The sequence below is a fragment of the Pholcus phalangioides genome, unplaced genomic scaffold (assembly GCF_987345545.1).
Source record: "Pholcus phalangioides strain wild (caught in Gottingen) unplaced genomic scaffold, Ppha-v1.0 ptg000008l_1, whole genome shotgun sequence".
NCBI lineage: Eukaryota > Metazoa > Arthropoda > Arachnida > Araneae > Pholcidae > Pholcus > Pholcus phalangioides.
Genome location: NW_028301601.1, coordinates 57,221,451 through 57,497,409, shown reverse-complemented (window position 1 = coordinate 57,497,409; position 275,959 = coordinate 57,221,451). Strand labels below are relative to the sequence as shown.

General features: G+C 39.5%; 1 protein-coding gene and 1 non-coding gene across 3 annotated transcripts; one reads left to right on the top strand and one right to left on the bottom strand.

Moving 5' to 3' along the window:
* Positions 1-22,362: 22,362 nt before the first annotated feature.
* Positions 22,363-22,434, bottom strand: TRNAA-GGC (transfer RNA alanine (anticodon GGC)). The gene has a single exon. It is a non-coding gene; the product is annotated as a tRNA-Ala (tRNA).
* A 122,841-nt stretch (positions 22,435-145,275) lies between these two features.
* Positions 145,276-257,534, top strand: LOC149084587 (uncharacterized). Of its 2 annotated transcripts, XR_016192993.1 has the most exons (5): positions 145,276-145,591; positions 168,747-168,821; positions 250,879-251,893; positions 255,094-256,382; positions 256,430-257,534. XR_016192993.1 is itself a non-coding variant. In XM_089235009.1 (4 exons), the coding sequence occupies exons 2-4, from the start codon at positions 168,797-168,799 to the stop codon at positions 255,491-255,493; spliced, it is 1,440 nt and encodes a 479-aa protein (XP_089091135.1). In that variant the 5' UTR covers positions 145,276-145,591; positions 168,747-168,796; the 3' UTR covers positions 255,494-257,534. The 2 variants fall into 2 exon arrangements, 1 of the variants encoding a protein (XP_089091135.1); XM_089235009.1 differs by having other exon boundaries at positions 255,094-257,534.
* Positions 257,535-275,959: the final 18,425 nt, after the last annotated feature.

The window sequence follows — 275,959 nt, the reverse complement described above, 5'->3', positions numbered from 1 at the left end:
ACGTGCTGTTGCAGAACAATCTGGAAGAATTTTAAGAAAAGTGTAGAAAAACGCTATTATGTATATGCGAATTTTTACCGCAGAACATTTTCAGTCAGCTGAGGGCTCGTTGCAGACCATCGCAAAACATTCTGCTCTGGGGCTTTTACATCTCATCGAGATTTCCCGTTTTAAGAATCTTTCCGCTTATATAAGGTTTTTAATGACGGCTTTGTTTGAAAAAACGTTATAAGTGGAGGCCCACTGTATTACTGATTGTAATACAGAAAAATATGTCATCTTCACTGTATTAGAAAGTTTTACTGCGGACACACGTATTTTTTTAATGTATGGTACTAAGCCAGTAGTTCTCAAACTTTTGTCACCCGCGGCTCTCTTTCCCAATTCATGGGTTCATCTGCGGCTCTCCAGAAATAGGCACACTAATCAACACCTCCAGCTCACCGCGACACCCCCTTACAAAGGTTGGTTGGTGACACTCCCCTAGGAACCAACTGAACTAGTTTCTGTTTAATTCCTGGTAGAAGAATTTCATGCTAGCAAAATGCCTCTGGTTGATTTTTCCACTGAGCTCATTTGATGCTCCTTGATGGGGGGATCTAAATAGACCAGAACCTTCCCGAATGGCCAGGGGAAAAAGACAACTATGCCTCAACTGGGATTCGAACCCATACTCGTACCTATACATTCTTGGCCGTGTTTCTCTCTTCGCGGCCTCCTTTGATCTGTCTTCGTTCATTCGCGGCTTTCCAGAATCAGGTGCTGCTCCGTGTGGGGAGGGGGAGATATCAATCCTCACAAGAGTCATAGATCAGTCTAGTTAAATACGGGACTACCCAACGAACCTGCACAATAAAACAACCGTCCCGAAACATCGCTCTAGACCGCGCTTGCCCTAGAACAGGCCTACTGTAGATCAGAACCCCCTTCAAAGAACTGAATGAGCACATAATATCGATGTCGTGAGACCGATATTTTTAAATTGAATTTCCAAGCAATATTCGGGTACTATATTAAAACACAAACTCGTCGCGACGTCCCTGAAAAAGGTTGACGGCTGACACTTTGAGAACCATTGGACTGGGCTATAGAAAATGAACCCATTTGTCCACAATAGTAATATGCTAATATAGCATCACACCACGATTATACGGTGGCTAAAAAAGTATGAAAGACTGGATATACTAAGCGCAGATGAAGTTCGGAAAGAGAAACCTTAAAATGCCTCTGCGGGAAATCGAACCAACCTCTTGCAATCCGGGTGAATACTTTTATCATTAGGCTACTGAGGACTGTCATTTTTTCCATGGGAGAAAGAATCAATCTCTCTATGTGCAGGGTGTCTCTGCACCAGGTTTACAAACTTCTAGGAAGACTAGGGTGCACCCAGATGACTCGGAATCACGTGTAACGTAGGTTCGGAAATGCTTTCCTGGCGCGTTAGATGGCGTTGTACGGGAACGGTGGTTCCGGGCCATGGCCCCTACAAGGGGTGGGCTGACAAGGCTCCAGCCCTGAGGCCCGGGATGAATTTAATAATTTTTTTTGTTTTTTCACGCTATAAATTCATCATAAAGAGCCCCCCATGAAAGTCTGGGGGCCCGTAAAAGATCCCAGCCTAGGGGCCCTGCTTCAGGATGTGGGGGCCATGTTCCGGGCGTTTGGTGCATTGGCCTGCTCGATCGCCGGATCTATCGGGCCTCGATTACTTCTTCGCAGCCTCCAGACTGGAGATATATCAAAACATTGGTGTAGGACACCCCCGTTTTCAGCATTGAGGAACTTGTTGCCTGCATTGCAGGGAAGTCCTAGACATTCCGGGGTCTTCCAGAATGTTCGAAATAGAATGCACCTGAGATGTGAGACCTGCATTACAGCTCGTTGGATGACACTTTAAACACCCTTGAGCTCTGTTATTTTTTCTATGCACATTTATTATTAAAATGGGTGTTCACTTACGTGGTGTCTTTTCACTTCTGGTGTTTTCCGTGCAACTTACAGCATCGAGGAAGCATTTCCAACCATACATTGCTATGCGATTCCGAGTAGTCTAGGGCCTAGACTTTAGGCATTCCTTACCCCCTCCCCCTCCTAGAAGTTTGTAAACCTGTTGCTGAGATACCCTGCATACGTAGTTACCTAGGTCCATGGACCCCTACAAGGGTGGGGCTGATAGGACTCTAGCCCGTGACGAATATTATTATTTTCTGATTCTTTTCACAAAAATTTACTATACAGGGACCCTTTAAAGCTAACATACTAGGGACCCTATTGCAGGATAGGGCCATATCTACGCGTCAGTGGGTTTCGTGAAAAAAAGCTTACGAGTAGGCCTATACAGCCCATCTCAGTCTGAATAGCAAGTGCTTAGAAGCTGACATCGAATATGAAAATTCGGTACTAAAAATATATATAAATCATAATGACTATCATCAATAATAATATTGACTATTTAAAAACAATTTCCTGTTACTCCATGTTTAAGAGAGAAAAGTGTAAAAAGCATCAGTAGTTATGATATTACAGAGACATACAGACAGACAGACATGACCGCTGACCGCCCAGAGACACCATCTTGGACAGAGACATACAATCAAGCTCAGTTATAACGACGTTGAAAATTCCACGAAATCTTGTCCTTATAACCCAGGTGTCGCTACAACCGACGTTGACGTTTTTGAAGACCTTTTCGACGGAAAATATTACCAGGCGCAATCGAATACTACGCATGAAGTCCTTATTTCCTTAGGGATATTAGGACAGTGTTTCCCAAAGTGAGCGTCGCGGCTTCTTGGAGCGGTCGCTAACATTTCTTGATGGCGTCACGAGGCGTCCAGGCGCTGATCCTGGACGATGTGTCGTTAGAGGAGAATTGTGGAAGTTCTTATATTTTACGGGACAGACAAATTTTCCCGTATTATCCGGCTCTTTGGAGAAAAGCGATCGTTTTTATAAATTTCTATCATAAATTCATTCCTCGTGGTTTTTTGCTTTTGTTACAAACCATACAAATAATGATTTTGCAACTATGTAATGGCGTAAACGTTTTAGGCTGTTATTATTGTTGTCAATTTTATCTTAGTTGAATGGAGAGGATGCTTTTAGTGAGAGGAGTTCTGAACTTTCTTGCCCTTCCTGATAGGAACTTGCCGATAAAAGTTTTGTTTTCCTGAGTTTTTTTGGGAAACGTGTCCCGGGAAACATCTGCTGATGTCCCACCCATAAGTGCTATTAGATTTCATCCCGTGAGCAATAACAAAAGAAAATAACACCCGTATAAAAGCAAGAGGTGTGTTCGGACTTTACCCGTCTGTAGATACGAGCACTTGAAGATGGTGTTTGCGTGTTAGGCCGGAATTACACAATGAAAGTTTTACAAAAGCTCTTTTATAAAACTTGAAAGATCCAACCAATAGGCATGTCGGTTACATCCGAGAAAATGCAACTGATGATCTTATTGGTTGCATTTTTCAAGTTTTATAAAAGAACTTTTATAGTGATAATCCCGGCCTTATCCCAATTTTGTTTTGCATCCAACTCTCCGCCAGCCAAACCATCTGTACACTTACTTATGAAACACCCTATAGGTGTCACTTGTTGTACCGTAACAAACAACTAGACCACACAAGCTCAACCCATGGCCCACGGGCCGAATGTGGCACCTCAGAGTCATTTTATTTGGCCCGTGACCTCAAACCTAATTTTGCAAAAATTAACTATAAGCGGGGCACATTACCGGATCACTTGAGTGACACGCGGTGAAGTTGCACATCACACAAGTGTCCAACGGCACATTTCCAGATCACTTGAGGAACCAGCGGCTTATTCACCGATCACTTGAGTGACCCGTGGGATATTTACAAGATCACTTAAGTGATGACGTGCGGCACAGTTTCAGAGCACTTACGTGTCCCACGGCACGTTTTCAGATCATACACCAAATATTTATTATAAAGTGACAAACATCGCATCACATACATCAATTATTCGTCCACTTATTCCGAATACACATCATTTATTTTATGATAAATTGATCCGCGACACATTTCCAGATCACTCAAGCGGTGCGTGACACGTTTCCAGATCAGTGAAGTGACTCGTGGCTCGATTCGCATCGCTTAAGTGACTCGCGGATAATTTCCAGATCAATTAAGTGATCCACGGCACAGTTCCACACCATTTAAGTGGACTGAGGTTCAGTTGGAAATCACTCAAGGTTCCCGCGAACGTTTTCAGATCACTTGAGGGATTAACGGCGCAGTTCCAAAAATCCCGCGGTACAATTGCAGTTCACTTTTTTGATTCTAATGGTACAGTTCCACAGCTGAAAGTGACCCGCGGACGATTTCTAGATCCCTTTTGTGACCAACGCCACAGTTCCACAACGCCTAAGTGGCCTGCTGTACAGTTTTTCCCCCACTAATTCTGAAATTATTCTATTTAATAATTATGACATAAAAAATTTCGTTCAATGATTATGGAATCATTTTATTGGATAATTATGGGATAATTTTTCTCATCGATTCTAAAATTATTTCTTTCAATAATTGCGAAGATGTTTGTAATTAATTCTGAAGTTATTTCTCTCACCAACATTGAAATTTCTCAATCAAATATTAATTTTCATTATTTCTGAAATTTTTCGTCAATTATGAATTTTCATCAATGCTGAAATCATTATTTTTTCATTAAGTATGAATCTTCATTAATTCTGAAAATTTGAAAATATTCAATATGTCGATATTTCTCTCATAAATCCTAAAATTGTTTCTTTCAAATATTCTGAAATTGTTTCACACGAATTCTGATTTTTTTAAAATTTTTCATTAATTCTAATTTTTTTTAATTTTCATTAATTCTAATTTTTTTCAATTTCTCATTAATTCTAATTTTTTTTCAATTTCTCATTAATTCTATTTTTTTTTAAATTTCTCATTAATTCTAATTTTTTTAATTTCTCATTAATTCTAATTTTTTTTTAATTTCTAATTAATTCTAATTTTTTTTTAATTTCTCATTAATTCTAATTTTTTTAAATTTCTCATTAATTCTAATTTTTTTAAATTTCTCATTAATTCTAATTTTTTTTAAATTTCTCATTAATTCTAATTTTTTTTGTAATTTCTCATTAATTCTAATTTTTTTTAATTTTCTCATTAATTCTAATTTTTTTGTAATTTCTCATTAATTCCAATTTTTTTTGTAATTTCTCATTAATTCCATTTTTTTTTAATTTCTCATTAATTCTAATTTTTTTTCAATTTCTCATTAATTCTATTTTTTTTAATTTCTCATTAATTCTAATTTTTTTTAATTTCTTATTAATTCTAATTTTTTTTCAATTTCTCATTAATTCTAATTTTTTTTTTATTTCTCATTAATTCTAATCTTTTTTTATTAATTCAATTTTTCCTCATTAATTCTAAAATTATTTATTATTAGTTCTGAATTATTTTTATACCTCATAAATTCTGAAATTTTTCTTTTTTTATTATATCTCAAATTCTGAAATTTATTTCTCATAAATTCTGAATTTTTTTTATTCCTCATAAATTCTTAAATTTTTTCTTTTATTTCTGAATTATTTTTATATCTCATAAATTTTGCATTTTTTTTCTTTCATTTCTCATTAATTCTAAAATTATTACGTATCAGTTCTGAAATTATTTCTAAAAGTCAATTTGAAATTACTTTTCCCATCAGTTCTGAAATGCAGTTTTCATTGATTCTTCTCTTTCCCAGCGTATTTTTCTACCTATTCTACAATTTCTGCACCTACGTAAGGCGGCCACTGCAAAGAAGCTTCAAGGACCACATGCGGCCCGGGGGCCAGCATTGAAGACCCCCTGATATAAATATTAAATAATTAACGATGACCGATCACATTAATGGGGGAACCTTTCGTATACGGACATTCACCGACCCAGGAAACGGCCAAAGTCCGACGACAATCGTTAAATCTGAACTGAATTCTACCGCGAGATTTTCGAGATACTGTTCATAATATATAGGTCGAGAGATCAAATATAATCTCGTTGGAACTTGAAATAATATAATAGGAGGGAGTGAAATAGACGTCATTCACAATACAAAAGACTTATTTGAATGCTTGGTATGTGGTTCAAACCGTTCAAACCGCACATGATACCTCGAGATAAAAGGAAGAAAATAAAATTAGGACCACGTATACCCGATACATTGATCAATATCAAGGACTGCCATGTTGCTTTCCTTACCGAACATCTAATGATAAATGGATTCTGGAATTGTTTCTTTTTTTTTACAGTGAAATTAATAGGCGCCACGAGCTTTAAGCGGGACCGAAAATCAGTTACAACTCCACCCTCGGCCCGATGGCCCCCGGGGAATCGAACCGCGTTACTGTATAGCGAGGTAACACGCACGAGTGGGGGCCCCCGCGCTCTCCGTATTAATTTAGGTAATGACTTCAACAGCTCCGAACACAAATATCCATCAATTATTTCTGGGATACCTTTACGTCTTACGTAATCTCAGTCTTCTTACTCCTTCCATCTGTGTGCCGAATGAATACTCGGTTATAACGACATCGATGATTCCTCGAAATTATGGCGCTATAACTAACGTTGACGTTGTCAATACCTATTGAGTGCGATAGATGCAATTATACAGTGCTCGCGAAGTGGTTTTATGCAATTTGGGTGACCATATTTGGTCAGGAAAAATATGGGAAATCGAGACCATTATAAATACCGGACATCGTCAATTCTCGCTAAAAATATTGCTAATATTATCGGCCAAAAATCGCCAATTATTCTTTATAAATGTTACTGCCAAAGCACGAAATCGACGGATTCACGAACTGGCCGTCCCAGTTGACCCGGTCAATGTCCGAATTTCGGGTTTTTGCTGGCCCCTACATATCGATCCTCTAAGATATCGACATTCTTTTCTGCATTTGGGGCTCACGGGCCGTGGCTGGGTTGGCTGGCCCATGCGTTAAGATGAAACTGAAATAGTGAATATGTGAGATTAATATTGATATTAATATCATTCTCCCCACAAAGGTGGGATTAGACAAGGCTCCGGTCTGGGGACCTGGGACGATTTTCATAATTGTTTTGCTCTTTCACGCTATAAATTTACTAGGGGAGTTTGGACTAGGGGGCCCAACAAAGATGCCAGTCTAAGGTTGCGTTGAAAATGGGAGAGGGAATTTTTCCAAATAAAAAGTCAAGAAGGGCAAAATTACGAAATTATCCGTGTTGTATTAACATCTAAATTGAACGGAATGACGACAAAATGTGTTGTTATATCCGAATTCGTTGGTTTTCATTGACGTTATAAGCAATGCGATCGTTAACATTATTCTCTATGAGAACTCGTTGGAACCACCAATTATCGACGTTATAACTGAGGTGTCGTTACAACCGAGGTTGCTGTAACCGAGTTAAACTGTACTTTTACGTACCCAGTGCCGTTTTTTTTTCAATATCTTGATCCTTCAGTGATATTTCATTAAAAAGAGTAAAATTCTGAAATCAATGAGTGATTTCAACGACATCCATGACAAGAAGAAACCCGAACCGTATTCATTACAGGGTCATTCATCCAAGAGATTTCCAGCAGGTAAAATGAGTATTTTTTACTGCCAAAGCCCGGAGTGGGCCATTTCGCGAACTGGCAGGCTTAGTTCATCCGGCCAATGTCTGAAATTCGGGCTTTCCCTGAGCTTTGGCCGATTCCTATATATATGGATCACTAAGATATCGGTATTCACATTCCTTTGATCGTTAAGGTTGTCATGGATAATCATAATAATTATGGCTATGGCTAATTAAAAATGACCATGATTGTCATAAAAAATACGCCATGGTGATCCCAAAACATGGGGATCGATTCAGAGATCGGTATATAAGGAACCAGCGGATGTCCGAATTTCGGGCATTGGCCGCGTCGACTGAGCTGGCCAGTTCACGAAAGTGGCCACTTCAGGCTTTAGCGGTAACACCTTCACCCACACTTGCAACTCTGGCGGTGATTTGGAATCACGGGGAACGATATAGAGATCAATATATAAGGAACAAGCCAAAGTCCGAATTTTGGACTGAGCTGGCCAGTCCGCGAAGTGGCCTACTTCGGGTTTTAGCTAACACCTTCACCCACACCTACAGTTCTAGCGGTGATCCCGAAACACGGGGACCGATATAGGGATCAATATACTATAACGGGCTAGCCAAAGTCCGAATTTTGGACATTGGCCGCGTCGACTGAGCTGGCCAGTTCGCGAAGTGGCCAAATTCGGGCTTTAGCTAACACCTTCACCCACACCTACAGTTCTAGCGGTGATCCCAAATCACGGGGACCGATATAGCTATCAATATATAAGAAACCAGCCAAAGTCCGAATTTCGGACATCAGCCTCGTCGACTGAGCTAGCCAGTTCGCGAAAGCGGGCGTTACAGCGGTAACACGCACCTCCACCCGCACCTACACCTCCTTGCAGGTAACCATCGCAATAATAATCACTTGATGAAAGTTCGTCAAGCGCGCGTGTGCGCTATACGATGTTGTTTTTTCAAAAAAAAAAGAAGCAGCAAAAGAGCAATTTCAGGTAAAAAAGAGGGAAAGAAGCTCGGGGTTGGTAGATGAAAAGAAGAGATTGCGCAAGTGCGCGCGCGCGCGCGTTGTCTGTCTTGTGTCTGCGTGCGGTTTTTTTTCTTTCCTTTTATGAGAGGGTGGAAAAGAATCGTGGAATTTCTATGCGCTGAAATGCAGGTGTACAACATCCGCATGCGAAGCCCCACCTACGGCCATGAACGGCTATTAACCACGGAGAAGAGAGAAGCTTCTTTCCTACCTCTCTCTCTCTCTAATGTCACTCACCTACATACATAAAAAGCGAATAACAGCACAACAACAACAACAAAAAAAATAGTATATAATAAAAAATTGGCCATTTAAGTCTTTATCTTCTTGAATTCTCACTAAATTCGAGAACGTTCGAGATTTTCTTTTCGATCATTTTGTTTTTTGTTTTTTTGACATTCTATTGGTTTTGCTACTGGAAAAAGAACTGGGATTTAATTCGTGTGTGGGGGGGAGCAGGGCCGCTCTCGTCAGACGCGGGGCCCCCGGTGCGAGAATAAATAGTGGGACCAGGTGCGTAATTTCGGGGCATCAGAATTGTTTAGGACCCCCTTTGTCCCGATTTTATATATTTTTTTTCGGGGGGGAGGAGGGAAATCGGTGTTTGTTATTTCAGAGTGGTGAGAAATATTTGTGCAAAAAAGTTGTCAAACGCGCAGAGTTTAATGTAAATTATAACGCAAATATTGATGGAAATTGAAAGGTAATTTTATCGGACTGATGGGAGGAGAAATTTTTTTCCCCGAAATTTATGAAAATTTTGGAATTGAAGAATTATAAAAAGAATTGAAAGAAATAATTTTCCAGCGCAATGAAATTTTCAGAATCGATGGAAAAAATAATCCCAGAATTAATGAAAAAAATAATCCCAGAATTAATGAAAAAAAATAATCCCAGAATTAATGAAATTCCAGAATTAATGAAAAAATAATCCCAGAATTAATGAAAAAATAATCCCAGAATTAATGAAATTCCAGAATTAATGAAAAAAATAATTCCAGAATTAATGAAATTCCAGAATTAATGTAAAAAATAATTCCAGAATTAATGAAATTCCAGAATTAATGAAATTCCAGAATTAATGAAATTCCAGAATTAATGAAAAAATAATCCCAGAATTAATGAAAAAATAATCCCAGAATTAATGAAATTCCAGAATTAATGAAAAAAATAATTCCAGAATTAATGTAATTCCAGAATTAATGTAAAAAATAATTCCAGAATTAATGAAAAAATAATCCCAGAATTAATGAAAAAATAATTCCAGAATTAATGAAAAAATAATCCCAGAATTAATGAAAAAATAATTCCAGAATTAATGAAAAAATAATCCCAGAATTAATGAAAAAATAATCCCAGAATTAATGAAATTCCAGAATTAATGAAAAAAAATAATCCCAGAATTAATGAAAAAATAATTCCAGAATTAATGTAATTCCAGAATTAATGTAAAAAATAATTCCAGAATTAATGAAAAAATAATCCCAGAATTAATGAAAAAATAATCCCAGAATTAATGAAAAAAAATAATCCCAGAATTAATGAGAAAAATAATCCCAGAATTAATGAAAAAAATAATTCCAGAATTAATGAAAAAAAATAATTCCAGAATTAATGAAATTCCAGAATTAATGAAAAATAATAATTCCAGAATTAATGAAAAAAATAATTCCAGATTTAATGAAATTCCAGAATTGATGAAAAAAAATAATCCCAGAATTAATGAAAAAAATAATTCCAGAATTAATGAAAAAAATAATTCCAGAATTAATGAAAAAAATAATTCCAGAATTAATGAAATTCCAGAATTAATGAAAAATAATAATTCCAGAATTAATGAAAAAAATAATTCCAGATTTAATGAAATTCCAGAATTGATGAAAAAAAATAATCCCAGAATTAATGAAAAAAATAATTCCAGAATTAATGAAAAAAATAATTCCAGAATTAATGAAATTCCAGAATTAATGACAAAAATAATTCCAGAATTAATGACAAAAATAATTCCAGAATTAATGACAAAAATAATTCCAGAATTAATGAATAAAATAATTCCAGAATTAATGAAATTCCAGAATTAATGACAAAAATAATTCCAGAATTAATGAAAAAAGTAATTCCAGGGGTGATGAAGGAAATAATTCTAGAAGTAATGAAAGAAATTTTTCCAGAAGTGATAAAAATTAAGTGCTAAAGAAAGAGAAATAATTCCAGAATTGATGAAAAAGATTCAAAATTGATGAAACAAAATTCACAGAAATAATTTCATTATTGACAATAATTAGATTTAGATTATTGACAATCATTCGATTTAGATTATTGACAATCATTCGATTTAGATTATTGACAATCATTCGATTTAGATTATTGACAATCATTCGATTTAGATTATTGACAATCATTCGATTTAGATTATTGACATTCATTCATTCGATTTAGATTATTGACAATCATTCGATTTAGATTATTGACAATCATTCGATTTAGATTATTGACAATCATTCGATTTAGATTATTGGCAATCATTCGATTAACTGACGATGGCTAGATTCTTATGGGAGGGACTATATGCCAGTGGTTCTCAACCTTTGTTAACCCGCGGCCCAGTTTCATTTACTTTTGTAAGTGGAAGGCCCGGTAAAACACATGATTAACAGAACGCGAATGGGGGAAAAGGAAACGGCAGATACCGGGCCGCGGCCCGGCGGTTGAGAAACACTGCTATATGCCATCATCGCATAATCTTGTATAAAATTTTGATTGCCTATTTGCTTTTGTGGTTTCGATTTCAATCATCTGTCATAAGATTTCAGATTTGACGATCGTTTATATATATATTTTATTTTTTGTTGCCTTCGCGCGTCTGAGGCGACAATGTTTTGTTGTTTGTAATAAAACTTTCCGGATACACCCATCCTCCGGGAATGCTTCGATATCTATCTGAGATGCGGGGCGTGACCCGTCTTCAAAGAGGTCACAGGTCTACTGGTCGTCAAACACTCACAGTTTTGTGTGAAATTTTCCTTTCTGTTTCCACGTTAGACAGGTTGCGCTAAAGACAGGTTTTACTGTATAATTATTGCATAGTTTTAATTATTTCATTAAATAATCTCAAAATTGATGAAAGAAATAATTAAAGGATAGATGAAAATTCAAAATTAATGCAAGAAATAATTTAAGAAGGGAGAGTCTCAAATAATTTACTGTGAGAGCGAGTCCCCTCAAAGCGTGGGACCCGGTGCTAACGTGGCTGTCTCATACCCCCCAAGGGCGGCTCTGCGGGGGAAGATATTGGCCGAGCTCTGGTTCAGAATGAATTTTTTTTAAACCTCGATGGAACCTCGCGATAGCGATACTCCATATAACGACAGAATTCTCAACAACGAAAATTTTCAATTCTAGTTTAGGCTACTCTTGCCTATAGGCTACTGTAATGTCCAACTGCTGCCTCTGGATACAACTAACTAATATGTTTTCTTGGTCCACGGAGTATCGTTATATCGAAGTTTCACTGTCTATATTTATTAAAGAGGAACCTCCTTGAAAAATATTTTCTTGGAAGTCATTTTGGATCTTTCATTGTTAAAGATCCTGGACTAGGGCACTGATTTCAGGTGGTGAGTGCCATAATTATTATTTTCATTGTGTTGTTTCATAACTTAGGCCCGCATTACACTATAAAAGTTTTGTAAAAGCTCTTTGATAAAACTTGAAAAATACAAATACAACGCCACAACAGGCAAATTGCCCAACAAGGTGGCGGCTGACTTAAGAACATCATGGATCCCCGAGCCAAAAAAAATGGCTCGGGGATCCCTACCTACTACTGCTACACCACACATGCACCCCGCCCACACACCACCTAGTTCCCACCTAGTGGTGCATGGCCCTTAGGCTAGGAGCTTTGGTTTCCCCAGTTGAGGAATTTTTTTTTTTTTTTTTTTTTGGCATTATAAGTAAACATGACTCCCTCCCCCCATTTTATAGTGTTTTAAATTCGTAGGGCAATAACAATTAAAAAATAATAAGTTTGATTCCTATGGTTCACGCAAGGCTAGAGTTTCTTTGAGTAAAGAGGGCAAGAAAGTAAGGCCCATAAGCGTATAGTTACAGCCATCTTCAACCTATTGCTCGCCGATCACACCACGGTGGTGCTCCCCGGAGCACCAGGAGTGCACAAATGCTCATGCCAGATTTCGTGCTTGCGAGAACTCGATCAAACCTCCCATTGAATACCCTTCCACTCAAGGAAAACGCGATTATGCAGATCTCAAACATACGTATGAAAACGTTGTCATAGAATAACATGCTCAACTCATGACCCGAAAACCCAATGTGGTCCTCTGAATAATATGATGCGGCCAGCAACGTCGGACTCTAATTTTGTGGCTTGCGGCACATTTCCAGATCACGTAAGTGATCCACGGCATACTTACAGGTGACTTAAGTGGGCCCCCGCGGTATATCTCCGGATCACTTAGGGGCCGTTCAAGTATTACGCCATCATCGATGGAGGGGGGAGGGGGTTTCCGATTTGCTGACTTTTGATGACAAGGGGGGGAGGGGGGTTTGGATAATGCTTACGTCAGCAACCACCCTTTATGAAAATATGAGTTAGGATTCAGAGGGGCAGAGCTGATGACGAAATTTTGCTGACAAGGGGGGGGGGTCAAAAATGGCTAAAAATTTGCTTACGTAATACTTGAACGACCCCTTAGGCAAGGGACTCGCGGTATATTTGCATATCACTCAAGTGGCCCGCGGCACATTTTCAGATCACTTAAGCGACCCGCGGCACATTTTCAGATCACTTAAGCGACCCGCAGCACACTCATAGATCACTTAAAAGATCCGCGGCACATTCATAGATCACTTGAGCAACCCGAGACACGTTTTCAAACTAATGAAATGGCCCGCACTCCCCTAAAGGTTGAGCACCCTTGCCGTAAGGAGTGTCTATGTTTGATGATAACCATAAGGAGTGCTCGTGACTCGAGAAAGGTCGGAGATCTCAGCTAAAGTATGTCTTTAATCTTTCCGAGCACCGTTTATGCTCGGTTTCACGCAAAATCAATCTTTGCGACAGCTCACACTTGCATAATGTTGATTACTGAACGCAATATTGACCAAGATCCCAGGAGCTCGAAATCACGAACATGGGCTTAAGCATCGGGTAGCTATTTGTGTTCTTCGATGAGCACTAAGTAGACCTACTCTTCAATGCGAGGTTGAAGACACCTTGCAGTATATCACATGCAGTGATTGCATAAGGCCGGGATTACGCTATAAACGTTTGGTAAAAGTTTTATAAAACCTAAAAAATGCAGCCAATAAGACAATCGGTAGCATTTGCGCGAATGCAATCGGTACGATTATTGGTTGCATTTTTTTCAAGGTCTATAAAAGAACTTTTATCAAACTTTTATAGTGTAAGCCAGGTCTAAAAAAAAGGACTAGCTACGGTATTTATTTTTGTGATGAAGTTCGATTGTGGAACCCAAATCATTCTACAAATTCACCAGGAAACAAATTATTTTTGTCGCACCACTGTCATTTTCTGCACACGAGGGCTAATTTTAGACCGGGACCTACGATTTATTGCCGATTCCGAACGGCAGGCTTGTTTTTTATACTCATCGAGAGGTTGGTGCGCTAACTCTGTGGTCATGTGGCTGTTTCTGTTGTACCCCCCCGTGTCAGGAAAGTTTTCTGACAAGGACGAACCGGGCATCGAACTCGCGACACCTCTAAACACCCTTTGGTACTTCAGGCGAGTATCTTATCGACCTGGGCTACCGCTCCCCGATAAACAAATCACTTTCTGGATATGGTTATGGTCCACATATTGACTGAACTGACAAGACTGGCCCTAATTTCCCCCGAGATAAATCTTATCACTTTTTATTTCACTATAAATTTACTAGAAACGGGATCGTAAAAAATTATTGTCTTCCAACCAAGCCAAAGGTTCTGACCAAGAGATCCTGCTTAACGTATGAGAGCCCACCTGCACATGGCCGGGGGCCACAAGATAATCAGATTTGGTAAATTTTCAAGCGTAAGGGGCCATTCAAGTATTACGTAAGCCGATTTTTTCAGCCATTTTTGACCCCCTTCCCCCCCCCGTCAGCAAAAGTCAGCAAAACACTGACCCCCCACCCCTTCCCCTCTGCCAGCAAAATTTCGTTAGCAGCTTAGAATATTCCATACCTTCAAAAAGGGATGTTGATGACGTAAGCAACCTTCAAGCCCCTCTCTCCCCTTGTCATCAAAAGTCAGCAAATCCGAAAGCCCCCCCCCCTCCGATGCTGACGTAATACTTGAATGACCCCTAAGTGATTAGTAGCCAGATATTTCTAGGTAGCTATTGTGCCTCAGGGAAATCACTCTGCTGGGGGTTCTATGATGCTCTTAAGATGGCCTTGTAAGGATGTGGAAAACTTGGATAATTCAATTTTGCTGTGGGTGGTACAACCACATGAAATTAGTGCAGTCGGCTGTCGGCTCAAGTTGGTTTCCTGCGGTTTTCCAACCTCTTTCCATGCCTCTCCGCAGAGACCAGGCAGACCTTCAACACCATCATTTCATAACATGAAAAGTCGGACAATTTCCATTCTCACATTTAAAAAGTACAAGACAGATGGCAGCATTGGCATTGGCATAATACTAAAGCAAACATAACTCTGGCAACATAAGTACATTGGGGCCACGCTTACACGCGCACACAGCACTTTCTAAAATGTATCGATTCGCTCGAAATTCCTCAGAGGAATTTTCACGCGATACATACGTTCAAATAGGTAGTGTAGACAGCAACAGTGGAAGTTCCTAGATCTAGCCCAGGGTTAGCCTAAATGCTCTAACGCCATGCTGAAATTTTAAAACTTTACAAAAAATGAGGCTTTTCACACAGAGACGTCATAATCATCATCATCAGCATCACTTTAGGGGGGGACAAGGACAGGGCGATCGCCGTAGAAATGAATGTTCAAAGTCCCTCAATCCTTTCCCCCCGAAGGACGGAAAATACCACGTGATCCACAAAAGCGTCATAAGTCCCAGATCAAATCAATGGACGAAAAAAACCCTGCGTCACGTGATCACCGTATCATACAGTATAACACACACATTAGATTGGGTAGAGCCCTAAAACTAAAGCGAAGAAAGACGAGGAAAAGAACGATTACAGAAGAAAAGAAGTTATATACGCGGAGGAGAAAAGAAAAAGACAGAGAAGAAGAGTGAAAAATCCTGTGCCGCACCCGTCCGCATCATCCGGTTCAGAGCCGGAACCACCGGGAACCAAAAAGATACCCCATCTTGCCTCCACTTTTCTTCTGGGGCTCCTACAAGCTTAAAAAAAAAAAAAAAGACTGAAGCCTCCTCCTGCATCCCATTAAAGGAAGAAGATGACTACCGTTGGAGGAGGAAAGAAGAAAAGCCCCAGAGCGCGCAGGAAAGAAGATAGGAGCGTGATATTAATGTACGCCTATTTGTACAGAGCTTACAGCTTTTGCGAAGGTGTGTCCACATAAAAGACATACAGAGTCATGCTACCATCTTTCTTATCACAACCTTGTTCTTACCTTCTTTTCTCTGCTTTAATTTTCTGTTCTGGTTTATATTCTTCTTCTATTGCCCTCCCCCCCCCCAACCCCCCGGCATCCCTTTTCGCCTGCCCACGCCATGGTCTTTCCTTGATGATCACGAATGCACGGGGTGATGTGATATTATATGGAAGAGGGGGGGGCCATCGATGACTCCTCTTTTTTTTTTACTACGAAGCAGCTACTGACTGCTTGAGATAATGATGAGAGGGAGATCTTGGGCATCCCGATCGTCTTTCTTCCGTACTTCTGGAATCAAATCAAGTGATTTTCGAATAATTACGGTTGGGATGATGATGGTGATGATGTCAGCGGGAGAAGAAGAGCTCTGTGGAAAGGAGGGTCCCGGATGTCGCTGGGGGGGCCTGTATGCAGTCAGTAGAAGTTCGGCATGATTTCCTCGGTGTTTATGGGTATTTTTTATAGGTGCGAGATCGATTTTTTTTTTTTTTTTTTTTGCGTAATATGATTCTTATGCAAAGTTAATCCTTTGGCACACGTTCGTTGTTGGAGAACATTAGTGTACGTTTACGCATCCGGGTTTTGATAGTTACTTAAGAAATTGGGGAAATGGTGTTCCTCAACCGCGGCCCAGTGCCGGGCCCTAACGCTAGTCACACCGGGCCGTGAGTGATTCGTGGTTTCATTTTTCTCATTAATTTCTCGTTAGTTGTGTATATGACCTGGTCTTTTACTTACGCGATTAAGAGATTTACCGGGCCGCGGACTCCCAAAGGTTGAGAACCACTTCTCTAAGGCAGTAGTTCTCAAACTTTTACTACTGACGGCTCTCTTGCCCTATCATGCATTTACGGCTGCCCAGAATAGTTTTATAGACAGTGCGCATTTATATAATAGCCACTTCAAAGCATAAATAGACATCAATATTTCCAGCTCATCGCGATGCCCCTGATAAAAGTTAGCGGCTCTCCTATGAGCCGCGACACATACTTTGAGAAATACGAGGAGAAGAAACAAGGGCTTAAACTTTGTGGGATTCGATAAACAACAAAAGACGATAAAGAGTAAGGCGCCGAAAATTCTCGTTGAGAGTTCGAGAGGTAACGAGAAGAGAGAACATAGGAAAATCGAGTGGTGAGCAAAAATTTAAGAAATAAAAAGAGATGTAAGTTCAAAAGGACATGTGGTAAAGACAGTTTCGTGAATAAAAATGAAACTTAAAACGAAAAGTTTAATATATAACCTATAGAAGCACGCGCACGCAAATTCATACGTGTGGAAAGTGTGCCTAAGAAGGAGGAAAGAAAAACGGCTATGAAGCTGAAAAGAGGAGGGAAAATTTATACAGATAAATGGAAAAATTAATGCAGGACTTGATAGAAGTATGAAGAGAAAAGGAAGAGAAAATAACGAGATGCAAGACGAGTATGCCACACAAACTTTAAAGTACAAGAGAAAGACGAGATGAATGTAGAGAGAGAGAGAGAGAGAGACGAGAAAAATATAGATAGAGGTACAAGAGACAGGAAGGTAGAAGAATACAAGGAAAAATGTAAAAAAGACAAGAAAAAGTAGAGTAAGGCACAGCAAAACAGTAGAAGAGGCACAAAAGAAGAAATAGAAAAAAACACGGCAAAGAAATGGTAAAACATATGAAAAAGTTGAGAAATGTACAAAAAAAGTATAGAAATGCAAGAAATAAAAAAGTAGAGAAAGACATACGAGAGAGAAGTGGAGAAAAGCACAAGAAAGAAGTAGCGAAAAGACGAGAGAGAAGTAGAAAAGGCATGACAGAGAAGTTAAAAAAGATAACAGAGAGAGAAGTAGAAATGAAATCAGAGAGAGAGAGGTAAAGGCATGAGAGAGAGAGAGAGAGAAAGAAACAAGTGACACAAGAGAATGATGAAAGTGACGAAAGAGAAATATAGATAGTGATGCAAGAGATTATGAAAGTAGACAGAAGAAAGAAATAGAAGTAGCCGGAAGAAATATAGACGAGAGAAATAGAAGTAGACAGAAGAAACAAAAGAGAGTTCTAGAAAGGGAACGTGAAAGAGATGCAGAGAAAGAAATGAGGGTGAATTCGAAAAAATGACACAGAATAAATATAAGTAGAGACAGGGACGAAACTTTCATATTTGTGTTATTTTGCCACCCCCGCCGATTTAAAATTCAATAATTTTATAATGGTGTTCTTTGTTTTTACCTTAAATTTGCCGCAAAAAGCAGTTGCATTCTTAAGAGAGAAGTAGAAATAGATTTGAGAGAGAGAAATGAATAGAAATGCAGAGAGAGAGAGAGAGAGAGAGAGAGACAGAGAGACAGACAGAGAGAGAGAGACACACACACAGAGAGACAGAGAGAGAGAGAGAGAGAGAGAAGTGACACAAGACGAAAATAGAATACACGAGAAAGAATTTCAGACCAGACAAGTGAAACATATAGCAGAAAATCAGTTAAATTAGAAAAGGGATTACAGAGAGACTCAAGAGAAAAACAAAGAAAGAGAAGATTGCGACCAACACCAACATAGAAAAAGAGAAGTCGACAATATTTGTACAGATTCGACTTAAAAATTATATTAGGATCAAAGAAACGTTAGGACTGTTTTAATCTCGTTGTCTTTCTGCGCACGAGTCAGGGTTGATTAGACCAGGACCCATCATGTTCACACCTGCCTATCGAACAGAAAGTTGGTTCACCAATCACACAACAACAAATTCAAAGAATTTTACTATTATAATGCACAATTTCACTAAATACGTGAAAAAAAAAAAACTGAAAAAAAAATTCACGATCATTGAAATACGCGTAAGATACATGTAAAATGAAAATGCAGACAAATCGAGGAACAGATAAGTGATAAGAAACAAGGCAATGAAAAAGACGGCATAGACACGCTATCTCTGTCGTTTTCCCCAAACATAAGCATTAAATGAAATGGAGATAGAGATGCGTCGCAGAATCCAAGACAAATATATATAACAGAAATAAGAGATAATTCTCTGAGGAGATAATAAACAAATAAGTGACAACCACATTCAGCACAGGCTCGTTTTTTTATTATATTTTTCAAGACAATTTTCCTGTTGTGTATTTATTCGTATTAGAAATAATAACAAAGACATCGCTGAACTGAGATAGATGATAAGAAAGAGATAGAAGATAACACGAAACAGAATAATTTTTCTTCAAGAGATGCGAAACAAAAGACGATAAGAAAGAGCACGGAGATAATTAGAGGCAATACACGATGGAAGAGAACCGCAATGCGGTTTCTACTTTGTTGAACTGGAATAAGTGCATCACAAAACATCTATTTATTATACTCAAATGAAGGAAATAAGAAATTGAAATTCGGTCACTCAGAGACAATTGAGAATAACGATTATGAAAAATGAAAGAGAGAGGAGAAACAACAGACACAAAAGACAAGTTAGATGGGGGCTCAGAAACTTGCTCGAAGGATCTGGGCGGTGACCAATCAAATATGGTAAGAAGAAGAACGAATATAAGGGAGGATCAATTAATAACAATTTATCCTCCATTATAGGCTTTATCATATCATCTATACGTATCTTTGACTGTGGACTGCCCGTCAGGTTGACAAGGTAGAGCTCTTTTTTTGCTTACTTCTTTCTTTCCCCCTTTTGGTACATATGTTTCTTGGGTGTCTCTTAAGATGGAAGAGGAGAGCGAGAAGAAAATCGAAGACAAGTTTTGTCTGAACTGAAAGAAAAATAGAGAGAGAAAGGCCATGCATGCATGGGCTTGGCTACGAACAACAACAACTGCTCAGAAGGCGAACTAGTTTACCACATTTTGATTGTAATTTACGGTGCTGTTGTATAACATTCTTCTTTCGTTCCCTTTACCACGATGTACAGTTTCGCTGGCGAGATAACATCGTACTGAATATTCAATAAGGAAATCGGTCATTGGGATCGGCAACCAGTAACTCCAGTAGGAGCGCTTCCAGAAGAATACTAAAGAAAATCGCGCAACCGGATCACACAGCAGTGGTAAAGCAAATCATACCTAGTGGTACCAAGGAATGATAATAATGCGGCTATATACAGCAATACATTTTCATCAATCCTACTTATACATGATTCCCATTTTTTTTTTTTTTTCTTTTCCTCTCCAACTCTTGTGTTTTATGTGTGGGGAGTTGATGAGGTTCACCACACTCCTTGTCATTGTTCTGCTGTTGGGTTAAAAACTTCAAAGGAATCCAGCGGTGTCCCTTGTTTTTTATCGGGAAGACTGAGTGGTCAGGGACATTCGTAATGGTACTCTATGTATAATGACAGGTTACTGCTGGTAAAAGGTGTGAAAATCATCTCCGAGTGGGTTTGAAGGGTTTTTTTTATCTTCTTTTTCTCCCTTCACTGAAGAATTTCTGAAGGTGGGTGCGGTATCACTAGATTTCGGTTGGTTATGGTGATTTGGATTTGATGAAAATATGGACTATGGAAAAAATCTTTTAGGGATCATTACGACGATTTTTTATTGAGCTAACAAGACGGGTTCGGATCATGTCAAGTCGGTGAACAGAAACCACGAGGAAAATGGTGGGATCTAATTGGGTAATTGTATCATAATTTTGGAGGAAATACAAGGATGGGATCTTATTGTATCTCTCTGATGTATGTATACGCTGACTTTTATTGAGAGGGTAATGATGTGGAGACACGTGGAAGTCTTAAAAATTCGTCTTGGAGGAGCTAGACTATGAAGTATTTTGAACCTGGAATGTAACCCACCCTTCAGTTGGGCATTTATATTCCATTCTTAATGGACTGTATAAATGCCCGTAATGGACTGTATCAATATGCAGGTGTACTCGGGTTATCAGGAAAAAGAAAACCTCCCATTGTTAGTGAAAAATAAAAAAATAAAAAATTGTTTGAAATTACTCTTTTCACTACAGTGAACACAGGATTATACAAAACATTGGTCACACAACATGCGTGACAATGTTGTGCTCTTGGCTTTGAGTTTTGTATTCTTTTGTGTTTTTAAATACAAATGTTAAAGTTTTTTTCAACAAACGTTTTTGAATCGAAATAATATTGCTTTAAGCAATAATTATATATTTACTTATATATACTTCATTTATACACTATTATACTTTAATGGTAAAGATCACAGGTTAAAAAACAGTATTTCACGAGAAAGTATTATTAGAGCCTATGAGGCTCGTCACAAGTTTTTCAATTTAACAGTGCCTAGACAATGTCTCGAGCAAAAAAATGTTACGCAATATTTGAAGCAAGAGAATAACTTCCATCAATCACTCTAGCAATAACGTTTTAATCATTCAATTGATAAATTTTCGAACAATTTTGAATGCGATAAATTTTTTGCCACATTATCACACAGCAATTTCTTAAACAGTATAGGAACCGCAGAACATTTTTTGAAATCAATGTATCGCACAATAATTTTTTAAACAATGCATCAAGCAACAAATTTTCAAATAACGCTTGTCCTAATAAATTTTAATCCATGCATCAAGCAAAAAAAATTTGAATTATACTTAAAGTAATAAATTTTCAAATGATGCATCAATTCCAATTTATAGGGGAGAAAACCACTTCCAGCAACAATGCTTCTAGAAATAATGAACAATGCTTCAAGAAATAATGTTGGTTACAATGCTTCAAGAAATAATGTTGGTTACAATGCTTCAAGAAATAATGTTGGTTACAATGCTTCAAGAAATAATGTTGGTTACAATGCTTCAAGAAATAATGTTGGTTACAATGCTTCAAGAAATAATGTTGGTTACAATGCTTCAAGAAATAATGTTGGTTACAATGCTTCTAGCAATAAATTATCAAATTATATATCAAGTCGCAATTTTAAACAAAATAAGCCAATTACATACGGTGCTTTTAGCAATGATGTTGATAACAATGCTTGTAACGATTCTTAAATCAGATGTTTTTGAGCAACGACACTTCATAATAAATTGTTTAAATTCAGTTATGAGTAACTAACAAGGAGTTTTATGCGATACTTCAAGTAACGAGAAATTTTAAGCAATTCTTCAAGTAAAAGCAGATTCATATAGAAACGTCCTCTCCACTTGTCAATACAAGATTCATCGAAAGACTGGTTATTTGTGGAGATGAAGATTACAAGGAAGAAAATTCATCACGGCCCCCACGGGGACTCGAACCCCGGTCTCTCGCTTGCCGGACGAGCGCTCTACCATCTAAGCTATGGAAGCAGATAGAATGTTTCAACCTTGGAGCGTATATATATGTTGAAAGGCACCGTACATGGACGGCTAATCAACTAATAGCTCGTGAAATAATAATAACTAATAGCTCGTGAACGAGCTATTAGTTGATTGTTGACGCCGTCCATGTACGGTGCCTTTCAACATATATATACGCTCCAAGGTTGAAGTATTCTATCTGCTTCCATAGCTTAGACGGTAGAGCACTCGTCCGGCAAGCGAGAGACCGGGGTTCGAGTCTCCGTGGGGGGCCGTGATGAATTTTCTTCCTTGTAATCTTCATCTCCACAAATAACCAGTCTTCCGATGAATCTTGTAAAAGGAGATTCTTACTCAATGATTTCAAAATCACTCAGAATGTATATTACTTCACATCATATCTTCCGCAAGAAATTACGGAACTTTCCAAGACATTCTAGAAGACAAATAAATCACAGCAAAATTTTAAGTAATATTCATTTAAAAAAAAAACATACTAATATTCTGCAAAGAATCCTGAAAAAAAAAAAAGAAGAAAAGAAAAACCAAATATACACCATAACACACAAAAATATTTCTTCGACCATATACAGCCGAAAAAAAGTATAGAAAAACGAAAAAGAAATGTAGAATTCAGTATATAAAATAGACCATACGCGCGCTGTTTTTTCGACTTTTCATCTCCTCCGCTTTTCTTTCTCTTCTTTCTGTTCACTTCCAAGAAAGAAAAAAATTCTTTTCTTCTCCTTCTTTCTTTCTTTCTTCTCCAGTCATCATTCCACGCAACCGAATCAGACACACACAAAAAAAAAAAAAAAAAATAGAAGATAGAAAGAAAAGAAAGAAGAGAAGTAAGAAGTAACGACAAGCCACAAACGAAAACAGAAGTCCATTCAACAGCGAAAGCACGGCCCTGTCAGTCGAACGATCATCGAGAATAAAAGATGAAAAGATACTCAAAAAAACGAAAGAAAATTGTTCAGGATTTTCTTCCATAATGTTATAAAATATATGAGTCTAAAAAAAAATTTTTTATATATATATATATATATATGTATAATATATATAAAAAGACCAGAGGGTTTCCCCCTACCGTTTTTGCCGGGCGTGGTCCAACTGGCATCCTGGAATTACTCTGCAGTATCCCGCCGAGTCGCGAGCTAGTCCGACAGGTTAGGCCTAACATGGGGGCGACATGTTCTCGTAAACGTTTATTAAAAGAAAAGGTAGAAGAAAAATAATAATAATAAGGGAAGAAAAACGTCTGGCACGCGCTGGATCAATTCTTTCGCGTTTCTTTTTCGCCGAGGCGGTTTTTTTTTTTTTTTTTTATGAATAGTACATATAGGGCAGTTTCTTTTTTCGTTAGGCTCTTTCCAGGCCTCTATTTTTCTTTCTTTAGAGGCTGACCCTAACGAGTTCCTTTCGATGTGGCCCTGAAGCGTACATACGTTTTTCTATGGAGTGATTTATTTATTTGCATTTTTGATTGGTTTCTTTTTTTGAGGATTAATTCGTTTTTTTTGGAAGTGTTGGTTGTTATTTATTTTATTTTTTTGACGTATTTATTTTGTTCCGTTGGTTTTTATGAAATTTTGGAAATAACTTTTCTCGTTGGAAAAATAATGGAGGGTTGTCATGATGGTTTCTGATAAATTGTATCAAAAATGATTTTTATAAATTGATAAATATCGGAGAATGACGGAATTTATCTTTTAAATAGAATGTACAATCTTGTATGGATTTTGTTGAGTTATTACACTGTAAAAGTTTGATAAAATCCCTTTTATAAAATCTAACCAATGAGGTTATTGGTTAAATTCTAGAAAATGCCACCGGTGACCTTATTGGCTGCATTTTTAAAGTTTTATAAAAGGACTTTTACCAAACTTTTATAGTGTAATGCCGGCCTTATAAAAGGATTTTTTTATATACAAAGAATGAATTTAATTATTTCTTAAAAATAATACTTATTAAGATACATAAAATATGGATGATTCTGAATTTTTGTATAGTTTTTAATTGAGCATTTGATTTAAATTTATTGAACACATATTAATCAATAACATAAACGTTCGTTTAAAAAAGAAACGATAGAAGAAAATGATAAGATATGAAAAACGTCTGTCACGAACTGGATCGATTCTTTTATGTTGGGGCCGTTCAAGTATTACGTAAGCAAATTTTTAGCCATTTTTGACCCACTTCCCACCCCTTGTCAGCAAAATGCTAACCCCCCCCCCTTGTCAGCAAAATTTCGTCATCAGCTCTGCCCCTCTGAATCCTAACTCATATTTTCATAAAGGGTGGTTGCTGACGTAAGCATTATCCAAACCCCCCTCACATGGCCCCCACATCCTAGAGCAGGGCGCCCAGGCTGGGATCTTTTGCGGGCCCCTCCCCCCGACCACAGTTTCACGGGCCCCTTTATGATGAATTTATAGTGTGATAAAACAAAAAAATGGTGAAAATCGTCCCGGGCCCCAGGGCTGGAGCCTTGTCAGCCCACCCCCTTGTGGGGGCCATACCCCTCCCCCCTTGTCATCAAAAGTCAGCAAATCGGAAACCCCCCCCCCCCCCGTCGATGACGACGTAATACTTGAACGGCCCCGTTTTATTTATTTATTTATTATTTTTTTGTTCTTTTCTAAGACTTTTTTTTATTTTTATACCTTTTTTAAGGCCGGGATTACACTATATAAAAGAACACTTCTATAAAAGAACTTTTATAAAACTTGAAAAATGTAACCAATAAGAGCATTGGTAACACTCTAGCAAATGCAATCAGTCACCTCATAGCCTGTATTTTTTGAGTTTCATAAATGAAATTTTATGAAACTTTTATAGTGTAATTCCGGCCTTACTGAGGTATTTATTGACATAGGCCGGGATTACACAATAAAAATTTGGTGAAAGTCCTTTTATAAAACTCGAAAAGTGCTACTAATAAGATCATTGGTTGTATTTTCTAGAATGTAACCGGTACGACTACTTGTTGCATTTTCTTCAAGTTATATAAAAGAACTTTTATCAAACTTTTATTAGTGTAATCCCAACCTTACTGAGGTATTTATTGACATAGGCCGGGATTACACAATAAAAATTTGGTGAAAGTCCTTTTATAAAACTCGAAAAGTGCTACCAATAAGATCATTGGTTGTATTTTCTAGAATGTAACCAATAATATTACTGGTGGCATTTTTCAAGTTTTATAGAAGTACTTTTATAAAACTTTTATAGTGTAATCCCGGCCATGCTGAGTTATTTATAATTGTAAGAAGTCCTTTTTTAAAACTTGAAAAATGCAACCAATAAGGTCACCGGTCGCATTTTCTAGAATGTAACCAATAACGTTATAGGTTGGATTTTTAAAGTTTTATAAAAGTACTTCTACCAAACTTTTATAGTGTAATCTCGGCCTAAGACTTTTTTTTTATGAATAGTATAAGGTAGGCAGCCTTTTTTTTAAGACTTTCAAGCCGCATCAGATAACCCCCGGGGCCATATTTGGTCCACGGGCCAAGGGCTTTTATGCGATTTATCATTATATGGCTTAGAGGGTGGGTCGCAATGAATTTATTAGACATAAATTTTGAGTTCATAGCCTTAAAATAACATTGAAATTAACAGAAATTGATTATTGTTGAGGGAATTGATTGGGGGGGGGGAAGGCACGAGTGCCCCTATGCCCAGGGCCGTCTTAAGAGCAACATGGGCCCCCGGGCCAAGTGATTTTTCTGAGGCCCTATCAGGCAAATTCTCCAAAATTTGAACTAATTCTCATTTTTGTGAGGCCCCTCTTCTCCTGAGGCCCCCGGGCCGTGCCCGGGTGGGCCCATGCGTTAAGACGGCACTGCCTATGCCCCCCCCCCCCGTGTGTACGTGTCTGATCCCACCAATATGCGTTACGATTCAGAGGGGCAGAGCTGATGACGAAATTTTGCTGACAAGGGGACGGAGGGTCAAAATGGCTAAAAATTTGCTTACGTAATACTTGAACGGCCCCCTTATCACTCTAGAAACTGAGTGATAATCAAAATGATTTTTATTAAAGAAAGACAGCAAATCAACCATTTTTAATTGATCAATAAATTGTAGAGTTTATGTTTCTTAAAGACAATTCAATCAATAAATATCAACGTTTATTGAGAAAAAGGATAAATTATTTTTATGGCTACAATTCTAAGCCCGAGCCTGACTCGGGATGCCGTTTTTGTTCAAGGGAACTATGCCCGAGTCAGACTCGGGTTTAACTTTTAACTGTAGTAGCTATAAAATAACTGAAATATATGCACTGAAGAGCCAAAAAAACTGCATAATATCGTGTAGGGCCCCCGCGAGCCCGCAGAAGTGCCGCAACACGACGTGGCATGGACTCGACTAATGTCTGAAGTAGTGCTGGAGGTAATTGACAACATGAATCCTGCAGGGCTGTCCATAAATCCGTAGGAGTAACAGGGGGTGGAGATCTCTTCTGAACAGCACGTTGCAAGGCATCCCAGATATGTTCAATAATGTTCATGTCTGGGGATTTAGGTGGCCAGCGGTTTAAGTGTCTAAAGTCAGAAGAGTGTTCCTGTAGCCACTTTGTAGCAATTCTGGACGTGTCCTGCTGAAATTTTCCAAGTCCATCGGAACGCACAATGGACATGAATGGGTGCAGGTGATCAGAAAGGATGCTTACGTACCTGTCACCTGTCAGAGTCGTATCTAGACGTATCAGGGGTCCCATATCACGCCAACTCCACACGCCCCATACCATCACAGAGCCTCCAACAGCTTGAACAGGCCCCTGTTGACATGTAGGGTCCATGGACTCATGAGGTTGTCTCCATACCCGTACACGTCCATCAGCTCGAAGCAATTGGAACCGAAACTCGTCTGACCAGGCAACGTGTTTCCAGTCCTCAACATTCCAATGTCGGTGTTGTCGGGCCCAGGCGAGGCGTAAAGCTTTGTGTCGTGCAGTCATCAAGAGTGGGCCTTCGGCTCCGAAAGCCCATATCGATGATGTTTCGTTGAATGGTTCGCACGCTGACACTTGTTGATGGCCCAGTATTGAAATCTGCAGCAATTTGCGGAAGGGTTGCACGTCTGTCACGTTTAATGACTCTCGTCAGTCGTCGTTCTTGCGTGATCTTTTTCCGGCCGCAGCGATGTCGTAGATTTAATTTTTAACCGGATTCCCGATATTCACGGTACACTCGTGAAATGATCGTACGTGAAAATCCAAATTTCATCGCAGCGTCGTACTCTGACTGGTTCAATATCTCTTTATTTGCATACGCATGCCTGTACCAGTTTTTTTGGCTCTTCAGTTTACAAAATAATTTTTAAATATTGATACAGTATCGGAGGAGGATTGAATTGATCCAACAAATCGAACGTAAAATTTGTTTCTGGATTTTGTTCAATTTCAAGTATAAATAATCTAGAGTAATAATCTAGGAGTGATTAATTTATATAAATTTAATTAAATAAATAAATGATTGATTGATCAATAAATTGATGAGTTTAAATTTCTTAAAAATATATTAATCAATAACATAAACGCATCTTGTAAAAAAAGGATATAAAATAATGGGGAAAAAAAGACCCTCGATCGATTCTTTCCTTTCTCTATGCTTTTCTAAGACGTTTTTCTATGAATATACATTCATGCTGGGTAAGCCCCCCGCGCTTCACCACTTATCGTGGCTCCCCGTTCATCTGTTTTCCGCCCGTGGCCCTCCTAGAATATCCCAGAACCACAAGGGGGGGGGGGAGCGATATGGCCCTAGGTTGAGAACCACTGTGACAGACTACCACAGTAGGCCAAATTGTCAAATCACTAAAGGGAGATTTCCCAGAATGGATACCAACTTGGTTAGGCCTAGCAACTGCTGGATTCTTATCGGGGGAAAAAAGAAAGTAGTAAATTTTTTGTGGAGGAATCTCAAGTGGGAGATGAGACACGGGCATGGGGGATGCAGAAGAATTTCTGAAGTTCAAACTTTTCACCTAAACAAAACTTCTTTGAAGTGCTCAACTCAAGTAGCCGACGAATGACACTGTACACGAGGATCCACTTATGGTGGCACTTTCTTGTGAAGGGTCCTTTCCTCTCTCAATCTCCTCAGAAGAACAATATCATCGTCATAAAGTTGGGAAATCTTTATGGGGCCGAATCCCCTGGATTTTCGCGAGATTAGGAAAGATATATAAAAACGTAAACGGCATCAGTTACAAGTGCTCGTTGCCTGAATCAACTACCAGAGTGGTTAGTATGCGATGCAATCTCGTTGCGATGATCATAAATCTCTAATGATGCTATGTGTTGTTCTAATGAAAAACAAAAAAAATACAAATTCGGTTATAACGATACCCAGTGGCGTTTTATTTATACCAGAGCTTTTTTTTTTAACCGACACGATCATATTAGGCGAAGGCCTCCGCGCGAAGCTCGTGACGTCACTGAAGAAGGTCATCTCACCTACAGACATTGGATTCACCACAAAAAAGGGTATGAGTTACTTATGAGTTACTTACCCCGACCCGGCGAATGTGATTCGCCATACGGGGGTTCCGTATGGCGAAAAGGGTATAGCTGGTGCATGCGTCGGCTATAGACGGTGTTGACTTTGACGAGCTATAGCTCAGAGCGGCAAAATTTGAAGGATATTAGTGGTCAAAAAAGTTTGTAGAGTTGAGGGAAAGCCGGCAAAATTTGTAAAAGTCTCAATAAATCCGTCTCTGCCTAGACTGCAAGTGACTAGGTTAGTGAGTGACCAAAAGAGTGGCCTAGAGAGTTTGCAAGCACTTGAGTGAGCAAAAGAGTGACGTAGAGAGTGAGCAAACTTGTGAATGACTAAAAGAGTGATACACAGAACAAGAGACCACAGGACCTAGTTAGTGACTTAGGTGAAAGCATGTGAATGACCAAAATACTGACCTAGAGCATGATGTGTAAACATGCAAATTGATTAAAAGAGTGACCCATAAAGCAAGGAACCATTTCTGTGAGTGACCAAAAGAGTGACCTATAAAGTGACATATCAGTGACCAAAAGAATGATCTAGAGCTTGTGCAAATGAACAAAACAGTGTGCAAGCATGTGAGTGACAAAAACAGTGTGAAAGCACGCGAGTGACTAAAAGAGTGATTTAGGGAGTGTGTGAGCATGGGAGTGATCGAAAGAGTGACTCAGATAGTTGTACTTGTGGAAGGGGTGGGGAGGAAGCCAAGCGGGATATAGCACAGGGTGGCGAATTCGAGTGAAGAGTAGTTAAGAATATTAGACTAGAATGGAAGAAGGGAGTCAAAATTCGTGTTGCCCACAGGCGACAAAACCATAAATGTGCCTCTGACAATACGTTGGATATAACGTCAGTAATTTGCAGTCTAGGCTGATTCTCATAGAGAATAATGTTAAGGAGCTTCGCTTATAACGTCGAACCAGGAACTCAAATACAACGACCCATCTGCCCCCGCTTTCGCTTCCTTTTTTTTACGGCGTTTTCCCAAGAAATTCCCTGAATCATCACATTAAAGCAGGCGTCTTCACCCCGTTGCTCACGAGCACCACGGTGCTCCCTGAAGCACCCAGAGTACTCGATGTTTGTGTCCCATTCGGTGCTCGCGAGCATTTGATCAACGTTTTAATTAAATACCTCGTACAAATCGCATTCAATGATTGGAATCATCCGGATTTCACGCATTCGTATGTCAAACTTGTCGCGAGGGTGCTCTTCTTTCGATGATGGGTACAGGCAGTGCTCGTGACTAGAAATAGGTTGAAGACTTCTGCATTAAAGAATACAAGTTCAACTCGTGGCTCTAAGAGTCATGATGTAGCCTGCGACAAATGACCAAATCACTCAAATGACCCACAAAGGTTATTAAATCACTTAGTGGTCCGTGGCACCATTCCAGATGCCTTTAGTTGATCGCGGCACATTTCCTGATCATTTAAGCTGCTAACGGTACTTATACAGATGACTTAAGAGACCCAAGTGTATGTTCAAATCGCTTGAATGATCACCAAGCACATTTCCAAATCACTCTAGTGACCCGCGATACACCTCCACTACACTCAAGTGGCACATAGTACATTTGCAAATTACGTAAATGGCTGACCAGTACATTTCCAGATCACTCGGGCGGCATACTTCAAGATCATTTGAGTGAGCTAAATACATTTATTGACCACCTAAGCCAGTAATACATTTAGAATTTATTTAAGCGGCTCGCGTTATTTTTATGGATCACTCAAGTGAATATTTTGGCACATTTCCAGATCTCTCAAGGGACCCGCTGAACAATTTCAGATCACCTGAGGGACTTGTGGCACAATTTTAGATCACTCGAGTGGCTGGAGGCACATTTCCAGATAACTCAAGTGGCCTGCCCTAAAATGTGGCTCTCAGAGTCATATGTGGCCACGACATATTACCGAACTACTTAAATGGCTCCACAAAAGACTTTCAACTCACTTAAGCGGTCCGCGGTACATTTCCAGATGATTTAAGCTGCCAACGGTACACATCCGAGCACTTGAGCGACCTACGGCAAACCCATAGTTCACTTAAGTGACTGCATTTGAAGATCACTTAAGTGGCTGGCAGCGTATTTCCAGATCAAATCACTCGAGTGGGCCCACGGAACGCTTCCAGATCACTTGAGTGGCTCGCATCTCACCAACAGATCTCTTAACAGCGGCCCGCGACTTTTTTAAAGATCACTTCAGTGGCTCTTTGCACATTTCAAGATCATTCAAGTGACACGAAGTGCATTTCTAGACCACTCAAGCGGCCCGTGGCACACTTTCAGATCGCCTGAGCGGATCGAGGTACCTTTACAAACCAATGAAATAAACCATGACACGTTTCCAAACCAATAGAGGGGCCCGCACTCTCCAACACCCTTGCTCTAAGGGTTATTTATGAGTAAAGTCCGGATTATATGTAAATGCATACGAACGTAGGCATCTGCATATTTTGGCCTTTTTTTAGCATTAATGCATAGGGGCCGTTCAAGTATTACGTCATCATCGATAGGGGGGGGGGGGTTTCCGGATTTGCTGACTTTTGATGACATGGGGGGGGGGGGTTTGGATAATGGTTACGTCATCAACCACCCTTTATGGAAATATGAGTTGGATTCAGAGGGGCAGAGCTGATGACGAAATTTTGCTGACAAGTGGGGGGGGGGGCCTCAAAAATGGCTAAAAATTTGCTTACGTAATACTTGAACGGCCCCATATACCACTCATTTAAATGCATATAATCCGGGCTCTATTTATGTGCGATATTTGGCAATTTCTTTGTCAGTTGGCGATATTTGGCAATTTCTTTGTCAGTTGGCGATACTTTTTCGACGGGAATAAGAGACATCTCGAAATACGACCCATATTTTCGTTGATCAAATACATGGTCACCAGGGGCGTAGCCAGAAATTTCGTTCGGGGGGGGGGGAACCACTTTCATTTTGGGGGGGGGACCAAAGTGACAGAACAATGGATTTGGCCATCTTTTTCCCTTTTTTCGGTCATTTTCTCACATTTCGGGGGGGGGGGGGAACGAGACCCCCAAGTCCCCCCCCCCGCTACGCCCTTGATGGTCACCCTCCCTAACCGCAATGAAATAAAAACTTCATGACACAACTTCGGTTAGAACTACAAAGATCCGTAGAATGTTCGAGTGTTGTTATAACCGAGTTCGACTGTGTTAACGGAGAAGCCTGATCATATATGAAGCGCCATCCCTCTTAACTTTTAAGGATAAGCTTTGAATATATCCGCCGATTTCATTCCGTACTCAAGGTAAACAAAGTGATGCGTATTTCAAGGAAATCACCATAGACAGCTGTCGCATTCGAATCTGATGCTAAGAGGATACATTTTACTCAACAGTTATCTTTCATCTGAATTGTGAAGGAAACAAAAATAATAGATTTTAGCTAAAGAATTCTTATTCTTCTTTATCATCGGTGGTTTGAAATTAATTAATTCAGTTATGATCCGAGAATCGTAGAGGAAATGTCATAAAGGCACTGGTAGCGGTCTCCGGGGAGTTATTTACCATAAGGTGATGAGTAGAGCCCGGATTATATGCACTGAAAATACAAAATGTGCGCTTAAAATACGAAAATCTGCACTTAAAAGGCCAAACTATGCACTGAAAATACAAAATGTGCGCTTAAAATACAAAATGTGCGCTTAAAATACAAAATCTGAACTTAAAAGGCCAAAATATGCACTGAAAATCCCAAAATCTGCACTTAAAAGGCCAAAATATGCACTGAAAATCCCAAAATATGCACTGAAAATACAAAATGTGCGCTTAAAATACGAAAATCTGCACTTAAAAGGCCAAAATATGCACTGAAATACAAAACGTGCGCTTAAAATACGAAAATCTGCACTTAAAAGGCCAAACTATGCACTGAAAATACAAAATGTGCGCTTAAAATACGAAAATCTGCACTTAAAAGGCCAAAATATGCACTGAAAATCCCAAAATATGCATTAAACACCCCAGAGTATGCATGCCGGTTTTACACTATAAAAAAGTTTGATAAAATCCCTTTTATAAAACTTAAAAAATCCAGCCAATAAGATCATAATTACATTCGAGCATATGTAACCGATCAGCTTATTCGTTGTATTTTTCCAAGTTTTATACAAAAACTTTTACAAAACTTTTATAGCGTAATCCCGGCCTTACAATTAATACTAAATATGTATTAATTCACTAAATTTCACCTGCGGGGAAAAAAAACCGTTGTTACGAAAATATTAAGAACAATATTCGTTTGAAAACTTATAAAAAAAATTGAGTGAGTTTAAATAAACCTTCAAAAATATGCACCTATACTAAAAATTGTTTGATTTTATGCATTTATATGCATTAATGCTGAAAAAGGCCAAAATATGCAAATGCATATGCCCATATGCATTTGCATATAATCCGGGCTGTAGTGATGAGTTACGGCGGAACCTGGGTCCTTACATGTCACTCGGTTATACGACTTTCACGTTTATATGACGTTTGACTTCGGTAGCAATTGGTTCCTATACATTTTAATGTTGAACTAATTCATTTATTCGACTCAGAAACCTCAATTATCCGATTCCAATACCCCAGGGTGACTATGGATACTCTGGTGCCCACCAGGTTCACACTGGTGTCCGAGAACGACTGTAAAACTACTTCATGGTCGTAAAAAAATGCCATTTGGCAATAAATACGGACAAAAGTGTCCGCTACCCAGTGAAAAATTGCGAGTTCGCCCCCAGGCACTTTAAGGTTTAGGGCTCTCAGGGCTAGAAAACCGATTACAGTGGATCCCGCTCATAACGTTTTTCAAAAAAGCGTCATGAATAAACGTTGTAAGCGAGGAAACGCTTCAAACAGGAAATCTTAATGAGAATTTGGTAGAGTTAGGACCAACGAAATAAGTCCTACTAAGCGGGAAAACGTTGTGAGCGGGAACGTTATAAGCGGGACCGACTGTATCTATCCCGGCCCTCACACTTAGAGGTTCTCTACCTTGGACTGAATTTTAAGCTATTGCTTTGTTAAGAAGTTGAAGTCAAAAATGTAATCAAAAAAATTTTCATCTCCTTTTGCGGCCCCAAAAATTTAGCGGCCCGGTGCGGTCGCCCCCTTCGCACCTGCCTAAGTCCATCCCTGGCCGTAACAGTTCTTCTCGCTTACTGTCACCGCAAAAGCCATAAATTTCAAGGCGATTGTTGACGTATACGAAAATAGCCAGTGAGAGGGCTAATGGCCATTTAGAGCGGACGCTTGAGTGATTTGTTTATCGATCGATTCTGAGATTACGCAGATGCGGCGAGCCCCCACCCCCCACACCCCCAGAAAAAACAGGTTTCAATTATTTTGACGGCCATATGTCCTTTCAGAATTTCTTTTCTCCTCCCAAAGTTTTCAGCGTTATCCTCAGTGGGTACGAAAGTCCACACGCGCTGTAAGCGTTTGGAGGGTACAGGTCTGCCGTTATAAAACAGATGTGCGGCACACTTACCCAGTAAGTTCTTGCGTGCTTTGCTTGATGGCTGCGTCAAATCCCCCGTTCATAATGCCCACAAAACGAATAGCGCTTTCTCAAAAAAAAAAAAAAAAAAATGGAAATTTTGAACAATTTTTACAAGAGTTTTAAATTAATGGCGAAAAGTTGATGATGTTGCAAAACATTTGAATACCCCAGTGTCAACTTCGGAAACGATTGTAAATCAGAGGAACAAAATCAAAGACCAACACCTGCTTGTTGCAAATCATGTACTGCCGAAAAATGATGGGAAATTTTTCCTAAAGTAGAGAAGATTTTGTTGCAATTTTTTTACCAAATGCCGTACCGCAAAAAGGTGACGTTCCACTAAATTTTACTTCTTTAAGTGATTTGAAATTCGATTAAATTTTTTTTCAACTTGCGTAAGATTGAAATGATGTACTGTATATATATTTATAACAGAATTGTAGATGCAATTAAACACATTTAGTTTTATAATAATTTTTGTATGTCTATGGGTAGTCATTTTTTTTTAAAGTTTCAATTATTCGACTTACATATTTAGACGACATTTTGACTCGATCTCTTGAACGTCGTATAAACGAGATTCCACTTTCTGTCATTTTCTTTCAACCCGAGCGCATCTCCGGTCTATCGCCATGGGCAATTTACTACCTGGTGAGTTTGTGCCGGAAGTGTGTGTGTGTGTGTGTGTGTACCTAACAGTCTGAGTGCGTATTTAGAGTTTGGTCTGGTTTTTTCAGTGCTGCCATCTATATTTCAGAAGTGAAGTGTAATGAATGAATATTTGTAATGTTTGTAGGTGGGGTTATACCAGATCCGAAAACTGAGGAGGACGTCTGCGCATGCACCCTCGGTGACGTTACTTATCCCAATTTCCCAATAGATGGCATCGCTATTCTGACCAATATATAAAACCGGTCACAACAATATGAGCCGATATTGCCATATGGCGATGTGGCCTGGGTATCATTCGGTTTGACGGTCACAACAATAAGTTTTCCCAACTCTAACACAGAACCGCTAAAAACGGCAGAAAGAGAAAAATGTTGGGGTTTTTGAACGGCTATTGGTGATCGCGCGTGCGGGAAAAAACCACAAAAACACTCATATCGATGAAGAAATATGTGTTTTAAAGTGGAGAGAAAAACTTTCCTCGTGAAAAATAATTCCGGAAAAAGGACGAATAAATGATGAATTTCCCGAAAACGTAGGAGGACGCTTGAAATGACATAAAAAAGGAGGACATATCCTCCTAAAGCAGGACGGTTGGTAACCGTATTGTAGTTCTTTTGCTCTCTCGCTGTCTTGCCCTGTCTGTCCAACAAAAAATTGTAACAGTTGGGAAATAATCGTTGTTTGTTAGTTTTTGCTGTTTTTTTTCTTCCAACTTGCCCTCGATTTTGGAATTCAAATATCTCCGCGAATATTGCACTTAGAAAAGTGGAAATTTTCTACTGTCCTCAGGAGGGAGACAAAGCAACAGCTTTCTAATTGCACTCTAGAAACTGTTACAAAGTGATTTCTGGAAGCATTTTTGGAATTTTTCAACAACCATACCTATAGGACGAACGGCTGAACAGATAAAAGCCGAATTTTGCGTTACAGGACCCTGTATATACAGAGATCTTCAACCTTTTCCCAGTCACGAGTACTTCCTGTACCCGTCATCAAAATGGGAGCACCCTTACGGCAAGTTCAACATACGAATGCACGAAATTACGATGATTTCAATCCTTGAGTGAAATTTTTGCAGAGTGTATTAATTGGAACGTTTGTCAAATACTCGTTAGCACGAAATCGGACGCGATAATTAAGCACTCTAGGTACTTCAGGGAGCAGCACCGCGGTACTCGCGAGCATTGCCTACCGTATAATCAGCGGAAAACCATAAATAAGCTGAATTGTATAGTATTGCCATAACAGAATTTTACCACAACAACTTAAACCGAGTATCAAACTGAACCTGATACCGAAGCTTGAACTAAACCTGAAGAGAAAAAAAGTGCTAGTAGTGACCTGTATTTATTTAAGTGTGCGGAAGCCCAGGGTCTGAATTGAGTATGTCAGCGTCAGCCAGAAGGGGGGATGTCGAGAGAAAGGTATCTTGTCCTCTTCGGGAAAACTCCTAATTGGACTGTCACGGACTTGACGACGAACAACTTCCATCATCGTCCCTTTTCTAGAGTCTTATCACCCTTAGTTCTTCACTGCCTGACTTCCGGAAGGATTTATATTGGGGTGTCCGTCAGCACTTTTACTGCGTGGATGGGAAATGTTCCGACGACCCTTGACAAAAAAATGCCTTGTACTCGATACGCTCGAGAACCTAGAACACGGTGAGAGTAAAGTTGAAGAAAAACATTGTAGAAATCTGTTTATAGTATTGAACTCTCTCAACAAGAGAAGGCTGCTATTGAATCCTTAAAAAAAGAAAGGATTACCACAATAAGTTAGCTAACGCCGCAGCGTTTCTCAACCTGTTGTCCGTGGCGATGGCATAGGCCGAGGGTTCTTAACCTATCGGTCGCGATCCAAGCATGGGAAGGGGGGCTTTCAAGATGGGTCGTACAAACCCACTTGCAGCCAGGGATTCTCGAGCTATGACTCACGGCACAAACTTTATTCGCGGAGGCTTCCGAGAGAATTTGTTCAAATCTATATGCAGCCAGGGATTCTTGAGCTATGGGTCACACGATCCGAATTGGATTCACAGGGCTTCCGAAATGGGTCGTACAAATCCACTTACAGGCAGATTCTTAACCTAATTCATTTGATCATTTTTATCGCACTACGGTCATTTTCTGCACACGAGGGCTAATTAGACCGGGACCTACAATTTATTGCCGATTCCGAACGGCACGCTTGTTTTTTTATTCTTGTCGAAGGGTTGGTGCGCTAACACCTCGATGGGGGAATTCTTGCGGTAGCAATTTTTTCCTGCGGTTTTGTCGCCGCTTTTGTTGTACCCCCGTTTCAGGAATTTTTTCTGATAAGGACGAACCAGGTATCGAACTCGCGACACCTCTAAACATCCTTTGGTACTTTAGGCGAGCATCTCATCGACCTGGGCTACCGCGCCCAAAATCTAAATGCGGAGAGAAATTTTATCCACGAGAATCGAAGAATCTATAACCCAGTGTGGCACAAAATCTTCTCCACAGGAATCAAAATTCTAACGAGGCACAAAATTTTCTCCCCAAAATTGAAAGTAAAGTGAAACCTCAATATAATGACTTTCAACGTATAAAAAAAAAAATATCGTTGTAAAGAAGTTATTGCTATATCGAGATGTAACATTATGTTACGCATCGCTTTCTTGTACTTACACAGAAAATATATATCGTGCCGCCCCCCCCCCCACACTCCTCCTGGCCCATTTCATTGCCCACTTTGGGAAACACTGGTTTAAATAGTGTAACTCCCAATGTTATTAAATATCTTCGAAAGGTGATTTGGAGTAAAATAAAATATGTATTTTATATATATATAATATTTTATAAGCAGTTCCAAAATCTCTTCAAAAAATATCGTTATAGAGGGATTTGTTGTACAAAAGGATATCGTTGTATGGAGAAAAGTTTTACATTACATTATAAGAAATTTTAAACAAGATTTGAAAAATATATCGCTGTAGAGAGAGTTGTCATATTGAGTATTTCTACAACTAGGTTTCACTGTATTTCATGTGGCACCCATTCATGGTGGCACCATGCATGGGCACTAGGATTTTTACCGCCCGGGGTGAACAACAAGATTCAGCCGCCCGGTACAAACATTTGCCGCCCCCACAACACTTTAAAATTCAATAATTTCGTAATGGTGTTCTTTGTCCCCACCTAAAACTGCCGCCCGGGGCAGTTGCCCCCCCCCCGTCCCCTTCTAGTTACGACCCTACCCTGCCCTGCTATAGTACGCTTATTTACAACATTCGATTTTTATAGTATTAGATAATAATTCGGTGTTGAAACCTCTTTATAAGAAGCAAGTATTTAGAATTTTTCAATATCTTCCCCCCATGAAATTTAACCATTTCGCGTTGGTTCAAACGTACCGAGAATTTAAGCGAAACCTCAAAATTCTAGCTCGAAGCTACTTTCAGCGCCAATGCCTAGATGTTTCGCCAATTGTATGAAACCCGGAACCTAATCTCTTAATGTTCTTGTTGGGGGTGGAAGCAAGAGAGTCCCAGTCACGAGCTTTAGCACGGGGTGGGGCCTTACTGGATATGTATGTGCGCGTATATATATATATAATATGAAATTCCACAACATCCATCTTTGTCGATATTATGTAATGGTAGCGGGGGCAGAAACCGAGCCTAAATATGAAGCTACCCGAAATCCGGGTTCGGACCTCTCGGCGGTTACTTTTCTTCATTTTTTTTTTTTATTGTAGGACTGAAAGTAAGAACACGGAAGCGAAGATAATAGCACAGTGTAGTCATCATCATCATCATCATCATCATAAAAAAACTACAATTTTTTTCTCTTTTTTTTGTGGAATTTCCCAAGAATTTCCCCCGAGGATATTCAAAAGACGAAAAAATTTGGTACAATAAAGCACCATTCTTCTCTGTATTGTCTTGTGATATCGCGAAAATAATCGGTGCAGTAATATATAGTGTGGTGAAATCTCAAGACAAATGGAAATACAGTGAAAATTCTTTTCTTAAACAGAAATTTCTTTTACGTAAAAATTACACTGTGATTTGAAGAAAAATTCAAAAAAATTGACGTTTTTATTTAATATGTAATTTTTGTATTTTATTTTTGACTTTTAAAAACTCCGTAATTGATGAGAAATCAATTTCAGTGAATTGATGAATCGAGTGTGAAATATCAGAAATGAGACAATTCTACATAGAAAACAATTATCACTGATTTTCATATTGTTCTATAAATTAATTAATTTTTAATCATTTTAGTTTATTCGGTATTTTTTTAACTAATTTAAATTTGTAAATTATGTAATTTTGAATCTTATGTAATTTAATGTGAGTTCGAGATTATTGTATGAAGTGTAGATTTGATAAGTACCTATTCATGTGGTTTGAATGATTTAACCATTGCATATTTATTTAAAAATCCTAAATTTTTTGTAATTGACTTGTACATTTTCATATTCATTTTCACATTCATTTTCATATTCATTTTCACATTCATTTTCACATTCATTTTCACATTCATATCATATTCATTTTCACATTCATTTTTATATTCATTTTCACATTCATTTTCATATTCATTTTCATATTCATTTTCACATTCATATCATATTCATTTTCACATTCATTTTCATATTCATTTTCACATTCATTTTCATATTCATTTTCACATTCATTTTCACATTCATTTCCATATTCATTTTCATATTCGTTTTCACATTCATTTTCATATTCATTTTCACATTCATTTTCATATTCATTTTCACATTCATTTTCATATTCATTTTCATATTCATTTTCACATTCATTTTCATATTCATTTTCACATTCATTTTCACATTCATTTTCATATTCATTTTCACATTCATTTTCATTCGCACTGGCCCTTATGTGCCACTGGGCGCACGTGTAGTTTTTATCCCTAGTCATTGGGTTCAGCAATACATTTTAGTCAAATGGCTTGTACGTTGCATCGAGTTGATGGCTGTCTTCATGGGGAGAACGACGCGAGTGATCCGATACTTGCGAGCATGAGGCAAGGGGAGACACCACTATAAATCTTTGCTAACTTTTCCGATACAACTCTGCCTCTTTTGAGGTAACGGAAGTAAGGTGCTTTGCATCAGCCCTTTTGATTTTTTTTCCAGTACATTTTCATTAATTTAATTACTTTCCAAGTGAATTTTGATTCATTTATATGAGCACTAGCTGTTACCCGCGACTTCACTAGCGTATATTTGGTAATCTGAAAATTGTTCGGCGATGATTTCTCCAGTATAGCATTTGCACCCCTCGTGATATCGTTCTTGGGGATTGAATTTTCAGAATGAGCCTCTATATTACAAAATACATATAATACTCTCCAAATTTCCTATTTATAGCTCCAGCGGTTTGAGCTCAGCTATGATTGTCACACACAACCTTTGAACACCCCTCCTATAGCCCCCTTAGAGGTAGAATTTTGAAAAATCCCTCCTTCGTGAGTCTCTAATTTTCCAAATTCAAATAGTGACATAATTTCATATTTGTTGCTTCAGTGGTTTTGGCTGGGCATGATTTCTCTATATTCCTTGGGTGGCGAATCATATTTGCCACAGGCCGGGGTGGTTTAAGTACCTTACATAACCGTGCAATCCCCTCCCTAATAGGGGTCGAATTTCGAAAATGTCTTCTTACTGATTCTATGCATGTAAATTTAAACTATTGACCAAAGTTCATATTGATTCAATTTCCAAATTTCATGGTGCGAATTTAGCAGACATTTCTCCCATCTTGTGAATTAGGGAATATTTCTCATAATTTCTCTGAACTGTGAGCTCCATTTTCCTGTATGTGTATTTCGTAATTGTTATTTTTACTTATTTAAATTAAATTCATTGAATGAATCAATTTCATTAAAATCATTGTAAACTTGGTGAAGTTAGTGGGGTACTCTCTCTCTCTCTCTCTCTCTCTCTCTCTCTCTCTCTCAATTTACTTTTTAATACGTGAACTCATCAACTGTTTTCAGTGATGGCGAATGTATTGAATTTTCCACCATACAAAAATTTGATTAATTCCTAAAACATAAATCCCCCTTTTACTGGCATAATTGAAATTTGGATCAATTTTTATATTTTTTTTTTCTATCTATCTCTCCTTCTGATCATTTAGTTCAGATGTTTCAACCGAAAAATTCATGGTGAAGATGCCCCCCCATAGTAACAACATTAAAATTAAAAACAAAACTAAATTTTATTCTTCCATATATTTATAGGTAATTAAAAAAATAAAATTTATGACGTCAGCGCTGAAATGAATGAAATTTTGTTTACTGTAAATTAAGTTTGGAATTTTACCCATTCCGAGAGAAAATAAAATCAAGTGCTTTCATGAGCGAAAAATATTTGTTTCTAACGATAAAACCGATGTTCTCGATTGGAAACATTGGCCGTTTTAGAGGTTTATGCAATTTCTTTATTGTTTTTAAATGTAAAATAATATTTATCTTACAAAATAAAGTAAAAAAAGTTCCAAGAATATGAACTATTGAAATGATATTCAGGAAAGTTTCATGATTGTGTCCTATATTTACTCGAACGAATGTTAGTGCAATCGAAAAGTAATTTCAGGAAGAAATACAGGGTGGACGTAAAGTCCTGGACACATTTCAGCAATTAATAAAAAATCGACTAGTTGATATAAAAAGACACGGTTTGCACTAAAATGCAGTCGAACTTGGTTAATTCGAAGTCCAAAGTCACTGGGGAAAAAAGTTCGAATTATATCCAATTAATTTATCTTGGATCCATAAAATCACTACAAATTGAAAATTATAACCATCAACATTCACATATTCACAACATTCGATAATTATAGAATATGAAAATTTCATTATGATTTACGAAGCTGTTTGTCAAATTTTAATAATTAATAATTATAATAATTGATCTAAGTTGCTACATTATTCCACTGTTCTGGAATCAGCATTACTGCAGAATTTTTTGGCCATGTTCAAATCCTGATTTAAGGGAACAGTTCATGATCACGAAACTGTTTCCCCAAATTTTGCTTATCATTCTTATGCTATCAGGAAAACACTTTCATTAACCGTATTACACTCTGAACTTTCTGAACTTGCTGATACTTTCCATACTCTTAAAGATGACAAGAGATTCAGATTTCGAATATTACACAAGTTACATATAAGCTGAAAAAGTATAATCGGTATTAAGTGGTAAGCAGTCTCAATGTGGACCATGTTAAAATGGACATTAAATTATCAAAGAAATAGTGGAGGGAAACAAAATTTTCAAATTTTTATTAGTCTATAAATATTTGTTATTCAACAACTTGACGAGAAAATCAAAGTCTGACTTCTTGTAGGAATTTTTCTAAACTAAATTTGCTCATGCAAAAGTATTACGAACCCCCCTCCAACTTTGAACTATCCGAAAAATTCGAATTAAACAAGAAATTTTAATGACAATTTTTTAATATTAAATCAAATAAAAAATTTAAGGGGAGTTCGTAAATGTTCGAATTATTCGAAATTCAAATTAACAACGAAGTTATAGGCCTACTTTATTATCATGGCGTAGAGGTATTTTTGGATAAATAAATAAATAAAAAAAGTTCAAATTTCACGCACACGCGGCACTGTAACACATAAAATTTCAACACACACAGTGCTTAATTAATGTTTGTGACAATTTGCTTTTTATACGCGAACCTATCACATCTGAATATGAGCGTCCATTTCAGCTCGGGCTCCATCTAAACGGGTGAAAGGGTGCTCATGTTGAAATATGGTAGTTTTGTAAAAATTGTGATAAACATTATAGTGAACTTTCTGTGTTGCAAGTTATTTTGTTTTACAGCGCAACCTGTGAATGAAATTTTAATTTTTTTTTTAAATTAACCACCTCTAGGCCATTATAGGTATTTTAGTGCAAACCGTACCTTACGTCAATTGGTCGATTTATTATTAATTTTTAAATCTATCCAAGAGACTCCCCTCCCAACCTGTATATTTGACAAATCCGTCCATAAATATAAATAATCATGATGATCAAAATGTATAGAAACACATGAAAATATCTCTAAAAATTGAAAGATTTCTATCAATTTACCCGGTTTAAAAACGAGCTGAATTCAAGATGGATTGTGACCAGAGGCAGATATAACGGAGCGCCCGGGGTCCCGAAAAACACAAACTTTACGATTTTTTCCTAATTTAGGGGCGGGGGGCGCAATATTTTCTTTTGAGCCCGGGGCCCCTACCGATTTTAATCCACCACCGATCGTGTGTGACTGAATATGAAGAAAAATCTCAGTCATAGGATACAGAAGGAAAGCAAATTTCGACACACACACTCTCTTTATTTTACACGTTACCCCTTTCTTTTCCTTCTAAACGATAAAAATTGCAATTTATACAATGGAATTTGCGGTTACCGTAATGGTGGCAAAATGTTGGCCCTGTATAAAAAGCCATTTAACCATACCAGCAGATCGTTTAATGGATAAAAAATGATCGTAAAAGGGAAGAAAAAAAAAAACGGACATAAGTTTCGGCAGTCTCTACAGAAAGTACCTGCTATACAGTACAATTCATTTTTTGTTCCAACCTAATAGTATTGTATCACTTATACTCCCCCATAAGGTATATGCTCCTATAATAGAGGATTTTTCTGGAAGCTGGGGAAAAAAAACGTGGAATGCGAAGCCATTCTGTGAATTGCGGTCCCGGCAATCAAGTTTTCGTGTCCACTAATGTCCTAATGAGAGGTTTCGAGGTTGTGCAATGGAACCCGCTTCTTCTGCGGGGGTGTAGCAGAGACCAGACTGTAATATATAATAATAGTAATAACAAACGTAAAAGAAAAGCCATCTAGTAGGACCCGGAATTTAAAAAAAAGGTTACCGTAAACCATTTTCGTTTTTACTTTCTTATGTGGGAGATATATCGCCAAAGCATCTATCTATCTGTTGAGGGGGGAAGAAAAATGGCGAATTTTCGATTTTTTTTCTATGTAAATTCTAGGAATTCAATACAGGGTGTCCCATAAATTCGTAAATTGTTTAGAAATTCGTAAGGATTGAAAGAATTGGTATGTTTGAATGGGGTTTGTGAAAAAGGATATTGTCATAAAGTGGGATTTATTTATTTGGTGCAGAAAAAATATTAAATTAAAATTTTTGTCCGTGGAGGACGATGCCTGCAAGGATGGAGGACGAAAGCAAATCACTGGAAATATGCTGATCGGAGTCTTATACTAAATGCAGGATGCACGATTTACAGCTCGTTTCTGAATTTCCTGGAATTTGGATAACGTTTTCATTCTGATGTTGACATTGGTGGATCAAACAAATCGATGGTTGAAGATTACGTTTCGGACACGGAAGAAATCGAAGAAAGGTTCGGGTCCAATCACTGCTGCTGGACTTTTGTGCAGTGCCATGTATCGACAAAAATTTGAATTAATTTTTTTTCCCATACCGAAAAAAATAGAAAATTCTATTTTCGTGAGAATGACTTTTTCGCAAACCGCGTTAAATTGTAACAAATCTTTTAATTTTTCATGAATTTTTAAACTATTCACGAGTTTATAAGACACCCTGTATATAAATACCAGATTCTGATGTACGCAGTGCTGTAAGCAAGATCTTTATATAGTTTATTTCAGCGTTTCTCAACCTTTCTGAACCCAAGGACCAGTAAAATATCTGAGATGATTCGACGGACCCCCTAACTCTCAGTTGTGTGACCGTGTGTCCCGTATTTTACGGGGCATTCCTGTATTTTTGTCCGATCCGACTTTATATACAATTGTTCCGTTGTTTTTAACAACGCTTATTCAAATTTGTAATCTTTACTTAAAATGGTGAATGAAGACAACCTTCATAATTTATAAATTATACTTCAATAATTTATAAATTATACTTTAATAATTATGACCATATAGATGAGAATACCCATCTCACATACAGTACTGGTAATGATAAACGTTTTTTATTTTTCCCCATGAACAAAATTTCACGTTACTGTGAGCTCCAGTGGTCCTTCATAGTATAGAATTACATGTGCCCCAGTAAAGTGACGCCCTGGAGCCCTCCCTACAAAGCTGGGAGTGAAAGCCTACAAATTTATTCCGCAAATCACTGTGATTGGGCTGAACTTTGTTATTTAGGGGCACGGGTAGGCCCAGGTTCGGATCCCGCGCGATGTCTGGAAAGAGATGACTATTTATTGTCGTCCATCCCGCTTATAACATTCCCTTACAACGTTTACCCGCTTAGTACAACTTATTTTCGTTGTCTCAACTCTAACTCATACTCATTAAAATTTCCCGTTTAATGTGTTTTCCCGCTTACAACGTTTTTCCATGAAGATTTTTGAAAAGCTTTATAAGCGGGATCCACTGTATATAACTGTAGACCATTTTGCATTATGTTATCCAGCTTTTGGAAGGGGCGATCGTCCCTCTGAATCCGCGCCTAGAGTATGCAATACAGTGGTGCTATTCCAAGAAGCCCCATGGTACATCCGACTTCAACCAAGGCCTGTCAAAGGATGACTTGCTACCTGCTACCCCCGAGGGGGTGGGTTGAAGCGGAAGAAGGATCACATTCCGGAGCCTCAGACAACTGAATGGGCAACGCCCCTCCAGTCATCTGATTCTCCAGACCATTCCATCAGGGCAGTGCTGTCTTTACGCATGGGCCCACCCGGGCACGGCCCGAGGGCCTCAAGAAAAGAGTGGGCCTCACAAAAATGAGATCTCGTTGAAATTCTCAAGAATTTGCCTGGTAGGACCTCGCAAAAATGACATGGCCTGGGGGCATGATGCTCTTAAGATGGCCCTGCATCAGGGTAACCCAGTGGGTATAGCTAGCCTCTGCTAGCCTCTCTTCCGGACCACGGTCTCTCAGTACCGTTTAGTGCATAGTTTCCCCATCCTATCTGTCCCATCACCCCCTTCTTCAGAATTTTTTTTTTCTCCCATCGCCCCAACGCAATCTAACCCATAGAATCCCATGTTACATCCGTAGCTTTTACCGCCCCCCTGGAACGTGCCATCGCCCACGTTGGGAATCACTGGTTCAGTGAATTCAAAATCAGTACATACAAAAATGGGCACCAGCTGCGGGAGCTGTCGAAACAGCACATCGCAGGCCCCTACGCAGATTCCAGATTATAAATGAAGATAATTCAAGGGGCCCCAGTGGCCCATGTTCAACACAGTCCGGCGCATGTTCATGGAGGTGGAGATCGTTCTTTTTTTAGGCCTATTTTTTTTTCTTTAGGGAACCCCTTGCAGGATCCATTCCGATTACCAGAGTTCTAGTGCTAATTAATGCTGGTTATTTTGCTATTGAAGTACGTAGTAGATTTGGCAATAAAGCACAAAAAAAAAATAATTTCCATTTTCAGTCATTAGCCGCATGGAATGGAACGGCTGGTCGTGAAGGGGGGAGAGGGGGGCGGTTGAAGCGAAGCTGGTGGAACAGCCACTTGGGAAAGCGAGGGGGGCGAGAGTGGTCTCTGGATGTAAAGGTGGGTGGCAGGTTTCAGACATGCACACGCATTCCGCCAGGTACTAAATTATCTGTGGCGTGTGCGAAGCGTGATGCACACATACGACCAATGGGGGCCGTCTTCTTAATGTAAAGCATTACATCGAGATCCTCTCAAGTGTTACAGACACGGGGGGGGGGGGGGAAATTGTTGAAAAAAATTTTCTTTTAAAAATTAAAGGATTTTAACAGATTTTTTTTTTAAACAATTCAAGAAATTTTCAATTATTAAAAAAATCTTCAATTATTAAAAAAATTATCAAGATAAAAAAACAAAAATTCAAAACCAATGGAAACTTTGAAAAAAAAATTTAAGGATTAACAAAATTATTAAATTTTTAATAATTACGGTTTTAACAAAATTATTAAATTTTTTTGAATGTGATGAAATTATTTAGATTTTTTTAAAAATCTCATGTAATCAAATTGAAAGATTTTAGATCAAATTTTTAACCAGCTGACTAAATTAAACTTGTTTGCGACTGTTTAATAATCTGTAGCAGTGATTTCCCAAACTGTGTTCCGCAGCAACACGGGCGGCAGTGAAATCAATCAGCGATTAGTTGAGTCGTAATGAAAAATTTAAACAAAAAAAAAAAAAAATTGAAACCAATACGAACTTTAAATTTTTTTTTCAAGATTTATTTCCAGTTTTCAAACTTGATATATTTTTTTTAAATGTAAAAGAAATTTTTTTAAATCTCATTCAATTAAGTTTAATATTTTAGATGAAATTTAACCTGCTGAGCATTTAAATTAAATTTGTAGAACTGAGAGTACGTAATTAAAATTGCAATGCGCAAGTGTGATTCCTAACTAGTGTCATTGCACGCGCTCACGCACACACCAACTCCGGTCATCAATTTACTGCCGCTAAGGAGTTGTGTTGGAAATGAAGGTGCCATCTCTCGGTGATCGCCTCAAGCTTGTTAGGAAAAAAAAATGGCCCGTTATTTTATTTCATGGGAACAGCTCATCAAGATGCATTTATAATTGTAATGTAGAATTTCTATGTATTTCTGAATATTCGAAGAAAATGAAATTTTTGTTATTTAGTAAAAAATATTTAAACTAAGAAATATTTTATTTAAAAATGTACAATTATTACAATAATAAATATAGGCCACCCCTTTAGTGGTCCGCAGCTAAGGCCAGTAGAATGCCCATAAAAAATAGTGGCATGGAACTGGCGAAACAAGTTTAATTCAGCTCAGCTCATTACAATAATATGTACGTTTTAATATCTACGGTTCAATTTATTTTCAATTTTTGGGTCTAAAATACTTAGACCTAGGAACAACAATCCGCTTGCGTAAGCGTCCTTAGACCAAATTCACACCATGAATGTTAGATTTTTTAGCGCCTTTCTCACCAGGCAATACGAAAAACAAAAGCATCGATGGAGCTCATAATTAGCTATGCATAGGATGTGACGTCATGGCCCTAGCAAGTGTAGGCTGACGTGCTTCCAGCCTTTGGATCAATGGTATTATTCCATTGAGTACATTAAATTGTTTCAGAAATAATAATAAAACCAATCAAGAGGTATTTAATGATTTATAGACTTGATATTGCTTAAAAAAACCTAAGTCTTAAACAAATTTTTTTAACTGATGAAAAATTTCTGAAAACAAATCATGTCGCGACCACCAGCCTCCTGGTCTCAATTAATCCGGGTTTTCCTAGGAGTAGGATTTCTGCGCCGCGTGCGGCGTGAAGAAGGGCGTTTTCACGCAGCGCAGATAACCTGCTCCTAGGAAAACCCGGCTTTAATGTGAGTAACATCAGTATTAATGAGAGATCTATCTATCTATCTATATATATTTTTTGAGTATTTCAAGTCCTGATAATGAAGCAATTCAAGGTTAACAAGTAAATACTATTCAACAGCCCATCGCAACGATGGGATAACCTATATTGTGTCCAATACCGGACCGTCCATGGGCTTCCGGGACTATATGTTCTGGGTCAATACCTAGCTGGAAATGCCTGCCTATCCCAATCCACATCTTCTCAAAAATCAAATGAAGCAGAAATATTTGGCGGGTTCTTTATCCACGCGCCTATTTAGAATTACTTTATTGTGTAGAAACACATTAACAAAAAGAAAGGATTTATACTCGAGGGCTGTAGCTTTTATAGTGTAATCCCGGCCGGCCTAAGGCTAGGATGCCTTAGGCCCAGCCTGCCAGGGCCTTTTGTAAGCCGCTGTTATCGCCCTGAGGGCAGGACTCGGCACAAAATTCCTTGCATTCCGCAGGCTAGGATTACACTCTAAAAGTTTGATAACAGTCCTTTTATAAAACTTGAAAAATGCTACCAATGAGATCATCGGTTGCATTTTCTAGAATGTAACCAATAATCTTATCGGTGTTTTTATAAAACTTTTATAACACCCGCCTATTACACTATAAAAGTTTGATAAAAGTACTTTTATAAAATTTGAAAAATCCAACCAATACAATCTAGAATAGTGGTTCTCTAGTGGTACTGGGATACATCAAGGGGGGCCACGGAAGAAAATGGAGAAAGGGGCCATGACAGGTAGTTTGGAGGACTGCAGAGAGTTGAGAAGAAAAATTAAGGTGCGAAGAAATAAAGCTTTTATATTAGTGACTATACAATTACAGAATCCAACAAAACCACCCATAAAACCGGAGCCGTCTTAGGGCATGGAACCACCCGGGCCTCACCACCTACATTTTGCAGCAGGTTCCCTAGGATGGGTTTTTCGCAGGCCCCCGGCTACATTTTTCACAGACCCCTCCTCTATATTAAATTTATAGTGTGAAAAACAAAAAATGATGAAAACCATATCAGGCCCCTGGCTGCAGCTCTGTCAGTCCCACTCTTGTGAGGGGTCATGCCCGGGCGTCTCATGTCCATAAGTGACCCCCACCTTATGATATTTTGCATAGTACAATAAATTTTGAAAATAAGTAGGAAATATGTAGTCTGTTTATTTCCATCTAAGTATGGGACTACCACATAGCATCACTTTGCCTAAGGCGCCCATGATGTTGAGACGGCCCTGAATAGAACTCGAACTAGCGGGGAGCTTAGTAATTTCTAGGCCAGTGATCTGGAGGCCAATCTTATGCGCAAAATTTTCGTTCAGTATAATTCACTGAAAAAATCAATTCAATACATATAAAGGATCTTGCTTCTAAATGAGGGTCGAAAACTCTGTGTAGGGCAGGGGAGCCACGAGAAACAAATCTGATTCAAAGGGGGCCACGGCCAAAAAAAACGTTAAGAAACACTGATCCAGAAAATGCAACCGATGACCTCATTGGCTGCATTTCTCAAGTTTTATCGTAGGACTTTTACCAAACTTTTATAGCGTAATCCAGACTTACACTATAAAAGTTAATAAAACGTCTTTTATAAAACTTGAAATCTACAACCGATAAACTTACGGATCAGATTCGAGCGAGTGTAACCAATATACTTATTCGTTCTTTTTTCCTCAATTTTTGTAAAAGATCTTTTATCAAACTTTTATAGCGCTATCCTGGCTATACGTAGAAACGAAATTTTACTCTCACTACCTCACTCACAGAACTTCATTTGGAGAATATCCCCAAGCAATTATTATTTTTTTGTTTTTTAACGAGCAAAACTTGTTATAAGCGAGCAGACATCAGCGCTTCTAACTTTCTACAACATCTACAACAACAAAAAAAAATATATATATATAAAAAAAAACAGGTTATAAACTATTAATATTTTCAACCCTTTCACCCACTCAACCATTTCTGTATGTATATATATATATATATTTTGAAGCCTTATCTTTTACGATAGATGTTAAAAGATCGAATGACGTCACAATGAAATGAGCACGTGGCATCCGAACACAAATGGGTGTGGCCACGTTTTTATACAAGGGTTGAGAGAACAAACCTTCCAATTTTCTTTACCCTCTTATTGGCTGCACAAAAAATGAGTGATGAACCATTCAGGGGACGTAGATTTATTACTCTACGGGGGGAAAAAAAGACCGAATGTGTGCAATAGATACATGCATGTAAAAATATAATAAAGGAAATATATTACATTTCCCCGGATGGAGATTAAAAACTGAATCCAGTTCATTAAAGTATATTAATCTCTAAAACTATCCTTTCCCCGTTCTTATTATGAATGTAATGTTGAGATAAGAGTAATTGTTCCGTCTTGGAGAAATGCGAATGGGAAAAATGAATTTTTCATTTGTCAAAAAAAATGTTGAAAAATAAAAATAAATCACGAACATTTGCGCACACCTTTGAGGTCATATTCGTGCATATTGAATTAACGCGTGGAAAACTCCGTTCGTTTTACTCAGGGGTAATGATAGTGAAGAATTAAAGAGCGTCTGGTGCTTCTCGAGCGACGATAATTGCGATATAAATCCGAAAATTTGCGAGTCACGTCATCTTATAAATTTGGGGAAAGGGCATTTTTTTTGATCGAGGACTCTAGACCAGAGCCGCTCTTACTTACGAGTGTGAGGTCGCACCGGGCCCCGCAAGATGCTTTGTAAAAATGATGAATTTTCATAAATTCTGGAAATCTGTATTTTCATCTAGAATTCATTTTTCCTAAAATCTGAATTTCCATCGATTCTGGAGTTTTCAAAATTTTCATCGATTCTTGATTTCTGACAATTTTTATCGATTCTGGAATTCTGACAATTCCGACAATTTTCATCGATTCTGGAATTCTGACAATTCTGACAATTTCCATCGATTCTGCAATTCTGACAATTTCCATCGATTCTGGAATTCTGACAATTCTGACAATTTCCATCGATTCTGGAATTCTGACAATTCTGACAATTTCCATCGATTCTGGAATTCTGACAATTCTGACAATTTCCATCGATTCTGCAATTCTGACAATTCTGACAATTTCCATCGATTCTGCAATTCTGACAATTTCCATCGATTCTGGAATTCTGACAATTTCCATCGGTTCTGGAATTCTGAAAATTTTCATCGATTCTGGAATTCTGACAATTTTTATCGATTGCGGAAGTTTGACAATTTTCATCAATTCTGAAACTATTTCTTTCCTTTATTCTGAATTTTCATCAATTCTGGAATTATTTTTTTTTTTTGCATTTATTCTCAAATTTCGTAGTTTTCATTTTCTGAATTTTCCATTTCCCCTCTTCCACAGAAGAAAAAGAAAAATCGGGGTTAATCGTATCCCCGTTATTATTTTCGTACACGGTCCCGCGTCTGGTAAGGGTGGCCCTGCTCTAGACCAGTGTTTCTTAATCTTTTTCAGCCCATGACCCCCCCATGGACCATATTTTATTCTCGGCTCATCCACGGAAGAAATCCTCCTTACATATTGAATTGAATTTAGTGAAAACTCTCTCTCTTTCTCTCTCTTAAAATTTATAATGAACGAAATTTTTAAAATTATTGAGGTTGATCTGACCAGAAGGGGATAAAAGGGGGGGGGGCGATCATCCCTTATAAGGATGTAAATGGGAAAATTGGTCTGTTTCGTAATATACGGGGCGATCCAATGGCCCTACACAAAAAATCACCCCCCCCCTTTTCAGACACATCACCTAGGGCCTGTGACTTCCCTGGGCCAGAGTTCAATGAGCTTCTTTCTTGAGAAGAACTTGTATATGCAGAAAGAGAGCATCAGAGAAGCCCCAGGACAAAGTGGTGTTCTGGGATCCCCATACTTTGCGAGAAGTAACAGAAAATATATTTGTCTACTTGCGAAGATGATACTACCATACCATATCTCATCCTGTAGGTCTTCTATGGACCCCTATCATACCCAGATCGGCCTCCATGCACTGAGATGGTCAGGTTACATGAGACTATCTGTTGAATTCTGAAAGTAGTCACATAACGCTTTATTTCTTCACAATCGTTTTTTCTCCAGGTTGAGAACAACTACTCTAGGCTAGACCGTGCTAAATTAAAGAACGTCTGCGGCGATCCACGAGCGACGATAATAAAGCGAACGTGCGAAATAATTCCGAAAATTTGACGACATTTTTCAATCGAGGACTCGAGAACAATGCTTTTTTACTGCGGCTTGTCGGCCATTTTTAGGAAATTGCTAAAAACATTGCAATCGGTGCAATGGAAATAATTAATTTGGTAAAGCCTTGCAGGCTACCTAGAGTTATTGTGAGATGCCTTTTTAGAGTGATTTTGGTACATCAGTTACTAGGACGTCTTAACATGTTGTGGAGCCCTATGCTCGAACTCATTGTGGAACTAACAATTTTATACATTTTATGAGGGGAAAAGTCTTCAACCAGAAAAGACATATTGTATTTAGATATCGAATTTACAGAAATTCTAAATAACACCTTCGTGAAAGAAATAATTTGAGAATTATAGAAAGAAATATTTCAAAAGTGTGAAATTTTTTGCCCCCTCCCCCCAATTTAAATTTTGATCCCACAGGCGCGGACTCATTCTAAAAACCACAGTGCAGTATGAGTTAGAAACCAGCGGGCTTCGTGGAAAGTTTCGATTTAGCCCACAATGTGCGAAAGTTTGAAGGACCCTATTTCAAAGGAAACTATTTCTATCCAGTTATATAAAATTTGTTGTTTCATTTATAAAATTTGTTGTTTCATCTATAAAATTATCAAAAATAACTATTGAATGCGAATTTCTAGAAACAATAATAGCCATGTTTTAAAGTCCCAGTCAACGAACGTTGCCTTTAATTTTCATCTTACGCGCGCGGACCCATTTATTCTGTGTGCGCGGCAAGGGAACCCGTCATAAGCCCCGTTCACATGAGAAATAGCAAAATCGTGTTTAAAACCTGCTTCAATAATTTTCACCAATGATTGCTCTCAATTTCTTTCCTTACGAAACAAAAAAAGTCGTCAAAAGCGGGTGCTAGAACTCCCAATGCTACCACAATACTTACTGTACATGTAAACGGGGCTATATTCAGCAATGGTAAATATTGGGGTTTCGCGTGCGCGCCGCTCACGCAGCATAGAGGGAACATTGGTCCCAGTCAAACACACCTACACACCTCTCTACTACGAGGTAAATAGATTATCGCATTACTGTGAGATATTTCAGGCTTTTTTCTATCGGATTTTCCCAACAAACTTTTCCAACGCTACTTCCGTAGTATCCTGACGTCCGGCAAAATCTGTACGGATTCCACGAGATACAGTAGGCCTATTAGAAATTATAGTATTATTCAAAAGAATGCCGTGAATTCCCCAAAAAATGTATATATTTCTGAATAAAATGAGTTGTTTATCACCTCATTATTTCTTGCATGCCTCAGCCATGTCTAAAAAAGCGCCTCTAGAGCAGTGTTTCCCAAAGTGGGCAATATCGCCCCCCCGGTGGGCGATGGAATGGTCCAGGGGGGCGATAAAAGCCACAGGTTTAGCATAGGATCCTATGGGTTCGCTTGAGTAGGGGGGCGATGAGAGAGAAAAAAATTCTAAAGACGGGGGCGATGGAACTAAAAGTTTGGAAAACTATGCTCTAGAGCATTGTTTTTTTTAACCTTTTTTGTGTGTGTGCTCGTGGGCCCCTCCGGAACATATTTTCTTCTCGTGGCACACCCCCCTCCCCATCTTCACCTAGAAGCGAGATTTTTTTCTGAATTGAAATTGAAATGCGAGATTTCTCGTTTTGATCTCATCTCTTTTAAGTGAATTATAATGGACAAAAATATGTTATAGACGGATAAGACATAGCAAATACAGTCAAATCTCGATAAATTGAATGTTCAGCAGCCGACAAAATGCTTCTAGTCATCGTAAGTTTGACTTATCGGAAATTCCGATGTCATAGTGGGAAAAAGAAAGATTCATTAAAATAACAGCGCTTTATACGGATATCTGTCGATTTTAAATTCTATTGCTAAATGCTATTTTTTAAATTTCTCTCATTTCCGATGACTTCGACTTAAAGAAAGAAAATGTCGAGTTAAAGGAAAATTTTAACTTAAAATGCGGAAAATGTTCTGGGGCTAAGTAAAAACTTCGACTTAAACAGACAGATATTCGGGTTATCGGAATTCGACTTATCACGAATTGGCTGTAAATATAGCATAAGATCGATGTTCAGACCTTTCTGAGTTATATTTCGGAGATCTTCTCTCTTGTACCCCCCGCCCCTACAAGGTGCAGGGGTCGGGCTAGCCGAGCTTCAGCCCGGATACCCGGTATGATTCTTATAGCACTATTTGTTTTTCCACGCTATAAATTTACTATAGAAGGGCCCCGACAAAGATCCCAGACCTACGGGCTTGCTGGAGGAGAGAGGGCCATGTGTGGGGGAATTCTATGAAGGGCCGTCTCAACATCGTGGGCCGCCGGGAAAAGTGATGGTCTTGAGTTCCGTACTTAGCTTGAAGGAAAATTTAACACTTAATAGCACATTACACATTCTCGGAAATTATAATACCAAGTCTCATAATTTGGCGTCCGCTACGGACATGACACTTCCCCCCCCCCCACCAGATAGGCTGGATAGGCTAAATGCGTTGAAATGGTCCTGGTTCAACATATAAGCTGGATTCCTGTAAGTAGTAGTTATATTTTTTCGCAACATATTAAAAGCTTTATTTATTTGCACCAGATTTTTTTTTTAAACTGATCTATGTGTGTGCACCTCCCTTTCAATTGATTTTAACCCGTGGCCCCAAGGGCGTAGCGAGGGGGGGGGACTTGGGGGTCTGGTCCCCCCCGAAATGTGAGAAAATGACCGAAAAAAGGGAAAAAAGATGGCCAAATCCATTGTTCTGTCACTTTGGTCCCCCGAACGAAATTTCTGGCTACGCCCCTGCGTGACCCTCTTAGAACATCTCAGTACTGCAAGGGAGCCATATGATTCCAGGTCGAAAGCCACCGCTCTACTTCTCATAATCCAAATAAATATGGTCAACAAATGTTTAATACGTCAGTGAATGTATTTCGTTTAAACTTAATGCCCTCACCGACTTTGGGGGGGGGGGGCGAAGGGCTATGTATGCAACTTGCTTATGCAGAAATTAAACGCGGCATACATAAAAAAAAAAAATGGAAAGTATGGGACAGATATACCAGAGGAAATAGCCGCTGAATAGACAAAGGTGTGTGTTTGGTAGCTTGGTTGTTAAAATGGGCGTTAGTCTTACAGGAGCGGAAACAGGGCGTTGTGGTCCATCACATTACATAAGGAAGAGGTAAGATCAAATAACTTAATGCCTATTCCCTCTCTTTAACCGCAATCTTGTCTGTACGCATTCCACGTGTGAAAGAGACCTTGAAACCGACCAGGCCATTAAAAATTATGAATGACCAGAACTGTCTTTACCTAACGCCTGTGTATACAGTGCTTGCTTTTTTTTTTTTGGTGACTTGTGCATTGATAAGGTCGAGAGTAAAACATTCAAGCCTTTTTCGACCAGAACTCTAACAAGAGGCATTGTTTAGTTTTTTTTTTACTTTGAATTTACGGTGTAAAGTGAAATTTTTATTCAGTTACCGACGAGGAGGACCTAACCGTAATTGACAGGTACCCTGAAAGTACAGTTTCCCCGCAAACCCACTAGTCTAGCTACGGAACCTCCCACGAAGCTCTAAAAAAAGGGGCTTAAATAGATTTAAATATTTTTTTTCAAGTTCAGCTAAATTAGTACAGTCGTGGGACATTCTTCAAGAGCCCCTCTACAGGGTCGGGGACCCGGAGACGGAATTTATGTTTCTTTGTTTAATTTCTACCCTTTTAAATTACTAAAAATTCAATATCAAGGGTACTTTCATTCAAAGCGTAATTTCAACCACAATGAATTAAATCCTGACTCTGTGGCAAAGCGAGTAAAATCATGATGCTTTATTGATGTAACAGTTTCCAACATGCGGTTATGAGCTTTAAAGACTACTCTACGGTTCGAGAATAGACGCTCTGACATAATATTCCGCAATAGTTGGAGGTTCACTCGAGGAATATTAACAATGGCACACGACTGGTCACGTAATAATATATTTCGTAATTGAAACCATAGCCATTTGGTTATGAAATTTTTTCTGCATCCCCTTTTTCTGTTAAAGGGTCACCTCTTCGAAGGATCAGTTCTTTGAGAAACGGAGGATGTCCGTTCTAGAGAGGTTCACTCCGTTAGCACCTTCCAAGAAGGCAAAACTAATAAACAGTCCACAATTCGATCAATATAATATTCATATAATAAACAACCGTTGTTACTGCACAGGATAAAAAATTACCCATTGGTAATAAAGCTACGCTAAAGGATCTCAATCCTTCTTCTTGTCGTGAGCGTTGTCTTCGCTTTCTCCCATAGACACTCATACGACAACTTTCACATATGCTTTAAGAGAGTTAAGTTTCTCTGTTCGCAAGGAAGAACCTTTGATGGTTACTAGACTATCCCACGGAACCCCTGATTGTTACTTTATGCTGTCCAACGAAACCAAAATGAAAACATGAATATCTTCCTAATATGAATGTTTGTATTGCAATAGCAACACCGACGAAAATCTTTTAAAGTTTTTCAATACTGAGAAATTCCAGAAAAGCTCTCGGGGAACCCCCCCCCCCCCCCCAGGTTTCCATGGAGTACCAGTTGGAAATCTTGTGGGGGCGTAAACCAAAAAGGTAGTCACAATGCTTTAGAAAAGAAAAATAAAGAGTAAAGCTATATTCAAGACGATCAACCCCTCATATAATCCTTATAATTACTGTATAACTCAAACTCACTATAAAATCAATATACGATCTTGCTAAAAATTCCTTACATGGGTGCTCACAGAAAATATGAGAGAAAAAAAAAACTACCTTATGGTCTGAGGAACATGCCTATATGCTCTAATTCAAATCAGCATAAAGATAATACTCGAATGGCGTATGAAGTCAATCAATGTAAGGGACTCCCTAAAAATCCCAGTGATTTCGTGAGTACGAAATCAGACACGAATCGACTACACTTAGCTGCTGACTACTGCTTGAGCATTAAATAGGTTTAAGATGCTTGAACTAGGCTTGGTCAAGATCGTATCATGCATCGTCAGCAGGAGCAGTATTTTCAGTCAGCACAAAGGTTTATAATGCAATGAATCCCGCTTATAATGTTCTCGGAATGTTTACTCCCGCTTAGTACGACTCATTTTCGTGGTCCTACTCTTACTAATACTTATCGAAATTTCCCGTTTAAAAGCATTTTCCTACTTAAAACGTTTTTCGATGACTGTTTTCGAAAAATGATATAAGCGGGATCCATTGTACTATTCAATGGGCTCAGTGTACTAGTAGGGGCATGCCTCCCCACGATGGGTTCAAGCTGACTGGCCTGGACTGGACTGAACCTTATTTATGTATTTATTTATTTTGCACTATAAACTTAATGTAGGGAGGGGGGGCTGATGAAAAAATTTTGGCTTGTGGGGGGCGGGGCATATAAAATTTCACCATTAGTGCCTGATTTCACAATATGAGAGGACACGGATATAGTTTTTGTTAATCAACTTCCTAAGATTCTCAAAATTTTGTCACTCGCGGCTTCTTTGCCCAATTCATGTTTCATACGCGGCTCACCAGAATAGTTTGGTAGATATTTACCATACAAAAGAACCACTTCAAAGCATAAATTGGCACGCAAATCAATATCTCCAACTCGCCGCGACTTCCCTTTCAAATGTTGGCGACGGACCACGGAGCCACGACGCACACTTTGAGAAACACTTATTTAGACATTCTCTATCATGGAAACATGGACAAACATTTAAAACAACCACACCGCAACCGCCTAAAAAATAAAAGTAAAAAAAACATAAGGTAGGTTCGGCTGCCGTAATCCACGGTAGAAAACGAAAAAGTGTAGGATACCATCCATACCACTATACCACTCGCCAATGTGCAGCATGCGCGGTATACTCATACTGTACAAGAGGGAGGATGGACTGTTGGAGAAATAGTAGTGGTAGTAAATAGCTAAGTGGTGTGGTATGGGTTTGGTATTTATTTATTTTTTTTTTTATGGAGGTGCTGCAAAGGAGGATGTAGAGGAAAAAGAGGGATTCTCTTACCAATATGGTTCTCTTTTTCCATTCTATGGCAAAGTAGAATCTCTCTCTCTCTCTCTCTAGTATAACATCTGCTCGGTTGCACGAGGGGCGGCGCTGAACACGATTTGGCCCCGGCCGCGCGGGTCCTGTCATCCGGACCCAAACTCCAAAAAAAAAATAAAATAAAAGAGCCGCTCCTTCATAGACTCATTATCATACAGGTGATAGAAGTCGCATATACAGGGATAGGAGGTAGAGATATAAGAACAATATGGCTGCTGCTGCTGCTTCTAGAGAAGAAGGCTAGGGAGTGTGTGTGTGTGTGGATGGATGGAGAGGCTTTCTTAAGAAACTTTTTTCTTACCTCTTAACCTCAAGTCAGAGATGGTACAATAATAATAAAAAATATATAAATAAATATATAAAACACAAGAGAAAGCGGTGAAAAAAATACCCTCCTCAGGGAGTATTTACAAATTAAAATTCCGTTTGTTATTAGTTATTGAATGATCAATTTCTGAAGTTTCGATTCCAAGGGATTTTCGAGAATGGAGTTCAACATAATTTTCTTGTTTTTTTGAAGTTTATTGGAATTTGAAAATAAAGTATGAGAAATACTATCTATTCTCCCCCCTCCCTCCAAAGGAATAACGATCTTAATATTGTTAGGTAGGATATAGTAGAAGCTGATTACTGACGGGTGTGTGTAGGAATCCTGACAGCCTAAAATCTAGACAAATTTCGGTAAGTCAAAAATCCAGACAATAACGAAATCAGGGCCGCAACTAGATGTTTGGTCACCCGGAGCAAGTGTGTATCTTGGCGCCCCCTTGTAATGCTGAAGGAGAGGTTTGAGAATAAAATTTGCGCCCCCTTTGGTCCAGCCCCCGGGGTACGAGACCCACGTGCTCCCCCCTAGTTGCGGCCCTGAACAGCAAACAAAGCTAGCAAAACAAAATCTAGTCGATACTGAAATCCATCGAAGCCAAAATCGAGACTACAGAAATCTCAGCAAGACAAGACAAAACTTAGACTACAGATGGCAAGACAATATCGAAATTCCAGCAAGATAAAAATTTTAAAAATGGCAAAATATCAGCAGACAAAATCCAGACAACTACATACTTGACAAAAACCGAACTGTATGAGAATTCCAGTAAGATAAAATCTGGACTAGACGAAATCCAACCAACACCGGAAACCTAATCACCCAAAATACAAACTTCGACAAAATCCCGACAATACCGAAACTCCAGGAAGGTAGAAGACAGACAATACTGGAATCTCTGAAAGCCAAAATTTTGACAATACCGAATTTTTAGAAAGACAAAAGCCCGACAATACCGAAATTTTAGAAAGACAAAATCCCGACAATACCGAAATTTTAGAAAGACAAAATCCCGACAATACCGAAATTCCAGAAAGGCAGAATACAGACAATACCGGAATCTCTGAAAGCCAAAATTCAGACAATACCGAAATTTTAGAAAGACAAAATCCCAACAATACCGAAATTCCAGAAAGGCAGAATACAGACAATACCGGAATCTCTGAAAGCCAAAATTCAGACAATACCGAAATTTTAGAAAGGTAGAATCCAGACAATACCGAAATTCCAGTAAGGTGGAATCCAGACAATTCTGGAATCTCTGAAAGCCAAAATTCAGACAATACCGAAATTTTAGAAAGACAAAATCCCAACAATACCGAAATTTTAGAAAGACAAAATCCCAACAATACCGAAATTCCAGAAAGGCAGAATACAGACAATACCGGAATCTCTGAAAGCCAAAATTCAGACAATACCGAAATTTTAGAAAGACAAAATCCCGACAATACCGAAATTTTAGAAAGACAAAATCCCGACAATACCGAAATTCCAGAAAGGCAGAATACAGACAATACCGGAATTTCTGAAAGCCAAAATTCAGACAATACCGAAATTTTAGAAAGACAAAATCCCGACAATACCGAAATTCCAGAAAGGTAGAATCCAGACAATACTGGAATCTCTGAAAGCCAAAATTCAGACAATACCGAAATTTTAGAAAGACAAAATCCCGACAATACCGAAATTCCAGAAAGGTAGAATCCAGACAATACTGGAATCTCTGAAAGCCAAAATTCAGACAATACCGAAATTTTAGAAAGACAAAATCCCGACAATACCGAAATTCCAGAAAGGCAGAATACAGACAATACCGGAATCTCTGAAAGCCAAAATTCAGACAATACCGAAATTTTAGAAAGACAAAATCCCAACAATACCGAAATTCTAGAAAGGCAGAATACAGACAATACCGGAATCTCTGAAAGCCAAAATTCAGACAATACCGAAATTTTAGAAAGACAAAATCCCGACAATACCGAAATTTTAGAAAGACAAAATCCCGACAATACCGAAATTCCAGAAAGGTAGAATCCAGACAATACTGGAATCTCTGAAAGCCAAAATTCAGACAATACCGAAATTTTAGAAAGACAAAATCCCAACAATACCGAAATTCCAGAAAGGCAGAATACAGACAATACCGGAATCTCTGAAAGCCAAAATTCAGACAATACCGAAATTTTAGAAAGGTAGAATCCAGACAATACCGAAATTCCAGTAAGGTGGAATCCAGACAATTCTGGAATCTCTGAAAGCCAAAATTCTGACAATACCGAAATACCGGCAATATCGATATATCATCCATTCAAAATCGGTTTCAAAACTTAATTATACAAAAATATCAGGATTTTCTTCTTCTTCTTAATTTGACTGCATAAACTGTAAACGTATACGTGGATTGTAAACTAAAAGAATAAATTCCTTTCAAAAAAGATAATAAATTAAACAAATTTTTCATCAAAAGATAAGCTGGAAATGCAAATTTCCGATTTTAAAAAAAGTGGGAAAATCCGGCTTATCGGTTGAATATTATTTCAATTTGTTATTTCTTGATAGAAACTCATTCGTTTATAATGCACTGCACCATCACGAATTAAATAAATTTAATTAAATTAACCTCATGTTTTTGTATAACAATTTATTCTTAATTATTAATTCCCTACTGTATTGTCGGGATTCTGGTATTGTCGGGATTTTTCGCTGCAAGGATTTCGTACGGTTGGAATTCAGACTGTGAGAATTCAGACGAAAGGTTAAATTGAGACCACTGTAATGTGAATTCTGAAATGCAAATCTTTTTTGAACAGTTTGATTAAACCAGCGTTTTTCTATGGTCCGCGGACCAGAGGTGGTGCGCGACACGATGGCATTGGTGGTGCGCAGGCAGACTTGATGAAGCCATTCACCCGTTGTTATTGCTATTAATAATATCAATAAAACGGCTCATATGGGTTGATATAAAAAATTACGCCCTCTTACTCAATTTACCATACCTTATGGAGGAGAATGCACGGAATTGTGATCCTAAATATTGTTAAATTTTGCCAAAAATTGCGATTTATTGGAATTTTTTTTTTTGTAATTACTGCTAAAATTGCTAAAGGATGTGGAAACAAAGTACTGCTACAAATCGCAGTGAACAAAAATGTATTTCACGGAAATGTGTATTCATATTATCTGATGACCATATTTCATTGAGAAAATTAAAATTCTGTGAACTAGAATCTTAGATAATAATCCGTAAAATATACGGGACACGGCCAATCGTTACCAAAAATCTTGTCAGAAGTAGGCACAATCACCAATCGTAATTTAAATTCCAAAAAAAAAAAAAAAAAACAAGTTCAAAAATTGAGGACAAAACGTTAAACCTGACAAATATGTGAAGTGAATATTTATAATTTTTGCCATAATTATCATATAATTTATAATATGAAAACTCTGTGGATAATTCCGAATTTATTTATTTATTAAATTCAAATTAGTATCGTTGAAAAAAAACGGGATGTGTATGAAAATGTATAGAAAAAAATTCGAACAACTAAAATTACAGGAACGTCCCGTAATACGGGACACAAGTGATCAGTCAAATTCTATTTCATATTGGATCATAATAGATTATATATCTATTTCATATTGGATCATAATAGATTATATATCTATTTCTTATTGGATCATAATAGCTTATATATCTATTTCGTATTGGATCATAATAGGTTATATATCTATTTCATATTGGATCATAATAGATTATATATCTATTTCATATTGGATCATAATAGATTATATATCTATTTCATATTGGATCATAATAGATTATATATCTATTTCTTATTGGATCATAATAGGTTATATATCTATTTCATATTGGATCATAATGGATTATATATCTATTTCATATTGGATCATAATAGATTATATATCTATTTCTTATTGGATCATAATAGGTTATATATCTATTTCATATTGGATCATAATAGATTATATATCTATTTCATATTGGATCATAATAGATTATATATCTATTTCATATTGGATCATAATAGATTATATATCTATTTCTTATTGGATCATAATAGGTTATATATCTATTTCATATTGGATCATAATGGATTATATATCTATTTCATATTGGATCATAATAGATTATATATCTATTTCTTATTGGATCATAATAGGTTATATATCTATTTCATATTGGATCATAATGGATTATATATCTATTTCATATTGGATCATAATTGATTATATATCTATTTCTTATTGGATCATAATAGGTTATATATCTGTTTCATATTGGATCATAATAGATTATATATCTATTTCATATTGGATCATAATAGGTTATATATCTATTTCGTATTGGATCATAATAGGTTATATATCTATTTCATATTGGATCATAATAGATTATATATCTATTTCATATTGGATCATAATAGATTATATATCTATTTCATATTGGATCATAATAGATTATATATCTATTTCATATTGGATCATAATAGGTTATATATCTATTTCATATTGGATCATAATGGATTATATATCTATTTCATATTGGATCATAATAGATTATATATCTATTTCTTATTGGATCATAATAGGTTATATATCTATTTCATATTGGATCATAATGGATTATATATCTATTTCATATTGGATCATAATAGATTATATATCTATTTCATATTGGATCATAATTGATTATATATCTATTTCTTATTGGATCATAATAGGTTATATATCTGTTTCATATTGGATCATAATAGATTATATATCTATTTCATATTGGATCATAATAGGTTATATATCTATTTCGTATTGGATCATAATAGGTTATATATCTATTTCATATTGGATCATAATAGATTATATATCTATTTCATATTGGATCATAATAGATTATATATCTATTTCATATTGGATCATAATAGATTATATATCTATTTCTTATTGGATCATAATAGGTTATATATCTATTTCATATTGGATCATAATGGATTATATATCTATTTCATATTGGATCATAATAGATTATATATCTATTTCTTATTGGATCATAATAGGTTATATATCTATTTCATATTGGATCATAATGGATTATATATCTATTTCATATTGGATCATAATAGATTATATATTTATTTCATATTGGATCATAATTGATTATATATCTATTTCTTATTGGATCATAATAGGTTATATATCTGTTTCATATTGGATCATAATAGATTATATATCTATTTCATATTGGATCATAATTGATTATATATCTATTTCTTATTGGATCATAATAGGTTATATATCTGTTTCATATTGGTCAACCTCAAAAGTTCTCCACCCAGTTATTCCTTAGGCCGAGGGCAGATTTTATGTGACTCATCACGATTTGTGCTCTTCTAAAGAGTCATTTGTCCTATCATAAGTGAAGTTTGAGAGCCACATGACGAAGTATTTTGTAGATACAGATTAGATCCATTATGGGCTACCGATCCTGTCGCGAGCTGCTGTCCTATGCTGGGCACTACGGGGTCCTTAGGTAGTCAAATCGTTTCAATGATTTTACTGGTCCTTGTTTTCAGAAAGGTTAAGAAACACCGGATTATACCATTAGCAAAAAAATTATTTATAAGCATCGAACACTCTCGGCTGCTTCAGTGAGCACAGCAATGCTCGCGAGCAACAGGTTGGAGAATATCTATTTTTTTTATTTTTTTTTCTACTTTCTTCTCACTGATCGGTGTACAAGGTGCTCGCGAGACACGGAATGAATACTCCCTCCATTAGAAGAATGCATTTAATCACGGCCGAAAAAAAAAATGATTTAGTGCACAATACGGAGTATAAAATTTAATAAAATTAATCCCTCAGAGAGAAATAAAAAATAAAATAAAAATTATATACATATATTTTATATTACAGGAAAAAAACAAAACCTTGACGAAGCTCTTTACGGCCCGAGTAAATCCGTTCTTAAAGGGGGAACAAATCCTATAGAGCCTCAAAAAATATATAAGTTCTTTTTTGTTGTTGTGTTGTCTTGATATCTTCCGTCTTTACGAAGGTGCGCCACACGCTTATTTTTCATCTTATTTCATAAAACCTCGGCTGCATGGAGCCACCCCGAAGGAGTGAGATGAAAAGAAAATAGACAAGAAAGAAAGAAAATAAGAAACCAGGGGCTCCTAGGTTCGACCCCAAAGGGTCAGGGTTCACCGGGCTCTTCCGCAAGAGGTCAATCTATCCAGAGGCGAATCGTGACGCCCCCACCTACGAAAATCGCTCTACGAAAAATTCCTTTGGGTATTTTTTTTTTTTCATTTTTCTTTTTAAGATATAAGAAGATATATACCGAGGATGTTAAAAAGAGGGACCTAAGGAATTCTATAGGAAAATATGAAAAATAAAAATGTATATAATCGTGTACGGCGCGCGACTGGTACGCAGGCCTATATAACGACGCATGTGCGCGGATGCCGCGAACCTTAAAAGAAAAAGCCCATAGAAAATAAAAGTCTGAGGAATTCTACAGGAATGTCGGGGGGTAATAAATGAGGTAATTTAGCATATGCAGGATAGTTTTTTTTGTGCGCGTGTGGGTATTGTTTTCAATGTAATACACAATTTATATGTATTGAGGAATTTCATTTTTGGGTGTGTGTTTGGATTTTGAAACATGCTCTCTTAATAATGAGAGAACTTCGTTGATATTCTTTGCATTTAGTCAGTGACTGTGATTTTGGTTTTATACCAGGAATTATCAGTGATGTTATACAGAAGCAGAGACCGCAATAGGCAGATTGCCCAACGAGGTGGCCGAAAAAAAGATGCCCACAAAAAATATGGAGGTCGCATATATATCGAAACTACAGGGTGATTCAGAATGGGATTTATTTATTTTTCTTACTACTCACGTGTAAAGCTAGGAGATACTTTCAAGCAGGCTTAGACAAATCGCGGAAACATTTAGGTGCCAGAAATAGTTTTTACTCCAAGAAAAACGTCCAAAATAGCGGTGACTTTTTTCAAGGCAAAGTGAGCCTCTTTCAGGTTATAATTTCTGCTATAAAATCTAAACGTTTGTGCTGCTCTCATTCTGCAATTTAGTAACTACACGAAGCATATTTTAGGTGCCAATACAAATTATTTGTGACCTGGCACCTGCGATTTGTCCAGCCCTGCTTTAAATGCAAAAAAAGTAATTTTGTCATTTTTGGTCATTATTCTTTTCTTAAAACTGACGATTAAATTAATAGGTATAAAAATAATTTACAAACAGCTGAACATTACTTTCGATGAATGCCAATAAATTTGTGCGTCATCCATAGAATGTGGAATCAGTAAAGCTGGACACTACCAACGATTTGGGTAAGTAAACGTGAACATCACCGCGAAATGCATGCAAATTAACGGTTAAAGTTCGGGTACGTGCCAATGTTCAGCTACAAATATACGTGCCAACAAAGCTGAATATCACCAAAGAAACTGATCATGATTCAAAGATGCAAACATCAAAAGGATGCAAAACGTTCATTTAAAAGCTTGGCGAGCATTAAAAAAATATACCTATAAAATCGAACATCACCCAGAAATACGATGCCAATCGGGCTCAAAATGCACCTGAAGATACGTGCTAACATATAATTCAACCTAACTCAAAGATACGTACTTGACGTAAAAGCTCTATAATCCACAACTTGAGTGCCAATATACCTCAACATCTCGTAGAGATGCGTGTCGATATAACTCAACATCACCTAAAGATGCATGCGAATATAACCAGAGGAGCCGACATGAATAAAACTGCTGGTCGTACGGTATGTCGTCCTGTATAAACGGGACCCAAGCGCGTACGCAGGAGAGGGAAGGTGCATTAATTTCAGAAATTATTGGGGGACTCGGCTCCCTTTCAAAATTTATTGAGGGGGAAGGCTCAAATGGCCTCAGCCCCTAGGTTCCGGCGACTATGAATATAGCTCAACATCCCGTGAAGATGCGTTTGAATATAGTTGAACATCACCTTAAGATGCGTGCCAATACAGTTCAACATCACCTTAAGATGCGTGCCAATACAGTTCAACATCACATAAAGATGCGTGCCAATACAGTTCAACATCACATAAAGATGCGTGCCAATACAGTTCAACATCACATAAAGATGCATGCCAATGTGCCTTAACATCACCTAAAGATGCGTGCGAATACAGCTCAACATCACCTAAAGATGCGTGCGAATACAGCTCAACATCCCGTAAAGATGCCTGCCAATGTGCCTCGACATCCTGAAATGATGCTCGCCAATCACATCTTAAGATTCATTCTAATAAAGTTACACATCACTCAAAGATGCCAGTTTCGAAAGGTACAAAACATTTATAAATTAAGCTAGATGTCACACCTAAACTATTGTCTACAAGAAACGCAAACATCGCCCATAGACATTGTGCCCATTGAGCGGCGTCAAATCCAAGTTGAAAGGTCGAAAAAAAGGTTTGTCGATCAAAGAAAAACATGGTCAGAGGCACCAAAAATAGGTCCTGCATTGGTAGATATTTTTTCTAGAACCAGAATCGTAGGCCTATCACTACCCGAAAGAGTGAGGGCTTTTCCTCAAAGGTCCCAAGAGACCGTTCTTCCTTAAGACATTTTCAAATCGGCTGTTTTCAATACCATTTAATAGCTTTAGCAGTAAAGGCCTTCATCACCTAAAAGCCTACTAAATGCTTCAATGGTTCTCCTTTTAAAAACTTCACTGAAAAGAAAAACTGGCCGTTCCCTTCTTTATTTCAGCCTGGGAATTAGTGGTTATAACTAGTAACACGGACATCTAGACCGGATGTTACCGAATACCACCTCGTAATAGTAATAATAGCATGGGTGGTCCGCGGTACATTACCAAAAAACACAGCGAGGAAACAGAACACTATAGGTCCTCCTTCATTTACTGCCCGAAAAAAAAGTCAGTAATAATGACAATAATAAAAATCCGAAAGAAGCAGTCGGCAGGTTCCCATATAGGCGCCATAGGTACCATATGTAGGTGGGCTGTAACCAAAGGTTATTGCTTTGTCTTTGGGGCAGGGAATACCACTAAAAAAAAACACACTCGTGTACAAAAAGTTAAGGAGACAAAACAGGTGGAAGTGATCTAAATTCTAAACATTAGATTCATGACCCACCTTCGAGAAGAAAAAACATAGACCTAAATGAATACAAAGGAACCACGTTTGTAAATGGGCATTGAATGACTATTAAATGGTTCTCTCTATTGAACAGTGTTCAAAACACAAATATTGATTCAGTATAAAATGCGTGAGTGTTTAAATGGGTTCTTATGGTGGAAGGGAAATCTTAAATAGAAGATTTCGATTTACTTTAGAAGGCAAACAAGAAAGGCCCGTTATATAAAAAGTCTTGGCCCGTGGTCCCGACTAAGATATCGGCCTAGTGCTCCGTAAGTGTTAATGGTATTTTGTATAAATAGTATAGGAGTTGTTAATTTTTATTACCTTCACAATGATATATCTGCCCTCCTCTACCAGACCATGGTCCGCCGCTCTGTCTCAATGTATACATACAAGTCCTTTTGCAAAAATTAGAGCACCCAAGAAATTTACGAGAGCAGTTCATGTAATGCTCAAGCTGGAAAGCTCGAATTAAGGGTACGGTTGTAATTTGTATTTTCGTCTTCTAAAGGTTCTTCTTGAGCATAATGGTGGCAAAAAAAAAATTGCGTAAATTAGATTGAATTTTATTTTTGATGTGTCAAATTACTTTTCCTACTTTTTTTCTCAAAAAATTAGAATACCCTGGAAGTTGTCTCAAAAAATTACAACATCTGACTTATTACACGGATATTTTCATGCAACTTTACATCAACTTGATCGAACTCATGTTTTACGTATTTCCTCGTTATGCATGTAAACCTAGATTCGTACAATCTTCGCAATACGGGTAGGGAAAAACGGGACATTTCTGCAAACGTAAAATTACGCGTGCATTTGGTAGGACAGTATAAGGAAACACGTGCTGATATCGTACGAATGCATTGTACTGTGGCCATCTTTGTCTTCGACCATGGATTCTATGCACCGAGATATTGAATTCATGTCTCCAGCACAGATCTGGATCGCATCTCAATCATGAATCCCATTGTCTCCATTTTAGAGCCGATAGCAGCTACTGGTTTGCAATTGATCAGATTTTTTTAGCACGACTCCACAATATCTTGGTAGGATCAGCATCAGGCAAATTATGTGAATTCAATCATTCAGTCTATTGTGAATTACTGCAGCATCGATATTGCTTCTTAGACATAGTCAAAATTTTGATGGAAAGTTAAATTTCCTTCTCTATACAAATATGTCTCTAACTTCTGGAACAAATCGGTAGAGAGCCTAATGTACAACCTCCATCCAGATAAGTCCTCTGGTTCATTAGTTTCTATTTTGTAGTAGTAGAAGCCAGGGCCGCAACTAGATTCTTGGTCACCCGGGGCAAGTGCGCATTTTGGCGCCCCCTTGTAATGTTGCAGGTAAGGTTTGGGAATGAAATTTGTGCCCCCTCCGGTCCAGCGGCCGGGGCACGAGACCCGAATACTCCCCCCTAGTTGCGGCCCTGGTAGAAGCTGACAAATTGTTATTAAACAATTGTCATTAAACTATTGTTTTCGAAAAATGTACTTTCACGTTCTTATGCAAACTAAGAAATCTCCTCTATTTTCCCGTGAATACCATCAGGATAGGCCTATTCTTTAGGCCAGTGGTTCTTAACTTTTGGAAGCCCGCAGCCCGGTAAGTCGCTTTTGCGTAAGTAATGATGGAAATAATGATGGAATAATAAGTAATGAATGTGGAAATTGAAATTGCCAATCACTCACGGCCCGGTGCGACTAGTTTTATGACCCAGTATTGGGCCGTGGCCCAGCGGTTGAGAAACACTGCTTTAGGCCATCGCTGAAATTGGGCGGTTTTCGGTTTTCCAGGACATCTCAGTTGCAGTAGGCCCTATAATGATTCCATTTTGAGCTCAATTCTAGTATAAGGGAGCCACACCGGGCTGGTAAATATTAGGGCCGGGAAAATAGATCAAAATACATTGACCAAATTTACCATGGCTGCCAAAGAAAGCATTTCTGTGAAATTTCGCGCATGCGTGTAGGAACACTTGCATCATTGTCGATGAAAAAATGAAGAGAAAATTGAAAAGCAAAAAAGTTACTTTTTTTTATGTGCTCGCGTCGGACATGCGGTCGAAGAAAATTCATGCCCGGTCAAATTTTTTACAGGGCCCCCGGGCATGTCGTTTAATAGATTTGTCTGGCCCTGATGTACAGTAGCTACTGTGAGAGGATAGATACAAAGAGGGGCTTTGTTAAACATTTGAACTTAGGGCCCCACTTAATAAGAATGTGAGGATCCAGCATCAGCAATAAAAAAAATCGCGAGATTTGGAAATTTTTAGACAAATTTAGCATGCTACTACATTACATCCGTGCAGCAAGATTTCGCAATCATCATCATCATCACGAACATGATACTCAACCGCTCAACATCCCAGATATATGTAATACTCGACGAACAGTAAAACACCACACACGCATTTATTTTTTTCCACTCAATTCTCTCCATCTATTAGGTACAAAACCAAATTACAAGGTACAATCGGTAGACCTTTCTCTCTCCAGTATTGCCACTTCTTTGTTCAGAGAATCCGCACACATACACAACAATCAAAAAGTCATGGACAGAGGGGCCGCAATAATGACGATTCCACCCTCAACTTTGCTAACCACCAGCGCGCGTACAGCTATCATCATTACACTAACAATAAAATATAATAAAATAAAATCCGTGCACACAACACACACACACACACACACACAAAATGTACCACGAGTGGGAGGAAAATTAGACAGCACAAGGCAGGTAGGTAAGGTTAAAAAAAAAAAATGGCGGAATCACGATCTGAATATCCATGTAAACAGGATGCTCAAACACAAAGGGATACAAAGAATTTCTTGCAGTTAAGGTAAGAAAAAATACAGTGAAAAGTACCTATAATACACTAAACCAGGTATTACTGAAATTATAGAGTCAAGTCCCCTAGGCAATAATAGATAATAGCAAAAAATAAAAGTAGTACTGATATTAGATGATGAGAACGGGTAATCGACGACAGTGACCGGTAGGAATGTAATAATGTGCAACAACAGGGCACCGCAAGCAAATTCTTGTCGTCGTCGGTAATTTTTAGGCTCTTCTACTATTACTACTACTACAAAAAAGAAGATTTTACGCCCCCGAAAAGAAATACCCAGAAAAAAAGGCCCGAAAAGGCCGCCGATAATAGTACGTACTAGAGATGGGCAAGAGACTAGGCGGGCGTATTACAACTTTACAGACCAGTCGTCGCCGCGGCCTAGTCTGTTGTAGTCTCGCTTGTATGTAGGTGGAATCGAAACATCAGTTTTTTTTTCTCCTTTAAACTGCAGGTAACAATTGAAAGGGAAAAAACCTTGAGGGAAGGGGGGCAAATGAAATATAAATTTCTGAAACAATGGGAATATGTAATTACATCATCATTTAAATTTCAGCTTAAGTTTAGATTTGGAAATGAATAAAATGTCGACGCCCTGCATACAAAGATTTTTCACGGCCGTGTTTACGATTTTTGCCGTGAAATTAAGATATTTTCCGTTACTCATGTTCTATTATCGTAGACAAAATTGAAGATTTCATTTTCGTTTCTGACAATAAGAAATTGTTGTTTCCGACTGTTATTTGGAAAGTGATTGTCCGTGGGAATCCGTTTAGACGGTTTCGAGTTCAGTTATAGTGTCTGAAAATTGAGTTCTATAAAAATGTTATTTTTTCGGCAGTGATTGTTATGGGTGTTATCGTATATAGAAGAAAAACATTTTCTTCTAATATCGTATATTGGAAGAAAATTATCGATAAATGTAGCAAATAAAATGTTGAGGAAATATTGTTGTAAACAAAATGTTGTATAAATGCAGTGGGGGAACGCAATTTCTCAACTACCTGTATCGTGATAAAGGTCTTTACTTAAATTTTCCAATTTACGTTTTTTACAAAACTTATTAACAATGCTGTAAGTAAACATTCACCAAAACAATGCTGCAAATAAACACTAACCAACAATGCTGCAAATAAACACTTACCAACAATGCTACAAATAAACACTTACCAACAATGCTTTAAATAAATGCATATAGCAACAATGCTTTAAATAAAAACTTACCAACAATGCTTTAAATAAAACTTACCAACAATGCTTTAAATAAAAACTTACCAACAATGCTACAAATAAATGCATCCCACACAACAATGCTTTAAATAAAAACTTACCATCAATGCTACAAATAAATGCATGCCACACAACAATGCTTTAAATAAAAACTTACCAACAATGCTCTAAATAAACATTTACTAACAGTACTGCAAATAAACAATTACCAACAATGCTTTAAATAAACACTTACCAACAATGGTTCAAATAAACACTTACCAACAATGGTTCAAATAAACACTTACCAACAATGGTTCAAATAAACACTTACCAACAATGCTGTAAATAAACACTTACCAACAATGCTTTAAATAAACATTTACTAACAATACGCCAAATAAACAATTACCAAAAATGCTTTAAATAAGCATTTACTAACAATACGGCAAATAAACAATTACCAACAATGCTTTAAATAAACACTTACCAACAATGCTTTAAATAAACACTTACCAACAATGCTTTAAATAAACACTTACCAACAATGCTTTAAATAAACACTTACCAACAATGCTTTAAATAAACACTTACCAACAATGCTTTAAATAAACACTTACCAACAATGCTTTAAATAAACACTTACCAACAATGCTTTAAATAAACACTTACAAGTACAACAAATACAAATACAAATACAACGCCACAACAGGGAAATTGCCCAACGAGGTGGCTGACTTAAGAACATCATGGATCCCCGAGCCATTTTTTGGAGGCCCTACCTACTACTGCTACACCACACATGCACCCCGCCCACACCGCCCCCCGCGGAACCCCCAACGAATCGGTACATGCAGGAATGTGCGTGTACGTGTAGTGAAACCTGACGTGAAGTTTTTTTTTGTTCACAACAATGCTGTGAATAAAAACTTACTAACAATGCTTTAAATAATCACTTACCAACAATGCTGCAAATAAAAACTTACCAACGGAGAAAATAACTAATATACACTCAGCAATATAGTAGGAAAAAAAATTTCTGATAAAGGGAGAGTTTCAAAAATATGTTCTTAGCAAGATTTTTCAACAGTTGGGCTGCATAGAAAGAATCGGACTTATAAAAAAATGTCTGAAACAATCAGATATTTTCCAACAATATCGAAAACCGATTTTCCATTATATCAGAACAATAAATTTTTTTTAATGTTCTAAACGAGACTCCCAAAAATAGCCTATATTAAAAAAAAACAGTCTACTTTCTAATATTTCAATCTCTCATATTTTTAAACGATATCCGAAACAATCATAATTTTAGAAATATCTAAAACAATCGCCATTCCAGAAAATATGATATTTACCATCGATTTCTGAACAATTGCATTGCCCATTTATTCTTAAAAATTTCTCAAGCAACATTGTCACGAAAATTCAAAAAACAATATTACTGCCCAATATCATTATTAAAGAATTTCTTTTTAATAATGCTTTAAACAACAATGATTTTAAAAAGCTCGTTGAATACAATTGAATATTTTTCTTTCCCAAGAAACAATTGTTGCTCAAAATTTTTATTATTTTTCTATGATTTCTGAATGATTCACAATGTGAAATTACTAGAATTGGAGGCAATTATGGAAATTATTAAAAGTATAACGTTTGTTCTAATTTTCTCTGAAATTAAATTTAATATCAGGATAAACATCCGTACGAATTGTTGCACTTAATAATGGTTATCTAAATTGCTTCTTCAAGAATCTCGGCTATAACAACCGGTAATTTATGCTAGTTGCTAATAAAAAGAGCGCAACTCGCGACGCGTACAAACACGGATATACGTTGCGATGTACAGTACTCGGCCTGTTACCACGGTATCCGTCCGTCCTGACCCGCATCAAAGCATGACCGCGACTGACCGGCTACCAGTAGCAATTTTTACCGAAATTACCCGCAGCCGAGAAGTCTGTGCTGGTACGCACTTACTAGTGGTTAACCCAATAGAGGCAGAACAGTACAACCTACACAAAAGAGGTACGTACTCACTTTGCCTAGGAAAAAAAAAAAAAACAAATTCTCACGGAAATTTCTGTCGGGGTCCGTGGAAATTTCGCTCTTTTGTGCGCATCATTTATCTTATTTCCTTATTTCGTGTACATATACACCAAGTACACAAAGTGAGTCTTGGGAAAACATTAACTCCGAAGAAAATTCGGTCTGGACTTTAGACTCATTGGTGCCGGCCGCACTTTGAACGCTTCAGTTTAATTCACGCTTTAACTGCAAACTACGCGCTCATGATACTGTACATTTGCAGGCCTAAGTAATATGTTCTCATACAGGTAGTCGCTGACTTAACGACCGCAATTACTGTACTTCCGACAAACCGTACGCAATTTGGTTACTACTGTTTATTACCATGTTTAGATGTACTACGATGCTTTATGATATTTATGCCGTACGAGAATGCAAGATAAAGATACGAAATATACAAAATGATTTCAAAGTTGGGCCGTAACGTTGACCCCGACGAAGATTCATATTCAGGGGCCCCCCCTGCTGCGTTAATCTATCTTAACTACATCCGATTATGCGATTATGGAACCCTACGTAGGCTTCTCTTTTTTCTGAACAAATATAAAATCCACTTTCCTTCTGGATCAATTGAAAAAAAGAGGCTTCGTAAGTGATATGTTACCGAATTCCTGATAACATGACGTTCTAAATAAATACATATACAGGCAAAACGTCCAACGAGGTGGATAATAATATGACATTATAATAAAATTCCTGGTAATATGACGTCGCAAACAAATTTCGGTTAATATGAAGTCACAAATTCCGGTTAATATGAAGTCACAAATTCCGGTTAATATGAAGTCACAAATTCCGGTTAATATGAAGTCACAAATTCCGGTTAATATGAAGTCACAAATTCCGGTTAATATGAAGTCACAAATTCCGGTTAATATGAAGTCACAAATTCCGGTTAATATGAAGTCACAAATTCCGGTTAATATGAAGTCACAAAGTCCAAACAAATTCACGACCAAGGCCCGTTCCCTCATAAGTTCGAGCCCTCGACAAGAACGACTTTTTAGGACCCTTCATATATAGCATTCTTTGAGGCAGAGGCGTACGCAGGGGAGAGGGACATGAAGTGCCTGTGCCCCCCCCCCTCCCAAGACGATCAAAAATTAAAAATATTTGCTAATTTTAGCATTTGAATGGGCCCCCAAAAATTTGTGGTTCCTCGGTACGTGCCACGTTTACCGATGCGAGAAACTGGCCCCGAATATGCCGTCACAAAAAAAATTCCAGATAACATGACATAATAATCAAATTCCAGATAATGTCACGTTTAAACTAGATCAAGATAATATCACGTGATAATGAAATTCCAGGTAATAGAACGTCACAAACAAATTTCAGATACATCATGAGGCGTATATTCAGATATATAATAAAATTCCAAATAACATCGCGTTAAAACCAGATCTTGACAGTACCAAGTTGTAGCGAAATTAATTCTATTTAATATGCCGTCACAAACAAATTACAGATGACACGAAGTCATAATTTCAATAGCAATTTCAGACAATATCGTAACACAATCGAATTCCAGATAAGGTGAGTCCAATTAGGGTGAAATTCCAGATAAATAAAATATGACGAAATACTGTCTGCAGTTGAATATCAAAAGACAATACGGAGACATTAATTTTCATGCTTGAGAAGATATAAATAAAAAGTTTAAATCAATGTTATTGTATGGATGTCCAACTCAACCGTAGGTCCGACTAATTAATTACTTCATATTTAATCTCCTGGGCTTCGTATATCTCAAAGCGAACTCAATATTTCAAAAATCGAGTATTTAATACAATTTTTAAAATTATTGATGTAGTGGAAAACCCCACTAAATTTCCGCATTTCTACATTAAAATCGGCAATTTTAACACTGATTTCTATGAGGATCACCCTTTTCCTGACCCTCAAAGCGATGCTGGTGATGATTATGACGTCTATTCAAAAAGCCTCATTACTGAGAGTATTGAAAATGTAGCAAACCATTATAAAGGCATGAACTATCATACATAACTGGCAGCATTAAAGAAGTGACAAACCATTGTAAAGGCATATACACGTCCGAAACGCATTGCTAGGGAACCACGGTAACCAAAGTAAACGTTCGGAAGTTGAGGCCCAAAAACCATTGTTGCCCGACAGTTTTTTGCCCATTTGGGGCATTAGCCCTGCTCTGACGAAATTTTAAAGCAGCCTATCGTTCAAGTCGGGTCCCATTTGGTATATATGCAAAATTTGGCGACGATCCATCGAAAATTGTAGATTTGTATAGAGAACACACACACACACAGACACACAGAAAATCAATTTTATATATATAGATAATACAGTTCTACATAATATGACGTCATAGTGCAATTCCACATTATATGACCGATAATTTTATTCCTGATAATATGATGTCTTGAGGCGGAAACACACTACACTGACATGACGTGTAACTACGCCACGTCAGATGGCACGGGATCATATCATACATTATATGGTGTGCACACTGGTCTGACGTTTTAGGAGATGCATTAAAGCATGATGAAGAATTTGGTGAATTGTGAAATCTTATTTGTGGATATTCTGTGACGCGGAAATTCCACGTCACAGAATTTCCACGAATCAGAATTTACAACGTCTCTGGCATGACGGGAATTCACGTCATGTCAGTGTAGTGTGTTTCAGCCTTTAACCAAGTATCTTATAAGATAACATGGCGTCATAATCAAATTCCAGAAAAGCTGTGACTTCAAGTAATAAAATTTTAGATAATATGACATTATATTAGGATGACAAAATCTGAATTCCGGACAATGTCTGATTCCAGAAAATATGGCAAAAGGGTGAAACTTCATACAACATAATACCATATCGAAAGATTAGATAATATGACACAATAAAAATAACTTGCCAGGGATAATATCGCATATATAAGATAATTAAATTAATTGAATCTAGATAGCTTGTTATAATTAATGATCCAATATCCATGTTATAATTGAATTTTCAGATAAAGCACGTCTTTGATTTGATAAGCATTTCATTATTGATTTCCAGACATTATGACGTTACAATGCGATGACCGAATTCTAGATGATATAGCACGATCACCAAATTTCTAGATGATATCTAGCTACCAAATTTCAGTTATCGTGACGTTGCAATCAAATTTAGGATATTATGCTGTTACATTCATATTTTACATAATAATACGATTATTAGATCGAATTCTAGATGATATGACACCATTTAGAACCATAATCGAATTTCCAGATAACATGACGTCATGAAAATTTTTCCAAATAATATGATGACATGGTTCAGTTTTCTAATTCTTTACGTCATTATCTATACCTTTACTAATACAGTAATAATTACGTAATAATCAAATTCCATCCATTGATCATGATCAAATTTTTAATAACATGCATCACATCGAAATTCCCAAAGGAAAAAAAATCAACATGTAAATATAAATGTTATATTTGCATCTAATTTCAAGTTAGAAAACTTTTGTACGTATTTGTATTTCATTCAATTCAGTGTATATTTTAGAAACCACACAATAATATAGTTACTATCAAATCATAATTAAAAAAACTATATTGGACTATGAAAAATTATTTACACACACACACATTACGATATTAAAAAGAAATCTAAATAGTACACTATAGGGCCATATTCAAAGAAATGAGTAGCAATCATCGATAATATTTTCGTTTGGAAAAAAAGTACAAAGTACCGTGTTCAGCGAATCACTTAAATGTAGAAGATTACTCGCATTCCATAAATGCCTGGAAGCACATGATCATGAACATGGACGGTTGCGGATAATGGCGGCGACGACGATGATGAGCTTGGACTTTGCCCTTTGTAAATAGCTCTTAAAAGGATCCATTTTATCCAATTAACCCGATCCACGTAAACAAAAAAAATATTTTTTACCTTTTATTTATTTATATTTTTATCCCGGATATGCTTTACAAGGTAAATACACACACATAATACCTTTATACGGTACACGACCAGGCAGTACAGAGAAGCAAAAAAAAAGAGAAGGCTTTTAAAGAAATGAAAAGTGCTGGTATCATAAGACTAACAAAGCATTTTTCCCCCCCTTCCACTGTTTCCAACCTATTCTTCGTATACCTCATCCACCCCACAATTCTCAATCTCTTCTTAAAAAGGTACTGTATTATATAGTACAGAGGGAGCGGCACCCACTCTAGGTACAGGTATTGAGAAGGGGGGGGGGAATAGAGAGGAAAGCCCTTTGTGGTCTGTTTGCCGCCCACCAGGCAGGCAAAGTAAGTAACCAGCATTATTTCTATACCACAGGTTTCTTCTTTGCTACTGGTGTTGAAGTGTAAAAGTATTGTTTTGTACCCTGGAGGGATATTCCAGTATTTCTCCTTCCCCCCCCACCTATAATACTGTACTTTGGTTCGGGTAAAAAAAAGGTACCGAAAACAAAGGTTAGTTTCTTTCGGTTCTTTTTTATGGACACCCCCCCCCCCCCCCAATGTTTTTGCTGTTCCTAAGTACTGTTCTTTGTGTGTATTTTCCTGCTGCAGGAGAAAATGGAAGCAGGTGAAAATACAGATAACAACACACAAAAACTCCTGAACAATAAACAATTGAGTTAATACCTTTATTTTTCTCCTTCTCACCCAAATTTTTCAGTTCAGTCGGTGTAATCTGAGTATTTTTTAGAGAGATATTGACATTAACTAAGCCTAATTATTACATGCAGAATGAATTTCCACTGTTGAATTTTGATTATTAAAAAACATACATGAAAAAAACCCGGAGCTCAAGTTATAATTTTTTTTTTGGAAGTAGCATTGTCAACTTGAGAATTTATTTACACACAGTTTTTAGCGATATGCATATTTGAAAAACTTCGTAGCTTATAAGAAGTGTCAAAAAACGTAATTTTTGAGCTAGGTTAATTTTTGACAAGCACAATAACCGAAGAGATTGTTGAAACATCATATTTTGCATTGTTGAGAAAACATCGTTACCCAAGAAGTTGTTGAAAGACCGTCTTTTTGCACAAAATGTATTGTTGAGAAAACATCGTAACCCAAGAAGTTGTTGAGAGATCGTGTTCTTACGCGAGATGCATTGTTGAGGAAACATCTTAAACCAAGCAGTTGTTGAATCATCGTCTTTTTGCACAAGATTCATTGTTGAGAAAGCATCGTTACTCAAGAAGTTGTTGAAAGATCGTCTTTGTGCGTAAGTTGCGCTATTGACAAAACATCCTAACCCCAAGCAGTTGCCGAACCATCATCTTTTTGCACAAGACGATGATTCAACAATTCATTGTTATTAGGACTGATTTTATCCAACTACGAGCCCTCGTTAATAACTTATTCAATTCCCAGTTAACATCTAGGTCTACGAATTGCCATTGCAATCTCGATAACATCATTGACATTCGGGTAAAGTGATATGCTAGAGCTCTTTGCCTGGCTAGGAGTAGCAGCCTACAAATTACTCGAGGAAAATAAAATGAATCGGTAAATTTGATAGACAAGTAAATAAGAGAGGCCTACAAGGTTCTGCCATAAAAACCGTGTACAAAAAAGGGCTCTTCGAGTCAAACAGGACTCCGCCATAGAAATTTTGTACTGGAAGGGCTCCGCGAGTCAAAAAAGGTTGAGACTGACTGATTTAAATGACCTGGAACCGTGCCGTGGTTTACATAAGTGATGTAGAACTGCTCCGAGAGCAGCTTGGATGCTCTGAAACTTGGCCGCTGGTAACTTAAGTGATCTGTAAATATGTCGCGGGATCTCGTAAGTCAAACCGAGTCACTTAAGTGATCTATAAATGTGTGATCAGCTGATTGGGTGATCTTGAACCGTGCTGCGGGTAACTTGTGTGATGTGGAAATGCACCCCTGCTGCTTAAGTGCTCTGTTACTGTGTCACGCGTTACTCAAATGGTCTGAGAATGTGCCACGGGCCTCTTAAGACTTCTGGAATCAGGCCACGGTCCGCTTAAATGCTCTAGAATTATGCTACGGGCTCTTTAAGTGATCTGGAATTGTGCAGTGTGCCACTCAAGTGATCTGAAACTGCACCACGGGTCACTCAAGTTATCTGCAATCTCTCGAATTGTGCCGCTGGCCACTGAAATTATCTGTGGATATGCCGCTGGTTCCTAAATTGATCTTTAAATATGCCGCTCAGTTTATTTTTTACAAAATTAGGTTTGAGGTCGCGGGCAACATCAGATGATTTTGAGGGACACGTTTGGCCGTCCCTTACGGGCATGAGGCCCCTCGGGCTCCAGATTTGAGGAGGTCCTTTCCCTTGTTCCCCTTCACGAGCGTCTGGCAAGTCTCCACCCTGGGACGCAGGTTGGACACGTTTTTTTATGATGTCAACTTAATAGAAATAGGGCCGGGACAAATGTTAGCTCTGGGTCCCAAACTATGTAAGGGGGGCACTGATAATGAACCCAAGGACTTTCCGGAGCCAGTGGTCGAAGACAACCTGGCACCAAAGTTATTAGCAAGAAAGATTACGGAGATCGATAATACACAAAGCGAGGTTATCCAAAAAAAGAAATGGATGGGAGGCACCTAGAAAAAGAGATACAAGAGCGTGCGGGGCCCCGCTCAACAAGACCAACAATTAGTGAAACAATGGATCAACAATTAGTCTTACCTCCTGCCAAGGGGAAGGTCCGACCCCTACTTTTCTTTAAGGAGAGAACTTGAAAACCGAACCCCTTTCGTTCTTTATCCAAGAAAAAGGTTTCAAGGGGTTCTCTTTCTTTCCCGAAATAAATGATGGTCCGGGGGAGTTTCCACCTCCTATTCGGTGGGTTCTTCCGCGGTTTCTTATCGAAACCAACCCAATTATTTGGGGGTGGGGGGACCTATAATTACTGGAGGAGAAGTTAAATTTGTTTTCTGTGTTGTTCATTAACACTTGGCGAACAACATTCTTGCCTTGTTCGGAAGTGGTTTCTATTTAGTTAATAATAGGTGGTTTCTCGAATGGGCGGAGGACAATGTTCCAGAAAGGCTGGGAAAAGTAACCATTATTTACTCATCCGTACTTTTCAGTGGACGCACCACAAGATTGAGGTTATTAGCAATTTTTCCGCTTAATCGATTTTCTTGTCTCGCGTTATTTGCATTTTCTTTCTTTGGTTGCTCTTAGAATCCTGGAAGAAATGCCGTCTCGGTCCTCAAAGGCCCATAACCGACCGAGAATGGAAAGATATGCTGCTACTTGACCACCTTGTACACCAGGCATCCTCAACCCGTTGCTCACGAGCACAGCGGTGCTCCTTGGAGTACCCAGAGTTGCTCGATACGCGTATCTTGTTTCGTGCTCGCGATCAACGAAATTGATCAACAGTTCCAATTAAACACCTTGTGCTAATTGGAACGATCTGGAAACGTTCTGCGGGATCACATAAATAATTTATAAATGTGCCGCGGGCTGCTTAAGTGCTCTGCAATTGCGCTGCGGGTTATTTAAGTGATGTATAAATATGCACGGAACATTTGAAATCCGCTTTGTTTATTTTTACAAAATTATAGGTATGAGGATACAGGGCACATCAGATGACACCGCGGACCATGAGTTGAGTATACAGTGAATCCGCTTATAACATTTTTTTTTCAAAAAAACCGTTGTAAGCGGGAAAACGCTTTGAACGGGAAATGTTAATGAGAATTGTGTGTGTGTGGTGTATAGTTGGGATCACAAAAATGAGTCGTACTAAGCGGTAAAAAGTTCTAAGTGGGAACGTTATAAGCGGGATCGACTGTATATGATTTAGAGCAGTGATTCCCAACGTGGGCGTTAACGCCCCCTTGGGGGCGATGGAAAGTTCCAGGAGGGCGGTAGAAGCTACGGGTATAACATAGGATCCTACGGGTTAGATTGCGATGGGGGAAAAAAAATTTCTGAAGAAGGGGGCGATGGGACAAAAAAGGTTGGGAAACTATGATTTAGAGTACATTCTGAAACATTATATCGCCCACGTTGGAAATCACTGATTTAGTGTAATCAGCACCTCGTGTGAGCTTCACGGTCTTACACATGTAGTACATTGTAGTCGTACCATGTATTACATTAATTTATGCAGTAATAGCATCCCTCCGTTACCAGTATATTTAGAACGTTTTAAAAAGTCCAACAATGTCTCTGTGGTCAAGTCGGGACATTACAGCATTATCTGTGTTCCTGCCCGCACACTAAACAGTTCCATTTCGGCCACATTCCGGATAATGGAAAGCTTTGCTGGAAGCGACGCGTACTTCAGAGCCCAATCAATTTCGGCCGACTTCGCCAGCTGATCCAATTCCTGGACAAAAATCTTCATCATATCCATAACCAAATGGTTTGGCACGGAACGTAAACGTGGTGCTGATGACGACTATGTACCAATTAGGTACTTTCGCCCGGACCCTACTAGAATATACGATCTGCGGCCTCGTCGCTGAAACACATCTACTGAGAGCCAAGCGACGTTGCGCCTATCGACATTTCGTACTGACGAATGTCTAATCAACTTGTAAATTAAGATTTTATTCCAGAGACAATCAATCTTAATTAGTCTTGGCGATACTACGATTATTCAAATCAACTCTTCACTATAAGATGTGCGTGATCTAACAATTATACCTCTCAGATCCGAACCAAAGATCAGTACTTAAAGACGTATAAACCACCGACAAATTGAGATCTTATATTAGCGATAATTCATCACTTCAAAGTCGCGATTCTACGATTTTATTTACCATCCGTAGATGAACTATGTAATATACGCGCCTACACTTCAGTTATATGGCCCGTCGGTTACTGGTTCCCATGGATGTCTGTGCTACTTGTCTAAGGCCGGTATTACACTGTAAAAGATTGGTGAAAGTCCTTTTATAAAACTTGAAAAATGCAGTCAATAAGGCCACCGGTTGCATTTTCTAGAATGTAACCAACAACCTTATTGGTTAGATTTTTTAAGTTTTATAAAAGGGATTTTATCAAACTTTTATAGTGGTGTATTATATAATACACCTTATTTGGAGAAACATCAGGAGTCAGGACTATTAAGCAACGCATAACAACAAAGACGGACCGGAGAGACGATTTATACCCGTCTTGTATACCACAGGTATTACAGGACTACTGTCCTGTGCACTCCAGGATCATCCACTATCTCGGTGAGATTTTACAAACCAACGGTCTCTTCAAGAATGTACCTCAAGAATACTATGACCACAGTCACAAGGGACGCTGTTTAGAACGCATGTACGCTAGAATGTTCATCTCCGGATGGAATCAAGAACTTTCAGAAGATGCAGATTTTACAGTTGATTTTTTAATTTCTCCCTCCGTATATTATGATACGTCCATTGACGAACATTGATTATATATCTGCAATCTATATGTAATATTTTTATTTATTATTCTGAAGATATTTAATAGAATTTCCAGACACACCCATCCTCCGGGAACGCTTCGATATCTCAATGAGATGGGAAGCGGGAAAAAAAATTCAGTAAAACTTTTTCTTTATTTTTTTCTAAAAATTTGCGTTATTTTATTCATAATATTTTACTCACACAGTCGACGCTTCTCATTAGAATCACGGATAATGCTATCATGCTATCATTCGGTTATTGTTATCACTAGAGCCCGGAAGTTTAGGCACCAAAAGTGGTCAAAATAAGCAGGTGAAAAAGGCACTAAAAATTCCTAAAATACAGTCGAATCCCGTTTTAACGAATAGCGTTACAGATAAAATATCGTTTTAACGAACACTTTTCTAATCCCCCAAATAAGTTTATATAGGAACAATGCTAGGTAATCTGTAATTCCTTTGCAACAAAATTTCGTTTTAACGAAGTGATTCCTCCGGTCTCTTGACGTTCTTTATAAAGGGATTCGACTGTAGGCACTAAAAAAGGTATTTATAATTAATGAAAACAAGCAAAAGTATCTAAAAGCTACCATATAAAGGGCCCAAAAATTGGCTAAAATCTTGGCTGCATTCACTGAAAATCTTCTGCGTTAATAATGTTACACAATAATTTCATGATGAGCAAATTAATTTGATATTATGCCAAAATAAAAAGTGTTTGAAGTCCTTCAAAATTGGGTCGGAGTTCGATTCAATCGAATACTTGAAATGTAATTAGCTAACATGCAAAATTAATCATCACTTCTATGCCCAACACCGATTTTCCTATCTCTCACACATTTGTGCCTATTCGGGTTTAAATTTATGGCATTTTGCCTGAACTTCCGGTCTCTAGTTATCACATTTGCACGGAACGGAACTGACTAATATCATAACATGGGGAAAAATTTTTCGTTTTCGGAACTTCATATAATGTTATCAATTTTTATTTCCCGTCGAAAATATTTTCCGAGCATTCTGTGAAGCTAAGGTTTTAAACAAATTTATTTTGTTCGCTGCTGTAACTTAATGTTATCAGGCTACAAGATTGTGTAGGAGGCGAGATGATCTCCCCCCCCCCCCCCCCCCGCCACACTTCTGAGAAATATAATCAATAAATAGAAATCCCTTGTTTTTCAGCCGTGACCTAAAATCAACAACAAGATCAGCTTTGCGACCCATACTTTGGTTTGCTCTTCGAAATGAGTGAAACCGTGAATATAATAACTATCAATGTAAGTGCATTTATAACAGGACTCCATTTAGGAAGCTCCTGCGAATCAAGTCATATTTACCCGTAGCTAAGAAACCAGCCCTACCGACACCATATAGTGGTCACCCAACTCACTTAATCAAGAGATTACCCAGATATCACTTAATTAAGCAACCCGCGACATGTTTTCAAACCTGTGAAGTGACCAGCACTCCCCTGATGCCGGGATTATACTGTGAAAGTTTTATTAAAGTTCTTTTATAAAACTTTAAACGTGTAACCAATATGCAGCTGATCGGTTGCATTTGCTCGAATGTAACCGATCACCCGTTATTTGTTGTATTTTTCAAGTTTTATAAAAGCACTTTTACAAAACGTTTATTGTGTAATCCCGATTTAAAGGTTGAACACTCTTGCTTTTCATTCAATAAAATCAGCCGCAACTCGATTCAGAGCCATAAACTGAGATTACACTGTATAAAAGTTTTAGAAAGTTCTTTCATAAAACTTGGAAAATGCGACCAATAAGCGTAGGTTTTCAAGTTTTGTAAAAGATATTTTACCAAACTTTTTAATAGTGTATATTCGGCCATACATGCGGCATAATGATCTCCATGCTGTGGGATTCCGCTTGAAACATTCCCACATAGAACGTTTTTTCCGCTTAGTACAACTCATTTTCGTGGTTCCCAACTCTTACTAACACTACTTATCAAGATTACCCGTTTAAAACGTTTTTTTCTCGCTTACAATGTTTTTTCACGGCTGTTTCTTTGACGTGAACACGACTTTTAAATCACTTGATGATACTGAACCCTTTCCATTCTCTGACCTCATGACACTTCCTAACCCGCCGCAACATCACTACCCTGATGATACTGGGAGCATTCGCAAAAAATTGCAAAAGCAATAGTATCGTCAGATGCACATAGCAAAGGTGCACCCATTGATATCACTTCGGTTTCAATATCTCTTCCCGTCTGGGCACCAGGTCCTGGTTCGTAATAAATTGTTTTCGGCTATATCGCGAGCAGTTCACAACGAAAATATACGACATTGGTGTCGTTTATTAGCTATTCCAAAGACAAAGCCGATGATAATGGACATAATTTCATTATGGCAGTACCAAACGCGTGATTCAAGGCTCAAAAAACTTTTTCACGTCAGAACTTGCGGCCGCGTCTATGATACAGCCCACCCCAATTTTTTTTAAAAAAACGTTATAAGCGGGAACCCGCTGTATTTCCATCCAAAGGAAATGCCACTCGAAAACATCTTTCGATTTTATATGCCTTCGAATATTTACTTGAAACAAAAAAAAAGTGAGAAATTCACGATCGTAATGAATAAGAGCACATTTACATACTCATAAATTCCGTATCTCTTCCTGGAAAAGAGTGCTTGGGTGGGCCACACCGAGAAAGCGCCAACGTACCCAAAGATAACACGAGTGCGTGTGGTACACAGTAGAAGAAATATCGTTTCTGGTCAGTGCCTTGACTCAGGAAAATTTGTCCTCTTCATTTAAACAACATTAGCATTTCCTTTGTTCGCGTGCCTCCTAGGAAGAGAAAAGAAGCAGTCTTTGGAGAATGATCATATCTCCAAGAAAAAGAAACCAGTTGCCCAACCGTGTACCAGAGCCACGTAGCAAGGACCTGCAGTCAGTAAATTTATTTTTATTGCCCAAGTTGTAATCGGAGATATCGTAAAGAGAGAAGAAAGGACCTTCCATTCCGTGGTATAATACCAAGGGAGGACCTCACAGAAGGCATTTTGTCTTCACCAAATAGAAGCCAACTTGTCTTTTTGTGGAGTTGCTTCCTTTGGAAATATCTTCTCCGTATCTGCCTCCAGGGAGGGTGGCAAGGAACCCTCTAGAGGAGTTTCTTCCGTGTGTATGTGTGTGTGTGTGTGAGTGGACCTTCAAGAACAACCAGCCAAAATCGTAAAGTTGTCAAGAAGCTGGACTCGATACTTGGCTTCCTACCTCTGATACTCCGACGGGCCCCTGCCGGCGATGCACTGTTTTCATCGTGAGTTATTGCTGTCGAGGGATGGCGTATGCGTACGCACACACACCACATACTGGTCTTGAGGAGATTGATGGGGGAATGGATGGACCCGATGTCGCCTTCTTGTAGATGGTTTACGGAAATTTCGCCCGCCCTCGCGTATGAGTGACCAAGTGAGTGGGTGAGTGGCCATATGAGTGACCAAATGAGTGCGAAAGTGACTGTATGAGTGACTAAGCGTGCGAGTGACCGCATTAGTGGCATAAGAGTTCTTATAACCGCCTAATTAACATATTTCCACCGAAGTCGCTCGTACTAGTGCCACCTATCGGCTGTTTTTTTAGTTATTTTTTTTTTCCTGTCTTAAAAAAAATTCCCGCGACCTAACGATGCTAACCCTGCAAACAGTTTTTTCATTCGGTTATTTTTCCGGTTTTTATTCATTTTTAAAATTTTCTACGGACTTTCTGCCCACCCTATAGTTCAGTTTGCTTTAGTTAAAAGTTCTGGAGAACTGGAGAAACCGCAAGACACCCAGGTTAAAAGTTCTGGAATCGAGGTGCTCAGCAAAAAAAAATTACTATCTATTTTCGCGTCAAAAAGTGCGTCGTCGTCAAGATTTCACGAAAAATAGGGTGACCATATGACCTGCATCGAAACGGGACATTCATATTTTCTAACCTCTAAGTACCTACAGGACAGTAGGCTACTTTATAAATGTATGTTATGTATATTGTAGCCTAGTGCACAATAGCGTAAGCAGGACGTTTTTGGTAGGAGGGTTCCGTTTTTTTTTATTGTTTCCCACAGTGTTTAGTATTTTACTGCAAAAATACACTATAATCTCGTCGGCGTCCCCCCCCCCCATCCCCCGCTTGTGTACACCTATGGTATTGTACGCTTTCAAAATTTATTACCTATGATTGCGTAAGCTTTTAAAATAAACAAAATGCAGTTGAATACCGTTATAGCGAAAATCTCGTTTTACCGAACACTTTTCTGATCCCCCTAGGTAAGTTGAAATAGTAAAACCTTGGAATTCCTTTATAACGGAAAGATTTTGTCGGTCTCTTAGAGTTCGTTATAACGGGATTCGACTGTATTAATGTAGACCTAATTCTTACAAAAAATTATTCAAATTTTACTATTCATTGTTGAATGATCACACAATTTGATAGCACTTGGAGCGGTTGGGAAAAGTTAATTATATTCCTAATTTTATCACGAAGAATTTTTACTATTTATAACCAGGCTGCGGATAGTCGAGAGTTTACTGTACATTAATCTCACATATTTGTCAAAAATATACGTATATTTGGCGAAATATGTACATTTTGACTTCCCCTACCCATTTTTTTCCGCGATCGGCAATTTTTCAGCAATTTTAGCGATAGTGGGCGACTTTACATGCCTTTCACAATTATTTTGGCTGTACTTGACAACTTTATTTGCCTTCAAATTATTTCCGCTGTAAACGGCAACTTTACTAGTAACTTCAACAATTTTTTTTTTTTGGCTGTAATTAACTTTTACTGTCTTTGACAATTGGTTGCAGCTGGAAAAAAAAATGAATTTCAAAAAAAAATTTTTTTTTTGGCTATAATTGGCAATTTTATTTGCTTTTGGCAATGTTTTTTTTTGTGATAATAATTAGCGATGTCCCGTATGGATCGCGATTTCCAACGATTTTTATGAAAGACATATGGTCAGCGTTGGTATTTATTGCATTGCACGTGCGTGCGTGTGTATATTAATATTTATCTATTGGAACATCTTTCGGGGGGGGGGGGCGAATGGAACCCTCTTGACGGGCCAGAGGTTGCGCTCCCTTAGCGTATAACCTAAAAAATTGACCCATTTGACGCGTTAATTTCCATCAACTCGTGAAAATTATCCTCATAGGGCCTGGTTGTACTAAATTTGAACAAAAACCATCACCTTTCCTCTTATAAATAACATAACCACCATATTAAGTTGTCAAAAAGAATGACTCCTTCGACTTGTTCAAACTGTCACTATTCGGAAAAACAAGTGTGAGGCGGTTCAAAAACAAAAAAAATGTAAAAAATTGCAAAAAAATAAATAAATACATGAAATAAATGTCACGCGTGTCAGCCATATTATGTAGCAAAATGAAATGAATGGGATTTTGGGTGGTTTTTCTTTTCCCCTTCTCTCTCTCATCCAGTGGGTGTGTGAGCCAAACTAAGGATGACTACCTGTCACTAGGTCGCAAAAATTATAGTGTCACGTAGTTATTAATGACTATTTCGATTCCTACACCGCTACCGGAATTAGCAGCTGGTGACTACAGGGGAGTGGCAAAGATTAGAGCCAACATGGTGCTCATATAGAATATCAATGATGACTACTAACCTTTCAGTATTCCGGTCGGTAGCCGTGTTTTTAAAGGGCCTATGAAATTTGATGGAGAGAGAGGTCGGACGCAATCTCTTCTTTGTGGTCGCGTCGAGGACACGTCGAACTATAACTTAGAATTAACTAAAGATGGCAACATCTCTTTTGATTTCGAAGCGAAATTTATTGCATGTCTGTGGACACATGTACAGGTTCTTTTTAACCTGTTGCGCGTCGAGTGATAACATGTCTCTCGCTATAATCACGTCTAGTATATATTTGTTGTTATTCGGTTTTTAGTTCTAGGACGATGTCGCCGCGACTCATGCAATGTGTTCAAGTAGCTTTAGAGACGATGATATGGGGGCTGGAGAAATCTTCAAATGCCCGAATCAGTGTCTTATAGTGTGTACAGGGTCTTTATAATTAAAGTTCCACTTTGAAATGGCCATAAAAGGAAAACTACTGGACAACTACTTGTATCAAACTTGTTAATAGTTTACAGGAGATCATGGGATTAAATTTTTCGCTGAAAAAAACCACAAAAACTCACCACCAGCGGGGAATGGCGCTGTGTGCAATATTGTTAAACGAAATAAGACATGAAGACGTCAGTTTAAAATGTTCTTAATCGTTTTTAAAACGTGTTACAAAGCATGTTCAATGTGGCGTCCACCCTTTTCTGAAAGCAAGTTAAATCGCGTTACTGCGTTCTCAACAATATCTCAGCACACCGGTTCTAAACCTTTTCTGACTCGCCTTTTCAGTGTATAATTTCTATGGCGGAGCCCTGTTTCACTCGAGGAGCCCTTTTTAGTATATTATTGGTAAGGCGGTACCCTCTTTTAGGCCACTTTTTTTGTTTGTATATCAAATTTATTGGTTTATTTTATTATCCTCGAGTTGCCGCGGAGTAACCGGGAAGTGCACAAGGAGCACCGGTTGAAAACCGATGTCTTATCATATCAGGAGGAATGCTACGGACATGTCGGTGCATCGCGTTTTTCGATTCCGCCAAATTGATCATGTTATCACCAAAAACAATGACTTTGAGGTTGTTACCACAGCCAGAAGTCACAGGGGGTTGAGGTCTGGTGACCGGAGTAGCCAAGAAATGGTTAAGTGTCGGCTTGTAATCCGGTCATCCGTGAAATGGTGCTGAAGTAACTGTTTAATACACGTACCAATGTGAGGGAGGGCCCCCGTCCTGCATAAAAATCTTGGTGTCTAAAACGCCACGTTGCTGAAGTTCATAACTCTTTTTGCAATCCTCCTGCCATGTAGCCATTACGATTTTGCATAACCCCACAAACAGTTGTGTTTTAGAAACGATTAAAAAAATTTTAAACCGATGTCTTTATGTCTCATTTTGTTTAACAATATTGCATACAGCGCCATTCTCCTCTGGTGGTGAGTTTTCGAACTTTTTTTTTTTTGCGGAAAATTGAATTACATGATCTCTTGTAAACTATTACCAAGTTTGATAACATTTTGACCATTCTTGTATGATCATTTGAAAGTAGAACTTTAATTATAAAGACCCTGTATAAAAGTGCCGGGAAATTTCTTTACAATGCAGTAAACACTTTTACATGCATCGGACATATCGGGAAATAGATTATTTTGTCCATCGATTTTTTATCCAGATGAATTTGTTGGATGATCAGATGGACTTGGTAGGATGGTAAAATCGACTTTGTTGGATGATCAGATGGACTTGGTAGGATGGTAAAATCGACTTTGTTGGATGATCAGATGGACTTGGTAGGATGGTAAAATCGACTTTGTTGGATGGCCAGATGGACTTTGTAGGATGTTTGCTGATTTGTTGAATGTGATAATGATGGGATTATATAGATCAGCTGTTTTCAACCTTTTTTGACTCGCGGAGTCCTTTTTAGTAAAAAAATTCTATGGCGGAGCCCCGTAGGACCATTTCTTAATTATTCATGGAAGTTACTGATTTGTTTTTTGCTATTTAAAAATATTTATAATTATTTTTTTTAATTTTACTGTTTTTTTTTATTTTCCTTAAGCGGCCGCGGAGCCCCAAGGGCCCCGGTTGAGAACCGCTGATATAGAGTGACAAAATAGACTTTACAGAATGGCCTGATGGACTAAGTTGAATGGCCAGATAGACTTTATAAGATGACCAGATGGACTTTGTTGAATGTTTGTTTGATGACCCGATCTACTTTATTTTTGAATGATTAGATGGACTTCGATGGATGGCCAAAAAGAGTACTGGAATTTTTCTGATACTTTATTGGATAAATTTGTGACTTCTAATTCCCTCCTAACCAGGACATGGTCCGCCGCTCTGTCTCAACGAAAAGATATAAGCAGGAAAAAATGAGTTGTCTAATCGACGAGGATGGGATTCGAAGCCACGCGGGAAGAGCCCAATGGATTAGCAGTCCACCGCCTTAACCAACTCGTCGCAATTGCGTATCCATTTCTGATTTATTCAAATTTGTGACTTACCGATATCAAAAGTAGAAAGCTTGTAGTAAATGTGGAATCAACGACATATAGAACGATTCTTCTGGAAAAAAAAATCCCGATCAAAACCCCAGAAAATTCCACTCTCGCTGTATTTCTGCTCCAGTTTCTACTTCACTCTGCAACACGGATTTCATTGAGACCTCTAGAAAATCCCTCGAGAATCTGCTGATGATTCTTGGGATGAGTTGTCAAATGTAGAACATAATTGAAGATACGAATTTCAACATTTTGTCGGCATCTTCAATTATAAGTTTGAAATGAACAGAATTATTATTAGGGCACATACATGAAATCAGACGTTGATACAGGTTGATATTACGTATAAATCGTCTCGACTGTTACGGGATAGACCCATTTCGTCTATCCCGAAATACACTCAAGTCAGTGTTTGTCAAAGTGCCCGCCGTGGCTCCTAGGGGCGTCGCGGTGAGCTGAAGATATTGATTCGTGTGCCTATTTATGCTTTGGGTGATTCTTTTGTCCGCGAAAACATCTGCAAAACTTCTGGAGAGCCGCGAGTGACAAGTTTGAGAACCACTGACTCAAGTCATTTCTAGTTGTTGAAGTCACATTTCAGACCCATAAGTGCATATTCCATAGCATATATTTTAGTACTTCATAAAATCACCGAAATTTTATAATGAGTGCATATTTTTTGCATTTTCAAATGAATATTTTTGCACTCTTAAATGCATGCTTTTTTTTCTGCATACTTTTTTTGTTCTACTGTACAAATACAAATACAAATACAACGCCACAACAGGCAAATTGCCCAACGAGGTGGCTGACTTAAGAACATCATGGATCCCCGAGCCCTTTTTTACCCTACCTACGAGCCCTACCTACTACTGCTACACCACACATGCACCCCGCCCACAACCCCCCGCGGAACCCCCCAACGAATCGGTACATGCGGGAATGTGCGTGTACGTGTAGTGAAACTTGACGTGAAGTTTTTTTGTTTCTCTGTTTGTACATTTCTCTTTTCTTTTAGGCCATACTTCTGTGCTTTTAATAAGCATTTTTTTTTTCACTTATGCGCAATTTTTGTTCATTTTTGCGCATATTTTTCTTTCTAGGTCATATTTCTGCATTTTTAAATGAATGTTTTTATTTATTTTTTCAATTTTTTTGCGCATATTTTTCTTCTTTAGGGAAACAAGCATTTTATATGCATATATATTTTTTTAATTTTACCTATGCTTTTCAAAAAAGTCCTATGGGATGATAATAAAATATACTTATTCAGGTATTGAAGAATTTTTAAAGCATTTTTATTTCATTTTACGCATATTTTGGTATCATTTTATGCATATTTTGGTATCATTTTATGCATATTTTGGTACCATTAAATGCATATTTTGGTACCATTAAATGCATATTTCGACATTTGGGAATGCATATTTCAGCATTTTTAAATGACACACATTCGCAAGTCATTTAAGTGATCCGGCGACTCAGTTCCAGATCGTGGCGTGCGGCAGGTTTCCAAATCAATGAAGTGGCCCCCGCACTCTCCTAAAAGTTGAAAATTTTTGGCTTATAGAGTACACGAGTGGTTCTCAAATTTCCTTCGCCAGCGGCTCTCTTGCCCTAGTCAACATTCGCATACGGCTCTTCAGAACAGAACCTAATAAAGAACCACTTCAAAGCACCGAACAGACACATGTGGATATCATCAGCTCACCGTGGCGCGCCTGACAAAGGGCTGCAACGTCGCTAGAAGCCGGAACGCACACTTATAACTGGAGCCCGGATTATATGCAAATGCATATCAACATACGCATTTGCATATTTTGGCATTTTTTTAGATAATTGGATATAAATGCATAAAATCAAAGAATTTGCAGGATAAGTGCATATTTTTTACGGCTCACTCAATTTTTTTTTATAATTTTTGAAATTAATATTGTTCACAATATTTTCATATCATTGGTTGGTTCATAATTTCACGCAAGGCGAAATTTAGTGAATTACTACATATTTATAAATGTATTTTACGAATATTATCCGTTTTATTGTAAGGCTATTTCTAGAGATACGTCAAAGTGTTACATTTTTTTTAGAAATAGTGCCGAAATTCTTTTGTTACTGGTATTTTCGTTATTGAGCAGCTACAATAAACTGAAAATTGAATCTTTTCTTTTTTGGATGGTGATTTTATAATGCATATTTTCTCATTTTTTTAGCATATTTCGGAATTTTTGATTTTTAAAGATTTCTAGTGCATATTTTGGGGTGTTTAATGCATGGTTTTTTGATTCCCAGTGCATATTTTGGCATTCTAAGTGCATATTTTGGCATTCTAAGTGCACATTTTGGCATTCTAAGTGCACATTTTGGCATTCTAAGTGCACATTTTGCATTTTAAGTGCTTATTTTTCCATTTTTAAGTGCTTATTTTTCCATTTTTAAGTGCTTATTTTTCCATTTTTAAGTGCTTATTTTTCCATTTTTAAGTGCTTAGTTTTCCATTTTTAAGTGCTTATTTTTCCATTTTTAAGTGCATATTTTTTGCATTTTAAAGTGCATATTTTTCCTTTTTTAAGTGCATATTTTTTGCATTTTTAAGTGCATATTTTTGCATTTTTAAGTGCATATTTTTTGCATTTTTAAGTGCATATTTTTTGCATTTTTAAGTGCATATTTGCATATTTTTAGAGCATTTTTCAAAAATTTTTTTAGTGCGTATAATCCGGGCTCTACTTATAACTATTGGAGTAGTAGGTGGATTGAAAACGAAAGACGTTACACCGAGGTCTGGCTGCATACCGAATCCTATGGATTCACAATACAAAGTATATCTGCTGCCCGGTGCACCGAGATCAGGTGCACTAAGTCTTGAAATCCCGGCGATGGTCAAGGCTACTGACAAAGCTGAGATCAGGAAATGTCGCGGAATGGTCAGGGTTTTGGTTTTCTGCGGTTTCCCAACCTTCGGCGCATATTTCTGCTGTTTTTAGTGCATATTTCTCCTCTTTTTAATCGCATGTTATCCGGGTTCTAACCGTAAGCATACCGAGAACGGAAAGACCAGTAAGCTAACTTACAGGGGCGGGGTGAACAAACTGTCCCTAATAGTGTTCAAGGGTTAAAAAAAAAAAAACTCTCCAGGCCCATAATTTTGAGGCCATCTTATACCCCGACGGCTACTTTACTAGTACGGTCTGGTGATTTTGAGACCACTTGTCGCCCCTGTCGGTTTGCTGTTAAGAAATTGAGTGGGGACCCACTGTCGCCTCTGCTGGTCTAGTCTGGAGGGGGAACTGGTGTCTCTCACTCGCTCTCATTCTTTATATCCTTGTTTTGTTAAGTTCGCCACAATTTTAGGTTTGGACAATTTGCTCCTGTGGCTTCTAGTGATTTTTTTCTTTTTGAGAAAGGCTTCTTGTAGGTAGCCGGCTACTGGTATTCACTCCGGAAGACAGATTGAAGAGTCCTCGGTACCTCCTTCCCTAGTCACTGAAGCACTAGCGCTAGACAGTGAAGGATGACGTTGAGAAAGAAAAGGGGTCCGGTGCCCTGCGATTTCTTTTTTTCAAGGGGGGTCACTAATAGATAGGCGACATGATTTCAACTTCTCACACGCGTGCAAAAAAAAGAAGTCACAGAGTCAAACCGAATCAATGCCCACAATAGGCCTTTCATGTGCCTTTTCTTGGAGAATAGGTTTGAATAGGCTTTCTCTGAAACCGGGTATTATTGACTGAAAAAAACAGGAATCGATTATTATTGGTCAGAAATCGGTTATAACGTCACGCCTGGGCAAAAAATGTTGTTGGGTAGCTAACTGGGACCACTGTCGCCACTAAAGAGTAAGATTAATTTCACAATTACGCTAGCAGGGATCTTCAAAATTGACGATATAACGCCTAAAGCGGGCATCTTCACCCCGTTGCTCGCAAGCACCCAGAAGGCTGGATGTTCGTTTCCGATTTGTTGCTCGCGATCACCTGATCAACATTCCAATTAAACCACTTTGTAAAAATTGCATTCGAGGATTGAAATCGTCCTGATTTCATGCATTCGTATGTCAAATTTTCCTTAAGGGTGCTCTTTTTGTGATGGGTAAAGGCAGTGCTCGCGTCTAGAAAAAGGTTGAAGACCTCTGGCCTAGTGCATACATTCTCAACTCACGGTTCGCGGACTAAATGTGGCCCTTACAGTTTTCTATTATTTTGATGTGGGCCCTCACAGTCATCTGATGTGGCCCTTGAGGTCACCTGATGTGGCCCTCGTAGTCATCCGATGTGGCCAGCAACAGTGAACCTGATTTTGTAAAAGTAAATCCGGCGACACATCTCTGGACCGCTCAAGTGACCCACGGCGCAATCCCAAACCACTTAAATGTCCCGCGGCACACTTTCACATCACTCACACAAGTTAATCTCAGCATATTTATGGAACACCGCGGCACAGTTCCGGAGCTTTTAAGCTACCCGCGACCCCGCGACATATTTGCAGAAAACTTGATCACCTGCTTCACAATTACAGATCACTCAAGTGGTCCGCGGCACATTTACAAGTCACTTAAGTGACCCCGCGACTCTGTTCCAGATCGCTTAATTCAGTGGCGTGCGACAGGTTTCCAAATCAATGAAGTGGCCTCCGCACTCTCCTAAAAGTTGAACATTTCCGGAATTATAAAGTAGACGAGTGGTTCTCAAATTTCCTTCGCCCCAGTGGCTCTCTTGCCCTAGACAACGTTCGTGCACGGCTTTCCAGAACAGTATAATAAAGAACCACTTCAAAGCACCCAACATATGGATATCATCATCTCACCGTGACGCGCCTGACAAAGGGCTGCGACGTCGCTAGAAGCCGGAACGCACACTTATAACCGTTGGAGTAAGTGGATTGACGTTGAAAGCGATCGACGTTATACCGAGGTCTGGCTGCATACCGAATCCTTTAGAGTCGCATACAAAGCATATCTGCTGCCTGGTGCACTGAGATCAGGCTGCACTAAGTCTTGAAATCCCGGCGATGGTTAAGGCTACGAACAAGGCTGAGATCAGGAATTTCGCGGTATGGTCAGGGTCACCAACCTTTTAATGCCGCACCTCGGGCACCACGGTCTGGGGGAGGGGGGATCTTGAGCATAGGACCTAGAAAATAATAGCACTAACTACCAGCCTGCCAATTTACATTAAGGTTAGACCTTTCTCCAAGCCAACAGCACTACACTACCTCTGACATTCCACATATCAGGCACAGATCCAGGGTGATGTGACGGGAGGGCTGAGTTCGTGTATACGGGTAAGTTAGTTTGATGGGGACAGACAAAATTTCCCGTAATATTCGGCTGTCGGGAGGACGTTTATTCCCATCGCTCCCCTATGAATCCGCATCTGACCGAAGACAGACGTCTTCAGCTGCGAATGAGGCTGAGGCAGATATCTTCAGCTGTGAATGGAGCGAAGGCAGATATCTCCAGTTATAAATGGAGTGGTGAAAGACATCTTCAGCTGTGAATGGAAAGGAGGAAGACATCTTCAGCTGTGAATGAAGTGGAGAAAGGCATCCTCAGCTGTGAATGAAGTGGAGAAAGGCATCTTCAGCTGCAAATGGAGCTCAATGATGCAAACTCATAGACACATAAGTACTACATGTTATATCTATGTGTCAACTGTTTGTGCGCCATCTAATGGTGAAATATTAGTTAAATTTGCCAAGATGATTATACTATATATCAGAAATTAATGTTTAATCTTTACTTTCTGTGAATCATATAATATATATTTGAAATATATTTTATTCAGGTTAAAATAATTTCTATGTAAGATATCTGAATAATATATCAGTTTTATATACTTTAATATTATTATTAGATACATAAATTTTGCTTAAAAATATTATGCTAATTGTTTATGATATCGCAATAGCGTTACTCATATCTGAAGCCAGACAAGGCCTTAGACATAAGGGAGCAGGAGGTTCACCGTATTAGCCACACCTGTCTGTTGTATGTGAAACTTAAAGATGATCAATTTCCAATATATTGGAGCTCCAATAATCAGTGTAATGCAATCGATTAAATTTTCATTCAACTGTTGAAATGGATATCCTCAAACTGCCCGTCGGGGCATCACGGCGCTCACGAAAGCATCAAGAGTGCTCGATGGTTTCGCCCAAATTTTGTGCCCTTGTTGACAGCTTAAAAATAAGCTGAAATATTCAAATTAGATTCAAGAATTTGTCAAAACATTCATGTTTGTGAAGAACATGAAACATCAGGATTTGATGATTTCAAGACACATGATGCGTGGATACTCTTATCCTTTTACGACAGATGGAAATGAGCACCGCAATGTTTTGCATTCAACTTTAATTGGAAAAAGCCCAAACCCCTCCAGTACTTTCAAGCCCTCCAAAGTTTTCAAAAACGTTGCCTATTCCTGTCAAAAGTTTTCAGGGGTCCGTCTCCAGTGTGTGGTGTCATAGCGAGGCCGTAATTATGTTTTTTGGAAGCCCGGGGCAAACATTATTTTGCCGCCTCAACAACGTTAAAATTCGAAAATTTTGTAACGTTCGTTTCTTTGTTCTCACCTAAAACTGCCGCCTGCTAAATTTTGCCACCTGGGCAGTTACCCCCTCTGGTTCCGATCATGGGTCATAACTAGTGGCGTATTCGCAGGGGGGGGGTGGCTTAGTGGCCTATAGCCCAGGGTGGAAAGTTCAGGAAATTTGAGGAGTGAGTGGCCAAGAAAATTTGTAGAATGGGAGAAGGGTGACGAAATTCGTATAAATCTCAATAAATCCGCCTCTGCCCAGACAGCAAGGCACTAAGTTAGTGACCGACCAAAAGAGTGGCCTATAGAATTTGCAAGCACTTGAATGAGCAAAAGAATGACTTGGAGCATGAGCAAGCATGTGAATCACCAAAAGAGTGACATACGTCGCAAGGATATCAGGTCAGTGAGTGACCTAGAACGTGTGCAAGCATGTGAATGGCCAAATAAGTGACTCAGAGAGTGTGAATGGCCAAATAAGTGACTCAGAGAGTGTGAATGGCCAAATAAGTGACTCAGAGAGTGTGAATGGCCAAATAAGTGACCCAGAGAGGGTGAAAGCATATGAATGACCAAAAGAATGACATAGAGCGTGAGGAAATGATTAACAGCCTGACCTAGAGCACGTGTAAACGTGCAAATGGTCAAAAGAGTGACCTACAAAGCAAGGAACCATGTAAGTGAGCGACCAAAAGAATGGCTCAGAGCACCTGCAAGTATGCGAGTGACTAAAACAGTGTGAAAGTAAGTAATCATGTTTCGAAAGTAAAAAATCGTGCAAATTAGAGTAGGTAGGTATTTCTAGCCAGGTAAGAGGAATCAGAAAAATAACTTTATCTTGGGGCCCTAGTTGCTCTTAAAACAGTCCTGTGCAAAACATGCTTTCACAGGACCGTGTGACAAAAAACAGTGACAAAAACCTGAGTGACAAAAAAAAAAACAGTGTGCAAGCACGTGAGTGACCAGAACAGCGTGGAAGCATGGGAGTGACCAAAAGAATGACTTAGAGACACAGGTGTACTTGCAGGAATTGGGGGGAGGCCAGGCGCGAAATTCTTGTACCCCACAGGCGGCAAAATCACAAATGCGCCTTTGATAATAGTCAGAGTTTGCCATATGGGTGCTATCTCTTCAGATGCTGAGTATGTGTATAAATGGTCATCGCCTTATGCTGTGCACAGGCAGACAGACATGACCGCTGACCGCCCAGAGCGACCATCTTGGGACGGTTTGCGCTCTTTCCCAAAGGGATGGACGGTCTCGGAGAGCCGGACACACAGAGTAAGAATAATTATATCTTCAGTCTATGGCCTGATATCAGACTGGATTGTGGAGGGGGGGGGGAACCACCTATTTTACTCCAGGAAGCACCTTCAACATTTCGCGAGCAGACATTTAGTGCCCTGAGGTTTCCATTCCTGCATATGGAAAAAAAAAAAAAATAATAATGACAACAAAAATACAGTATTGTGTACAACTTTTCAGTATTCCATTCACTGGCTGAAAAATACTGGCGCAAATCAGTCCAGCCCGTCATACCTCGACACACAAACTCTCAAATATGGACACGTTCATATGAATATATTACTATTCTTATATTCCAATTTATGTACATTGTATGCGTATATTACATGTATCTTTTATACACTTTCGATTGCCACAGGGTATTTCGAGTGTACAGGGTATTTAAGAATAATGGCCGAACCCCATAGATAATCAACATTTTCAAATAATAACACCCCCCCCTCCTCCCCGTTTGACTCAGAGTCATGAGGAGGGGCATAAGGGCGACTGCGAACCCGTTCTTTTGTATTATAAGCATAGGCACGAGGGCGGAGAAACAAAATTATCCACACGCCCTCCCTTCACTCTATTGACACGCCCTTCCCGTTGGAAGAGCGTGTATTCGCTTATATATATGTTCAGATCACTATTACTTCACCAAACACCAACTCTGGCCATATCACTATAGTGCAATTTACTGCCATTAATGAGATGGGTTGGAAATGAAGGTGTTTTCTATCGGTGCTAGCCTCAAGCTCGTTAGGGAAAATATCTCATCCATAGTATCCCTGAGGTTTGAAGCTGGGACCGCGACAGCAATCTCCTCGGTGGTAGACGAACATCTTACCACCACGCCACTGGGCTGCATGTTCAGATCACTGGGACCCCGTTGGACCAACATGTTACAGACGCCAATGTGTCGTCTATATACCGCAGTATGACGTTGAACTGAGCATTTTTGGATTTTTTTTTGACCCGAAACGTTCGAAAAATTGAAGACCCCCCTTTCCCCCCCCCCTATGTCTAACACCTCCTCTAGCACATCTTAGCACTAGATACGACACATGGCCCCCACAAGGGGTGGGCTGGGAAGCTGGGCCGTCTAAACAGTATCATGGGCCCCCGGGCCAAGTGGTTTTTCGGAGGCCCTACCTGGTAAATCGTAGAAAATTTCAACCTGATCTCATTTTAGGCATTTGAGGCCCCCGGGCCGTGCCCGGGTGGGCCCATGCGTTAAGACGGTCCTGCTGGGAAGGCTCCAGCTGTTTGGCCCGGGACGATTTTCATTATTTTTTTGTTTTTTCACGATATAAATCCATCATAAAGGGGCCCGTGAAAGTCTGGTCGGGGAGGGAGGTCCGCAAAAGATTCCAGTCTAGGGGCCCCTACTCCAGGATGTGGGGGCCATGGATACTTGCATGCATTGCTACAGTTGTGCGATCACCGACAAACTGTTATATAAGCAGGGTCTTCTTACGTATGGGTCTACCCGGACACGGCAGAGGCACCTCCGTGAAAATCAATCCCGGTAAAACGATTTTCGGGAATAAGTAATATTGGTAAAAGCTGACACTTCCAGCCAGGTGGGGGCCTGTAGAGAATTTATTTGCCGGGGGGGGGGGCGATGATGCTGCATGGACGACCTTGTTTATAAAGTACGTACGGTAGGAATACATGTCCAAAAGATGTACTCACGAGATTATACTCGCTATTGATCTCGTGTCAGAATCTAATAACCTTTTTTTTTCCACGGAAACTGTTCAATCCTGGAAGAGAAGTTGACATATCTTGAACCTTGACCCTCCCCCCCCCCCGACCCGGGACCTACAAGAGTCGGGAGGCATTTGCTGCAGGGTAAGGGGAGGAGATCAGTGTTCTACCTGATATCCGGCAGCCCCTGGTAGCTAATTGTAGGTCTTTTCTTGAAAAAGGGGACGTCCCGGCATCTCCATATAACGTCAGAAAAAGCCCTCCCCGTAGTATCTTTACTTACAACTCTAAACTCTCTATACAACTGATATTTCTGAAGAAAAAAAAAATGCCGCTGGCAAAAATGCCACGTTTCCACGCAAAATGCCACTCTCTCATATATTTTCACTATATTGGAAAACAAAGAAGGAAAAACTGCACCTGCTTCCGAGAATACCTGAAGAAAGAAAATTTATGCAAGTAATGCACACACACACACGATGGGATTTATGAATATTCAATGTGTAGTGTAACATCCCCATGTTGGGACATGACTCCACGTAGCTTCCTGGTAAACAACCCTCGGGGCAATGGCCATGCAGATCACCGCAGAAATCCTGGTCCTCTGGAAGAGAAAAACACAAGAAAACCGCTAAGAAATTACTAATAAATATCTTAAGGGCATGAAATTGCTTTTGCGAGAACAAAAATTACTACCAACTCAGCATATGCACAATTTGCAAACGAAAGTGGTGGGTTCGAATCCGGAATTGTTAGGTAATTTCACGAGAGGAATCCGTCATAATTTCTCTTCTTCTCAGTACTGGGCTATGAAACGTATTTTCTGAATAAATTTGGGCTCATGACCGGATTATGACCCCCCCCCCTCCATATATATACCTATTACATAAAGGTAATTAGCAAACACACATGAAAATTTTTACATATGTTTTACATAGTTTTATATTGTAACTATTTCTTATAGTTACATTGCTTTAGTATAGTGTTTCCCAAAGTGGACAATATCGCCCCCCTCCCCGCTGGGTGATGGATGGGATCAAAAACGTGCGAGCGAGGGGGGGGGCTAAGGGGCTCGTGCGCCCCCCAGACGAAAAAAAAATTTATTGCAAAAAATATTTGTAAAAATAAATAAAATTTCGAAAGAAAATATCTTTATATGTTGTTATAATCGATTTCTATTAATTTCAATGCTATTTGAAGGACAAGAACTCAAAATTTCTCTTTTAGAAATTAGCCATATATGGTAAAACTTTGACCCGCGGACCAAATGTGGCCCTGAAGGTTATCTCATGCGGCTTGCCCCCCCCCCCAACCTAATTTTGTAAAAATGAGCTAAGCGGCACATTTACAAATCGCTTAAATGACCCGTGGAACAATTCCAAAGCATTTAAGTGCCCCTTGACAGATCACTGAAGTAGGCCTCAGAGATCACTTTCACATTCCAAGAACACCTAAGTAACCCAGGACACAGTTCCAGAACACTTAAACGATCCATGGCACATTTAGATATCCCTTGAGTAACATGTGGCACAGTTTTAGAGCACTTAAGCGGCCCCCAGTGCTGTTCTACATCGCTCAAGTTACCCGCGGAACATTCCCAGATTACTTAAGTGATCCGTGGCATAATTACGGGTCACTTGAGTGATGCGTGGCACAGTTCCAGAGCACTCAAGCGGCCCGGAAACATTTCCAGAGCACTTGAAGGATCCGTGAAACATTTAGAGATCATTAAAGTGGGTCTGTAGGGGACTTAAGTAGGGGGGAATAAGTTGCTAAAATTCAATCGAAGATCACTTAAAAGTTCTTGAAATGTAGATGACTTTTTGTGCAAGAAACCATGGGCAAAGCAAGTTCCAAGCAAGAACTCAATTGGAAAATAATTGAATATACAAGGTGATTATAATTAAAGTTCCCGTACTATGAATGGATTTTCCTCAAAAAACTGCTTATCCGAATACAGACAAATTTTTAGGATGCCTTAATGCAGCGGTTCTCAAACTTTGTTGACTCGCGGAGTCCTTTTAAGTAATAAAATTCTATGGCGGAGCCCCGTAAGCCAATTTTTTTAACTATTCATCGAAGTTACTGATTTATTTTCATTATTTAAAAATATTTATAATTATTTTTTCAATTTTACTTTTGTTTAAATTTTCCTCGAACGGCCGCGGAGCCCCTGGAGAGTGCACAAGGAGCCCCAAGGGCTACGCGGAGCACCGGTTGAGAACCGCTGCAAGGAGACCATGGGAGTGATAATTTATGAAATATATATTTAAAAGAAGTTAAATTTTTGACCACCAGATGATAAAGTGCAACGATAAATTATTCAATCGTTACACTTCACTCATAGTTAGAAAAACTGGTGGCAGATGGCAGCACTGCACACATAACAAGCATCACACAGAAACAAACTTCACGTCAGATTTCACTACACGTACACGCACATTCCCGCGTGTACCAATTCGTTAGAGGTTCCGCAAAGGAATATGGACGAGTAGCATGTGTGGCTTAGTACTAGTAGATGAAAAAGTGCCGCTGTTGTATTGCATTTCACATTTTTCCCCCAGTGATCCATATAGCTTATATACCAAGTTTCAATGTAATACGTCTACCAAAACGGGCGCAGGGCGCAAGATAGGTCTGACATGAGTAGTTTCAGTAGTCTTACACTCTAGTCCGACCTATGGAGCGCCCGTTCTGGAGGACGTATTTCATGGAATCTTGCATATACGCTATACGATCCATTGGCGTACGCGGAAAAGGGGGGGGGATTCTAACCCCCCTGCCCCTCAAGCCGAGATTATAGTGTGTTTTTTTGCAGGAAAAAAGTAACCCCCTCCCCTTCAGAATAAAAAAAAAATTGAAGCACCCCCCCCCCCCGAAAAAATTCTTTCTGCTTACGCCTATGATACGGTTCAGCGAAAAAATGAAAATTCAATAAAAAAAACGTTACTTTTTCACCTGGTGGTCGAAAACTGAACTTTTTTTTTAAATTTCCCAAACCTCTTTCCCATGGGCGTACTCGGACAAGCAGTTTTTTGAGAAAAAACTAGCTAGAGTGCTCGCGCGAACTGTAATCAAAATCACCCTGTACTTCTAGTGTTCAGGGAAAAACTGAAATTCAAACGTATGCCGAAGATGATGTGGAAAAAAGAGATGAGCGACTCGCGAACGTATTAAACATTTTAATCCATAATTAAATACCACATTACAAGTGTTAAGGAAAAAGACATACACGGCGAAAATTGAGAACTAACTATACATGTTGGAAAACCAGAGCGAACTGACTGGGAAAGCTTCAGCCTCGTGGCTGTAACAAGAAGAAACTACTCGCTCGATTATACAGGCTAAATTGGCTCATTGGCCCAAAACATGCTTTTTACAAAAATTATAATAATAATCCCCACAGTTCTACTGAAAATGTAATGACTAAAGCCTGAAAGTTCAGGCAAAGTGCCCATAAATTCCTATACTTGCCAATTTTTAAGTGCTTAAAAAATAAATTCGACTTTTTTAGAACTTTCTCTGCCATATTTTTCAATAATATTTTGTTTTTATCCGTGAATTTTTTATTCTATAAGTCCACCAAAAAATCAATATGAATCTGGCATAAGATTGAACCAGCAACCTGATGACTAGAACCTGCAAGTTTAGGCGAAATGTCGTAAATGCTTCTTTCTTTCTGCCTTTTTCCAGAGACTTCAGAGAAAATGCGCTTTCTCTTTGATTTTTCCGGTCTTAAATGCCTGTTTCGATATTGTTTTATGTTTATAAAATTATAATTATGTGTTTGGCATAGAAATTACAAAAACTATGCTATCTGGAAACCATATACTGTATGACAGGGATGAAATAAATATACCGTCGTTTGACTTCCAGATTGTATAAGCTCTATTTAAGACAAATGGTAGTTTATCATTACTCTGATAACTATACTGGTCAGGGCCGCAACTAGTTGCTTAGTCACCCGGGGCAATTGCGCATTTTGGCGCCCCCTGGTAATGTTGAAGAAGAGGTTTGAGAATAAAATTTGCGCCCCTTCTGGACCCGCCTGCTCGCCCCTAGTTGCGGCCCTGCTACTGGTGATCGAGTGACCTGGTGAGAAAGTGAATGACCTAGGAAGTTAGTGAGAGAGTGGTGTAATGAGCGGCCTGGTGAGTGGGTGATGTAATGAGCAACATAGTGAGCGAGTGACAGAGAGAATGGCCCCAGTGATAGAATGAGCTACCTACCTAGAGTGACCTTGTCCTAAAGCGAAAGCGAACTAGCTTTAGTGAGACAGGCTGGTTTCGCTCATTCATTCACTGATGTCGAAAACTAAGGTCAGTGAATTTTCCTATCGGTGAATTTCTCCGACACTCTTTTGACCATTTTCAGCGCCGCTCAACATCCGGGCTCTAGTAACGAAGCTATAATGAAAATGCATAAAACTAACGCATTCTAATTAAATATAAAAAAAATACGATTTTTTAATACAGGGTCTCCCGGAAAGCACTCGTCAGTCGTTCTTAAGAATAAATCCACGCCACCGCTGCTGTTGTATAGAACTTCACCAAACCATATTTCATTCGAACTTCTTATATTTGCCAAAACTAATAAGTAAACACGTATTTCCTGGTAAATCATCGGTCACCTTTCTGGTAGCAATTCCCATACACGGAGAGGTCAAAACAGTTAAAAAATAAGTATGATTCTAAACCATAGGAGAGAGAGTGAAACTATATACAGTCCAACAAGAAAAACCGTTTTTCTCAGGTGTTTAATAACAGGAACGAACAGTTAAATGTCGATCCACTCAATTTGAGGAATTTTCACCAGAAAAAAGGTGGAAAAACAATATTTTCCGTGTGTGTTTCTCTCGATCATTCTCATCGCGTATAAGTAGCAGCAAACTCGAAATGAAATGGATAATTATAAGGGTGTTACCCACCTAAAATAAAGGGTTCCCTTTCTTAAAAGTTATTTTCTCATTTCTCGAATTAACAACCACTTGTCAATGATCCAGAAGTTTCCACAAAAACCCATCCGGAGGCTTCTGAAAAAGAAGAAGGAGGAGGGGCTGGCAAAATATACCGAAATTGTACTCGATTCCAAGAGTAAGGTACCTCCCTGTCCTCTAAACTAGAGGAGGTAACCGAGGCCAAGGAGAGAGGTCAAACAGTTTGATATTGTCACTTTGATTATAGCCTTTAACAAGAAGAACGGCGTAAAAATAGAACTACAGGGGGAAAGAAATAACAAACCACTGGTGTATAGTTTTTTTTGCCCTTGCTTATCCCCGTGTACGTACATGCGTACCCGAGTTGCATTTCGGGTACATAAACACATTTCTCAATGTCAGAGATGGCAAAACAGCATTTATTTCTCGAAAACGAGTGTAAACCCACAATCACAGGTACGTACTTTCGCTCTCCGTACGCACTATCGTTTTAAGCTGGTGGAAATGTGGCCCCCGGGCGAATGTTCTCGAGGATCGATTCGCAATGATGATGTACCATCTTTTTGGGAAACACTGTTAGAAAATTCGGTGGGGGGGGGGGGAGATATGCGTTTTCAGCTTGTATCCCCCTTAACCTTTGTATTTATTGCTTTTGGCAACATTCCAGCCTAATTCCTCAGCGAAATGCTCAATATTACAATAATATTAGGTTCGTAGTGTATAGGGCATGGGGGAATTGATCTGGTATATAGTTCGAGGTGAGAAATTTATCTGCTCTGTTATTTTTCCTCAACCCTCTGATTCAGGGGGTCTTCAACCTTCCCCGAGTCGCGAGCACCGTTTATTGCTGAACGTCAGAAGAGCACTCTTGCAGATTCTTATGACCAGTTCCTGATTTGAATGGTTTAATTAGGCTATGGGGTTGTTCAACATTTCAGGCATTGCTAGCCAAAAAAAAAAAATAATAATAATTCCCCATGAAGCCTGAGGGTCTAACAAGCAAAGGCGTCATGAGCATGGAGGTTGCTCCCCAAAACTCCATCCTGGTTAGACCCCGACCAAAAAGTAATACTGAGGTATCTGAATCATGCATACACAAAGGATAAGAAATGGCAGGGGTTCTCAAACTGTGCAAAGCGGCTCCCTGGGGCGCCGCCAACTTGGAAAAGGTCTTTCGGAGAAACTTTTTGTTATACTGCCCTGGGGAGCCACGGATTAAGTGCTGCTTAGAGACAGTGGTGCCACTGGTGGAAAAAGTTTGAGATTTCCCCTGGTTTATTGGATCATGGTCCTCACATCTTGCAGCAGGGCTCCAAGGCTGGGGCCGATATGTAGGGAATTTATATTGTGAAAAAACAAATAACCATGATAAGAAAATCTCCCCGGGCTGGTTCCCTGTCAGCCCCCCACCTTTGTCGGGAGGGCTGCAAGATCTAGATTCACGATTTTTCGTCCGTACCGTTGAGCCCAAGGGGGCCCCAGGGTGCCGAGTCAAAGGGAACCTTTATATTATTGAAGAATTATACTTCTAAAATCATTTTTTCATTAAATATGAATTGGCACAAGTTTTAAAATCATTTTTTTCATCAAATATGAATTTCCACAAATTCTAAAATCATTTTTTCATTAATATGAAAATTTCCACAAATTTAAAATCATTTTTTTTCATTAAATATGAAAATTTCCACATATTTAAAAGTCATTTTTTTCATTAAATATGAATTTCCACAAATTCTAAAATCATTTTTTCATTAAATATGAATGTTCAGTTATTCTGGAAATATTTTTCACTAATTATGAATTTCTCATGAATAGCGAAAAATGTTTCTTCCACAATTCTGAAATTTTTCTTCCAATAATTATGGTTGCCAAAGCCATTATTGAAGCCATCAGTTTCACTCCCGAAAATCCCCCTGAAGCGAAAATCCCTCCGAAGCCTCTCTGGGAAAGGGAACGTTCTCTAATTCATAGTTGTCATTATAAAATGATTATGTCCGAAATAGTTTTGTTTTAACGTTTCCACAGCAATAAGAAATGATTCATATTTCATAACCTCGCATTCCCTATCTTAACGTGTTTCACAATAAAGTTCACCGAATCGTGAATTTTTTTGGACGTGCAGCCAAAATATATCCTCATCTAGAATTGAATAATTTATTATTACAGTTGAATCCCGTTATAACGAACTCCAAGAGACCGAAGAAATCACTTCGTTATAAAGGAATTTCAGATTGTTTGCATTGTTCCTATATAAACTTATTTGAGGGATTATAGAAAAGTGTTCGTTAAAACGAGATTTTCGCTGTATCAGTATTCGTTAAAACGGGATTCGACTGTGTTTTTATTATTAAACTAACACGTAGCATTTTTTAAACGTTCTTCAAATATTCTCATTCATATTTAAAATATTTAAAGCAGGGGTTCTTAGCATATGGCTGATAACCCAAACTTGGGTCTTTTGAGATGGGTCGTTCGAATCTGCTTAGAGCCAAAGGTTTTGAGCAATGGGTCACGACCCAAACTTGATTCGCAGGGGGCTTCCGTGATGAGCCGTACGAATCCCATTTACAGTTCTGTTATAAATGCACTTATTGCGTCACTGGTTTCACCAATTTCGAAGAACAAACAGGGTCCCACGGGTCTCAGAGCTGATCTTGTTGGGTTTCGGGTCGAGGCTGAAAAAGTAAAGCTCTGTGCTAAGATGGCGAAATGTTATGTGTACGTCACTTTTCCCAAAATATTGAGTTGCTCGCATTCCGGAGTCTCGTTCTTTAAAACTTTGGGATTCGGCAAAATTTAATCTTTCTCTTTTAGTTTATGAGCAAACCACGGAGGCAAATTGTAACAAGCGGAAAAAGCCACAGTACCGCATGTTGGCAAAATATTATTTACAAATTTGCCATCGTGAAATTTAAAAAAAAAAAAGTGACTTACAGTCGAATCCCGTTATAACGAACTCCAGGAGACCGGAGAAATCACTTCGTTATAACGAATTTTCGTTGTAAAGAAACTCCAGGTTTTTGCATTGTTCCTACGTAAACTTATCTGGGGGATTAGAAATGTCTTCGTTAAAACGAGATTTTCGCTATAACGGTATTCAACTGTGTAACATTTTGCCATCTGAACACAGAGTTATTCATTTCTAGACTTTATTCTCCAGTATTAGGGGCCGTTCAAGTATTACGTAAGAAAATTTTTTAGCCATTTTGACCCCCCCCCCCCATTGTCAGCAAAATTTCGTCATCAGCTCTGCCCCTCTGAATCCATCTCATATTTTCATAAAGGGTGGTTGATGACGTAAGCATTCTCCAACCCCCCCCCCGCCCATCGATGATGACGTAATACTTGAACGGTCCCTTATATCTACGATGGGAATATTCTTTTTACACAAGATATTTCAACGTTACATCATCTTTGTCCCTCTTCACACGGTATATCAATAAATTGAACATTATTATTTTACTAATTAATCAATCGATTACTTAATTATCATACAAATTACAATGTTTTTTTTCCATTACAGCTTTTATATCATCAAGGAAAACTATTATTACAAAAAGTATATATTTTTTAAAACTAATAACTGAATTAAATTTTAGGTGAATTTAATATTTTTCCTGAGACAGGGGGAGTTCGGCTCTGTGATGGATATTCATGGAAGGTCATTAATGTTTTGGATATGGGCTATATATATATAACAAATATATTCGAGGCCCGACCTGACTTGACGAAGCCCCGGGCAAAATAGGAGTTGGAGGGGGTACCAGTCCTTGGGTAAAAGACGGGGGGTCTGGGAATACTTCTCATTTAAATATGGGGGTCCACCAAAGCCTCAAAACCAGACGTAATGCAACCGTATTTTCTAATAATTTGCTCACAAAAAATTATAGTCCACGCAGAAAACAGTGTGTTTTTCAGTTAATAGTTTTGGCGAAGGTTTCCTTGGCGATGGAATTGAAAGGAAGATAGGTATGTCATTTTCTTTTCCACCTGTAACCAATTGGTTTGTACGTGTTTAGAGTCGGGGAGTGTTTAGGTTGCTGGGTTCTCGAGAGGCACGTGGCTCTGGTGGAAGAGAAAAGGTGGAGGGGGGGGGGGATAACATGAAACGCCACTCAACCTGACCATTTAGACTTGTCTAATGACATTGTGGGATTTGACAAAACGATTTGAGAGGGAGAGTCTTCTGGTTGAAAAGCATGGCGATTAATTTGAGGGGCAGCAGCTATCACCATCATCATTAACTTCTCGTTCTCTCTCTCTCTCTCTTTCTGGGGTACCTGCTGGTGACTAAATGCGAACAAGGATTAGAAGATGGTCTCTTATTGACATCGTTATGGTCGATGTCAGACAAATTCTGGTTGCTTTAATAGAGTTGTTTTTGCTCGTTCTTTTTGCCTCTAGTGATTCTGTCATGGCCCACCATCTTGGAATATTATCAAATATAGATTATAGAGCAGTGTTTCCTAACTTTTAAAACCTCGTGAAGCTCCCGGAAATTCGTATAAGCCAAGTGTACTTACTCCTACATATGCGTGAAAAAAGTGAAATGTGTTCTCTTAAGAATACGTGACGAGAGTGGCATACGTACTGCTAGAAATGCGTAAAAAAAGTAGCATGCGTTCTGCTAGAAAGGCGTGACAAGAATGATATGCGTACTCCTATTTATGCGTGACAAGAATGATATGCGTACTCCTATTTATGCGTGACAAGAATGATATGCGTACTCCTATTTATGCGTGACAAGAATGATATGCGTACTCCAATTTATGCGTGACAAGAATGATATGCGTACTCCTATTTATGCGTGACAAGAATGATATGCGTACTCCTATTTATGCGCGAGAAGAGTGAGATGCTTACTCCTATATATGCGTGACAAGAATAAGACGCGTACTCCTATATATGCGTAACAAGAATGTGACGCGTACTCTTGTATATGCGTGACAAGAATGAGACGCGTACTCCTAGATATGCGTGACAAGAGTGACACGTGTACTCATAGGAATGCGTGATAAGAGTGACACGTTCACTCCTATATATACGTGACAAGAGTGAGACGCGTACTCCTAGAAATGCGTGACACGATTGAGATGCGTACTCGTAGAAATACTTTCATCGCGTGCGCACTGTTTGAAATGCCCAGGGTGCTTGCTTACTCCTAGAAATTCGTAGGTGCACGAGTAGTTCCGAGACTTAACGTAATCACTAGCAGTGGCATTTTAAAGGGTAGACAATGCAAACTGTAGGCAGGACCCGAACCGAACAGGGGCCTCAAATTATAACTTGATGGTTACTGATTCTGAATTAATTTTTTTTTCACTAATTCAGTTGTATTGATTTTGGAATTTATCCAGAATATTTGGTAATTCCGAATATATTCACGATTTTGGAATTAATACTTTCCTTAATTCTTAAATAATTTCGTCTTTTAATTTTGAAATACCCGTCCCCCGAAAGAAAAAAAATTCTGAAATTTCTTCTTCCAAGATTCCAAAGTTCTTTCTTCTCTTAGCGCTAAAATTATTTCTCCTGTAATTCCGAAATGATTTCTTCTCTTAATTCCGAAATAATCCCCTTTTTTAGTTCTGAAATAATTCATTTTTTAAATTCTGAAATAATCCCTTTTTTAATTCTGAAATAATCCCTTTTTTTAATTCTGAAACAATCCATTTTTTTAATTCTGAAATAATCCCCTTTTTAATTCTGAAATAATCCCTTTCTTTAATTCTGAAATAATCTCTCCTTTTAGTTCTGAAATAATCCATTTTTTAATTCTGAAATAATCAATTTTTTAATTTTGAAATAATCCCTTTTTTAATTCTGAAATAATCCCTTTTTTTAATTCTGAAATAATCCCTTTTTTAATTCTGAAATAATCCATTTTTTTAATTCTGAAATAATCCCCTTTTTAATTCTGAAATAACCCCTTTTTTTAATTCTGAAACAATCCATTTTTTTAATTCTGAAATAATCCCCTTTTTAATTCTGAAATAATCCCCTTTTTAATTCTGAAATAATCCCTTTTTTTAATTCTGAAATAATCTCTCCTTTTAGTTCTGAAATAATCCATTTTTTAATTCTGAAATAATCAATTTTTTAATTTTGAAATAATCCCTTTTTTAATTCTGAAATAATCCCTTTTTTTAATTCTGAAATAATCCCTTTTTTAATTCTGAAATAATCCATTTTTTTTATTCTGAAATAATCCCTTTTTTAATTCTGAAATAATCCCTTTTTTTAATTCTGAAACAATCCATTTTTTTAATTCTGAAATAATCCCCTTTTTAATTCTGAAATAATCCCTTTTTTTAATTCTGAAATAATCTCTCCTTTTAGTTCTGAAATAATCCATTTTTTAATTCTGAAATAATCAATTTTTTAATTTTGAAATAATCCCTTTTTTAATTCTGAAATAATCCCTTTTTTTAATTCTGAAATAATCCCTTTTTTAATTCTGAAATAATCCATTTTTTTAATTCTGAAATAATCCCCTTTTTAATTCTGAAATAACCCCTTTTTTTAATTCTGAAATAATCTCTCCTTTTAGTTCTGAAATAATCCATTTTTTAATTCTGAAATAATCAATTTTTTAATTTTGAAATAATCCCTTTTTTTAATTCTGAAATAATAATTTTTTTAATTCTGAAGCAATTCCCTTTTCTAATTCTGAAATAATCCCTTTTTTTAGTTCTGAAATAATCCATTTTTTAATTTTGAAATAATCCTTTTTTTAATTCTGAAATAATTCCTCTTTTAATTCTGAAATAATCCATTTTTTAATTCTGAAACAATTCCCTTTTCTAATTCTGAAATAATCCCTTTTTTTAGTTCTGAAATAATAATTTTTTTTAATTCTGAAATAATCATTTTTTTTAATTCTGAAATAATCCCTTTTTTTAATTCTGAAATAATCATTTTTTTTAATTCTGAAATAATCATTTTTTTTAATTCTGAAATAATCATTTTTTTTAATTCTGAAATAATCATTTTTTTTAATTCTGAAATAATCCCTTTTTTTAATTCTGAAATAATCATTTTTTTTAATTCTGAAATAATCATTTTTTTTAATTCTGAAATAATCATTTTTTTTAATTCTGAAATAATCATTTTTTTTAATTCTGAAATAATCATTTTTTTTAATTCTGAAATAATCATTTTTTTTAATTCTGAAATAATCATTTTTTTTAATTCTGAAATAATCATTTTTTTTAATTCTGAAATAATCCCTTCTTTTAGTTCCGAAATTCTGTTCTTAATTTGGAATTTCTTTTCCCAGTTTTTGAAATTTTCTCTCTTTTTTTCTCAATTCTGAAATTTTTTCTCCTTTTGATTCTGAAACCATTTATTCTCATTTATAAATCTGAAATTATTTCTTTTTCTAAATTCTGAGATTATTTCTGCTTATTAATTCAAAACTTATTAAAATCAGTTCGGTGCTTTCTTATCCGTTAACTTGGATGAGAATGCAATTGTTGCTTTTACATTGTTATTTGTGAATACCATTCTGTAAAGCCTTACACATATTAGCATAGAACAGTGGTTCTCAATCTTTTCAAGCCCGCGGCCCGGTTTCATTCATTTTTGCGAGTCGAAGGCCCCGATCAAACACACGACCAACGGAAAATGAATGAGGAACAATGAAACGGATAATAACTCGCGGCCCGGTATGAATGATATCAGGGCCCGGTACTGGGCCGCGGCCCGGCGGTTGAGAAACACTGGCATAGAGGGTTCCTGGTTTTCTTCTTATCGACAGAAATTGTCCGTGGAACACAAATGGTCGAGAACCTCTGTCCTATGCAGTTATTTACGTGAATTACATGCTGCGCAATGCTCTTTTCATTATAGTACTAACTTCACACACAGGCTGACAAGGCCTACCAGGAAACCAAACAACTTGAGATTCCCTCAAATTTTAATTACCGTTCTGCTTAAACCATCACGATTGGCCTACCTTCCTACCTACCTACCAACTGCAAGGAAAAATAAATAAAAAAAACCTCGAGGAAACCTGCGAGAATCCTAATAAACGTCATCTTAATCCAGAATTATAACCAGTACCACCCAGTGCAAAGTACTTTACTAAAACAACGGAACACTAGCAATAAAACAGCGCATTACGAACAAGATTTAATGATTCAGTGGCTCGAACTTGTACGTCATTCCGAGGCCTATGTAAGGCCTTCCTCCTCCTCCCTCTGGGCTCCTACGAATAACATTCGGGGGCCCCTTGTACGTATGTATATACATTTTTTTACTTTTTCTGTCTGGTTCAAAAAGGGAACCGTTTTTTCGGATTTCGGTTCTGAACCTGAAGTTCCTCATTGTCTGGGTATTAGGTCGTATTTCATGAACAGTAGCTGGGGAATGTGTGAAAATGTGTCTTCGGATGTATTTTATTGACTAGGCTTTCAATTTTTTTTTTTTTCTGTTATTCCAAGGCCTAAAAAGACCTGGATAGAAGTGGAGAAGAAGAAGAAAAAAAGGCTGATGAATCTCTCTCACAGCAGCGAAAGAATTACGACCTTTGCGGCCTAAGAGATGCTTAACGTGTTAAGCTTTAACTTAAGCTACCTGTCAATTCTTTGGGTCGGTATTTCTTGTTCTTTCCGATATAGGGCGGTGCCGAATCCATGAAATATTTCTCTTCCTTTTGTTACGCAATTTCAGGAATCAGGTCATGGATGTATAATTTTTACCTCATAAATATGTAAGGCCTACTGTATATTTCATTTTTTTTTTCCTTTCCCGGCCATTATTACTATTTTCAGAATGTGATTTTCAAGGCTGATTTTTCTGCGTTAGTCTGATTGTGTCTGCTCGTACGCGCCCATACCTTCATCAGGTTTTCCGATCCTTAATCTTTAGATTTTTATTAAAATAGCTGCAAATTCCCATCGGAAATTAGGTTCAGGAGCAGGAGTCTTCAACGCATGGCCCGTGGGCCGAATGGGGACTGACCCTCGGTGCATTTCGTCGTGGTCCGCTGACCATTTTTAGGAAATAGCTAAAAAAAACATTGGAAGACGATTAAGTACTCGTGTTAGGTAAATGTGAGAAATTGGTAATTATGCATAATCGCCAACCGTCTCTCGGTAAGTTCGATATTACTCTTACCGGTGATTATGAACAATACCAAATCGTCGTTGGTAAATTTGATAAATGCGACTGTAGATTCCGTTAAATAGGAGTTTGTCGTATTGAAGTCTGATTGCATACGCATAATAACGTAAAAATTCGTTAAATTAAAGAATTTGTTAAATGAAAGTTCGTTGTATCGGAGTACCATCGGGGTAAAGTTGGTTAAATGGGAATACGTTATATCGGAGGGCGATTGTTAAACTATTTGTTAAAGAGGAGTCTTTATATCGAGGTCCGATTTCAGAATTCGTCGAATTGAATTGAATTCTTGGAGTTGTGTCGGGGGGATCGGAAAAATTCTTTGAATCAAAGTTCACTCTCTAGCTAACAAGTGCGGTGATCTAAATTGTAAATCTCATCAGCCCAAAGGGACCGATTGATCATATTTACGAATATGGAATGGCTATTATGCATAATAACCGGCAAATGTGATGAATTTAGTCCGCCCACTATGCATAATCGCCGTTAAAACTGATAAATTTAGGGAAATTTATCAAATCGAAATGGTCGGTGATTGAGCATAATAACCGCTTATTATGCATATAATAACTCGATTTATCACATTTACTGTGTTACACATACATCTGACACATTACCAGTGGAGGGAAGAGGGAGCTCAAACACTTTTTTGGGGGTCTTTAATTTCATTATCTCTGCATAGAAAAAATCGGCACCCAAAAAGCATACACATTGTTACATAAATTACAGAAATGTTTGAAAACCCTTTTGATGAAAACAAATAATTTCAGAATTAGTGAAAGAAATTATTTCATAATAAATAAGAATTTTCAATTATTTATAGCGTTTGGTTTCCACTCGGGACCGTGATGGCCAGTCCATAAAGACGCCACTGTACATCGTATTTCGCCAAGGGTGGGTGCTCACCTTTCGAAGTGTGCAGGCCACTTCGTTGGTTTCAGAGCGTGTCGCGGGGGGCCACATTAATTATCTATAAATTTTCCGCGGGCCACTCAAGTGATCTGGGAATGTGTTGCGGGTCGCTTAAGTGGTCTGGGTTTTCACCGTGGGCCAATTAATTGATCTGGAAATGTGCCGCAGGTCACTAAATGATTTGGAGTAGTGCCGTGGGCCACTTGAATTGGTTAAATTGGGTAAGAATGTGCCGCGAGCTACTGAAGTGGCGTGAGAACGTGCCGAGAACTACTTGAGCGATCTAGAACAGTGTTCCAGGTAACTTAAGTGATATTTAAATGTGGCGCGGGTCACTCAAGCGGTCTGGGAATTTGTTGCAGGTCACTTAAGTAATCTGTAAAAGTGCCACGGGTCAATTTAGTAGCTTAGGAATGTGCCGTGGATCACTTGAGTACTCTGGTTATGTGCTGGTAGAAGCTGACAAGGTTCATTTTTCCAAAATAGAGTTTTAGGTCGCGGGCCACATCAGATGACTTCGAGGGCCACATTAGGCTCGCGTTCCATGGGTTGAGCATATATGTGGTAAGTCATCGAGGCAAGGATGAAACCTATGGTATAAGTGTCAATCAATGGCACTCCATGATTCCGAGTGCATTACATTGAAAGGGTGAAATAAGAGTTTTAGGTTAACCTGTGCTTTAGAGATTTCAAACCCCATTAGTGAATGTGTACGAAGGAAGGATCAAAAAACACGAGTGAATGGACATTTGAAAATTGTGATGTAACATTTCTGTGAAATCAGCAAAGCAATCGGAAATAAAATCAGCCCTAAGCACACATTTTGACACTGCCCTAAGCAAATTCAGAAATAATGAAAAATAATAATTTTTTTAAATTAATTCCAGAAACAATTAAAATTAAAAGATAATGAGATAAATAATTTGAGAAATAATGAAACAAATAATTTCATAATTTCAAAAATAATGGAACCAATAATTTTATAACTTCCGAAACAATGAAATAAATGATTTCATAATTTCAGAAATAATGAAACAAATAATTTCAGAAATAATGAAACAAATAATTTCAGAAATAATGAAACAAATAATTTCAGAAATAATGAAACAAATAATTTCAGAAATGATGAAACAAATAATTTCAGAAATGATGAAACAAATAATTTCCGAAACAATGAAATAAATAATTTCCGAAACAATGAAATAAATAATTTCCGAAACAATGAAATAAATAATTTCATAATTTCAGAAATGATGAAACAAATAATTTCATAATTTCAGAAATAATGAAACAAATAATTTCAGAAATGATGAAACAAATAATTTCAGAAATGATGAAACAAATAATTTCAGAAATGATGAAACAAATAATTTCAGAAATGATGAAACAAATAATTTCAGAAATGATGAAACAAATAATTTCAGAAATGATGAAGCAAATAATTTCCGAAACAATGAAATAAATAATTTCCGAAACAATGAAATAAATAATTTCATAATTTCAGAAATGATGAAACAAATAATTTTATAATTTCAGAAAAATAATGGAACAAATAATTTCAAAAATGATGAAATAAATCATTTCAGAAATAGTGAGATACGTATATAATTTCAGGAAAAATGAAAGAAATGATTTCAAAGGTGTTGAAAATTCATAATTAATCAAAGCTTTCGATAATTTTTATGGCCCTTCGAATGGAAAGTTTAATTCTGCGCTCAGATGGCAAAATGTTATATAAGTCACTTTTTTGCAAAATTTCACGATGGCAAATTTGTAAATGATATTTTGCCGACATGCGGTACTGCGGCTTTTCGACTTATTGCAATTTGCCTCCGTTGGTTCCTCCTCATAAACCGAAAGAGATGGATGAAATTTTGTCAAATTACAAAATCGAGACGAACGAGACTCTAGAATGCGAACAACTCAATTTTCCTTGGGAAAAGTGACTTGTGTGTGTGTGACATTTTGCCATCTGACCAAAAATTTGTGAATCGCTCAATGAATCTCGAAAACTATGAAATCAGACACAATCTTTGCGAAAAGTCGCAAGACACTTCCGTGAGCAACACGTCGCTCGCGAGCATTAGCTCGAAGATGCCTGCAACAAATGGAATAATCAGTAAACACCGTTAGTAAATTGTGTTTTAACTCAAATTTTATACTTACAAAAAATAAATAAATAACTACCGTGATATTTCCATTACAACCATCAATATGGAAATGGATTGTGTGGCCCCCTTCGGTATCGAATACTCGGGCCGGGCGTCGGTGTTTGTGTTCATACTGTTAACCCAAGTACGTACTCGAAGAAAAAAGAAGAAAGGAAGCGCTGTTTGGTGAAAGAAATAAGATAAAGAAAAATCCAAGAGAGAGAGAGAAAATAAAGAAGAAAGAGGAAACACAAGAAGAACTTGAAGATCAAAAGAACTGAACCGACGTCTCTGTTTGCAAAGTATCACCTGAGATATGGAGAGTGGCTCCGCCCCTGCGCACACTGAGCTCGACCCCGAGCATATAAATGAGTACGACAAACAGTAGGGATCTCATCCCAAGGTGAGGTAAATACTGTTAAAAAAAAAATAGGGTCGTACCCCCAGAGAGAGAGAGGTGGAAAAAATCATATTTAGTATGTTATATCGATTTTTCATGCACTGGAAAAGGAAGGGGGCTTCGAATCCAGGTACCGAATTTGAGAACCACAAGAATCATGTTCGATGTTAGGGAGTGAGATTTGATCCCCACGAGCACCATTGTGATCATCGTTTTTTTTTATTTTCCTCAGGCGGCCAAGGAGCCCCTGGACAGTGCACACGGAGCCCCAAGGGTTCATCGAAGCACCGGTTGAGAACCGCTGTTCTAGAGCATAGTTTCCTTACCTCTTTTGTCCCATTGCCCCCTTCATAAATTTTTTTCTCCCATCGCCCCCAACGCAATCTAACCCATAGGATCCTATGTTAAACCCGCAGCTTCTACCGCCCCTTGGAATCACTGTTCTAGAGCCTCTACCTAGCTGGAAGTACCAGCCTTCGATATGCATAGTAGTTAACTTAGTTTCGAAAATAATAGTAGCAGATCTTATCAGAGGATGATGACACTCTGCTATCGATACGAAGGTTTTTAACAGCTCGCTGATACAATTACAAATACAACGCCACAACAGGCAAATTGCCCAACGAGGTGGCTGACTTAAGAACATCATGGATCCCCGAGCCATTTTTTGGAGGCCTACCTACTACTGCTATTTTTTCAGAGAATTAGAACGGAAATTTTTACGAAAGCAGTTCTCGTAGAATGCTCAAATTGGAAAGCTCAAATTAAGGGTACGGTTATAATTTACATTTTATAATGTTCTAAACTTTCTTCTTGAGGCTATCGGTGGCAAAAAGTTTGCATGAAGTAGATTGATTGCGTCGTAAAAAATGCGAAATTACTTTTTCCTCTTTGTTTCTAAACACCCTACGCACTCGAAAGTTGTTTCAAAAGATTAGAACACATTATTTAATACAGATTAATAATTACATCGATATTTTCATGCAAATTACATCAACATGATCGAAAAAGATGTTGTATGTATTTCCTGGTTATGTATGGGAATCTAGAACCGTTAAATCTTCGCATTACAGGTAGAAAAACGGGACATTTACGCAAAAACTAAAAATTACGTGTTTATTTGCTTGCTTGGGCAGTATGGGAAAACGCGTGCTGATATCATACAAGTACATTATGTTGCGGCCATCTTTGGTCTTGACCATGGATTTTATGCATTAAGGCGCTGAATTTATGCGTCTTCGGCGCAGATCTCGATCTCAAAACTCAGCCACGAATCCCATTTTTGCTATTGTGGAGCCGATAGCAGCTGGTTTGCAATTCATAAGCCTTTTTTTTTTTGCTCGATTCTGCAACCTCTTGATAAGTTCAGCATCAGGCACAGTCATCAGATATCACGAAATGATGTATCGATGACGTTTGATAGACATTGCCAAATTCTTGACACGATCTGCGTTTTCCGTCTTCAAACAAAGTCTTCAGCTAGTGGAACCAAAATAAAAGACCAATCAATTAGAAAACTCCATTAGATGGAGATTAGACTCTCTACCTTTTGATTCCAGAAGTTGAAAACTTGTATGGAGATGGAAATTTCGTTTGTCATCAAGATTTTGACCATGTCCAAGAAGAAGCTGTATCGATGCTGCAGCAATTCACACAGGAAAAATAGATTACTAAAAATAGATTATTCACGTTATCTCTAGGGTGTTAATTTTTTTCCCGGTCGTACAAAGTGCCCGAGTGGAACTTTTTCTGCATAAATTGTGCTTGTGACTTGAAAAATTATCACCCTACCATGTGACTGCTGACATCCTCGCCAGCCATGTCTCATCTTTTAACTAGATCAGAGGTTTTCAACCTTTTTTTCTAGTCATGAGCACTGCCTGCACCCATCATCAAAAGAAGAGCACCCTCGCGGAAAGTTTGACGTACGTATATGCATGGGGAAATAAGGATGATTTCAATCCTTGAATGCAATTTGTATAAGGAATTTTGTTGGGATGTTGAACAAGTGCTCGCGAGCACGAAATCGGACACGAGCATCGAGCAGGTCGAAGCAACAGGTCGAAGATTCCTTGGACTATAGATATACACTTCCGACCGCAAAAATTCAATTTGCGAACACTCCCTGGGAGACACATTGTACCTCTAGTGCTCTTCCGCATAGACGGTCATCCTCTGAAACACAGGTAGAAAGAAGTGTGTGTTACGTGTAGGTAAAACACGCTTGCACTTTTAGTAAGTGCAAACACTGCTTTTTATTATTATTATTACACGTATGTAATTCTCTCTCTCTCTCTCTCTTGACTTAGAGCAAACATATCCCAAGAACCAATTTCTCTTCGGTTCTAAACATAGCAAGGAAATGAATATCGCGAGCCACCCACAGCCCAGTCCTCTCCTCTTTTTGTTCCTTCTATTTTCGCTTTTAAAAGAACAACAAACATAGAAGAAAAAAATGGAAGGTAAGGCAAAAAAGCATTAAAAATAAAAGAGCAAACTGTGAATTCTGAGAAAGTTCGAGAGTATATACAGTGTATAATATAGACGCTGAGAGAGTGTGTGTGTGCGTGTGTTTGTGTGACTTGAAACGTGCCGCCGCCGGGGACTCGAGTCACCTCCAGCGCAACAATCTGTTTTTTTTTTAGCCATTGTTTGCATTTTTGGTTCTTTCATTCTTCCCTGTCCTTTTTATTCAACGATATCATTTCATTCCAAACAAACCGTAAGATAACACTGCGGTCAATATTAGCGTGCACCGCCTTTGTAGACGGAGGCGGCCTAGATTTTGGGAAACCGTGAGTATTACCGGATCGCGCTGTTTGTAAGTGGAAGGGATTCCGAAACTTATTTTTTTTTTTTTTTTTTAAGGTTGCGGAAAAATAGCAAATATGTCTGGGTTATTTTATAAAGAGCTATAGCTTGGGTTTGGGCTTGCAGTAGGCCCGAATATTGAAGTGCTCTATATTGTGGCCCAACACCGCTGGTCACTTGAAGGATGTGAAACTGTAGGTCACCGCCTAAAAATGTGTTATAGTTAGTTCATTTTACAAAATTAGGTTTGAGATCACGGGCCACATAAGATGACTTTGAAAGACAAATCTGACCAGTGGCCCGCGTCACAAAACTTATTTTGCAAAAATGAACTAAACGGTATATTTCTACTTAAGTGATCCGTGGTGCAGTTCCACATCACGTAAGTGGTCTGCGACACATTTTTAGATTACTTAAGTGACCCACACTACATTGCTCAAACCCCTTAAGCGACCCACGGTACATTACCAAATAACTCAACCGGCCCGCAACACATTTCTAAATCCCTTAACTGACCCGCGGTGCAGTTCCACATCACTTAAGTGGTCTGCGGTACATTATCAGATCACTCACGTGCCCGCGACATGTTTTTAAGCCAATGAAGTGCTTCGCACTCTCGAAAAGATTGAGCAACCTTTTTTTAGGGGATACGAGGTCAGCCAAGGGTACTAACAGATATTTTTTAAGATTTCTCTGAAAATAGGGGAAATTGGAAGATATACGTAGTAAAACAGATGTGTGGTTAGGATCCAGGGCTAACCAGGACCGTCTTAAGAGTATCTTGAGATCCCGGGTCAATTGATTTTTCTGAGGCCCTACCAAACAACTTCTCGAAAATTTCACCCAGATCTCATTTTTGTGAGCCCCCCCCCCGGGCCGTGCTTGCAAATTGTTTCACACATGAACCCATGTAGCAGGGATCACGGATACCACCTTGTAGCAGGGCTCTTAGGCTGGGATATTTCGCGGGCCCTCGGCCAGACATTTTGCGTGTCTCTCTTTAGTGAATTTACAGTATGAAAAAACGAAAACCGATGACTGCGGCCCTATCAGCCCCATCCTTGAATTTTTTTTTTGGGGGGGTGGGATAATGGATACACAACACATGGGCACCACCTGCCGAATTCCGTTCGAACTACACAAAAACAATACAAAAAAAATTGCAACACTATCAACCTATCATATTATCATTATACACATTATAATCATAGGCGAAGATAGACTTGGAAGTCTGGGGGAGGACACGTTTATTATTGCTGGGGGCGCACGATGGTGATGATGATGATGCCAATTCATATATACATTAGATCAGTCGACTCCACCTTTGACGCTGGGACGGTGAAATACCACCCCGTATCTTCACCCATGCTTAGGGGGGCCCTTCAAGTATTACGTAAGCAAATTTTTAGCCATTTTTGACACCCTCACCCCCTTGTCAGCAAAAGTCGGCAAAGCCATATATGGCAAACCCTTCATTCGCGAACCAAATGTGACCCTGAATTTTATCTGATGTGGCTTGCCCCCTTCAAACCTAATTTTATAAAAATGAATTAAGCGGCACATTTACAAATCGCTTAAATGACCCGTGGCACAATTCCAGAGCATTTAAGTGGCCCGTGGCACATTTTCAAAGCACTGAATAAGGCCTCAAAGATCACTTTCACATTCAGAGGTCACCCAAGTAACCCGCGACACAGTTACAGAACACTTAAACGATCCGTGGCACATTTAGAGATTCCCTTGAGTGACATGTGGCACAGTTGTAGAGCACTTAAGCGGGCCTCCATTGCGGTACTACATCACTCAAGTTACCCGCGGAACATTCCCAGATTAATGAAGTGATCCGTGGCATAATTACGGATCACTTGAGTGATGCGTGGCACAGTTCCAGAGCACTTAAGCGGCCCGGAAACATTTCCAGAGCACTTGAAGGATCCGTGAAACATTTAGAGATCATTAAAGTGGCTCTGTAGGGGACTTATCAATAGGTAGAATGTTAGTTAAGGTGCCCAATAACTATCGAAAGGTTTTTTTCCCCCGTTTTTGGCGCACCGAATCTGATGCCATTAAGAATACAGTATTTCATATCTTCATAAAGGGTGGTTGATGACGTATGCATCATCCAAACACACCCTCCTCCCCCTGTCATCAAAAGTCAGCAAATCGGAACCCCCCCCCCCCATCGATGCTGACGTAATACTTGAATATAACTACTTATAATCATATCTGTATAGTAAAATTTTTTGTGTAGCCAATACGTGAAAAAGGCCGAATATACCCTGATTGGAGGCTACTGAGGTTCCAACGAGTAGTTATAACTCGTTTGAAATCTTGAATGGCGGAACGAGAGGCCTCGCTGAGTGTAGACTAGCTGGTACCCATCAATACCTTGCCGATTGTACGGGCAGGCTAAGATTACAACCGATTAGAGGAAGTGGCAATAAAACTTTTATGAATTTATTTATTTATTTATATTGTATTATAACTTCATCAAAAGTTACACAATTGAATTGAATTCGAAAAATTGTTTTGCAAAATTGAAATTAAAGCAAAATGTTAAAAAAAAATTTTATCAATAAAAATTGATATAAATTCAAAATAGTAACATACTCTGCACATAGATGGCAACCCAAAAAAGAAAATTATTTCATGATATGGAAACTGAAAAACATACGTTTAAATTGAAAATAAATTTTGAAGATGCTTTGAGAGTGTAGGTTCACACACACACACACATGGGAAAGTCATCAATTATACAGTAGGCCTACATGCGTAGTTTCTTAAGAAGGCATTTCCGGGGGCCCTCGTAAGGAAAGGGAGGGAGGAATCTGATGAAGAAGAGAGATATTATGGTAATTCGTAGATTCTAATTAATATTTATTTATTCCTTGTTCACAGATTCTCGAGAGATACGTGTATGTAAGGAAAAGTCTATCTATCATCATAGCACATCATGACGCGCAAAGAAGCCAAGGACACTGTATTTCAGGGGGGAGCACAACCTCCGGGCCCGTGGGCCAGATGTGGCCCGTGTCAAGTGGTACCATCCGGTGCGCGAAAGTTGTTCCGATAGAAGAATATTAACATAAACAACATGGTAAGTACCTAAGCTGACAATATTTCCTGCATTAAAAATACGGTATATTGCCAAAATAATTGTGAGTAAGCAATTTATAAGTAATTGAAATTTTAACAACTAAATGTAGCCATTTATAGCCGAATAAAATTGCCAAAGGCAAAAAAAGTTGCTATTTACAACAACCGAAACATTTTGAAGAGATCAGTGGCGGATAAAGGTCGGTTGAGTCCCCGGCCGCCGAAGAAAATATTGGGCCCCCCTTCGGTTAGGAAACAGTGTAAAGTTATGGTTTTGTTGGGAATGGGGGGGGGGGCCCTAAAGTCGGAATTTCAGGGCGCCCGCCGTTAAGTCTGCCTTTGGGGGAGAAAAAAGGGTTTTCTGGTGCTCCAGGCGCTGGAGAAGTGAGAACGCAAATTCTTTTCTTGTCTTTATTTTACCGCTCTTGTCCATTCTTGGTCCATACTAAGTCTATTCTTATCTCAGGAATTTCGGCCCCAGCCTCTGTCTATTCCAGGGCCGTAACTAGGCCGGGGCATTGCCCGAGCCGAATGGGGGGGGGGCCTCACAATTAACGTACACTTATTATGCATAATTTTTCACTTTTGAGGGGGCCCCCCCCAGGAAATATCTGCCCCGGGGCCCCCGAGAAGGCATGCTACGGCCCTGGTCTGTTCTCTCACAACATGTTTATTGTCAAGGTATGGCTTCAAAAAGAAATTGAAGCATATTTTTTGATTGGTGCTCACTGCATGCGCTCACTGTGGTGCATTATTGATATAATTTTTTCAATCTTTTACGTTGTCAAAAAAGTTAAAAAGTGAAAAATGCCTAAAAATGCCCCAAAACTCAAAAAATTCCCTAGTGGCAAAAAAAAAAAAAAGCAGAGAAATGGGGGGGGGGGGGAGGATTCAAAGGTCATCAACATCCGGGCCCTGGCCAAGACATTTTACGGCTTCAACCCATTTCTCCCTGAAGCATCCGGAGTGCTCGATGCTCGTGCGTGATTTCGTGCTCGCGAGCACTCGGTCAATGTCCCAATTAAACACCACGTACAAATTGCATTCAAGGATTGAAATCATCGGGTGTATGTCAAACTAGCCGTAAGGGGTGTTCTTCTATTGATGATGGGTATAGGCAGTGCTCGCGACAAGAAAAAGGTTGAAGATCTCTGCTTTAGAGAAAGCGTGCTCGACCTTTAAAAGAGTGCGGGGCCACTTCATTGGTTTGGAAACGTAGAGCGAGTGACTTAAGTAATCTGGAAATGTGTCGCAGGTAGCTGTGGATATACCACGGGCCGCTTCTATGCGATGCAGCCCGTGGAAGGAACTGCGACAACACCTTCTATAGGGGCTATTCAAGTATTACGCCAGCAGATTTTTAGCCATTTTTGACCCCTTATCAGCAAAACACTGACTCCCCCCCCATCCCCAAGAAAAATTTCGTCAGCAGCGCTTAGAATATTTCGTATCTTCGGAAAGGGTGGTTGATGACATAAGCAACATTCAACCCTTCCCCCCCCCGCCCACTTGTCATGAAAAGTCAGCAAATCCGAAACCCTCCCCCACCCTTCCATACTGACGTAATACTTGAATGAAATCCATAGCGTAAAGCCTCCGCGCGACGCTCTGACGTCACTGAAGCCGTCCATTTCACATGTAGCCATTGGATATAGCAGTCCGACGTATACGAAATCTTTACCTTTTTTTTGGAGTACATCCAATGACTACAGGAGAAGTGGACGACACGAGCTTCGCAGGTAGGCTTTCTGCTATAAAAAGGTGGTACCGACCGTGCCACGGGTCACTCAAGTGATCCGTAAGTATGACGCGACTCCTTTAAGTGATCTGTGAATATGTCGGCATAGTTCAATTTCCAAAACTGGGTTTGGTATCACTGGCTACATTTGGACGTGGGTGTCGCAGGGTCTCCTGGAAGGAACGGGGTGGGGACCTGCTGCAAACATTTTGGTATAAGAGGAGCGAGTTAGCTATCCAGTCGTTATAGGCACCACTGCGTCGAGATGCGGTAATCAGGGTGACCACTACACTACATCTACAAGTATACTATATACTGTACATTAACCAACACCTCCTAGAGATAGAAGGCCTCCGCAGTCTGCTTGTGACGTCAGTAAGTAGTCCATTTCCCCTCAGAATATGCGGGGGGGGGGAAATTCCCCGCTCGTGCCATTGTAATCGTTGTGAGGAAAAGAAATGATCGGGCTCAGAATTGGCGATTTCTATGCCCCCACATCCAATCGCTATGCGGTATTTGTGAGACAAACAGGAAGATTCTACGCCAAAATAAGAAGAAACGAAATAGGATGCTGTGTTTTCCAAATGTGACAAACTTGCTAGGTAGTGTCTGAATTACGTTTATGGCAAACAGTGCGGAGACCTTCTATCTCTAGGAGGTGCTGCATTAACCAGTGGTTCGCTTATCCCGACGGTGCGTAGAACGTAACGGGCTATTCAGATTATTGCGAAAAATAATCCGCAATAATTAAGTTATCATGAGAGTTAACAGAAGTGTATCATGAAAAAAAAATTGTAAATTCCAAAACTGGGTTTGGGATCACTGGCTACATTTGGACGTGGGTGTCGCAGGGTCTCCTGGAAGGAACGGGGTGGGGACCTGCTGCAAACATAATGGACCGGGACACACCCAAGATCTTGGCCTAAGGGGCACCGGATTCAGCTGCTATTAAATACCTAACGCGTCATCTCTTAAAAAACACGGCAGGACCGTCTTAACCGAAGGAGGCACAGTCTGGCACGTATGTCATTGGTCCATGATGCACAAACATTGAAATTAACACATATTGTGTCGAGCTTGTGGGACAAGGGTGATCAACCTTATCGACAGTGCGGGCCACTTATTTGGTTTAAAACGTGTCACACACATTTAAGTGAGTGCCCCAATTCAACTAAATGATCTGCAAATGTTGGTCACTTATATATGTTCCCAAGGGCCCCGAGACCCCCACTTGTTCACTGAGCATCCCTGTTGAGTGGAAGGTGTCAATGCTGGATCATTTCGATACCGTGGGCCCACAAGCAAAATTATGTACTTACATGAAAAGTCAACACTTTTCTCAATTATACATACTTTTCCCTAAATTCTTAGTACAATACCGTATATTAACATGTAGGGTCCCTATGGGTATGAAGCCCTTAGGCCAAGGGAGTTCATTCTTCAGGAGAGTGCGGGCCTCTTACTCAGGTGATCTGGAACGGCATCGCAGCCCGTACGCTACTTACGTAAATGTGCCGCTGGCCGCTTGAGTGATTTGAAACCATACCGCGGATCATTAGAATGATCTGAGAATGTGCCGCGGGGCATTTAAGAACGTGGAACTGCATTATTAGTCACTTAAGTGATCTGTAAAATGTGCCACGGGTCACTATGAGATCTGTAAATTTTTCGAGGTACACTTAAGTGATTTTCAACGGCAGCGCTGATCATTTAAGTGATCAGTAAGTGTGCCGCTGGACACTTGAATTATCTGAAAATGATCCGGAACTGTATTGCGGGTCACTTAAGATCTGGAAATGTACCACATAGTCCATTTCTACAAAATTAGGTTTGAAGTCACCTGTCACATAAGATGACTACGAGGGTCACATTTGACCCGTGGGCCGTAAGTCAAAAACTTGTATACCTGAGGCCGTCGAGGACTGGGGCCCATTTGTTGAGATGTCCTGTATTCTATGAGCAGGACTTCTAAACGAATTATTTTACTTGCTGGAAGGACTTTCAAGTCCCTTTAGGCTACAAAGTGTTTGTAGTACTGTATTACGTGTCTGCGTAATATATGGTTCATGGAAATTTCGCCTCCGACACTTCGCCCCCGACATTTCGTCCCCGGAACTTTCACCCCTGACATTTCGTCTGTTCTTACCGAATGAGAGTCCATATGAATGCATTACTGGGAATTACAAGGGAATGCATTACAAAGGGATGCATGAGAAATACATTCCCTCGGTCACTCATACGGTCACTAACTTGATCACGGAAAAGAATACTCGCTTGGTTAATCATACGACCACTCACTCATATAGTCACTCATTTCATCATTGATATGATCTTTCACTCAACCATACAGTCACTAGTTTGTGGGCACATCTGAACTAACATTCTCCCTTAATAATAAATCCTTTACAGAACCATTTCAGCGATCTCTAAATGTTTCACGGATCCTTCATGTGCTCTAGAATTGTTTCAGGGCCGCTTAAGTGCTCTAGAACTGTGCAACGCATCATTCAAGTGATCCATAATTATGCCGGGGATCACTTAAGTAATCTGGGGATGTTCCGCGGGTAACTTGAGTGATGCAGAACCGCGCCGGGGGGGGGGGCCGCTTAAATGCTCTAAAATTGTGCCACTTTTCACTCAAGGGATTGTGCCACTATGTGTTGATCACTAAATATGCCACGGATCGTTTGTGTTTTGAAATTGTGTCGCGGATTACTTAAGTGATCTTTGAATGTGAAAGTGATATTTGAGGCCTGCTTCAGTGTTCTGAAAATATGCCACGGACCATTTAAATGCTCTGCAAATGTTCCACGGGTCATTTAAGCGATTTGTAAATGTGCCGCTTAGTTCATTTTTACAAAATTGAGTTTGAGGGGGCAAGCCACATCATATAACCTTCAGGGCCACATTTGGTCCGCGGGTCAAGGGCTTACCATATTTGGCTTAAAGGGTGGTTCGCAATGAATTTCTTAAAGAGAAATTTTGAGTTCTTACCCTTCAAATAGCATTGAAATTAACAGAAATCGACTATAATTACATATAAAGGTATTTTCTTTCGAAATTTTAATTTAAAAAAAAAAAAATTTACGTTAAAAATATTTTTTTCGTCTGGGGAAGGGGGCGCAAGAACCCCCCCCCCCTTCCGCGTACGTTCCTGATCTTACCAATATGTGTTAGGATTCGGAGGGACAGAGAAGATGACGAAATTTTGCTGACAAGGGGGGCAGAGTTTTGCTTACTTTTGCTGACAAGGAGGGGCGGATTCAAAAATGGCTAAAAATTCGCTTATGTAATACTTGAACGGCCCCTAAAGGACAGGGGCGTAGCCAGAAATTTCGTTCGGGGGGAACCAAAGTGACAGAACAATGGATTTGGCCATCTTTTTCCCTTTTTTCGGTCATTTTCTCACATTTCGGGGGGGGGGGACCAGACCCCCAAGTCCCCCCCCCCCTGGCTACGCCCTTGCTAAAGGATCACCAAAAGCTGGTTATCCGTGATTGCTACTTTCTGTATACGACACGAAAGTGCAATGCGGTAAACTTCTTTACAGGGGCAATGTGTCTTGGTGAGTTTTTATAATAAATTAATCTATGGCGTGATGCCGCTCTCCACTTGCTAATGCAAGATTTACGGAAAAATGGACATCTTCACAACATCCAGTTTTTTGTAAAAATCTTGCAGTAAATTAATCAATCAATCAATCACAATTTTGTGCGGTGAATAAATACGAGAAAGCGCATTTTCTGATGGTATTAACAATATCGAGATGACAACAACAGCATGAATTTCATCACACGTAAGGACAATTTTTACAACGATATTTTGTTCTTGGTCCGCAGAATATGATTTGATATCGTGGTTTCACTGTATTAAAAAATTTTCATTTCAAAGTAAGTGTTCATTCTATTTTTATTCAGGAGAACGTTTTATATTGAAGTTTAATTATTAGCGCATTAATTAATATGAAATTCAAATGTGTACTAATTTGAATCAGCAAACATGAACAAATTCAGAATAATAATATGCGTGTCTCTATTTGACACTCGTTGGTTTATAGAAGTATGGTTTCTCTGTTGATGGTTCTTAAAACTTAAGTTCCCTGAAAGATAGAAATAAATCACTGCATATGTTTTATGCGCGCCCTCTATAAAACGGTAACCTTTCTGGAACGGTCTCTTGACCTTCCGTTTTATACAGGTTTCACTCTATATGTTTGTATTTGTGAAAATATCTACTGAATTTTCTGCTAATTCTTTTAGTATTTTTTACTCAAAAGCCTTATTTCTTCACTTCAGATTTCCTTTTTTTTACAGCTGTCTGTGGCCCTCTTGGCCACCTACCATGCCTCCGCCTACTTAATTTTTATCCGTACACCCCAGAATATCCCAGGACCACGGGGGGGGGGGGGGGGGCTGGCACGTAGTCCTGGGCTGAGAATCATTTTGGTTTATATAGACCGCCCTGGTCCCCATCCTGCCATTAAGAGTTGAGATTTGAGGAAGAGATTCATCGACCAAAAAATAAAATGTGTTACATTTTCCCACGCCTCAAGTAAAGCACACACGGGAAAAAAAGCCACAATAAGAGCAAATTTACTGATGCTGCCGCCGCCATCATCATCATAACGCGGTTTCAAGGGTGAGATCAAGGGCCGCAAATCCATCGGCAAAGGTAACGGTGGTGCAATATAATGCCCACCACCACCAACCAACCACCCTGTAACCATCAACAGAGAGTTAGTTCCAGAGGATCTTATTCTCAAAGGGATACGATTCTCTATACATGTATATTATGTGTTTCTTCTTTTATCTACCAAATGTATCCGAGCAACAGCAACAAGAAGTAGGTCTTATTCCATGATATTTCTTAAAGGGTCAGGGTCAAACCTAGGTGCGGCGGAGAAAGAAAGGATACAAACCACTGACAAAACGATTCCAATGGGTTTGGTCCATACAACGAGAAATATCTGGCCCTCGTGAGCCGTTCTTCACCCAAAAAAAATGGCTTCAACGTTTTCTAGGGCTCAAAGTTGGCAAAAGCAATCAATGTTGCAATTCAGCACCTGTTTTTTCTTTTTTCTTCGGTTTTCCACCGAGCACCGCGAACCTAATTATTTCTTCTCTTCAGGACATTAACGATTATTATTTGGTCTATTTCCGAAGTCATTATGGCCTGTCCTAGAAAATACGAATGTTAATGATCAGAAGTTGCACACGATTTTCTCAGGAGTGTCCCAAGGTGCGAACATGTTATGTTATGTTACGATATAGTAGTAGTAGTGGTCGGACGGGTCAACGAATTCTCATCATGTCCGGATTAGTGCTCACCAAAAAAACAACAAAAATAATAGAGGATGAAAAAAACAGCGCCCTCGTTTCCTTGTTGATTTTACTTGACACGGTGGCCGGGCTTTTCTTCTTGTTGGGCCAGCCCAGACAGAAAAGCTCGTTGAGGGTGGATTGCAGGTCGAAGGTCCGGTCTCTTTTTGTTACTGTTAGAAATGGTATGATTCGGCACTGTATCTATTTTTGTATGGAGGAAATGTTTATTCTGTAACTGTGGCTCCATTCGTGGCCACATTCATCTTTCTGCCCAATAGCACGGAAGATGTTAATGCTATCGAGAATGAAGGGGGAAAGGGGGGGTTCTTTCTAAAAATTATTCAACTCGCTGTATGCGAATAGGTTGTGTGGAATGAAAGGGTTCGTCGTTTGGGAGGTGACTGCTTGAATTCAAACGACGAATTTCGCCAAAAGTTTTGAAATCGTTTTTATGTGTTCATTTGAAAGTGCAGTGTTATTTTAGAATCAAAAACTGTTTAATTTTTACCTAGAAGCAAAGTTATTACCAGTTTAATGCTCTTAGTCCAGTGGTTCCCTACCTTTTTTTTCCTGCCATGTCCCAACCGAGCGTCTAGTAAAATCGGGGCCGTAGCGTGCCTTCTTGGAAGCCCAGGGCTGGCTTTTTTCTTGGGGCCCTTGAAAGAATTATGCTCAGAAAAAAAGTAAGGTCTGGGGCCCCGTTCGGCTTAGTTACGGGTCTCCCTTAAAAAGTCTCGCCACAGAGAGCAACAGGCCTACAAATGGTACAAATATTCAATCGTTACACTTCACTCACTTCACTTCTGAAAAGTAGACGGCAGCATTGAAAAATCACACACAACGCTAGATACGCACTCAGACTGTTAGGTACACACACACACACTTCCAGAACTAGGTAGTAAATTATCTATGGCGATAGACCTGAGTTGTGCTCGGTTTTAAAGAAAGAAAGCCTAGTTACGGGCCGATTCAAAATCCTGATGCCCCTCCCGAAGAGATACACACATGGGGTGATCAAAAATTAAAACAAAAATTATAAAAAAGTCAAAATAGGCTTCTGAAAAAATCGTAAAATGCTATTTTAATCAATTTCTGTGAATTTGGAACGCTTTTTTGATGGTTACGATTTTGCAAACCCAAAATTTATTGGGAGAGATTCTCTGTGCTCATCCTCAACCCTTAAATTAGTCTGCGTGCTCTTCCTTCCTCTCAAAAGTAGGTCCTACTTACGCCCCTCTCCGCAACGTATAGGACTGCAATAGAACCTCTAGATAACGGACACCCATGGTGCCGAAAATAATGTCTGCTAACTTGGAATGTCCATTAATGGATAGCAAAATACACCGAGGCCCGTAAAAGTAATTGAAAAAAAAGCGTCCGATATTGGGAGGGTGTCCACTATAAGGACTGAATCACCACTGAATATGAATTTTGCCACTGAATATGAAGTTACATGAAGTTCAAACCAATGCGTGAATAGGTAGATACTAATGACAATAATCGAAAAGATCATTTTAAAAATAATTCACAAGTGGAATGGGCACTACCTACAGCGATTGCAAACTACCGTAATTAGCATAGCGCCGGGAGCACTCGGCTGGTACCGACTCCGGCACGTCACGAAACAGCCTCTAATTATGTAGCCATGTTTTAACCCTTACACCGTAAATCCCGAGATATCTCGTCAAACTTGATCTGCTTTATTACGGTCCCCCCCGAAATATCTCGGGTTCTTAACGAGTTTTTATTTCCAATGTTGCAGCGAATCAGGGAAATTTTAGCAACCGCTTAAAGGATTAAATTCGCGAATTTTCATTGGAATTGAAAATGGCAACAAGCACTATAACACTGGATTCAAATTTCCCACTGGAGAAACTGGAGATACCGCGAGGCACCCAGGCTCTGTCGCAAGAAGCAACGTAAGCACTTCGCCCCCCCCCGGGGGGGGGGGAACAGGGCATCTCCCGATTTCCCACTGGATACCGATACTCGACACGAATGACATCCACATGTACGATGCAAAAACATTGCACATGACCAAAAAAGATAAGAAAATAAAGAGACGGGGGAACATTATCAGAGATTTCCACCAAAACTAATCTCACCTTTCCATGAAACAATGATTACAGGACGCACTCTCCCCCCATTTTACCCAAGGGGAAACCTTGATTGCGGCCAGGCATCTCGGAATGCGTAACAGTAAATGCTCCTAACATACTACCCCTCATCTTCCATCATTTTACCTCATCTACTTCGACGGGCTCCATCATTCCCCCAGAGATATTTAATATTTAAGGAACTTCCTGGGCGTATCCCGGATTTTGGCGAGTTTTCAGTGCACATCGGGAATCATTAGGAAAATGGCAACCCTTTTATACACTCAATTCACACGGAAAAAAAAGAGGGGAAAAATCGATTCCAGACATGACCCTTGATTTTTTTTTTCTGTTCCCAAAGGGGTGGTCACGGCCGGAACGAAACTACAGTATCCTCAGCGGCAGCAAGAGAGCCATCCATGATGCGCATTTAATATTGGATGCCGTTCACATGTGTTTGTTCGTGACTTCAAGATGTTCGATTATATATTGAAGAAGATAACTCATTTTTTTTTTTTGCCCGTTTTATTCTCAGAAGTTTCCTGATATTGGAGGAAAGAGAGAGAGAAGCCATTTTTTTTTTAGGATGTGATATAGACCTATAGCCTACCTTGCGTGATAGCCGCCATGATGTTCAAAGGGATTGTGTGAAGTGAGAGACGGAAGGATCGCTCTCTCTACATTCCCCCGTTTTTAATGAGCGGTTCGCGTGCCGGTTCTGCTAATCTTTTGCGATCGTTCGTGGACTCGAACCTACTACTACTACTTACTGACTGACTGATGAAAGTTGATTTTTCGCCCCTCTATCCACTCGAAAAAAGAAAGTCGTGAGGCGGAAATGTGAAAGATTACCAAGAGAGAGAGTCAATTGAGCACGATTCGGGGTGTGATTATTTAGATGAAGGGGTTTTTGTTGTTCTGTTTTTTCCATTTCTGTGCAATGTGGATGGAAGAAAATAGATGTAGGGGCTGTTGAAAGAGATCTAAATAGCTACAGAAGTAGTATCGGCGGAAGAGTCTGACATATCGACAGAAATCTCCGAATGTCTACGGCATATCGACGGAAGTGGCTGAAATGGCAACAGAAGTAGTCCTACCTAAAATATCAACAGAAGTGTCTGAGAGTATCTGAAACATTTACAGTAGTCTCTGGAACATCTACTATAAATCTCCGAATATCCACGGACATCTCCGATTATCAACAGGAATTTTCGAATTTGTGCAGAAATGATGTCGGAGGAAGTATCTGAAATAGCAACGGAACCTGATATATTTTACGGTAGTAATTTAGATGGTATAGTGCCTTAGATATCTACTGAAATATCAGAATATCTACGCTTATCGACAGAAATGGTTGAAATGTACGAAGTGCCTACAAAATATCACCAGAAGTGTCCGAGAGTATCTGAACCATTTACTTTGGAATATCTACAGAAATCTCCAGATATCCAAAGAAACAGGATCGTAACTAAGATTTTATTATGATTAATAAACATGATTTTGCCACCCCCATGACTTTGATATTCGATAATTTTATAATGGTGTTTTTTGTTCCCATCTAAAACTGCCGCCCCCCAAATCTTGCCGTCCGGGGCAATTGCCCCCCCCCCCGGCCCACCCTGCCTGAAATATCTGCAAAAAATCTCCGAAACTAATGCAGCAATAATACCAAAAGAGGTCACCGAAATATCTATATACAGTCGGATCCCGTTATAACGAACTCCAAGAGACCGGAGAAATCACTTCGTTATAACGAAATTTCGTTATAAAGGAATTCGAGGTATTTGCATTTCTCCTACATAAACTTATTTGGGGATTAGAAAAGTGTTCGTTACAACGAGATTTTCGCTATAACGGTATTCGTTAAAACGGGATTCGACTGTAATAGTTTCTGCAAAACAACACAAAATCAAACCCGACAATAAGACAATTTCAAAAACAAACGCTATTCAACCCAAAGGGATGATCCTTCCATGAGTCATAAAATGTAACTTGCGTCAAGATTCATGGCAGCATAAAAGTGTACAAAAATAAACTAATAAGCTAATAATAATGCCTAATACAATCTCCGAATTTTCAGTATAAATACCAACAGAAATCTCAGAATTTTTAGCATAAATGTCTACAGATATCAGCGAATATCCACAGAAATCCCCGAATTTTCTGCGCAAATATCTACACAAATCTCCGAATTTTCTGCGCAAATGTTTACAGAAATCTCCGAATTTTCTGCGCAAATATCTGCATAAATCTTCGAATATCTACAGAAAGTCTGAAATGTTCACAGGAGTCTTAAATACCTTCAGTTGTGAAAATTGTTTGTTCGGGTTCGAAGACCGTGGTCCGTTTGAGTTAGTTCTCAACGTTTCCCCAACCACTAGTGGTTGGCATCATCAGGAGAATCGATAAAACTGGATCAACGACGGTCTTCGAACCCGAACGAACAATTTTCATCAAATGATGGCCCGAAAACCTTATCTACTATTTACTTTCAGTTGTCACCGAAATATCGATAGAGGTGTCTAGAATATAGACAAATATCTGTGGAATATAGACAAAAATTTCTGAAGTATCGACCCAAAGCTTCACAACCAGTAAAACTTGTCAAAAAAAAAAGCGAAAATGAATGTAAAAGGAAAAAACAAAATCAATGCCAATAGCACATCGCCATTGAAATGAAAAACCATACACAAATTTATCACGAATCCTCCACGCCATTGAATCAAATCTCTCAGAATGAAAGTTATCACCGAGCGAAACCAAAAAGATTGGTTTGAGAACCATTGATAAATTTAATGTCCACTAAAAACACCCATAAATCACATTAAAACATTTCGAGCATGTTTTTAGTGAAACGTGAAATTCACACGTATGTGAAAAATTCACATTTAATGTTCTGAAACTAAAAACAAAAATTGCATAAGAGTATAAATGTATAATCGTTGGAAAACCCATTCACAATAGCCTTAAAAGAATCCACGATTCACTTCTCAGAAGATGTCGCCAAAATTACATGAATGTGAATCACCGTTAATAATATAGCATATTATTTTTATTTATGGAAATATGAAGTATAGCTACATGCAAATATTACCTCCTTTTTCTCTCAGCAAAAATATCTACAGAAATCATCGGATGCCTACAAAAGTCTGAAATATTTACAAGAGTCATTGAAATATCTACAAAAGTAATATCAATCGAAGTGTCTAAATATCTTTAAAATATCTGAAAGTCTCTGAAATATCCACAGAAATCTCTGGGCATGTACAAAAATTTCTATAATATCTACAGAAATCTCCGAATATCTACATCAGTCTCTGGAATATCCACATAAGTTGCTGGAATATCTACAGAAATCTCCGAATATGTCTCTGGAATATCTAGAATCTTCGAACACGAACAGAAATCTTCGAATATCTACACGTGTCTCTGGAATATCTACAGAAATCTCCGAATATGTACGAAAGTCTAGAACATGCATCTTCAACCCATTGTTCGCGGGCACTATGGTGCTTCCAGAGTGATAAAAGCTCGTGATCGATTTCATGCTCGCGAGCACTTGATGAATGTTCTAATTAAATTCCTTGAACAACTTGCGTTCTGCGATGTAAATCATCCCGATTTCATGCATTAGTATATCGAACCAGCCGAAAAGGGTGCTCTTCTTTTGACGATGGATACAGACAGTGCTCGCGACTAGTAAAATGTTGAAGACCTCTGCTCTAGAATACTTACAGAAATCTCCGAATATGTACAGAAGTCTCTAAATCTCTGGAATATCTACAGAAATCTCCGAATGTATGTTTACAGAAGTCCCAGATAGATGTACAGAAGTCTCTGAAAATTTCTGAAATAACTAAGACGTAGCCCTCTCTCTGAAGTATCTACAGAAGTAATATCGATAGGGATAGCGACAACAGTCTCTCATGCATCTACAAAAATCTCTGAACTATCGAGTGTAATTCCGAAGCTTCAAAATCAGTGAAACTTGTAAATAAAGGCAATTAGTAAATAGAAAAAAATTCAATGACGAAAAGTTTCACCATTGAAACTTATATTTCACGGCAACGCAGGCTACTCAAAATCAAACACATACAGGGTGGGTAAAAAGTCCATAGAAACTTTAAAACTGAATAAAAACCGGAAAAATAACCGAAATAAAAAACGGTTTGCAAGGTTAGCATCGCTAGGCCACGGGAATTTTTTTTGACAGAAAAACCTAAAAAAACAGCCGATAGGTGGCAGTGACGTACAAAAGATACGCAAATAACGAACAGAATGCCTCCAAATCGATTATTACAGCAGTATGTGTTCCGCGTGACCACCACCACCACCATAGGGGATAACACATTTCAGGGCGAGTCACAAACCCAGCAACAGCAGAGTGCAGCAGGTCCACATACACAGTTTACAACGGTGAACTCGTTGTGGATTAGAAGCGCAAGTTCTTATAACCGTCTCATTTGCATATTTGCATCGCTCGTACTAGCGCAACCTATCGGCTGTTTTTCGAGGTTTTTTTTTCCTTTCCCGTCTTAAAAAAAAATACCGTGACCTAGCAATGCTAACCCTGCAAACCGTTTTTCCTTTCGGTTATAATTCATTTTCAAAGTTTCTACGGACTTTTTGCCCACCCTGTACATCACGAATCCTCCACGCCATTGAATTGAAATCTAACGGAACAGAAATTATCGTCCACCACAACCAAAACATTTCACAAGCGCGTTTTCTTTAAAGAAGTAAAACTTTCACGTATGATTGAAAAATTCATGTTTAATATTCAAAAAAACTAAAACCAAAATATTATATAAGGCTACATAATCGTTGGGAAAATCCATTCCCACAATATCCTTAAAAAAAAAAATTCACGATTCGCTTCAGAAGATGCCGCCACAATCACGCGAATGTGAATCACCATTAATATAATATGTATATTATTATTATTTTTTTTTTATTTATGCAAATATGTATAGTACGCATATGTAAATATTACTATGTCTATTTCCTTTTTATGATAATCAATTACGGAATCATATTCTCCTTGGACGGACTCGATGCGTGCGCACGCGAGCTGAACAACAGGTGTTCTGATCATGCTTCTCTTACCGATTACACCCACGCATTGTATCATAATAATAATAATAATAACTGAAGTAAGTGTGGATATATATTTGGACAGCTTATGAAAAACAAAAAGACAAATGATTGGCAGATTCGTTTATGTTGGGGGCGGTAACAATTTTTTTTTTGTCTTTAGCTCCTCCCCCTTTTTATTTTTAATTCCCGGAGAGAATTATTATTATTGTTTTAGAATGGGGTTTTTTTTATTCATTTTTTAGGGATGATGTGGGCGGAGAGGAAGGAGTGGTTAATGTGTGTAATGAAAATTCATGTGCTGGGAATACCTAGAGCAGCGGTTCTCAACCGGTGCTCCGCGGAACCCTTGGTGTCTCCGCGTGCGCTTCCCAGGGGCTCCGCGGGCACTCGAGGGAAATGAAATGGCAAATTTGATAAGTAAATATAAAAGAAAGAGGCTAACAGGGATCCGCCGTAAATCGAATCACCATCCCGGAGCAATCCCGGTGAGCGTGTTGCTAGGCCAGTGGCTCTCAACCTGGGTCATATGGCTCCTTGTGGTTCTGGGATATTCTGGAGGGGGGGCGCACTGGTGCAAGTAGAGCCATAACAAGTGGTTAAGAGGGCCACAGAGAGAAAAAAAAAATCGGTTGTGAAGCTTTCGAATAAAATATGGGAGTGGGGGGGGGGGGGGAAATGTGGTCACTTTGCCCACATAGGACCTCTGGATCGCCTTTCACCATGGACTCATCCAGGCATGAACCATGTAAATGATCAAAAGAGTGACCAGGAGCATGCTTAAACATGTAAATGATGGAAAACAGTGGTCTAGAGTATGTGTAAACGTATAAATGATCAAAATATTGACCTCTAAAGCAAGGAACCATGCCAGTGACTGACTAAAAGAATGATCCGAACAGTGTGCAAGTATGTGAGTGACAAAAATAATGAGCAAGCATGTAAGTGACCTGAACAGTGCGCAAGCATGTAAGAGACCAGAACAGTGTGCAAGCGTATGAGTATGGGAGTGGCCAAAAGAGTGTGACATAGAGACACAGGTGTACTTGCAGGAGTTAGGGGGAGGTCATGCTTTGAGGCCCAGCACAGGGGGGGGGGGGTTGCTATAACCCGCTGTAGTAGTATTCAAGAAAACTAGAATGGAATGGGCGAAGACGTTTTTTTGAAAAATCGCAACTTAAATTATAATCACTCTACGCAGGCAGAGCCGGGCTTGAGCAGTTGCGAAGAGTGCGGCCGCACCGGGCCGCTACATTTTAGGAGCTGCAAAATGGGATGAAAATGCTTTGATTCCATTTTTTGACTTTAAATTCTTGAAAAAAGTAATAAGCTTAAAAAGACGGAGGACTTTCCAAACTGTCTTGGAGAAACGACTATCTTGGACGTCCGAGATAGTCTTTTAATGTCGGTCTATGTCTGAATATTACTCCCTAATATTCAGACATTGAACACTCAAGAAGGGCTGGAACTAGGGGGGGGGGGCAGGAGAGGAAACTGCCCCGCAAAATTATTAGCCCGAGGGCTAATAATACAGCGGTGTACCCGTTAAGACACACGACGCTGTCTTTAAGGGTGGGTCCAATCAGGGTGTTGTGGTCCAATATGGCTCCAGGGCTCAGAAACAAACCGAGGGGCAAAATTTAGGGGACGTCAGTTTTAGGTGGGAACAAAGATCACCTTTACAAAATTATCAAGGTAGGTAAAATAATGTTTGCCCCGGGTGGCAAAAATCATAGTTACGGCTCTGCACTCATGCCTAGGGTTTTGACACCCCGTCCCATTTATGGCCAGATAGATCTGGTATTCCGGTTGTTGTTGGACCAAACGGGATGCTAAATTCTTCCTTTAATCAATTAATTCGAAATTACTAATTACTAATCTTATTAATTCGAAAAATATATAGTTAAAAACTACCAGCATAGGCTACGTGAAAGGATTAGTGAAATTTAGTATTTGAAAAAAAAAAATAAATAATTCAAGTTATTGAACTTCAGTATTCCGAATAAAAAGGATAATTAAATAAGGGAATTGACTACAGCTCCAGAACCTATATATATAAATGATCCAATAAACTACAGATATATGAAATGAATGTTTGAGCTACATTCGCTAGCGTCCATAATTCAGCTCCAGCATCCGGAAACGGATCGTTGAAAGATCCAGACTCCGAAAATAGACAACATAAACTATAGCGTTATAAAGGGAATAGTTAAACTACATTCTCTCCTCAGCAGCATTCTTGAATGGATCATTAAAGTACAGTTCAGAAAATATACACTTAATTAAAGCTCCAGATTCCAAAAATGGACCAATCAGTTTTACAGTAAAGTAATAACATAACATAATTAAGCTTATAGCTCCTGAATATGTAAATTAATCACGAATTGAAGCTTCTCTCTCAGGATCCGAATTTGACAAAATAAACTGCAGTTGTGGAAATGGATAGTTAAACTGCATGATTCACAGCAAACGGTCTTGAAAGGGTCATCAAACAGCTCCAGAATTCGAAAATGGATCGTTGATTGCAACTTTAAAATCGGAAAATGGGCCGTTAAATATAATTGTAAGTTTTGTGCTTTAGCATACACAAAATAATCCATTCAGCTCAAGCATCCGAAAAATAGATAATTAAACTGGGATTATATTCCCTCGACAGATTACGCGGATCTCTTGGGAATAGGCCTCTTCTTGGGGAATACCTAAGCGAGGGTCATATTAGTTTTAAAAAATTCAGTATAAGATAAACAGATAATTAAACTAAAGATAATTATCATCCGCGGAAAATAACTCTTTAAACTCTAACATCCGGAAAATAGATAATTAATAGAGCCCGGAAGTTCAGGCAAGATGCCATAAATGCCTTTTTTAAAATTTTTTTTGTAAAAATGTGTTTTTCTGCCGTAAATGCCTATCTCGATATTGTTTTATGATTATTCCCGTGAATTTTAGAGACCTTCTGTAAAACTTAGATGTTTTCAGCATTGTGAACTTCAAAATAATTTTTATGTTTAAAATCTCCAACCCTTAGTTCGAATCGATTAAGGACGGTATTCACCGACATGGTTCAAACGATAGAGACAATGTTTTGGTGAGAGATCGACACGGATTGGTTAAATTCATGTTTTTAACTAATCTATATTGATCTCGTATTCAAAAATTGTGACTACAGTTTAAAATATGTCTGTGACCCTAAACCAAATTGCACACAAATTTTTACGTATGATTACTTGAATAACGTTTCAGAAGTTTCGAACCACCCCCTTCCCCTTGTTTTTCATCACCTACAATGATGAAAATCAGGGAGGGAAATCGAGCTGTCCGGCAGGAACATGAAAGTTTAAACCCTTCCGTTTTGATGGAAATCGACCGAGCACCCTTAGGGCCGTATTCACCGACATGGTTTAAACTGTAGTCACAATTTTTGGATAAAAGAGAGCAACATAGATTGGTTAAAAACCTGAATTTTTTTAAGCAATCCGTGTCGATCTCTCTTACCAAAAAATTGTGGCTATAGTTTAAAACCATAGTTTCCCAACCTTTCTGTCCCATCGCCCCCTTCTTCAAAATTTTTTTTCTCCCATCGCCTCCAACGCAATCTAACCCATAGGATCCTATGCTATACCCGTAGCTTCTACCGCCCCCCGGGAACATTCCATCGCCCCCCAGGGGGCGTTTACTCCCCCTTTTGGAATCGCTTGTTTAAACCATGTCGCGGTGAATACTGCCCTAAATAGGAATTGGAAGAGCGATCAATGTGTTGGCGTGTGCGGGAGAAGAAATATTTGCACTACCGTCTTCTGTCGCTGACTTAAAACACTAATTTCTGAATTAATGTATAATATAGGAATATTTCATCTCTTTTTCTGGAAGAAAATGTGTTAAGAGTTATTACACCAATCAAATTTATTGTAATTGAGCTCAATCATAGCGAAATTTGATGCAATCAAATATCGGTCAATTTATTTTTGTCTTATTTCGTTGAGTTAAACAAATATTATTACCTTTCGAAACAGTTTAAGTTTCGATTTTGTACGTGTCAAATAAATCTGTTTTGTTTTTTAGCGTCATCTATCTTTGAATTTGAATATCATTTTATAATTTTACATGTTTTAATTTTGGTCATATTTTTTTACTTTCCAATGTTTTGATGTATCCAAGGAATCGAATTCTCAATAATTCACAAAATAATTGACGATTTCGGTAAGTTATGCCCACTTATAAAATAATCGGATACAGTAAAATATCGGTTAATACGATGTCTCTTTTTTCTTAATGTGTCAGAACTATTTAGAAACGTGCTATTGAAACAGATTCAGTGAGTGCGGATAATTTTTAGCCAGCTTTCGGGCTCTTAATACATCGTAGCTTTTAGTTACTCTATTTTTCCTTTTTTCATTAATTATGGAGAATACCTTTTTTTAATACCTACTCTAGGCATTTTTAGTGCCTTTTTATCTGCCTATTTCGACCAGTTTTAGTGCCTGAACTTCCGGGCTCAAATAATTAAACTATATTATTTGGATAGCATAAATGAAAATAACATAAAATTCGGATAAAACATAACATTAAATTCTAGCATCGTGATAACAGATAATCAAACTCAAGCATCCAAAAAAATAATTAATCATTCTCTAGCATCCGAAGATACAGAATACGATGTAACCTCGTTTATACGTCGCTCAGTTATACGACTTCCACGTTTGGCTTCGGTCACAATTAGCTCTTATACATTATTTCAAAGTTAAAATAATTCATTTATTCGACGTTTTCACTTCGACTGGAACTGGATCTTTTGGGAAAACGTCATTTATATCCATCAAATGCGTACAATTTTGTATGCAGTGAAACGCGCTGCTACAACAGTTCATCTCGCATATTATCAGCGCAAAAGCCATAAACTTTACGGTGACTGCTGACGTATACGACAGTGATGGTCATTAGAATGGACACGTAAGTGATTAGTTTATTGCTGGTTTCTGAGGATCTGCAGACGCAGCGAGCCCCAAAAGAAACGAGTTTCAATTGTTTTGACGGCCATACGTCCTTTCAGATCCCCCCCTCTTCCCCCGATGTTTTTAGCGTTATCCCCAGAGAGTAAGAAATTCCACGCACATTGTAAGCATTTGGAGGTAGGCCTACTGGTCTGTTGATAAGAGACACAGGGTATTCACAGTAAGTTCTTTCAATCATTTTCTATCGTGGCAGTGCTTTGCTTGCTGTGTCAGATCCACCGTTCGTCAAGTATACGAAAAGCGCTTTCTCTTAAAAAAACCGGAAATTTTCGAAGAATTCGATACGAATTTTAAATTAATGACGAAAAGTTGATGATCTTCCAAAACGATTGAATATCTCTGTTTCAGCGTTCAAAAGATTATAAAGCAGAGGAACAAAATCAAAGGCCAACCTGCTTGTTGCAAACCACCGACTGCCAAAAAAGTGAGAGTCTGAGATGGGAAATTTTCCCAAGTTGTGAAGATTTTACTGGAATTTTTTTAACACAAAATGCCGCATCCCATAAAAATAATGTTCTGCTAAATTTTACTTCTTTTCTGGGGAATACGTCAGGATCACGTTAGTAAGTGGATAATTAAATTCTAACATTTAAAAAAATAACTCTTTAAACTCCATCATCCGAAAAAATGGCAAATTTAACTCTAGCTCCGGGAATGGATAGAAAAACTGCAGTTGCAACATCCGAAAATTGAAACGTGGGCTCCAGAAATCGAAACCAAATTTCCATGCTTCAAATTTAAACGGCGTAGACCTACTAGTCATTAACTTCGTTAACACAAATTAAACTTCACACGCAATCTCAATATTTTTCATACAATATTGCATTCATATTCACCGAACAATTATGTAAATATGTAGAAAGTCCCCCACCCCATATACACAGGGAGCAGCGAAGAGAGCGAGAGGAAAAAAAAACGATATAAAATAAACTCAGAAATAACCGTTTCGGGAGACCTCATCTACAGCATCCGTTAAAAAGGGCGTATCCCGAGCTCTGAAAATAGCTCCCGGTTGGCTACTGGGCGTTGGGAGCTCCCCGGCTATTGGCTCCCGGCCACCACGGTAGGCGGGAGCTTCCGATATCGACTACCAATAAGGAGCTGGCTCGGATAGTGGCTACCGCCAACCGCAGAGCTGCGCGGGGATGTTGTAAAGGGGGCCCCACGATGACGTCAAGTATGTATTTCTTCGGCGGAGTAAGTGCACTAGTTGCGCTGCTGGTTTGAGGGAACCGCACTGCGGTCAACCATTGAACAACCGAGTAGGGGGAGCGAGATTATAGTTAGGGAGAACCATTTTGTGCGGCTACCAGTTAACAAAATAATAATAATAAAAAAATAGAGAGAGGTAAAATAATAATAATAAAGGGACAGTGTGTGTAGAAGAGATATACAGAGGCGCTTCGAGCTACAACCGGGGAAGCGGACCTCCTAGATGTACCACACCCTTGCTTCTCTTATCAGGTAAAATGATTTTTAGTCCATATTTTTAAGTAATTGCTTTTAATTGGAGCTTTTTCGAAATTGTCTCATTGCCCCGAAAAATCTGAACGATATATATATATATATACGCAGTAATTCATTAATTACTCTATCGATCGGGTTTTTCGATTCCTTTTTGGAATAATTAATGGCAGTGGCGTAATAACAATCTAAATTTCTAGTTCTTGTTCGTAAATAAATAGAAATTAATAGGCATTTTCTTCTTGAATCTACGAAAATTGAGGGAGTCACGTTTGGTACCTCAAAAGGGGAAAAAACGGCGTTAAAACATCTCTCTCTAAGCAGTGGCTTTTTGTGCATATTTCAATGATTGAAATTCGTGACAGTGGCGTAACATGGATTTAGTGATTGAGAGAAATAAATAGATATCAGTCTTAAATTTTCCTCTTGGAGGATCAGATTGGTATTCAAACGGTACGACCACATGTAACCAGTTATGAGGTATGAATGATTTTGTGCATATTGCCGAATGGGAAAACATAAACGCCGGATACGAACGAGTCTGGGACTGTATCGACAGCTACAAAAAGGTCCCCTGATGATGCCTAAAATTTTGTGCAAATTTCAAGTGGTTAAAATTTACTTGATTTATGATCTCTGCAGTGATGATCTACGAACTCATAAAACTGACCAACATCAAAGTAAATCGAATTTCTGAAGAATTTTTAAAGTTTACAGTCTGGTTACTGTATAGTCCATAGTTCCTCCAAAACTTGTTGTTCCATCGCCCCCTTCTTCAGAAATTTTTTTCCTTATGCTCACCTCCATCTCAAGCCTACCCCTACCTCAAGCCATAGGATCCTTTGTCATACCCGTAGCTTCTATCCCCCTCGGACCATTCCATCGCCCCTACGGGAAACAATGGTATAGCCTATACAAGAACGATTCGCAATATATTTCGGCAAGTCGTTTGAAACTTTTGTATATTCAGATTTCAGACAATCAGTCAGAATTTCCGATATATTTGGAAACCATTCATGAGAGTGGCGTAAATTTCTAGTTCTTGTTTCCAAATAATAGGCTACTGTAGATATTTTTCTGCATTTTCTGAAATTTACATAAGCAGGGGAATAATAATGGTAGCTCAAAAAGAATAACTATACTAACAGTTATGAGCCGTAACTTCCTGCATATTTGAACAGTTATAATTCATGACAGTGGCGTAACATAGATCCAGTAATTGACAAATAAATAAATATATATCAATCTGCATTTTCCTCTGGGGGGATCAGTTGGTAGCTATTCAAAAAAAGTATGACCACATACCCTATGGTTTTGTGCATATATTGCCGAATGTGAAAAAAGCATTAACGCCCTGCAGGAGTCTAGAACTCTATCAGCGGTTTCAGAAAGCCCCCAAAGGGGGGGGGGGCAGTCTAAAATTTTGTGAATAGTTGAATAGTTCAGTGATTAAAATTCACGTGATTTGTGATTTTTGGAGTACTCTACTAACTCTCATAAAACTGATTAACATCAAAGTAAGCCCGGGATTACACTATAAAAGTTTTAAATAAGTGCTTTTATAAAACTTAAAAATGCAACCAATAGGCTTATTGTTTGTTTTTCCTCAAGTTTTGTTAAAGATCTCTTCAAACTTTTATAGTGTAATCCCGGCCTAAATCCGATTTCTTAAGAATTTCAAAATTTACAGGCTATATATATCCCATAGTTCCCCAACTTTTTTTTGTTCCTTCGCCCCCTTCTTCAAAACTTTGTTTCACTTATGTGTCCCTCCCCCCCTCCTTTTAAACTCGAGCCAATCCATATGATCCTATGCTATACCCGCAACTTCTATCGCCCCTACCCCCTGGACCATTCCATCTTTCCCACTATGGGGAAACACTGGTATTTGACATCGGTACCTCAAAAAAAGAAAAGTATAACTGCGTTAACAATTATGAGCCGTGATACAAATTCCTTACAGTGGCGTAGTATAAATTGAAATACCTAGTTCTCGTTGGCAAATAAATGGGCATTAAACATGCGTTTTCTAGAATCTACGAAATCCCACGGGAAGAATTTCAAAGTTTACAGGCTAATTATTGTATAGGCCTATGCAAAAAAGATTCACTATTTCGGCGAGTGATTAATACGTTTTGTACATTCAGATTTCTTGCATAGGCTACAGTTTTGGTTCAGTGTTTCAGAATTTGATACATGTATTAATACAAGTGACTTGGCAAAGTTAATTCAAGGTGGAGATAAGCGAAAATATCAATAAGAAATTCATAACAATATACATATTTTGTTTGTAACAGATTCAATATTACCGGTCGATAAAGTTTAAAGGTAATTTAAAATATGAAAAAATTAGAATTAAAAAATTATTGCATGGCGTACCTTTCAATCATAAAATCTAAACTGTATTTTCAGTAATCTGAATACACAAATGTTTCAATCACTTTAGCCAATATTTCCTTTACATAATTAGCACGTAAACTTTTAAAATTCTTCAAAAATTTGATTTGTTGTGATATTGCTTGGAAGTAGTCAGTTTTATGAGTTATTAGAGCCAGGGTGGCAACTGCCACCGGGCGGATAAATTTAGGGGGGGGGGGCAGTTTTAGGTGGGAACAAAGAACACCGTTATAGAATTATCGAATTTTAAAGTTGTGGGTGGCGAAATAATGTTTGCCTCGGGCGGAAGAAACCCTAGTTACGGCCCTGATTAGAGGACATCTTGAACTTGGTGATCGTCAACTAAGGACCCCGGACGTGTGCCCGATGCTTGCGACCGATTTGTCGCTCTCTCGTGGTTTTGATTGGCACGCCCCATTCAAGTTGCATTTAAGAATTCGCATTATGCTAAATCTAGTTTTTAGCATTCTATCGATTCTAGCAATTATCAACATGGGTACTTCCTTCCGTGATCTTGTACGTCAGTGTTTCCCAAAGTGGACAATATCGTCCGCCTCCCTCGGGGATGATGAAATGGCGTAGTGGGTAACCGCTTCTCAACATTGCACGGAGCGCAAAAATGCATGCTTGTCCCGTTTGGCCATATACACAGTTTCGGGACCAGCCGAAGTATTCCTAGTTCAAGTTGGGGAATGTAGTGAGATATCTGAAATTGGAATCTCATTTTCAGGGCTGCGCCTTAAACAGAACCGGTTTCGAAATACAGTAGGCCAGAGGTTCTCAACCGGTGCTCCGCGGACCGTGCACCGGTCCTCGTGCACTCTCCAGGGGCTCCGCGACCGCTCGAGGAAAATAAAAAACAGTAGAAATTTTAAAAAGTAATTATAAATATTTTTAAATAGTAAAAATAAATCAGTAACTTTTATGAATAATTAAGAAATAGGTCTTACGGGGCCCCGCCATAGAATTTTGTACTAAAAAGGGCTCCGCGAATCAAAAAAGGTTGAGAACCGCTGCAGTATGCCTACGGTGGAACCTCACACAACGGGCAGTTTTCTGTTCGTCAACCAGGATCGCACTTAGGAGTGTGCGACAGGTGAGACCGCACCGGGTCACCGCTCTTTGCGAGGACCCACACTCACGGTATAAATTATTGGAGGCTTTCAACAATTCCTAAATTATTTCTTTCATTAGTTTTGAATTTCCATAAATTCTGAATTTTCATTGTGGTGCTGGAATTATTTCTTTCAATTATATTTAATTCATCGATTGTAAAATTTTCATTAATTTAGGGAATTGTTTCCTCTCATTAGCTCAAAACTACCTTTAGTTCTGAATTCTCCTCAATTTTTGAGTAACTTTGCATTGGATTGTGTGTTTAAAATTTTTTTGTATGTGGACATTTTACAGCATTCCCGTATATTCTGAAATAACGGACGCTGATCTCCCTCTCCCCGGGCAAAGGAGGATCCTAAAGATTTTTGGTGCCCCGAAATATTTAAGACGCACCCGGTCCCGCTATTATTTTCGCACCGTGCCCCATGGTGCGGTCTGCCGCCAACGAGCTTCAATGTATTTTACTGCCTACTAATGGACATTCCCTGTTAGTGGACGAAATTTTCAGTCCGTTAAAGAGAGGTTGCACTGTATAGAGATAAGCCTTTCGACCTACACTACAAAGCCTTATACGATAGCAACCATTCATTTTTGATTTCGAAGTTTGCTGTCTGGACCGTAACTAGGATTTTTGCCGCCCCCAAACTTAAAAATTCGATCATTTTACAACGGAGTTCTTTGTTCCCACCTAAAATTGCCTCCCTTAAACTTTGCCACCCTCGGCAGTTGCCCACCCCACCAGTTGCGGAAAACTGATCTAATGTATTTGCGTATATATGTATTGACATGATCATCATCATGCCCACCTCCCTCAGCAACCATCGTGCCCCCCCCCCAGACTTTGAAGTCTATCTCCGCCTATGGTTACGGCCGTTCAATGTGCTCCCCACAGGATCTGACTTTGACTTGATGGGGACCCTGGGCAAATGAGGTATTTGGGGCAGGGCCGTAACTAGATGCTTGGTCAACCGGGGCAAGCGCGCATTTTGACGCCCCACTCGTAAAATTTTGAAGAAGTTTCAGAATGAAATTTGCGCCCCCTCGGGTCTAGCACCCGGGGCATGAGATCCACCTGCTCCCCCCCCCCCCCGTTTGAGGCCCAGATTGCGGGTACGCCCTTGACTGTGGGTGAAGAGGTTTGGTACGTCCGTCAGCAAATACAGTGCATGTTGTTTGTTGTAAACGCATCGAAGCAGGGGGATATGCACTATTTTAAGTGATAGATGAAATGTAAAATTCTCCAATATTACAATAAATGCTTTTTTTTCGCACTCTCATGTGATTGATTGATCGATGACCGCTCACGCCAGAGCACTCTCATGTGAGCAAAATCATTAATAATGTAATCAAAATCTAATTTTTGAGTTATCTCAGCTTCAATACACAATAAAGCAAAAGAGATGACAGTCTTTCTTGTAAAAGTAAGTTTCTTGTAAAGACAGTCTTTCTTGAAAAAGGAACTTATAAATCAATGGGAGAAAAATAATTTCGTAATTTCTGATTTAAACCCAGAATTAATTAATTTAATCAGTGATTGATCAAAAACTATTCAGCATTAGTGATGAAGATTTAGGGAATACTAATTCCCAGAATTAGTATTCCCTAATTTAGGGAATTACTAATTCTGGAATTATTTTGTTTCCGAAATTCAATAATTATTTCTCGTTCAGTAATTCTGAAATTTCACTAATTCTTGAGTTTTTCCATCAGTTTGTTCCGGAATTATTTCTTTCATCACAATCCGCAGAATAATGACACTTCACCATGAAGATTCGAGGATTTCATGTTGCTCAACATGTTGTTGCTTTCTTGCAATCGTTTCATAAATCGTTTTACGGTCAAAAAAAATGTGAAATTGAGGAATCGACTGTGATACATTAAAACATATTTTTATCGCGGAATTAATATTGCAATAGCTGCATGGTGAATGCTGTGTAAAGTCTATTACTGATTGGCATAATATTATAATTGATATTTAACAGCGTTTACTAACAATGGGCAATAGTATGATGCGATTTAGGGATAATTCTTTGATTTTTCAAAATTTTACCTAATAAAATGTATAAAAATTTGAGTAAAACATATATAAAATTTTTAATTTAGGGGTTTATAAAACATTGGGCCCGGGGCAAATGACCATGTTGCCCATACAGAAATATGTGACCTTGGTGCCCCATGTTCTACGTCCAAAATAGTAAAGGTTGTCCTCGGAATCGCGGAACTGACTACGCAACTGCTAAAGGCTTCACGGGATTTGCTCCTGAGTATGATAAAAATAAGTATGATAAATATGCGAACTGCTGGTGCCATATCTCTGGGGGTCCTTGGTTTACTCTGTGTTAGATCAAAGATACCACTAAGCACTAATTAAGAAACACTGGTCTAGACCTCTATGTAGCATAATCTTATGATCATAATGCACTATTGTGGTTAGTAGTTAAAATCTTCAGACCACAAAACTGACTGCCTGACTGAGTGCTCTGCATTATTTCAATGAGTTGGCCTATCCGACCCTTAAGCGGCTAACTCAGTCTCTCGGAAGGCTGAATTTTGGATGGATAAGACCACAAGCAATGGTTATTGACGTTATTATTGATTGCAGTAGAAAATAACCCTTTTCTTCATAGTATTTACTATCACCCCAAAGTCTATTAGTTTTCAAAATTTGGTCCGGGTTTTCCTTCGTGGATCCGCGCGCAAAGTACTACTCAGGACCAGGCTCTTCAACGCTCGAAGCATTTTGCAGTGGCCCGCGGAAATAATTTCAGAATTTATGGGAGAAAAATAATTTCAGAATTATTGGAAGAAATAATTTCAGAATTAATGGGAGAAATAATTTCAGAATTAATGAAAGAAATAATTTCAGAATTAATAGAAGAAACAATTCCAGAATTAATAGAAGAAATAATTTCAGAATTAATGAAAGAAATAATTTCAGAATTAATAGAAGAAATAATTTCAGAATTAATGGAAGAAATAATTTCAGAATTAATGGAAGAAACAATTCCAGAATTAATAGAAGAAATAATTTCAGAATTAATGGAAGAAATAATTTCAGAATTAATAGAAGAAACAATTCCAGAATTAATAGAAGAAATAATTTCAGAATTAATGGAAGAAACAATTTCAGAATTAATGAAAGAAATAATTTTCAAATTATTCAAGGAAATAATTTCAAATGTTTCGCAATTCTTGAAAATTAGATTAAATTAATGAAAAATATTTTCGAAATTATCGGAAATTCATTTTTTTAATTACTTTATTATTAGTAGAAATTCGTGTTTCAGAAGTGATTAAAAAAATAATTTCAGAATTGATGAAATTCATATTTAATAAAAAAAATTGAGGGAAATTTTTATATTCGATGAAAAATAAATCGGAACCGGTGAAAATTCGTATTGAATGGAAAAAGAAGTGTCACGATAAATAAAACTATCCAATAATGTAGGGGCCCCCGTTGTGCCCACTAATTAAGACAACACGGTGAGTACCTAAATAATGCAGTAGGCCTATGCCCTGTGGGCCCTCAGGTTTCATGGAAATATTTTTTTTGGCCCGCGATGTCTCAAAGGATGAAAAACCCTGATTTAAAGGTTGTTTGCGGGATACATTGCAGAAACAGAAATTGGAATGAAAATATTTTGAGTATGACTTAGCGCGTGAGGTCCCTTCTCTCCCCTTCGATCAAAGTTTGATTGAAACTTACTAGCACACAGTGATTTGGAAGCTGCAGTCGAAGAAATAATGATTGCCGTTCAACCCAGGGCCGCAACTAGGGGAGAGCAAGCGGATCTTGTGTACCGGGCTCTGGACGGAAGGGGGCGTCGAATGCACCCTTTAACTGCTTCTTCTATATCGCACGTGGTCGCCAAAATGCGTTCTTGCCCCGGCTGAAAAAGTATCTAGTTGCGGCCCTGGTTCAACCTTTTTTTAACACGTTAAGTGGTGAGGCTTTTTTGTCCATCAGCCTTTCTATTTGGCCCACCAATAAAGGGGAAACGTTCACTCATTGTCAATGAGCTATTGTATTTTTTGGCAATCATTATGACTCCCGCCATACTGTGGGATGCCCTTTCTTCAAAGTGGTTCACCACACAGTTTGAATTTCGGGTAAAAATGGCCTGGAATAACAATATTCGACACCGTCATGATGGGTATGGGTTATGATGGCCCTGGTTCAATGCGTAAATTTATTGAATTCTGAAAAGTAGTAAATTTTTTTACCCACCGCATTTCTCTTGAAAAGTTTTATTTCTTCACAGCTCTCTGCGGACACCCTCAACCAGAGGCGGATTTAACGGTGGGCGCACCGGGCCCCGATCTCTAAAGGGCCCCGAAAAACCAAAAAATTCACACTTTTTGCTAATTTAAGGAGCCCGATATTTTCTTTTGCGCCCAGGGCCTCGACCGACTTGAATCCACCACTGCCCTCAACCACTTGTCGTCACCTGATCAACTGTGCCACCTCTCCGTTGAATATCCCAGCACCACGAGGGGGTCACCATGGCCCCCAAGGTTGAGAAACACTGCTCTAAGCTATTGTATGCTAGAAGGAAATCTCAATATTCCAATAGCTTTTTTTTTCTCAATGCACAATATCAGTTGCAGCAAAGTCTCCATTGTCGATTATTTCTCAAGGTTAGTGATCGGAATGGTACCTCAGAGGTATCTCGACACTATACCATACGTATTAGTAAGAAATCGACAACATGGCATTATTATTTATCAACGCTATCAATACACCTGGGCTTTATTTATTATCTGCTGTCGAGAAATAGGTTTTAACTGGAGGTTTATTCTGCAGGCAATCATAATGAGATTAAAACCAATTTTTACTTGGTCATTCATTGCTTGTGTCCCTACCTTGGGCAAGAGTTCAGTGGACTTCTTTGGAGTTCCCGGGTAGAGAAGTTTCCTGTGGGCCCCATATTTTGCTGGTAGTAACAGCTCACATATTTACATACTTACATACGAAAATCATAGCACCAGATTTCATCATGTAGGTCCCCTACGGACGTGAGTCCCTGGGCTGTGGGTACATGGCAAGGCACTAACTGGATTTTTTGTAAGGGGGATGCAAACATGATTTTGTCACCTCCTCATAGTAATTTATGAGTTTAGTATGACATTTTTGTTCCCTCCTAAAATTTGCTGCCCTCATACCTAGCTCAGCTGGATTCTCTCTGAAAGTAGTCACATTTTTTCCCCCGACATATTTCACTTGAAAGCTTCATTTCTTCACCTCTGTGCCCCCGTTCAACACTTGTCGTGGCTTCTCTTCGATGTGATTTTTACCCGTGGCTCCCTTAGAATAGGCCTATCCCAGGACCGCAAGGAGGCCATACGACACCAAGCTTGAGAGACACTACCTATAAATAACCTCACGATCCCAGTAAAAATTCCCCACTCAATATTGCATAATATCAGTCTTTGCAAAGTCTACATTGTCGATTATTCCTCGAAGCCAGTGCTTGAAATGGTGCCTCGGAGGCGTCTCGACACGATACAATACAATATAGGTAAGAAATCGACAGCGACATGTCGTCATTATCAACGCTATCAATACACCTGGACTTCTTTTTATTATCTGCTGTTGAGAAAGAGAGAGAGGTTTTTAACCATTTCTGGAGGCAATCATAATGAGATTAAAAGCCATAAGAGAAGAGATTCGTTCTAGTGTGAGAAAGCGGGGAAAAATAACATACCCTCGTTATCACCATCTACAGAATTTTATTATTATTATTATTTTAGCCTTCTTCACCTTCCAATTTTTCTTATCATTGTGATAACAGCAATAATAAAAAGAAAACGAAGAGAAAATAAGGAGAAAAATAACATGATATTCTACTTTGCACATCCAGCTGCCTGTTGATGGTTCTTTAAAAGGCGTGAAAAATATCTACTGGGCGTCGATTGCCCAACAAATAATAAAAAAATAATAATAATAGTAATAATTCTGCCGATTATTTTCCGTTAAAAGCGTTGAAAATTTCCCCAGACCCGCAATAATAATTGACGTACGAGATTATACAGTGTATGCTTTCCTATTATGAAGTCCCATTATGAAGAGTGAAGTATTTTGACAGTGGTGTTGAATCATCTCATCACGGGGATTATCTGATGCCACTCGTTTTCAGTTATAAATGATAATATATTGCGGCGTGTAATTTTTTTTTTTTCTTTGACAATGGCGGACATTTTAGCGTAATTTTGAATTTTTCGTCTATTTTCTTATCACATTGAATGATAATCAATAACTATCTATCATAAGTACTTAAGGGGGATTTCACACTTTGATGTATTTTGTATAAAAGGCTGTGTTGGGCTTTCCCAGTATATGCTCGTTCGTGATTTGGGATCGATTCAGTGTGAGTGATTTTATTGATTGTTATTTATTTCTACCATTCTCTCGATCTTTTTCCAAAAACAGATGTCCTTAACCCAGGGTAAATGGGGAGATTTCAGGGGGATCCGTAAGCTTGACTAAGAAAACAACCCATTGTTCTTACGTTGCCATATACTGAATGATATTTTGTGAAGGGAGGGTCCTTGTCCTCAATTTTATTGGTGCAGGAGGTGCACGGACTTCCATGTTATTGACACAAAAGGTTGAGAACTCCTGTTCTAAAGGGTCTTGTTAGCTTGATTGTGACTGTATAAAAATTGAGGGTGGAAATTCTTGCTATAGCGATCCTTTGTTTATGCAGTGGGTGCAAATTTGAGCTACGTTTCTGATCATTTCACTGTTCTGATACTGTAAATCTAGGCTGGAAGGAGTATATAGCGTGAAATCCGGTGAAGAAGGTCATGATTCTTTTCTGTGTCTTAGTCATAAGTCGGCTCTCTGGAGCACCTTTAATTGCTCGACGATCATGTTCGATTCCGGAATCACGCGTCATAGATGGACTCAATGAAAAATTGTGTAGGATTCCTCATTCAAGTTGTGTGAAAGAATTACCACAGTGGTTCTACAAACTTTTGTCATCCGTGGCTCCCTTACCCAATTCGTGGTTCCCTGCAGCTCCCCGGAATAGATTGATGGATATTTTACTATACAAAGGAACCACGTACGAGCATAAATAGGCACGCAAATCAATATTTCCAGCTCGCCGCGAAGCCGCTGACGAAGGTTGCCGGCGCCCTTAGGAGACGTGAGGCACACTTTAAGAAACATTGGATTACCATCATGTCGATTTAAGTTTGTGCGCGCTAGTGTTTCCATATAGGTGTTCTTCTGATAACGGAGAATAGATTTGCTTCATTATGGGCAGACATGCGTTTTAGTAGGGACCTACCACCGATCCTAGTACTGACATAATTTGCAGAAATTATTATTCAGCTGTTTTTCCCAAGAGTTTCAAATGCTATATAATGTTGAACCAGATCTTAAAGAATGTTTCAATAACGTTTCGAAACCTCTATATGCTGTATGCACATCACATTTTCCTAACAAAAATAATTTCGATGTTATCGCAATTTGGCCATACTTTTTCTCTGGTGAAAAGTAGCTTATCTTAATGCGATTTGGCAGGAATTGTCAGTATCTGAAATTTACGAAAAATGAAATTTCAAGGTAATTCTAGAGATATCTGTAAAGGACATTCACCCCAATTTTTTTCTCTAATTTAAAATTTCCCCAGTTTTCAAGCATTTACAGACAACACTCGACCCAATTTCATTCACGCCAATGTTAAAACTATCTCAACATAACGACTCTCGTTCACCACAGGTTCTAAAATTTCAGTTTCTGTATTCTTTCACGCTCTTAGCCCCCACTAAACAAACATCACCGACCCATATCAAAAAGATCCAATTAAATAGAGACCCTTGGCACTTTTTTTTGTTCGTTTCTCTCTTTCTTATGAGTATCCGCCGAAAGACACACGCACATACTCATCATAATCAATCTCACCATTTCCAGAAAACTGTAAAAGAAAAAAAAACAAAAAAAAAAACCTGTAGAAAATCCAGAAGAAAGATCTGAAGTTATTTGAGCTCAAGCAGAGATTTCTCATCTTTTTCTTTCCGTTCTTTCTTGAGTATTAAGAGACGGACGGGGTCTAATAAAACAGCGAAAGAAACACCAAAGAAAACACAGCAAAGGATAAGAAAAAACACACACACATACTTATATAAAAATAGTGAGAGTAATTTGTTAAGTTCGCGGAGTGATAAGTGCACAAATTAATGGTACCACGAGTCACCATAAAACGAAGTTCCCCGCAAATGATAAAGGACTTGGAAATAGTGAAACACAAGGAGAGAGAGAGAGAGAGAAATGAGTAAAGACTAAAAATGTCTATTTCGAGAGAGAGAGCGGTGTTTTCTCGAGCAAGCAATAGCGACACACGAGTCTTATATATTTGTTGGATTTTTGTTATTTTATTATTATTGTTATCCCATGTTGTAGGACAGACACATTCGTACGAACGCACTTCTCTCCACGCGCGGACGATGAACATGATGAAGGCACGTACGGGGTCACGTGGCATGAGCACTTGATTGATTAGTGGCGTTGGAAAAAATTGTATGAATAACCCCCTCGGAAAAATAACAAAATAATAACATGAATTATGTGATTTTTTTTTTCTTCTTCTCCCTCTCGCTTTCTTTACCGGGAACTGCCAATTTTCGAGGTTATTTCACGAGAGGATCGAATCTCATGTTGGTCCCGATTTAGAATTACCGTGTCTTGAACGTGTATAATGAACCCAATGATATTTTTTTGGACGTAAAATTTAGGAAAAAGTTAGATAAATACTTTTATCCACAAAGAAGTCGGGAAGGGCAAAATCACAGGAAAATACGGTAATGTCCCGTATATATGGGCTACGTTACCGAGCAAGTTGGCAATCACATGTTAGAATTTTCTTCCAACTGTATCATAAGTATCAATAGAACAAGCGGACAAACGTTGCCTCAATGCCGATGAGCCGATTGTAGTAGAAGCAAAAGCGAGAAATGTGTCGTTATATCCGAGGTCGTTGCCTTTTCCACCGACATTATAAGCAAAAGGTTCATTAACATTATTCTGAATTAAATCAGCTCGGACACCAATAGGTGACTTTATAGCTAAGTCATCATTACAACAGAGGTCGATTGTAACCAAGTCTGATGGTATTTCGACATGTTCGTCATGGGATGCGTCATCGACTATAAAGAAGAAAATATCCGTTGACGGATAATTATGATAATTATGGAGATTTACGACTTGCTAGGCTGAAAACTTCAGCTGAATTTATTTTGTTTAATCATAAGTCCAGCGTAACCGAAACTATTCGGATCGTGATACAGATACATCTATTATACTATCCGTGCATAAGAATACCCTTCCTTTATTTCTGAGAAACATTTTTTTTTTGGCAAAATGGTTCCCTGTACACGTTGAAGTACGGCAAATTTAGCTACGTTGATAAAACGTACGCCTACGTTGTCGACGTATGCCTACGTTCCGGCTGTGCAAGTCCGGGGGTTCGAATCTCGGTTCGGGCATGGATGTCTACTAACACACTTAACAAATTCCCCCTGGACATATCGTAAAGATCACTTGGGAAGACGTGATGATGCGAATTATTTCTCACTTATTCTCGAATGAAATCAAATTTGGTTTTTCATTTATCGTTTCGAGTATGTGATGGATATTGACCGGTGTTCTGAACTCCCCTCGGGGTAAAGGGCTCATATCCCTCGTGGGACAGAGCCTGGGCCACGACTGGTCTTACAGTGTTCTTAATTACCACATCCAATGCCTCTTTGCTGAAAAAATTCACACTACTTAGTGGCAAATAAGCTCCCACCCCCCCCCCCCACCTCAAAAGAAAAGTAGGTCCTATAGGCCTACAATAGGCTTCAGAGGAAGTAGAAAGCACACTATTACCAAAATTTACGCAACACTGAGTCGTGTGATTTCTTTGTGAAAAATGCACATTTCTGAAATTCAATTATAACCAAGGAGTTATTGCTGAAATAATAGAGATTATTGAGTGTTATATAAGAGAGATTAAGTAAAGCATTGTTTTATTCGATCAAAACGTGATATGTGATGAAACTACATTGATTTTTTTAGAGGCTATAGTAGGTCTATATAAAGATGAAAACTTTACCGGGATATAGAAATGGAATCAGAAGGCGTTTGGTATCTGCCAATTTCCTCGAGGAAGATCCCAATTTCGTACCAACGCTAGTTTCATATGTAATTTGCTTAATGCGATCATCTTTGATGACAATGAACCTGTGATCTGTAACTTTCAATTAACTTCAACTCATGGCTGACAGTTGTTTTCTTGTGTTCAAACACAAGGAGCTCATTTCTTTGAATGAGCCGAGATATTAGCGAAACATTTAAATCGTTTAACACGTGACTTTCATTTGCATAGATTTTAGTGTTTTACTGGACCAGATTGCAGCCACAACGCAAGTTAGATTTTATGAAGACATTGAAGAGTACCTACCATAGCATTAGTCTTAGTAAGGAACAAAAAGACAGGTATTCTTCCAGAAATTAGGGCCCCCAATTAACTACTATTTATATATATATTGCTATGGAAAACTATACCCCGACTTACATGAATTCGACTTAGTGGTTGTCTCGTCGGTCGGTCCCACTTGTCGCGTAACTTCGGGGTATCACTGTATCACGATCCGAATAGTTTCGGTTACGCTGGACTTATGATTAAACAAAATGAATTCAGCTGAAGTTTTCAGCCTAGCAAGTCGTAAATCTCCATAATTATCATAATTATCCGTCAACGGATATTTTCTTCTTTGTAGTCGATGACGCATCCCATGACGAACATGTCGAAATACCATCAGACTTGGTTACAATCGACCTCTGTTGTAATGATGACTTAGCTATAAAGTCAACTATTGGTGTCCGAGCTGATTTAATTGAGAATAATGTTAATGAACCTTGCTTATAATGTCGGTGGAAAAGGCAACGACCTCGGATATCACGACACATTTTTCGCTTTTCCTTCCATTACAATCGGCTCATCGGCATTGAGGCAACGTTTGTCCGCTTGTTCTATTGATACTTATGATACAGTTGGAAGAAAATTCTAACATGTGATTGCCGACTTGCTCGGTAACGTAGCCCATATATACGGGACATTACCGTATTTCCCTGTGATTTTGCCCTTCCCGACTTCTTTGTGGATAAAAGTATTTTGCTTTTTCACGGTTTCTTTTTCAACAAAGCTTACTTAAATTCACAATCTTCACTAGAATCAGGGATAAAAGCAAGGCAAAAATTATGAATTGCGTTGTAATGGGTAAATTGCGTTATAATAATCATACGAGTAAATGAAATATAAATCTCACATGTTTGTCATGTTCAATTTTTTTTCGTGAAATACAGTTTGAATTACTGCAGACTGCATTAGTCGCCAAAGGTTATTTATAAGTATTATTTGGCGATTTCGCTATGTATTTATGATTTCGATTTCCCGTATTTTTAACGATTAAAAATTTGTTCAACTCGATCTTATTGACATAACTTTATGCGCAGCTTTTGATTGCATCTAATTATTCGTCATCTACTAGAACGACGGAAGCGGTCAAAATGACCGCAAAGCTACTTTGACATGCAATTACACCAAAACGGTCTATCTCGTTTCTTTGAAATTTCATGACATTTCTCACCTTGTTGAAGCTCATAAATTTCCGAAACATAAATGTCCTAGGTTTCTTCAGTTTAGTGGTGAAAGTTCTACCTAGAACGACCATATAGGACCGCTATAGAGGTATTTAACTAATATGATTGCTAAACATATTATAGACATGCTGAAAGGGATAGTCTTCTCTCACGCGAACAATTAATATTGACGAAACACATGTTCCATCCATGGTTTTTACTTTTTCCCGGTGTTCATTTTGTGCCATTCAAAGGTTAACTTTTGAAGAATCTCGTCGTCGTACGTTATTCAATTCATTTAGCGTTTTTATTGAGCTTTGCGTTTTTACTGCATTGCATTCGCTGGTACAATGTCGTACCGCTTCACGAAGTGGCCAACTTTGGGCTTTGGCAGTAACAGATATATTGTTTTAAGAGTTTCCGACGAAGAAAAATAATTTATGTTGACATTTTCCTATTGCAGTTATAATGACTGCGGCCGTCGTTCTATGTCAGGAGTCCTCAACCTTTTATTCTAGCCGTAAGCACAGCCTGTACCTATCATCAAAAGAAGAGCACCCTAATGACAAGTTTAACATGCGAATGCATGAAATGATTTTAATCCTGGAATATGCTTTTTGCAAGGTGATTAATCGGGACGTTGATCAAGTGCTCACAAAATAAGACACGGGCATAGAGCACTCTGTATACTTCAGGAAGCACCGTGGTTCTCGCGAGCAACGGACTAAAGATGCCTGTTCTAAGTAGTTCGAAATTCCCGTCGTTCTAGCATTAAAATAGTTCTTGAAAACGTTTAACTCGGTTCTAACGACAACTCAGTTACAACGACAAAATTTCACAAAATCTTTCATGTCGTTACTACCGAGTTTGACTGTATTTTCAACTTCGACTGTGAAAACGGGCTAGAAAAGCCCTAGGCATTATTCAGATAACTGAATTGGCTCTCACCTAGACGCGATCTAAGCCAAATATAGACAGTCTACAGATCTTACTAGGGAATAAATAATGTTAGAAGTCTCTCTTTCGTGATCCACTAAGGATGAGAATGCGTAACGGCAATTTAGGGTGCCTACGAAGTGTCTCGGAATCGGAGAAGGGTGATGCGAACACAAAAAAAGTTTGAAAATCCCTGTGATGGGCCAGGCCCTGTGCTTTTTGCACACCACTTCGTTGTTCCTGAGATACGAAGTGCTGAATTAACTTTCTTCGATTTCTCTGTATTTCATTTCTGATATGAATTTTCACGCAAATAAAATGCTCAAAACACCCTGCAAAAAAACCCTTACGGATCGCGCCGGTCCGTGGACCAGAGGTTGAAAGGAACACCGGTATTGACGATGTATCTGGTAACCGCGAAGGCATAGCCTACTTTGTCCTAAACATGGCCCCCTCCATTCTGGAGCAGAGCCCCTAGGATAGGATCTTTGGCGGGCCTCCAAGCCGGACTTTTCACGGGCCCTTCTTTAATGAATTCATAGCATGAAAAAACAAAAAAATGACGGTAATTAACCCAGGGCTGGTGCCCTGTCAGCCCCACCCTTGTGGGGGACCATGAACAGTACTCAAGATTTTCTTCATTTTTTAGTAGGGGGGGGGGGGTCTTCAACCATTTTTGTGTGAGTCTTGATCACTGTTATCAGTTTTTACTTACTGTATAAGCACCTATGTGGTGACTGTTCTAGGCAAATGGGATGTTTCATGCCTGGTTCAGTTACTGGCAACTCTGCTAGGTGCTGAAATTCGAGTCAGCATGACACCTGAGAGGGGGGGGGGGGTCTTATTGGAATGTTAATTGATTTTTTTTTTTTTTGAGATAAAGGTCCTTCATTGAACACCCTTGAATACTTTAGTAGCCTACTTCATTGATCACTCTGGTGCTCGTCAGCAAGCAGGTGATTGGAGATATTCACGTTACAGCAATATTTCCGTCACTATCGATTTTTTCTTTTTACGCTGAACCTCCAGGTGACCCGAAAACCTGAAAGAATCTGATCGATTGCCCCATCGTGAATCCGTTCTGAGAAACGGCTTTCTACACCAGAATTTATAGCAAAGTTTTCTTAATTTTTTACGTTCATGATATCCTGGAACCATGGTGCCCACAGGGGCGGGGCTGGCGGAGCTTGGAAGCAATTCCCATCATTTTTTGCTTTTTCACTCTATAAATTAATATAGAGAGGGCCCGTGTAAAGTCTGACCGGGGAGAGCCAGCAAAAGATTCCAGCCTAGATGACCTCCCTCTTGGGACAGAGCCTGGATCATGTCTGGTCTTACAGTTACAGCCTAGATGACCCTGCTCCAGGATGTGTGGCCATGCCTTGAACATCCTTAACACTTAAGGATCTCTAAGCCTTCAAGTAAGGCTTTCGTATATTTATTTAATAGTCGGATTCCATATAACGTATTCGTTATGAAAGAATTTCATGATTAGCAGTATAATGTGATACCGTAATGTAAATGACACTGGGGTAAAACCAAGGCTGGACTACGCTGGAATGCAGGTTTTCACACGGCCAATATCATAAATAGAAATTTCGGAGCTTGGAGCTGTAGTTTAAGGCGAAATTATTCCAGACGTTTTGCCGTCATCTGCGGTCAACACCTTCAGTGAAGATGAAGTGATCTCTTCGGTTCAGAGTAGAATAATTAACAGCACTTATTTTCCAGTAATCCTTTGAGGGGGAAAAACTGTGCATTCCTGGACTTATCTTTCTGTATAGGACCATTCAGCAACGTATAACAACAAGGACGGGGCTAGGGTTGCTACGGGACGTGGAAGGCAATTCATGCTTTCCACTGGAGTTTGAATCACCAGTAATATCAACAACAAACTAATCGAGGATATCAGAGTTGATACAACGGTATAAAAAGGAAGTAAAAAGTTGCGTATCCGCTTTATGCGTATTTTACTGCGTACACAAGCGAAACTTTCTCACACCACGATCGTATCTCGACGGCATCTTTTTTTCAACTTTTTGCTCCTTTTATTGCGGGTGATTATCATTGTTTTGTTAAGAAGGAAGCCATCTTATCGGTTGGTCTTGTGACGGCTTCTTTTCATGTTTATTAAGGAAATCCAAAGGAGTGCGTATAAAATGGCGTGGGTAGCGGCGGAACAGTTTGCATATTTACTCTGGTTGATAATGGCGAAAAAAAAAAAGGAGGGCTTCCTTCCTTCGCTTCTGGTGACGTCCTTCCCCCCCCCGACACAATCGTACATTTTGACTTTCACTGGTTTTTGTGAGATATCACGCGGAGGTTTCACTCTGTATTTTCCCACCGACTTCATTGATGTAACTGTTCTCAGGGAAACATTAAAACGTTAATAGGAGATTTCAATGTACAATGTAAGTCAAAGGTACTCAACATTTAGGAGGGTGCGGCCACTTTTCACTGGTTTGAAAACGTGATCTGGAGTAGTGCAACAGGTCACTTAACCCCTTGACTACTAACGTCCCATGAGCATCGCACCAGTGACCGCGACTGGAACGTGTATGACCACCCGAGGTTTGAAAGCAGTTTCTATGAAAAATTTAAAGCGATAAAATTTGCTTTATTTGTGACCTATTTTGCTCGTTTTCATTAAATAGAGTCAAATTCGTGAAATGAGGAATTAGTTCGTAGTCACAAAGTGATCTATAAATGTGTCGTGAGTCACTTGAGTGATTTGTAAATGTGCCTCGGGTCACCTAAATAATCTTTAACTGTGTCGGTGACCTCTTAAGTGATCTGTAAATTCGCGACAGGTTACTTATGTGACATGGAACTGCGCCGCAGATCACTTAGATGATCTGTAAATGTGCCGTGGGACACCAATGATTTGGAACAACGCCGAAGATCACTTAAGTGACTTAGAAATGCGCCGTGGGTCACATAAGTGATCTGAAAATGCACCACGGACCATTTAAGTGCCCTGCAACTGTGCCGCCCATTACTCAAGTAATATGTAAATGTGTCGTGGGTCACTTACGGGATCTGGGAATGTTCAACGGACCACTTACGTGATCTGGGAATGTTCAACAGTCCACTTATGTGATGTGAAACTTCACAGCGGGTCACTTGATGATCTATCTATCTATATTCCACCAATTTCATTAGGTTTAAGGCCGCTTACCGCATCAGATGACTCAGAGGTCCACATTTGACCCGAGAGCCATGGGTTGAGCATTTTTGATGCGAGTACAGTGGTTCGCAACCCCTGGTTCCTAAGAGGGGTCGTCAAATCAATTAAAAAGGGAGGAGACACGACAAGTGGTGAATGGGGAGTCACAGAGAGCTGTGAAGAAATAAAGCTTTCACTTGGAATATGTTAAGAAAAAACTTCTGAAAACTACTTTCAGAGTCCAGCAGAGCTGTAGGGGAACCAGGACCATTTTGACCTATGCTTGTATGGCCCACTGAGTACATGATGAGGTCTGGTATTGTGATTTTTTCCAGTGTAAGTAACTTATGTAAATTTTTAAGATGTTACTTCCAGCTGATTATGGGGGTTTTCTAAATCCGAGGCGTGAATGCGAGCCGGTCTCCCATTTGAAAAAAAAGCAGACTTTCAATACGATAACATGAAAATTCAAGTATTCGTCCATTTTTCACTTCAGAATATGGAAGACAGATGACAGTACCAGTGGGTGTATAACACGAAACAAGTGTAACTTATAACGACAACATAAACACATTAGAGCCACACGTACACTCAGAACACACAAGACGTTTTTAGAGCCTGCATGTAACCAATTAGTTAGAAATTCCTCAGAGGAATGTTCGAGGTACAGTATATGCAAGTAGCTAAGTATGGGGATTTTAGAATATCACTTAATCCGGTGACCTTTGCTGGTGGGCCATGCATAGACCCACCCACCCCCGTCACCAGGAAGGAAGTTCACTGTACCTCACTGTACTCACATAGTCCGACCAGGGTAGGCGTGGACCCATGGTGATGTCTCGGGAAGGGCGATTTATTGTATAGTCCGTTGGATCTCGTTCCATATTTCACGTATACATATTTCCCCCCGCATACTTCGGCTTTTGGGAGGGTTGATTCCCCATTTGGATCCGTGCCTAGCCAGCACCTCCTAGAAATAGAACAGCACCTCTTATAGATAGAAGGCCTCTGCACTGTTTGCTATATACGTCATTCAGACTACCTAGCAAGTTTACTACATTTTGAAACACAGCATCCTATTTCTTTTTTTCTTATTTTGGCGAAGATTCTTCCCGATTGGCTCACAAATGCACCATAGTGATTGGATGTGGGGCATAGAAATCGCCAATTCTGAGCCCGATCATTTCTTTTCCTCACAACGATGATACTTTCTTTTCCTCCCAACGATGATACTGGCTCGAGCAGGGAATTTTTTTTCCCCTGAATATTCTGAGGGAAAATGGACTACTTAATGACGTCACACGCAGAGTGTGGAGGCCTTTTATCTCTAGGAGGTGCTGGCCTGGCCCAGGGTTCCAGAAATCGATCTTTTATTTATAAAATTTTTATTCATTATAAATTTAGTGTTTTGAATAAATTAAATTCAATAAGTAGAAAGGATGGTGCTCCTGGATGATAAGGGGCAGGGGCGTCGGAACTTTTTCGAACCTGTGGGTGCCCGTCTTGAGATTCATATAGGAAATTTCGATTTTTGAATCAATTCTGTGGGTGCTCGAACCCGCTCTACAAACTTCCGTGGGTGCTCGAGCACCCACAGCACCCCCGGCTCCGACGCCACTAATAAGGGGAGTCCTGGGATAAGAGGGGGGGGGGTCATGAGAAGGAAATACTGTATGTTCCATAAGGGGGGGGGGCATGGGCCAAGGGTGTAGCGAGGGGGGATTTGAGGATGTCCCCGAAATGTGAGAAAATGACCGAAAAGATGGCCAAATCTATTGTTCTATCACTCCCCCCCCCCCGAACGAAATTTCTGGCTACGCCCCTGCCGTGGCTTAAAAAAAAGGTTGAAAACTACAGATGAACGGCATAGGAAAACACCGTTTCTACCGAAATGAACGGCACCTCGTCCAATCAGCGCCTTATAAATCTTGCACGTGAATCTATCCCTTCTCTTTCGAGTATTGTCCATGTGTTGGTACAGTTGGGGGATGGTGAAGTAAGGGCTATTTGTCCATGAAGAAAGTATTAAAACTCTCTTCTATATAGGCTTCAGAGACATTAACCACATCTCGAGGAGGGTTTTATTACCCGTGTTAATGGTTCGTCATCGCCCGCCCGAGGCATGACGGAGGTTCGTGCCGTGAATTCTATTAAAACCCGCCAAAAAAGTAGATCTCGCAGGGAATTATTTGTTTTTAAGGTATTTTTTCCTTCCTTCTACTTTCGATGTCATTCGATTTACCATTTTAAAGCCATGTTGGGGGTGGGGGGGGGGATTAGGTTACGTTAACTAATTACATTGTCTTATTCCGTGTATATATTAGCATTACTCTGGATTGAAATCTATATGTTACGGTGAATGTGATGGCGTGAATGAATGTGAGAAATCGGTTATTATGCATAATAACAGATTATTACGTATGTCCGCCAATCGTATTGGTAAGTGTGATAAATTTATCGCTTTTGCAGGCGATTATAATAGTTATAATTAATGCATAATACCCAAGTGTCATTGGTGAATTCGATAAACATTAAAAAAAAATTTCCATATGAATCTCGGAAGTTTATAAATTTCATCGAACCCCGATATAACGAATTCTTATTTAATGAATTTCACGATACTATGATTTTTTTTTTTTTTTACTTTTTGACTTCAGTGCGAATCTGTTAAGTGGGAACTTGTAAAAATCCGTTAAATCGAGAACTGCATGGATTTCGTTAAACAGTCGACGCTCCATTTTACGAACTGCACGTATTTTATGAACTAATCTTCTTTTCCCGAACCTTTAAACGTCTTTCCCATTTACGAACTTTCCATTTTACGAATTATTGGGTTTTGGGGCACACGGGATCTCTCGTAAAAACGAGCGTCGACTGTATCAAGGTACGGTCGAGAAATTTCTTAAATGAGAGTTCATTATATCGAGGTCCGATTTCAAAACTCATCGAATAGGAGTTATTTTGGGGATGTGTTAAATCCGAGTTCATTACGCCCCGTTCAGACACAGCTCATATCAGTAGGTCTACTTATCATGACAATGCGACAGATTTATAATATCCACCAATACGAAATAGTGATTATGGAAAATAACCGGCAAATGTGATGAGTTTAGTACGATTTATCCTGTTTTACCAGCGACGCTTGGCTATTATGCATAATCGAAGGTAAAACTGATAAATTCCCTGAGAACTGAGGCAGGGATTACATCATAAAAGTTTGATAAAAGATCGTTTACAAAACTTGGAAAAAGAAAACAACCAATAAGTCAACTGATTACCTTCGCTCAAATGTAACCGATACTGCTTATTGGTTGCGTTTTTTAAGTTTTGCAAATGGACTTTTATAAAACTTTTTCAGTGCAATACCGCTGTACCAAAATGGTCGGAATTTTATGTACGCGGTGCGTAGTAAACAGGGGGTAGGCCTATGGCATTTTACTGGTGAACGGATTGAACTACATTGATCCTAAAGGTAAACTTAGAATTACAAAAAGTTTCCAAATAACTTTATAGTAGACTATTCAGATATGTCTCATGTTTCAAACGGGCTTTTTTTGTATTAAAAAAATTAGCTTCTTATACCGCCCCCGTGTGTTTAGGCCCGTAATTTGGGGGGGGGGCAGGGGGGCCGTTGCCCCACTCCTGGCTTTTGAAAATACACTACAAATGGTATATATATATACAAATATATATATATATATATATATATATATATATATATATGCGTACCTTTAATACATGCTCTTTGCCCCCCCCCCCCTGGAAAAAGTTGAAATGACGGCCCTGCGGTTTTTATTCATTTTTAAAGTTTTTACGGACTTTTTGCACACCCTGTATAACAAGTGGTTTTTTTTTTAACTTATCCGTTTATTTAATCATTATTTTTTCTATATATTTTGGTGTAATAGATATGGCCTAGCTCTGATGTGACTTATGTCCTACGCTGCCTTCAACAGTTATGCTACCAGTCGGCCCATGCCACGGTAAGTGATGGCTAAATTTGTATTTAAATCATGGATACATGTTAATATATTTGCGTCCAACATGTAATGTATCATCAGGAGGCTTAATTATTTCAGAAATAATACACTCAATCACTCGCTTCACAATTACGTGCAAATGGAAACCGATGTAGAACCTGCAGATAGATATTGATTTCCACTCAGTTTTCATGTATATATTCCATTAAAAATGTTACGCTTTAGTTTTTAAGTTGCTTTTATCCTTAAGAAATTCAACCAAGAGGGTATGGGTAGCAAAGTTGGGGGGGGGGGGGTTGTACTTCATTGGTTTTGAAACGTCTCGCGGGCCAATTAATTGAGCGATCTGGAAGAGAGCCGCCAGTTACTTCAGCGATATCTGCAAATGTATACTGCAGTTCAACCTCAAGTCATCTAAAAATGTGCCATGGGTCACATAAGCAATCTGTGGATGTGTCGCATGCCGCTTAAGTGATCTGGCACTGTGTCGCGGGCCACTCAAGTGTGGTCTGTAAATACGTCGCGGTTCACTGAAGTCATCTGGGAACGTGCTGTGGGTCATTTAAACGATCTAAGCCACGGCCCGCTCAAGTCTCCCTGGGACTGTGCCGCGGATCACTTAATTCATCTGAGAATGTACTTTGAGTTAATTAAAGTGATCTGTGGAAATGTGCCAAGGGCCTCTTAAGTCGCACGTAACTGTGGGCACAAATTAATTTTAAAAAAAAACATAATTTACTCGATGTTAAAAATTTTTTGGGCATCAGATGTGACCGATCCGTTAAATTGGTGGTAATTCTCGCCAATTGTCAACAAAATGGCCAAGCATTGCTTATAGGGGGACCATTTAAGTATTACGCGTCAGCATCGATGGGAGGAAGGGTGTTTCCCGATTTGCTGACTTTTGATGGGGGGGGGGGGTTGGATGATGCTTACGTCATCAACCAACCTTTATAAAAATATGAAATATTCTTAATAGCATCTTACTCGGTGCACCAAAAACGGAAGGAAAAAAAAACCTTTCGATAGTTATTGGGCACCTGAACTAACATTCTGCCTATTGATAGGTTCCCTACAGATCCACTTTAGTGATCTCTAAATGTTTGGCGGATCCTTCAAGTGCTCTGGAAATGTGTCCGGGCCGCGTAAGTGCTCTGGAACTGTGCCACGTCTCACTCGAATGATCCGTAATCATGCCGCGGATCACTTAAATAATTAGGGAATGTGCCGTGGGGGGTAACTTCGGTGATGTAGAACTACACTGGGGGCCGCTTAAGTGCTCCAAAACTATGCCGCATGTCTCTAAATGTGCCTCGGATCGCTTAAGTGTTCTGGGAACTGTATCGCGGGTTACTTAAGTGATCTGTGATTGTTCCATCAGCCTACTTCAGTGATCTGGAAATGCACCACGGGCAGCTTAAATGTTCAGGAATTGTGCTTCGGGTCCTTTAAGTGATCTGTAAATGTGCCGCTTTGTAGATTTTCCCAAAATTAGGTTTGAGGGAGCAGGCCACATCAGATAACCTTCAGAGCCACATTTGGTCCGCGGGCCAAGGGTTTACCATATGAACTTCTTTAAAAGAAATTTTGAGTTCTTAGCCTTCAAATAGCATTAAAACTAGCAGAAATCGATCATAATAACATATAAAGGCATTTTCTTTAAAAGATTTTAATTTAAAAAAAAAATAGTTTTTACATTAAAAAATAAATTTTCGTCTGGGGCGCACGGGCCCACCTGCCCCCTCCCTACACGTACGTCTTTGATCATCCCACCAATATGCGCTAGGAGGTGGGGGCAGTGCTTCCGAAATTTCGTGCGTATTAGCTTCCAGTTCCAGTGGACGACCAGAGTGGGTCCCCCTCGAACGCTACTCCGTAGACATTTCGCGTGTTGGTGCTTGGTGTTGAGCTGTGAGAGCCAGCCAGTCGTGCGTACCGCCAGGAGGCTCGACGGAGTCACCTAATGGTACAAATGTGTTAATTCCGTGGAAACGTTCCACACCATTCTCTGTTAAAGCGGCAAAAATAAGCATCACTAAAGTTTTTTTCAAGTGGACGACCAGCTTAATTCTGTGAACTTCTTGTGAAAAAACACCATAAAAATGGAATCATAAACGACAAAAAGGGGACCGTTCAAGTATTACGTAAGCAAATTTTTAGCCATTTTTGACCCCCTCTCCCCCGTCAGCAAAATTTCGTCATCGGCTCTGCCCCTCTGAATCCTAACTCATATTTTCAGAAAGGGTGGCTGATGACGTAAGCATTATCCAAACCCCCCCTTCCCCCCCCCTTGTCATCAAAAGTCAGCAAATCGGAAACCCCCCTTCCCATCGATGATGACGTAATACTTGAACGGGGCCCTAAAAGCGTGTCGTTTTTTTTGAGGTCGTGGCGTTTTTCATCGACGTTGTAATAAGCAAGATTTTCATCGACATTATTTCCTGCGGGGGGGGATATAGACCACACCACCAAAACGATCGACGCTGTAGCCGAGGTGTAGTTATAACCGAGTCCGCCAGCATTTGATGAGTACAACTGAAAATAAATGCTCGAGAAATGGCAACAAGAGATTCTATTCGATATTATAACATCGAGGAGAGGGATACGTATGAGAGTTAGAAAAAAGGACTTTTCTTAATTCGTCATTTACGACTCACGACTTGTTCAGCGCTAGAAGCTGCTGCTGCTGCTGCTATAAATACAGATGTTTATGTAAGATGTCTGCCGTCTTGACCTTTGAGGACTGAAAGGTCGATCCATAAGATGAAGAGCAAAAAAAAAAGTGACGAATTCCAAATGCGTTCGGCACCGACAAAACAAAAATGGAAAGTAAAAACTGCAAAAGAAGAGATAATTCGCTCCACGCACAAGTAAAGAACAGCATTTTTTTATGAAGGATATAAATTCTCAAGGCACGCCACCACCACCACATTACTTACTTGCTGTTTGTTAAATTCCTGGATTTGGCCAGAAAAAGAAAGGAAATTGTATATTTTTCTATCAGGGAGGTCCCCTTTAAAGCTCAGTTCTTCTTTTTTTTACGTATCATTCTCTTGGTTCTGTTCTGAGCGCGTTTTTTCTGTTGATGTAGCCTATATAATATTCCCAAAGGCGCTGTTTTTGACACTGATAACATTTACTCGAAGGAGATTCCTTTTTTTTTGTTAGGATATAGATGGAACGGATTTATCCGGCTATGAGGATGCGAAATGCAGTCGAATCCCGTTATAACGAACTCCGAGAGACCGGAGAAATAATCACTTCGTTATAACGAAATTTCGCTGTAAAGGAATTTGAGGTTGTTTGCTAGATAAACTTATCTGAGGGGATTAGAAAAGTGTGCGTTAAAACGAGATTTTCGCTATAACGGTATTCGTTGAAACGGGATTCAACTGTATTGAGATGGGTTTCATAAATTCACGTTTAGCAACCTTCAGGCGAGAATTTCCGAAATCATACCTATTCGTTATTAACCCTTTAAGCGGCAATGACGAGATGTCTCGCCTCCATGAAAGCCTCTTGTTTTAGCGTTGGCAAGCGCAGATATTTTGTGAAAATGATTTGTGAATTCGAAACTCTTCCCCCAATACCTCACTTAGTCTGTACCTGCCGAAAATCGGGAAAAAAAACCCCTTCTCAATTAAAAAATATATGACATTTTGAGGGGGGAGGGGCTCAGAGGCGTCTTAAGAGTAGCATGGGCCCCCGGGTCAAGTGATTCTTCTGAGGCCCTACAAGAAAAATTTCGAAAATTTCAACCAGATCTCATTTTTGTGAGGCCCCTTTCCTCTTGAGGCCTCCGGGTCGTGCCCGGGTGGGCCCATGCCTTAAGACGGCACTGGAGGGGGGGGGGGGGCTTAGTCTTTTCTAATTGCCACTTAGAGGGTTAAGCTTATTGAGAATAAAACAGGTAACCCGGTAAAGCCGGGTCCCCACTCACAGAAGCGTTACAACCTGTGTTGGGGTGTGGCTACGCAAAATCCACTATTACAATCATCCACCGAGTCCGCACCCGCAGAACTACGCAGAATTCTGCACACAGAAAAAAACTTTTCTTGTTTGGGTTTTCTACGCAAAATCTACCATTAATATCGTCCGCTGAGTTCACATCCAAAGAACTACGATGAATTCCACAGCGCGAAAATCGGTTTAGGAGTTTGGCTACGCAAAATCCAACATTAAAAGCGTCCGTCGAGTCCGCAATCGCAGAATTCAGCAACGCAAATATACCGGTTTCAGGAGGTTTATCTACGTAAAATCTGCCATTAAATATCACATGGCAGCTATTCCCCCTCCACAGAACTCAACATTGTAAAAATGTGGTTTTGAGGTGTGGCTAGCACACAGCGCAGGCGATTTTAATGTACTAACACAGTTTAGGATTATTTAAATACAGTAGAGTTATCGATTATCCGAATTAATCTGAGACTGTTCGGATAACTGATTTTTCGGGTAATCAATCATTCACTGATAAAAGAAATCGTACCAGTGTCGTAGCAGCAATATAAAATAGAGAAACAGTGATTAAACACACACACGCGCAAAACTGCATATATTTTGTACCACACGTACTACAGGAAACACCAAACTACAGGAAACTGACTAGCCTAGTCTGACAAATTCAAAATGCCAATTAAAGTACCAGGTATTCTTACCTGGTCCTACAGGCTCAGGAAAAGGAAATCCAAAATTTTATTTTACTTCTATAAAAACACTATCGGCCGCTCGCAGAACTAGCATGGTTCTTTCTAGCTTGGGACTAGCTCGTACATGGCGCACAAATTTGAATTTGCCGACTAGAACACTTTCGGTTAGCCGATGTTTTGGTTGAACAGTACTCGGATAATCGATGCTCAGTTAGAAACGTGAATTCAATTAGAATTGAAACTCAGTTAGAAGCGTGAATTCAATTAGAATTGAAACTCAGTTAGAAGCGAGAATTCAATTAGAATTGAAACTCAGTTAGAAGCGTGAATTCAATTAGAATTGAAACTCAGTTAGAAGCGAGAATTCAATTAGAATTGAAACTCAGTTAGAAGCGTGAATTCAATTAGAATTGAAACTCAGTTAGAAGCGAGAATTCAATTAGAATTGAAACTCAGTTAGAAGCGAGAATTCAATTAGAATTGAAACTCAGTTAGAAGCGTGAATTCAATTAGAATTGAAACTCAGTTAGAAGCGAGAATTCAATTAGAATTGAAACTCAGTTAGAAGCGAGAATTCAATTAGAATTGAAACTCAGTTAGAAGCGAGAATTCAATTAGAATTGAAACTCAGTTAGAAGCGAGAATTCAATTAGAATTGAAACTCAGTTAGAAGCGAGAATTCAATTAGAATTGAAACTCAGTTAGAAGCGAGAATTCAATTAGAATTGAAACTCAGTTAGAAGCGAGAATTCAATTAGAATTGAAACTCAGTTAGAAGCGAGAATTCAATTAGAATTGAAACTCAGTTAGAAGCGAGAATTCAATTAGAATTGAAACTCAGTTAGAAGCATGAATTCAATTAGAATTGAAACTCAGTTAGAAGCGAGAATTCAATTAGAATTGAAACTCAGTTAGAAGCGAGAATTCAATTAGAATTGAAACTCAGTTAGAAGCGAGAATTCAATTAGAATTGAAACTCAGTTAGAAGCGAGAATTCAATTAGAATTGAAACTCAGTTAGAAGCGAGAATTCAATTAGAATTGAAACTCAGTTAGAAGCGAGAATTCAATTAGAATTGAAACTCAGTTAGAAGCGAGAATTCAATTAGAATTGAAACTCAGTTAGAAGCGAGAATTCAATTAGAATTGAAACTCAGTTAGAAGAGAGAATTCAATTAGAATTGAAACTCAGTTAGAAGAGAGAATTCAACTAGAGTGTTTGGGCACACAGTGTCCGGATAAGAAGTTGATTTCTTTCCATTTCAATAACTATACAATCCTTGCGATATGCATGAAGTAGGTCTAATGGAGTTCTTCACGTAAATGAAATACTTTTTCTAATTGACAGTATGCCTTTATACTATCAATGGTTCGCCAATAATTTGCTGTAAGTGGGGGGCTGGAGGGGGCAGTTCTACTGCGCAAAAACTTGCAAGAACCTCAGTTGCATCAAATTGCATAACCGTGAATTCCGATAACTGGCTGGTGATGAGAAATTACCGTGATGGGGGGAATCCGGGACAGACCTAGCGGGAAAACAAAACCGTGCCAGGCGTTTCGGCACAATCTTTTTGAAGTCTTTGTCGGCGGTGCCGAAAAGCAGAGAAAAGAGATCTATCAGAGAGTTGATGGTGGAGGTTGGTTTCCTCTCGGTGTTCTTTCCATATTGCTCTCCTTATCTAAGTTCAAACAGGAGAAAAAAAAATCTTTTATGCCCTTTGCTAACATCCTAATAATCTCTCCATTCTCAGACAAGAAGAGTTCCCTCTTTTCTCACTGGAGGTTTATTATAACTTCTTTTCCACTGGATAAGGAGTAGATCGCTGATAGTGGCACGTGGACAGACCATGTGGCACTCGGCGGGGCCAGATCAAACCCTCTGAAGATGCTTTATCAACGATTACTTATAGAAAGTGCATAGGGGGGAGGCCGAAACTCATTATCACCGTGGTGTCAACGCCTTAAAGCATTATTATTATTACTATCGCCGCTATAGTGTTCTTTCTTGTTTTCACTCCTCGAGTGGCTCGGTTGTTTATTGATCGAACGGTCTTGTCGAATCAGGGCATGCCTATCCGTTTCCAGACCTTATTCAATTTCTGTATGATGTTAAATGCCTTTCGTCAACGCATAGGCCTTAGTTCGATCTTAGTTAACTGGTACGAGTAGCCTACACGCCTCGTGTTTCTACGTAAGCTAATTGCGTTCGATAAAATTCTAAGCTGATTCCTAAACCTTTATCAATTTAAAAAGCCGCAATGGTCCAAAATTGTGGGAATCCTTAGCCATATTGAAATGCTTCGATATTCTGCTGCATCAGAGGGGGAGGGGGGGGGGGCCTGAATTTCATGCAACATCAGATCCTTATATCCTTGAAATGCGTAGTTTAAATTACTGTGAGTTGCGTAACTTACAGGTTCCCTTACTCGAGGTTAGCTTTGTCCTTATCTGATGGATTAATTAGTTTTATCCATAGTGGTACGAATATAGTGCACGCTGGTTACTGATTTTACGAGTGGGCACAGTTACGGATCGGCTACAAATTGAAATTTTAACCAATCAGTAACGGTGCCAGTTTGCAGAATCGGAAACCATCGTGCACTATATTCGTACCCTAACACTGCCCACAAAATAAAAATAAATCCTAGTTGTTGCTGAAAAAAGGGGTTTAGGGTATGCAGCAGGGGTCTTCAACGTTCCAGACATTCCGGGCAACCAAAAACTTCCATGAAATCCATTACGTCATACTGTGGCATTTAATTGTAAGATAGTATACAGATTCATTTTAATTTTCATCATAATTTTTAAAATATATTTATAGCGTTTATGTATATAATTTTTTATGTATTTATAGTGTGTTATATATTTAAAAAGCCCCCAAATTAGTGAAGAATTTACTCTGAAATTTATTAAGATTTAATCTTCTTTTTGTTGTGAAAACATTTCTTCAATGGAATATGAATTTTCATTAAGGTCAGGATAACACAATAAATGTTTTACAAAAGTTATTTTATAAACTGGAAAAATTCAACTAATAAGCGTATTTGTTACGTTCGAGAGAATGTAACCAATAGGCTTATCGGTTGTTTTTTCAAGTTTTTTTTAAGAGATCTTTGATAAAGCTTTTATTGAAATCCCAGCCTTAGTGAAGCAATGCGTTGAGGCACTCAATAAGGTGGTGTATTGCTTCTAATACAATTGAGTGTAAATCTTTTCCTGTACAATGAAAAAGCTAGGAAACAATGAAAGGGGTAGGAATTTTTTGATCGTCCTCAAATTCATAATCTTGCTAAAGATTCGATATTTTCAGCATCTTCGACTGATATCAAATGTTCAGTTTGGTTATGTGTCTTCCTGGTTATTGAGAATTCTTTATTGAGAATTCTTTAGGATTAATTCTTAAACCGCAAAGCAGAGAACTTTGAAAAATTGGTGTGAAATTTGTTTCACATTTAATCAAAATTTACATTTTTCTCAATGTTCTGAAAAATTTGTCGCCAATATGAGTAGAAACGTGCATCTTCTTCGTAGTAACTAGGACAATTTTCCAGAGACGATCTTGATCATTTTAATGAGGTACAAGGCACATTGAATTAATCATTATAAATTGATTTTAAATTTATATATTCATATTTCACTCAGTTTTTAAGCCATTTTGTGTGCTGCACAAAATGGCATATGTATTACTACTTATTGGGAATGAATTTCCGCTTTATATCTCAAAAACTAGGGCCAATCTGATAATACCAGTGCCAGATTCGAAATACCTTTGACAATAAAATCTGTATTGAGCAGTGTGATAGGTGATACATATTTCGAAAGACCGATTCATTCGACTCTCTAATCCGGTGATTCCCAACGTGGGCGTTAACGCCCCCTGGGGGGCGATGGAATGTTCCAGGGGGGCGGTAGAAGCTACGGATTTAACATAGGATCTTATGGGGTAGATTGCGTTGGGGGGCGATGGGAGAAAAAAATTTCTGAAGAAGGGAGCGATGGGACAAAAAAGGTTGGGAAACTATGCTCTAATCACACGCGAGTATCTCCATACAGATATCATTCAGTTAAGGCATAGCTTCCCAAACGTTTTGTTCCATCGCCCCCTTCTTCACAAAATGTTTTTCTCTCATCGCCCCCCAACTCAAGCGAACCCATAGGATCCTATGTTATACCCGTAGCTTCTATCGCCCCTCTGGACCTTTCCATCGCCTACCAGGGGGCGATATTGCCCACTTTGGGAAACACTGAGTTAAGGCAAGCATTCGTGAATCGTTTGCTCGCGAGCAAGCCAGGTTACCAAAGCACTGTTCGATGCGTACGTCTGCATTGAACGTCTCATTCATGTTGCATTTGACAAATAAAATCGCAAATACATGTATATGGGAGTATTTTTCGTATAGGCCCGTACTTGCAAGTGATTTTTTTTAATTATACTCTTAGGCCCATTATACTCTTAAGATCTCCCTGAATCCAGGGCGAACCAAGTTCCGGAAAAGTGGTAAGATCACTTTTGGAGAGCGCGAAGAGACCTTTTCGAGAATGAAACCGAACATTCTATTCGATTTTCTGGCCACCTCTGAACAATGTTCATAAAACCCAAGCCGTTCATCAATAAGAATACCCAGATCGGTTATCCTACTGTAATTGCATTCGGAATAATAACAGCGTTCTACTCGTCAGTTGTTTGAATCAAAATGAGCAACTCTTGCCGATTCTAAACGACATGCTTCCATTCATTTGCCCACTCTGCAATCTTGTTCAGGTTGGTCTGGAGTAACTCCCTATCGCTTTGATTCCCGACTGCTCCCATTAGCTTACAATCCTATCGATACCCTGATAGAGTTTATCGATAAAAAAAGGGGAAGAAAGCATGTGCCCAGGGATACTTTTCTTTGAGAAACTACACTCTTCACCATAGGCGTACGCAGAATTTTCTCAAGGAGGGGGGGGGGGGGAGTTAAGTTTTTTTTCCCTGCAACATAACACTATAATCTCGGCTGGAGGGGGAGTTAGAACCTCAACTCTCCTTCTTTGCGTACGCCAACGGTCTTCACACTGGTCCAATTAGAAAATTCCTCGTTCAACAGCACAAAAGAAAGAATCCCCATGTTTTTTGTAATGCGTAATCCGTGGATAACACATGCAATATATACAACTACACATAGCAGATTAAATATTAACTTTACAGCTGTTGAAAAACGACTATTACGCTATCCTAAATATGACATAAGTGGCCTGTGGGTTCTCCGACTGAAATTGGCAAACAGTGCATAACCCTGAGTCATTTCTTAGCCATCCTGGACTAGTAGTGCGATTTTCACCCCATGGTTGTACATTTTATTATTTTTTTAACTACTTACCCATATGTATTATATTACCCATAATGGGTTATATGTTTTGATCTCTTCATATACAAATGATCTCTCAAATACACGATTATTACAAACAATTAGCTTGTATATCTAATTTAATAACTTTCCTTCATATCAATCTGAAATACAATCGAATTAATTGGCTAAAATTTTATTATATTTGCTAATTTTAGACATTGAATTTTTTACAAACTTTTTTATGATTGAAAAGAGGTTTTTGTTACTAAAAAAGTACCACCGGATTGAAAAAAATATTATACAGTCAAATCCCTCGTTAATGAGTCACTCTTGGAAAACACGTTTAAAGATCACTCTAGTCACCCTTGGTGCACTTTCATATCACTTGAGTGGCATGCTGGATATTTACACTTGAGTACCGTACGACATAGTTTACAGAGCACTTAAGAGTGACCCGTGGTGCAGTTCTACATTACTCAGGTATATTACTCGCGGCTCATTTACAGATCACTTAAGTGACACGCGATACAGTCACAGAGCATTTAAAGCCGCTTCCGGTGCAGTTCCACGTCACATATATTATTGTGATGTGGCACAGCTCCAAATCACCTAAGCTGCCCGTAGCAAATTTTAGATAATTTAAGTGATCCGTGGCGCGCTTTCACCGATCACATAATTCACCTGCGGTGCTATTCCAGATCACTTTTAAAGTGGCCTACGACACGTTTTCAATCCAATGAGGTCATCCGTATATTCTCTTAAAGGTTGATCACCCAGGATATTTATTGGAGGGCACCAAGGAAGAGAGCCCCCCCCCCCTCGCCTTTCGTCGCTTCGCCAGGGGAGGTATATACAAGGCCCGTGTGTTCCTCCGAAATTCAGGCCCCCGGGGCCATTGTGAATTTTCGGGGGCACTTATATGTACTGTTCTTTGAAGCAGAGACGAATGTATGGCAAGGAGGCATATATATGCTGTGGCTAAGTATTGTGGATTATAACATAAATTTTTTATGAAAGATATTTTATAAAACTTTAAGAATGCAATTAATAAGCTTATTGGTTACTTTCGAGCGAATGTATCCAATAGGCTTATTGATTGGTTTTTTTTTACAAGTTTTGTGAAAGAGCTTTGTATCATATTGTTATCTCGGCAGTAGAAGAGGTGACTCCTTAATAAAAGTGAAATAACTCGTAAGGCCGGGATTACACTATAAAAGTTTTACAAAAGTTCATTTATAAAACTTGAATAACAATTTTATATATATTGTAATCATGGCATGAAAAAACATTTCGGACCAAAACTGGCTCAACATCAAAGCGGCATGTTTGGTGTGTGGAAAAGTTATCGCTGGAAAAATTAACCAACAATTTTCACCGACACGTAATTCACCGCATTCAAATTTACCAATGAGAAAATTCACCGCCACGCAATACATTGACACGGCAATTCACCGCTAGGAAAATTCACCGACAAACAATTCATCGACAAAGTGGCATAATGAGCGAGTGGATGAACAGGCGAGTGAATGTGATTGTGCAAATTTGTGAGCGAGAAGATGAGCAAGTGAGTGAGTTAGGGCCGTATTCACCGACACGGTTTGAACTGTAGTCACAATTTTTGGATAAGAGGTCAACATAGATTGGTTAAAACCCTGAATTTAACCAATCCGTGTCGATCTCTTATCAAAAAATTGTGACTATAGCTTAAACCATGTCGGTGAATACGGCCCTTAGTCACTCATAGGGCCAGTCACTCAATTGCTCACTCACTCCTCACTCACCCATTCACTCGGTAACTCATATGGTCGCTCGCTCACTAGCTTTTTCGGTCACTCACTTGCTCAATCACCCAACGGTGATTTTCCCGTCGGTAAATTGTTAATAATGCATTTTGCAAGTGGTAATTTTTCCGACGGTTGATTGTTTGTAGGTGAATTTTTCTTAGTAGTGATTTTGCATGGCGGTGAATTGTTACCGACGAATTTCCCGTAAATCGGCCCGTTTACACCAGTTAGCCCTAAAGAGAAATTTCAATTTCAGATAATCCAATTATAAGCAATTTCTTTTATATAGAATCGATACAGTTAGAGCCTATATAGGCGTCATTACGAGCACCTTTACTCGGATTCGTGATTCACGTGAATGAAAAGATGTAATACCTTCAATGAAAATAGTGGGGAGCCATTGAGAGAACCTTAGCAATAATAATAATAATAAAAATGGTTCAGTGGTTCATCTGCCGGAAATGACCTTTACATAAGTTGACCCCCCCGAGTCCCGCAAAAACACAAAAAAGGGACCCCTCGCTGATGATGAACAGAACAACGGGAGCTGATAGGTCCACGTGAGTTTGATCACGATTACGTCACCGTTGTAAGGGGTCTCCTAAAAGGAAGGGGGAGACCAAAAAAAAAGGTCTTTAATTTTACTGTTACAGTCAGTCACGATTATTGATCAGCTCTGATTCGTTGGCTGAGCGTAGAAAATATTCTCAAGAGACAGAAAAACTCAGCTGCTCTTGTAAAGGAGCAGGTGATATCCTTTATGGTATTCTTTTTTTTTGGAACGTTATGGCTGAACCCAACATCGTGGGAAATAACATCGGAACGGAAAAAGACAATTTGATGAATATGGTTGTTGTTTTGTTAAAAGAATGAGAGGAAAGGCGAAAAATTCTAAGCATATAAGTTTCTCTTCAGGTCTTCGTAAATGGGCCAATGGAGATAGCCACTTGACAGCTAAGTGATTGGCACTGACAGCCTTAGGATAAACAGAATCCCAGGTTATTAAGGAATCAAATTCGATCAGAATCCAAAATAAGAATCGAATTTGGTTTGGATCCAGAATGAGAAACGGATTCGGATGGATAATGAATACCAATTGGAAAAAATGAGCTGGTCAGAATCGCACTCGATTAGAATCCATAATAAGAATCGAATTCGGATGGTCCATAGGTTCAAATTGGAAAAATTAGTTATTTAGAATCGTGCTCGATTGGAATTCCGAATAACAATCGAATCGGATGGATAGTGGGAAAAAATGGGGCATTCAGAATCGAATTCCGTCTAGAATTCCAGAATAAGAATCGAATTCAGATCAAGTATAGGTACGGTTAGAATCTAGGATAACAATCAGATTCGGATAGATGATGGGTAAACATTGGGGGGAAAATGAGTTATTAAGAATCGAATTTCGACTAGAATCCTGAATGAGAATCGAATTCTGATGGATAATGGGGAGAAAAATTGAAAAAATGAGTCACACATTCATAATCGAATTTCGTCTAGAATCCAGAATAAAAAGCTAATTCGGACGGATAATGGGTACAAATTGAAGAAAAAAAATTGAGTAATTCAGAATCGCACTCCATTTGCATCCAGAATAAAAGTCAAATTCGGATGGATAATGGGTTCAAATAAAAAAATATGAGTTATTCAGAATCGCACTCGATTAGCATCCAGAATAAGAATTGAATTCGGATAGATAATGGGTGCAACTGTGTGCAAAAACGTGTCGTTCTGAACCGAATTCCGTCTAGAATCCAGAATAAAAATTGAATTTTCGGGATCAAGTGCAGTTAGAATCCAGAATAGGAATCAAGTTCGGATAGATGATGAGTGAAAAATTGGAAAAAAAAATGAAGTCATTCAGAATCGAATTTTGACTTCAAATTACATATCTAGCCTGTTGTGTATGCCCTCCCTTCCCAAACCAGAGGAAGCTGACTGGGCTTGACTCAGACATCGGAATGAATTTTAAATATATCTCACGTTCTAGCTTATAGCCCTAATTTTAGGTCTTCATAAAAAATTATCGGTTTTAGTCCTAACAACGGGTAACTAATTCAAATTTTTACGAACCAATGTGGTTTAGAAAGTTTAGTTCAGAATAGTTATAGCTTTTTGAAAAGAAATATCTACAGGCCTAGTGCTCCATATTAGGCCATATTAGCACGTGCGTTAGAGAGAGCGGGAGAGTCACGGCCTAATGGTAACGTCACCGTTCAGAGCTGACGGATGAAAGTCAACATATTAAACCGTTAAACATTTACCGACTCTTCGCAGTGTTCTCGGAAACACCTGCGTGGTGTTTTTTCGGGCCCGTTTAATTGCTCGGCGTGGGGTTGAATCTCGTGTATAGGGAAATCATCCCTACGGGGGGACCATAACGTTCAAAGCAGGACCATAGGCCCGCCTGCGTGCCTAGAACTTAGAGGGAGGAAAAAAAAATGATTGTTTTTCTTTCTCTCCATCGAGTATTACCGGTATAAGTACCTATCTAACATCAAAAGGCCGCGTACATTTAAACTGAATGTTTTAGGCTTTTCGCACGCAGCTGTTTTTTGCTCGAGAGTACTTAGACCTTTACTAGTTGGTGATTTTTATTTCAATTTTTAGAGAGAGCGATTTCAATTAGGTTTTATTTTTATAGGCCTCATAGGCTTAGGCAGGTTCCGAATGAAATGTTATTATGTTTTCGGATTTAACACTCTGACCGCTAGGCGTCGTGAAAAGCTCGTCATTTTTTCGGTGTCCGATAGAAAAACGAGGTATGAAAATTACATGCAGGTACGCCCTACAGCTGTGGCGGCTTAACGGGTGGGCTAATGGGGCCTAGTCAAACGAGGAATCCAAGATTACTGATTATTTTCATTGATACACTGTATTTACTCTAATACTCTAAATTTTTTATGCATGAAATATATATATTGCAACCCATGGGGTCTTTTAAAATTCTCTGGGCTTCTCTATTCCCAACATGAGAATAAGAACATATAAGTGGGGCCTTTGGCCAAATTTGAATCAGCGTAATAACAACAGAATGGCTTCTTTTGACCGGACCCTACTTCCGCATAGGCAAGTAGGAAGTTTCCCGAGGACTCCTATGAATCAGGGGACTCCACATCTGAACAGTTTATAGATTTTGCGATACTCGAACATTTCGTTCGATACTCACAAATCTTCAAATTACTTTCCATTAATTTTAAAAAAAATTCTCATTAAAATTCTGAAATTATTTCTCATTAATTTTCTGAAATTATTTCCCATTAATTTTCTGAAATTATTTTTCATCATTAATTCAGAAATGATCTCATCATCGTTTGTTCGAAAATTACTCATCATTAATACTGAAATTATTTTTTTCATCAATGCCACATTTCATAGGCGTCCGCAGAATTTTCTCGAGGGAGGGGGGTTTCAGATATTTTCCCTTCTGAGGAAGGGGGGGGGGTTAAGTTTTTTCCTGTAAAATAACACTATCTTGGTACTAACAATCCTGTAAAATAACAATCTTGGCTCAAGGCGGGTTAGAACCCCAAACCCCCCCCCCCCTTTTGCGTACGCCAATGCCAAATTTACATAATTTCTGAATTTCTTTTAATCATTAATTTTCATTAATTAGCGAAACAGTGACTTTCAGTAGTTCAAAAAATTTTAATTAATCCTGAAATTATTCCTCTCACTTTTGCCGGAATTTCCATGAAATTATGGTTGCCTTTTCTTTTTTTTTTTGAACGCTTGAATTCTGAGACAGCCAGGCTAAAATCACCACCGGTATGTACTATATATTTTATATCGCCATTCAGGAGGACATTCTGGTTCAGCAGGACACGGCGATCGATCACAAAAGGCACAAATCACAAGTATAAAGCCATCAAAATAAACACTATAAAAAAGACACGGGGAGTTTCCAAGTTATACTAACACACATCAGGGAACACTTCTTTCAAACGAGCATATATGAAGGAAGGGGGGCCCCTAGACATGTCGGGACAATTTTCTTTCCCCCACAAGACCCCGAGATCTCGCAAAGTTGTCGCAGATCTGTTATCGTTATCATAAGAGGGCCAAAAAAAAATCCCCCGTTATTATGACGGTAGTACAACTGGCTGAGTGTATATTAAATGACAGGTCGTGTGCAACCCCCCCAAGTCACTGCTCAGTTCCACTCACCCTCCCATGTTATACATGTGTCTGACTCTTTTTGTGTGTGTATGAATAAGGCTCTTTGAAATTCAGGTCCCGAAGAAAAAAACCTATTCAAGAAAAAGTCACTCCATTCTGAGAAGAGACATTTCTCAGGATGTCGCGTGATCTTGATTCTTGTCTTTCAGAGTTGATTTCGTCTAGTTGAGGGCGGTTTTCAACGTGTGGCCCTCAAAGCTTCTTGCGGTGGCCTGACGATCAACAAAGACAATTACGTATATAAATAAATAAAATTCGATAAGCCCCTTCCCGCACTGTCATTAACGCTGTGCAGCTGATAGATTTCCCGGGTCTTTTAAACCAGTGGTTCTCAACTGGGGGCCACGGAAGAAAATGGAGAAAGGGGGCCATGACAGGTGGATTGGAGGGCTGCAGAGAGCTGAGAAGAAAAATTAAGGTGTGAAGAAATTAATCTTATATATATATATTAGTGACTGCAATTACAGAAACCCAACAAAACCACCCATAAAACCAGGGCCGTCTTAGGGCAAGAACTCACCCGGGGCTCACCGCCTACATTTTGCAGCAGGTTCCCTAGAATGGGGTTTTTCACAGGCCCCCGGCTAGATTTTTCAGATTCCTCTTCTATATAAAATTTATAATGAGAAAAACAAAAAATGATGAAAACCATATCAGGCCACGGGCTGCAGCTCTGCCTGTCTCACTCTTGTGAGGGGTCATGCACAGGGGTCTCATGTCCTTAAGTGACCCCACCTTATGATATTTTGTATAGTACAATAAATTTTGAAAATAATAATATGTGGGCTGTCCGGCTAAGTATGGGACTACCATACCATCATATCACTTTGCCTAGGAGCCCATGATGTTGAGACGGTCCTGAATAGAACTCGGACTATTGGAGAGCTCAATAAATTCTAGGCCAGTGGTCTGAAGGCCAATCTTATTTGCAAAATTTCGTTCAGTGAAAAAATCAATTCAATACGTATAAAGGATTTTGCTTCTAGACGAGGGTCTTAACGCCTCTGGGTGAGACAGGGGAGCCACGAGAAAAAAATATGGTTCAAAGGGGGCCACGGGCAAAAAAAGGTTAAGAAAAACTGTTCTAAACCATAGTTTCCCAAACTTTTCATTCCATCGCCCCCTTCTTCAGAAATATTTTTCTCTCTCATCGCCCCCCCCCCAACTCAAGTAAACCCATAGGATCCCATGTTGAATCCGTAGCTTCTATCGCCCCCTGGACCATTCCGTCACCCACCAGGGGGGTGATATTATCCACTTTGGGAGACACTGTTCTAAACAAATGAATTTTGCCCCGTGAGATAATAAAATTAGGGGCCCAAAAAAATTGTTTGGGGGTCTTCAATTTTTTTGTAGTTACACGAAATGCTTGAAAACACCGTAATGAAAAAAATAATTTCGAAAGAATTTCTGACAGAAAATAATTTTGGAATCAATGAAAGAAATAATTTTTGAAGCAATAGAAAAAAATCATTTCAAAATTAGTGAAGCAAACGATTTCAGAAAAAAAAACTGAAAATAATCGAGAGAAACGTTACAAGAAAATACAGTCGAATCCCGTTATAACGAACGCCAAGTTACCGGAGGAATCATTTCGTTAAAACGAGATTTTCGCTATAACGGTATTCGACTGTAGAATATTAAGAAAACACGATGATTTCCCGGATTTTTATGCCGAGGTGAACTCGGAAAGAAAAAAAAAATCACCTGGTCTCTGTCGGGACTCGAATCCAGGTCCCCCCCCCCCGCTGCATACCGGGAAAGCATAATACCACCTACGCCACTGGAGGTGACCAGCACCTCCTAGAGATAGATGGCCACTGTTTGCCATAAACGTCATTCTGACTACTTAGCAAGTCTGCCACATTTTGAAACACAGCATGCTATTTCGTTTCTTCTTATTTTGGCGTAGAATCTTCCTGATTGGCTCACAAATACCGCATGGTGATTGGACTTGGGGGGGGGGGGGCATAGAAATCGCCAACTCTGAGCCCGATCATTTCTTTTCCTCACAACGATTATACTGGAACGAGCAGGGAATTTTTTCCCCTGAATATTCTGAGGGAAAATGGACTACTTACTGACGTCACAAACAGACTAGGAGGTGCTGATACGACCCTGCCTTCAAATCAATATAGATTGCTTAAAAACCTGAATTTAACCAATCAGTGTCGATCTCCTACAAAAAAATTGTGACTAGTTTAAACCAGTGTTTCTCAACCTATTTCAGTCCATGGCCTCCCTTTGGACGATATTTTCTTCTCATGGCCCCCCTTATCTTATCCACCCCCCCCCCGCTCATCCCAGATCAAGGCCCTTTCTACTTACTGAATTGAAGTTGATCAAAACTAAATTTAAAATGAACAAAAATGTTTCACAAATAAAATTTAATTCTGGAATCCTGGGCCAAGCATGGATCCAGTAGGTGAATGCTCATCCCTTCTAAAGAGCCAAATGAAATGCGTAAAATATGGAATGATCCACATAACGAACCTAGAATCGACAATCCTAACACGTCACCCTGGGTCTGTGCCAACCCTGGACTAGAGTTCAGTGAGCTTCCTTCTTGTGAAGGGTTTCATGCATGGCTGTCCCACAACATGATGGGTCCCCCCATCCAAAGTAATGTTTTGGGGCCTCATATTTAGCTGGAAGTGATAGCTTACATATTCTCGAAATTATAAAACCGCGTCTCATCATGTAGGGCCTCCCTAAGGAGGATATGAGTCCTTGAGCTGTATAACCCCCCCCCCCCCCCCCCCGCATAGGCCCGTGGATTAAGATGGCCTTCTTGGTTCTATGAACAGTTTTTTTTGGTTGGATTCTGATAATAGCAACATTTTCTCCCATCATATTTCGCTTGAAATCTCTAATCCTTCCAAACTCTCTGTGGAGCCCCCCCTAGAATACCCCCAGGTTGAGAAACACCGCCCTAATAAATAAATTAGATCTCGAACATCGAAAGAAATGCGCGAGACTTTCTAAAGTAATTCATTATGGGGAAGTAAATTTCAAAAATACATTTGCGTTTTTATTAGAAAACATTTACTGCATAAATTTTTTAATTGATCTTAATTATTATTTTTTCATAATTTATTTTAATAATTATAATCTCGTGTCAATGATGTGACACAAAAAAAAAAGATGCAGAAGAAATAAAAGTAGAGCCTGATGTATTTACATGTATTTTATTTTGACAATAGATGGCACGAACACGAAAAATGTCTGGCATGAAAAATATAATTTATAGGTAATATTAATAAATTTTGTCGCTTTTTTTTTGTTTTTTCCCCCCGCACGATGGCTAATCATACCGAGACCCGAGTGGACCACGTGAACAGCGATCACCTGAAAATTCAACGCCATGCAATTACATTCATTCACAGCTAGGAAAATTCCCCGACAACCAGTGCGTGAATCACCAAGTGATCGAGAGCGTGAGCGAGTGACGGCCGTATTCACCAACACGGTTTATACTGCGATCGCAGGTGAAAGGATTGAAGATCGAAACGGATTGATTAAATTGAGGATTTCAACCAATCCGTGTCGATCTCTGATCCTTTAACTTGCGATTGTACATAGTTTAAACTGTGTTGGTGTATACAGCCGTTACACGGTCACCACACTCACATGGTCCCTCACCCACCGATCACTCATACGGTCATTTACTCAGTCACTCATTATTTACTCGATCAACCATGAGAGAGAAGGTTACTCAGTCACACATAAAGTTTCTAAGTGTTCAAGTGAGTGGGTAAATGAGCGATTGAATGAATGTATAAGTGGAATGGTGGATGGGTGTGAGAGAGAGAACGAGCCAGTGACTAAAAAAGTGAGTGGTTCAATGACCGAATGAGTCAACATTCGAGTGAGTGACCGTATGAGTGACTCGCTCACATGCTCACTCACGCAATCATTTGCTCACTCGATAACGCTTTCTCTCGCTCACTCACTTATTTGCTCAACTGCTCATTCACTCGCTTATTTGCTCAACTGCTCATTCACTCACTTATTTGCTCAACTGCTCATTCACTCATATGCGCACTCAATAGCTCATTTGCTCACTCACTAACTCTTTGAATCACTTGACCATCATCCCTTCATTCACTTTACCAATGAATTGTTTGTCAGTGAATTTTCCTAGCGGTGATAATGGCGGAGACTTGCGTGGCGGTAAATTTTCCTTTCGGTAAATAGCATGGCGGTGAATTTTTTTTATGGGTAAATTTTCCGCACACGAAAAATAGAAAACTAGGCCTACTTTTATGGTCTGTCCCTGAAAATCTGTCAAAATTGTTTCAGAGAAAAGTAAAAACTGTGCAGAAAATGATCAACATTCTATACATAAATCACGACTCATTTTGCGCTCCCCTCCATTTTGCTCTCTGGATTCTGAAAGTAGTCACTACTTATCAATCGCCTTGATAAGGTTAAAAAGATTATCACTTTTATCGGCGATTATGCTTGATAACCAAGTGTTGGTAAATTTGATAAATACTTGAAACTCATCGCCTTTATCTGTGATTATGCATAATACCCTAGAGTGCAGTGATTCTCAAACTGTGCACCGCGGAGCGACAGCCCGACAAAGAATTTTCGAAGAGATTCTTTGTTGAACTGCTCTTTGGAGCCGCGGACATGCGTTGATTAGGATAAGGAGCGTCGTGGGTGGAAAAAGTTTGGGAACCCCTGCCTTAGTGTCTTAGACGCCAGAACTAGAAGAGGGGGCAGGGTGGAGAGACTGCCCCGGGCGGAAAAATTCAGGGCGGGGTGGCAGTTTTAGGAGGAAACAAAGAACACTATTATAAAATTATTGAATTTTAAAGTTGGGAGGGAGCGGGAAAAACCCCTAGTTACGGCCTTGCCTAGTGTAATTGGTGAATTTGATAAATATGAAAAAAAAAAAAAATTCCATATGAGTTTAGTATGTGTCACGAATATATTCTGACCCCTATATAATGATAAAAATTTTTACGATCGTACCCTGATATAATGATACAATACAAATACGAATTATCATGTACAGTGTATAACATTGTACGATTTACCGTGTTTAAAAACGACGCGATTCTTGGGTATGCTACTATGCATAATCGCCGGTAAAATTTATCATTTTTTACTATTCATTAATTCTACCAACGACGCTTGGGTATCGTGCATAATCACCTGTAAAAGTAATTATTTGAATAAAATTCATCAAATTTACTAACTGCACTTGAGCACTTTGCATTATCACCGATAAAAGTGATAAATTTAGGGAAATTCATCATACTCACCAAAATGCTCGGTGATTATGCATATTAACCGCATTTATTGCATTTACCGTAACGTATACAAACATCCTAGAAAAGACCCCTTACCACAAAAGGTCATCATCATCAGATCGCAACTAAGCCGTAGACAGTACAATTTTTCCATTCCTTTCTCATAACGAGATCCCAAAAATATACGAAACTTTCGTAATAATTTCGACCTCAGTATTTGCATACATACATTTCTTGTATGTGCGAGCGACATCGTCGTAAATTTCTCAGCCAAATCATGTTGAGCAGAAACGCACATGAATACGCCATCTCAGCAACAATGTAACCAAAAATCTCATCCGAGTAAAATAGCGATACCGATCTCTGAAATGTGCGAGAATAATTTTTTTTTTGTGCACGCGGAAGAAATCGCATAACATTGCTGGAAATTGCATTTTGTTCGCCATGTACATTGCGTTTTTTCTTATTATTATTATTATAACTACCATTATCATGCATGTTATATACCATTATCCAGGCGGGGGTGGTTATAGATAAAGCCATTTTCTCGTTGCGAGTAATGTAATCCATTTGAAAAGGCGCAAGAAACGTTATTCATTGATCTTATCTTGAGGGGGATTCTGAAAACGAGGGAAAAGAAACAGCCGTATACATACGCCTTTTGCGTATTTCTACGGTTACCCGAGTAGAAATGACCCATATGGTCACTTCCGATACGGGCCTCATTTCTGCAAGCTTTCTTTTAAAACGTTAACTGGTGGAGATTTCGGCCCACCTGCCTTTCTATTTGGCCCAGCATAAAAAAAGAAAAAAAAATTCATTCGTGGGCCATGACCTTTTTCTTTTTTGGTCAATGATTATGACAGGTCACTCTTTTTGGTCGTTCACCGACCTGGTCCCTCGCTCTCTATGTTACTCTTTTGGTAATTTAATGTCCGTAGCACATTCTTTTATTCATTCACACGCTCGCAAGCTCTCTCTAGGTCGCTCGTTTAGTCACTCACTGACGTAGTCAAACTCTGTCCAGACAGAGGTTGATTGACAGTTTTACTGCCCTCAAGCCAGACAAATTTTGTCACCCTTCTTGCATACTTCTAGTTTTAATTTGACTACTCATTCCTAGAATTTCCTGCCTTGGACCGGCCTGGTAACCATCTCTCTGGGTCACACTTTTGATCATTCACATGCTTGCACACTGTTTTGGTCACTCACATGCTTGGAGACACACACACACACATACGTATTCCCTTGCTCTATGGGGCAAAGGTGGATTCATGATGGGCTATTCAAATTTTTTCCTCCCTTTCTCATCCTACTGATTTTATTGGCCTCTTATTCCTCAAATTTTCCGTCCTGGGTCATAGCCCAGTAACCCCCTCTCAACTTTCCCGCAAATTCACTACTGCCAATGAGTAGAGAATAGCCATATGTTACAACAAATTACAAAATAAATGTAAACGACCATCTTGCAAATGTCAAATTTGGCTTACTTGTGCTTGCCTTCGAAGAAGGCAATTGGTACCTTGGCTAATATTCCTTACGGAACCTCTAACGTAAAGGTATGGGGCACGAGACCGCCTGCTCTCCCAGTTGTGGCCCTGCTACTGACCGAATTCCATATTCATAACTCCAGTGGTTTCGGCTCGGCGATGATGAATCAGTCAATCAGGACATGCTATTATATATATATATATTGCTTGTAATTGCATTTTTAATTGGGTTGCTGTATTTTCGAAATATATAACACCCATTTTTGTTATGGGCATTTTGCCTGTTGCGGCGTTGTATTTGTATTTATTCGTCGTGTATCGAATGTGGCACACACTCACAAAACAAAGCATACATCAAAAGTATACTTATAACAAGTAAGCCTCTGGCTGTGCTAGATCCTAGCAAATGCACGGCGAGCATGTTGTCAACGAGCACGCTACCTAGTAGCAACTGAGCAAGATTTACCAACCGTTTTGGTAAGTTTGATAAATTTAACTAAACTAATGATTTTTATCGGTGATTATGCATAGCACCCAAGCGTCGTTGGTAAATTTAATGGGTACTGAAAAATTATGGATTTAACCGGCGATTATATGCATAATACCCAAGCGTCACGTCACTGGTAAACATGATAAATCGCATTTATACTACAGTCGAATCACGTTATAACGAACTCCAAGAGACAGGAAAAATCACTTCGTTATAACGAAATTTGGTTGTAAAGGAATTCCAGGTTTTTGCATTGTTACTATGTAAACTTATCTGGGGGATTAGAAAAGTGCTGGTTAAAAAGAGATTTCTTTCGCTATAACGGTATTCGTTAAAACGGGATTCGAACGTATATACTATTCATGATATTTCATACATATATTGGATCCTTACATGATCGTACGATCGCATAATTTGTTATCGTTGAATCGGGGTCCGGAATATATTCGTCACTTATTCTAGAGAGTCATGGGATATTTTTCATATTTATCATTCATCAACTACACTCGGGTATTACGCATAATCACAGATAAAGGCGATAAATTTCAAGTATTTATAAAATTTACCAACTACAGAGTATCAAAACCCGCAAAGACTAAACATATGCATAATAACCAGTTATTATGTATAATAAACCGATAATATGTACAATATGTCATTTTGCACGTGAATTGATTGACGTGAACATTGATTTATTTCACTCATTAATAAAAAGTTTTTTTTCAAATATCACACAAAACAAGAGAGTTTTGTGTGAAAATTGATTACATACAGACGAATCCCGTTTTAACGAATGATCTGGAAATGCGTCCGGACCATTTAAGGGCTCTGGAACTGTGCCACGCGTCATTCAAGTTATCCGTAATTATGCCACGGATCACTTAAGCAATCTGGGCATGCGCCGCTGGTAACATGGATGATGTAGAACTGCACTGGGGGGCCGCTTAAGTGCTCTAAATCTGTGCCACATGGCCCACACTCAAGGGATCTCTAAATGTTTCACGGCCCGCTTGAGTGTTCTGGAACTGTGTCGCGGGGAGCCAGTTAAGAGGTATGTGAATGTGTCGCGGGGAGCCAGTTAAGTGGTATGTGAATGTGTCGCGTGCCTACTTGAGTGACCTGAAAATGTGCCACGGGCTGCTTAAATGCTCTGGAATTGTGCCACGGGTCACTTAAGCTATCTGTAAATGTGGCGCTTAGTTTATTTTTGGTTCGTGTGCCGTGGGTTTGGCCTGTATTCTCCCTACTGATAAGTCCTCTACGGAGCCATTCAAGTGATCTCTAAATGTTCCGCGTATCCTTCAAGTAATCTGGAAATGTGTGGCGGGCCGCTTAAGTGCTCTGTAACTGTACCACATCATACAAGTGATTCTTAATTTTGCCGCGGATCACTTAAGTAATCTGGGAATGCGCCGTGGGTTACTTGAATGATGTAGAGCCGCACTGGGGGCCGCTTAAGTGCTCTAAAAACTCTAACACATGTCACTCAAGGGATCTCTAAATGTGCCACGGATCGCTTAGGTGTTCTGAAAGTGTGTCACGGGTCACTCAAGTGATCTGTGAATGTGCCACGGGCCTACTTCAATGATCTAAAAATGTGCAACGGGCCGCTTAAATGCTATGGAATTGTGTCACGGGTCACTTAAGCGATCTGCAAATGTGCCGCTTAATTCATTTTTACAAAATTAGGTTTGGAGTATGGGTAGGCCACATCAGATAACACTCAGGCCCCACATTTGGTCCGCGGGCCATGGGTTTATCATATATGGCTAAGAGAGTGGGTTACAATGAATTTCTTAAAAATAAATTTTGAGTTCTTCAAATAGCTTTGAAATTAACAGAAATTGATGATAATAATTGTAATAACATGTATTTTTTCCTCCGGAATTTCAATTTAAAAAATTTTGTTTCATCAGAAAATAAATTTTTGAGCGTCGGGGAGCCTCCTATGCCCCCCCCCCCCCCCACGTACGTCTTTGTACGATCCCACCAATGTGCGTTAGGAGCAGGAAGCAGAGTCGATAACGAAATTTTACTTACAAGTGGGAGGGACGCGATACAGTCGTATACCCCGTTATAACGAACTTCTTGGAGACTGGAGAAATCACTTATAACGAATTTTCATTATAATGAAATTCCAGATTTTTTTTAGATTGTTCCTATGTAATCTTATCTGTGGGAGGGATTAGAAAAGTTTTCGTTAAAACCAGATTTTCACTATAACGGTATTCGTTAAAACGAGAACCGACAGTACATCTTTTACTCTTTTCAGACTTTTTAAATTTCCGCACAAATTCTAAGCAATCACGAATTATAAATTACTGGATATTTTTGAGAGGTTTTTATAAATTCATTAAGGTGTGGGGTTTGCTCTCGGCAAGATGAATCTTATGTGCCACACCAATATTAACGTCCGATGCCTTTGCGTTCCCGAGTTATAATAACTTCAGTCAAACTCGTTTATAACGACATTGAAGATTCCATGAAATTTTGTCGTTTTAACCAAGGTGTTTTCAAGACCTTTCAAATACAATAATAATAATAATAATCAGGCACATGAAGTTTTAATTTCAATATAATTGAAGGATGATAAAATTTCATTAGTACAAAATACGGGATGATATATACTGGACATTGCCAATTCTCACCAAGTATGCACATTTGCGTGTTGAGATGTGTTGGCTCACTCGCTATAGCGCAGTTTCTGTCCAACCCCCCTCTACCCGACAAGAGCCGGATATATCTATGGGTGAGAAAAAAATCTGTCCCGTAAAAAATACGGGACGTTCTACGAACCTAAACAATCATAAAGCACTAAAATATTGAGAACCGCCGCTTTACAGAATCAGTCGCGTAACTTTTCTGAAACACTTTGGTATATACACCTAATCTGGTCAGTACAGTTTATTTATATGTAATCTAAACCGTTAAAATATTAAATACCTATGCAAGTTAAATACCATCCATCACAAGAAAAATACCGACAAATCGCGGTAAACGAAGATAAACTCTCTAGTGGGAAAAAAAAAACCTTCTCCGAGAATGGTTATTCTGTGTCCCCCTCGAGATTTAAACGTCCAGATTCTGTTCGAAATCCACCTGAACAGGAGATTCCGGCTATTAATCACTGAAACTCCAGATGATTTCCCTTTCTATCAGTTATTTCGACCCCGTAGGCTCTTTTTTTTTGTTTTTTAGTTTTCTTTAATTTCAGTCGGCGAAATTAAATATTAACGTTAATTGTTTCAGTGGAGAGGATATTCTGTTCGCTATTTGAAGAAGGGACGATGTAATTGTGATGAATGTGTCCTCGATGGTCCCATATAGTCCGTAATTAGTCCTACGAGACGGCGCTGGAACTTCAGTCGTGTTGTGGTGCGTGTCCCAATGGTGTCATTCTCAATAAGAGCTGGAATTGGAGCTCAATGGCTTCTCTCTCATTGCAAAACAATATCGGCGCAACAACTAAATGGGACTTTTATTCGTTTCTTTGGCGTAGAATTCCTCTTCGGTGGTATTTTATAGTAGCAGTGGTTCTCGACCTGGAGCCGTATGGCGCCCTTGTGTTTCTGGGATATTCTAAGGGGGGTAGGGGCCACGGGTGAGAAAATCAGATATGGGGGGAAGCCACGACAAGTAGTGATTTTTTTTTTAAATTTTTGGTTTCATTAACATGAAGCCCGCTATGGACACGGGCTAATATGGATACAGTGGCGTATTTACCGCCACTAGATTACATAGTGGGGGGGGGGAAGGGTGCTAAGCGGGTAGCAAGCTCAGAGGAGAGACAGATTCAAGTAGTAATTGATTGTCAAGAATATTAAATTTGTCGGTAGGAGGATAGAAAATTTGAATAGCTGGCAGGCGGAAATGACATAAACTCGCCTGAAAGTAACCTGGACCTGGGCCAGTGCTGTCTTAACGCATGGGCCCACGGGGGCTTCAAGAGAAGAGGGCCTCACAAAAACGAGAACCGGTTGAAATTTTCGAAAATTTTCAAGGCAGGGCCTCAGAAAAATCACTTGGCCCGGGGCCCATGCAGCCCTTAAGATGGCCCTGGCCAAGTGAACCCATGCAAGATGACCCTGGTCAAGTGAACCCATGCAAGATGACCCTAGCCAATGATGTACATTTGTTTTGGACGTGGTTCCAAATATTATTCGGAAAAACAGTACTCCACTGCATCAGCCGTTATGCCGTAAAACTCGAGGTTCAACAAAGATCACGGTGTGCATTCATCTATTTAATAGACTTTAAGAATACAATTAAGGAATTTTTGTAATCTGTGACTAGAATTTTCCGGAATGCCAGAAAATACGAGTATTCCCTGCACTCTGTCTCCCTCGCTGTTTCCCGGCGTGCCGGCTAATGCAGTAATCAGTTTTCAGATTACTATAATGATGATGACCTCGCACGGATTTTAACGAAGCGCGAAATGGCTACAAGCGTAAAGACCACCAAATCCATCATCATAGTGTCATCGTCATAATTTTTTCCCCCAATCTGCTGGTCACTCAAGTTCAACTCTATAGCCTTTAATTAGATGTTGTGTGTTGACAACTATTTTTTTTTTGTTCTTGGATAGTCTAGTGTTCATTTGGATTCGTCATCGTTTTCCACAACAACTCGCATCCATTTAGTTCCAGTCCATGGAGTGTTTGTGCGACTGGCGATGAATCACATTGGACAATTTGCGCGTGTGCCACTCTCAATTGATCGTAATGAACGCGTGTGACGTTTGTTTTATGTGCCTGATTCTTCTCCATCGGATGCACACTTTGAACATCATCAATGAAAGACTATATTCCTCACCGAAACCATGTTATTCAGTCATTTTTTTGTTTCACCAAAAGCCATTTCCTGCATAAGGGAAAAAATATTTGGATCTTTTGACAAAATACTACCGTTTTGAATGAATTTGAAAAGCGAATTGTGTCTGGGTATGTCACGCTTTTGTTCTTAGTATGTGCTGCCATCTATTTAACATCTGTTTTAGACTTCAAAAGGAATTCGGGCAATTTTTCTGGATTTTGATTAATAAGCTAATAGTTTTGGCCCAACCACAATTTTTTGTGACAAACCCATAGTGACAAAGTTTTTTATTTATTTGACAAAGTTATTTGACAAAGTGATTTATTTCACTCATTAATAAAAAGTTTTTTTTTCAAATATCACACAAAACAAGAGAGTTTTGTGTGAAAATTGATTACATACAGACGAATCCCGTTTTAACGAATGATCTGGAAATGCGTCCGGACCATTTAAGGGCTCTGGAACTGTGCCACGCGTCATTCAAGTTATCCGTAATTATGCCACGGATCACTTAAGCAATCTGGGCATGCGCCGCTGGTAACATGGATGATGTAGAACTGCACTGGGGGGCCGCTTAAGTGCTCTAAATCTGTGCCACATGGCCCACACTCAAGGGATCTCTAAATGTTTCACGGCCCGCTTGAGTGTTCTGGAACTGTGTCGCGGGGAGCCAGTTAAGAGGTATGTGAATGTGTCGCGGGGAGCCAGTTAAGTGGTATGTGAATGTGTCGCGTGCCTACTTGAGTGACCTGAAAATGTGCCACGGGCTGCTTAAATGCTCTGGAATTGTGCCACGGGTCACTTAAGCTATCTGTAAATGTGGCGCTTAGTTTATTTTTGGTTCGTGTGCCGTGGGTTTGGCCTGTATTCTCCCTACTGATAAGTCCTCTACGGAGCCATTCAAGTGATCTCTAAATGTTCCGCGTATCCTTCAAGTAATCTGGAAATGTGTGGCGGGCCGCTTAAGTGCTCTGTAACTGTACCACATCATACAAGTGATCCTTAATTTTGCCGCGGATCACTTAAGTAATCTGGGAATGCGCCGTGGGTTACTTGAATGATGTAGAGCCGCACTGGGGGCCGCTTAAGTGCTCTAAAAACTCTAACACATGTCACTCAAGGGATCTCTAAATGTGCCACGGATCGCTTAGGTGTTCTGAAAGTGTGTCACGGGTCACTCAAGTGATCTGTGAATGTGCCACGGGCCTACTTCAATGATCTAAAAATGTGCAACGGGCCGCTTAAATGCTATGGAATTGTGTCACGGGTCACTTAAGCGATCTGCAAATGTGCCGCTTAATTCATTTTTACAAAATTAGGTTTGGAGTATGGGTAGGCCACATCAGATAACACTCAGGCCCCACATTTGGTCCGCGGGCCATGGGTTTATCATATATGGCTAAGAGAGTGGGTTACAATGAATTTCTTAAAAATAAATTTTGAGTTCTTCAAATAGCTTTGAAATTAACAGAAATTGATGATAATAATTGTAATAACATGTATTTTTTCCTCCGGAATTTCAATTTAAAAAATTTTGTTTCATCAGAAAATAAATTTTTGAGCGTCGGGGAGCCTCCTATGCCCCCCCCCCCCACGTACGTCTTTGTACGATCCCACCAATGTGCGTTAGGAGCAGGAAGCAGAGTCGATAACGAAATTTTACTTACAAGTGGGAGGGACGCGATACAGTCGTATACCCCGTTATAACGAACTTCTTGGAGACTGGAGAAATCACTTATAACGAATTTTCATTATAATGAAATTCCAGATTTTTTTTAGATTGTTCCTATGTAATCTTATCTGTGGGAGGGATTAGAAAAGTTTTCGTTAAAACCAGATTTTCACTATAACGGTATTCGTTAAAACGGGAACCGACAGTACATCTTTTACTCTTTTCAGACTTTTTAAATTTCCGCACAAATTCTAAGCAATCACGAATTATAAATTACTGGATATTTTTGAGAGGTTTTTATAAATTCATTAAGGTGTGGGGTTTGCTCTCGGCAAGATGAATCTTATGTGCCACACCAATATTAACGTCCGATGCCTTTGCGTTCCCGAGTTATAATAACTTCAGTCAAACTCGTTTATAACGGCATTGAAGATTCCATGAAATTTTGTCGTTTTAACCAAGGTGTTTTCAAGACCTTTCAAATACAATAATAATAATCAGGCACATGAAGTTTTAATTTCAATATAATTGAAGGATGATCAAATTTCATCAGGATAAAAAAGATCAAATTTCATTAGTACAAAATACGGGATGATATATACTGGACATTGCCAATTCTCACCAAGTATGCACATTTGCGTGTTGAGATGTGTTGGCCCACTCGCTATAGCACAGTTTCTGTCCGACTCTACCCGACAAGAGCCGGATATATCTACGGGGGAGAAAAAAAATCTGTCCCGTAAAATGCGGGACGTTCTACGAACCTAAACAATCATAAAGCACTAAAATATTGAGAACCGCCGCTTTACAGAATCAGTCGCGTAACTTTTCTGAAACACTTTGGTACATACACCTAATCTGGTCAGTACAGATCTCTAAATGAAATTTTCGAAAATTTTCAAGGCAGGGCCTCAGAAAAATCACTTGGCCCGGGGCCCATGATGCCCTTAAGATGGCCCTGGCCAAGTGAACCCATGCAAGATGACCCTGGCCAAGTGAACCCATGCAAGATGACCCTAGCCAATGATGTACATTTGTTTTGGACGTGGTTCCAAATATTATTCGGAAAAACAGTACTCCACTGCATCAGCCGTTATGCCGTAAAACTCGAGGTTCAACAAAGATCACGGTGTGCATTCATCTATTTAATAGACTTTAAGAATACAATTAAGGAATTTTTGTAATCTGTGACTAGAATTTTCCGGAATGCCAGAAAATACGAGTATTCCCTGCACTCTGTCTCCCTCGCTGTTTCCCGGCGTGCCGGCTAATGCAGTAATCAGTTTTCAGATTACTATAATGATGACGACCTCGCACGGATTTTAACGAAGCGCGAAATGGCTACAAGCGTGAAGACCACCAAATCCATCATCATAGTGTCATCGTCATTATTTTTTTCCCCCAATCTGCTGGTCACTCAAGTTCAACTCTATAGCCTTTAATTAGATGTTGTGTGTTGACAACTATTTTTTTTTTGTTCTTGGATAGTCTAGTGTTCATTTGGATTCGTCATCGTTTTCCACAACAACTCGCATCCATTTAGTTCCAGTCCATGGAGTGTTTGTGCGACTGGCGATGAATCACATTGGACAATTTGCGCGTGTGCCACTCTCAATTGATCGCAATGAACGCGTGTGACGTTTGTTTTATGTGCCTGATTCTTCTCCCTCGGATGCACACTTTGAACATCATCAATGAAAGACTATATTCCTCACCGAAACCATGTTATTCAGTCATTTTTTTGTTTCACCAAAAGCCATTTCCTGCATAAGGGAAAAAATATTTGGATCTTTTGACAAAATACTACCGTTTTGAATGAATTTGAAAAGCGAATTGTGTCTGGGTATGTCACGCTTTTGTTCTTAGTATGTGCTGCCATCTATTTAACATCTGTTTTAGACTTCAAAAGGAATTCGGGCAATTTTTCTGGATTTTGATTAATAAGCTAATAGTTTTGGCCCAACCAAAATTTTTTGTGACAAACCCATAGCGATAGATTCTCCCGCACTGCATTTTAGCAGGTCTTCTCAACCAGAAACCAGTGGTCGAAAGAACCCTTCCCTCCCCCCTCCTATGAGTACTTGGAAAGATTTAACCCGGTCCGGTCCGGTCCGTGAGATAGGATAAGAGAACAATCTGAATGTTATCTTGTAAAGGGGTCAGCGGTCTTACTTTCAGGGGTTCCGTGGACTTCATATTATTGGCCAAAAAGGTCGGAGAACATTTTATTGGCACAATGGGTCCATGAAATTCATCGTATTAGCGCAAAGAGTTCTAGCGCAAAGTTTTTAGGCAGCATATCGTCCATAATGACTCCCATTTCGATCATCTCCTATTCGCTCTAGCCCTGGTACCCGGGATAAATCTTATAATTTCTTCCCTTCAACTGATATGTCTAGCCCTGGAACACGGGATGAGCCCTACAATTTCTTTCCTTCAACTGATAGGTCTCTAGCCCCCGGAACCCGGGATTAAATTTATAATTTTCCCCCTCCAACTGATAGGATTACTCTAGCCATTGTGAACCCGGAATGAACCTTACAATTTCTTTTTTTTTTATGCTGCTGACAGGACTCGCCCCAGAATGAATCTCAAAATAGTTTTTGCAACATATAGGACTGTGTTCCTGGAGCCCGGGATGAATCTTACAGTTAGTTTTGCAACACAGAGGACTATAAAACTCCGAGTCCAAGTACTTCACACAAGAGTCTTCCAAAAATTCCAGAACCTCTTGAAGACCCATTCATCGCAGTTACTAATTATATCACCGAGTTTCCTCAATGATGCCCATGACTTCGCGCTACCACCAGAGGCGGATTTAGCGGCAGGCGCACGCCTCGACTTTTGAAGGGCACCGAAAATCCAAAACTTTTTTTCCAATTTAAAGGGGGGCCCCAATATTTTCTTTTGCGCCCCGGGAGCCCTCGCCCGACTTTCATCCGCCACTGGCTACCACAAACACATTCCCCCCCTCCCCATCACAGCTTGACCACTGAGCTTATTATGCGTCGGGAAACAATTCGTACATACGTCATCGTCGTTAAGACTCCCAGACACATCTGTCCATGATGCCGTCCGTCCGTTTACAGACGTAAAAACGAGGTAAAAAAAAGGAAGGTATCGTCATCATGATCATAATCCCTTGCCAGCAGGAGACTTTGAGGAGGGGATTTGCCCTGTCTGACAACTGTCTTGAAGAGATGAGGCCCACGAGCAGCAACTGGTAGCCACAAAGCTCCACGCTCACCTTTTTTTTTGCCTTCTCCATATCCCAAGCCTGTATAAGACACACCGGGGCTAAAAGGTCATCGTATGGCTCAAAAGGTTATAAGCAGTAAGTTATACGGCGATGGATATGGCTTTTTTATATATTTTTTTTCATTTCTGTTGCTTTTCTCAAACTTTGACGACCAAAGAGAATCAAGCAGGATTCATTCTTTAGACACCGGGTGTAGGCCTGCCTGCCTGCGTGCCTAGTTGGAACATCTTTTTTGCTTGTCTTGTCTGATGATCTCTGTAGATATGCGAGTCAGATTATCATTATTATTATATTTCTGTGGTTTCGCGGGAAGTGGCTGGTGCGGGGGGGTCAGCGTGACAGAGCGGGCTGAACATTTTCAAGAAGCTGAATTATGCTTTTTATGCTCTTTTTTTTTCGGTTTTGGCTGCCAAACTACTTCTGTGTATTGGAGCTAGGAGCTGCCGCCGTGTTTCACTTTCCTCCAACTGTCAGCTTGTCTAGTTGGATATGTTTTCTTGTTCCTCTTAACAACAAAGGATATACGTATTCCGTAATTGAATTGATATTAGTATTCAGGGTTCAATTACTTATTGACCTCATCAGGATTTGAAAAGGGATTTCATTGGCCCTTTTTTTTTCCGGCCTTTAATCGATGCACGTATTCAGAAGGTCTGTGAATTATCGATTGTTTTTTTTCATTGCGGGTGAAAATGATTAAACTAGATTAGGCAAATATTTTTTTAACATGTTAACTAATGGGCAGTGAAACCCAACAGCATGGTCCCCACATCCTGGAGCGAGGCCCCTAGGCTGGGCTCTTTTGCGGTACCCCCGGTCAGACTTTACACGGGGCCCCTTCTGTAGTTAATTTATAGCGTGAAAAAAGCAAAAAATGATGAGAACTGTTCCGGGCCCCAGGGCTAGAGCCCTGTCAGCCTCCCCTTTGGGGGGGGGGGCCATGCCCAACAGACTAATTTTGCCCCCCAGTAAAAGGAAAAAATTGTCACAGGTGGAGTGTGACCTTTAAATTACGTGATCTTCACGTATTCCCAAGGGATCAGCATGTTCCGTCCAGGGAATTTGTTAGTAATAGTAGACATCCATGCCCGAACCGGGATTCGATCCCAGACTTGCGCAGTGAGAAGCTAGTTCCCTAACCACTGCACTGCCAGGCAGAAAAGATCTTCAGATATCAGCTATTTCCATAACATTTTACAGGTATGTCACAGACCCTTTTTGCCAATAAGGCAAGGGCAGGGGGTCATGACAGATAATATTCAGCACAAAATAATGTAAAAAATTAAAAAATAATAATTTATTGTTTTCTCATCCCCGCTCAAGGATTCCCCTACTTCACCAAACACCAAGTTCAGCCATATATCGCTGCATTGCAATTTACTGCCATTGACGAGTTAGGTTGGAAACGAAGGTGCCATCTATCAGTGGTTACATCAAGCTCGTTAGGGATAATATCTATATATTCTTCCCCCAGTTCGAAGCTGGGACCTGACGGCAGTTTCGTGGTGGTGGACGAGCATGTTACCACCACACCAATCGGGCGCCCAAGGACTCCCCCCCCCCCCTCCCGGAAACTCTACGATGACCGCTGTTTAAAAACCACTACCGTAGAGCCATGATTTCCAAAGGGTGTAACGTAGCACCTTGGGGTGCCAAGTACGGGAGCCGAAATGAAGAAAACATTCGGGGTGGTGAACTGAAAGTTTCCGGTTGTTTGGTATATACGGGACTCAAGCCGTAATACAGGATGACGAGGGGTGCGTGGCAACGTTTATTCATTTATTAGTGAAAGGCTGAGCCGCCTCGTAAAATTCATTGGGTGGGGGAGGGGATTCAAACAGCCTCAGCTCAGTCCCCAGGTTCCGGTGCCGAGAAATCTACGTCTGAGGAGACCATAAGATATCCATAAAATTACAATGGATCTCGCTTATAACGTGAGTAATAAAAAACGCTGTAAACGGGTGAACTCTCTGAACGTGAAATCTCAAATGGGGCGCGGTAGCCCAGGTCGATAAGATACTCGCCTAAAATACCAAAGGATGTTTAGAGGTGTCGCTAGTTCGATACCCGGTTCGTCCTTGTCAGATAACTTTCCTGACACTGGGGTACAACAGCAACGGCGATATAACTAAAGAAAAACATTGCTACCGCAGGGAGCGCCCCCCTCCCCATTGAGGGGTTAGTGCACCAACCTCTCGATGAGTATAAAAAACAAGCGTGCCGTTCGGAATCGGCAATAAATTGAAGGTACCGGTCTAATTAGCCCTCGTGTGCAGAAAATGACCGTGGTGCGACAAAAATGATTAAGTGGTATCTCAACGAGTATTAACGCAGGACCGTTGAAAGATAAAAAAATCGAATTTTAAATGTTGAGGCCATGAAAAAAAAAACCGTACAAACTGGGAACGCTATAAACGGGATCCACTGTATATTTAAAGTAGAGAAAAGGCAGTGATTCCTGAAACTAATGTTATGGCGCTTACTGCTGGGGGGTACTGCTGAGGTATCTCTCGAGGCCAGACAAGGTTGCGGCTAGGCATTTTAAAATTTTAAGGTTGCGGCGAAAGCAAAAATTTCAAGAATACTACCATTATACAAGGATGACGTCACTCTTCGCTACGATACGAAGGTTTTTTAACAACTGGCTGTTGCGAAGATATATTTTGGAAAGAGAAAATTCAACTGCCCCTGCGGGGAATCGAACCCTCGTCCTTTCACTTTCCGGGTGAACGCACTAGACTACAGAGGCACCGAATCTCTCAATCTTTCCTTGGAGCTCGTGTACACTGAGAGGGACCATACATGGACGGCCGGACCAGACTCAGGCCAAGCTCACAACTTCTGACGCTGCCACCAGATGGAAAGTGAAAGGACGTGGGTTCGATTTCCCGCATTGGCAGTTGAATTTTCCCTTTCCAAAATATATCTTCGCAACAGCCAGTTGTTAAAAAAAACCTTCGTATGGTAGCGAAGAGTGACGTCATCCTTGTATAAGTCGCCATCTGGTGGCAGCGTCAGCAGTTGTGAGCTTGGCCCGAGTCTGGTCCGGCCGTCCATGTACGGTCCCTTTCAATGTACACGAGCTCCAAGGAAAGATTGAGAGATTCGGTGCCTCTGTAGTCTAGTGCGTTCACCCGGAAAGTGAAAGGACGGATTCATAGTTATCCACATTTTGCCACGCAGAGCTTTGGTTAGACACTTTAAGTTGACTTTCCAGACCATCCCGAGCCAAATACTGACTTTGACCTTTGAAGACCGGATACACCCCGCTTCCCATCTCAGAGAGATATCGAAGCGTTCACGAAGGATGGGTGTATCCGGAAAGTTTTATTAAAAACAACGACTATAAAGAGTAGAGTAGTGTGGGCCGCACAAGAGCAGAACTCAGGACAATTTTTAGACAAATACGATTAATATTTCCGCACTACTTTTCCGTGCTTTAGTGAGCACCGTAATTTTCGAGCGAGCATCAATGTTGAAGAAACCTGTAGAAAACTACAGGCTCTGTCCCAAGAGGGATATAAGTCTTTTACCCCAAGGGGTTAGACCAAAAGGCAGAACGCTCAAAATCCTTGAAATTTGACCAACCCCTATTTTCAGCCTGTGGACATACGCCCCCTCCCACCTTGTAGTTAAGGAATACATTTGACTGGGGTAGGCCTGAACTATAGTCGGTTTCGATATGCTGGTAAAGGATTACTCGGGGGGTGGGGGTTATGGATGAAATGGAGATGAAGTCCGGAGTGACGTGAATACGGATAAAGAGGGCCGCAATACAAGAGCGAGAAATACAGGGTTATGTGTTCATGGCTCTTACATCCTGTGGAGGGGCCTCTAAGTTATGATCTTTGGTGGGCCCTCAAGACAGATTAAAACAGCCCCCCCATATAGTGAATTTATAGTGTGAAAAAAAAAGATAAGATTCATCCCGGGCCCCAAGGCCGGAGCCGTGTCAGCCCTATCCTTGTGGGGATCATGGTTACATCCAATAAAAACGGGAAAGATATTCTCTGTATGCTTTTTACCTTAATTCGTCCTTCCATAGCCCTGGATCCGCTCCCGGTTAACTACTTCCAGAATCCAGCAGAACTGCCCATAGAACCAGAACCGACGCTGGGCTCCGTACTGAGTAATCCGGGTATGGCCCGGGGACCCTACGAGATGAGATGTGGCATATCACTTTCAAGAATAAGTATGAAACACGCGAACTGTTATTTCCAGCTCAGTACGTCACTGGAAAGAACGCAAATTCTCCCAGGACCTATCACCTCCTGTGTAGGAGCCCGATATCATGACTCCCATCCATCAGGCAGTCACGATATTGGGGCTGATAGAGCTCCAGCCCGGGGGGCCAGGGACGATTTTTATGATTTTTCGTTTTTTCATACTTATAAACTCACTATAGAGAGGGGGCCCCCCCATGAAAAGTCTGGTCTGAAGCCCACCAGAGATCGAAAGTATGGAAAAAACGTAAAACGTTCATTGGGAAATCTTAATCATAGCTCTCATGTGAAGTTATTGCTCCATTTTTTGCTATTTTTATTCCACCGCTATCACATAAGATAACGTGTTTAACTCCCGCTGACGACCCAATTTGTGCGGCAACCCGTTAACATGATGATGATGCTGATGACGATGACGACGACGACTCACGGGGCCAGAACCGAAACCAGTTGCGCGAGTCGTCGTTAAAAGTTAACGTGTTTTCGTACGAGTGTGTGTGTGTGTTTGATATTGCGGAGGGGGGGAGGGGGGGCTGGTCGGGCCCGTCCAGTTAACTCGGCAATTATAGTGGAGTTGGGTGCCCCCGCCGCCTCTACTTTTTTTTCCGCTCCCCCCCACAATCATTTGTAATGGTTTCTCGCGATCCTTTTCCCCTCCCGCACTAATACATTTTTATGGGCACTTCGCGGATGTTACCCCTCCCGTATAAATGGCTCCTGACGCGATTCCATAAAAATTTATGTCCTTTAATTAAGTTGGTTTGTATTTAATTTGTCAGGAAGTTGTAAATTTGCACGATGAGTGGCGCCCCGTCTTATTTGGGTGGGGGTCCCCCCTTTTGATGATGCTCTGCAAAAAATATATCGAACGGAATTGGTCGTTCGGTAATTGATTACATGTTGAGATTACTGTGTACTTATTTTTCGGTGCGGCTCGTCTGGCTCGGGGAAGGATTCGATGTGAGATATGTATTAAGAATCAAGCTTGTTTTATGATTAATTAATTAATCAATTAACAAAAGAATTTGATGGGTAATACCGTTTTGCTGAAATGTTGGAAATATTCAATAAGTCCTTGGATATCACAGTTATTCCACAGCAGTGTTTCTCAAAATATGGTCCGTGGACCATCTAGTTAAAATTGAATTATCAAGTTTGCCTGCGGACTACCTATGCCATCGTCAAATGGTAATCGTGTAAATGATATGATTGTTGTAAATGAACTATTCAATTGTTGTAATTGATATTATATCAATATCTGCATGGATTCGCAAATATAAACTGTACATCCATCTTTAGGTTCACTATGTCTCATCAAGGAAAATGCGGGAGATTGCGGTCCTAAATACGGGATATAACTAGTTGGGGGGGGGGGGGCAGCCCAAAAATGCAATTTACGACAAATTTGTTAATTACTGCAGAAAGGGGTGGCGAAGTAAAAGGTTGCTGCAAATCACTTTAAAGAAATATTTGATGGAAAAATACGTTCAAATGACCCGATTATGTCAGCAAAATTCCCAATTGTAGTTAAAATTTCTGAATAATTCAGGGAAAACAGATTAACTTGACAATGTGGGATGAATATTTTTGTTAATATCCGAAATTATCATAAGTTATAAAAATGCTGTTTACTAACGATTTTAGTGAACACCGTGAATCCAAAATAAACGTCATTGAAAAAACGGGACAAATATATAAAAAGAAATTCAGAACCACTAAAAAAATAATGTCCCGTAATACGGGACGCAAATGGTCCGTTGAATTGTTTCAGACATTTTACTGGGCCTGCGGTTCAGCAAGGTTGAGAAACATTGTTCTGGATCATAGTTCCCAAAAACTTTTTGTTCCATCGCCCCCCTTCTTCAGAAATCCTATGTTCTCTCTCATCGTCCCGCCCCCCCCCCCCACAACTTAAATGAACCCATAGGATCCTATGTTATATCCTTATAGCCCTCCGGATCCATTCCATCGCCCACCGGGGGCTATATTGCCCACGATATTGAAATGACAGTGTCATTAAATCAGCAAAAGGCATAAAAATAACATGCTCACGTTGCCGTACATAAAGTAGGAATTCGAATACCCAGAGGGATAACCAATTAAAATTCATTATTCGGACAAAACTGTAAAAGATCAAGTAATTGGCCTTTCCCACTAGCCTCAAACCAAATTCCATCCAAAGAATCGATCAATAGCGTCTCAGAACCAACGGCGATCTTTTTCGCAAGCCCAAATCGTTTGCAGATCAATTATTCACAGAATAGGCTTTAAAATTTCATTTTATTACGGGACTGACGCCTCAAAAGTATTCGGTACGAGAACAATTAAGCGTCCATTTCAGCAAAATTTTTAATGCCACGCAGCGGTGCCTTCAATGGTCATTACCCCCGTAGTATTACCGAGACTTGTACCTCCACTAGGCGATGCCCAATCGAATCGATAAAAACGCAAAATACTGGAAAACACATAACGCACCTGACAGAAACCGGCCAAAGATCCAAAGTGTATACGCCTTATTGTACCATGAGGCACGTTCTTCTTGTATGTATTTTTTTTTGTTTTTTTGCTGGGGTATTTTTATAGCCGTCGTTTGAAAGCCATTTGTATCTTTGAACAACTTGGGTGGTTTTCTTACCTGCATTTTCCTTCAGAACAAAAAAAAAAACAAGAACTAGTTGACAACTCCTCCGAAAGTAGAAGCAGAATGACCGGCGCAAAATGCCAACTAGTCTATAAACTATATAAGAAAAGGAAAGATAAGAAAGAAATAATAACAGTAAAGATAAGACAATAAAATAAGAAGAGTAAAAAATCAAAAGAGCGCCAAGCTCATAAAATGTGCGGAAAGAGCCCAGAAACCAGTTGCATTTCTTCGTAAAATTTATCATGTGGGTGGCGATTCTGGAAGTATCCGAAACTTATTCGAAACTGATTTGTAATACATTTTGGTAATTTTTAGTTAAATTTACGTGGAAACATGGAAAAAATACAGACGAACAGCTTCTATTATATTATTTGTCCTCGAATTTGTGAAAATTTATGGTAGTCACATATTTTAGCTTCTGTTGAGGTTCTTTATCAACCTGTGGTGAAACGGTGAAATTAAAAATCTTCTAAAATGTTCAGTTAATCTTTTATCAGTAGCGATAACGTAATTTCTCATTTTTGTACAAATACAAACACAAAGACCACGACACGCGAATTGCCCTACGAAGTGGCTGAAAAAAGATGTACATTGAAAAAAAAAAAATGGATGTTCAAAATGACAGACCATTTCGAACAGTCTTTTTAAAAAGTGAATTATAGGCATTTGTATAAAGGCAAACTCGGTTACAGCCAGGGCCGTCTTAAGAGTATCATGGGCTCCCGGGCCAATTGATTTTTCTGAGGCCCTACCAAATAAATTTTCCAAAATTTCACCCAGATCTCATTTTTGTGAGGCCCCTCTTCGCTTGAGGCCCGGGTGGGCCCATGCTTTAAGACGGCACTGGTTACAGCTACCTCATTTTTAACGATACTTCGACTATAACGAAAATATTTGGTGAGTTTGGACTACTATACTACTAAACCAGGCATGCACCTCGTCCATATTCCTCTGCGGAACTTTTAACGAATTGGTACATGTTGGAATGTGTGTGTACGTATAGTGAACCTTCCGTGAAGTTTGTTTCTGTGTAATGCTTGTTGTGTGTAGCACTGCGATCCGTAATGAATTTTTTTTTTAAAACTATGAGTTTTTTCTCGGCTCATAGTGAGTGAAGTGTAATGAATGAATAATTGTACCGTTGTGTAGGGCTGTTGCTCTCTGCAGCGAGACTTTAAACTGGGAGATCGGCCAGCACGATCGGCTCGCATTCGAACCTCGGAGTTAGGAACCGCAGAAAAACGTTAATGAACTTCGCCTCTAACGTTGATGGAAACGCAACGACTTTGGAAAGAACGACAACTTTTCATCGCTTTTGCTTAATGGCTTTTCCCAAAAATTTCTAGAATTAGAATTCATCACATTGATGCAATTTTTATCTGCGGTGCTGTATTGATACCTTACTTTGAAAAAAAAATTGTTATATGTTTGACTCTCCGACCTACTCATTTGCATGGCCATACAAGGTATGTGCCCAGTGTTTTTTTGTCAAAATGCCTCGTTTTGTTAACGAGGCTTACTTTAATGCGTAATCTTCACTAGCACCATATATGAATGTACAATTTGCATAATATAGCAACATGACCGACCCCCCCCCCCCACAAGGGTGGGGCTGACAGAACACCAGCACTGGGGCAAGGAAACGATTCTCATCATTTTTTGTTTTTTCTCACGCTAAAAATTCACTGTAAAGTGGCCCGTGAAAGTCTAGTCTGGGGGCCGCAAAAGATCCAAGCCTAAAGGATCCTGATCCTGGATGTGGGGCAACGCTTATCAATTGTGCTATGATCAGTATAACTATTAATAGTCACATCCCACATGTTTGCCATGTTCATCTCTTTCCACTAGAATTCATTTCAGTGGACTTGCTGTTATAAATAACCCTCGCCAAATAAATATAAACAATATTTAACAATTAAAAAACAAAGAGTCAAAAACTTCAGCCTTAGTTGCAGCGACAACATTTTGCAGAATCTTTGATGTGATTGTAACCGCGATTTGACTAAATACTTTTTTAAAGAAACTAATGCTATTCGAATTTGTAGAAATATTTACGAAGTCTATGTGTAGATGGCTCTTTAAATAAACAAATTATTTTAAGAAGTTTTAAGATCGATCACTTTCAGTCTAAAAACAAAATAAAAGTGGAAGAGACAATGCAATAAACCAGCGTTTCTCAACCTTCCGATGGACCAAGTTGGTCCCGCATTTTACGGGACATATTCCTCTATTTTTAGTTTCTTTTCTGAATTTTTTTATACATTCGTCCCGTATTGCCAAATAAAATCCAAATGCTCATTTGAATTTGTAGTGTTTACAAAAATCGCTAATAGTGTTTCCATAACTTACTATGGTAATTATGGCTATAGATACATATATTAATATCACATATTCGTCAAGTTACATGTTTTTTCCTTAATTTTTTCGGTGATTTTAATTACAATTGAGGATTTTGCCAACCTATTGCAACGTTTTTGGTGGCAATTAACCCTGCCTGCAATCCTGCAATTACATTTCTGAGTCACTCTTTTGGTCACTCCTATGTTCACACACTCTCTAAATCACTCTTTTGGTCACTCCTATGCTCACACACTCTCCAAGTCACTCTTTTTATTACTAATTGACATTGTTTCTTGCAGGGTTATTCTTTTGATCTGTATAACCCGCTTTGTGCTATAACCCGCTTGGCCTCCAATCCTGCAAGTACATTTCTGAGTCACTCTTTTGGTCACTCCTATGCTCATACACTCTCTAAGTCACTCTTTTTATTACTAACTGACATTGTTTCTTGCAGGGTTATTCTTTTGATCATTCATACCTTTACATTTGTCATTCTTTTGGCCATTCGCAAGCTTGCACACGCTCTAGGTCACTCAATGACCTGGTCCCTTGATCTGTAGGTCATTCCTTTTGCTCACTCATGTGCATGGAAACACTCTACGCCACTTTCTTAGTCACTCACTGACCTAGTCCCTAGATGTCTGGGCAGAGGTGGATTCATTGCGGTACAAATTTTTCCTCCTAATTTTCTTGGCCAGTAGTTCCTGAAATTTTCCTCGCCTCTGGACTTACCACCCTGGGCCAACTAAGCTCCTCTGAAATACGTCACTAAAACCATTCAATGGCATCTTTACAGGCAGGCCTACAGACGCTGAGCCCCAGGTCCTGAATGAAGCAGGGTGGTCATAATTTACTGAAAGTTTTATTCTGCAATTATTTCTTTCATTAATTTTCAGTTATTTAGCCCACCATAAATTCTGGAATTTTTTTTGCATTTATTCTAAAATTATGATTTTTTTTCCTTCAAATTCTAGAATTATGTGTGCATTTCTTTTATTAATTTCAAATTTTCATAAATTTTGAATTTACGTTTCATTTTCCCTTAGTATCCACATTTTTGAATGGATATTTTTCAGCATTTTTTCCCGTGTATTCTGTAATAGTGTTATCCGTTTTGGAATACCAAATAAAAAAATGTGTAATTTTATGGCTCGAGAGGGTGCCAGAAAATTTCTGGGTTCCAGTGAACGTCACCAAAATCGTTACAACGCCCTGAAACCAGTGGCGCAACAAATGGATATATAACTCGGTTCACTGGCGTACGCTAAGGGGGGTCTTGGGGTTCTAACACTCCTCCCCCCCAAGCTGAGATTGTAATGCTATTTTACAGGAAAAACCATAAACCCCTCCTTGAGAAGAAAAAAAATTGAACCCCCCCTCCCCCTGAAAAAAATCTGCGTACGCCAATAATTAGATTATAGATGGATTTGCATATAGTTTCATATAGTATAGATGGATAGCATATATACTATAATTTCCCAAAGTTTTTGTTCCATCGCCCCCTTCTCTTCAGAGAAAGTTTTCACTCATCGCCCCCAACTCAAGCGAGCCCATAGGATCCTATTTCACACCCGTATCTTCTATCGTCCCCTTGGACTTATCCATCGCCCACCAGGGCACGATATTGCCCACTTTGGGAAACACTGTTTTAGACGATGGGGTGTGGCTGATCCAGACTTTTTAACGGGGAGATCGGCTCGCATTCGCGCCTTGAAGTTGGGAACCACAGAAAACCAACTTCAGCCGACCACCACTGTGGGGTTCGAACCCGGATCCTTGCATCGCGAGTCCGTCACTATAACCAGTCGACCACCACAGCGGCATGTATATGTATATATGAAATGACATCGTCATCATCGTGCCTCCCCAGCAATAATGGCCGTGCCCCCCCCCCCAGATTTCCAAGTCTATTTCGCCTATGTTGCTCTGAACCACAGCACCCCGTCTCCGACGAAACTGAAGGAAAAATCGTAAATTTGTTTCTCTTGCCTGGAAATAAAGCCTTTACGGTGTTCAACCACAAGGGTGGGACTGACAGGTCCCCAGCCCTGGGGACCCGGGATGATTTTCATCATTTTTTGTTTTTTTTTACGATATAAATTCATCATAAAGGGGACCAGTGAAAGTCTGGTCTGTGGGGGGAGGGGGGGGATGCGCCAAAGATCCCAGACTAGGGGCCCTGCTTCAGGATTTGGAGGGCCTTTATTAAAATAAATGCGCTCCCACGTTAATAGTCCTGAGGAACGTCTAACGCATAAGGGACGCGCTCGACAGCGAACGTAGAAAAAAAAATTGCACGAGAACAATATCCGTGGTAGACCAAATTGTGGTGGTGGGGGGGGGGGGCATTTGGGGGCCCTGTGCGCAACCTTTAGGAGAGCGCGGGCTACTTCATTGGTTTGAAAACGTGTCACGGGCCGCTTAAGTGATCTGAAAATGCATCGCTTAAGTGATTTGGAAATGTGTCGCAGGCCGCTTAAGTGCTCAAGAATGGTGCCGCGGGTCACTCAAGTCATGTGGAAATGTGCCTTGGTTGGTTTCAGTGATCTTTAATTGTGGCGCGGATAATTTGAGTGATTGTGGAACCTCGGGCAGCTTATGTGCTCTGGAACCGGAGTAATCTGTGAAAATGTCGCGGATGACTTGAGTGATCTGGAAATGTTTCGCGGGTCCCTCAACTAACAATAAATATTTCGTGGGTTACTCAAATGACCTGTAAATGAGCCGCGGATCATCAAATGATCTGTAAATGTGCCACGGATCAGTTAAGTGCTCTGAAACTGTGTCGCGAATCACTGAATGGACTATAAATATAGTCACTTGAGTGATGAGACACCGGTTATTTTAAGTGATATGTAAATGTGCCGCGCTTTGCTCATATTTTCAAAAATTGTGTTTGAGGTCACGGGCCACATCAGAAGACTCCGAGGGCCGCATTAGGCCCGCGGAACACAGGGTGCTTTACGGGAAAAAAAAAACGCATCGAACTTTCGGACGATTTTAATAAAGCCTTCCAAATACAGCACGCGACTGAGATAACTATTCAGGAGTGCAGCGCCATCTGTGCGTGGCGACGAGAATCGTTAGTTACGCAATACACACATACGAATCATTACGATTTGCCGCGAAGAAAGTAGGGTCTCGTTCCCCGCTCTATGAAGCAAATTTATTATAATTTTTATTATTATTGCGCTCTGGATCCCGCAGTGTATTTGTATTTGCCGTATCGGTGTCGTGTCCTTGTCGCCCCCATTTCCAAATTGTCACATCCTGGTGCGGTACACTAAATGAAATTTACGACTCCGTGCGTGAGGAGCCACCTACGGCGCGTTCGTTCGGGTCGGCAGTGACTACTTCTCTGTTGCCGGTTTTGTTTTTTGGTGAAAATGGTGCAGTGACTCTCTTATACGTCGTATAATTGCGAAATGTAAATCCATTTTCTCTATTATTTTTTATTTTTTGAATTTGAGTGTATCTAGGGCCGTTACTAGGCCGGTGCAGTAGGTGCACCGGCATAGGGCCCACTTGGGAGGGGGGCATAGGCGAGGATAGACTTGGAAGTCTGGGGGGGGGGCGCACGATGATGATAATGATGTCAATTCATCTATAAATACTGTATATGCACTAGATCAGTCGACTTCACCTTTGATGCTGGGGGCAATGCCCCCCACGCCCCCCATATCCCCACCCATTGGAGGGGGCGACCCTTCATGGGTCTAAATGGACCCAAAAAATGGGCCAGGAGGGGCTTAAATTCAAATTCTTGCACAAGGCGCAGGAATGGCTAGCTGCAAATTAAATTCTATTGCTAAACGCTAAATTATATTGCTGAAATTTCTATCGCGAAATTCTATTGCTGAATTTTATTGCTAAACGCTAAATTATATTGCTGAATTTTATTGCTAATACTAAAAATTTTATTGCTAAACGCTAAATTATATTGCTGAATTTTATTGCTAATACTAAAAATTTTACTGCTAACGCTAAATTCTATTACTGAATTCTATTGCATTTTATTGTTAAATGCAAAATTCTATTTCTAAATGCAAAATTCTATTTCTAAATGCAAAATTCTATTTCTAAATGCAAAATTCTATTTCTAAATGCAAAATTCTATTTCTAAATGCAAAATTCTATTGCAACTTTTATTGCTAAATGCAAAATTCTATTGCAACTTTTATTGCTAAATGCAAAATTCTATTGCAACTTTTATTGCTAAATGCAAAATTCTATTTCTAAATGCTAAATTCTATTGCAAATTTTATTGCTAAATGCTAAATAATGTTGCTGAATTCTATTACTAAATGCTAAATAATATTGCTGAATTTCATTGCTAAATGCTAAATAATATTGCTGAATTTTATTGCTAAATAATATTGCTGAATTTTATTGCTAAATGCAAAATTCTGTTTCGAAATGATAAATTCTATTACTAAATGACCAGGGATGTCCAGCCATTTTACGAATTGGCCGGGCATATCTCGAATCGTTTCTGCAAATCGGACGTTGGTCAAAACTCTCGGCCATTTCGCGAATTGGCCGCAATTCGCGCTTTGGCAGTAACATATCGATGCTGTATCAAGGTTTGCATGAGCCTTACGCGCGTTTACCGACCATGCGGTAATACATACCTTACAAAAAGCGATGTTTAAAGAAAGGTCATAAAAATATTTAGAGATAAAATATTTAAAAAAAAAATTCTTTAAAATTTAAGTGAAAACTGAAATAAAATTTGAAAACGGAAATTTCGGCATTTTTTCGTTTTTAAAAGTAATTTTTGCAAAGAAAAAAAAATCACAGTTTGGTGCCATCATATTTCTATTTTGGAGATAAATTTCTATATACAAATTTGAGAGTTTTCCCACAAATTGTGGAGGCCTGTACTCTATATTGTGTAAATTTGTGCGGGCGTGTGGCTCCTCGGGTGGGGGGAGGGGGACCGTTCGGGGGTGCGGGGGGTGGCAGTGAGGGTGGGAATGGGTGTTGGCCGGTCGGGTGGCTTCGTGCGTGGTCGGGGGTGGCGCATCGGTTGGGGCCCTTGTCGCGAGGCGTTCCGTGTTTTTCTTGATGGGGGGTGGTGGTTTTTTTATAATAATCGAGAGGTTGGTGCGCTAACCCCTTTATGGGGGGACTCCCACGGTAGCAATGCTTTTCTGTGGTCATATCGCCGTTTCTGTTGTACCCGCGTGTCAGGAAAGTTTCTGGCTAGGACGAACCAGGTATCGAACCCGCGACACCACTAAACATCCTTTGGTACTTCAGGCGAGTATCTTATCGACCTGGGCTACCGTGCCCATCAATGTTGCACGCGCACTATCAAAATTGAACAGTGGTTATCTTGTATTTTATTTCTCCAATTCCCTCCTATTTCGTATTGATTGCATTTTTCATGTTTTATAAAAGAACTTTTCTAAAACTTCTGTAGTGCAATTCTGGCTTAAGGCCAAAATTACATTATAAAAGTTTGATAAAAGATCTTATATAAAATAGAAAAAAAAAACAAAAAAAAAACAATAATGCTATTGGTTACATTCCCTCGGCCTAAGACGGGGATTTCATTATAAAAGTTTTATAACAGCTCTTTCATAAAACTTGCCATATGCAACCAATAAGCTTATGGGTACCAATACCAATAGGCCTACTAGTTGTTTTTTTGTTGTTTTTTTTCAAGTTTTATGAAAGAGCATTTATACAACTTTTATAGCGTAATCCCGGCCTAAGAGATTTACTTTCTAAACTAAAAAAATAGAGAAAATAAATTAGTACAATACGTTTCGACCATTTATTTTCCATGCATATTCAATGATACATTGAATATGCATGAATCATTAGATTAATTACCATAATTAATCTAATGATTTCTGAATATCAATGCTGTGAAAGTATTGATTATTTTCAGGACTAATTTGACCAGGGTCCACTGGATTATATAAATTCTAATGATTCCAATACTCTCATGGTTTTTACAAGATAGACACGTATCTGTTTAAGGGTTACCTGGTAGCATGAATTCATGAGACATAAATTTAAGGGGGGTTGTTCACAATCTTGACTTGCCATGCTTTCCTACGGGAAATCTCCTCTGCCTTTAAGGAAAATTTGAGAAAAATTTTCTATTCACTTTAGGTTCTCAATTTTTTTTGGTTCAACGAGTGGTTCAAAAAAAAAATATTATTACTTATCTGACACAAAACATATAGTTTTGAGAAAAAAGCGTTTCAATGAAAAATAATAGCATGTACAGGGTGTCCTGCGAGTCCTAATGCGGCATTTATCTCATCAGCCGTTCAATGTAGAGGTAGAGTTCAATGCTCAAATAAAATGTGTTGAGAAACAACTCTATACCAGTTTCAAGAGCGAAAATACAATGCGTCACAAAATTGAAAAAAAAAAATTCCAAGTTTTCATACGGTCTCCCTGTTTTCTAACTTCCAATTAGAAAATTGTTGCCCTGTCTCACGTGAGGACCAAAAACAAAACCACTTTACCAAGATCAATATTCACCGAGACGTTTCGAATTCAAAAACCGGAGAAAAGTTGGAAAAGAATAGCATAAATGAGAAAAAAAGGAGCGTTGTCCATTAGTTTACGCTGTTCTTCCTGAACTTTTCTCGTGTTTTAGAATTCAAATATCCCCACGGAATATTTCTCTTAGAAACATGGGATTTCTTTTGTTAGCCTCGCATGAGACAGGACAACAACTTTTCAAATAGGAGTAAGAAGACGGGAGAGCGTATAAAAATTTGGATTTTTTGGTTAAATGACACACCGTATTTTCACTTTTTAAACTGATTCAGAACGATTTCTCAACACATTTTGAGCGTCTTTTAAATTAGAACTATACCTCTACGACGAACGGTTGATGAGATAAAGGCCGCATTAGGACTTACAGGCAGTGCCGCCTTAACGCATGGGGTCCCAAGAGAATAGGGGCTCACAAAAATGAGAAACAGCTAAAATTTTCGAGAATTTGCCAGATGGGGGCCTCAGAAAAACCACTTGACTGAGGGCCCATTATGCTCTAAAGACGACACTGCTTACAGGGATAATGCGGCCTTTATCTCATCAACCGTCCGTCGTAAAGGTATAGTAATAATGCCTGAAAACAGTTTGTATTAAAATTCTTTAAAAATACTTTTATAGGGCACGTAGAACAAAAACTGAAGCTCGGTTAGACGCAGAAAGTTTCATACTATTTGAAAACTGAAAAATTTGACCAGTTTTGGCAAATTCGCGAGCACGAACGCCACCTAAAATCGATAGAAGCATTCGATTCTTACGATCGGCAAATGCGATTTCACGAACACACTCAATAAAATCCGTTTGGCATTGAATAACCGCGCGGTCGTAGAGTGTAATATTAATATTTGGGAATGCTCAATCACGATAATTGCTCGTCAAGGAGGAGAAAGGACAACGCCCTTCGTATAACGTTGATTTCCCGCTGACTCGGGATCGTTGAGCCACCGACATGACGTCCGATTGCGGAATCCCGCAGTTTCGCTCTCACTCTCTCTCTCTCTCTCTCTCTTCTCTCCATCATGTGCATGTTGTAGAAGAGAAGAGGAATTTTACCATGCGAATTTTTATCCTAAACTTGTCCGAATACTACTTGATAAATGGTGTTGCTGCTGGTTACAAGCAAGGAGAGTAGCCATTTTTTGTTGTTGTTGTTTTTTCGTGGCTTTTGGAAGGTGGCTCCTGCGCAAAGACGCCCTCGGATGCTTTTCGTACCTTTTCATTGTAATGCCTTGAGGCAATAACGGTAGTAATAGCAGGTCATTAGCATGTTATGCTCGGTGAGGGGTGGCTTCTAATGAATTCTGATCTTTTCCGTCCACCTAATAAATTGATTTTTTGCAGGAACTGCCCTTATCAGACGCGGCGTCAGAGGCGTCTTAATAATTTCGGAGCTCCGATATTATATATTTTGCGGAAAAAGCGGAATCGGCTCCCAAAAAATCATCCACTATCACAGGATTTCCAGAAATGCTAAAAAAAAAATACCCACACAAACGTTGATTAGCGGTTGGTGAAAGAAATGATTTTTCTAAAACGAACAAAAATTAAAACCTTATGAAAAAAAGTTACCCGAAAACAAACGAAATTTCAGAGTTGATGAATTTAAAAATTAGGAAAAAATATTAAAAGAAAATTCAGAATTAATGAAACAAATGATTCTAGAATCGATGGAAGAAGTAATTCCAGAATTATTAAAAGAATAATAGAATAGTTTCCAGAATTGATGTAAGAAATAATTTCAGAATTAATGAAAGAAATAGTTTTAGAATTAATGAAAGAAATAGTTTTAGAATTAATGAAAGAAATAGTTTTAGAATTAATGAAAGAAATAGTTTTAGAATTAATGAAAGAAATAGTTTTAGAATTAATGAAAGAAATAGTTTTAGAATTAATGAAAGAAATAGTTTTAGAATTAATGAAAGAAATAGTTTTAGAATTAACAGAAGAAATAGTTCCAGAATTAATGAAAAGTTCCTCCAAGAACAAATAAAAAGGAATAGTTCCGGAATAATGAAAGAAATAATTTGAGAATTAACAAGAGAAATATTTCCAGAATTAACAAGAGAAATATTTCCAGAATTGATGAAAGAAACAGTTTCAGAATTAATGAAAGAAATAATTCTAGAATTCCAGTTGAACCTCAGACAAACTTTTTTTACTACAAAAGATGTATTCGATATATATTTTTGCACCTCTGTTGCCGTATGTGTGGGGCTTCGAAAACGCGGGGCCCGATGCGACAGCACCTGCCGCACACCCCAAAGGGCAGCTCCCGATTTTGGTCCAAAACTCATTTACGAGGTGTGTGAATAGAAGCTCCCGGAATCGTAAAAATTTTCACTACCCCGTTTCAGTAAATTTATTGTAAACATAACTATTTATCACATAAAGTCAATTTTTGAATTCAAATTTTTTCCTAATAATGAATTAAATTGTTATTTTAAAATTTAGTTTAATTTGTGATAAGAAATTTTGTGCTTATTCTAAATAGTGCTACGGCAATCGATCGATAATCTTATGGTTAATGTGAATACCAATGCGAGGAATTTTCTTAGAATGTTAGTTGCCGGAAATATACAATTGTGCAATACGTTGCACATGATTCATTTGAATTACAATTATGCCGAATAAGATCTGTGATCAGATTTCAAAATTCCTATGGGTGTCATAAAAGTTAAATTTTGGCAATTTTTGATTCAGACTCTACGCTGATCGTGTGTAATGGTTATGAAGCACTAAGCTATGTTCAGTGACACAGTACCGCGTGGTTATCGTAATAATAGGGATCTTCAAACTTTTTTATGTCCCGAGCACCACCCTGTTAATCACCAGAAGAGCACCCATATATAAGCAAGGCGGGTTCGAATGCGAGCCCGTCACTATGACCACTTGACCACTACAGCGGTAATCGCAACAGACTCCACAACGGTGGGGGGGGTGGTCAATTTTCCTTTTCTTCTCAAGGTGGGGTTAAATTTTTTCCTGCAAAATAACACTATAATCTCGGCCTGACGGGGTTAGAACCCCAACCCCCCTCCCTTGCGTACGCCAATGCATGGTACACATGCACGCATTCCAGTACAACTCATCGGATAGTAAATTTCCCATGTCGGTTGAGCTCGATTTGAAAGAAAGTGACGTATGATCGGCATGTGAAATTTTCATTCAGCAATGACGAAATTTTTCTACTTGTAATTGGAACTTTCGCTACAGCTCCCGTGCATAACAACGTGAAAACCAATGGAACTCATTTAAACTAATACTAAAAAGAAATAAGGAAACGACATGAAAGAAATGGTTGAATAAAACCGATGAGACCCACCGTGTCTGGTTTCGTTAATACCATCTTATTATCTCAGTGTCAAAGCTCTCAAAATCTTAACCTGCAAACACAATCTAGCTTCCAAGCCGAATTCATGGTTCTGTAAGACATTTGCTGCCAAGCTTTATCAACACGAACCATACAACGTAGGAGGATATTGATGTTTTCTGAACTCTGTGTTAGTTCTATTCCGAAATTTTTTGGAAATTTTCGCTAAAACAATTCTATGGTGTAGAGCTAATTAGAGTTTGAAATGAGCTGTTGATTCATGCATTGGATAAGAGGAGCTTAAGCTTTTCGCCGATGAAATTTGATTATTGATCAACAAATAAGCTTCGTAAACCTCTTATTTGCTCTTTTTTTTAATCAATTTATACTTTCAATGTGGAAACATCCATTCCATAATTTGTAAATTAATGTTAATTTCAATAAATTCTTGTTGGTATATTTGTCCACCGCGTAAAAAAATTTCTCTATCCATTTCTATTATCGGGAACTATTTATGTTAACGGCCTAGGCCGCCCAAAAAAAAAAAAAAAAGACACTCGGAAAAAAAAAACAACAACTGGTATTTTGACAATGCATGAGAGAGCTCATGGCCCCCATCAATCGGCCGAAGACAACGGGTCTTGTTAACAGCAATAAACCGAGAACATGGACCTGGTAATGTTACCTGTCTACAGAAAAATAAATAATACTCTTCAGCCCCGAACGCAATGTTTTCGGAATTGGTACATAGGAATCGCATGCGATGGTAGGCAAGAAAAAAAAAGATAAAAAGTACCTTAAAGTGAGGAAAAAATATTTTATTTTCACTAGGAAAAAAAGAGGCCTTCATTTTTTTTTTTTTAAATATAATATGGTATGGTATATTCTGGTTGAAAGATTAGAACGGACAAGAATTTTTCTTCTTGGCGTGTTGTTGTTCTTTTTAGCCAAAGGAACCTTACCACAGCAGGGAACACCAATCGCATCCTGGTTAAGGAAGAACCTCAATGGATGCTTTCATTCATTCCTCCCAGAGGACAGACAAGTTTTAAAAGCTTTGTTGAGCATAACTCATACTTTCAACCTTTATATATATATATATATATACTTTTTTTTGCCTTAACTTGTAATAACATAGAGTCTATCTCGTGGTTATTTGGAGGCGCACGCCGTGCATTGGTCCCGAAGGCCCCGCGGATGAGAACTTGGAATTCTTACTTCCACTAATGTGAATGGAAATTCTTCGTGAAATCATGGGATTTTTTTTGGAATTTTTACTTGAGATGCTGGAAAAATAATACGGGATTATTTCGAAACCCCCCTCATAAAAGATATTATGAGATAGAATTGGTAATTTGGCTCTTTGGAGAGGTAGTTCCTCAGTAGAGGTGGATAAATTCTGGACGTGATGAAATTCGATTCATTGGAAAGAAGTTCTTCAGGGAGGTTTTACTTCATCATTGATATGTTCGATGAAGTTTATAAAAAATAACTGAAATATTCATGAAACATGAGCTTTTCCATAGACGATTCAATTGATTTCATCTAACGCAGGTGGAACTTGGGAATTTAAATGAACGGTACCTGGGTAAAAGGCACCCGAAATTTATAGCTTACTAACAAAAATACCCGGCAATGCCCGGGTTTTCTTCAATTACTGGCAGTGAAAAAGTTGCAAAAACCATTATAATAAACTATTATACATAATACTGGCAGCATAAAACAAGTGACAAACCATTGTAAAGGCGCATACATGTCTCGAATTTTAATTTGTTCCAGTAATATTGTCCCAACTTCGGACCAAGTGCTTTGTGAGGACGAAGTTTTTAAAAAAAACTGTCGTAATGGGTCTAAATATCAACAATGGAGAGTAAAGGTCGATCCACAGCTGGGCAGAAGGTACGTCCTCTAGACAGAATCTTTAAGACGTCGCTAACATGTTACAGGACTGAAATACTCAACAAAAGAAACCGCTGGGAAAAAAAAAAAACCAAACAAAAAGAACCGCTCGTCACGTCATCTTTGTCTTTGTCATCCATCTGGAAACGACTGAACATGCATTTTACCACTCTGTAGATATATGTATATGCATGAGATATCCGCCACGAGCCAGGCAAACACCGGGGCTCGCGCTTCTAGTCAAGTCAGTGTCTTCTCTCACCTTAAATAACATGCTAAGGAATGCCGTTCTATTCTTCTCCGTGGTGAGAGAAAAGATTCGCATCAGGAGACAATGATGTTTCGGAGGGTTTTTACGGGTCTTGTCGTAGTGGTAGATGTCTCCGGTGCTCTTGATAAGATACCATCTCCCGTCTCTATCTTTTTTTTATTTTGCTAGTTCTTCTTCTTGTATAAAGGATTAGCGATGTTTTCTTCTTGCGCCGTGTGTCTCTGGCATGTACATGTCAAATATGAAGCACTTCTGAACATGGACGGTGCCTTTAGAGTTGTCAAGAATTCAGATACGGACTACGGGGTCACGATGTCGGTCACTAACTTCACCCGATTCCTATGTTATTGTTATTCTTTAATCCTTAGACGTTAGGCCATGTTGATTTCTTTTTGGTCACGAGGAATATCTGTACGGGCATTTAGTTTCAAGACATTTAATATGTACTTGAATGCCGTATCAATCCCTTACAAATACGTTTAAAAAAAATTTCTGGACTTCTTCTTTGCAAACTGACAAGTCTTCAATCTTTGAGAAATGGTGCTTGACCGATGTTATTTAGGATTCAGATAACTCACCCACTATTGTCTACTTTGACCTTTGAAGACCGGACACACCCCGCTTCCCATCTCATAGAGATATCGAAGCGTTCCCGGAGGGTGGGTGTATCCGGAAAGTTTTATTATAAAAACAAAACATTGTCGCCTCATATGAAGGCAATCAAAAAAAAAAAAAAAAAATATATATATATATATATATAAATATAATAATATATAAATATATATATATATAAAAAATATATATGAACACGCCATGCTCCCCCATGCCTTCCGCAATCTGTAGCCAGTCCTATATGGAATTTGGTTCCCTTCCGTTCCTTCGTTTTAGCTGCAGATGCCTCCAAACAGGGAAAGTTATTTTATGGCCACCCTGGATGTTCTTTAATTTTATGCGGCACACCGGTTTAAATTTTATGTCTCTTAATATCGGTTTTTGTGCCATTAGTTCTAGTGAGCCAAGTTTACACCGAAGTTAAGTCGAATATACTTCAACTCTCTAATGTAAGATCATAGCTTCAACATGAGAGAAGGTGACAGAAACGTACTTTGGGTCCCCGGCGAATCTGTATTCAGTCCCTTCCAGATCGGGCGTCACTGTCTTTCCTCAGCTATCTAGAATCAGCTCAAATCTTTACTTCTCAATCCAATTAGCCTTACACGAGTTTTAAAAATGATAGCGACGAGACAAAAATGATCGGGATATATCTAGATAAGACTCAACATGGCTTCTTCACAAAAAAAAAATCACACTAATAATAATGAAGGGGGGGGGGGTGAAACATATATTTTTGGCAATGTTGACGCTACCGTAATACGATTACACTGAAACCTAACTCTCGACATTTTTTTTTTGGTTAGTCCTCCAAAATGAATCCACGAAATCATAACAGAAGGACCTTTTTGTGTCCTTTCCACACTAGATTACATTTGAACTCGGTATATTTTCCGACGACACACACATACAAAAAAATTGTCTCTGGTTCTTATCATTTTTAAAGCGACGACAGAAGTTTTTACAGACGAATCTGTAACGATTCCAGTGGCAAAAAAACAAAAAAGAAAGAGAGCCATAAACGCCATGGACATGGTAAGAGACGCGTGGTTGGGAATAAAATCCTATTTGGGGATTTTTCCCGAGACAACATACACAACAAAGAGGCTGTTCTCTCTTGGATTTTCTATTAACCGGGCCCAGTGTTTTCTACGACACACTACTGACTAATGAGCAACAGGAAACGGTGGCAAAAGAAATTAGTTTCTTTTTTTTTTTTTTTTACTATTTGGCCACCGAGGGCAGGACCTCATATAAGCGCAGAAGCATTTTTTCGCAGTAAAACTACTTAAATTTCAAGTACGACGGGCGGGCGGGCGGGCGGTCGGTGCCTCGTGCGGCCCGCTTACTTAACTTACATTGACGATGGTCTCGGTCGTTATTATAAGGTCCAAAAAACGTCAGAAAAAAAAAAAGATCATTTTCAGATTAGTCGCCCACGATTTCCTTAACTTATTACTGATGTTATATAGTAGGAGCCACGTGTCCATGTTCGCACGTGGGTCATCGACAATGGGAAAAAGAAAGCTCTCTTGATAACCGCAATGTTTCTTTTTGTGTGTGTGTGAGTGTGTGTGTTAAGCACAAGATTATACAATATTTTCTTTTTTACGAGCTATAATTTTATAGCCTTAGTTATTTCGATGAAATGGGGCGAGAAAATTAGGGTCGTGTGGGCTCTCTCTCTCTCTCTCTTGTAATTCTTTCCGTAAAGCCGGAAATCCTCATCAAACACTTACGACGAGCCCTGGAAACTGGCCGTTTTATTTCGTCGAGTGTTTGCGTTGTTTATGTATATTTTGGCAAATAATTCGTGACAATTTTCTCGTTCTTGTTCTTATGGCTTCTGTACGTTTTCTTTTCCCTCTTACGGGCAGCGCGATATGTTTCCATTTAGCTGGTTGGTAGGCAGAATAACATCCGGTGGTAGTGTTGTTAAATATTATGATAAGTGGTGGTATAACGCGTGTCGTTGGAGTTATGGTTGTTTGAAGGACATTGGGGTGGATGGACATATCAGTGGAAGTGGCTGTGATGATGTTAATTCCTTTCCATCTCTGTCAAGGGTCTAGTACCATGGAGGGGGGGGGGGGTTTCGAAATCCCCTAATTTCAAGCTCGTTTCTATCTGAGCAATGGTTTTTAAACTTCTCATCGAAACTTGTCCTCGAAATCCCGTGGCACATTCAGCAATATAATTCAATGATATTTACATGCATTTGGGGTCATTCAAGTATTACGTCAGCATCGGGGGGGGGGGGAGTTCGGATTTGCTGACTTTTGCTGACAAGGGGGGAGGGGGGTTTGAAGGTTGCTTACGTCATCAACCACCCCTTTTTGAAGATATGAAATATTCTAAGCTGCTGACGAAATTTTGCTGATAGGGAGATGGGGGGGGGGGGGTCAGTGTTTTGCTGACCTTTGCTGACAAGGGGGGGGGGTCAAAAATGGCTGAAAATCTACTTACGTAATACTTGAATGGCTCCTTACAGTGGAGCCATCCGTAAATGAATTTTACATGCGCGTATTCAAATATAATCCGGGCTGAAAGGGTGCTCACGAAATTCGGGGTTAAAGAAACAGCAAAATTAATTTATCAGCTCATTTTTGTTCATTATTGCAAAATTTTAAGAATAAAAAAAAAATAAAAAATTTCTGGCCTAAATTTCGAGCTTTTTTTTTAGGTATCCGACTACGCTCGAGTGCACTTTTCTATAAAATGGTACTGAGGAGTGAGCTTCAATAACATTTTTTTTGATAGAAAGTGCCCAAAACGATGAAAACAATAATAAATTTTGAACTATCTATGCCATTTCATATGAAAAAGTCATTTTTATGTCAGATTTTATGCAAAATTCATGTGGCATTGCAAAAAATTCTATGAATGTAATGTTTTGTTATTCTCACAGTACATTCAGCTAGTATTGGTGTGGTCGTGAACCAAAATTTAAAGGCTTGCATGGTATGCTCATAAGTTACACTCAGATTTGTTGATCAACGTGTGAATTTTAGAAATTTCATTCTACGCATCATCTATAAAACACTGTATTTAGACAAATATATGTGATAGACTTTAAATTTTGGTTCATAACATTAACAGTATGTAGTAAAATATGATATTAAAATTTTGTAATCGTATAATTAGTAAATGTTAATGTAATTTATATAGAAATGCTGAAAATATATAAAACCTCGATGGAAAGTGTATTCCAGAGGATTGTTGAAAGAAATACTTTAAATTAAAAATTAATTTTTGAAAACAATTTCAGGAATAATGAGAGAAATAATTTCAGAGTTAATTAAATTATGGAAATTTTAAAATGATTGTAGAAAAAAAAGTGTTTTGAAATTCATGAAAATTCACAGTTTATGAAAATATCTATAGAGTGGCGTTGTATTTGTATTTGTTATTGAAAGAAATATTTTTTGATAATAATAATGGAGCTTCATATTTAATGAAAAAAATAATTTCAGAATTAATGAAAACTGGTGTTTGATGGGAAAAAAAAATAGTTTTAGAATATCAAAAAGAAAACTCATATTTAATGAAAAAAATCTAACAACAAATGAAATTTTCCAATAATTTTGAGCTTCCTTGCATGACGTCGAAGCCCTTAGCACCATTTGGCTCACCTGCTGAAACGGCATGGCGTGAATCTAGCAATATGGCTTAGGCCTTTGCTTCATAGACTGTTTTTTTTTTTGGCCCGCAGTGTATCAAAGCTTGAATGACGCCCTCTAGTTGAAAGCGATTATCTTTATTTCTGATAAGGATGATATTCAACTTAATACCTACATTTTTCCTTTTTTATTCGAAAAATCTGTTAAAAATCCACAACATATCATTTAAAAACGCTTAGCTTAGAGCAGACGCGGGTCCAATGCGTGTGTATACCAGATTCATTGAGAGACTGGATATTTGTAGAGATGAAGATCACAAGGAAGAGAATTCATCATTGCCCCCACGGTGGGCTCGAACCCCGGTCTCTCGCTTGCCGGACGAGTGCTCTACCATCTAAGCTACGGAAGCAGACAGAATATTTCAACCTTGGAGCGTATATACATGTTGAAAGACGGCATCATGTTTGTATTAGTTGATTGTTGACGCCGTCCGTGTACGGTGCCTTTCAACATGTATATACGCTCCAACGTTGAAATATTCCGCCTGCTTCTATAGTTCAGATGGTAGAGCGCTCGTCCGGCGAGAGACCGGGGTTCGAGTCCCCGTGGGGGCAGTAATGAATTTTTTTCCTTGTGTAATCTTCATCGCCACAAATAACCAGTCTTTCGATAAATCTTGTATTGACAAGTGGAGAGGACATTTCTATATGCAATGTGTGTGTGTGTTTCGCAAGTGTCGACTAATTGTGCTGATTCGAAGATCATCCCGCATTTTACGGGGTAGACAAATTTTATCCATACTACCTCGCTTTTGGCGTCGCGATCGCTCTTCTCCGTATCCACACCTGATTTAGGGTCATTTTTAAAATAAGGTCATTAATCAAGTCGGATAGACAGAACAGTAGCCGAAGCTATAAAATTTCTACTGGCTTTCAACATTTTTTGAGACACAAGTACCGTGTATGATCATATCATAATCAATAGAAGAGAGCACCTACACTTAAACCTGTTTTTGTGCGAATTTTTTTTGTGCGGTTTATGAAAATTTCAATCAAATTAGAACATAACTGAAGAAGTTATCAATAAAAAAAATTAGTAGGCTTGATCGGCCATTTAGTTTTTTCGATTTTTGATATTTCATCACATCGTTACGCTAGCACATGGCATCGGCGGAGGTTTTAATACTTTCAGTGAAAATGATCTTGTCGAAATGATTCAGGATGAAACCGTAAGGGATGATGACATTATAAATTACGTAACAGATGTTACTGATGGGCAAGAAGAACCCGATTATATGACAGCAGATAAAATCTATGCAGGACTCGAACTTTGCAGTAAATTAGAAGGTCATTTTCTTGCAATCGATGCCAATTCTGAAAGAACTTCAAAATTCCAAAAGGAGCTTCAATCTTGTATATCTGGCTACCGAGATATATACAAGCGTCTAGTGAAACAACAGTCGTCGCAAAAACTCATCACCGGCTATTGGGTAACTGAAAAAAAGTCAACTCTAAACGAGTGCGAGGTAGTATCTTCAAGTGACGAAAGCGATTTTGAACCAGTTTACCACAAGAAAATTCGCGTATTGTCAGTCTACGAAGGATAATGGTTATACAATACAAATACAACGCCACAACAGGCAAATTGCCCAACGAGGTGGTTGACTTAAGACATCATGGATCCCCGAGCCATTTTTTGGAGGCCCCACCTACTATTGCTACACCACACATGCACCCCCCCCCCCGCGGAACCCCCCCAACGAATCGGTACCTGCGGGAATGTGCGTGTACGTGTAGTGCAACCTGACGTAAAGTTTGTTTCTGTGTAATGCTTGTTATGTGTAGTGCTGCCATCTGCCCCCAGTTTTTCTAACTATGAGTGAAGTGTTATGGTTGAATGATTTACCGTTGCAGGCCTGTTGCTCTCTGTGGCGAGACTTTTTAACGGGGAGATCGGCTCGCATTCGCGCCTTGAAGTTGGGAACCACAGAAAACCAACTTCAGCCGACCACCACTGTGGGGGTTCGAACCCGGATCCTCGCATCACGAGTCCGGCACTATAACCACTCGACCACCACAGCATTTTGAACAGTTTTGTATGTGTAAAATAAGTGCATATGTAAATGAAATATTTAAAAATGTTCGCATGTGTATTTTCTAAATCAGATTCCAAAAGGTTTGGCGAGATTCCAAGTAGCTGCCCAGCCTTGTGTCTCGATTTCGTTAAAAAAAAAGCAATTTCTAGTTATTTCTTAAGATTTTGAATTATTTTCTACGTGAGACTTTTTTTAAGCGGTCCCTATCCACCGCACAAAAACAGGTTTGAGTGTATATGATAACTCTCTGATATGTTCTCTCAAACTTAAATCACCACAATTCTCTAATCGCTGAGTACAATTTGGATGGGGTTGTTTAATTGAGAAGTTGATCACTACTTCGTGTGAAAGAAAACAATTTTAGTCAATTTAGTGAGCACTGTAGTGCTCGCGAGCAACGGGTAAAAGTTGCTTATTCCAAAATGCCTAAGATGATGGTTTCAAAAAGTTTTCGACTTTATATTCCTGCTACGGGTAGAGTCGATGGATTCTGCTTATCGGTAGTCCTATGGGTGAATCAATCTAGTACAAATATTTGACGGGCAAGGCTTGACAAATCAAAGAAAAATTTACGTGCCAGCCAAATTTCTTAGGAGCCAAACATGGTTTTTAGTAAAAGAAACGTTCGTAAATAATGTTTTCTTCGACTATTTCGGGACATGTGGTATTCATTTCCTATCCTATGTTAAAAAACGAACTGTCTTGAAATCAGAAAATTATGTGGTATCCATAGACACTATAGTCCTCCTACCACGAGATGAGAATTGGCTACGGCACGTCATGTCACGTGAAACGATTCTATTTTATCCTAGAAGGACATGCCAATCGTGAAAGCTCAGTCACTGATGAACTTTTCTCGATGTGCAATCGTTTTACCAAAAAAAAAAATTGAATAAAATCATCCGACGTGACGTGACGCAGCGAAAATTCATCACGTGGTCGGCGGACTATAATTAAGCAGTCACTTCTGGGAAATTTTAAGTGCCAGCACACACGCGCGCGCACACACACCGATTTTTTAGTCACCATGGGACTTGTCGGATCGTAAAATGTGTGTATGTATGTATTTATTTGATGCTAGCTAATTTTGTTTCCGAACAAACGCTAAAATAAATAACAGTCATGTAAATTTTTTGATAAAAATCAAACAAATGTATAAATTGGTTATCAATTAAACGCGAAAAATTTAATGAAATAGATCAAAAAACTCATTTTTAGTTTACCACTGAGAAAATTCTCTATTGTATCGACAGATGGAAGCACAATAAAACGATAGAACTAATGCTAAAAGAAAACATGTATATTCACATAATTTAAATATTTAAAACACACATACCGTATATACTCGTGTATAAGCCGACCCCCCAACTTCAGGACCACCAAAACCGCAATAAATTGAAAACCCGTGTGTAAGCCGACCTCCAAAAAAATCCGTGCATTTTAAAGAAAAAAAATTCTTATATTTTCATGCAAAATGAACAGCTTACGGTAATTTACAATAGAAAATGATTCAAACTTTTTAATCCATTTCTTCTGAGTCTCCAAGCTCATCGTAATCCATCAGATCATCATGGGGGGTGCGGCATCTTCGTTTTTATCCTCATCTGGGCTGTCATTGCCATTGTCACTTTCAAAGAGGATATCATCTTCAGTTCCGTCCATCGCATTGCTGATGCAACCATTTTTGAAGGATCGGATGATATACAGTCAAACCTCGTTAATGAGTCACTCTTGGGAGAGCAAAAATATGACTTAGTAAGCGGAGTGACTCGTTAAACGGAGTAAGTCATAGCTGTGCCAATTCCTGTCTGAGGACAATTGGGACTTCCAAAACGTGACCCGTTAAGCGGAGTGACGTGTTAACCGGGTGACGCACTAACGAGGTTTGACTGTATATATATATATATATATATATATTATTATTATTATTATAATCATTATTGTTATCATTCTATTTCCGCCGAAATTATAGATATATTATATATAATTTCGGCGGAAATAGAATTCGACGCCTCGTACTCATCGGCACACTAGGCCAATCTCAGGTTTCTTCAAGGCACCACTTTTTTTGGAGTTTCTTTATCATCGGAACTCATTCAATCGATCCACAAATCCCTTAAATAGTCTTTGAGAGGCTTATTGATGCCTACAATCTAAGGCTACATCTAATATACATCTAAAGGCTGTACAATCGACGTTAGCCCACCTGGTATCAAAGCCAATGATGTTTTCGATTTCTTTGCCTCGGCTTTGACATTATCCGTTCTGTGGGATTTGAACATATCCCATCCCAATAACGCTGGTTTCTCGAACACTGCTACAGAAATGACTAGTGATTGCGGGGATCGATAGTTTCTCATAACAAACTGACCAGAGGATAAGCCGACACACCCCCTCCCCCCCCCCCACTTGAGGATCGAATTTTTCCACAAAAACACTGTTGTGGTCGAGTGGTTATAGTGACGGAATCGCGATGCGAGGATCCGGGTTCGAACCCCACAGTGGTGGTCGGCTGAAGTTGGTTTTACTGTGGTTCCCAACTTCAAGGCGCAAATGCGAGCCGATCTCCCCGTTAAAAAGTCTCGCCACAGAGAGCAACAGTCCTACAACGATAAATCATTCAATAATAACACTTCACTCATAGTTAGAAAAATTGGTGGCAGATGGCAGCACTACACATAACAAGCATTACAGAGAAACAAAAAAAAACTTCACGTAAGGTTTCAGTACACGTACACGCACATTCCCGCCTGTACCGATTCGTTGAGGGGGTGCATGTGTGGTGTAGCAGTAGTAGGTAGGGCCTCCAAAAAATGGCTCGGGGATCCCTGATGTTCTTAAGTCAGCCACCTCGTTGGGCAATTTGCCTGTTGTGGCGTTGTATTTGTATTTATACACGAGTATATACGGTAATTAAAATTTAAAGAAAAAAATTCACACATTCTTTCGATTATTTCACCCAGAATTCCTTTCAACAACTCATCAATTTTTTTTTTAATAATAATAATAATAAGGGAAAAAATGATTTTTTTTTTCTAGGAAAAAAATGATATAGAGGGAATTTTCTTTTTGGGTGCAAAAGGAAAAATAAAATGAGTTTCCTCCTATTTTTTGGAGAATTTCAGCAATCAATCACGGCTTCAAGGCCTCGAAAAGAGTGGAAAAAAAGGGATATTTTCATCATTTCTTTTTTCCCCCCCATTTTTACTCTAGCAAAGAATATCCCTTTACAATGTTATAGACAAGTGTTGAGTTTTTTAAAAGATTCCTTCTCATGTGACACGTTTCTTTCCCCAAACATCCATCATTTCATGTTTCCGTTCGTTTCCATGGACTTGAAAATGATTTTTTTTTCCCCCTTTCTTCCAACGAACACTAAACCTTTATTTTATTTTTTTTACCCCATAATCCTTTTTTTCCGTCAAAAAAATGAAATTACAAGTCTTTTCAGTACTTGGTCTCTTTTTAAAAAAAGAGGACAAAACCACCATGTTTCAGTCATGTTCAGCACGTATCGTGGGAGTTTTTACCAATTTTATTCCGCGACGTAGGGCTTGCTTATGATGTTTTCGGCCATTTTTGTCTTTCTATTGTCATTTTATTTACGTGTGGCTAATTAGACCGAGGGTGCTCCTCAACTTTTAGAAGAGAGTGGGACACTAAGTTAAGTGATCTAGAACGGCACCACGGGTCACATAGATGATTTGGTTGTGTGTTGCAGTTCGTTTGAATGATCTATAAATGTACAGTGGGTCATTTGAGTGATCTGTAAATGTGTCACGGATGACTCAAGTGAAATGTAAATGGGCCACGGGTCACTCAAGTGATCTATAAATGTACCGCGAATCACTCAAGTGATCGGTTAATATGTCGCGGGACACTCAAGTCATCCGTAATTGATTAATTTACGGACTTCGGGCCATTTGAGCGACCTGCTGTGTTCCCGCCCAGAATCGGCCTGGTGGCCACGGGCTCTCCCAAAGCCATCATATCAACTTAGCGCGGATGTCCGATCGACGTAGTACTACTGGGGTTGGAGCTCCTAATCTCTAAGAGACTTTAAGTGGCCTGTAAATGTGCCGCGGCCCGTTTGATTAATCTGGAACTGTCCCGCGGGTTACTCAAGTGATGTGGAACTGCATAACGGGTCACTTGAATGATCTGTTATGTGCCGCTTTGTTCATTTTTACAAAACTAGGTTTGGGGCCACTACATGTGAATGGCAAAAACAGTTTGTACGCATGTGAATGACCAAAAGAGGGCCTAGAGAGTGAGATGCCAGGTCAGTGAGCAAAAAAAGTGACCTAGAGAGATCTGAGCGAGGGAGAGACCTAGCGACATGGAACCAGGTTAGTGAGCGACCAAAACATTGTGTAAGCATGAGAATGACTAACAGAGGGGCCTAGAGAGCGAAAGACCAAGACAGTGAGCGACCAAAACTGTGACCTAGAGCTTGTGCAAGCATGTAAGCAGGCAAAAGAGTGCGTGAGCATGCGAATGACGATAAGAGTGACCTACAGACCAGGCATCTTCAACCCGTTGCTTGCGAAATACCCAGAGTGCTCGATGCTCGTGTCCGATTTCGTGCTCGCAAGCAGTTGAACAACGTCCCGCAAAGTAAACACCTTGTACAAATTGCATCGAAGGATTGAAATCATCCTAATTTGTCGGTATTCCAAACTTGTCGTAAGGGTGCTCTTCGTTTGATGATAGGTACAGGCAGAGTGTTCACTACTAGAAAAAGGTTGAAGGAGCCTCTGCTGAAGAGTTATATAGATAGGTGTTCTATAGGTGTGGGGGGGGGGGAGGGGTGAAGAGGGTTATAGCGCAGGCCTGCAAATTTGAGTCAATAAAATTAGACTTGAATAGGAGTAGGGCGGCGACAAAATTTGTAAAGCCCACAGGCGGCAAAACCATTAATATTGCTCTGCAGTGCCGTAACTAGGCAGGTGCACCCACACAGGGCCCACTTGGAGGGGGAGGGTCTAAATTCTGGGCTCAACAGTTAGCCAGAAGAGTCCTAAATGCAAATTCTTGCACAGGGCCAGGAATGGCTAAAATATATGATACATTCATGAGCGAAATATTTTCAGAATTGATTAAAAAAATTCATTAATTTAGGGATCCCTGTTCGATTCTGGGAACCCCCCCCCCCGGGCTCAGGCCCTGTTGCTTCACCCGTTAAGAAGCCATGGACTGCTGTGTGTTCCACTGATTTTGAAAACTAAACATTTTGTTGTATGCTGAGACAATTTGGGCCTATGTGCTGCATAGGGAAATATTTTCATGATTGATGTCGGGCTCCCTATGGCCGCGACACACCATTTGGGAATAATCACATAACTAATAAGTAGGACGGTGCCAAATTTTTATCTCGCACCGGGTGCTACTTTGTCTTAAGACCGGCTCTGCCGGTATTTGAAATGGCAAATTCTTGCCAGGAATGGGTAGTTAGGGCACTGCGCCTCTGCGTCCCCCATGATCGAAAAACGAACCATCATGGATTTCGAGGATACAGGCAGAGTGCTCACTACTAGAAAAATGTTGAAGACCTCTGCTGTAGAGTTATATAGACAGAGGTGTTTTTACAGGTGTTGGGGGAGGGGGTGAAGAGGGTTATAGCGCAGGACTGTAAATTTGAGTCAATAAAATTAGACTTGAATGGGAGAAGGGCGGCGACAAAATTTGTAAAGCCCACAGGCGGCAAAACCATTAATACGCCTCTGCAGTGCCGTAACTATACAAGTGCAACAATTGCACCCACTTGGGAGGAGGAGGGGTCCCACAATGGGCCATTCCGGGCCCAAAAATGAGCCAGAAGGAGCCTAAATGCAAATTCTTGCACAGGAATGGCTAGTTACGACACTGCGCCTCTCCGCAGGGCCGTCTTAACAGCATCATGGGACCCCCCGGGCCAAGTGATTTTTCCGAAGCCCTACCTGGTAAAATCTAGAAAATTTTAGCCAGATCTCATTTTTGTGAGGTCCCTTTTCTATTGAGGCCCCCGGGCCGTGCCCGGGTGGGCCCATGCATTAAGACAGCACTGTCTCTGCGTCCCCCGACCACCATTAAAAACGAACCGTCATGGATTTCGATGAAATTCGGACGACAGCTAACATACAGATTACATATTTGCGCGGTCCCTCGCAGTCTTTGATGATGATGAGGAGCACCGATGTGAGTAGTGGGGTCGGTTGTAGCGCGAGCACAACGCGTGCCTTGTTCGCGACCGGTACCAGCGCCAAATTCTTTTTTGACTCTTCTTTTTTATTATTATTATTATTATCTCTAACGCGAATGACAGTCGGTCATCAGGCAACTGTCGGCTTCATCCTGTACTCGTTCATCATCAGCTTCGCGGGACATTCACATGATGGCGATGCTCCGTAAATTTCTCACATCGCTGTAATAACTTATTCGCCCCCCCTCCCCCCATCTCGCCCAACATCATTTCTTTTTTTTTTTTCGCTCTTTCCACGATGATGTGTGGCAACAACTTCTTTTCTCCAAACGGATTCCGAATGGAAAAATTAACTGCAGTCGATCCCGCTTATAACGCTTACGGGAAACGTTTCAAGCGGGAAAATGCTTTGAACGGGAAATCTTGACGGAATTGGTTATAGTTAAGACCACAAAAATGAGTCGCGGACTAAGCGGGAAACGTTATAAGCGGTAACGTTATACGGGGGAAACGCTATGGACGGGGATTAGTTATAGTTAAGACCACAAAAGTGAGTCGTGCTAAGCGAGAAACGTTATAAGCGGGAACATTATACATGGGAAACGATTTGAACGGGGAAATCTTGACGGGAATTAGTTATAGTTAAGACCACAAAAATGAGTCGTGCTAAGCGAGAAACGTTATAAGCGGGAACATTATTCACGGGAAACGATTTGGACGGGGAAATCTTGACGGGAATTAGTTATAGTTAAGGCCACAAAAGTGAGTCGTGCTAAGCGAGAAACGTTATAAGCGGGAACATTATACACGGAAAACGATTTGAACGGGGAAATCTTGACTGGAATTAGTTATAGTTAAGACCACAAAAAATGAGTCGTACTAAGCGGGGAAACGTTATAAGCGGGATGACCTGTATTAAATTTTTTTCTAAATTAATTTTACTAAAATCGGGAATGAATATAATTTTCATAACTTGCAAATTATAATAGATATGGGAGAGCTGGGATTTTTAGCGGCAGAAAATGCTCCGTAATAGCATTTTTTACCAAAAAAATATATTTGCCCATAACATACACGGACCGCGGGCAAAATGTGGCCCTTGTAGTCATCTGATGTGGCCCGTGACCTCAAACTTAATTTTGTAAAAATCAACTTACGCGGCGCATAAGCAGTTATTTTAAGTGACCCGTGGTACATTGACACAAAATTTGCGTGCCCCGCGTGGTGCATGTACAGATCATATAAGTGACCCCCGCTACCTATTTACAGAACGGAACGGACCGAGCACGACCAGGCTCTGTTATTCGCGTGATTTTGGCTCACTGCCCCGGAGGTCGAGGACATGCCGGAGGAAATTCTGAAATATAAGGAGAAAAAAAAATCCTAAACACTGCCCATTTACGGATCACTTAAGTGACCTGGGTCACTGTTCCAGGTTACTTAAGTTTCTCACGGCCCAGTTCCAGGTCACTCGAGCGACCTGCGACACATTTCCAGATTGCATAAGTTACCACTGCCATTTACGGACCACCCTCAGCACGGTCGCAGATCACCTATGAATCGAGTGGCCCTGCGACACATTTCCAGATTACTTGAAGGATACGCGGAACATTTAGAGATCACTAAAGTGGCTCCGTGGAGGACTTATCAATAGGGAGAATATAGGCCAAACCCATGACCCATGGACCAAACATAAACTAAGCACCACATTTACAGATAGCTTAAGTGACCCGTGGCACAATTCTAGAGCATTTAAGCGGCCCGTGGCACAATCGTTGGACATTTAAGCGGCTCGTGGCGCTATTGCAGAGCATTTAAGCGGCCCGTGGCACATTTTCAGATCACTCAAGTAGGCACGCGGCGCATTCACATACCACTTAACTGGCTCCCCGCGACACAGTCCCAGAACACTCAAGTGGGCCGTGGAACATTTAGAAATTCCTCGAGTGTGGGGCATGTGGCACAGATTTAGAACACTGAAGTGGCCCCCAGTGCAGTTCTACATCACTCATGTTACCAGCGGCAAATTCCCAGATTGTTTAAGTGATCCGCGGCATAATTGCGGATCGCCTGAACGGCCCGCGACAAATTTTCCAGATCACTTGAACGATACGCGAAACATTTAGAAATCACTGAAGTGGCTCCGTAACAGGACTATCAATAGGGGGAGAATAGATATTTGTTCAAATGCTCACAAACTAGAGAAAGGTTTTTCTCGCGCTTTTCGCACACCGAGTAAGGGGTCATTCAAGTATTACGTCAGCATCGGGGGGGGGGGGGTTCGGATTTGCTGACTTTTGATGACAAGGGAGAGGGAGGTTTGAAGGTTGCTTACGCCATCAACCACCCCTTTTTGAGATATGAAATATTCTAAGCTGCTGACGAAATTCTGCTGACAAGGGGGGGGGGGGAAAGGGGTGGTCAGTGTTTTGCTGACAAGGCCGGGGGAAAGGGGGTCAAAAATGGCTAAAAATCTGCTTACGTAATACTTGAATGGTCCCTTATTGAGAAAACGTATTTTAATAAAGGGTAATTGGATAACGTAAGCTTCATTCAAACATCCCCCTGGGCAATTTGCCTGTTGTGGCGTTGTATTTGTATTTGTTTGTATTTGTCATCAAAAGTCAGCAAACCAGAAACCATCCCCACTCCCATCACTTACGTAATATTTTAATGACCCCTAACTGTTCTTTTGTTAAAAACAAATTTATGAAATTTCAAATGGATACCGAATATATATTGAAATTTCATGGGAAGTGACTTGACATTTTGAGCCATTTTTCACGGCTTCAACAAGCGATTGAATTGTTGATCTATGACAGGAGGCCTAATACGAACGTAATCATTTATATTTGGATCTAAAATTATATTTTTAGTAAAATTTAACAGCTATTTAAAATTCAATTAACTGCTAATTACAGTCAAATCCTGTTGTAAATGCCCGAGCTTCAACAGACCGATCGCTATATCCGAGATCTAATAAGAGAACATCTTATATGAATGAAGCACAGAAAGAGTTAATTTTTATATTTTAATAACTATACAACTTTCCTAATTGGAATTATGCCTCTATGATCACCGGTTCACCAGTGAAATGTGGCAAGTGGAATTACATAATCACTTTGTAAATGTGAATGGGGAAATAGTCATATTTTTAATACAAAAAAAAACGGGACAAACAGCCCCCACTTCCCCAATTTCTTAAAATTTCATTATTGATAGATGAAATTTTCACATGAGGATTATTCACTACTGCGAACTATACGATTCCCCCCCCCCCCACCCACCTCAATCTAGTGCAGTGGTTCTCAACCTTTAGGAGCCCGCGGTCCGGTAAATCTCTTTTTACGTAAGTGAAAGGGCCGGCTGTACGCACACAACTAACGAGAAATTGATGGGAAAATGAAAGTGGAATCACACTCTCACGGCCCGGTGTGACTAGTGTTAGGGCCCGGTATTGGGCCGCAGCTCGGTGGTTAATATACACTGATCTAGTGTAATTCTCATCCACGGGTTATATTAAGAAAAATACCGTATTTTTGAGGGTCTAAAAATAAACCCTCTTGCCGCAAGAACCGGAACTCAAAACCACCATATTGCAAAAATTTAAATACGGGACGTGTTTTTTTCTCGGCGATCAGTTAATAAACGCCTATGGCAATAGTTACAGACATGAATTAACCGTGCTCATGAGCCGGAGTGTTTACCGCGAAAGATTTACCCATTACTCTACTTGATCATACCTTGTTAACATTTACCTGAGGGATTTCTAACGAATCTCTTACATATGCAAGAATGTGTTGTGTGTGTGTGTATATACGCGGCTCCCCAGAATAGTCTAACAAAGAACCCTCTCAAGCGCCTAACAGTCATTCATCAGTATCCCAGTTCACTGCGATGCCTCTGACAAAAGTTGACGACGAACCCTTATGAGCCGCGATGCACTCTTCGGGAATCACTAATCTAACGTATTTGTGTTGTTAGAATTATCTCGTTTTTCGTGTTGATCTGTTGTTGCCAGCTGCCTTCGATATTTTGATGTGAATATGTACAGTGGATCCCGCTTATAACGTTTCTCAAAATAAAAAAAACTAAACTGTCATAAGAAAAAGTTGTAAGCAGGAGAACGCTTTAAACGGGAAATTTTAATGATAATTATACTTAGAGCGTGGATCACGAAACCAAGTCGCACTAAGCGGGAAAACGTTCTAAATGGGAACGTTACAAGTGAGATCGACTATATATATATATATAGTCGATCTCACTTGTATTATATATATATATATATATATAAAGTCCGTAGAAACTTTAAAAATGAATAAAGACCGGAAAAAATATAACCGAAATAAAAAACGGTTTGCAAAAAAAATAACTAAGAAATCAGTCGATAGGTAGCGCTGACGTACGCAAGTCAAGAAAAGACACACAAATAACGAACAGAATGCCTCCAAATCGTTTATTACAGCAGTATGACCACCACAACACAGGGAATAACACATTGCAGGCGAGTCACAAATCCAGCAACGGCAGGTCCGGATGTATACATGACAACGGTGAACTGGCTATGGATTAGAAGCGCAAGTTCTTATAACCGTCTCATTTGCATATTTCCACCGTAGTCACTCGTACCAGTGCCACCTATCGACTGTTTTTTTAGGTTTTTTTTCCTTTCTCAAAAAAAATTCCCGTGCCATAACAATGCTAACCCTGCAAACCATAAGATATTGTTATTTTTTACTTCCGGAGATTATTCTCTTCGTCACGTCAATAATTACCGACAACAGATTCATTTGGAGCTCCGGTAGTCAAATCTTGGTTGCAATGGCGAATACTCGGGAAAGATCGCATTAATTGGCTCAAGCCAGTGCCGTCTTAACGCATGGGATTACCAGGGCAAGCCCGGGGTCCTCAAGGAAAAAGGGGCCTCACAAAAATGAGAACCGGTTCAAATTTTCGAGAATTCGCCAAGTACGGCCCGAGAAAAATCACTTGGCCCCGGGGGGCACATAACTCTTTTAAGACGGCCCTTGCTCAAACGTAAAACACGGGACACAAACGAGCGTCTCGAACAAATTTATTCTTGCTTTTAGGGTGTGTCTTAAAAAATACGGGACGGCTAGCAATCCTACCTGGATTAGGTTCAGGCTGTTGTACAGAACTTTAGTTACTGCTTCCATCTGGTGACGCGGCATTTAACATTATCCAATTATCCAATTCGTTTCCGAATGTTTATCCAAAAAGTAGTCTATAGTTGCCAAGTGACTAAATGAATTAAATAATTACATAAATAATGAAATAAATAATTATCGTAATAATTATTGTTCAAATTGTTTTTTGTATAAACTTTAAGAATCTATTTATTTGATAATTTAGTATAATCAATGTAGCTTAGAAATTTTCGGCTCAATAAAGGATTAAGGATTTTCATTATCTGATCGGAAATCTCTCCTCTTAATGTGAATTGAACCTACAGTTATTAAGAGGGCCGGCAACACCATCTGTAGCAGAAAGCTTTCGCTCGAAGCTCGTGACGTCGCTGAAGAATGTAATCTCGCCTATTGCCACTGGATATATTACAAAAACGAGGGTGAAGTCGGTCTACCGCTATGGCTATATATAAGATAACCTTCTTCAGTGACATCAAGACGTTTCGCGCGGAGGCTTTTTGCTATAGATGGTGTTGGGTCTAGTGACTCGTCTAATCCTAGAAAGGCGTTGAATTTACTGTTTTTTGCGTTAAAAATTACAGCGAAAGGGAGCGCCAAAATGGATTCTGCCCCCAACCACCCGCTGCCAGGTTTCTGTTTCAAGCCGTACTGATAAAATCACGGGCTTTTCGACGTCTTCACAAAACACAATACTTTACGCACACCAACTGCTATCATATACGGCAATTTCCAACCATTGGAGTTGGGCGGCAAATGAAGGTGCGCCATCTATTGACGGTTGCCCCAGGCTTGGCAGGTAAAGACCTTTCTTCTGACGCTCGTAGTAGTAGTCTATTGTTGCTAAGTGACCAAATCAAAGAAAAAAAAAACTGAATTACTAATTACGGTACTAATTGTAGTTCAAATTTTATATAAACTTTTAAGAGAAAATGATTTCTCAGCCCAAGATATCAATCAAACAGATATTTTCTGGATATTATACTCAAGTGAACTCGGAATGAAAAGTCGTCTCGTCTCCGCCTCGACTCGAACCCAGGCGCTCTTGCATACCGGGAAAGCATGCTACCATCTACACCACTGGAGACCCGGCCCTCTCTTCCTCATTTCATGCGCTGTGGCTTGAGGGGGGGGGGGAGCGGGGCTATAGAGCGCCTCTTTAAGAAACTATTTATTAAAGGGTTCATTAAACATTAGAATTTATGTATCGTTGACGATTTCTGCCCTAGTGTTATTACCAGGACCGCAATTATGGGAGGGCAGTGGAGGTCTAGTGACCAGCGCGCTAGACCAAGAAGGGCGCTTATTTGAATATTTTTTGCATTCAAAATGTATACTGGCCCCAGGGGTGACTGAATAAATTTCCGTTTCCATAAGTAATAATAAAATCACGGGCTTTTGAATAATTCACACAACACTCTGGGACTCTCTCTAGACTCCATATTTTGGGCCCAAATATATACTTGACCCTAGGCAATTAAAAAAAAAAAAAAAATACGGGACGTTTAGCAATCCTACTTGGATCAGATTCCGGCTGTTGTGCAGTAGGTACTGTGTATTAGGCCGGGATTACAGTATAAAAGTTTTGATAAAAGATCGTTCATAAAACTTGAAAAATTGAACCAATAAGATCACCGGTTGCATTAGCTCGAATGTAACCAATGCGTCTATTGGTTGAATTTTCAAGTTTTTATAAAATATCTTTCATCAAACTTTTATAGTGTATAATCCCGGCCTTACAGAACTTAAGTTACTTCTTCCATCTGGTGACAAGTCAATAATATTATCCAATTTCTTCGGAATTTTTATCAAAACGTAGTCTATTGTTGCTAAGTGGCTAAATTGAAGAAAAAATATATATTTTAATAGTAAAAGACTGCACTAATTACAGTTCCAAATTTTTGTTGTAAACTTTTAAGAAAAAACTATATATCAAAATATCTATTAAATATTAGACTTCCTATTTCCAGACACTGTCTGTTAACTTTTTTATATAGATTTTCATTAACTCATGGAAATCTCTCCTCTGAATATACTGAGCCTAGTGTTATTACCGAGCCTCAACCATGGGAGGGCAGTGGAGGGGTCTGGTATCTCGGCGGCTGGACCAAGATGGGCGCTGATTTAACCTATTTTTTTGTTCAAAATCACACGGGGAGGGGGGTGTACCGAAATGTATGCTGGACTCAATTTCCGTTTGTATTTATAATAATAGAATCACGAGCTTTTTTTTTGACTAATTCACAGCACTCTGGGGCTCTTTCCAAATTCCTAAAATTTTGTCCAAATTTATCCTTCACGCCAGGCTACGGGACGGATATCAATCCTACAAGGACAGTGTTTTCCACAGTGGGAAATATCCCCCCCCCCCACCCGGTGGGCGATGGAATGGTCCAGGGAGGCTTTAGAAGCTACGGACTTCACATAGGATCATATGGGTTCACTTGAGTTGGGGGGGGGCGATGGGAGGAAAAAATTGCTGATGAAGGGGGCGATGGAGCACAAAAATTTTGGAAACTAAGTACCAGGATAAGATTATGGCTGTTGTAGTGTTAAAGAACTTTATTTTACTGCTTCTATCTGGTGGTACGTGAATAAAACATCATTCGAATTTTTATAGCCTACAATTGCCAACTAATTAAATTAAACACATAATTTTTAATAATAATAATTATCATACACAAATTATAGCTCAAAATTTATTTTTTTATATAAGCTTTGGAGAAATTATTTATCGAAAAAAATTTATTGAATATTAAATTTTTAGTTTCCTCTATCAATCCCCGCGAAACCTCCTGTAAATGCAGTCGTCGATCCCGCTTAGTACGACTTACTTTCATGGTCTCAACCCTAAGTATGTATATAATTCTCATTAAGATGTCCCGTATAAAGCGTTTTCCTGCTCACAACATTTTTTTCATGACTATTTTTTGAAAAAACGTTATAAGCGGGATCATAGATACTGTACATAGATTTTTATTTTATATCTCATGGTGGGGGGGGGGGAATCTCTCCTCTAAATATAAATTTAACCTTATTAAAAGGGAATTAAGGGAGGTGGTCTATTGACCTACGCGCTAGTCCGGGAAAGGCGCTTAATAACTGTTTTTACGTAAAAAATTACATGGAGAGGGGAGGCAAAATTTATTTACCGACCCCGGGTGACAGGGTAAATTTCTGTTTCTAGCCGTAATGATAATATCACGGGCTTTTTAAATAATACTGAGACTCTCTCCAGACTGAAATTTTGTCAAAATTTTACCAAATTGGCCCCAAATTTATTCTTGACTCTAGGCTATTTTTTTAAATAAAAACTGGACGGATAGCAATCATACCAACATAAGATTCCGGTTGTTGTATTGTTACATAGCTTTAGTTACTGTTACCATCTGGTTATCCATCAGCAGCACTTAACCAATTTTTTTCCAAATTTTTATCCAAAATGGAGTCTGTAGTTGCGAAGTGACCCCGAATTAAACATGTATCGTTTTTTAACCATAATTACAGTTCGAAATTTATTTATTTTTGATGAAATTTTGAGAAATTACTTATCGGAAAATTTATTGAATATTAAATTTTTGGAGTTTCGCAGACGAAAATCTCTGATAAATTATATAAATATTTATTTCGATTTTTTATCCCATGGTTCTCCATCTCTTTTCAATTTACCTCTCATTATATATATTAAGTAAATATTGATTTTCATTATCCCTTGATAAATTGAACGTACTATGGTATTAGTCGGTTTAATACCATAACTGGTATTAAACTGACTAATACTTGAACCAACTGTAATTAATGGGGCCACAATTAAGGGAGAACCGTGGGGTCTGGTGCCGGGTAGGAAGCTGATTTAACCCTTTTTGCGTTTAAAATTACGGTTTACGGAGACTTGGTACCCGATATTTTGCTCCTAGCATATTTCGTCCCTGGTACATTTCGCCCCGGATGGAGCTTGGTGAGTGGGTGAGGGACCGTATGAATGAGTGGCCATATGAGTGACGAAGTGAGTGGTTAAGTAGGTAAGTTTACGGCTGAGTGAGCAATTGTGTGAGTGTATGTATGAAAAAGACGCATTCACCTGATCCCTCATACAGCCACTCATTCAGTCACTCATGCATCATTCACTCATTCACGCAGTCAGTCATATGGTCACTCACCCACTCACTTGGTCACACATTATGTCACTCACTCACTTGGCCCACTTCGGGACGAAATGTCGGATGCCAAATTTTTCCGGATCCCTAAAAATTACACGAAGGGGTTGCCAAAATGTATACCGGCCTCAGGCAACTGGATAAATTTTTCCGTTTGTATGCATGTAATAATAAAATCTCGGGTTCTTAACTAACTCACAGTATTGGGACCCTTGCCAGACTCCATAAATTGGAACTTTTCTTCAACCAGAACGGTACGGAAACACCGAAACCAGACACAGCTTTCCCTGCGGCTGCTACGGGGTCCGGCTAACGTAATGTAACGGGGTGGGGGAAGGTATAATTTACTCGACTTCATTCATTCAACAAAGACGGTCTTTGTCTGTAGGAATAGGCCAAGAATTCCAGGAGTTCCAGTTATTCATTCTGTAAGAAGATCCCGTTTTTTTGCTCCGTACTTGACGCCAAGATGTTGCGAGAAGAATGCGCCGGGAAGCATGCCAGGATCGCACGAATCGCACAAGATGAATGACAGGCGCGAAACGACCTCCTCCTATACCCGAAAACAGTTGTCGAAAAATTTTCACAGGCAACGCTGTTTTTTGACACTTCGTCAGCCTGTTCACGGCTTGTCTTCACTAATGATGGGCCCTTTCACAATTTCTCTCTTCTCTTTTTTGTTGTTGCTGCTTCCTCTCGCTCGAGAGAGGACGGATATTCCCTTAAGCGGTTGTAGTAATCATCAAGATTATTTGGGTCCCATTAACTAGTTTTGATCTCATCTATTCCCAGAAATACTTCGCCCCCATTTTAGGGGGGGTTTCCATTCATTTTTTTTTTTTTTTTGGCTGTCGGAGGAATGCTGATGAATGGAAGACAGTGTTGGGTTACGATCTTGTCCTATCTGGAATTACACGGATTCCTTGGATTCGGTTGGAATCCCAGTAAGAGAATTAATTGAAAAACCGCACAGTCGTATGCTGCAGCGATCCAAGGTGATGGAATTTCACGCTGACGAGCAATAGGATGTCAAGCCCAAGTCCTAAATGGGACTTCATTCTAGCTCGTCAGAACTTGATCATATGGCGTTTTTTTTTCTAGAATCTCATCGATAATCTCAATGGCAATTTATCTGGAGCTGTTGGTCCATACTTTCAGACACGCTTTCTACTCCCCACGTGGCCCGCGGGATAAATGTGGCTCTGAAAGCCATCTGATGTAGCCCGAAACCTCAAACCTAATTTTGTAAAAACTATTGTATGAAACTGATGTAATAAATGAAATGAAATGAAACGAACTGAACAAAGCGGCACATTTCCAGGTCACTCAGTTCACTGCAGTTTCACATCGCTCAAGTGTCGTGTGGCACGTTCCCAGATAACTTCTGTACCGGCGGAATGCAGTCGATCCCGCTGATAACGGTCCCACTTTGAACAGGGCCGTCTTAAGAACATCATGGGCCCCCGGGCCAAGTGATTTTTCTGAGGCCCTACCTGGTAAATTCTAGAAAAATTTTACCAGATCTCATTTTTGTGAGGCCCCTTTTCTCTTGAGGGCCCCCCGGGCTGTGTCCGGTCGGGCTCATGCGTTAAGACGGCACTGACTTTGAACGTTTTCGGTAGTAAATTTCCCATGGCAATAGATCGGAGTTTTACTCGGTTTGAAAGATAGCTTATTTTTGAGATCTTTTAAGCCACCCGCGGAACATTTGCATATCACTTAAGTGACCCACAGCACATTCCTAAACCACTGAAGCGATCCGTGGCATATCAACCGATCATCTGAGTTAATCACGCCCCAGTTCCAAATCACTTGAGTGACTCTCGCAGCACATCTAGAAATCACTTTAGTGACTCGTGAAGGGAGACATTCCCCTATTTCTCTGTAATGCTGCCCTTTCTGACTATTTCGTCATGCAAAAATGCCCCGTTTTTTTCTGTTTCTTCAGGGTTATTTTAATTTATAATCTTAACCAAACTCAAGTTAAAGATAATTTGAATAGTTTAGAAATCGTCGAAATTATGCACAAGACTCTATAAAAATATGAATATTCACCACAGGTGGCGCATGTGCACCTTTTTTGCGTGAATACATTTTAATTCACTGTAGACTTGTTGTAGCACTGTATTTCTCGCCAAGGTCTGTTTATAAGCAGACTGACAATTTCACTGATAATTGCTAACATTTCTTCGGCGAGAATTGGCTATAGCCAGTGATCATATACCAATTTCCCGCATTTTTCTCAAGAAAATATGATCGCCCCTCATAGTTATGGAAATTCAACTTCGTGCATAGTACTTTATTGCACCTGATTGTAATTTTTATACTTGAAAGATTCCTGAATACGTCGACCTCGGTCGTTACGTACAGTTTCACAGAAATCTTCGATGTCGTTGTAACCGAGTTTGGCTGTATATGCAATTAGATACTCGAACGATTCTGAAATTCCCAGAGACTTAACGCTATACAGCTCTGTCATCTTCTGTTTTGTAGGAGTCATGAATACAAACATTTTAGAAAGTCCGCAAAATATACTGAGAAATTGAATTTTCTGGATCATGCCGATATTTGGAAAGAAAAGTGATTTGCCTCCTCCGGGAATCGAATCCGAGCCCCCTTGCATACCGGGCAAGTGCGCTAACCAGTACACCAGAGACACACTTTTCAATTCCTCATAACACGCATTAGTAGCGTGAAGCGCTGAGTGGAGTCATAGCAACCTCTAACTACAGGAATTTTCGCCCCAGTTGGCGTTTTGTATGATGGTATTTTTTTCGGCCTGAAATATACTGAGAAATTGAATTTTATGGATGGAGGAAATATGAAAAGTATGTGCGTGTGTGTCTCTGGTGTATTGGTTAGCGCACTTGCCCGGTATGCAAGGGGACCCGGGTTCGATTCCCGGGGCAGGCAAATCCCTCTTCTTTCCAAATACCAGTTTCGGCATGACATCCAGGAAAATTCAATTTCTCGGTATATTTCAGGCCGAAAAAATACAATCTCTTCATCCGCAAAATATGTTCACCCAGCTCTGCAAATCCCTCCTGGATACGTCCTGAAACCTCGATATTCAACAGAAATTCGAAATTTTCCTGATTCCATCCATCAAGTAGGTCGTATCCATGAACTGGAAAAAGAATCGCAAGAATCTTGATTAAGACAAGTCAGTATGAGATATCGCTTTTTGTGTGAATCCAACAAGGATTTACACAAACACTCCCCCAAAAAAGGGGGAAGCAGAATTTCTTTCAAAATAAACCACGGCTAATAAGTCACGTATAAATCGTACTCTGGCCGGTGTAATTTCGTTGCGAAGAGGCATTACTATATCCATTCCGTTTGGTGGCTCTCTTCGAAGCTCTCTGCACAAAATTACAGCAATAGAACCATTTAACTACCTTTCTCCCCACATCTTTGTGGTCCATCCATAAAAAAACACGTGAAGACAACCACTTATTAATTCCCCTCCTCCTTCCAGAACCCATCTGTGAGAAAAGCCCAGTCTCTTTCCCAAATACAACTTGAGAAACAACTGTCAGTAAAGTACGGAAGGCGTTGCTGAATCATAAATAAAGGTCAGAGGGTTGTTTCTGTTACAAAAGAGGATGGAAACATACCGTATATCCGTATGTGATATTCGATAATCGTACAATTGTGAAAGTAAGGGTTCTTATTTCCGGGTCTTCTGTCCAACTTCGATCAAGGAATCGTGTTGCGCTTGAAATTTGATCGCCGATTTAATTTGTCCAAATAGGATCTATCCGTAGGCTGAGATTACACTGTGAAAATTTGATAACAGATCTTTCTATAAAACTAGCAAAATTCAACCAATAAACGCATCGTTTACATTCGAGCAAATGCAATGGGTGATCTTATTTTGGTGGAATTTTTCAAATTTTATGGGATGTTTGTTTCTGTTGGGCCGGGATTACACTATAAAAGTTTTATAAAAGTTCATTTATATAAAACTTAAAACGTATATGTAACCAATTAGGTTACCGGTTTCATTCGGGCAAATGCAACCAATGCTGTTATTGGGGTTGCATTTTTCAAGTTTTATAAATGGAATTTTATAAAACTTTTATAATGTAATGCTGGGCCTTACAAAGAGAATGGAAATATACCGTATATCCGTATCATATTCGATAATCGTACAATTGTGAGAGTAAGGGTTCTTATTTCCGGGTCTTCTGTCCAACTTCGATCAAGGAATCGTGTTGCGCTTGAAATTTGATCGCCGATTTCGTTTGTCCAAATAGGATCTATCCGTAGGCTGAGATTACACTGTGAAAGTTTGATAACAGATCTTTTATAAAACTTGCAAAATTCAACCAATAAACGCATCTTTAAAATTGAGCAAATGCAATCGGTGATCTTATTGGCGGGGAATTTTTCAAATTATCAAAGAGCTTTTACAAAACTTTTATAGTGTAATCTCGGCCGTAGACACCACTGTTCTATCCATAGACATAAGATTAAGATTGGTTATATTATATCTATGGTTCTCTTTGTCACGCGAGTATGATTAAGGGTATTTTCACAGTACATTGTATTGTACATTTGCAGTCGGTCTGGTGCACAAACTTAAATATTTGCTCACGTGAATAAGGTATCATTCAATTTTTCTTGATGAGATATGTACAGGGTCCCCTTCTAAGCTCAAATAACTTATGAATCGTTGGTTTCGTGAAAACATACATTCAATTATAAAATTATTACGCTATAAATAACGTAGCCATTCGAGATAAATGATGTTTACTAGAGCCGGATACGTATTGGGAAACGAAATTTAATTCTTTTACACTGTTCCCCTGTCCTCTAGGTATAAACTGAGATAATTTTATTCAAAAACCTCTGAAGATGAGAGAAAGAGCAGCACGTATACTGCATTATGAGATAATCATGAGAAAAAAATTCTTCAAAGTTGCCCAATCTGTTAAAACTTTTCTAAATTCAGTGAGATACCACCTTCCCCACAACTTTAATCAACGGTATCTCAGTGAATATTGCACTTGAAAGCATGAGGTTCCTTTTGTTAGGCTCAAAAGAGACAACTTTCTAATGTACGAATGCGACTCACGACAAATTTGCAGATCGCTTGAGTAATCCGAGACTCATTTCCAGATAACTCAAGTGACCCACGGGATATTTACAGATAATTTAAGTGACTTACGGCACAGCTCCAGGGCACTTGAGCGTCCCTCGGCGCGGGTCCACATTACTCAAGTGACCCACGGTACAGTTACAGACCGCTTGAGTGACCACTTGCAGCACTATTATTTAAAAGCACTAGCGTTTACATGTTGGAGTAAATCAAGAAGCTATCCATACTTAGAATAGGACAACCATAAGTATTCTTTATGGGCATTGTATAATACTTTATGATGTATATATATTGTTTGTGATTGCATTTTCAATTGGGTTGCCGTATTTTTTAAATATATAACATCCATATTTGTTATGGGCATCTTTTTCTCAGCCACCTCGTTGTGCATTTTGCCTGTTGTGGCGTTGTATTTGTACAGATCATTTATATTACCCAAGGCACATTTCCAGGTCTTTTAAGTGACCCACGGAACAGTTTCAAGTGACCCAAGTGACGATCTGGAAATGTTTCCAGATAGTTTAAGTGATCTGCGGCACAGTTCAAGATCACTCAAGTAGCTCGCGGCACATTTCTAGATCACTAAAGTGGCCCATGACACGTCTTCATACCCCCAATGAAGTGGCCCGCATTCTCATAAAAGTTGGGCATCCTTGAGCTAAACGGTACCCTCACGTCGGGAAATACTGTCACATTCATGGAGGAAAAAGTAAAGCAGGGAGAGAGCTTTCTCCTCCGACCGAGTGGGATAGAAGCGTTTCCCAAAGATGAAACCGGCGATTGCAGCCAAACTGAAAAATTAAATTATTTTATAAAGATAATCCATCCATCGAATTTTCTCAGACATTTTATTGGTCCAGAAATGTAAAGAAACGCTGATTTAAAACCTCGAAATGTCGGCATTATACTGTAAGTGAATTTAATATGCTTTTTTAATGCTATTCGATATTAAATATATAACTTACATATTTCAATACTTTTTCTTCCAGACACGGGTGTTGATATGCGAATACAAGTCTTGAAGACATCACTGAAACCGAACGAAAGCACAAAACCTCGACCGGACAGCCGACAAGCATCAGCAGCAGCAGAAACAGCAGCGACAGCTCACCTCAACGACCGTAAGCTCCTGGTGACGACATCATCAGTTCTTCCCGGAATCATGGTGCACACTCCCGGAAGCCACTCTCTACCTGATCCAATGTTACCACCAAAGACCAACCTCCCTCCGTTTGCCGGATTACCTTTCCTACCGGCGTATTCGATGGCCGGATACGTACAGCCCCTGAACGGACACCCGTTTGTGTTCGCGGACTTTCCTCACGGTCTAGCGGTGCACCCAAAGACGTCCCTGAAAGAGCACCACCACCACAATCACCACCATCATCACCACCACCACCTTATCGGCAGAACTTCGCCAAAGAGCACTCGGCACCACCAGCAGCGAGTCGTCGAACCCGGTAAAGAACGGTCTCCCGACGCGTCTTCTTCGTCCTCGATGACGACGACGACCAGTCCGACACCCGTCGACCCAATATCGAACACTGAACCGAAACAGCGTCGCAACAAGTCGAAATTCGATTTCTCGAAACTTGCCGAATCCGCGACGTCCAAAGACGACAAGGACGTTGCCAGTCCATCTCCGGCACAAAACACCGAAGACAAACTTGCAACATCTACTTCTCCTACGAGTTCTTCTTCTTCGGGTACCGCAACACCCAAGGCCCCCGTGGCCCTCATAACGAGTCACGCTTTCCCGTTCCTCTCACCTTACTACAGCCTCGGTGCCATGGGCCTTGCAACCGACTTCCTGGAAAGGAAGCTTGCCAGAGGCCGCGGCTCCTCCAGGCCCAAAAAGGAATTCATCTGCAAATATTGCCAAAGGAGATTCACCAAGTCATACAACTTACTTATCCACGAGAGGACTCACACGGACGAGAGACCTTACACGTGCGACATCTGCCACAAGGCTTTCAGGAGACAAGATCACTTGAGAGATCACAGGTGAGGATCACGTGTTATTTCTCGATTTCACCCCCCCCCCCCTTACGATACCATTCTACAAGCTGTTCCAAATTGTTTGTTTGCTCAGCAGATATTCCCGCAACAGTTTGACTTTACATATACAGAACCATATTTCCAATTACAATTTATACATTTTTTCAAATGTTCAAATGATGTGCCATTACTTGAAATTTCATACATTTTCTGAGGGGTTGTAGTCATAAAAAATAGGAAAATTAACTTTTTATACAGGGTGTCCTATAAGTGCTAATGCGGCCTTTATCTCATCAATCGTCCGTCTTAAATGTATATTTTCAATTTAAAAAATGCTCAAAAGCATAGGCAGAGATAGACTTGGAAGTCTGGGGAGGGGGGCACTATGATGATTATGTCGATTCATATATGCATATATACATTGAATCAGTCAACTTCACCTTTGACGCTGCCCCCCCCCCGTATCTCCGCCCATGCTCAAAAGGCGTTCAAAAATCATCCTGCACCAGTTTTGAGAGTGAAAATACAGTGTGCGACGAAATAAAAGAGCTAAATTTTTATACTGACCCCCCCCCCCCGTCCTCTACATTCTAATCAGAAAGTTGTTGCCCTGTCTCTCCTAAGGCCAACAAAAAAATTCCATGTTTCTAAGTGCAATATTCACTAAGATATTCCGAATTCAAAACATCGGGGGAAAAGATGGGAATGAACAGCATAAATGAGAGAAAGGAGCTTGTCCGTTAGTTTTTGCTGTTCTTTCATAACTTTTATCCGATTTTTGAATTCAAATTTCTCAGCGAATATTACGCTTATTAACATGGAGTTTTTTCTATTCACGATGGGGGGGGGGGATACAGGGCAACAACTTTCTAATTGGAAGTTGAAGAACAAGGGGGACAGTATAAAAATTTAGACTTTTTATTTTGTGACACACTGTGTTCAACTCCCAAAACAGTCACGGTAATTTTTGAACGCTTTTTGCAAATTCCTGAAATTGGAATCATACGTCCACGACGGACGGTTGATGAAATAAAGGCCGCATCAGCACTTACAGGACACTGTATTGTGTGCTAGAACCTCCAATTAGTGAAATATAGAACCCGCTCCAAGAAGTCATTTGCAAAAATCTCCATGTTTTTAAATGCAATATTTATATGACTTTGTAGTTTTCAGCATTCTGCATGGTTTACAAAAATCGCGAAATCCTAACCCTCTCACCAGCATTGATGAGATTTTCCCACTCCTTAAAAAGCCACTCAATCCAGCCGTTGACAGGCTCAGATATTTTGTAACGTTTATTTCTCAATGGACAACTTTTCCTCATATCCTTTACTTTGCGGCTGCTGATAATCGGAGGAAAGTATACTTCATGAAAATTATGAATTTCATGGCAAAAACATGGCATTTTACGGGAAAGGGGGGTTATTTAGTGTTGTTGTTAGCTGTGCCGCCAAAACTAATTTTAAAGTGCAAAAGTTCTGTAAAAAATATAACTGTCATTATGGTTATGAAAATACGTTTCGCGCATTTATTGCAATTATTATTATTTTTTTGATGTGAATACGTCTTTTAAATCATCTGACGATACTCAGAATTGCAAAAAGTTGCGTAACGAAATTTTTTTAAACGCCCATATCTCAAAAAGTACGCAACGCAAGTCAAAAGCAATGGTATCGTCAGATGCACATTGCGAAGTTAAATCCAATGACATTACTCCAATTTCAATATCTCTTCCCGTCTGTACATTAGGCGCGCTGCCCTGATTCGTAACAAATTGTTTTCCGCTATATCTCGAGCAGTTCACAACGAAAACAGACGGAATTCGTATCGTTTGTTAGCTATTCCAAAGACAAATCCGATGATAATGACAAAATTTCATTATGTCAGTACCTTCCACACGCGATTCAAAGCACAAAAAAAAACCTATTCTCGTCGAAACTTGCGATCGTGCCCATGACACAGCCTACATCAATTTTTTTTTTACAAAACCTTTCCAAAAACGAGTCGTTTCGCAACATAATCTCTTCTCCATTTGCGACCCAGAAGTTCGGAGCTGGAACCAGCAACGTCTCCACCATGTGATCGTATCTGCCGTAGTGACATTTGCAACACAAGTTTATTTCTATTTCACTTTTCGGTCCTGAGAAGATTGAATAATTACATTTTATTTTTATGATCAAAAACGATTTTCCCAAAAAAGGTTTATGGCATTCCAAGTAACCGAACGTCATTTGACGAACATTTCTAATTGGAAGTATGTTTCTAGAGCCAATGGTTACAGAGATATCTGAGCAAACAATTTGGAACAGCCTGTAAACGAATTCTATAGACTTTAGCTCTTTAAAACCCCCATGCTGAATCCTCATCCGCCATCTTTGAGCGAAGTGTGACGTCAGTATTATCACTGTAGCACCCGAGCGGCGGAGTGGTAACATTCTCATCTGCTACGGCCAATCACGAGTTTAAAGCTCGTGACTGGCCCTATTTCGAGCCATTAGCGAGCGTAAGGGCCGGGTTTTCTTGAGGGTCCCATTTGAAGAGAAACACAAGAGAGTAATGTTTGTGTAAAAGTGAGTGCATACATGAGTTGGGAAACGTTTCCAAAATCTATGTTTTTTAAGTTAAATGGTTTCTGGAATTCATTTAAATTTAATTTTACGACTGTAAAATGCCGCCATTGCTTCAGATGATTACTATTATTAGCTTTTGCTGTGAAGAAAGCCTGTCGGGAAACGTCTTGATGTTGCTGCTGCTCGTCTCGCATTGGTTGAGACGTGATGCTGTCCAAGATCCATAGGTTTAATCCATTCAAGATCCTCAGAAACAAGTTCTTTACATACCGGGCCTGCCTGGGGCAACCACCGACGGATGACATCTTCATTTCTCACCTAACTCCACTGGTTGAAAATTGTCGCATGGCGATGTATGACTGTAGTGCCAGTGGGTCATACCAAGGCCCTGTCCCATGAGGGATATAGCATTACCCCAAGGGGTTGGGTGACTTCTTAAAGATTATACGTCACTCGGAGCAGCAAAACTGTTTTTTTTTTGTTCAAATGTGTAGGACAATGAGTCCGCTACCCCCTTCTAGAGTCTTAATTTACATAATGAGCCCTGCTAAGCACTACACGCATCAATACTTCATGACATCACAGCTCAAAATAAGAAAATCTCGATCAGTAACAGTGTATTTCTTATCCCTTCAGGTACATCCACTCGAAAGAAAAACCCTTCAAATGCGGGGAATGCGGAAAGGGCTTCTGCCAATCCAGGACCCTAGCGGTACACCGGATACTCCACATGGAAGACTCACCGCACAAGTGTCCGACCTGCGGACGCACTTTCAACCAGCGGAGCAACCTCAAGACCCACCTCTTGACCCACACGGACATCAAACCTTACAACTGCGACGCTTGCGGCAAGGTCTTCCGGAGGAACTGCGACCTCCGAAGGCACAACCTGACGCACACGCTGGGGATACCGGAGGACGGTTCCGAACCCGATTCCATGTCACCGTCGCATCGGGAACACACCTGTGATCACTACTGCAACAACGACGACGAAGAGGACTGTCCGTCTCAGGAGATAGTTGACGTTGAAAACTGAGAAACCCCCCTCCCCCCCGCTAATTTGTGGACTATCCTAGAACCGTCTCTCGAAATTTCGATTCCAAATTATTTTATGGACCCCGCCGATCTATCGTATGTATTACATTGTTAAATAAACAGGAGAGGGAGAGAGAGAAAAGGGACCTAAAGAGGACCTATGCAAGGTCCGTCAAAAAGGTGAAGTTCCTCAAAGTTTAATGCGAGTATTTCCTCAGTGTGACACTACTCCGTAATTAACGGCACTTGAGCGACCCTGTGACATGCTGCTATATTTTGGATAACATGGCGTATATCCTCCAGTGCGCCATGTGTAGAAAATTCATCCCCAACAATCCACCGTGCACCGAAAATTCATCGACAGGTGAGCAAATGAGCGAGTGAGTGAGCAAGTGATTCGCAGCTAGGAAAATTGACAAGAGATTCATCGGCGAAGGGATATTAGTGAGTGAGTGGATGAGTGAGTGAATGAGTGAGAAAATTAGTGAGTGTGAATGAGTGAGAAAATTAGTGAGTGTGAATGAGTGAGAAAATTAGTGAGTGTGAATGAGTGAGAAAATTAGTGAGTGTGAATGAGTGAGAAAATTAGTGAGTGTGAATGAGTGAGAAAATTAGTGAGTGTGAATGAGTGAGAAAATCAGTGAGTGTGAATGAGTGAGAAAATCAGTGAGTGTTTGTTCAGATTAAATGAGTCAGTGAATAAGTGAGCAAGTAAAGGAGTTAGTAAGTAAAAGTGAAGCAGTTATGGAGTGAGGTGACCATTAAAAGAAGGAGTTTAGTTACTATGCGAGTGAGTGAGTGAGTGAATGAATAAGTGAGCGAATGAATGAATAAGGGGAATGATTGAATAAGTGAGTGGAGGAATAAACTAGTGAGTGAGCAGTAAGCAGGTGAGTGAGTGAGTGGAGGAATAAACTAGTGAGTGAGCAGTAAGCAGGTGAGTGAGTGAGTGAATGAATAAGTGAGCGAATGAATGAATAAGGGGAGTGATTGAATAAGTGAGTGGAGGAATAAACTAGTGAGTGAGCAGTAAGCAGGTGAGTGAAATACTCACTCAATTGCTCACTTACTCGATCCCCTCATACGGTTACACTCTCAGTGCCTCATACGGCCGCTCACTCAACTAGCTTATTAACTCATTCGGCTACTTAACTCGTTCGAACATTCACACTCTTGCTCAATCACTCGGTCACGAACATGGGAAGAGCAGGCAAGCGAGTGAATGAGTGAGTCACTCATACGGACACTAACTCGTCTGCTGCTGCTTGGAATGGAGCGGGATCCCGTCGGGGGCGGGCCGGCCCGGTGGCTTGCAAGTCGGGGGAATGTCCATTCCCGGATGCCAGAAGAGTTTTTCCAGCATGGCCCAGCCGCAAGGTAATCCGCTTACATCCCGCAAGGGACAGAGCGGGAGGGCCATGTTTGGTGTTATGGTCACTAACTCAATCCCTAGCTTATTCACCAACTCATTCGGCCATTCACTCGCTCACATATTCACTCACTTTTTCAATCACTTGGTCACTCACTCGCCGGTGATGAACTGTTGTTGATGAATGGTTATCGATGAGTTTTCCCGGCGGGGATTTTTCCGCTGGTGAGTTTTTCTAGAGGTGAATTTTCCTGTCGGCAAATTGCATGATGGCAGTGAATTGCGTGACGGTGAATTATTGTCGGTGAATTTTCCCGTCAAGCCCACAGCGCACACCAATTCCGATGTTTCGACATGCAGGTTTCTCTGACAGTTTATGGATTTGTTACTGTACCGATAAAAAAAAAAATCACCGATTCTCGAAATCAAGAGATTGCTTTAGCTGTTGTTTTTGCTCTATGTTATTTCGTCCCTCCCCGCTCTAGACATAGAAATTGTAATTAATTTCTGATATTGTGTGTGTACGTGTGTGTGTGTGTAGATATAGACGATTAAGAAAATTGTACTCTCTAATCATGACGTCAAATTTGGGTTTATTATATGAAAAGAAAAATTAAATATTAAATTATTGCGTGAGAAGAAAAAAAATTCATTAAAAATTATTTGTGATTCACTTTTTCTTATGATTTCTATTGATTTTTGCAAAACAGATCTGTCTTTGAAAATTATACTGGTGTATGTGTTTCTCAATTTTTCCAGCCCGTGTCCCCGCATTTGAACCATATTTTCCTGTCGTGCCCCCCCCCCCCATATCGTTCAGCAGAGCCCCTGGGGGGAAGGAGGGCTAGGATCTTTAGTGGGACCCTAGACCAGATATTTCACGGACCCTCTATAGTAAATTTATGAAGTGAGAAAAGGAAAAAAATGGTAAGAATCATCTCTGGCCTTCGGGCTAGAGCCCTGTCAGCCCCACCTATGTAGTTGCCACGCCTGTCTTATTTACAGCTCCCTATACCCTCGTCCGCTTTCTACTTATCGAATTGAATTTAATTAACACTAATTTCATAATGAACAAAAATAGAACCGATCCCTAGAATCTCTAGGTCAGTCATGTGTCCACAAGAAGTGCCGTTTTAAGGCATGGGGCCTTCGATGGATTCTCAAGCGAAGAGGGGGCCTCACAAAATGAGATCTGGTTGAAATTTTCGAGAATTTGTTTGGTAGGGCCTCAGAAAAATCAATTGGCCCGGGGATCCATGATACTCTTAAGACGGCCCTGTCTACAAGAGGGGAGGGGAGGGGGATGGTCATTACTCCCAGGAGCCTTATTATATGGCAACAATAGGTCTGTTTGAAATACTGGATGATCCAACGAACTACAAAATGAATCGGACCACATGGCACATCACCCTGATCTTCGGTGAGCTTCCTTCTTGTGAGGCTTTTATGCATGGCCGTCTCAACATTGTTGGTTCCCAAGCAAAGTGATGCTTTGGGTCCCCACGCTTCGCTGGCATAACAGCTTACATTTGGAAATCATAGTAACAGATCAAATTGTGCATTGTGTCCCAATGGATATGAGGCCTCGAGGATGCAGGTTAAGATGGCCTTGTTTCTGTGGACAGCTCTGCTCGTTTGAAGCTTTATTTCTTCACAGCTCTCTGTGGCTTCCTTTACCACTTGTTGTGGCTCCCCTTTCATCTGATTTTCATTCGTGACCCCCCTTAGAATATTCCAGGACAGCTGGGGGGGGGGGGCACATGGTTTCAGGTTGAGAATCACTGTGTTAGACCATACATGCTTAACCTATGGCCAGTAGGGCAAATGTGACTCTCAGAACAGAGTAGAACGGACCGAGCAGACCAAGCTCTGATACTTACGCAATATAAGCTCATTGGCTCGGAGAGCAGGGTCATGCCAGAAGAAAATTATGAGTAACAATGCGAAAAGAAAATAACAATAATTGCGGGGTCCCTATCATGGGATGTAAATGACCCAAAGCCGTAAGTGCATTCATTTACAATTACAAAAAATATGTGCGAGGTAAGATATATAAAAAATAGGGTCAGATTATACATACAATGATTTCGGGGGATCCTATTTTAGGGTAACTAGACGGCCCCTTAGACAATATGCATTCAAATACGAGAGTCAAAGTAATATGTACCAATATAAATATATACGCTAACATGCGAGACTATAAAATAAATAAGTAGAGATAAATCTAGGGCCCCTGGTGTAGGACCCGAAGAACCCGAGTTACGTACATTCAGACACCAATTTCAAAAAAGCATGTGCGATGGCAGGCAAATACGAAAATGATCAAGTTATACAAGGAGTTCAACCCCCCCCCCTCCCCTTTTAGAATGCCTAGAGTACACACAAGTACAGTAACAGAACCGCAACTAGATACTTTGTCATCCGGGGCAAGCCGAAATTTTGGCGCTGCTTGTAATATAGAAGAAGCAATTAAAGGGTGAATTTGGTGCCCCCTTCTGGTTCAGCGCACAGGACACCAGACCCGACTGCTCCCCCCCCCCCCAGTTGCGGCCCTGTACAGTAATACTTCTATTTGCGGACACTGGTGGGATAAAAAAAATCAGTCCGTAAACCTGATTAAACGGGACGAACGTTAATCAGGATTTTGAAATGCATAATTTTATTATACAAAGGGAAATGATATTATTTGACCGTCAAAAGGAGGGGTGACCGCATCTAATGAGTGTTTGTTTAAGGAGGGGGGGGGGGGAACTTGACTGTACTTTCTTTCCAACTAAGAACAACTAAATGAGCAATTTATAACCGTGAGATGAATTGTTCTGGAAGTGAGGGGTGTATCCAACAGGGGTCTGAGTACGTATCTCGACTTGTTCGGAAATTTAGAGCATTGCCTATCTACATCTCAAGCTATGATTGAAGTATGATCATTGAATATTTTGTTGAAGGCCTATCACTTTCTCTGGCAAGATCTTCTGACGGGGGGAGGGGGGAAGATCGTCAGTCGGGAACCGCAGAAAACCAGCTTCAGCGAGTCCATCACGTTCGTCCGAGTGGCGTGGTGGTAAGATACTCGCATACCACCGTAAGGGTTGCCGTCATGGTCCCAGGTTCAAAACCCGGGGGAAAGACTAAAGATATTTTTAATATCGAGCTTGAGGCGACCGCCGATAGATGGCACTTTCCAATTTGGCACCACCCCAATTTAAAAGAACATAATGGATTTGGTGTCCTCTAGTGTGTTGACCAGCACACGCCAGACCTACCTACCCTCTCCTATTAAGTTCAAAAGGACATGATGCTATAATAATTGCGTCAAAAAAACTGAAAAAATAAATCTAAAATTATGAATTGTTTTCAGGGCCGTCATTTCAACTTTTCCCGGGGGGGGGGGGGGTGCCCCCCACTAAATGACGGGCCTGATTGTTTCATTCCACTCCATTGCGGCCCAGAACCGTTGTGAGATTACTTGAGTGGCGCATTACATGCATACTGGGGGGATTTCCAATGTATAGGTTACATATGTGACTACTAAAACCATGAAGTGGCCGGCTCAGTTGATTCGGCCAATGTCCGAAATTCGGACTTTCTCTGGCCCCCCATGTGTCGATCCCTACGTATGGATTACTAAAATATCAATATTTAGATTCCTGCAGTATGTCTCTTGGGGTAGGGTAGTAATACATGATTGATTGATATTTCCTTTGATCGTTACGGCTGCCATAGCTAGCCATAATTAATTACAGTTAGATATGGCTAATTATAAATAGCAATAATTATCACACAAAAAAATACGAATTCAATGTACCGATGACCCCAAATCGTAATTATCGATATAGGGATATGTAGGGATCGATATATAGGCAGGCGAATGCCTGAATTTCGGACATTGTACGGGTCAACTGGGCCGGTCAGTTCGCGAACTGGCCAACTTCGGGCTTTGGCAGTAACATATACATGGAAAAACGTAGCATATGCGTTTCACTGACGTATTTATGTTGAGTTATGCCTGTATCGTGTTATGCGCCGCGATCTTTCTTCCATATTTTGAACCTGGAATAGGCAGTTCAGCTTACCCTGGTTTGAAATGGCCTGGTCTGAGGACATCATGAATTTCTTGAAACCTTGACACCATTGTGTTTTTAGGTCATCCGTTAATTGAGACTCACTGTATCGAGCGATATCCCTATAACATAATTTTATAGCTCATCTCTGATTTTACTCCACAATATCTTCAGAAACCGAACCCAACTTCTCACTGAAAAGTGATTCCAGCCGTAAAGGTTGGAGATTGGAATTTTATTATTATCTTTAGTACATTACATATACAGTCGAATCCCGTTATAACGAAGGGACCGGAGAAATCACTTTGTTATAGCGAAATTTCGTTACAAAGGAATTCCAGGTTTTTGCATTGTTCCCTATGTAAACTTTCCTGAAGGATTGTAAAAGTGTTTCGTTAAAACGAGATTTTCGCTATAACGGTCTCTCGTCACGTTGAACGAATCCAATACAGCTGCTATATATATACAGACATGTAACACACGTTGGCGATGAAAAGAAATCTATGTATTTGGCTCCTACCGGGCCATCTTACATCAGCACAACGAGCTTTGGCCAGGGATCTCCGGCCATTTCGCGAAATCAACGGCCAAAATCCGAATCATTCCTGCAATGCGGACTTTGGCCAAAATTCTAGGGCCAATTCGCGAACTGGCCGGCCCTCGTGAATTGGCTGCACTTCGGACTTTATATATATATATACAGTCGATCCCGTTTATAACGCTCCCATTAATAACTTTCTCCCGCTTCCTACGACTTATTTTCTTGGTCTCAGCTCTAAGTAATTCTCATCAAGATTTTCCGTTTTGACCGTCTTCCCGCTTACAACGTTTATGGCATGACAGATTTTAAAAACGTTATAAGTGGGATCCACCATATGTTACGGTGAATGTGATAAATGCAGCTATTATATATAGTGAACCGTTATTATGCATAATCGGAGAGCATTTCGGTAAATTTAATAAATTTCCCTAAATTCCTCACTTTTACTGGCGATTCTGCATAATATTCAAACGTCATGTCGTTGGTTAACATAATAAATCGTACATGTGTTGTATGCTCATATCGGGGTACGATCGTAAAATCTATAATCATTATATCGGGGTCCGACTATATTCATCACAAATACTTACACTTATTTGGAATTTTTTTTCAAATACATCAAATTCATCAATTACACTAGGGTATTATGCAAAATCTCTGGTAAAAGTGGTAATGTTTTCAGTATTTATCAAATTTACCAACGACATCGCGGGCCACTAAAGTGATCTGTAAATGTTCTGCGAAGAACTTGAGTGATCCGGAACTGTTCCGCAGGTCACTCGGGTGATATATACTTATATTTTGGAACCTATGAAAATTCGTGGGGAATAGCCCATTTTTCGTCATGAATCAGTCAACTGGACCATTCCCGAAATTTTTGTGCTGCGTGAGTGACCAAATAACTGCATGAGGAAACCACAGGAGTGACCGCGTAAGTGACTCTGTATTAGTGATCAAGTTAGTGACTGAATTAGTAACCAAGTGAGTGACCAGGTCGTGAGCATAATATGGACACTCACACACTCATACGTGTCATTCACTTGGTCACTTATACGGTCACTCGCACACTGAATCCCTCATTGGGTCACTCACTCACACAGTCACTTCGTCACTTATAAGGTCACTCACTCACTCACAATCACTTCGTCGCTCATAGGGTCACTCCCTCTCACAGTCACGCACTTGTGCGCCCGAGTGACGCAATGGTAAGATGCTCGTCTTCCACTATGAAGGTGAGCATCACTATTTATCTTGAAGTTGAGCATCACTACGAAGGTGGAAGACGAAAAAGGTTGCTCTCCGACACGACCCAGCCTCCCAGGAGGTAATGAGAGGAAGTTGTCTTGCACAACAGCTCTGAGCGTGTGAGCGGTCATCAATCAATCAATCCACTGTTAAAGTTACCGTCAAAATCCACGGGTTCGAATCCGGGCATAGAACGTCAGAAAAAAGTTCTTTACCTACCGAATCCTTGGGAGACCACCGATAGATGGAGCCTTCATTTCCCACCCAACTCCACTGGTTGGAAATTGCCGTATGGCAATATATGACCGGAGTTGGTGTTCTGCACTTGATCATTCATTGGGTCATTCATTCAACCGTATAGCCACTCACTTTCCTATAATGTGGTCATCCATACGGTCACTCAATCACTGACTTGTATGGTCACTCACCCTATCAATTGGTCATTCATACTGTCAGGGCAGGTGACATGTCGGGGGGCGAAATTTCTGGATCCCATAGATGTCATGCTCGTTACGGGGGTCTTGGGAATTGGGTGGAATAGTGGGAATTGGGTATTAGCCAACCCGTCGTCCCTCGGGTGCGATTGCGGCCTTCGATACGGTCGGTTTCGCCTTGATGGGTCCCTGCAGGGCTTGTGATGGCGGTCGCAGAAGATTTTCCTGTATAGCATCAAAGCTAGTTGGGGATTATTTTTAGTGATTTATTTGAAGATTAAAAATTGATGTCGAGGGTATGCGAAGTAGATTGAACGTACTGCAGAAACTCTCTGATCTAAATTTTCTAAAACAATCAGTAAAATCGGACCATATAGAACAGAGGTTCTTAACTTTTTCAGCCTCGACCCAAAACCAACAAGACCAGCTTCGCGACCCATGGAAGTTTGACGCAATAAGTGCATTTCCCATAAGACTAAGTGAATTTGTACGATAGGAAGCCGCTGCGAATGAAGTTTGGGTCGTGGCCCATCATAGCTCAAGAGCCCCTGATTGTTAGTGGGTTTGTAGCCCTTGTGAATCAGAATTTCGGTTCGTGACCCATAGCTCAAGAACCCCCGTTTGCTACTGGGTTTGTAGCCCTTGTGAATCAGAATTTCGGTTCGTGACCCATAGCTCAAGAACCCCCTGTTTGTTACTGGGTTTGTAGCCCTTGTGAATCAGAGGTTCGGTTCGTGACCCATAGCTCAAGAATCCCCTGTTTGTTACTGGGTTTTTAGCCCTTGTGAATCAGAGGTTCGGTTCGTGACCCATAGCTCAAGAACCCCCTGTTTGTTACTGGGTTTGTAGCCCTTGCGAATCAGAGGTTCGGTCATTTGGGTCGTGATCCATAGCTTACCAATCCCTGGCTATAAGTGGGTTTGTTCCACCCATTTCGGAAGCCCTTTCCCCCGACCCATAGTCAAGAATCCGTGGCTGTTATTGGACTTGAACGACCCATCTCGGAAGACCATCCCGCGACCCAAGGTTGGGTCGTGCCCATAAGTTAAGTACCCCTGATATGGAGGTACGATGTGTGACATACAGAGCATAAGCCTCCAATGAGGTACCTATCCAGAGAAGTTTATAACAAATGGATCCGTCCTCGGATGTACAAGGTGTCCCATAAATTCGTAAATAATTTGAAAATTCATAAAAAATTGAAGAAACTAGTGTCTTTGAATGTGGTTCGTGAAAAAGTTATTCTCACGAAGGGAGATTTTTTTTTTGGTAGAGAAAAATATTTGATTCAATTTTTTTCAGTAGAGGGCACTGCACAAAAACAAACCATCGGAAATATTCAAGTCAGAGTCCTATAAGATGCAGGGTCAAGGATAAATAGCTAATCTCTCAATTTTCCCGTTATTCGTGTTTGCATAAGATTTTCATTGTGATGTTGAGATTGATGGATGATTCACTCTATTGTGAAGTTGTTATACTTGAATCACCGACTGAAGTTTACGAACGTTTCGGGCACGGAAGAGATTGAAGAAAGGTTAAATCCCTCCAGCCGGACTTTAATGCAGTGCCTCCTATCGACCAAAATAACAAAATTTCGTCAGCTCTGCCCCTACCTTCGACGTACAGCGGATGGGACGGGGGGGGGGCGCACATAGGAAACCTCGTGCCCCCCCCCCCAGACGATCAAAAATGTATTTTTTCAATGCAAAAATATTTAAAAAAGTTAAAATTTCGAAAGAAAATATCTTTACATGTGTTATTATAAACAACTTCAATGCTATCTGAAGGCTAAGAACTCAAAATTTCTTTTTCAAGAAACTCATTGCGACCCAACCTCCAAGTCATATATGGTAAACCCTTGACCCACGGACCAAATGTGAAACTGAGGTTTATCTGGATTGGCCTGCCTCTTGAACACTAATTTTGCAAAAATGAACTAAGCGGCACATTTACAGACCGCTTAAGTGACCAGTGCCACGTTTTCAGATCGCTCAACTAGACTCGTGGCGCATTCACAGATCACTTGAGTGACCCGCGACACAGTTCCAGAACACTTAAACGGTCCGTGGCACCTTGAGTGACAAGTGGCACAGTTTTAGAGCGCTTAAGTGGCCCCTAATTTGGTTACTACATCACTCTAGTTTCCCGCGGTACATTCTCGGATTACTTAAGTGATCCGCGGCATAATTAAGGATCTTTTGAGTGAGATGCGTGGCACAGTTCCAGAGCACTTAAACGGCCCGGACACATTTTCAGATTACTTGGATCAGCGAAGCATTTAGAGATCACTAAAGATTAGTAAATTTTATCGATTCAATATAATTGTAATTATCCAAGTAGTTCTGGGTTAAAATTTTCGAATTTTAAATTTTTAAAGTATTCCTTTACGTATTCGTCAATGTTTCGCGTAAACTTCAGATTCATGTTTGTATGCGATTTTTTTTTTGTCGATTTTCCAGAAAAACGTCAGTTTCAATGAATTTTCTCTGCAATTTCCGCATTTCTGCGGTTCGTTAAATTACGCGGTGGAGCCAATGTAAATTTTTTCTAGTTTATCTGGTGTTGCTGCCTCCGAAATTCTCATATCTTTAACCGTCCAAATTTGTATTAAGAAAGATCCATAAATTCCGTACATCGGGGTAACATTTCTCTGTATAAGGATTCGTATATATTGTGTGTTGAATCCATATATGTCACTTTTCAAAATTTAAATGGACTGAAAATTCTTGAATATCGGTAGAAACTCATATCTAAAATTACCAAGTATCTGTGAATGGAGATTTTCACCGTGAATTTTGTGTTTACAAATAAATATTCGTGAGTTTTTATGTGGGATTCGTATCTGTTATTTTATATGTAAGTTTATCTAAGCAGACTAAGATTCGTACATTTCGTAAGATTGTTGCAGCGGAACACGTAGTCTGCGACTTTGAGGTGTGGACATGGCCTTAGCTTCGTGCGGAGCCCTTAATATTTGTGAGAATGTTTTACGAAACCCGAAAACGCAAGAGTTTCTCGAATATAGATACTCCGGAAAGCATTTTTTTTCCTATTTGATTTTTTGTCGGCCCTCCTAAATGTACTCGTGACTAAATTTGTATATATATAGCATAGGGTTCACGTGACCAAAATTTCGAACCGATTTGCTCAGTTTTTTTCCTTCAGAAATTCGGGAAAATATCTAAACTTCAAAAAAAGGATAGACTTTTGCAAACATTGTTCCTGATAATGTCTCTCACAAGCACTCGAGATGGCAAAAAGCACGAAGGACAACACAGATTTGTTTCACAGAACAGCTATGCACACGTACTTACAAGCAGAGATTTTTTTGACGAAACACGCTAGAAACACAGATCGACTTCTTTGAGTCATACAAGAGATATGGTCTTCAAGAAAGCTCAACAAATTCCTCATAGTTCGGCTGTGGTGGCGCTCTTGTCAGGTAGAGAAAAACTTCGAGAGAGTTTTACCATATTCTTACAAATACAAATACAACGCCACAACAGGCAAATTGCCCAACGAGGTGGCTGACTTAAGAACATCATGGATCCCCGAGCCATTTTTTGGAGGCCCTACCAACTACTACTACACCACACATGTGCCCCGCCCATGCTTTATTTTTGATTTTTAAATTACAATGAAAATGCTAATATCTCAAAACCGTGATTTTGGAGTTATGTTCTGACCAAACACCACAGAATTTACAGGCGATAAATGATAAATAATGACTATTTACGTAATTTTCGCAACAATATACACATGGGGATATAATTTGTAAATGAATATGCACTAAGAAATATAAAATGTGCATTTCAAAAAGATTTCCCTTTTTTCGCATGATGAGTTTTTATAATGCATATCTTCCCATTTTTGATGCATATTTTGGCATTTTCAAGTGCATAATTGCATATTTTTGAGCATATTTCGACTCTTTTAGTACATATAATCCGGGCTCTAAAAATAATCTTCATCAAAGGGAACTCATCTTGATTTTCATCACAGCTCTTCAACTTAAAAGGGGCTTGTCTCTATATCTCATTGAATTTTTTCCGATTCAAATGACTATACAAGCAATATACTGTACACATAGGCGTGCGCAGAATTTTCTCGAGGGGAGGGGGGGCTTCAGATTTTTTCCTTCTGAGGGGGGGGGGTTACATTTTTTCCTTCAAAATAATACTATAATCTTGGCTGAAGGGGCGGGGGGGGGGTTTAGAACCCCAAACCCCCTCCCCCCCCTTTGCGTACGCCAACGACTGTACATATAAGAAATAAAAATGACCTAAATCCGAAGGAGTAGCTTTTTTTGCTTTTATTATTCCTTATTTTATTGTCATTCAAAGCTGTATCTCTTTAAAAAGAAAAGGGCAGGGAAAGGAGAAAAAAGTGAAATTTACAAGAAGGTTTTCTTCTTCTTCTTTTTCGGCCCTCACTTCTCATGTTTCATTTTTCAAGATGTTCCATTGTGCCCTCTCTCTCTCTCTCTCTCTGTAATGTCAACTACCTGACTATATCCGGGTTTATACCGAGAGAGAGAGAGAGGGTAAAAGTTGAGGGTGAACTTTGAGGCAAAGAATAAGAAAAACGCATTATATGGCAGCAAATTACGTGAAGGTGCACGTACGGCGCGTGGCGGATTTCAACCACCCCTTTTGTTGAAGAAGAACCGCCACGAGGAGATGGTGGTAAGTTGTATGGTTGTGACCCTTGCGCAGACCCTTTCCCATCCATACCAAGCATAAGCCAGAGCCGCGGAGGCCCGGGCCTCTCCCACTTTATGTGATATGCGCTTCTTCTTCTCTCTCTCTTATTTTTTTTTTCTTATTCCATTCTATATAACTTCTCCAAGATGTTACGAACATAATAACTTTGCCACTCTAGACAGGATACGTAAAAACGTAATTTATACGTGCATGTGCGGTGCAATACACATACATTTCTCCTCTCTCTCTCTTCTTCTTTTTCAACCATATCCAATGACTTCATTTATAACATGCGCACCGTGTCCATTTTTTTTTATTTTACTATCCTCTTAAAAATAAACATGCAAATGCATTTAAAATGCAATAACTAGTTCTTTCTTGTGGTCGAGGAAAAAGAACTCCTTGGCGAGTTTTCGTGGTGTGTGCGCGTGTGGGTGGACTTGGTTCATGTCTGAGCAAATATTTTGTGTCACTCATGATTTGTTGCATGTGCTTTGGATGCCGAAAATAGCGGAATTTGTTTATTTATGCTCGGTCGTGCTCGGTTAGAACGACCTCTGTTGTAACGACAGTTTCGCTGGCTGTACACAGACTGATTGTCACAGAGAATAATGCTAATGAACCTTGCTGATAACGTCGATGAGAACGCAACGACCTCGGACATAACGACATTTTTTTGCCGTCACTTTTGCTTCTGTTTTCACGGTCTTATCTCTTTAGAACATATATGCTCAATCTGTGGCCCTCGGAGTCATCTGGCCATGTCTGTGGCCCCGTGACCACAAACCTAGTTTTATGAAAATGAACCTAAGCTGCAGTTTAAAGACCAATTAAGTGGCCGACAGTGCAGTTCTACACCACTTGAGTGTCCTGTGGCATATTCCGAGATCACTTAAGTCACCAGCGGCACAGTTTCAGATCAGTAAAGTGACTCGCGACACAGTTCCAGAGCACTTTAGAGACTCGTGAATGTACAGATAACTTGAGTGATGCGTGGCACAGTTCCAGAGCACTTAAACGGCCCGCGATGCAGTTTGCCATCACTTGAGTTTCCCGTGCAACATTCCATGATAACTTAAGTAACTAGCGACACAGTTCAAGATGCTGAAGTGACTCGCGGCACACTTCAGGATCACTTAAGTGAACCACGGTACATTAACGGCCGTATTCACCAACACAGTTTGAACTGCAATCGCAGGTGAAAGGATTGAAGATCGAAACGGATTGGTTAAATTAAGGATTTTAACCAAATCCTTGTCGATCGCTGATCGTTTAACTTGCGATTGCAGTTGAAACTGTGTTGGTGAATACGGCCGTTATAGGTCACTTCACAGTTCCAGAACACTCAAGCGGCCCAAGGGACATTTCAACATGACTTAAGTGGCCCGCGACATATTCCCATATCATTCGAGTGATCCGCGGTACATTTAAAAATCACTTATGAGGACCGCGAACGCTTCAAAATCCAATGAATTGGCCCGGCATTTTTCTTGTTTTGGGCATGTTTAATTTCCATTTATTTCCTTCAAAACATTTAAGCAAACTTGCTGTAGCACTGTATTTCTCGCCAAGGGTTATTTGATGATCATTTGAGTCGCACCAAGGTCATTTTATGCACACGAGAGCTAATTAGACCGAGACCTACAATTTATTTCCGATTCCGAACGGCAGGCTTTTTTTTTCTTCTTATACTCATCGAGAGGTTGGTGCGCTAACCCCTCGATGGGGGACTCCCTGCGGTAGCAATCATGTAGCCGTTTCTGTTGTACCCGTTTCAGGAAAGTTTTCTGACAAGGACGAATCAGGTATCGAACTCCCGACACCTCTAAACATCATTTGGTACTTTAGGCGAGTATTTTATCAACCTGGGCTACAGTGCCCAAGGGTCATTTGTAAGCAATATGTATCAATTTCACCGACAATTCGAATCATTTTGTGAGAACGGTAATGACCCTTATTTATTGCCGCAATTCCCCGTATCTTTCTCGACCAAATATGGTCAGCCTAATCACGATGCGACTTGACTTCACAGTCAACATTTTATTGCATCTGATTGAATTTTCGTCAAAAAGGGTATTGAAAACGTCAACCTCGGTTATAACGACAAAATTTCACAAAATCCTGGATGTCGTTATAACCGAGTTTGACTATATATGTATATTTGTATTTGCTATAAGGTTGTGGAATGATTCACGTAATATACCGCGAGTCACTAAAATTATCTGGGAATGGGCCGTACGCCTCCTCAGTGATGAGAAACTGCTATGATATTTCCACATGTTAATCATATACTGTTCCCAGATAACTTTAGTGACTCACGGTTTACGTATTTAAGATAAGTTGAGAGACCTGTGGCATAGTTGCAGACTGCCTAAGCGACCACTTCATGGATAAAGATCTCTTTCTAGCGACCTGCGGCAATATCCAGATCACTGAAGTGGCCAGCAGTGCTGTTTCGCATCCATATGAGAGGTGTCCTCGTTACATTCCCATCTAACTTGAGCTACCCGCGGCACGTGGACAGATTACTTGAATGGCCCGCGGCACAAGATCTCTCACGCGATATGTCCATATTTTTCGAAAAATATCTTTTGTATGCTATTTTAATTAGTTTCTGTTAATTTAAATGCTTTTTGAAGGTTGGTAACTCGAAATTTCTTTGGAAGAAACTTCTTTGTCTCCCCACAAAGCCTTTTGTGACCCCTCCAAAGGTCTATCCTTCGTACACCAAAGTGTCCAGGCCTGATAAGAATCCTATATAGGATACATTCTTCGGGAGTTTGAGCACTCGCGTGTTGAGGTTTTCGATACATCAAACATTTATTCCAAGTTATTCGTCTAACAACTGTCCTTCTCGAGAAAAAATATCCGAGTCCCTTCTGGAGCTACCACTTCACTGATTTATAGCACGCTATAGACCCGGCGTGTGAGGGAACGTAGGTGCGATTCCCCCGCAGATGCAGTTGAATTTCCATTCCCGAATTCATTTTAGCATCAGTCAGTTGATAGAACTTTCGAACACTCACAAGTCTAAGAAGCCGAAACACATGAACCAATTCTCATGTTTCATCTCACGGAAACGAATCAATACGAATTCCGATATCACGTAACACACCGTCAATGGCATCACCATGAAGTGGTGATTGAAAAATACATATACAAGATTCAAATCATCCCGTTGCCGAGAACAAAGACCGTATAAAAAAAAATAAACTTCTCCCCTTCCTGGAATAAGCAAAGCACCAAACAACTCGAGAACCTCGTTACCATATACCATGGAACCAGCCAACCTCCTGAGCATGAAAAACCCACCCTCACATCACGATCTAGTCTCCCATACCCGGACATATATACGATATTACATGTAGAAATTACGAAATGGGCAAGGCTTTAGCGTGCGAGTTCCGTCGTGCATTTTTTCTTATTCTTCACTTACGGGGGTGGCTTTTATTTTTGGGATGGCAGCCGTACGTAAGTACGTGCGTACGTACGCGCCTCCTTATATATATATAATACGTTAACGACCGCGCGTGCCCGGATTCAGATCAAGCCCTTAGATCTGAACTTCGAAAAAGGTAAGGTTCAGAAATACGTGCATCTTATAGCCGAGAGATTTGCAAAAATATAAAAAAAACTATACCATCCTTCTTACGCTGTTTGATCTGGTTATAATGACTCTACAAGATCACGACGCTGAACCCTTTGAGGTTCTTCCAGTGAGGATGAGGTTGTAGGGAGGACTGGATGTGTGGCTCTGATTTCTTTTGAATGAAATTGTTGTGAAATGATGTGTTCACATTATATGTAGGCCTCATAGAACGGAGGCCGAGGCTCGTGGCCAAATTCAGATCTTGAAGATAACGCTGAGGGATTCCCCCCCTACTCCTATTATGTATAAGACGTTATATTTTCCAATCAAAATCATTGCCTAGCCATAGTTCTTCGGTGATATGATTTATTTAGTTCTAGCATGAACCTTGAACTCCAACGCGCATGCATGGAATTTCATCGGACTACCAGAACGGATTTTGCGACTACCACATGGATCGAGGGTTCGTTTGGCATCATTTGTGACGTTGAGGTTTGTGTCTTACTAGAGAATGCTGACTGAACTTGAATAAATTGAGGAATATCAGTCTAAAAAAAAATTTCAGTCAATGAGATAGTGGCAAATACGGTTTATAAAACATATTTCACGCGTCTGAAGGGAAGGTGGGTGCAGTAGCCCAGGTCAATAAGATACTCATCTAAAGAACCAAATCATGTTTAGGGGTGTCGGGAGTTCGATACTCGATTCGTACCTGTCAGGAACTTTCCTGATGCGAGGGTACAACAGAAACAGCAACAACTTGACAATCGAAAACGATTGCTACAGTAGGGAGTCCCACACCGAGGGGTTTAGCGGACCAACCTCTCGTTGAGTATGAAAAGGCAAAAGTGTCTATGTCTATCGGCAGTAAATTGTAGGTCCTGGTCTAATTAGCTCTTATGAGCAGAAAATGACTGTGTTGCGACAAAAATGGGGTCAATGATTAATGAATGGAGGAAGGTCCATGCATTAGCCACAATTCACTCCAAGATCTCTCATTCTTATAATCATTTGGGATTATGCAGTGGATTATAACGTAAAAAAAAGTCATGTGGAAACGTTGAAAGCGTGAAAACGCGCTGTACGGGAAATCTCGGTGAGTATTATTATATGTTGGGACCTCGAAAATAAGTTTTACTAAGCGTAAAATCGTTCTAAAAAAGGAACTTTATAAATGGTATCCACTATATAATGCAGTGGCTTCCAACCCGTCAGGAACGTAGATCGACCACACCGCAGTGCCGTTTTAACGCATGGGCTCACCCGGGCACGGCCCGGGGGCCTCGGCCAAGGGTCTCACAAAAATGAGAAGCCATTGAAATTTTCGAGAATTTTCCAGGTAGGGCCTCAGAAAAATCACTTTGCCCGAGAGGCCTATGATACTCTTAAGACGGCCCTGCCCCAACGGGCACAAAGGGATCTCTTACAAACAAATTTAGCGCGTTCCTAGCCTTCAAAATCCCTTTAAATAAACATAAATAAAATAAAACAGCATGTAAAAAAAAGATATTTTCCTTCGATATTTTGCTTTTTTTGTTACAGTATCCCCATGTTCAATTTGTGATCGTATTGGGGGGGGGGGAATGAGCACGCGAACCAGCATACCCTTCCTATGTAGGCCACTGAAACCTGTGACATGTGTACTCACGTGGGGAGCTGTTTAAGGACACACAAATAAATCAGCAGCAGTGGGAAAACATATGTAATCAAAACGTTAATTATACCCAGAGTAAGGAAGGGTTCGCAAGTCATCATACGCATACCCAGGGAGTACTAGAGTCATGAAATGTTGTGCTGTTGATTTTTATTTTAACTTGTAATCAGATTATCATTCCTTACGGAAGCGTTTCTTAACCAGGATTCCACTAACCCCTGGGGGCCCTTGGAGAGCTTTCAGGAAGTGGGGGGGGGGGAGGATCCATGAGCTTGGATGAGTAAACAATTGACCTATTGTTTTCATATTGTTAATGAAGAATATTATTAGAAATTCTCGTTATAAATTTCAAATTTATCGGAAGGATCCCAGTTCGAACTCGAACTTTCCCTAAATCAGTACCTATAGAACTGTTACCGAGAAATCACTGCAACAAAGTGTTTAGGAATCATAGCAATGCTCTCGGTATAATTTCATCGCCAAAAGATCTCGGAAAATCAATGCCACTATTGGTAATTGCTGAACGCAATGGAAGACACTGGTCGGAAAACTTAGAGAACTGGATCCATAACCAGTAATAACAGTGGTTAAACCATTTGTTAGGGTTTCCAAATGCCTGCAACTCGGTCTTGAAGCAATTATTATAATACTACCACCTGGTCCAATAAGGCACTGAACAGCCCCCATTAGTCTCTGATTTGGTGAACGACCGTCTCTGGCAACGAAAAATCTGGGTCAGAGCCGTTATCAAATGAGCCTCCCCCCCTCCATCCACAAAGTGGGAAAACTCGAGCTAAACCACCGCCACCATCAGCAACTTATCGCCTCGGATGGATGGAATTTAATTAGACCGTACGCGTCCAACCAAATTTATTCATTCATCTGCTAAAATGCTGAGATATCTCTGGTGCTCGGGAGAGGACCACGGAGGCGATAAGCAAGCCAGTACCTGCAGGATCCATCCACAAAAGAAAATAACAGACACCAAAAAGCCAGTTTATATATAAACCAGTTCCTGATGAGCACGCAAGAATTTCGATGGGTGGGTGGGTTTACTTTTTTGTTTCAAAAAAAACCCGGCAATGTGTATAGCATGGTAGCAGAATCAGCAGCAGCAGCGTGGTGGTTGGTGTCTCGGATAATAGACCGACCACAGAATTTATGTCCACCCAAGAAGTTTCTGTAAACAAGTTTAAAAGGACGTTGAAAGACATCTGAAGATACGTACGGCTTAAAAATATATAAAAAAAGTAAAGTTATTCCAGAGCCACCTACACAGAATTCTCGCCTTTTCGGAGTCTTATCAGTACCTTGAGGATGAGGGGGAGTGGATGGAATACCCTCAGATATACCAGCTGGTGCTTTATTACCGAACCGAGGATCTTGATATAGGAGCTGCCGAGAGTGTGCGAGGCTGCGTGCCTTGCAAAACTCTGTGCTGCTCCCATCTCCCATTATGGCCACACGGACGCCAGCTTCCTAAAAATCGCCGGGTGAGATTTATGGCCACCGATAGCAGTAGGAGAGACACAGCACTAAACTTTTTTTTTTTCCTTTCGTTTGTTCGTGAAGGGACTCCCGGGGTGGGGTGGGGGGATGTTTGCTTGATAGAGAGGGTGGGCTCGATGCCAAGAATGGTGGCAAGTTGGCGACACGTCACAAGTCTTTTTGTGACGTGTGTGCTGTCAAGTTTGAGGAAAGAGGCTGGGTTCGAACGGAAATTACTTATGGGTCATAGATATCGAAATCCAACCATCCCAACATTGTGGTACCATACTGGCTCTTCTCCTCCTAAATCATCCGCAAACTCACCGAGAAGGCTAGAACTTGCTTCATCTCGCTTGCTACCGTGGTGAGCATCATCAGGTTCAAGTGGATGGTGCGAAGATGAGTTTTGTTCAGCCGCCCTGATACAGCATAAACGGATACAGACTTCTCGACTGAAAGTGTGGGAGAAGGAGGGGCGAATATCAATTCCACACCCTCCGCCTATGCCCCAATAATACACTTTATTTTTCTAAACGGAAGGGAGGTGATCGCCTCCATCTGTATGGGCTAATGTGATCCAAGCGCTGTTAGCTGAAAAGAAGCAGTCTTCTTTGAGACGGGTGGCATTTGCGACTGAAACAAAAACCGTAGTATTTGCGACCGAAGCCACAGGAAGAAGCAAGTGATTTCCAGCACCCAAAATGTCAGAAGTATATCTCAGTTTTCCGTCAAATCCGATTTCTTTTTCTCACACCCCCCTAAATAGCGACCTACAACTTCATAAATATCAACGAAGATAACGGAATAAAATATTGCACTATTTCTGATATATACAGGGTGTCCCTGAACTCATGGGCCAAACTTTAAGGAAAGGTGAAATACATATAAAAAAGCATTTGTTGCATAGCAATGTGGGGTCGGAAATGGAAAGTGATAGAAAAACTGGCTTTTTCACTTGAAAAAGTGAATTTCCTTTTCCTCAGCACATTTCCTGTCACTTTTCATTTCCGACTCCACATTGCTATACAAGAAATGCTTCGTCATGTGTGTTTTACATTCCCTTAAAGTTTGGCCCATGAGTTAAGGGACACTTTGTAGATCTTTTGTACTGTCAGTATTTTGTTTATTTCTCCTCGATGCTTTCGTGTTTATTAGGATTATAGCTGAAAAATAAATTGTTATTTTTCGCTATCCGGATACATTCCGTTCAATCCGAAGTAGAGTCCATTAAATCGGGGGTTTGCGGTGTCTTATTGGGGAAGGCGGTGTCTACTGTTAGGTACACACACACAGTTACACCTCCGGCACAACTCACTAGGTAGTAAATCGCCCATAAATGGTGATAGACCTGAGTTGTGCTCGGTTTGAAAGAAAGAAAGCACT

Bases quoted from the DNA above. Each gene is read 5' to 3' on its own strand.
- LOC149084587 (XM_089235009.1), top strand. From the start codon at position 168,797: ATGCTACCAGTCGGCCCATGCCACG. The intron at 168,822-250,878 runs GTAAGTGATGGC...TTTTTCTTCCAG, and splicing joins ACCAGTCGGCCCATGCCACG to ACACGGGTGTTGATATGCGA. The intron at 251,894-255,093 runs GTGAGGATCACG...TTATCCCTTCAG, and splicing joins GATCACTTGAGAGATCACAG to GTACATCCACTCGAAAGAAA.